Source organism: Eschrichtius robustus, chromosome 19 (assembly GCF_028021215.1).
Source record: "Eschrichtius robustus isolate mEscRob2 chromosome 19, mEscRob2.pri, whole genome shotgun sequence".
NCBI classification, from domain to species: domain Eukaryota; kingdom Metazoa; phylum Chordata; class Mammalia; order Artiodactyla; family Eschrichtiidae; genus Eschrichtius; species Eschrichtius robustus.
Window position 1 is genome coordinate 4,899,037 of NC_090842.1, and position 243,244 is coordinate 5,142,280.

At 48.6% G+C, this 243,244-nt stretch overlaps 3 protein-coding genes and 1 pseudogene across 5 annotated transcripts; 1 reads left to right on the plus strand and 3 right to left on the minus strand.

Moving 5' to 3' along the window:
* Nucleotides 1-22,347: 22,347 nt before the first annotated feature.
* MEAK7 (MTOR associated protein, eak-7 homolog) lies at nt 22,348-57,930 on the plus strand. 3 transcript variants are annotated; one of them, XM_068528730.1, is made up of 8 exons: nt 22,348-22,392; nt 35,478-35,655; nt 37,741-37,971; nt 38,334-38,478; nt 47,793-48,215; nt 52,584-52,702; nt 54,147-54,326; nt 54,797-57,930. In XM_068528730.1, exons 2-8 carry the CDS (start codon nt 35,503-35,505, stop codon nt 54,908-54,910), a joined length of 1,365 nt encoding a protein of 454 aa, XP_068384831.1. In that variant the 5' UTR covers nt 22,348-22,392; nt 35,478-35,502; the 3' UTR covers nt 54,911-57,930. The 3 variants fall into 3 exon arrangements, with proteins under 3 accessions (XP_068384831.1, XP_068384832.1, XP_068384830.1); XM_068528731.1 differs by lacking the exon at nt 22,348-22,392 and adding an exon at nt 26,109-26,130; XM_068528729.1 differs by lacking the exon at nt 22,348-22,392 and adding an exon at nt 30,326-30,348.
* LOC137753272 (c-Myc-binding protein pseudogene) lies at nt 33,923-34,415 on the minus strand (annotated as a pseudogene).
* Nucleotides 57,931-69,592: 11,662 nt separating the features above from the next.
* ATP2C2 (ATPase secretory pathway Ca2+ transporting 2) lies at nt 69,593-149,167 on the minus strand. The gene is made up of 27 exons (XM_068528912.1): nt 149,153-149,167; nt 118,539-118,649; nt 117,258-117,374; nt 109,829-109,918; nt 108,525-108,560; nt 108,359-108,420; nt 104,078-104,186; nt 96,075-96,224; nt 95,920-95,988; nt 95,511-95,586; nt 91,300-91,366; nt 84,976-85,100; nt 84,730-84,827; nt 84,026-84,127; nt 82,767-82,856; nt 81,738-81,839; nt 79,804-79,960; nt 78,322-78,492; nt 77,440-77,537; nt 77,293-77,343; nt 75,586-75,752; nt 75,068-75,136; nt 74,875-74,991; nt 73,502-73,649; nt 71,462-71,560; nt 71,226-71,367; nt 69,593-69,759 (listed from the first exon to the last, which is right to left on the minus strand). Exons 1-27 carry the CDS (start codon nt 149,165-149,167, stop codon nt 69,641-69,643), a joined length of 2,757 nt encoding a protein of 918 aa, XP_068385013.1. The 3' UTR covers nt 69,593-69,640.
* Nucleotides 149,168-172,842: 23,675 nt separating this feature from the next.
* WFDC1 (WAP four-disulfide core domain 1) lies at nt 172,843-200,835 on the minus strand. The gene is made up of 7 exons (XM_068528911.1): nt 200,454-200,835; nt 186,153-186,336; nt 182,119-182,202; nt 180,622-180,762; nt 176,225-176,266; nt 175,000-175,072; nt 172,843-173,279 (listed from the first exon to the last, which is right to left on the minus strand). The coding sequence occupies exons 1-6, from the start codon at nt 200,595-200,597 to the stop codon at nt 175,014-175,016; spliced, it is 654 nt and encodes a 217-aa protein (XP_068385012.1). The 5' UTR covers nt 200,598-200,835; the 3' UTR covers nt 172,843-173,279; nt 175,000-175,013.
* Nucleotides 200,836-243,244: the final 42,409 nt, after the last annotated feature.

Consider the following 243,244-nt stretch of genomic DNA (forward strand, 5'->3'; position numbering starts at 1 on the left):
CCCTGACCAGGTCGCATTCTTCTTTTTTTTTTTCTAATTTATTTATTTTATTTTTGGCTGCGTTGGGTCTTTGTTGCTGCACGCGGGCTTTCTCCAGTTGCGGTGAGCGGGGGCTGCTCTTCGTTGCGGTGCACGGGCTTCTCATTGTGGTGGCTTCTCTTGTTGTGGAGCATGGGCTCTAGGCGTGTGGGCTTCAGTAGTTGTGGCACATGGGCTCAGTAGTTGTGGCTCGCGGGGTCTAGAGCGCAGGCTCAGTAGTTGTGGTGCACGGGCTTAGTTGCTCCACGGCATGTGGGATCTTCCCAGACCAGGGCTCGAACCCGTGTCCCCTGCATTGGCAGGCGGATTCTTAACCACTGCGCCACCAGGGAAGCCCAGGTCGCATTCTTCTGTGACCCTTTCTCCTGGTCCTGTTGTATTATCCTTCACAACACTTGTGATCGACTGATTATGTACATTTTAAAGATGGGGAAACTGAGGCCAGCTAAAGCGCGGGCGCAGGTCACACAGCTAGGGAATCTGCAGAGCTTGGTTCCTGGGCCGCCTCTCTTTACCCGGAGGCTCTGCCGTCTCTGTTTGACGGTGGGTTCATCACAAAAGCTGTTCGATGCTAAAGGCCAAGGGGATATCTGCCCTTAAATTCAGTGAGTTTTGATCCTGTTCATGAGCCAAACCCACTTCTCTTTTCTTTGTGTTTCCTTTCTTTCCTCTGTGGCAGAGGGCAGCAATTAAAGCTCATTGATTCCGAACCACATGCCCGAGTGTAAATCCCAGCTCCGACCTCCCTGTGTGATTTTGAGGGAGTCCGTTAACCTTTCTGTGCCTCGGTTTCCTCAGCTGTAGTACTTGGCTAATGCCTGAACCTGCCTCCGAGATGATCAAACGAAACGGTGCCGGTGAAGGGCTCAGAGCAGCACCTGGCAGGTTGTGAGCACGATACGTGTGCTTGGTGTTGTTACATTTTAAAATAACAACAAACCTATGTTTGCTCAAAGAACAGAGCTCTGTTGGAAGATTCTTTTGGTCGGTTCCTGGGTGGCCAGACAAGCTGCCCTTTCCAGCTGTGTGACATTGGGCAAGTTCCTAGACCTTTCTGAGCAGCATTTCTCCCACCTGCAAAATCGGGGGTCGTCCTCCCCACAAGATTCCTCTGAGCAGTCAGAGAAATACTGGGTCTAGAGAGCAAGGGACTGAACCTGAGAGTCTCTTCCTTGGAACCAACGATCTGAGATTCACATGGGCAAATACAACTTCAGAGGGAGAATCGTGCTTCTCTGAGCCTGGCGCGTGCACCGCTGGAAAGCCTCTGGGTCCTTGATGGCGCAGCCTCTGTCTCCCCGTTTCCCACCTTGTGGGCTGCCGAGGGGCTGGGCTCGTCATCTCCACGGTGGGGTTGGTGGGCCTTAGAAGAGCATCGGGAACTCTTCAGTCCTGACCAAAGAGGCAACGCACCCGAAGTTCTCCGAGGCCTCGGCCTCTGCCGCGAATGTGCTGGGGCCACTCGCCCCCGCTCTGGGTGTCCCGTGGCTTTGCGGAGCTGGAGGTTATGGAAGGTCGGGGCAGCCTCTTGTACTGGCGGGGCTGGCACAGGCGGATTGTGCTTTCTGAGGGCGATTTGCATGGAATCTGCTTATGCACTTAGCTTGGCCAGTGCGGATGAACAAAAGGTGGAGGCAGAGCCCTGGGGCCACGCGGCTGCAGGGAGGCCAGGAGGGAGTTTGGGGTTAGCAGGAGAGGCGGAGCCCTCCCCAAGCCTGGGGCTGAGGTGCTTCTCTGCACACAAGGCTTGTGGGGTGGGGAGTGGGGTGCTGTCAGTTCTAAGGTCGGGCTGGGGAGAGGGGCGATGGGGGCACCCCTAAGACAGAGCTCCTGAAAGTGTGGTCTGGGGACCACTGGCTGGTCAGGAGGGGCCTTCCTTAGGTTCTTCTGGGCATATGGTCAGCAATTCCCCGAACTTTCATCTTGATGTAAGGGATGCTTAGCAGTAACTCAAAAAACGAGTTATTAAGTAATTGTAATGATTAAGTTGGTGTCCATGGGATGGGGAAAATATTAACAGAAAGTATGCACATCCTTCTATGCGCTTCCAAGTGGGACTGATGGCAGGATTGCCTGATTGGCATCTCTCAGATCTTTATAGCTCTGATCAGGGAAATGTGTTATGTTTCTATGAGAAAGGGCACAGCGGAAAGATGCAGGGAAGAGGAGACCAGGTGTTTAAAAGGGAGAGAAGGATGGGAGAGAGGAGAGAGCAAGGGCGCTGGGGAGGGAGAGAGAGAGTCGGCTGCTGCTTGGGGTGGGACTTTGGGGAGAGAGATGCGCACAGAGGACACTTGTCATGTTGTGGCCATGTGTGTCTCGAATCCCATTCCTGGATGTGGGGACCCACCCACCTGCTGGGTCCTCTGCTAGAAGCCAAGCTGAACTCTGTGCCAATTCAGATGCCTGGTTGGAATTAGACGTGCAGGAGACTGGGTGGGAAGCCTGTGATGGATCTGTGGGGAGAGAGCAGGAGGGGAGACCCACGGGTGCGGGTCTGACACCTGGGAAAGGAGAAGGAGAAGGAAGAGGCTCGGCCTGCAGGGCAGCACAGAGGGAGTCCTGGCCCGGCTGATGGGGAGCCCCAGAGAGAAGACGAGGCGCAGGGCAGCACAGAGGGAGTCCTGGCCAGGCTGATGGGGAGCCCCAGAGAGAAGATGAGGTGATGGAGGAGCCCCCCGGGAGTCCGGAATGACCCATTCCTCTAGGTCTGTCCTTGGCTGGGAGCAGGGAGGCTGCTGAGTTCTCTCTTGGAGAGAGATCTGAGCAGTGCACCCCCATGGCCACCACAAATCCAGGAGCACAGACAGAGTAGCCCCGAAGAGGGTGGGTTCTGGAGGCAAAAGTCCGCTGCAGGACCAGGTTAGAAGATGAGGAGGGTCCCAGGCTGAGAGCCGCTGGTCTACACCAAGAGCAACAGGAAGTTGGATCTTTCGACTCAGCTACGCTCTGGATCCAACAGCCTGTGCTGTCCAGGTGTGTGTGTCACACGTGGCCCAGCTCAGGTAACCTCCAGCACCTGAGCCCCGAGGCCTGGGGACACTTACATTCAGTGGGTCTCATCAAAGCAACTCCCAGATCCTTCAGTGTCGGGTGTTAGGTGTCTCAGAAAGCACCGCCAGATGAACATCCTCTTATTTAGGGCCGGATCGTTCCCTGGTGGCCTCTCCTGGGTGTCGGTGCCCCAGTTTATTTTGTGAAATTTGCTGGTGGGTGGGGCCCTGTCTCAAAGCCACGCCCCCACTCCTGGGGGAGGAGTGCCACCTGGCAGTCCCTCTGCAGCCTCAGTTTCCTGGCGGGTGTCAGTAGCTGCTGTTGCCACTGTCATTGAGGCTGGTGGCACCTGTCTGGGATGAAGGCAGCCTCCGCCATTAGCTCTCAGAGACTGAAATCTCTTAAAGGAGGATGCAGCCTTTCTTCCTCCCAGATGAGAGTGGAGACTTAAACATAAAACCTCCAGAGAAGAGGGGCTGAAATACTCAGAGGTGTAAGCCACAGAGCAGACCTTTGGGGGGCTGAATGGCAGCCCCCCTTAACAGCCAGGTCCCAGCCCTCATACCTGGCCCCTGGGCACGTGACCTTGTTTGGAAGTAGGGTCTTTGCAGATATAATTAAGGCTCTGGAGAGGAGCTCATCCTGGATTAGGGTGGGCCCTGAATCTAATGACGGGTGTCCTGATGAGAGACAGAAGTCACAGCCGCAGCAAGGCCGTGTGGTGACGCAGGCGGAGACTGCACTGATGCGTCTACAGGGTCCCTAATGCCCAGGATTGCTGGCAGCCACTGGAAGCTAGGAGAGGCCTGGGACGGACTGTCCCTCAGAGCCCCGGAGGGAACCCACCCTGCCGACACCTTGATTTTGGATGCTGACCTCTGGGACTGTGAGAGAATACATTTCTATTGTTTTAAGCCCCACAGTTAGTGGCGCTTCATTAGAGCAGCTCCAGGAAGTAGTATTTACAAGATGCATTCCAGGAAAATCAAGCTTGAACACTGGAGGATGATAGCTAACACCTTTCCTATGAAGGATAAGTGGGCTTGGAGGCCTGGGAGGCCCAAAGCCGGGAGGACACCACATTGACCGTGTCCTTGCGTTTTGCCTTTAGTGAACCAGGTTGAACCTGGGCAATGCTGGGTCTCCCGGGGGTCTTGTTAAAATGCAGATCCTGAGGTAATAGTTGGGGGCAGCCTGAGGTCCTGCATTTCTGACAGGCTCCCAGGTGATGCTGCAGGCCCAAGGACCACCCCGGGCAGCAAGGCCTTAGGACAGTGGGTCTGTGAATGCTCCCGGGACCACGTGTGCCAGGGACACCTGGACGCTGAGGAAGGATGGAGACGTCCCAGGCCCCCACTCCTGACCTGCAGAGTCAGCCTCTCTGGGACCACGCACCACATCTGCATGTTTAACCACCTCCCCAGGACAGCCTTACAACCACTGAATTTAAGGTGCCCAGGACCGTGTGGGTTTCTGGGGGTGGTTAGGGCTGGGGAGACAGTGGCCCTGAGGGAGCCAGAGTCCCTTTATATTGAGGCCAGGGAAAAAGCATCCATGTTTTTTGAGCTCCTATTGTGTGCCAAGCCCTGTGACAAAATGCCTTCATTCATTAGCATATTTAATCCTCAGAACAACTCCTGGGAGGCAGCTCTTATTCTTACCCCCATTTTACAGATGGTGAAACTGAGGCTCAGAGAGAGAGAGGCATCTTACTCAGTGTCCACAGACAGACGCGGCGGCAGAGTGGGATGCACAGCCAGCTGTCTGACAGTTCACTGCCCCCACATTCACGCTGTCTGACTGCATGCCCTTCTGGGTCTCTGCAGAGCTTGGCTTGGGCAGCCCTTCTCAAGCTTTCCGGTGCCTGCGAGTCACCTGGTGAAACTTGGGTTCTGGCTTCCAGGTGATGCTTTCTGCTGCCCTCAGACCAGGCATCGACGGGCCCAGTTCAGGGGACATCTGCAGGATCCCTCTGCAAACATGCATAGGAGGTGTGCGACGGCATGCTCTCGGGGAGGTGGGAGGGTCAGACCGCCATCCTGTTTTCCAGCCATTTTAACACCTGGATAGCAGAGACAGGCAATTGAATTACGGAGCAGTTGGCTTCATCAGCTAGAGCTGAGTGAATGAGCACCTGCCAAAGGATTTCTTTGAGAATGAAATCCAGCTGTCTCAAAAATCTCATCAGGCACGTGCTTGGAATTACCTTCCCCGAGCAACTCACTTGGCCCTTCCTCATGAGGACAGAAGGCTCATTCTGCACTAGAGACACCTGGGACAGCAGGGCAGCAGCGCTGAGAGCAGGATGGGGGCACCTGCTGGAGCCTCTCTTTACAAAACGACGCCCTTGGGGACGTTGGTGGGTGAGTGCACGTGTGCAGTCCTGGATCCCTTCTTCCCTCGAAGGATCGTGTTGAAAACCATTCCAGGAGGAAGTTACTGCAGGTCTGTAGTAACTGAGAAACGCGAATCTTCTACGAAGCAAAGCATGTCGGGTTTTTTTGCCTCTTAAAAAAATCTTGTCTTGCTAAGATTTCGGTGTTAAAGTGGTTTTACTTTATGGAACAGAGGTGATGATAAATGGCATTGCTTTTTTTTTTAAACATCCTTGTCGGTAAATAAGAAGCAGGCAGGCAGCCTCGTATCAGCCCCTTGGTGTTTTTAATTCATCTGTGAAATCCACAAATCTGGAGACCTTAGCGTTCGGCCGTTGGTATAAGGTATATGCACAAGGGTGTTAAACGTAACATCACACGTAGAACTAAAAGTTGGGGAGCAACAGAAATGCTCATCCACAGCGGATTGGCTTAAATCCGCTCAGACATTGTTCTCAGACAGTGGCACGTAATGAAAACAGAGGCTTGTGTGGCTCCATGATTAAGTAGAGGAAGGAGAGGTATGAAACTGCAGTCGGCTGCCGGAGTGTGGGTTTAAGGGAAATGGATGGCTGTGAAGGTGGGTTCATAGCAGAGCTCTGGGAAAATCCACAAGAAGCTTCTGGCCATGGTGGCCTCTGGGGAGCAGGACGGAACTATGGTGAGATTTCCTTCCTCTCTTGGACTGTTTGAGATTGTTACTGTGTTGGTGTGTTACTGTTTCAACCAACAAGTTAATTAACAAAGAAATTGGGAACCAGAGTTAGAGGGGGATGTTGGTTAGGAGGTCAGGAAGAAAATATCTGGTTTGTGGCTAGTGATGGATTTTGCTTCTTTATGCTGGTGGTTCTTAAAATTCCCACCGACTGGTTCGGATGGAGGCTGTTAAATGCACACCGAGCTCGGGGCCCGCACCTCTCTGAGGCTTGTTCTCAAACTTGAGGTGCATGGGAATCACGAGGGGGGGCTCTTTCAAACACAGCTTTCCGGGCCCCACCCCAGAGTCTCTGAAACAGGTCTGCCTGGGGCATGAGCATCTGAATTTCCAACGAGCTCCCAGCTGGTGCCGAACTACTGGGCCAGGACCCCTGCTTTGAGGGCTCCTGGCGTTGGGTATTTCTCTCCCCAGACAACTTGCTAGCCCTTCGCCACAAAGCAGTAGGCAGCAGATGATTCGCTGGCTGATGGTTAACTGGGGAAGCAGAGCAGTGATTCCAGCCCTGCTACAGCTGGGAACCCCTCAGGAGCGTTACAAACGCCCACCCCTGAGCCTCTGCCTCAGACCCGTTATATCAGAAGCTTTCAGTGGGGGCTCAGCTGGGGGCACTTCACAGCCCCCCCCCCCCCACCTTGAATACTGAGCGTCCTAGGGCTGGCGCAGCAAAGTACCACAAGTTGCATGGTTTAAACAACAGAAGTGTATCCCGTCTTAGCTCTGGGAGCCAGAAATGTGAACTCAAGGTGGCTCTCCGCAGAGCTGGTCCTTCTGAGGCCGTGGGGAATGGGTCTGGTCCAGGCCTCTCTCTTTGGCTTGGAGACGGCTGTCTACTCTCTCTCTCTCTTTTAAAAAATTTTTTAAAATTTTATATTGGGATATAGTTGATTTACAATGTTGTGTTAGTTTCAGGTGTACAGCAAAGTGATTTAGTTATGCATAAACATGTATCTACTCTTTTTCAGAGTCTATTTCCCATATAGGTTATTACAGGATATTGAGTAGAGTTCCCTGTGCTGTACAGTAGGTCCTTGTTTGTTATCTGTTTTATATATGGTAGTGTCTATATGTTCATCCCAAACTCCTAATTTATCCCTCCCCCCACCTCTCCCCTTTGGTAACCATAAACTTTTTTTCTAAGTCTGTGTGTCTGTTTTGTAAATAAGTTCATTTGCATCATTTTTTTAGATTCCACATATAAGTGATATCATGTGACATATATATCATGTAACAAATAGTCTTTCTCTGTCTTACTTAGTATGATAATCTCTAGGTCATATTGCTGCAAATGGCATTATTTCATTCTTTTTTATACTGTCTCTTCACATCACCCTCCCTTTATGCAGGTCTGTCTCTAATTTTTAAAATAAAGACACCAGTCATATTGGACTAGGGGCCACCCTATGCCAGTCTGACCTCATCTGAACGAATTACGTCTGCAATGACCCTATTTCCAAATAAGATCATAGTCCGAGGTCCTGGGGGTTAGGACTTCAACATATGGATGTTGAGGGAGACAGTTCAGTAACAGACTGGATGTAAAGTTTGTTTCTCAAACTAATGGGCACACGAAGTCTTCGGGACCTTATGGAGATGCAGAACCTGATTGAGAAGGCCTGGGGCAAGGCCCAGGACTCAGCATTTCTAATCAGCATCCAAAGAGTGAAGACCGGGTTATATTAAGGAAATATTGTTAATGGCATCATGGTTGGGTAAGAAGGTGTCATTTTTTACAGAGATGCAGACGGATATATTTAAGGCTAAAATGTTAGGGTGACTATCATTTTCTTTCAAATACTCCCATGAACAATAGGAAATAGGGCAAAATGTTGATCATGGTTAAAGCTAGGTGGTGGGGTAAGGTTTGTTTTATTACCCTGCTTTTCCTCATGTTAGAAATTTCTCTTTTTGTGTGTGTGAATGTTGGTCTGGTATTCTTTTTGTTTGTTTTTTTAAATTGAGGTATAGTTGATTTACAATGTTGTGTTAATTTCTGCTCTACAGCAAAGTGACTCAGTTATATATATATATATGCACACACACACACATTCTTTTCTTTACTGTTCTTTACCATTCTGGTTTCTCATAGGATATTGAAGATAGTTCCCTGTGCTCTACAGTAGGACCTTGTTGTGTGTCCATTCTCTATGTAAAAGCTTACATCTGCTCACCCCAGCCTCCCGTTCCACTTCTCCCCCCTCCCCTCCCCCTCCCCCTCCCCCTTGGCAACCAGGAGTCTGTTAGGCTGAGGCAGATGGAAGGACAGGTGGGGGATGCGGGCCACTTGGGAGGCGGGCCTTGGGTTCCAGGGCTGGCTCCTGAGTTCTCTGAGTGGGAGCAGTAGCTGTATACATCAGGGTCCTCTGTGTGTCAGCACTTTGTTTTTCTACCCCTGTCACTTCCTTCCCTGTGCCTCTCGCTGAGTTCTGGGAGGTGTCAGGAAGGGGGTGGGATTCTAGGATTCCCCTGCTGGATTTACCTGCTCTGGGGGCCAGGGACAATTCGTGTTTTTGAGCCACAGTCTTTGCTTCTGTGTCCCCAGCCCTTAGCGTAATGCCCAGCACACGGCAGGCACTCAATAAATGCACTGCATGAATGAGCAGTTGTGCACTTGCTCTGAAGGCCTGGTCTACTCCAGAGGAGCCAGGCTCGGGGAGGTCAAGTGACCTGTCCTAACCGCCGAGCTGGGTCTGAACTTCCAGGTCAGCGCTGTCCAGTGGAAACAGGCAAGCCCCGTACGCGATTCTAAATGTTCTAGTGGCGCATTTTCAAAGCGGAAAGAAACGGGCGGCATGAACCCTAATGATATATTTTGTTTAACCCAACACAGCCAAGATAATATTTCAACATGCCATCTCTATTTTATAATTACTGTATCTTGATCATGGCGGTGGTTACACGAATGCACACATGCGATGAAAGGACGTAGAGTTATGCACACACGTCAGTTTCCTGGTTTTGATACTGTACAATAATTATGATAATTACATAAGATGTTCACCATATGAAACTGAGTGAAGGGACCTCTGGGTACTATCTTTGCAACTTCCCATGAATCTGTAATGATCTCAAAATGAAGCTGAAAATTTTGGAGATATTTTACAGTTCAAATTTTTTTAACTTAAAATTTAAAGATGCAACCAAGTCTCTGAACTCTGGTGTGTGTTCCACACTCACAGCACATCGCAGCTGGGACCAGTTCAAAGGCTTGGTAGCCACATGTGGCCCGTGGCTGCTGCATTGAACAGCGATCCTTCTCAGAGGGGGGATTCCTGGAGGCCTCTTCAGTCTCTCCCGCTTGCTGGTTGTCTGGTAGAAAAGTTACTTATCGTACCTTAGATAAGTTACTGCCTTCCTCTGAGCCTCAGTTTTCCTTATCTGCAAAGTGGGACTAATAGTGGTACTTATCCCACCCAGCTGTTGTGAGCGTTAAATGAGATACTGTGTGTCGGGCAATTGGTTCAGGCCTGGCCCATGGTTCACTAGAGCCGACATTTACTAGTATTGTCATATTCGAAACCCCAAACTGCAGCTTCATCTGGTTCCCCTAACGTTATAATGCCCTCCTGCCTCTGTCTGCTAGCTGCTGGCCTCCCCAGGCAATGAATGCCCAAGCATCTCTTCTGGTTTTAACTGCTGAGGAGGAAGTAGGACCACGTCCCCGTGCGTCTCTGGTACCTAACTCCTGGTTGTTAACAGATACCCGGAGATACCCTGTAGCAAGCTGGCTGGGGGCTTGGAGGCCAGACCTGCAAAGATCCGTGCAAAGCTTCTTGCGAAACTGAGGACTTCCTTTCTGAGCCCTGGGCTGAACCCGCAGCGGGCGGGGCGGGCAGCTGCTTTTCACCTTATAAGGCAACCCCTCGACGCCCAGGTGAGCAGGGGTGAGCAGACCGCTGCAGGGGCCTCGCTCAGCCCAGCCCACAAGGCGCTCCTAGCTGAGGGTGTGCACCGCAGGATCTCAGCAATGGGGGCGGGGCTGGGTGATTTGACATCTTTTATGGTTTTAGAGAAGAAGAAAAAGACTGTGCACCACAAAAGCAGAAAAACAGAGCTTTATCGTGGTGAGAAATGCTGGGTTGACCTCCCAGACGCCTATTGCAAAACCAGAATGTAAATAACCCCTCAGAGCAGAGCGCCTGGCTCACAAGATACCGCGAAGGAGGCTGTGTGTGCCCCCGGGGTGGCAGGAGGCGGCCACAGGAATCACCTGCAGAATTTAAGCCCCGTTGGGGGGGTGGTCATTGGCTGGGGGGGTGTAAACCCCCATCCCCCCTCTGGAGCCTCAGGGCTCATCCTTGGGGCCTTCCCTGCTGGCCAGGTTAGCTTTTCCCACACGGTCCTTGAACCCTGTTCTGTCTTCAGGGGACATCACCCTCTCTGCTCCACTTCATCGAGGCATCTGGGGTAGGCATGGGGGTGGAGGCAGGAAGGTCTCTGGGATCCGAGCCGAGGCCTGAAGGTGAGGGAGTGCAGAAAGTGGAACACCTGTCCTGGGCAGAGTGGAAGGGCCCTTACGAAGCCCCTGAGCTGGGGGAGTCGGTGTGCCCCTGACGCGATAGGTGGAGAGATGTCCAGGCCCAGGGTGTGGAGGCCGCAGGGTCTGCCTGGGACCGGGGGAGGTCACACAAGGGTTTGTAAGCAGAGAGGTGTGATCTGACTTAACTGATGGAAACTCACTGAGCTACAGGGAGGCCGGCCTGGGCGGAGTGGGGCGGGGGGCGGGTTGGGGGCACCAGTCTCCATGCTGAGCACCTCCTGCGGCGCCGGGGGGTATGTGGGGCGCATGCGCGATGCCGCCCCCCTGGGACGCTGCATCCTCGCGCTGTTCCCAGGGCAGCGTGACAGGGTCCCCTCTCCCACCGCTCTCCCTGGCCGCCCTCTCCCGTGCTCTCCTTCCTGTGACCCCTTCAGGGACACTGATGGAGGTTTACTTGGATCATCGGCGAGGTGGCAAGAGGCAAGAACCCCGAGTAACTGTCCTAGGCTCCAACCCTTGTACACCCTGGGTTGCATGTCTCCACTTACTTCTCACGCCATGTGAGGGGCACCCCCTGCCCCCCTCTTCTCACACCCACCCCCACTGTCCTAACCAGGGTGACAGGAAATGATTTAAAAAAGGAAACCTCTGGGAGTTCCCTGGTGGCCTAGTGGTTAGGATTCCAGGCTTTCACTGCTGTGGAAATCCCTGGTCAGGGGAACTGAGATCCTGCAAGCTGTGCATACAAAAAAAAAAAAAAAAGGAAACTTAAAAACACATGATCCAAGGAGCTCATTATGGAAAAGGGGAGCAAGTGTAGAGAGGAGAAGCTGGACGGGACTGACCTCAGCCAGGTGATCCAGGCCAACGCCAGCAGTGAGGAGTCTTGGGGCCCGCGTGTGCCCTTGATACGCCGTGATGAGAGGGCACTGGACCTCTGGGGTCCTCATCCCCCAAATCCCAACCCCAGTCTAATCATGAGAAAAACCTCAGACAAATCCCATTAGAGAGGCACCTTGCAAAACACCTATCCAGGTCATCGATAACCAGGAAAGTCTGAGAAACTGTCATAGCCCAGAAATGCCTAAAGAGATAGGATGACTAAATGTAATGTGGGATCAGTATTGGTTCATCAGTGCTGACAAATGTTCTACACTAATGTAAGACATTAATCACAGGGGAAGCTCGGTCTGGGACACACAGGAGCTCTTTGTATCCTATTCTTAACGAGCTTGTAAATCTAAAACTATTCTAAAATATTTTTTTGTGACCACAATGACTGGAGCAAATTGATTTGCAGTGGTCCTGAGCGCCACCTTGTGGGCACACGGCTATATTAGCTGTGTCGGGTCTCCTCAGAAACGCAGGGGCACAGGCTGGGCTTGGGGAATGGGATAGGCCTGCTTCCGGCCCTGCACTGGCTCCACACCCAGTGGGGAACGTGCAAAGCAAACACAGCACTCCTCATCGCAGCCAGCATCTATTTGCACCTTTACCTTGGGCGGGAGATGGAGCTGATCCATCCCATTGTCACTGGTCCAAGCCAGCCCGGCAGGTGCAGCAGCTTTATTTTCTCCTGTCCCTCCAACCTTCTCAGTGTGATGGAGGGAGAGAGCCACCTTCTCATCCTTGGATGAAAAGCCCAGACCTTCCCTGTGATTTTTTCTCTCCATTCTTAGGAAATTAGGTCCCGGGGTCACTTTAGATTGAAAGTGGTCCCAATTCATGAATTAAAACTGTCCAGTCCCAGCTAATAAAGTTTGGGGCTTGATTTAATATTAAATCTCTCTTCTCCCCTGGAGCACTTGCCGTGGGAATCAGGGAGAGGGCAGTTTTCCTCTTCTTTGCTCTTTTTTTTGCCCTATAGCTGCTGTTTCTGGCTAGGGTTGCCAGATATAGCCACAATATCCAGTTAAATTTGTATTTCAGATGAAAAACAGATCATTTCTTGTCAGTATAAGTATGTCCCATGCAATATTTGGTACTATCCATACTAAAAGATTATTCATTGTTTATCTGAAATTCAAAATTAACGGGGCGTCTTGTATCTTTATTTGCTACGTCTGTCCATCCTATTTCTGTCCCGTCCAGGCTCGTGGCGGAGGGAGGAGAGGTGGTAGGTAGGCAGAAAGTTTTTACTTGACGGATGACAGTTTATTCATTTGCCATTGCTGCTGGAGCAAATTACCACAAATTTAGTGGCTCAAGACATTCATTTATTCTCCTACAGTTCAGGAAGTCAGAAGTCTGAAATCAAGAATTCCTTCCACTGCTTTTTCCAGATTCTAGAAATCCTTCATCTTCAAACCAGTAGGCATAGCATCTTCCAATCCCTCCCTCCCTCCTTCCTTCTTCTCCCCTCCCCCACATCATCACATCTCTCTGTCTGACTCTGACACTCCCGCTCTCTTTTTTTTTATAAATTTACTTATTTATTTATTTATGACTGTGTTGGGTCCTCGTTTCTGTGCGAGGGCTTTCTCTAGTTGCGGCGAGCGGGGGCCACTCTTCATCGCGGTGTGCGGGCCTCTCACTATCGCGGCCTCTCTTGTTGCGGAGCACAGGCTCCAGACGCGCAGGCTCAGTAGTTGTGGCTCACGGGCCCAATTGCTTCGCGGCATGTGGGATCTTCCCAGACCAGGGCTCGAACCCGTGTCCCCTGCATTGGCAGGCGGATTCTCAACCTCTGCGCCACCAGGGAAGCCCCCGCTCTCTTTTTTTTTTTAAATAAATTTTATTTATTTATTTTTGGCTGCGTTGGGTCTTTGTTGCTGCACGCGGGCTTTCTCTAGTTGTGGAGAGCGGGGGCTACTCTTCGTCGCTGTGCGTGGGCTTCTCATTGCGGTGACTTCTCTTGTTGCGGAGCACGGGCTCTAGGCGCACAGGCTTCAGTAGTTGTGGCACACGGGCTCAGTAGTTGTGGCCCACGGGCTCTAGAGTGCAGGCTCAGTAGTTGTGGCACACGGGCTCAGTAGTTGTGGCCCACGGGCTCTAGAGTGCAGGCTCAGTAGTTGTGGCACACGGGCTTAGTTGCTCCGCGGCATGTGGGATCTTCCCGGACCAGAGATTGAACCCGTGTCCCCTGCATTGAAAGGCAGATTCTTAACCACTGTGCCACCAGGGCAGTCCCCTCCTGCTCTCTCTTATAAGGACCTGTGATGACACTGGGCCCACCTGGATAATCCAGGATCATCTCCCATCTCAAGATCCTTAATTTAATCACATCTGCAAAGTTCCCTTTGCCATGTCAGGTCACATATCCCCACAGGTTCTGGGAATTAGGACCTGGACGTCTTTGGGGGCTGCTGTTCGGCGTCCCACGGGAAGCACGCTGGCTTCACGTCATCTGGGCCTGGCGCATGTTTTGAGCTGACTTTGATCTCATGGCCACCTCTGCGCATCCTGGGGAGGCCTCCTTGGCCGCTGCAGCTCCCCTGACTGGGCACTGCCTGCCCTGGGCTGGCTGGTGCCCTGCAGCCTGTCGCCGTGGGGCCCTGGGGAGACTCACTGTGATTCCAGGCGGCTGCGCCCAGGGTGTGTCCTGAATCCTGTCCCAGATCCTGCTCCTCTGACGGGCTGCTGGGTGGCAGGGTGGGCACCGCCAGGAGCAGACCCCGCTCTGCTGCCCTCGCACCTCAGCTGTGGCATGTGTGACGTGGCCATTGGCTGGAGCTCTCGGAGGGGCACTGTAGCCCCAAACACCCAGGCCCTGAGGTCGGAGGCAGGCTCCCCCCTCTCCCCCTGGGGAAACAGACTCGGCCCTCCAACAAGTCTCTCCCCAGATCTCCCCTCATCTCCATGACCTTGACCCTTTTACACCTTCCTCCTGCGAGGGGTTGACCCTCCCTGCAGTGGGGATGTGAGCTCACGGGAGGGAAGACAGAAGGCATGCCAGGCAGCGGGAGGAGCCGTGGAAGAACAGCCCGGTGAGGCTGGGAGAGATGGGGACTGGGCAGAACTTCCCAGAGAAAGCGGAAATACACAGGGGACCAGGGGGTTGCGGGTCCCCGGCCTGCAGGCCAGCTTGATAGAGTGAACAAGCTGCCTTCGCTGGGTCCGTGATGAGCTGAGGGCCCCCAAACCAAGGTCACAGAGGGACCCTCTGGTCAGAAGGGCCCACTGTATCCACGTAATTTATGACTGTTGATGTCAGCCGTGATCCTCTGCGTGCGGCAGCCTGGTCAGTTTACTGCTCTGTGTGGTTCACTCCCATCTCCATTTCCATCCTGGTCTCTCTGGAGGGAAGTCACCGTGTGCAGCGCAGGCCTAAGGAGAGGGAGTCATGCACGCTCCGAGTCCTCCCCTTGGGAGCATCTGCATAAATTCCTGGGGTTCTTTGGAAAGGGAGATTGGCCTTCTCTTCCACATTTATTTAATCCATTACATATATATATGAACAAATTTTATTAGCTTTGCTTTCTAGATTGCTTTCAGGAAGCAACAGCTGTATGAGTAGGGAAAGCCTTAAGCCTAAGGCTGTGTTTGACAGAGATTCACACAAATTGCATTACACACTACAGTCCAGAAACTGAAAAACCATTTATGCCTCGGTTCCTTTGGGATTTATTCTAAAGGCTTTTGGATTGTTCTGTAGTTGAGAATTTTTAACCACAAAAAGTCCAAGTGGTCGTGTGGCATGTCAGCACTGAAGTAGCCCAAGGCCTGTTTCTTGGTCATGCGCATCTCTGTGTTTATGGTGTTTATTTCAAATCTGCTCTTTCAACGCAGGAATATGTCCCACAGGAGGGGCTGGAGACCCAAACTGCACCCCGAGTGACCTCAGAAAATTCCGGGTATTTCCAACTTGCTTTTGAGTTGAATGCCTGTAGCTGTATCCATGTGTGTTGGGGCCAGATCTATAACTGGGTATTCTCCAAATAAAGCCAGTGTTTTTTAAAAGTCTATTTTTTATTGAAGTATAGTTGATTTACAGTATTGTGTTAGTTTCAGGTGTAAAGTGATTCGCTTTTATATATATGTGTGTATATGTGTTTTTTCAGATTCTTTTCCATTATAGGTTATTACATCATATTGAATATAGTTCCCTGTGCCATACGGTAGGTCCTTGTTGTTTATTTTATACATGGTGGTGTGTATCTGTTAATCCCATGACCCTCTTTTCCCCTTTGGTAACCATAAATTTGTTTTCCTTGTCTGTGAGTCTGTTTTGTAAATAAGTTCATTTGTATCATTTTTTAAAGATTCCACATATAAGTGATATCATATAATATTTGTCTCTGTCTGACTTACTTCACTTAATATGATAATCTCTAGATCCATCCATGTTGCTGCAAATGGCATTCTTTCATTCTTTTTTATGGCTGAGTAATATTCCATTATGTATATGTACCACATCTTCTTTATCCATTCATCTGTTGATGGGCACTTAGGTTGCTTCCGTGTCTTGGCTATTGTAAATAGTGCTGCTATGAACATAGGGGTGCATGTATCTTTTCGAATTATAGTTTTGTCTGGGTATATGCCCAGGAGTGGGATTGCTGGATCATATGGCAACTCTATTTTTAGTTTTTTGAGGAACCTCTGTACTGTTTTCCATAGTGGATGTACCAATTTACATTCCCACCAACAGTGTAGGGGGGTTCCCTATTCTCCATACCGTCTCCAGCATTTGTTATGTGTAGACTTTTTAACGATGGCCTTTCTGACTGGTGTGAGATGGTACCTCATTGTAGTTCTGATTTGCATTTCTCTAATAATTAGTGATGTCGAGCATCTTTCCATGTGCCTATTGGCCATCTGTATGTCTTCTTTGGAGAAATGTCTCTTTAGGTCTTCTGCCCATTTTTCGATTGGGTTTTTGTTTTTGAATTGTATGAGCCATTTGTATATTTTGGAAATTAAGCCCTCGTTAGTTGCATCGTTTGCAGAGATTTTTCTCCCATTCTGTAGGTTGTTCTTTCGTCTTGTTTATGGTTTCCTTTGCTGTGCAAAAGCTTGTAAGTTTGATGAGGTCCTATTTATTTATTTTTCTTTTTATTTCTTTTGCCTTGGGAGACTGACCTAAGAAAACAGTGGTACAATTTATGTCAGAGAATGTTTTGTCTATGCTCTCTTCTAGGAGTTTTGTGGTGACATATCTTATGTTTAAGTCTTTAAGCCATTTTGAATTTATTTTTGTGCATGGTGAGAGGGTGTGTTCTAACTTCACTGATTTACATGTAGCGGTACAGCTTTCCCAGCATCACTTGCTGAAGAGACTGTCTTTTCTGCATTGTATATTCTTGCCTCCTTTGTTGAAGATTTATTGACCATAGGTGTGTGGGCTTATTTCTGGGCTCTCTCTTCTGTTCCATTGATCCGTATGTCTGTTTTTGTGCCAACACCACACTGTTTTGATTACTGTAGTATTGTCTGAAGTCTGGGAGGGTTATGCCTCCGGCTTCGTTCTTATTCTTCAGGATGGCTTTGGCAGTTCTGGGTCTTCTGTGGTTCCATGTCAATTTTAGGATTATTTGTTCTAGTTCTGTGAAAAATGTCATGGGTAATTTGATAGGGATTGCATTATATCTATAGATTGCTTTGGGTAGTACACCATTTTAACGATATTAATTCTTCCGATCCAAGAGCATGGGTTATCTTTCCACTTCTTTGAATCATCTTCTATCTCCTTTATCAGTGTTTTATAGTTCTCAGCGTGTAGGTCTTTCATCTCGTTGGTTAGGTTTATTCCTAGGTATTTTATTATTTTTTTTGGTGCAATTTTAAACAGGATTGGTAAACTCAGTTTTTAAAGAAATGTCATAAAAATGTACAGTTTGGAGCTTATATAAATATTATAAATATGCATGAAAATATATAAATAAAAAATATAAATATTATTAAAACATAAGCTTCTTCGAGCTAATTCTCTCTTCCATATGGTCTGCTCTATTTCCAGTGCTTTTTAATGCGTTTTTCATCTCCTTGAGTTCTTCAGCTCCAGAATTTATTTTGTTCTTTTTTAGAGTTCAGTATCTTTACTAAAGTATTTCTTCTGTTCCTTAATTTTAGTCCTGAGCTCATTGAACTGCCTCTGTGAGTTCTCTTGTAGCTCTTTGAGTTTCTTTATGACAGCTGTGTTGAATTCTCTATCAGTTAGATCATAGTATTCCTTGACTTTATGTTTGGTTTCTGGAGACTTGTCATTTTCCTTTTGTGATACGATGTTATTGTGGCTCTTCAGGCTTGATGAGTTGCTCCCCTGCTGGCACATTTGAAGTAGCAAACACCTTTCTTCTTTGGGTAAAGTTTTTTTTTTTTTAATTCTAAGAATTCATCATGCTAGTAAAAAACAAACAAACAAAAAACCATAACAGTAACTGCAGTCTGGCCACTGTCTGCTTTTTTTTTTTTTAATTAATTAATTAATTAATTAATTATTTTGGCTGTGTTAGGTCTTCGTTTCTGTGCGAGGGCTATCTCTAGTTGTGGCAAGCGGGGGCCGCTCCTCATCGCGGTGCCCTTGCCTCTCACTGTCGCGGCCTCTCCCGTTGCAGAGCACAGGCTCCAGACGCGCAGGCTCAGTAGTTGTGGCTCACGGGCCTAGTTGCTCCGCGGCATGTGGGATCTTCCCAGACCAGGGCTCGAACCCGTGTCCCCTGCATTGGCAGGCAGATTCTTAACCACTGCGCCACCAGGGAAGCCCCGCTGTCTGCTTTTATACAGCCAGTGAGCTAAGAATGACTTTTGCAGTTTAAACAGTTGGAAACAAAATCAGAAGAATAATATTTTATGATGTGTGAAAATTATGTGAAGTTCACATTTCTGTGTCCATAAATGTGTGACATAAACAGCCATGTCCAACAGTTTTTCTATTGCCTGTGGCTGTTTTGGTGCCACAAGAGCTGTGAGTAGCTGTGACAGAGATGGTATGGCTTGAAAAATCAAAAATATTTACTGTCGGGCCCTTGACAGAAAAAGTCTGCCAACCCCTGGTTTCGTGCTTAGCCCAATAAAAGGCTTTTTCACGGAGGAGAATGATATCACTTGATGTTGCTTAGAATTGCTGGCGCTTGGGGATAAAAAGCAGACCGACTTTTAGTTGGTTTTATTGTCGGTATCTCTACAGCCGGGGGGCCCCTGCTGCCCCCCCACTGCCTGCACCTGGGACCACCATAGCCCCCTGGCCCCCTGCCCTGGGCGTGCTCCGGCCTCTGGGAAATTGCCTTTTTGCACAGAATGCCACCACCTCGGATATTCCTGAAAGTATACTCAACGAGGTTTGCGTGCCTAAGTACAGGGGATCTAATCCTTCCATCCCCGTGGCTGCAGGCGGCAGAAACCTGAGCGAGCGGAGACGAAGACCTGGGGTTACTCCCTCGTGTCCAGGAGGGTGAGGGCGCCTGGGCTGCGGAACAGCCTCGGTGCTCAGACCCATCTCTCCACGAGGGCCTGTGCCCTGCGGGCCAGAAGTGTCCAGGCAGGCCCCAGGCAGCAGGCAAGAAGGGGCTCTGGCCAGGAAGCACCCGATTGGCAGGAAGGGCGGGGACGAGGGTGAACAGAGAGAGTCTGGAAGGCAGTAGTCCCTTGACACGAAAAAGGAAAATGTTCAGATGGCCTCTGAGTTCTTTTTTTTTTTTTAATTGAAGTGCAGTTGACTAAAATGTGTTAGTTTCAGGTGTACAGCAAAGTGATTCAGTTATACATATATATATATATATATATATATATATATTCTTTTTCAGATTCTTTTCCCGTATAGATTATTACAAAATATTGAGTAAAGTTCCCTGTGCTATATAGTAGGTCCTTGTTGGTTTTCTATTTTATATATAGTGGTATATATCTGTTAATCCCAAACTCCTAATTTATCCCTCCCCTCCCTTCCCCTTTGGTAACCATAAGTTTGTTTTCTATGTCTGTGTGTCTATTTCTGTTTTGTAAATAAGTTCATTTGTACTTTTTTTTTTTTTTAGATTCCACATATAAGCAATATCATATGATATTTGTCTTTCTCTGTCTGTCTTACTTCACTTAGTATGATAATCTCTAGGTCCATCCATGTTGCTGCAAATGGCATTATTTCATTCTTTTTTGTGGCTTAGTAAATTCCATTGTATATGTACGTATACGTATATACATACACTACATCTTCTTTATCCATTCCTCTGTTGATGGACACTTAGGTTGCTTCCATGTCTTGGCTATTGTAAATAGTGCCATTATGAACGTAGGCATGCATGTATCTTCTCGAATTATAGTTTTCTATGGATATATGCTCAGGAGTGGGATTGCTGGATCACATGGCAACTCTATTTTTAGTTTTTTAAGGAACCTCCATACTGTTCTCCAGCTCTGAATTCCTTTTAAGCCTTGAAGTCTCTGTGTATTTTTTAATATCCCATCTATTTTCCAACCATAGCTTCTCACCGTCCTGGTTTTTCTCCCTCTTACCTTCCCCAGCCTCTCCTCCACAGCCAGAAACCCCCCAACCATCCCCTCCCCTCAATTTAATCATGCTCCTCCCCACTCATTCAGCAGGTGGAACTGAATGATAAAGGACTAGAGGACTGAGGGCAGAGACTGTAATGCTCACTGCTGTATCACCACGCCTGGCATGTATGTAGTAGGTGCTCAATACAATCTGGGGACCTGTGACCAGCACTGCCCTTGCCCTTTGGACCTTACAGCTGTCCTAGCCCCACAGGCCCAAGACCACCAAGATCAACCCTGCAGTCTGACAAATCAGGACTGTTCACCCAGTACACTGGGAACCCTCGGCAGCTCAAACTGACAAAGGCAAAGAGAGTTTTCATAGGACTTTGTGGAAAGGTGGGGTTTGGGTGAAACTTAAAAGGAGCAGTGTTTCAACAGGCTCAGGGCAAAACAGGGCTGTGTGGGAAGCGGCCAGCATCCGGTCTGGGCTGCAATGTGGACTCGGTTCCCGTTCCCTTGGGAACCACAAAGTTAGGAGGGCAATGGACCATCATGTCCAGAAACCACTTATCTGGATCTGCACCTGGGTTGGAAATCCAGGCTGCTTCTCCATCAAAGTTGACTTAAATTCTCAGGCGGGAGCAGGAAGTTTCATTCTGAGTGACAGAATTTCAAACAGCGAAGTTTCTGCTCATCTATGATTTTACAGTTCAGAATTCTTTTTGAGTAAAGCAGTCACTACACAAAAAAGGGGGTTGTTAGGACACTTTACAGCTGCAGCTGAGTGTCCTTGAGAAATGTTGTTCCTTGTGAACTTGAGGACAGCAAAACCCAGCAGCTGGTTTCATCTGTGTCTGTTACTCTTCTTGATCCTGTGATGCCATTTCTCAGTCTTGGGGGCAGGTTAAGGATTTCTGTGCTAACTGTTCCATTGGCTCTGGCTGGGAGATGCGTTGGAGGAGGGAAGGAGGCTGTTACTGGGGTCTGGCCCAGACAGGGGGCCCTGGGGACATGGAGGGAAGTGGGTGGATGCAGGCCAGATCTTGGAGGTAAAACAGATTTAGTAAGTAATGGAACACGGGGAGAGAAAAGGAGGAGGAAGCATCCAGGATGGTTCCAGTTCTCTGACTTGGGCCTGGAAGGTGGTGGCCGGCCCTCAGGAAGGAAGTAAATAGGAGATGCAGTTTTGGAGGGAAGAGTTTGGGTTTGGCTGGGCTGAGTTTGAGATGCAGCCTGATGGGCGTTAGGGGTCAGAGTGCAGTCTAGACCACCAGCTGGACGTGCAGGTTTGGGGGTCAGCAGAGCAGACAGGTGGGAAGTGAAGTCACCGGGAAGACAGTCAGGAGGAAGGAATTAATCTCAGGGAGGATGCGTAGAGTGAAAACTACCAGGGAGGGAGGGGAGAAAAGCCAGGGCTGAGTGACCTAGGTGCCCAGGAAGGAGAGTTTTAATAAGGCAGGAATGCTGACTGTGAACCCCTGCATGCAAGGACTGAAAGTGCCCCATGGATTTAGTGACAGAGCCCCTGGGGCCAGGTTTCAGTGGTTTGGGGAACGAATGAAAGGTGAATAAATCCGGACAACAGTCCTGAGACATTGTGGAGTGAAGCTGGGGCCGAGGGATTGGCGATGGGGTGGGAGAAGCTGGAGAAGGCCTGAGGGTCAAGGTGAGTTTATTTATCAAGACTAGACAGACTTAAGCACGTTTAAATGCCACTGGAAAGGACTGGGAGTCAGAGAACGCAGACAGAAGTGAGGGCTCCCAGGAAGAGAGAGAGGCTGGGCTGCGGAGGGGCAGAAGCGGGGGTCGGGGGTAGGCAGGAGCCCGGGCCCTGGGATGCGAGGCTGCGCCCAGATTAGTTGGGGGAGTGGGGAGGGAGAGGGGTGCCAGAGGAAGGTGGCCTGGGTCTTAATCCATGGAGGCCTCAGTAGTGGAGGGTCCCGCGGCTGGGTTACCTGCCTCTCTCGTCTCTCGCTGGGTCTCCCTTAGGCCCGCTCTCCTCTGTCCCAGCTCCGTCCTCATCCCGGCCACACCCCGTGCTCCCAAGGCCCAGCTACTTTACCCGAGGCCATACAACCCCTCCCTCCCCAGGTGCTCCTCCCTGGCTCCTCCCATGAATCCTCAGCCACTCTCTTTCCCAGGTCCGCCTCCAGCGTCTTTTCCAGCTCCTCCCGCAGCGGCGCCCCAGGAATCCTGCCTCCTTCCTTCCTGCAGCCAGCCCCGCCCACGGCCCCGCCCTCACCCGCCTGCGCCGGCCCGCTCCCCATGAGGTGCATAACCATTGGCTGAATTCGTTATAAGGCTCCGCCCCCTAGACTTCCGCTTCTGCGATTGGGGCAAGTAGCCGTCCGTCAGCGCCGTCGCCTGGCAACGGGGTGGGCTGCTCTAGAGGAAAACTTGTGGACTGCGGAAAGGCAGGTCGGGGGTCGGCTCTGGGGCGGAGGGCGGAGGGCGAGGGCCTCGGTGAGCGGAAGGGTGGGGGTGTGGGAGGGGGAAGGTCGTTGGTCAGGAGGCCTGGGGGAGCAGCCTGATGGAGGCGATGACCCTGGTCCCGGGAGCGGATGGTGCCAGAGTGGAGCTGGGCCCTGCCCCTCCCTGGCAGCCCGTGCCTCTCTGCCCTGCGGCGGGGTGGGGAGTGGTGGGGGGACAGCTGCGAGGGAGGAAGAGTCTCCTCGCGTGGTCAGTTGGAGCACAGAATCACTCCTCACATTCTGCTTGTCGTGTGGTTGAGATCAGAGGGTTCCGGCAGCTTCTTACCCGAGGGTTCTCAGGGTGTAGGCCAGCTGTCGGAAGGGAAAGCGAGAGAGAGAGAGAGAGAGAGAGAGAGAGAGCGCTAGCTGTAGAGAAGCAGGAAGAACTGGGAGCATCGGCGGGAGGAGGCGAGGCGGGGGCGCTGTACTGGAGTGTGTGCCGGGCTGGGGCGGTCTCTATTCTGACCACAGCCTACTCACTTTGTCCCCGGAGAGTGGAGCTGATGGCTAAATTCAGGGCAGAGGGGAGAGAAGAAAGTGCTCCTAGGCTAACACCCTGCAGATGAGCCACTGGGGCTCCCTGGAGGGAGGGAAGCCAGCATAGGGCAGGAGCGGGACAGGTCCCCTTCTGGCCAGCACAGCTGGCGGCTGGCCCAGGCTCAAGCTGACCCTTCGCAGAAGGGCTGCCGGTTCTGGGATGTAAACAAAGCTTGAAGCAGATGAGGCGGTGGGAGTCTTCCCAGAAGGGGCGTACTGAGGGCCAGATTGCTGCTCCCAGGACAGCGGCCCCTTGGAGGTGGAGAGTCCAGGGTGTCCCTCGAGGACAGGAGCCGTCAGAGGGGCTCAGAGAGGCTCTGAAAAGAGGTGCCTGAGCCATGCTAGGATGCCAGCAGGAATTGCGGCCCATTCTGCAGAAAAACAGCTCCTGGCTCCCTCCCTAGCACTGGGGAATTTGTTCCTTCCAAGCTGGGCTGTTTGTCTTGTTCCAAGGCAAGAAACCTTCTGTTGCCTTGGGCTCATGTGTCTCCTTCTCTGGCCTCCAGAAAGCCGAATTATTGATAAATGCCCTATGTTGCCTCATTTAATCCTTTCCCCCTCATTACAGGGCTGGTGGCACTTTCCCTGTTTTACTAGGGTTGGAAAAGGCTTCATAACTTGCCCTCAGTCGTAGCACCAACCAGTGTCAGAACTTGAACTCGGATCTGTGCATCTTTGCTTACACCATCTGGGTACCAGCGCACTTCAGCGCCCACCCTCCCGCTCTGCCCCACGGCCCTGCATCTTTGGAAGCCAGTTTCTCATTCTCAGTCCTACTGACGTTTGGGGCCAGGGACCTCTTTGTTCAGGGGGGCTGTCCTGTGCGTTGTAGGGTATTTAGCAGCTCCCCTGGTTGGTATCCACTAGATGCCAGCAGCACCCCTCTCCCTGGTTGTGACAACCAGACATCATTGCCAGCTGTCCCCCGGCAGACAAAACCGCCCCCAGTTGAGAACTACTGGGGTTAGCGATCTTAAAGGAACACTGAGGCGCGCTTGAAAGAGAACGTGATATACGTAAACCTGCAGGAGACTCAGGCCAGCGTTGGGTTGTTTTATGCACAGCTTACCTGGAAAAAAAAAAGCCTGTGGCACATATCGAGGTGCACCCAGGACAGTCCCGTGAGAAAACCATTGCCAGGGACTGAAAGAAAGTTCAGGAATATGCATCTGGGGAGAAGTAAGGACGCATCAAAGGCCTTCAGTTCCTCCCCAAAGTTGATTAAAGAGATTTCAGGCTTGATTAAACGATGGAGTCCAGGCTGGATGAACCTGGGGACGCTGTACCACTGCCATTACGTCCTCCTGCCTTGTGGGAGCTCTTTAACAGGAGTGGGGTGTCCTTGGAGCTGTCTAAAGATGTGTCCTCTTACCAGTGCCCTGCGGACACCGAGAATGGTGGGCCAGGGGCCCGGGGCATGGTGTGAGAGGCTGCCCTTCCTTCCACCTCTTGTTGACTCCAGGCCTGTGGCTACTGCTTGAGGGTGTAGCAGTTCTCCCTCCTCCTAGAAGAAAAACCAGTGTTGCCAGCTGCCCTGCTTCTGGGCCTTCCCTGGCATCTCTTCCAGGTGCCGCCCTGAGCCTACCGCATGCCGACGGGCCACATCTCTCCTGTGCATTTCTGCCCTCCGCTCCTCCCTGTGGGCGCCTCGCCCAGCTCTGGTCCTTTCTCGCAGGCATTTGGACCCTGAGGAGGCCAGGCTGCTGTTTCCAGACAACAATGCAGGAGCCTGTTTCCGGTGGGACAGAGGAGGGGGCTGGGATGGGCTGGAAGTGAGGGGCTGGGTGGAGGCAGACGAGGCCACCTTGCTCTGTAGCCCCCTCTGGCCCCCTCTGCACACCAGACCTCGCCTGGACGATGTCGGTTTCACCCTGCACCTTTGTGTGCACCGTCCCTGCTTCCTGGGCGAACCACCTGTGGGTGCCGGAAAACCCAGCCGGAACATGTCCTTTGGGAGTTTTTCCACTCTTGCCCCATCCCTGCCGATCCCCGCAGCATTTGCTGGACGGGACGCTCCTGCAGGCCCTGGGCCTTTCTGAGGCTTCTGTCTGCTCTCCCTCTGACGGGGCCTGGCCTAGGAGACACTGAGTTAGTTATCTGTTGAAGGAATTAGATGCATGTGCTGATGTCAGGAAGGCCAGTGTGCTGGAGGGGGCAGGCCCCATGACCTCTCAGTGGCACTGCCCCTGGTTGCACTGATTGCTGAGTCATGGAACAACTGGGAATGTCTGAGGAGAGGCATTTACATGCTGGCAGCCTTTTAGCCCCAGACGTCCCCCTGAAAGAGGCTGGTATCCCCCGGTGGAGCGATTCCTTGGTTTTGAGAAGGAAGGATGCTTTCCCAGGATGTGGGAAGTTTGAGGTGCAGCATTTAGATGGAGCCCCCGTCCTTGCTGTCAGCTCTCCCTGGTGGCCCAGGCCTGGTGGGCCATGGGGTACAGAGGTGGGCAGGGGACTGGTCACGGGTGGTGGAGTGAGTGGCACTGATCCAAGGGGCCCTGAGTGCCTGGGGTCTGGGAGTGAGTCCCGTGGGGCCTGAACGTGAGGGACCCAGGCAAGGCCGACCTCCTGGAGTTAGCACACGGGATCTCACGAGGTGGTGAGAGAACAGGCCGTCCACCCGAGGGGTGGGTGGAGAACAACACAGCCGTTGGACCGGCACGTCCCCGTGCCTGCGTGTGCCAGGGTAGCTCAGGTGCTGGCCAGGTGGCCGTGCGGCAGTCTGTTTAATGGCATTCAGATTCTACGGTGGGTGAGTCAGGCATGCAGGTGTGGGTGCAGCGCAAGCAGAGTGAGTAAGGAGAGACCTGTGTCCATGTCAGTTAAGGCAGCAGTCGGTTCTAGGAAAGTCAAGAATGCCGGGTAGTCTTGGAACCTGAGGCTGAGTAGATGGTGAGGGGTGCAGAGGTAGACTTGAGGGTCCTCTGAGCCAGACAACGGGCAGAAGGGAACTGTCCACAGAGACTGGTGTCTGACGTTCCGAGGGGACCACACGCATCCGCCAGGTCGGCCTTGGGAGCCCACCTGGGTGGGCACGGCTGTCAGCTGGCCTGGAGGGTCCAGCTCTGACATGAAGCTGTGCTGACATCTCAAAAACCTTTCCCCCCAGGTGTTCAGAAGGCCATCATCTCTTCCAGAGTTTAGGTGAGTCAGGCCTTCTCATGTCACAAACCGTAAGGTTTTCTAGATGAAGTGAAAAAGCGTGGTGATCTTTGCTAGGAGGACCCTGAGAACGAAATAGATTTCACTAGGGTACATTTTAATTCATTTACCATTTCCAGGATTTCAGCAGGATAACAAGGTAGGGACGCAGGGAGAGTTGTGTGACAGGTCTTTTGGTGACTTGATAAATTAACACAGATTTTGAGAGAATCTTGAATTTCCCTGGTTGGAAGGGTATGAATCTAAAGATACTTTTGACTAAAGCTATCGTGATTTATCGCTAATGGAAGTAAAGCTGGGGTGGAACCAAGTGAAAGCAAAATCACGCTGTGTAGACAGATCAGGTCACTGTGCGGGGTCCCAAAATAACCTGCAGCCTGCTTTCTGGTCAACAGAGCAATGCAGCGTCCTTCTTAATTATTACCCTAGCCCTTCTCTGTTCCTCCTGCATCCTCGATGAGAAGGATTAAGCTACCCAGTCACTGAATGGCACCAACCCCTTTTTTGAGCCTTCCAAGAAAGCATCCCCCTTCTCACTCTCACCGAGCCCCCCATGCTTCCTCGCTGCCTTGGGTTGGAAATGCAGCTCTGACCACACGCGTACTCCTGCTTGTCTTTAGCCAGGGGGCATCGACCTATTTTCTATTGTGATTTCTCTTAGGCGTTGCTTTCAGACACTTAATACTAAGAGCACTGCTTTGCAGTTGGCAGAATATATTAAGTTAACTGCAGAGTCAGTGATGTTGGTACCTTCTTTCTGCCTTTGCTTGGCACTCTTTCCTACTCTCTTCTGGAAGTGGCGGGTATTTAAAAATCAAATGATGATGGCTTGTCTCCTCATCAAGTCCTACGTGATCAGGTTGTTTCTTGGGGCTCTTAGAAAAGTTGAGGAACAGGACGGGTCTGCCTTGGCATGGCCGCTTGGGCTGTGCCCCCTGGAGGGGACCAGGCACCAGCTGGTGCCGCTCGCCGTATCTTAGACATGAAGAAAGCCTCACGCAGGCTGGACCTTGAGCCCAGGGCCGGAAGTTTTCCTTCTTGGCTCTTACGCTGCTGAAACACTTGAGAATTGGAAGCATTTAGATCAGGTGGCCCGTGAGTGATAGCCCCAAACTCGGCTGCACAAGCACCCGTTTCCAGCAGCCTTTGCAAGTGCGCTACAGCTCCCGTCCAAGGAGCCCTCTGCTGGAGGCTTCCTGTTTGGGGCAGATGGGCACCCCTGCCAGAATGGCTGGATTAAAAAGATGGAAAAATAGCAGGAATGTCAGAGAGGATGTGGAGAGATTGGAACCCTCATGCTTTCCTGCTGGGAATGTAAAACAGAAAATAGTTTGGCAATTCCTCAAAAAGTGAACATCAGATTATATAACCCAGCAATTCCATTCCTAGGTATAGTACCTGCCGCCCCTAAATTTGAAAGCAGGGACTCAAACAAGTATGTGTACACATATGTTCACAGCAGCACTGTTCACAACACCCAGAGGATAGAAGCAGCCCAAATGTCCATCATCGGATGGATGGATAAACCAAAGACGGTATCTCCATCTACCATAAATATTATTCACCCATAAAAAGGAATGAAGTACCGATTATGCTACCATGCAGATGAAATTTTAAAACATTATGCTGACTGAAAAAAGCCAGACCCCAAAGACCATGTACTGGATGATTTCATTTACATGAAATGTTTGAAAGAGGCAAATCCACAGAGAAAGCACATTAGTGGTTGCCAGGGGCTGAGGGATCAGGGATGGGGAATAACTGCTAACGGGTGTGGGGTGTCTTTTGGGGTGATGGAAATGTTTTAGAACTAGATAAAGGTGGTGGTCTAACAATGTTGTGAATGTCCCAAATGCCACTGAATTGTTCACTTTTTTTTTTTTGTGGTACCTGGAGTTTCCTTTATTTTTTTTATCTTTTGTTTTTATAAATAGATCTTTATTGGAGTATAATTGCTTTACAATACTGTGTTAGTTTCTGTTGTACACCAAAGTGAATCAGCCATATGCATACATATGTCCCCATATCCCCTCCCTCTTGAGCCTCCCTCCCACCCTCCCTATCCTACCCCTCTAGGTCATCGCAAAGCACCGAGCTGATCTCCCTGTGCTTTGCGGCTGCTTCCCACTAGCTAACTATTGTACATTCGGTAGTGTATATATGTCAGTGCTACTCTCACTTTGCCCCAGCTTCCCTCTCCCACCCCGTGTCCTCAAGTCCATTCTCTATGTCTACCTCTTTATTCCTACCATGCAACTAGGTTCATCAGTACCATTTTTTTTTTTTTTTAGATTCCATATATATGCATTAGAATACAGTATTTGTTTTTCTCTTTCTGACTTACTTCACTCTATGACAGACTTTAGGTCCATCCACCTTACTACAAATATCTCAATTTTGTTTCTTTTTATGGCTAATATTGCATTGTATCTATGTGCCACATCTTTATCCATTCATCTGTCGATGGACACTTTGGTTGCTTCCATGTCCTGGCTATTATAAATAGGGCTGCAATGAACATTGTGGTACATGTCTCTTTTTGAATCATGGTTTTCTCAGGGTATATGCCCAGTAGTGGGATTGCTGGGTCATATGGTAGTTCGATTTTTAGTGTTTTAAGGAACCTGCATACTGTTTTCCATAGTGGTTGTATCAATTTACATTCCCACCAACAGTGCAGGAGGGTTCCCTTTTCCAGCATTTGTTGTTTCTAAATTTTTTGTTAATAGCCATTCTGACCGGCATGAGGTGATACCTCATTGTAGTTTTGATTTGCATTTCTCTAATAATTAGTGATGTTGAGCATCTTTTCATGTGCCTCTTGGCCATCTGTATGTCTTCCTTGGTGAAATGTCTATTTAGGTCTTCCATCCATTTTTTAATTGGATTGTTTGTTTTTTTGATATTGAGCTCCATGAGCTGTTTGTATATTTGGAGATTAATCCTTTGTCTGTTGTTTCATTTGCAAATATTTTCTCCCATTCTGAAGGTTGTCTTTTTATCTTGTTTATGGTTTCCTTTGCTGTGTAAAAGCTTTTAAGTTTAATTAAGTCCAATTTGTTTATTTTTGTTTTTATTTCCGTTTCTCTAGGAGGTGGGTCAAAAATTATCTTGCTGTGGTTTATGTCAAAGAGTGTTTTTCCTATGTTTTCCTCTAAGAGTTTTATAGTGTCTGGCCTTACTTTTAGGTCTTTAATCCATTTGGAGTTTATTTTTGTGTATGGTGGTAGGGAGTGTATGTCATTCTTTTACATGTAGCTGTCCAACTTTCCCTGCACCACTTATTGAAGAGGCTGTCTTTTCTCCATTGTATGTTCTTGCCTCCTTTGTCATAAATTAGGTGCCCATATGTGCGTGGGTTTATCTCTGGGCATTCTGTCCTGTACCATTGATCTATATTTCTGTTTTTGTGCCAGTACCATACTGTCTTGATTACTGTAGCTTTGTGGTATAGTTTGAAGTCGGGGAGCCTGATCCTTCCAACTCTGTTTTTCTTTCTCAATATTGCTTTGGCTATTCGGGGTCTTTTGTGTTTCCATACGAATTGTAATGGCATTCTAATTCTGTGAAGAACGCCATTGGTAGTTTGATAGGGATTGCATTGAATCTGTAGATTGCTTTGGGTAGTATAGTCATTTTCACAATATTGATTCTTTCAATCCAAGAACATGGTATATTTCTCCATCTGTTTATGTCATCTTTGATTTCTTTCATCAGTGTTTTATAGTTTTCTGAGTACAAATCTTTTGCCTCTTTAGGCAGGTTTATTCTGAGGTATTTTATTCTTTTTGTTGAGATGGTAAATGGGATTGTTTCCTTAATTTCTCTTTCTGACTTTTCGTTGTTGGTGTATAGGAATGCCAGAGATTTCTGTGCATTAATTTTGTATCTTGCAACCTTACCAAATTCATTGATTATTTCTAGTAGTTTTCTGGTGGCATCTTTAGGATTTTCTATGTATAGTATCATGTCATCTGCAAACAGTGACAGTTTTACTTCTTCTTTTCCAATTTATATTCCTTTTATTTCTTTTTCTTCTCTGATTGCCATGGCTAGGACTTCCAAAACTATGTTGGATAAGAGTGGAGAGAGTGGACGTCCTTGTGTTGTTCCTGATCTTAGAGGAAATGCTTTCAGTTTTTCATCATTGAGTTTGATGCTTGCTGTGGGTCTGTCATATATGGCCTTTATTATGTTGAGGTAGGTTCCTTCTATGCCCATTTTCTGGAGAGTTTTTATCATAAATGGGTGTTGAATTTTGTTAAAAACCTTTTCTGCATCTGTTGAGGTTATCATATGGTTTTTATTCCTTAATTTGTTAATGTGGTGTATCACATTGATTGATTTGCATATATTTAAGAATCTTTGCATCTCTAGGATAAATCCCACTTAATCATAGTGTATGATCGTTTTAATGTGTTGTTGGATTCTGTTTGCTAGTATTTTGTTCAGGACTTTTGCATCTGTGTTCATCAGTGATATTGGCCTATAATTTCTTTTTTTGTGATATCTTTTCCTAATTTTGGTATCAGGGGGAAGGTGGCTTCATAGAATGAATTTGGGAGTGTTTCTCCCTCTGCAATTTTTTGGAAGAGTTTGAGAAGGGTTAGGTGTTAGCTCTTCTCTAAATGTTTGTTAGGGCTTCCCTGGTGGCGCAGTGGTTGAGAATCCGCCTGCCAATGCAGGAGACACAGCTTCGAGCCCTGGTCTGGGAAGATCCCACATGCCATGGAGCAACTAAGCCCGTGTGCCACAACTACTGAGCCTGCGCTCTTAGAGCCTGCGAGCCACAACTACTGAAGCCCGTGCTCCTAGAGCCCGTGCTCTGCAACAAGAGAAGCCACCACAATGAGAATACCACGCACCGCAACGAAGAGTAGCCCCCGCTCGCCGCAACTAGAGAAAGCCCACGGGCAGCAACAAAGTCCCAACACAGCCAAAAATAAATAAATTAATTAATAAATTAAAAATAAATAAATAAATAAATAAATGTTTGATAGAATTTGCCTCTGAAGCCATCTAGTCCTGGACCTTTGTTTGTTGGAAGATTTTTAATTACAGTTTCAATTTCATTTCTTGTGATAGGTATGTTTTTTACCAAAAAATATTTATATTTTTTAGGATATATTTTCTAATTCTTCCTGGTTCAGTCTTGGAAAATTGTACCTTTCCAAGAATTTGTCCATTTCTTCATGGTTGTCCATTTTATTGGCATATAGTTCTTTGTAGTAATCTCTTATAATCCTTTGTATTTCTGCAGTATCAATTGTGATTTCTCCTTTTTCATTTCTAAGTTTATTGATTTGCGTCCTCTCCCTTTTTTTCTGATGAGTCTGGCTAAGGGTTTATCAATTTTGTTTACCTTCTCAAAGAACCAGCTTTTAGTTTTATTGATCTTTGCTATTGTTTTCTTTGTTTCTATTTCATTTATTTCTCCTCTGATTTTTATGATTTCTTTCCTTCTACTGACTTTGGGTTTTCTTTGTTCTTCTTTCTCTAGTTGTTTTATGTGTAGGGTTAGATTGTTTATTTGAGATTTTTCTTGTTTCTTGAGGTGAGATTGAATTGCTATAGACTTCTCTCTTAGAACTGGTTTTGCTGTGTCCCATAGGTTTTGGGTCGTCGTGTTTTCATTGTCATTTGTTCCTTTGTATTTTTTTATTTCTTCTTTGATTTCTTCAGTGATCTCTCGGTTGTTTAGTAGCGCACTGTTTAGTCTCCATGTATTTGTGTTTTTTACAGGTTTTTTCCTGTAATTGATTTCCAGTCTCATAGCGTTGTGGTCAGGAAAGATGCTTGATACGATTTCAATTTTCTTAAATTTTCTGAGGCTTGATTTGTGACCCAAGATGTGATCTATCCTGGAGAATGTTCCATGTGCACTTGAGAAGAAAGTGTATTCTGCCACTTTTGGGTAGAATGTTCTTTAAATATCAGTTAAATCTATCTGGTCTATTGTGTCATTTAAAGATTGTGTTTCCTTATTTATTTTCTGTTTGGATGATCTGTCCATTGGTGTAAGTGACGTGTTAAAGTCCCCTACTATTATTGTGTTACTGTTGATTTCTGCTTTCATGGTTGTTAGCATTTGCCTTACGTATTGAGGTGCTCCTGTGTTGGGTGCATAAACATTTATAATTGTTATATCTTCTTCTTGGATTGATCCTTTGATCATTATGTAGTGTCCCTCCTTATCTCTTGTAATAGTCTTTATTTTAAAGTCTATTTTATTGGATACGAGTATTGCTTCTCCAGTTTTCTTTTGATTTCCATTTGCAAGGAATATCCTTTTCCATCCCTTCACCTTCGGTCTGTATGTGTTGCTAAGTCTGAAGTGGGTCTCTTGTAGACAGCATATAGATGGGTCTTGTTTTTGTATCCATTCAGCCAGTCTGTATCTTTTGGTTGGGGCATCTAATCCATTTACACTCAAGGTTATTATCGATATGTATGTTGCTATTACCATTTTCTTAATTGTTTTGGGTTTGTTTTTGTAGATCTTTTTCTTCTCTGTGTTTCCCACTTAGAGAAGTTTCTTTAGTATTTGTTGTAAAGCTGGTTTGGTGGTGCTGAATTCTCTTAGCTTTTGCTTGTCTGAAAAGCTTTTGATTTCTTCATTGAATCTGAATGAGATCCTTGCTGGGTAATCTTGGCTGTAGGTTTTTCTCTTTCATCACTTTAAGTATATCCTGCCACTCCCTTCTGGCCTGCAGAGTTTCTTTTTTTTTCTTTTTTTTTTTGTTTTTAACAAGAATATAGTGCTTTACCATTTACAGATCTTTCACATACATTCCATTTGACCCTCACAACAACCCTGTGAGGTAGGCAGCGCAGACATTATTCCCATTTAACAGATGAGGAAAGTGAATCTCAGAGCAATTAACTGATGTGCCCAAGGTTCTACAATTAGTAAATGATTTGTATTCATATCAGTCTTTGGTCTGAAAATTCAGCACCCCACCTCCCCTCATACTTGCCTACCTACTTCACAGGGATAATGAAGATAAAATGAATTCAAGGCTAGAAAAATACTTTGAGGGGAAAAAGGCACTATATAATTATACCCGCAAACTATAATTTTCCATGATATATGACTCATTCCCCTTCTTGTCCCAGCTTGTGCGTGAACCCAGAATTTTATATTGCCTCTGTTCTGTGTTCAGCTAAGCAACAAGTAAGGCAGGGGAACAGTGTGATTCTCTTTAAAGTTATATAGATTACAGTCAGGATAACTGCTATTATAGCAAGTTGAAAAACAACACAGAAAGGCCAATGTGCAACTGGGACCCACGGAAGCACATAGCAAAGCAAGCTGACATTATCAGATAGGGCATGATTGCATAGAAGGAAACATGGTGTCAGAGTTCACACTGGCACACACACAGTTACCTAAGGCAAAGTGGTGGCAAAGAAGAGTCATTTGTTCCGCATTATATAAACAAGAGCAGAAGATTCATGAGACCCCACGCAACAGTATCTTATGTCACACAGATCTCTCCAGCTGCCTCCAGAAAATATAAACAACACTGTCATCTTCATTTTAAAGAATGACTGTACCTGTGTTCATATCCTGAACTAAACCAAGGAATAGCTCCATGCTAAACTTCCTCGGCTAGAATACAACCAGTACCATCATTCCTAGTCAGACTAATAAACAGAATGTCTTTTAAGGTAATGAATTAGATGGCTGTGTTTAGATTTTTTTTCAGGATTCCCTTTTGATTCTCCTGCTTTTAAGACCCGAAGAAAGTTATATTGAGTTTTTATTGGTGATTCTAAGTATATGTGTTTATAACAGTTAAAGTGTGATAGGTGAATTTAACATATTAAAAGAGTGCTATAGCATCTGTTCGGAAAAGATTATATACTATACAAACTATTCAAGTCATACAAAACCATTTTTCAGTGTCTTTTCAACTGAGAAGAATCCTATTCAGCACGCTTCTCCTCCTGAGGTGGTTCATACTGAGCAAGCTTTGTTTTCAGTTTTTTATTTTCTTCTACAATAGCTTCATATTTCTCTTTCATTTCTGCCAATTCTAGGCAAAGCAGCTCTATTTCTGGATTTTCTGGGGTAGCAGCTCCTAAGTGATGCTTTAAAAAAGCCAAAGCACTATTAGGTTTCTCTGGTTCTTCATACAAGGCTACCAAAACCTTGGTCAGCGTGTCCAGCACCCTCGACTTCTCCAAGTACCTCCGGAACTGCTCGCGCTTCGAGTCGGCGGCTTTGTAATGGGCCATAGTGACAGCGGTGGCGGTGTAGCGGGCGCCGGAGACCGTGGCGGGCAGGCTCGGAGCAGCCTGGCCTGCAGAGTTTCTGCTGAAAAATCAGCTGATAATGTTATGGGAATTCCTTTGTATGTTACTTATTTATTTATTTTTTAACAAATTTTATTTATTTATTTTTGGCTGCGTTGGGTCTTCGTCGCTGCATGTGGGCTTTCTCCAGTAGCGGCGAGCAGGGGCTGCTGTTCGTTGTGGTCTGCGGGCTTCTCATTGCAGTGGCTTCTCTTTTTGTGGAGCGTGGGCTTTAGGTGCATGGGCTTCAGTACTTGTGGCACACGGGCTCAGTAGTTGTGGCTCGTGGGCTCTAGAGTGCAGGCTCAGTAGTTGTGGCGCATGGTCTTAGTTGCTCGGCGGCATGTGGGATCTTCCTGTACTAGGGCTCGAACCTGTGTCCCCTGCATGGGCAGGCAGATTCTTAACCACTGCGCCACTAGGGAAGTCCTGATCGCACAGCTTTGGCCAACCATGATCACAGCCATCTGAGGTTGGGCTGTGATTATCCCCACTTTACAAACGAGGAAACTGGGGCACAGAGAGTTTTGGTTGCTTGCCCAAGACCATACAGCCAGCCAGGTGGAGCCAGGATCACAAAGGGAAAAACATGTCTAATAGCACATCTGCTCTGTAGGTGATATTTGCAGGGTGTTGATTTTATTTAAATATGTGTGATCATCCAGCTTTATACATTATTTTTTCAACTCAGACTTTTAAAAAATGAATATTTAGATTGAAATCCTGTTTTTTCTACATTTTAGTTACATTAGCTTAGAAACTGTTTTCGAATAAAGAAATCCAGACTGTTGGTTGGCAGTTATGAGCAGGCCTCAGGCAGTGAGAGGAATTAGAATTGGGTTTTCCCACTTTGTGTCGACCATTAATTTCTACCACACTGAAACAACATTACATAGCTCTGATGTGTTGTAGCTGCATTTTGCAAGTAGGTCAGTATTGATTACCTTGACCATAGAATTATCGATGTCTATTTTCTGTGATTATTACATTTTGATGTCCCTCCTAACTGGGTGTGAACTTTCCTTCTGCAGAGAATCCTGCCAGCTACAAGGACAGATGGGGAATAGCAAGAGCCACCCGGGGCAGAGTTTCTCCTCGCGGTTTCTTCCTGAGGAGCAGGCCGAGATTGACGGATTGTTTGATTCTCTGTCGTCAGAGGAACTTGGCTCCAGTACCTCGCCCAGATCCTTCTCTCTGCAGGCACTGAAGGCAAGAGTAACAGTCAGAAGTCCATGTTTAGTTTGGAGAGGGGTCAGGCCAAAACTGGCTGTCTGTTCCTGTAGGACAGGTGTGGGAACACTGAGGGATGTGTCTTCTGGAAAGGGACAGATAGTACCTATTTTCAGCTTTGTGGCTTCTGTGGTCTGTGTTGCAGCTGCTCTGCTCAGCCTTCGTGTCACAGTGTTTTGGGGACTTTTCGCGCTTGAGGTTGACTAGAGGGGCTGGCCTCTTGCTGTCTCTTGAACCACTGTCCCCGGTTTCCCTCCAGACGAGTGACAGGCTGCCCTTAGCTGTATTTGTGGGTCCGATAACTGCAAAGTTTCAAGTCCACCTTGGCCTTTAGGATTCGTAAGTATTTGACGTCCTAGGAGTTTTGTGGTTTTCCTAACAAAATAACGAAGTTTCAGAGTCAAGGTTCACCTGACAACGAGTGAGAACTGCCCAGTTACCCATCTTTTGGCCTCGTTCCATGGGGCTCTTAGCCACGCGTTTGGGTGGTTTGGGTGCTCAGAGCGAGACAGCAGCGAAAAGACCTCATCGGCCCACCCCAACATACTCACCTTATAGTTGAGGAAACAGGCCAGGGAGGATTGGGGTCACAGCTTGTGTGTGTGTGTGTGTATCATGTGTGTATCTCCACTAGACCAAAAGCACCCCAGTCTGCTGGGTCGCCCACGATGCTGGAGTAGACAGAACAAGACAGGCCACTTAGGGACTTAACTGCTGAGTTGGTGACAGCATTCACAGGTGTTTATCAAGATAAATAGGGTGGGGCTTCCCTGGTGGTGCAGTGGTTAAGAATCCACCTGCCAGTACAGGGGACACGGGTTTGAGCCCTGGTCCAGGAAGATCCCACATGCCGCAGAGCAGCTAAACCCGTGTACCACAACTACTGAGCCTGTGTTCTGCAGCTCGCGAGCCACAACTACTGAGCCCGCGTGGCACAACTACTGAAGCCCGCGGGCCTAGAGCCTGTGCTCCACAAGAGAAGCCACCACAGTGAGAGGAGCCCACTGCAACGAAGAGTAGCCCCCACGTGCCGCAACTAGAGAAAGCCCACATGCGGCAACGAAGACCCAGTGCAGCTAAAAATAAAATTAAATAAAAAATAAAAAATAAAAAAAAAGAGAAAAGGATATTTACAGAATGTTACTGGCAAGACAATTAAGAACTAGATTTTTTTTTTTTTTTAATCTTTTGGCCGTGCCACGTGGCATGTGGGATCTTAGTTCCCTGACCAGAGATTGAACCCATGCCCCCTGCATTGGCAGCGTGGAGTCTTAACCACTGGACCACCAGGGAAGTCCCAAGAACTAGATTTTATTAATTTTTAAAAATTTTTATTGGAGTGTAGTTGATTTACAGTGTTGTGTTAGTTTCTGCTATACAGCAAAGTGAATCAGTTATACATATACATATATCCACTCTTTTTTAGCTTCTATTCCCATATAGGTCATTACAGAGTATTGAGTAGAGTTCCCTGTGCTATACAGTAGGACCTTATTAGTTATCTATTTTATATATGGTAGTATGTATATGTCACTCCCAGTCTCCCAATTTATCCTTCCCCCCCCCCCCTTTCCAATGCATATTGAGCACAAAGAACTCGGATTGATAAAGCTAGCTAATATATTTGGAAGTCCATAATATAGAGGAGACCAATTTAGCACTACACAGACCGTATGTTCCATATGGAAATAAAGTTAGACATGCAAATGACAGCTACTAGAATCTAGAATTGAGGAGATGTTGTAAGCAGAGTGAAGAGCAGACGATGGCCGGAGGCAGGAATGACACGGCCAGTCTGGGGAGACTGGGAAGTCTGGAGGGCAGGATGGGAACAGACGATGGAAGAGTCTGACGGCCAAGCTGAGCCACAAGCCAGGACGCGTCAGGTGTGTGGGTCCTGGGGTGTCATGATGCCCTTAGGCGGGGAGAGATGGTGCATTTGGGGATCTAGGAAGGTTATGTGCTGGTGGCAGTGGTTGGTCTTTCTCCCTTAGCTGTTTTTCCATCACCCTGCCTCATTTGACTGGCACCCTGTCTGACCTTTTCACCTACCTGTCCCCACAGAGCCACGTGGGGGAAGCTCTTCCCGCAGAGATGGTCACCAGGCTGTTTGAGGGCATGCGGAGGGTGGACGTGACCGGGAAGACCAAGGGGCCCAGTGAGCGCATCTCCCGGGAGCAGTTCACAGTGTCCATGTCCCACCTTTTGAAAGGAAATGCCGAGGAGAAGAGTCTCGTGATCCTGAAAATGATTTCTGCCACAGAAGGTCCTGTGAAAGCAAGAGAGGTCCAAAAGGTAAAAGGCCACCAGGCCCTTCGCAGCCATCCCAAGCAGTCTTGGTGTCCTTTGGTGGGGGACCTAGGACGATTAAGCAGCTGATGGAGGCATTGTGCACAAGTCCACCCTGGTGGGGGGCGGGTACCTAGACCACGTCACTGGTTGAGGTCAGAACTCCTGGACAAAAAGGCACTGGCAATCTAGACCAGCCAAAGGTATCATTAGAAAAATGAGTCACTACCCAAGTTACATGATCTGTTCCGTATTGCGGTCCATCACAGTTGGCCTTAAAGAGATGAGACGCCCTTCCCCATGTTGATATGATGTCGGTCATAGGTCACAACAGAAATACGATTAATGGTAAAATTGTGGTCTTCAAGTTTACAGAGGATCTGGTTGGCTCTGTGGCACACGTGCTAAACTACAGACAGGAGCTGAGAGGCTGGACTCAGAAGCAGGCCCCAGGCTCCCTTTCCAGGGTGCAGGTGCTGGCTGCTCAGCTGTGCTCCGAGATGAAGCTTCAAGGCAAGTGCCCTGCCTTAGTCCTTAGACCTTGGCCTTGTAGAGTGGTACCACGCCATCTCCATGACTGTAGGCTTGTACTAAAGTTTTGAAACCAGCAAATGTGAGTCTTCCAACTCTGGAGGACTATTTAGATTACTTAATTGTGGGCAGTCATTCATAGTATTTCCTTATAATCCTTATTTCTGCAGGGTCAGTAGTGATGTCCCCGCTTTCATTTCTGATGTTAGCCATTTGATTCTTCTCCTTTTTTCTTGGTCAGTCTAGCTAATGGTTTGTTCACTTTTTGTTATTTTCAAAGAGCCAACTTTTGGTTTTATGGGTTTCTCTGTTGTCTAATCTCTGTTTCATTTATCTTCATCCAAGTCTTTTATTTCCTTTCTTCTGCTTCTTTTAGATTTAGTTTGGTTTTCTTTCCTTTTTTTAAAAAACAATTTATTGAAGTATAGTTGATTTACAATGCTGTGTCAATTTCTGCTGTACAGCAAAGTGACTCAGTTATATATATATATGAATATATACATTCTTACTCTTTTTTAAAAAAATATTTATATATTTTTGGCTGCATCAGGTCTTAATTGCAGCACGCAGGATCTTTCATTGCAGTGTGTGGGCTTCTCTCTAGTTGTGGCACATGGGCTCAGTAGTTGTGGCACGTGGGCTTAGTTGCCCCATGGCATGTGGGTTCTTAGTTCCCTGACCAGGGATTGAACCAGAGTCCCCTGCATTGCAAGACGGATTCTTAACCACTGGACCACCAGGGATCTTGAGCATCTCTTCATGTGCCTCTTGGCCATCTGTATGTCTTCTTTGGAGAAATGTCTACTTATGTCTTCTGCCCATTTTTGGATTGGGTTGTTTGTTTTTTTGTTGTTGTTGTTGAGTTGTATGAGCCATCTGTATATTTTGGAAATTAAGCCCTTGTTGGTCACATCATTTGCAAATATTTTCTCCCAGTCTGTAGGTTGTCTTTTTGTTTTGTTTATGGTTTCCTTTGCTGTGCAAAAGCTTTTAAGTTTGATTAGGTACCATTTGTTTATTTTGGCTTTTATTTCTATCGCCCTGGGAGCCTGACCTAAGAAAACATTGGTATGATTTATGTCACAGAATGTTTTGCCTATGTTCTCTTCTAGGAGTTTTATGGTGTCTTGTCTTATATTTAGGTCTTTAAGTAATTTTGAGTTTATTTTTGTGTATGGTGAGAGGGTGTATTCTAACTTCATTGATTTAAAATGCAGCTGTCCAGCTTTCCCAACACCACTTGCTGAAGAGACTGTCTTTTCTCCATTGTATATTCTTGCCTGCTTTGTTGAAGATTAATTGACCATAGGTGTGTGGGTTTATTTCTGGGCTCTCTCTTCTGTTCCATTGATCTATATGCCTGTTTTTGTGCCAATATCATGCTGTTTTGATTACTATAACTTGGTAATATTGTCTGAAGTCTGGGAGGGTTAGGTCTCCAGCTTTGCTCTTTCTCCTCAGGATTGCTTTGACAATTCTGGGTCTTTTATGATTCCATATAAATTTTATTATTATTTGTTCTATTTCTGTGCAAAATGTCATGGGTAATTTCATAGGTATTGCATTATACCTATAGATTGCTTTGGGTAGTATGACCATTTAAACAATATTCTTCCAATCCAAGAGCATGGGATATCTTTCCATTTCTTTGAATCATCTTTTTAAAAATAATTAATTAATTAATTAATTAATTTATGGCTGTGTTGGGCCTTTGTTGCTGCACACGGTCTTCCTCTAGTTGCAGCAAGCAGGGGCTGCTCTTCATTGTGGTGCATGGGCTTCTCGTTGTGGTGGCTTCTCTTGTTGCAGAGCACAGGCTCTAGGCACGTGGGCTCAGTAGTTGTGGCTTGTGGGCTCTAGAGCGCAGGCTCAGTAGTTGTGGCACACGGGCTTAGTTGCTCTGCGGCATGTGGGATCTTCCTGGACCAGGGCTCGAACCCATGTCCCCTGCATTGGCAGGCGGATTCTTAACCACTGCGCCACCAGGGAAGTCCTCTTTAAATCGTCTTTAATTTCCTTTATTAAGGTTTTATAGTTCTCAGCATATAAGTCTTTCACCTCCTTGGTGAGGTTTATTCCTAAGTATTTTTTTTTTTGGTGTGATCTTAAAAGGGATTATTTGTTTACATTCCCTTTCTGGTATTTCATTGTTAGTGTAAAGAAATGCAATTGATTTCTTTATGTTAATCTTGTATCCTGCTACCTTGTTGGATTCGTTTAGCAGTTCTAGTAGTTTTTGTGTGGAGTCTTGAGGGTTTTCTATATATATTATCATGTCATCTGTGTATAATGATAATTTTACCTCTGCCCTACCAAGTTGAATACCTTTTATTTCTATTTCTTGTCTGATTGCTGTGGCTAGGATTTCCAATGCTATGTTGAAGAGAAGTGGTGAGAGTGGGCACCCTTGTCTTGTTCCAGATTTTAGCAGGAAGGCTTTTGGTTTTTCACCATTGAGTGTTATGTTGGCTGTGGGTTTGTCATAAATAGCTTTTATTATGTTGAGATACGTTCCCTCTATACCCAATTTTGTAAGGGCTTTTATCATGAATGGGTGTTGAATTTCATCATATGCTTTTTATGCATCTATTAAGATGATCATGTAGTTTTTGTCCTTTCTTTTGTTGATGTGGTATATCATGTAGATTGATTTGAATATGTTGAACCATCCTGGTGATCTTGGGATGAATCCATCTTGGTTGTGGTGTATGACCTTTTTTATGTGTTGTTGGATTCGGTTTGCTAATTATTCGTTGAGAATTTTTGCATCTATATTCATCAAAGATATTGGCCTGTAATTATCTTTTTTGGTAGTGTCTTTGTCTGCTTTTGGTATCAGGGTGACGGTGTCTTCATAGAATGTCTTTGGGAGTGTTCCTTCCTCTTCAGTCTTCTGGAAGAACTTGAGAAAGATCAGTATAAGTTCTTCTTTGTATGTTTGGTAGAATTTGCCTGTGAAGCCATATGGTCCTGGAATTTTATTTTAGGCAGGTTTTGTTTTGTTTGCTGTTTGTTTGTTTGTTTTAACAGATTTGATTTCTTTTCTAGTGATTGGTCTGTTTGAGTTGTCTCTTTCTTCATGATTCAGTTTTGGTGGGCTCTATGTTTCTAGGAAGTTGTCCATTTCTTGGAGGTTGTCAAATTTGTTGGCATATAATTTTTCATAGTATTCACTCATGGTTTTTTGTGTTTCTGTGGTATCTGTTGTGATTTCTCTTCTTTCATTTCTTATTTTGTTTATTTGGGTCTTCTCTCTTTTTCTTTTTGGTGAGCCTGGGCAAAGGTTTGTCAATTTTGTTTACCCTTTCAAAGAAACAGCTCTTGTTTTATTGATTTTTTCATTTGTTTTTTAATCTCTCTTTTATTTATTTCCTTTCTGATCTTTATTATCTTTCCTTTGCTTTATTATCTTTTCCTTTAGGTTTTGTTTGTTCTTTTTTCTAAATTTTTTAGGTAGTGTGTTAGGTTGTTTATTTGAGCTATTTGTTTCTTAAAGAAGGCCTGAATCACTATGAACTACCCTCTGAGAACTGCTTTTGCTACATCCCATAGTTCTTGTATGGTTGTGTTTCATTGTCATTTGCTCAAGGTATTTTTTAATTTCTTCTTTGATTTCATCATTGACCCATTGGTTTTTTTTAATTATTATTTTATTATTTTTATTTTTGGCTGCGTTGGGTCTTCGTTGCTGCGTGCGGGCTTTCTCTAGTTGTGGCGAGTGGGGGCTACTCTTCGTTGCGGTGCGTGGGTTTCTCATTATGGTGGCTTCTCTTGTTGCGGAGCAGGGCTCTAGGCTCGTGGGCTTCAGTTGTGGCACACGGGCTCAGTAGTTGTGGCTTGCGGGCTCTAGAGTGCAGGCTCAGTAGTTGTGGTGCACGGGCTTAGCTGCTCTGCAGCACGTGGGATCTTCCTGGACCAGGGGTCGAACCCGTGTCCCCTGCATTGGCAGGCAGATTCTTAACCACTGCGCCACCAGGGAAGCCTGACCCATTGGTTTTTTAGTAGCATGTTTAGTCTCTATGTAATTGTTTTTTTCTCGTTTCTTTTTCTGTGGTTGATTTTTAGTTTCATGCCGTTGTGGTCAGAAAAGATGCTTGAAATAATTTCTGTACTCTTAAATTTGTTGAGGCTTGTTTTGTGCCCAAGTGTGTGGTCAATCCTAGAAAATGTTCTGTGTGCACTTGAAAAGAATGTATTTTTTTTTTAGATGAAATGTCCTGAAGATATCAATTAAGTCTAACTGTTCTAATGTATCATTTGGGACCTCTGTTGCCTTATTGATTTTCAGTCTCAAAGCTCTGTTCATTGATGTGAGAGGGGTGTTAAAGTCTCCTACTATTACTATATTCCTGTCAATTTCTCCCTTTATGTCTGTTAGTATTTGTTTTCTGTATTTGAGTGCTCCTATATTGGGTGCATATATGTTGACAAATGTAATATCCTCTCCTTGTATTGATCCTTTTATTATTATATAGTGTCCTTCTTTATCTTTCTTTATAGCCTTTGTTTTTTAAAGTCTGTTTTGTCTGATATGAGTATTGCGACCCCTGCTTTCTTTTCATTTCTGTTTGCATGCAGTATCTTTCTCCATCCCCTCACTTTTAATACATGTGTGTCCTTTGCCCTAAAGTGGGTCTCTTGTAGGCAGCATATTGTAGACTCTTGTTTTTTTATCCAATCTACCACTCTGTGTCTTTTGATGGGAGCATTTAGTCCATTGACATTAAGGTAATTTTTGATAGATATATATTTATTGCCATTTTAAACCTTGTTTTCCTGTTGATTTTATATTCTTTTGTCCCTTTTTCTTTTTGCTTTTCCTTTTGTGGTTTGATGCTTTTCTTTTGTGTTATGCTTATAGTTTTTTCTTTTTGATTTCTGTGAATCTGTTGTATGTTTTTGATTTGTGGTTGCCCTGTTTTTCAAGTATGTTAACCCCTTCCTTTATCTACTTGCTTTAGACTGGTAGTCACTTAGGCTCAAACACATTCTAGAAAAATAATTGTGATCTTCTCTTTCCTATACATTCTTACTACTTTTCTATTTAGAGAAGACCTTTCAATATTTCTTTTAGGATAGGTTTAGGATTGCTGTATTTTTTTAGTTTTTACTTGTCTGAGAAATTCTTTTTTTCTCCTTCTATTCTAAATGATAATCTTGCCGGGTAGAGTGTCCTAGGTTGCAGATATTTCCCTTTCAGGACTTTGAATGTATCTTGCCACTCCCTTCTGGCCTGCGACGTTTCTGTAGAGAAATCAGCTGATAGCCTTATGGGGGTTCCCTTGTCATTAACTCTGTGTTTTTCTCTTGCTACCTTTAGAATCCTCTTTTTATGTTTAACTTTTGACATTTTTATTATGATATGTCTTGGTGTAGGCCTTTTTGGGTTTATCTTGTTCAGGACCCTCTGTGTTTCCTGTATCTGGATATCTGTTTCCTTCTTTAGCTTTGGGAAGTTTTAAGCCATAATTTCTTCAAATACATTTTCGATCCCCTTTTCTCTTTCTTCTCCTTCTGGGATACGTATTATGTGTAGATTGGCATGCTTTATATTCTCCCATAGGTCTCTTATATTGCTTTCATTTTTTTCACTTGATGTTCTGTCTGATGTCCTGATTGGGTGATTTCCTTTACTCTATCTTCCAGACCACTTATTCGTTCTTCTGCATTATTTATTCTGCTATTCATAGCCTTTGGTTCAGCTTTCGTCTCAGCAAATGAATCTTCGAATGTTTCTTGACTCCTCATTATAGTTTCTAGTTCCTTTTTACAGTAGTCTGCATTTCTATCGATAGCCTTTCTTAATTCCTTCAGTATTTTCATTATCTCCTTTTTGGACTTGGTATCTATTAGACTGAAGAGGCCTATTTCATGTTTGTTCTTTCAGGGGAATTCTCTCGATATTTTAATTGGGAGTGGGCCCTCTGCTTCTTCATTTTACTTATATTTCTCTTGCTCTGTGAGTATAGGAGAAACAATTATCTACTGTGGTCTTGGAGGGCTGTTTTTATGTGGGAGTGTCCCTGTGTAGCCTGCATGGGTTTAATATTTTTTTGGTGCAAGGCCTGTTTTTAGTATGGATGCCTGCTGCCTCTTTCCTCAGTGTGTGCTGGCTGTTATCCCCTTGATGGGAGGTGCGACTGGTGTTGCGGTGACCAGAGCCTGCACTGGACAGTGAGTGGGGGGGGACCCCTCTTCCCTCTGTGGTTGTCACTGCTCTTCCAGGGCAGGGTCTGCTCTCTAGTTGTTGGTGTAGAAGCCCCTAGCTCTGTTTCTGAGCTGCGTTTCTGATCTGCAGTGCAAGAATAGGCAGGATTGGAGCGCTCCCACTGGGAGAGGAGCCACTGAGTATTACTCTGCTGGAGCTGTTCACCTGTGAGTGTGTCACCTTTCACCCGCTGTGCGGGCTCACAAAGTGCACCGTTGTTGGCACTGCCCTCAGCCCCACCTCAACTGTGGGTGTGCCAGCAGTCAGCACTGGGGCCTCTCAGGCTTTGTTTTCACAAGGCCACCAGCACAGATCCACTGAAGTCAGGTCCCAGGACTGCAGTAGTTACACACCTGGACCCACTGTGGGAGCTATGGATGCAGCTCAGACCCTGGCCCAGCCCAGCCCCTGCATGTACGCGCCCACAAAGCCCACAGCTGCTAAGGCCAGACCCGTCCCAGCTGCGAGAGCACCAGTTGTCCGTTTGGATGTTCCACAGGCACTGAATTTACAAAGTCGGCCGTGGAGGTATAAATCCAAGGTTCACGCAGCCGTGGGGAGAGATTTCAGCTCTGCTTCCTAAGTCACACGGCCCGTGGGCCTCAGCTGTGATTTCAGCCCCACCTCTGCGCATGGGCAACCCACTGGTTTCTGCTTCTGGGGGCACCAGGGCAGTGGCTGGGGCACACGAGCCTGCCCAGGCAGGAGGGGACCGGGGTGGCCGGGGTGTGTGAGCCTGCCTGGGCGGGAGCCTGTCCTGGAGGCTGCACAGGCAGGAGCCGGCGGGTGGGGAAAGAGGCTGCGATGGCAGCTCCGCCTCTACCTTGGCATGCCGCTTAACAATGGCGCTTCACTTCCGTGGCGGCCCGGGGTTCTTCCGCAAACACTCCTGGTTGCTGCGCCCCACACTCCAGCCCCCTCAGGCTGTCTCCGCACAGCCAACAGCAGTCCTCTCCCTGGGTCTGTCCTCTAAACCCCGTGTTACAGCACCCAGCCCCCACCCATACCAGCGGACGCGCGTCTCAGGCTGGGGCACACAGGGCGGTGGCACAACCGTCCGTGTAGGTCTCTCTCTGTCCTGCCTGCCACTAACTGGTTGCTGTGCTCTCCTCCAAGCCTCTGAAGCTCCCTTTCTGTCCCGGCTGATCTCCCCACCTGTGAGGCTTCCCTGGGTGTAGGAACCTCTCCTCTCCTTCAGCTCCACCCCCTCCAGGGGCACAGGTCTCGTCCCACTTCCTTTATTTTTTTTTTTTTCCTTTGTCCTACCCAGTTACATGGAGATCTTTCTTGTCCTTTGAGGTGTTTGAGGTCTTCTGCTAGTTTTCTGAGAGCATTGTTCCATTCATAGATGTATTCCTGATGTTTTTGTGGGAAGAGGTGGGTTCCATGTCCTACTACTGACCATCTTGATTCTGATCGCTAGTTTGATTTTCTTTTTCTCATTTCTCAAGTTAGAAGGTTAGGTTATTGATTTGAGATCTCTCTTCTTTTTCATATAGGCATTTATGACTATAAATATCCCTTTAAGCACTGCTTTAGCTGAATCCCGTAAGTTTTGGTATATTGTGTTTTTGTTTTCATTCATCTCAGTAGTTTCTTTCTTTCAAGAAAAAATATTTATTTATGTGGTCGTTCCAGGTCTTAGTTGTGGCAGGCGGGCTCCTTAGTTGCGGCTCACCAGCTCCTTAGTTGTGGCATGCAAACTCTTAGTTGCGGCATGCATGTGGGATCTAGTTCCCTGACCAGAGATCAAACCCGTGTCCCCTGCATTGGGAGCGTGGAGTCTTATCCACTGCACCACCAGGGAAGTCCCCATCTCAGTATTTTCTAACTTCCCTTGTGATTTCTTCTTTGGCCTGTTGGTTGTTTAGAGGTATATTCTTTAATTTCTATGTGTTTGTGAAATTCCCAAATTGCCTTGTTACTGATTTGTAATTTCATTACATTGTGGTTGAAGAACATACATTACATAATTTCAGTTCTTTTCAATTTATTGAGGCATGTTTTATGGCCTAACATATGTTCTGTTCTGGAGAATATTCCAGGTACACTTGAGAAGAATATATATTCTGCTATTGTTGGCTGAGAAACAGTATATAATTAAATTTACTTGGGATTTAAAAATACCTTGTGGTGAATCTCTTTGCAAAGTAGATTCGTTTTATAAAAGTGTTACTGTTTTATTATAAAGCTGGATTTTTAAACACAGTTTGAAAAATTAAGTGAGGTATTTGGAACTTGGAAAGAATAATGACATACTGTATAATACTGTTTTTTATATATATGTATACACATATATATAGATATACATATATGTATGTGTATATATATATATGTATATCTATATATATGAATGAAGTACCAATAGCTTGTCTTTTGGTATCACCTCCATGTCACCTCTGTTCTTAGTAGGTAAGAGACGGAAATCAGAATGATGGCTGCTGGTCGGAAACAATTAAGTATAATTTGTAGTTAATGAAACCCGTTCTCCCCAGATAAACTAGAGGGGTGCCCAGGAAGTAATCAACCACTACCCTGCCATAGCCGGAGGACAGCACACTTTCTAAATCCTTTCCAAATGATTTTGTTAGGACTAGTGGCTTTTGGTGTAGCCCTCTCAGGAGGGATTGCTGGGGAGTCTTGGGGCCCTGGGGTGAGGGTGTAGCTGTCTCCTGTGTCTCTGAAATGCAGCTTGGAGCAGAGAGAAAAGGTAAGAGTGTCGATGTTGAATTGTTTAGATGAGCACTGTCCGACAGAGACAGAATGTGAACTCCAAAGCCAACCACATATGAAATTTTACATATTTCAGTAACCACATGGAAATACCGAAAAGAAACAAGCAAAATTAATTTTAAGAATTTGTCCAAAATATACTTTAACATAGGCAATCAATGTAAAAAAAAGTGAGATATTTTACGTTCTTTTTCTTTTTCACGCCAAGCCTTTGAAATGGGGTGTGCATTTTACACTTACTGTGCATCTCGATGCAGATGAACCGCACGTGGCTCCCCCGCTGCACAGAGCAGGTTTAGGTAAGTAGATAAAGGGCGACGTCATCGCCCACTAATACCGTTTTCTCCTCCGCTAGACGGTGAGAAGCTTCTGGGGCCTGAGCAGCTAGACTGTGACCGAACCACGGTTGAGGACTGGGTGTTCAGGGCCCCCCTCGTGGCCACGTTCCTGAGCGTGGTCATCCAGCAAGGCTTTCTCCTCCTGTGCTCGTCCCTCGATCTGGCCACCCTGGTCCCCGAGGGCCAAGACGACCAGGAGCGGGAGTTTGCGAGCGTCCTGGATGTCCTGTCCGTCATCTACATCAACTCCCACCTGCCCAGGGAGCAGCGGCACTGCTGGCGCCTGCTCTTCTCATCCGAGCTCCACGGGCACAGCTTCGCGCAGCTCTGTGGGCGCATCGCACACTGGGGGCCCTGCGTGGTGCTGCTCGAGGACCGTGACGGCCACGTGTTCGGTGGCTTTGCTTCCTGCTCCTGGGAGGTCAAACCTCAGTTTCAAGGTAAGTCTTGGCCACCACAACCCCACGTGGTAGCACCAGTGCTCATTACAAGTTCTGGTCGGACGGCTGCCGTGTGGAGACCTCCGAGCCCCGCCAGCGGCTGTGCGGGTTTCTTCCATCTCCTCCCGCGAGTGTTTTGCTAGACGTGTTTGGGAGGAGAGTGAAACGTGGCGTTTCTTTACGATGGTTTAACTTCATGGATTTCTTTATAGATTCTGGCTGCAGGGTCAGGTAAGCAGGACAGCTGTCCTCACCCCTGGATTTCAGGTGAGGAAACAGTGGATCAGAATCATTAAGCGATGCCAGGTCCTGACCACGGGCGAGGCTGGGCCGTAGGTGCTGCGTAGGGGACTGGGAGATACCGGCTCTTGCAGGTGGGGTGTGTTTTCTCGGGGGACCATCTTCCTTTCCTGGAACCCCCTGTGTGGGTCTGCTTTGCTGCTTCTGCCCGTAGTTTTTCGGTTTTGTGATTTTGCTGGAGATTGGAAGCTCTTTGCTAGACCTTGAATGCCCTGGATGAGAGGCCCTGATGAAATACTTCCCCTCCTCAAAGAACTGCTCTGATAAACGCTCTTAAAGGACTCTGAAAACGCTCATCTCCTGGCAGTGGCCTGTTCTCGTACTCAGAGGTGAACCTGTCTTCCCGGGATTGATGTCACTGTGTGTCCCCTGGGACCTGCCCTGGGCTGCCCGAGTCTGTGTTCTCAGAAGGTCTCCTGGGGGCCAACAGCTGTGAGATGGAGGGCTTTTCCTAGTGGCTCTGAGCAGCCAGATACAGGCCTGTCCTCACTCCCCTCAGCTAAACGGGGCAGCCTGGCCGACGCAGTTCCAGGGAGGGTCCCTCCCGGTGAGGGGGCGAGGCTAACACCCTCCCTGGCTGGGTCAGTGGGAGAACCCAGGGTCCTGAGATGCGGGGGAGAAAGGCCACGTGCTCCTCTGGGATGGGGGCTGCACATCGTAGCCAGACAGCTGTCAGCTGCATCCACGCCGCCTGCGTCCCCGCTCCCCCTTCTCTCCACCCCACTCTCACCTGCATCGCTGCAGGTGCCTTCTGCCTGGCCCTCGGCTCCTGGTCTCACCCGTCCAGTTCATTTGCCACATCCCAGCCCACCTGCCGTGGTGCTTGTCCCCTGGAGACCCTTGGACAGACCCCCAGTGCGCTCAGAATGGTGAATCCTTTATCTGCAGCCTCACGACCTCTACTGTGCCCTGTGCTCTGGGCTCCGTCTCACTGAATTACCCAAAGTTTCCAGAACAGGCTGCGCTCTCATCTCAGGACTTGGCACATGCTGCTTTTTCTCCCTCTTCCACCTGTTTGCACAGTCAGCTCCTTGTCGGGACTCAGTCCAGGGTCACCTCCTTCAGGAAGCCTTCCCGACCACACGAGTGCCAGCTACTCCCTGCGGTCCTCTATGGGACTGCACGCTTCTGGAATTGTTCCCATCTTCTTTGCACCAGAGAAGCTTCTGCTGGTTGGGGAGCCGTGTCCAGGTGCAGAGGTGCCATTACGGGAGAGGTTTTAGCAGTGGCGGGGTGGCCCTTGTCTGGGGTGGGTGGAAGGGATCATGGTGTGAAGGCTGGGTGCCTCCATCCCCGAGATCCTGTTGTTTCCAGGATTTGGTTTTCTCTAGGTTTTAGATTGTTCTAGATCTTTAATCCAGCTCTTGCTACCAGCCCTTCCCCACCGTGTCAGGGTCCCTAAGACCACCCACGTGTCAGTGGGTCGCTGGGAGGACTCGGGGGCTCAGCACAGAGCTGTCGTCACAGCTGGTCTATTACAGTGAGGGGATGCAGAGCACGATCAGCCCAGGGACTGGGTAGGGGTTGGGGGGGTGAAGTCCAGGGGAAGCAGGCTCCAGCGTCCTCTCTAGTGGGGTCGCACAGGACGCGCTGAATTCCCCCAGCCGCGAGCTGTGACAGCACGTGTGCAGTGCTGTCCGTCAGGGACGCGTTAGAGCTTCAGCGCGTGGGGTCTTTATTGGGGGGCCGTTCACACGAGCACCCTCTGCCTGACACGCACCCAGACCCAAGACTCGCAGGAGGACAGCAGGAGTCCGGCCCCAACCCCCCTGTCTGTACACACGGCTTAGGCACAGGGAGCCGCTCATCAGTCCTGGGAGTGGGGGACCCTCCCCAAATCCGCCTTCCCAGACGCCAGCCGAGGGCCGACCCTGGAAGGCGGCCCTTCTGGGCACCCCAGGCTCAGGCCTGGGCTTCCACACACCCTCGTCTCTCTGTCACGGTGTCACGGGGAGGGGCTCTGGGGGGTGACGGGCTGGGTCTCTGTGTGGTTGGAGGATGTGGAAAAACCCTGAGAATCATTATTATAGACGGAACTTCCGCTTCTTCCAGCTCCTTTAGCGTTAACTCCAGGTCAGCTCTGCTGCGTCTTCATGTTTTATTAACAAGCAGAATTCATCTTCTTGAAGAAAGGTGGAAAAATGCGATTACCAAGTTTTCAAACTTGAACTCATTCTGTTCTGAAGCGTGAGGACGGAATTCCAGCAGGGGGCGGCCTAGCATCACAGATTCCAGTCAAGTTCAGGGCGTTCCTGTCCATTTGTCCCGGGAAACAGTCACTTCGAGTATTTGAGCCTTGAGATGATGTGACAGCCGCTGGGTCACTTCATTTTCGCCTCTGTCCTCCGTGGGGCAGCTGCAGGCCCGCAGCTCTGGGCTGAGTCCGGCTCTGTCCTGGGCAAGTTGCTTACCCTCTCTGGGCCTCCGTTCCCCAGAACCACAGGAATGGCAGCTTGTAACCCACTGGGTGCTGGGTGGTGGTGTCACTGTGAGAGCTGGGTGAGGAGCCCCTCTGTGGGGCTGATGCTTTTACGGGTCATGTGACTCCTTGGTCCTTGCCCTGCACCCTCGAGGGTCATCTTCCCCACGGGGCCCTTCTCTCTGGGCACAGACCCCGGGATGGACTAGAGTGGGGTCCGCTGTAGCCAAGGGGCCCACGCTCTGTGGCCCCATCACCTCACTTAGCATCCGGGACGCAGTAAATGTTGGTTCAAAGGCAGCCTTCGGATGGCAAGGCAAAGTGATGCTTAGGCCCAGTGCCCGGGGCCACAGGTGGGACCAGGCAATTCCTTGAGGCTAAACCCAACCTTCTGAGGCACATGGACTCAAGCCGGAGTCTTTAGCCTGGAGGGGAGCCCTGTGCCACCTGGTCCCGGTGACCTCCCCGGGCTCACCTCCCCCTTTCCCCCACCAGGGCTCACACCCTGCGCTACAGCCGAGGGCCCTGCTGTTCCCCCCATGCCCTGCCGTGTCCCCGCGGGGTCCCTCCTCCGTGGAGTGGCTCTCACCCAACCGTCTCCACCTCAGGATATCCTTCCCGACTTTGGAGGAGCTAAGTCCCCGCAGAGGCCCCCTGGGGCCCATCTTGATCGGAGGCCCGAGCGTCACTGGTCCTGACTCTGCAGGTCTCAGGCCCATCTGTGGCCACGGGCTCTCCTCCCCAAGGCCCCTCTGGGGCTCAAATCCCCCTTCCTGTCCGCCCTCCACGTTCGGGCTCTCTGTCTGCTTCCTGGAGCTTCCTTCCCACCTTCCCACCTGACGAATGGCCCGACCCCCGGGTACCTGAGCTCGGTCCTGTGTCAGGTGCCCTCACGCTGTCACCGTGAAGGGGCAGTCCTTCCGGCCACGGTCTCAGCTGTGGGGAGCATCCCTGGTTTGGCTCTCGCCTCGCCGGGAGCTCCCTTGGTGAGGTGCAGCCTCCGTCCCCTGCCTAGTGAGTGCATCAGGGCGGGGAGGGGTCTCTGAGATGGAGGAAGCCGTTCATTTCCAGGATTTTGACCGGTACCTTCTCTGAGTGGTGGCATGCCCACTCCTGTGCCCGGGCAAAGGTAGAGGGTCACCTTTCCCTGTGTGTCCCCTCCCCTCCCTGTGAGCAGCTGTGTCTGCAGGTAGCCTGCCCTCTCCCCTCTGGATGATGTGCCTACCTGAGGCCGTGTGAGTGCCCAGCCAGTGCCTGGAGTGACCGCCTGCCCCTTGCTCCTCGGTTGAGACGAGGCTGCTCTTTCTGACTCTGGGGCGGTGGGGCAGGGCTCCCATCTCCCCGGGCGAGCGCTAACAGGTGTCCCCAGCAAGCAGATGTCACATTCCTTTCTAACGGTCACTCTCACCCTGCACCCGCAGCTCATCCCACGGTCCCGGGCGGCCGCGGGGTCCGGGATCCGCCCGCTGGTCCGCCGGCCCCGCCCCCGATGCGCAGGAGGGAGCCCCGCGCACGCTGAGGACCCGAGTGAGGCTCTTCCTGCTCAGCCAGCTGAGCCAGGGCCCGTTTCCGTTTCCGTTTCCTGCTTCTCCCTGCGCCCAGCTCCGATGGGTGATCTTGCTTCTTTTTGCTGCTCTGATCAATTTCAGGGGATGACAGGTGCTTCCTGTTCTCCATCTCCCCCCGCATGGCCGTGTACACCTGCACGGGCTACAACGACCACTACATGTACCTGAATCAAGGGCAGCAGACCATCCCGAATGGACTGGTAAGGACTTGGGAGGGCAGGGCACGTCCCCCCGTGGTGATGTCCATCCCGATGGCACTGACCCCGACGTGCCCGGGGACACACTGCCCTGCGTCAGGGCAGCCGTACGCGGTCAGTTCGTTCTGCCCGAGTCTCAGGGTGGTGATGCGATGAGCGACAATGAGGACAGAATTTCTCTCGTGGAGAAAAGGGGCCCCTGTTGGGGCATTTCCGGGGTTTGTATGCAAATGACGGAGTCGGCCGGTTTTCCTGGCCATCAGAGGGTTGGTCTGTGGCCTTCGTGGCTGGAGATGCTGCCCTGCCTGGCGCACGACCCGGGCGCGGGGCCGGGGCTGGGCTCCCCAGACCCTTTGGACCCGTTGGGGGTTGTCTGCTCTGGGCTCCAGCCGGGACTCGGCCACAGGAAGAAGAGGACGCGGGGGAAGGCCGGGGGCGGTGGTGGGGACAGGGCTGGGGTGAGGCGCGGGGACGGGCGCCCGCACAGATGCTTAGCTTGGGTGAGAAATGTGTCTCCTGGCAGCACCAGCCTATCTCTTTCCCCTGCTTCGTAACAAAAAGCCCCTCTCGGGAAATTCCAGCCCTGTGTCTGCAAAGCCAAGGGCCGGGGAGGCTGGTGCATCTTGTCGGTGTGGAGAGGGCCCCGTGCTCCTTCCCAGGCTCACTCGGAGACTCCCAGGGGGCCACCTGATGACCCCGGACGCCTTTCAGAAAGGACAGTTTGGTGATGACAGGGGCGAGGGCCTTGGCCTCAGGAGCAGCCCCCAGTGGGTCCCGGTGGTGGTCAGTAATCGGCCCGAGGGGAGAAGCAGCCCCGAGGTTAGCTGCGTTTCCTGCCCCAGTCTCTTGCTCAGCGTTAGCTTCAGGCTCCCCGGACCCGGGGTGGGCGGGGGGGGGGGAGGCGCTGGTGGAGAGGGTGCCTAGAGAAAGGGATCAGAGAGGTTGAACAGCAGTCTGTTCCCATCGGCCGCTAGCTCAGAGCCGGCGGTGTGCTGAGTGGTTCCCGCCTTCCCGGGGCTGCTTCCTCCTTTTTCCCCCTGCTGTGCTGAGTGAACGGCCTTCCTGCTCGAGCACCGGGTGAGGATTAACATCCCTGTCTGGGAAGCGCTGTGTAGACCTCTCCCCTTATTTTACGGGTTGGTGTCTCTAGGCCTGAGGGCCTGTATTCTTTTGTCCTCTGTTGTCACTTGTGTTTCCTGCCAGTGCAGCCCTGGGAGAAAGGGCCATGGGGTAGGAGTCAGGACACCTTGATGAGTGTTCTAGGAACTTGTCATGGGATACTTTAATTGTATCAGTCTGTGAATATGTGTTTCACAGTTAAAAAAAAAAAAAAAAAAGGAAGAAAATTGCATTCACTTCTCATACGCCCTGGTGGCATGACGGCTGGGGTGGGCTTCAGGTGTCTGATGGTCCAGACAGAGGCGGTGCTATGCCCCTCCCTCCGCAGGGCATGGGAGGGCAGCACAATTATTTTGGCCTGTGGATCGATGTCGATTTCGGGAAAGGACACAGCAAGGCCAAGCCCACGTGCACCACGTACAACAGCCCTCAGCTCTCGGCCCAGGAGGACTTCCGGTTCGAGAAGATGGAGGTGTGGGCGGTGGGCGATGCTTCGGTGACACAGCTGGTGAGCATGGGGGCGTTTCTCCCCTTTCTCGGCTTTGTCCCTTTTACTCCTCCATCTGGAGGTGGTTTATTCCAATTTGCTTCCAGCAGCCGTTGCTGGCCAGAGGGATGCCAGGGGGTGCACAGCAGAGCAGAGGATCCTGTCTGGGGTCTGTGGAGGTTTAGTAGAGAGAACCACCCCAGGGAGGTGGGATCCCGGGGGGGTGGGGGCTTGTCTGCAAGATGAGGAGGGTCTGGGGTTCCTTCTAGTTCCGGGGTTCGACGATGAGTCGCCGCTGGGGCCTCTGCGCCTCGTCACCTCCCAACGATGGCATCCCGGGGTGGGGGGACTCAGTAGGGGTCAGGGGAGAGCCTCTACCACATTTCCCTTGTGGCAACAGTAGGAGATTCCCCTCTGATAAACTTGACAGCAGCAGGACGTCACTGCCTGGTTTGGTCACTGTACACACCCATCCTTCCCTTCTTCCCAAGGCCAAGAACACCAAGAGCGTTCTGGACGTGGACCCCGCGGCCCGGGCCCTGCTGGAAGTCAGTGGGCGGATTCGCCACAGCGAAGGGCTCCGGGAGGTGCCTGATGGCCAGTGAGGAGGAGCCCCCAGCACGGGCCTTCCTGGAGCCGGAGCACGGCCTGCAGACTGTGCTTTACTTTAGCCCAGAGCGTGCTGGTCACGTCTAGGTGGTCCTGGAGGTGCCTAATTGAAACAGAGTACACGTCCTCTGATGCCGTGTGTCGATTGCTGGGTGTGTCCCCCCCGAAATCCTGAGTGTCCAATTACCAACTCGATTCTTAGACTTTGCTCGTTTTGTACAGATGAAATCCAAAGACGGTGCTGAGACGTTTGAGGCCGGCTGGAATTAGCAGTGGTTGGAGATTTGAGTTCTTGCTGTAGGGGAGGGGGGGGGGTCCGCTCACTGAGAGTCACTTGGCCTCTGCTCAGGCCTCCCAGTTAAAAGCCTCGATGTCCCATTTCGACTGGTAAAGGGCATAGGTGCTCGGATGGGGATCTCGACGCTTTGGGGAACAGCTTCCTCTGACGTGGAATTTGTGTATTTTGGGGAAAAAAAAAAAAAGCACAGGAGTGTACTAACGGGGGTAATAGCTGGAGATTTTGAAGACAACAGTGACACGGGTCTTCCGTAAGGTTCAGTATCTGCCTTTCTCAGCTGTTTTTAACGCATTACTGACCAGAGGCGTATTAATACGTCTTTTGTCACCCAAACATCATTGACCGGAGACGTTTCAATATTCATTTACATAACAAATCGCCATCCACAGGCGTTAGTTTCTGCAAAAATCCCCCGGTCAGTGATGAGTTAAGTGAATCTCTGCTGTGAGCAAATGGGAAAACCAGGAGGTCTACAGAGAAGCAAAGTTGTGGTTCTCTTACTGATTTAAACGTGGGGACATTCGGAGCCCTGAGGCTAAGAGTCCTGTTAATACACGTATGGCCTGTCGCAGGAACTAGTGGTGAGTAACTTGAGAGGACTGGCCCGGGCTCCTGACCTCCCGGCATCACCCCCCCCCCGCCCCCCACCGTGCTGCTTCCTGAGGGGATGTTGGGTACTTTGACAGCGTGGACTTGCTTTAAACGAACGGTGATCCTGAAGTGCTAGCAAAGATGTTGGTGGGCTGGACCTCAGGCAGAGCTGCCGTGTCCCTTGCAGTCCCTGCATCCCTCGGAGGCGGCCTGAAGAATCTCCGGACACACCGAGAATCCCGCTCGGCGGAACTTTCTCCTTTGCTATACATTGCCCTTCTGCAGATCTGACGAAAATGCTATTGAGTTGCCCCCAATTATAAGCCATAGTAAACGGAGCTGTTTGCATTTTGCAGGTTCTGCATTTTCTACCGAGAGGCTCATCAAACTTTGCACTGAGCCCTGAGCGGAAGACCTTCAGAAGAGAAGTGCGTGCTCAGACAGTGACGTGCACACTCGGGCATGATTGATTTTCCTTATAAAAAGCCAGTTTGTAATAGCTTCTCAGGTACATTTTGTGACTTCTTAATTGATGGGAAGCAGATCAGGATATCCTTACCGTAATCTGAAGAATTAGGCCCCGAGTCTTCAGTGTGTTACAGAATATTTTTTTAGAAAAATGCAGGGAAATAATACCTCACTAATAAAAGGTCCGTTGAAGACCGCTTACTGCCACCTCTCTCTGTGGCTGTCAGAGAGGCTGGATGTGTCTGCCGGCCTGTTTTCTGCCTCGTGCCTCTCCTAACAAGAGTGCAGGTCATACCTGGGGGCCTGACGGTTTCCTAAGACAGCACACCTCCACGAGGGGAGCTGGGCGCCCAGCCCAGGCGCTTGGTAACCTGGGGTGTTCGGCCCTCGCAGGGGGTGTGGGGCAGCCGTGGGATTCCCCAGCACGTGTGGCCCCGAGCACACAGACCAGTTGGGTGTCAGCCGTGCCCGGGGCCACAGGACCCGAGGAACCACGCTCCTCCTGGGCCTGAGAAACCCGTGATGCTAGTCTTAACGTGTGATGGGTTTGTTCTTTGATGAAATGGGAATAAGAATTCAGGTTGTAAGGACTGGCGGTCTCCCTGGAGGTGAAGAAACATAAGGGCCCCCTGATAGGCGCTGGAAGGAAGGGGTGAAAAAGCGCTGTTCATGGTACAGCATGGCGGTTACTTTTTTCCCCACCATGTTTTTTTCTGGAAATTTTTTTCTTTAATTGAATGAAAGAGTCTTTAAATTCTCCAGTGCTTTACAATTTTAAAAGGTTTCACACCCATGATCTTACATAATCCCATAATTTCCCCTCCCCCGCCATATTGCCCCTCCCCACTGGTAACCACTAGTTTGGTCTCTGTATTGGTGAGTCTGCTTCTTTTTTGTTTTATTCACTAGTTTGTTGTATTTTTTAGGTTTCACATATAAGTGATATCAGACAGTATTTGTCTGTCTCTGTCTGACTTATTTCATTTAGCATAATGCCCTCCAAGTCCATCCATGTTGCTGCAAATGGCAAAATTTCATTCTTTTTTATGGCTGAGTAATATTCCATCATATATATATGTACACACACACCACATATTCATATGTATGTATATGTATGCACACCACATATTCTTTATCCATTCATCTGTTGATAGACCCACCATACTTTTTTTAAAATTAAAAAATTAGCTTATGCATACACAGCAAAAAAGGTCAAAGTACAAAAGGATGTAACTTGAAAGCTAAGTCTTCCTCCTGCCTCCGCTCTAGCATTTTGTTCCCAAGAGGTAATGTGTTGTACACACTGGTCTGTCCCTCGCCTTTTTTTTGGGTGGAAATTGCTCTGTATCTACCCATTTATTCTCACTGTCTATGTAATGCCCCATCCTTTCTGGTGTTCAGCCATCCCCGGCTGGGGAACGGTCTGTTTGTAGCTAATTGTTACTGGAATGAATATCGTTTATATACATCTTGGTGTGGTTTTGTCTGGCGGATAAACTCTTTGAAGCTGAATTGCTGGATCAAAAGGTACATGCTTTTTTTATTGGGATATTAACAAATGAACCTCTTTCAAGCTAGATTTATACTTTCGAGACCTGGAATGCCTGTTTGCCATGTTTTCACCAATACTATATTAAAATTTAGTTTTTGTTTACCTGATGCTTGAAAACTGTAATTTTTTTTTCTATTTCTCTTATGAATGACAGTGAAGAGCTTCATTTCTCAAGAACGGTGCGTGTCCTATCCCTCACCTGGTTTCCTAGGGTGTGGGTATTATTGGTTTGCAAGAGTGCTCATTTTTTTTTTTTAATAAATTTTATTTATTTACTTATTTATTTTTGGCTGCGTTGGGTCTTCATTGCTGCACACGCAGGCTTTCTCTAGTTGTGGCGAGCGGGGGCTACTCTTCGTTGCAGTGCATGGGCTTCTCATTGCGGTGGCTTCTCTTGTTGCGGAGCATGGGCTGTAGGCATGCGGGCTTCAGTAGTTGTGGCACGCGGGCTGTGTAGTTGTGGCTCGCGGGCCCTAGAGCGCAGGCTCAGTAGTTGTGGTGCACGGGCTTAGTTGCGCCACAGCATGTGGGATCTTCCCGGACCAGGGCTCGAACCCGTGTCCCCTGCATTGGCAGGTGGATTCTTAACCACTGCGCCACCAGGGAATCCCAAGAGTGCTCTTTTGAATTAAGCAAAATGGCATTGGCCGCGTGTGGTAAATGTTTTTTTCCGGTTTGTCTGCCTTTATTTTTCCGTACATAAATTTTGCATTTGATGTCATCGTATTTGCCAGCTTCTGAGATCTGTGGTTTGCTTAGGAAGTTTTTCTCCACTCTGAGATTAAACAAAAAGAAATACCATGTTTTCTTCTACTGTGCTTTGCACTTATACTTCTGAATCTTTGATCCATTCAAAATGTATTTTAATTTTTTATTTGTTTTTTTGATTCTCTTTTTAAAATTTTTTTTAATTTTATATTGAACTATAGTTGATTTACAATGTTGTGTTAGTTTCAGGTGTACAGCAAAGTGATTCGGTTATACATATATCTGTTCTTTTCCAGCTTCTTTTCACATTTATGTTATTATAGAATACTGAGTAGAGTTCCCTATGCTATACAGTAGGTCCTTGTTGGTTATCTATTTTACATATAGTAGTGTGTACATGTCAATTCCAAACTTCCAGTTTATCCCCCCCACTGCCTTTCCCCTTTGGCAACCATAAGTTTGTTTTCAGAGTCCGTGAGTGTGTTTCTGTTTTGTAAATAAATTCATTTGTATCATTTTTTAAAGAGTCCTCATATAAGTGATATCGTATGACATTTGTCTTTCTCTGTCTGGCTTACTTCACTTAGTATGATAGTCTCCAGGTCCATCCATGTTGCTCCAAATGGCATTATTTCATTTTTTTTAATGGCTGAGTAATATTCCATTGTATATATGTACCACATCTTCTTTATCCATTCCTCTGTCGATGGACATTTAGGTTGCTTCCATGTCTTGGCTTCTGTAGATAGCGCTGCAGTGAACATTGGGGTGCGTGTATCCTTCCGAACCATGGTTTTCCCCGATGTATGCCCAATAGTGGGATTGTTGGATCATATAGCAAGTCTATTTTTAGTTTTTTAAGGAACCTCCATACTGTTCTCCATAGTGGCTGTACCAGTTTACATTCCCACCAACAGTGTAGGAAGGTTCCCTTTTCTCCACACCCTCTCCAGCATTTATTGTTTGTAGGCTTTTTGATGGTGGCCATTCTGACCTGTGTGAGGTGGTACCTCATTGTAGTTTTGATTTGCATTTCTCTAATAATTAGCGATGTTGAGCATCTTTTCATGTGCCTGTTGGCCATCTGTCTGTCTTCTTTGGAGAAATGTCTATTTAGGTCTTCTGCCCATTTTTTGATTGGGTCGTTCATTTTTTTGATATTGAGCTTCATGAGCTGTTTGTATGTTTTGGAGATTAAGCCCTTGTCGGTTACTTCGTTTGCAAATATTTTCTCCCATTCTGTGGGTTGTCTTTTCATTTTGTTCATAGTTTCCTTTGCTGTGCAAAAGCTTTTGAGTTTAATTAGGTCCCGTTTGTTTATTTTTGTTTTTATTTCTATTACTCTAGGAGACAGATCAAAAAAGATATTGCTGCAATTTATGTCAAAGAGTGTCCTGCCTATGTTTTCCTCTAAGAGTTTTATAGTATCCGGTATTACATTTGGGTCTTTAATCCATTTTGAGTTTATTTTTGTGTATGGTGTTAGAGAATGTTCTAATTTCATTCTTTTACGTGTAGCTGTCCAGTTTTCCCAGCACCACTTATTGAAGAGACTGTCTTTTCTCCATTGTATAGTCTTGCCTCCTTTGTCATAGATTAGTTGACCATAGATGCGTGGGCTTTCTATCCTGTTCCATTGATCTACATTTCTGTTTTTTGTGCCAGTACCATACTGTTTTGATTACTGTAGCTTTGAAGTATAGTCTGAAGTCATGGGGCCTGATTCCTCCAGTTCTGTTTTTCTTTTTATCAAGATTGCTTTGGCTCAAACTGTATTTTAAAATATACCTCTATCTTACCCCCAAATAAATTCCAGTACATTTTGTATTAAATGGTGTGTCTCTTTCCCACTGACTTAAAATGCTACTTTCTCACTGAAGGTCTCTGTCTCATGTTTTAATTATCAGAGTTTTATGATAAAAAGATGTAAGAGCTATTCCTTTATTACTACTGGGTTTTTTTGTTTGTTTTGTTTTGTTTTTCCTTCAAATGCTTGCCTGCTTATTTTGTCTGATCTTTGGTAGCACTTTGCCTACTTCTAAGAAGTTTGATAGTATTTTCTTTTTCTTTTTTTTTTTTTGATAGTATTTTCAAGATGGCATTAAATATCGATGAACGTAGGCAGAACTGACATTGGCTAATGCTGATTCTTCCTATCCAAGAACAGGAACATCTCAGTTTGCTATGTAAATTTTTGTTGTCATTGCTGGCACTGTGAGTGGACTCCCCGCCCCCCCCCAACACCAACTGATGATTCTTTGAACATTGGAAAGCTCTTGATTTTTCTACATAGTGTTGTACCCTGTTACCTTGCTGAATTCTTTTATCCAGTGGTTCTCGACCTTGAGCCCGCATCAGAATCACCTAGAGGGCTTCTTAAAGTACAGACTGGGGACCTCCACTCCCAGAGTTTGATTCAGTAGTTCTGGGGAGGGACTAGAGAACTTACATTGCTTATAAATTCCCAGGTGATGCTGCTGTGGCTGGTCTGGGGACCTCACACAGAACCACTGCTGTTCATTGTTTCTGATTATCTATGAATTCTCTGGGAGTTTGCAGCTATTACGATTCTTTTTGTCTGAAAAAAAAATTTTTGCCTTTTTTTTTTTTTTGGCTACATTGGGTTTTCGTTGCTGCACACGGCTTTCTCTAGTTGCTGCGAGTGGGGGCTACTGTTTGATGTGGGCTTCTCATTGCAACGGCTTCTCTTGTTGTGGAGCATGGGCTCTAGGCATGCGGGCTCAGTAGTTGTGGCGTGCGGGCTCTAGGGCACATGGGCTTCAGTAGTTGCGACGCGTGGGCTCAGTAGTTGTGGCACATGGGCTTAGTTGCTCTGTGACATGTGGGATCTTCCCGGACCAGGGATCAAACCCGTGTCCCTTGCGTTGGCAGGTGGGTTCTTAAGCACTGCGCCACCAGGGAAGTCCTTGCCTTTATTTTTGAAGGATTGTTTTTGCTTTTTTTTTTTTTTTTAAAGATATTTTGACATTTTCCCCCTGGTACTTTAAAGCATCTTTCTGTTATGTTTTGGCTTGTGTGATTTTTTTTTTCCCCCCAGCTTTATTGAGATATAATTGACACATAAGATTGTATAGTTTAAGATGTACACTGTGTTGATTGCAGCTATTATGATGGCATACCTGGAAATAAGGATAATTTCCCTACCTGATTTCTAGACCTTTAATTTCTTCCTCTTGGTTAATTGTATCAGCAAATACTTTCCGAATTTTAACAATAACGATGCATCCTTCTTATTCCTGACTTGAATGGAAATGCATCTAGTCTTTTATACAGTAAGTGTGATGCTGGCTTTTGTTTTGAGATGTTTCGTATATATATAAGTATACACTTTTCATGCAAAGAAAGTACCCATTTATATTTGTTATTAAGAGTGTCAAGAGTAGATGTTCAGTTTTATAAAAAGCCGTTTTTTTAGCATCCCTGTTTTTCTTCAGAGTTATTAATAAGAAATACCAAATTCTTCCAAATATTAAGGTTCCAAATACTGAGCCATCTTTGTGCTTTTTAAAAAAAAAATTTTTTTAAATTTAATTAATTAATTAATTAATTTACGGCTGCATTGGGTCTTCATTGCTGTGCGTGGGCTTTCTCTAGTTGCAGCGAGCGGGGGCTACTCTTAGTTATGGTGTGCAGACTTCTCATTGTGGTGGCTTCTCTTGTTGCAGAGGATGGGCTTCAGTAGTTGTGGCACGCAGGCTCAGTAGTTGTGGTGCACGGGCTTAGTTGCTCTGTGGCATGTGGGATCTTCTTGGACCAGGGCTTGAACCCATGTCTCCTGCATTGGCAGGTGGATTATTAACCACTGTGCCACCAGGGAAGTCCCCATCTTTGTGCCTGAAACTGTCACTCTTAATGTGTTCATTCAGTTGGCCCATGTTTAGTGTTTTTGTGGCAGTGTATATAAATGAGTTGGTCTGTGGTTTCTTGTTTTGTTTTGGTCAGATTTTATGTAAGTCACGCTTTAAAATTGTGCTGGCCTTACAAAAATAATTTAGAATCTTTCTTTCTTCCAGGTTCTAGAAAATGCAAATGAAAGGAGTTCCTTAAAGTTTGGGTAGAATTCATCTGGTATTTCTTGGTTTGGTGGTGGGGGGAAGGGGTTAACTATTGATAACCTTATCCTTTTTTTTTTTTTTTTTTAATCATTTGGGTTGTCTGAAATCTCTGCTCGGATCAGTTTTGTTGATTTTTTATATTTCTTAGTAAATTTTCCACATCATTTAAGTCTTCAAATTAATTTACATAGATTGACTGAAATATTTGAAATTTTTCATAGTTGTAGATTTTTTTCTGTGTTTTCATTTTTTTTTCCTAGATTAGGTTCTACCAATTTTGTTTTGTAGTTAATATTGTTTTTATATTATTTTTGCTGCTTTTGTTATATTTATTTTTCATTTTCATTTTTTTTGAGTTGATTATTAAATGACTGAATAAAAAGAGAGAGTAAATGAGAATATATGGGGCTACTACTTTTTTTCTGTGAGCTCTGCTTTACATTGCGGCGTGATCATTGCATTTACAGATTCTGATTGGCGTGTGAGTGATGAGCTTCCAGGTTTTCTGCAGTTCCCTTTTGATTTTCTCTTGGGCCCACGAGTTTTACAATTTTGGTATGCTAGAGAATTTCTCCACAGCTTCATTCATTCATTCATTCATTCATTCATTTTTGGCCGTGTTGGGTCTTCGTTTCTGTGCGAGGGCTTTCTCTAGTTGTGGCGAGCGCGGGCCACTCTTCATCGCGGTGCGCGGGCCTCTCACTGTCGCGGCCTCTCTTGTTGAGGAGCACAGGCTCCAGTCGCACAGGCTCAGTAGTTGTGGCTCACGGGTCTAGTTGCTCCGCGGCATGTGGGATCTTCCCGGACCAGGGCTCGAACCCGTGTCCCCTGCATTGGCAGGCAGATTCTCAACCACTGCGCCACCAGGGAAGCCCCCTCCACAGCTTCTTTTGTGGTTTTGTTGAACAGTGATTAGAGAGGTCGACTGTATCACATCTACTTCCTGGAATCAATCGAGGTTTCAGTGGTGTCCTTATATGGCAGGTTAGTGATGAGCGAGGTCACCTGTATCTACTTTTTGAGATCAATTTCCTTGCTTGTGGTCAGTTAAGAGTCTCCTAGTGAAGTTTCTGTGTTTTTCCTAAATTTCCTCTACTGTGCTCTATGAATTTGGATGTTGTGTTGGTACATACCCAGGCCTGTTAGGTTTTCGGTGGTGGTTATGTCTTATTAAATTCCCTTCTTTGTCTCACTGAATGCTTTTGGCCTGGATTTTTAAAATCTCATCTGACATTAGTAGTGTTACCCCTGTTGCGTGAGTTGTTGTCTGCATTTGCCTGGTACATTTTTGCTCAATTTTTTTGAGTCTTTTTTTTCCTTGAACTTTATTTTGAAATAATTTTAGATTGACATAGAAGTTGTAAAAATAGTGCAGAGAGCTCCTGTGTACCCATCACCCAGCTTCCCCCAATGAAAACATCTTAAATAACCACAGACCAAATAAGCAAAACCAGGAAATCAGAGTTAATGCAATACTATGAACTAAACAGCTCAAACCTTATGTGAATTTCACCAGTTTTTCCATAGTACCTGATTTGAGGCCTACTTGAAGTTAAGGGCACAGTCCTCCAGATGGCAAAGTCTACCCAAGACTTCTGAAACCAATTGCAAGTTCAGGGAATTCCCCCAACCACCCTCAGGTTGGATAATTTGCTAAAAAAAAAAAAAAAAAAAAAAAAAAAACTCATGGAAACCTATCATGCTGATGGTCATATTTATTACAGGGAAAGGATACAAATGAGAACCAGACAAAGGGAAGAATCTGGGAGGGTTCAAAACACAGAGCCTCTGGTTGTCCTCTTCCTGTGAGTCCTTCTAGAGAATCACTGAGCCTGAGGGTAGTCTTGGGGACCCCTGCCACAAGTTACATGAAATTTTATTACACATGTAGATCAGTGAAACCACCACTACAATTGGGATACACAACTGTCCCGTCACCCCCAAACTCCTTCAGGTTCTCCCTCTGCAGTCACACCCTCTTAATCCTACCCTTAGCAACCTCAAATCCATTTTCCATCATTATAATATTGTCACCTTGGGGATCTATGTAAATGGAACCATTTAGTATGTAACCTTTTAAGACTGGATACTGTCACTCAGCATAATACCCATGAGATCCATCCAAGTTGTTCTGTGTATGTTCCTTCTCATTGCTGGGGAGAATTCCAGTGTATGGTAGTACCAGTTTCTTTATCTATTCACCCTCTTAAGGACATTTGGGTTATTTCTAAGATTTGGCTCTTGTAAATAAACCTGCCATGAACTTTCATGCACAGATTTTTGTGTGATAAGTCATCTTTAGGATCAATACCTGGGAGTAGGATTGATGGGTCACGTGCTAGGTGTATGTTAAAGTTTACAGGATGTTGCCAAGTTCTCCAGAGAGGCTGTAGCATTTATGTCCCCATCAGCAACATGTAAGAGTTCCAGATGCTTTGCATCCTTGTCATCACTTAGTATTGTCAGTATTTTATTTTAGCCACTTTAATAGGTGTGTAGTGTATCTCATTGTGGGTTAAGGTTGCCTTTCCCTACTGGTTAATGATGTTGAACATCTTTTCTTGTGCTTATTTACCGTGGGTGTGTCCTCTTTGGTGAAGACTCAGTTCAAGACTTCTGCCCTTTTTCTAAAATTTAACTGTTAAATTTTGAGATTTAAAAAATATTCTGGCTCCAAGCCCTTTGTTAGATATGTGATTTGAAAATGTTTTTCTTTCAGTGTGTAGGTTCTAAAAAATTCTCTTAACTGTAACTTTCATGAGTAAAATTTTTTAAATTTGTGAGATTCAATTTATCAATTTTTCTTTTCTTTTACAGATAGTACTTTTGGTGTCATGTCTAAGAATTCTTTGCCTAATCCTCAATTCCAAAGATTTTCTCTTTTGGTTTCTTCTATGGTTTGGTCTATTGCCCATTTTCGGTTAATTTTTGTAGAAAGTGTAAGAGGTTCTTTTTTGCTATGGATGTCCAGTTGTTCCAGCACCATTTGTTGAAATGAATATTTTTTCTCCCTTGAATCGCTGTTGGCTTTTTGTCAAAAATAAATTGGCTATACTTCTGTGGGACTGTTTCTGGACACTATTCTGACATTGATCTGTGCACCTATTACTTTACCAGTATTGCCCTGTCTTGATTACTGTAGCTATATAGTAAGTCTTAAAACCAGGAAGTATGTTTCTTCCAACTTTTTGCCTCTTTTTCAGAATGTTTTAGCTATTTTATAGTTCCTTTGTCTTTTCATATAAATTTTAGAATAAGATTGTCTATGTCTTAAAAAAAGATCCTGCTGAGATTTTGATAGCAATTGTGTTAAATCTATAGACCAATTTAGGGAGAACTGATATCTTTACTATATTGAGCCTTCCAAGGCATGAACACAGTATGTCTCCCCATTTTTTTAGGTTTTCTCTGATTTCTCTCATTGGCATTTTGTAGTTTGCAGCACACAAACAGACCCTAAACATGTTTTGTTAGTTTATACTTAAGTATTTCAATTTGCTTCATTGTAAATGGTGTATTACGTTTAAAATTTCAGTTTCCAGTTGTTCATTGCTAGTATATAGAAATACCAGTGATTTTTTGTTTGTTAACCTTGTATCTGTGGCTTCCCTAGACTCACTGGTTCTGGAAAGGTTTTTGTGTTTAGATTCCTTGCGAGTTTCTACATACACAGTGTCATGTGAATAGGGACAGTTTTATTTTCCCCTTTTAAATCTCTTTTCCAGTGCCTTTTAATTTTCTTTTCTTGCCATATTGCACTGACTAGGAATTCCAGTATTATGCTGAATAGGAATGGTGAGGCTGGACATCTTTGCTTTGCTCTTAATGTTATGGGGAAAGCATTCAGTCTTTCATCATTAAGTATGATGTTGACTACAGGGTTTTTTGTTTTTTATTTTTTCTAGATACTTTTCATTTGGTTCAAGAAGTTTCCTTCTATTCCTAGTTCATTGAGTTTTTATCCTGAATGGGGTTTGAATGTTATGAATGCTTTTCCTGCTTCAATTGATATGACCATGTCCTTTTCCTTCTCTAGACTATTAATATGGTGGATTGCATTGATTATTGAATATTGACCTAGCTTTTCATCCTTGGATTAACCCCACTTGCTCATGGTGTCTTGTACTCCTTATATATGGCTGGATCCAATTTGCTAATATTTCATTGAGGATTCTTGTCTCTGTGTTCATGAGGGATGTTGGTCTATGGTACTGTGTTTGTATGGTTTTGATATCAGGGTAATGTTGGCTTCATAAAATGAGTTGAGAAGTGTTCCCTCCTCTTATTTCCTGGAAGGGATTGTGCCAGGATTGTTACTTCTTTAAACGTGTAGTAAAATTTACCAGTGAAACCATCTGGCTTTGGTGATTTCCTTTTTGGGGGACGGTTTTAATGATAACTTCAGTGTCTTTGTTAGTTATACAACTACTCAGATTATGTATTATTTCATCTTCAGTGAGTTTTAGTAGTTTGTGGTTTTCAAGGAATTGGTTTATTTCATCTAACTTGTTGAGTTTAAGTGCATAAAGCTCTTCTTAGTGTTCATTTTTGGAATATCTTGAGGGATCTGTATGATGTACCATCTCTCATTCCTAATATTGGTAGTTTGTATCTTCTTTTTCCTTTGATGAACCTCTAGCAAGACTGACACTTTCATTGATTTTTTTCAAAGAACTGGCTTTTTTTTTTTTTTTCTATTTTTGCCTTTGACTTCATTGTTTTCTTTCTTTTTTTTAACGCATCATTTACTTTGTTTATTTATTTATTTATTTATTTATTTATTTTTGGCTGTGTTGGGTCTTCGTTTCTGTGCGAAGGCTTTCTCCAGTTGTGGCAAGCGGGGGCCACTCTTCATTGCGGTGCGCGGGCCTCTCACTATCGCGGCCTCTCCTGTTGCGGAGCACAGGCTCCAGACGCGCAGGCTCAGTAGTTGTGGCTCACGGGCCTAGTTGCTCCACGGCACGTGGGATCCTCCCAGACCAGGGCTCGAACCCGTGTCCCCTGCATTGGCAGGCGGACTCTCAACCACTGCGCCACCAGGGAAGCCCCTTTGCTCTTTCTTTACTGTTTTTGTTTTGGTGAACGGCCCCCTGCTGTTGATGGGTGGAGTTCTATAAAAATAAATGGAGCTAAGCTGCTTAACGGTCCTGTTCTATTATATCCTTGATGAGAAGAGGGTCTTCACTTGCATGTAGTCCAATCGATCCAGTATACGTAACACTTAGTGGCTAGCTCTTTGTGTCTTATTTGGTAAAAATTTACCTATCCCTATTTTTTCTTCCAAAAGCTTTACTGTTTTACCTTTTACATTTGCAGTTTATCCTGGCTTGTTCTGTATGGTATAAGTAAGGGTTAAGAATACTTTTTTGTTGTTTCTATTGCAAGTATCAATCGACCCCAGTTATTTTTATTATTATTGTTTTTTTTAATGAGAAACCTATTGCTTGGGCCAGCAATTTGCTGAAGAATCCTGAAAAGGGAGGGAGCAGCAGGGAGTGTCCCTGACTCAGAGGGAAGCCCGGTAGCAGGCTGTGTGTGTGTGTGATGTGATTTGGCCTTTACGTCTAGGCGGTTGCTAAAGGTTGGTAGCTGTGGGCAGGTATCACCCCTGCCCCAAAGGGGTCTTCTCCAGCCAGCCCCCTCCCTCTTCTTGTGGGCATGGCTTATGTGTGGGTCTCCTCATTTAGCTCTGGTGTCACTTGGGGCCAAGGAACCTAGTGAGGCTGTGAATCTTACTTTGGAGGAATGTGGGCTTTGCCTGGGAGCTTCAGGGGTCCACTTTGACCTTCTTCGCCCTGTCTGGCCTGGTATTACCAGCTGGGGCAGCCTGTCTCGCAGCTCCTGTGGCTGGGTGTAATGATTCACTTCTGTGTGTCAGTTGGGCTAGGCCATGGTGCCTAGATGTCTCTGGGATTTTTTAGATGTGATTAACATTTAAACTAGTAGACTCTGAATGAAGCAGATGACCATCATGTGGGCGGACCTCATCCAGTCAGTTGAAGGCTAGAAGACTGAGGTCCCAGAGAAGAAAGGAACCCAGACCCGAGCCCTGCAGTACCAACTCCTTCCTGAGTCTCCAGCCTGTCGGCCAGCCCTAGAAACGTCGGACTCCCTGGCCCCGACAATCACGTAAGCCAACTCCTTAACACAAACGTCCTTCTCTTTCTCTCCTCTCCATTCTGTTGGTTCGATTTCTCTGGAAAACCCTGCGTTGGGGGGGTTATAGCTGTGGCCTTATTTCTGGAAGATGGAGTTGCATTTCTGGTTCTTCGTGGTTGTTTTTGCCTGGCCACAGACCTCCCTGCTCTGCCGTCTTTCAGCTGGAAGGGCGGACACGTGTTAAGAACAGTCTTGGGGCCAGTGGGAAACAAGCCTCAGGCTGGGGGGACATATTCTGGTTCCTGATTCTGGAGGGAAAGGCCACGTCCTGTTCAGCCTCAAAAGCTGAGGCCTTTGTTTGTTTAGGCTGTTCAGGATGTGACTGCCTATCGCCACATACATGGTCATGAACATGAGGTTGTGCGTTTCCCACCTGGCCACGTGTAGGAAAGGGCTGATTAAATCCATCAAAATAATCATCAGGCCCCAGGCATCGCACTTAAAAATACCCAAAGCCCCCCTTTTATGGATGACGAGATGGGGCCTCAGTTGGGCAGTGTGACCAGAAGCCTGGGTCCTGCCCTCTCCCCCACCCCCGCCCCCGTCTTCCCACCCTACCAGGGGCTGCATGGCACCAAGCTATGGCACAAATACGTAGCCAGACGTGGTTAATAAAAATCATTGTGATTTAATAAATAGTGAGGTGTTTCTGTGCAGGTGCTTCACTGTTTGTTTGTCCCAGGGCCTGGCGGGACAGAGTGGTGGATGGATGCAAGGCTGGGCCCAAGCTCCCGGCCGGTTTCCCAGGAATAGCCAGGTGAGTGACCTGACGCCACGGTGTCCTGAAAGCACCTCTCGGAAGAGGCGGGGCAGGGGGAGGGCCACAGTCACATGAAAATATAGATTTGAGGGATTTTACATGGGTCGGGGTCCACTACACATCTTCCTGGTGGATCTGGGCTTTCTTGGCTGTGGAGCAGAATTTTTCACATAGTTTGAAGAGCTCTGACAAAACAAACACGGAGGAGGCCAATCCGGTTAAAAGCAATAGATCTGCCAACAGGGGAAGAGAGAAAAAAGGTCAGAGAGCGCAAGCTGGCCCCTCTGGTCCCCAGCCCCGTGCTGCCCAGCACTGGAGCCCAGGGGGCCGCGGAGTGCTGTTGCCCGTGCTTGGCTCGTTCTGAGTTACGGAGGTGAGGGGCCAGGACCCGGGAGCTGAGGACCAGACTTTCCACTCCCCTGATGGGGCAGAGATTTCCCCAGCCCAGCATCCAAAACCCTGCAGCGCCAGCTCCACAAGGACCAGCTGGTCTTTGCAGGCGGCTCAGAGCTGGGGGGCGGGCATGATGCAAGCTTCCGCTGTAAGGAGACCCTTCCTCGGGCGGACGCCCCCGACCACGGTTCGGGCTCCGAGTCCAGCCCCCCTCCGGCTCGTTCTGGAGGGTTGACCCCTGAATTCTCCCCCTGAGCCTTTTCTTGGCTCCCTGCTGTCAACGATTCGTGACAGACATGGTGCCCGGCGCAGGCCCTGCACTTCCTTTAGACTCGGTAAGCTTCCTGAATTCCCGGTGGATGGAAACATCTGTACAAAAACATTTTTAGGTTTTTTTTCTTTTCTCCATACCCACAGGGACCCTGCTCTTTAGATTTTTGGGGAAGAAAACGCTGAGGGTTCCCAGTCTTGCCCAAAGGGTTTCAGTGCCCTCGTCTCCACCAGCTCGGATGCTGCTGACCGTTTCATGATCCTGGGATGCGCCCTACCCGGTGCTCTGCCTTGGGGGCTGCCTCACCAGCCCCCTTACCCTCGGCTCCCCGGTGGGGTGTGGGATTGCCGATGGAGAGCTGGGTCGGCGGTCACCCTGGTGCCCTCCCCGCAGCTCTCCAGGCCGCCGCCTCCCACTTCGGTCCCTGTCACCACCGTTTCAGGCACAGGAGGCCAAGCCACCGGCGCAGCTTCCGAAGAGAGACCGTGGATCTGCCAGAAGCCTGCTGAAGACGCAGGGGGGTCCCCCACGTGGCATGTGTGCTTGGGGCCCAGAGAGCTGTGGTCATTGCGTGTGGCCCTTTCAGCAGGAACTGCCAGCTGGCCCACTCCTACCTCCAGGTAAGTGGGGTCCCAGTGACACAGGCCCTGTTAAAACCCCCAACCAGGTAAACTCACTCCTAAGCTGGGGCAGCACATCACAGGCTGAGCCCAGACTGTGGTCGATCCTGGCGCTGCCCCTGGGCCTCCCCGTACCTGCTCTGAGCGCCCCGCTCTGGGGCAGGGACGGGGTGGGCCGGGACGTTGGGACCCCTGTGCCCTCCCCTGACTCCTAGCAGGTACGCCCGTGTTTCCCGCCTTCTCCACTCCCCCCATCACGTCGCCCCCTCCTACCCCGTGCAGATGTCCAGGAACGAGCCCAGTCCTTTGCAGACAGGATGGCCCCATGCGGGGACTTCACGCCCCGGAAAGGTCTGCAGCTGCCCCGCGCGTGCGGCGAGGACGGCTGCGGTCCCGGGTGACCCCTCCCACTCACCGAGCGCCCCCAGGTTCTCTGTCTGGAAGACCTTCTGCAGGGGCGGCAGGTATATCACCGCCAGCTGCCCCAGAACAGACCCGAGCACGGAGTAGAGGAACGTGCGGTTCCTGAGGAAGCCGATCTCGAATATCAGCTTGGTCTGCGGAGAAGGGCACAGTTGGGGCACAGGAGCCGCCCCGAGACTAGGGCCGGGAAAGCATGAGCCGGTGCTGCCGGGGGCAGCGGGGCCTCACCTGGGAGCGGCAGGTCAAGGCGTTGAAGAGGTCGAAGAGCACGAAACAGGTGAAGGTCATGGTTGTGGTGCGCGGGGTGCTTGCCTTGTCTTCGGGCATCTGGAACACGAGTGCACCGGGTGAGAAGGTGCAGGGGGGGCGGGGACCCCACCCTCAGGACCCCTGTGTCAGAACAGGCAGATCTGTGCCTCTCCCACCTTCCGGGCCGTTGAGGATGCAAGAAAGAGCCCAGCTGCTCCACGGAGGTGGCGTGGGGGACACCCCTGAGAAAAACTGAGACCTGGGGGGTGTCCGGCGCCCCATCCCCCCTCCCGCACATGGGCGAGCTGGGGTTTAAACGCCTCGACGGTCACCTGCCTAATTCTCTCTCCAGCTCACTGGCCGTCTCAGCACAGGGGCTGCCTGAACCTGCAGGCCATGGAAAGGTGACCCATAATAAGATCCCCTACAGTGAGAACAGACGGCCTCTTCAATAAGTGGTGCTGGGAAAACTGGACAGCTACATGTAAAAGAACGAAATTAGAACACTCCCTAACACCATCCACAAAAATAAACTCCAGATGGATTAAAGACCTAAATGTAAGGCCAGACACTATCAAACCCCTAGAGGAAAACATAGGCAGAACACTCTGACATAAATCAGAGAAATATCTTCTTTGATCCACCTCCTAGAGTAATGAAAATAAAAACAAAGACAACCCACAGAATGGGAGAAAATATTTGCAAATGAGGCAACTGACAAGGGCTTAATCTCCAAAATATACAAACAGCTCCTGCAGCTCAATATCAGCAAAAGAACCCAGTCAGAAAATGGGCAGAAGACCTAAAAATAGACATTTCTCCAAAGACGACATACAGATGGCCAAAACGCATAAAAAGCTGCTCAACATCACTAACTATCAGACAAATGCAAATCAAAACTACAATGAGGTACCACCTCACACCAGTTAGAATGGGCATCGTTAGAAAATCTGCAAACAATAAATGCTGGAGAGGGTGTGGAGAAAAGGGAACCCTCTTGCACTGTTGGTGGGAATGTAAATTGATACAGCCACTATGGAGAACAGTATGGAGGTTCCTTAAAAAACTAAAAATAGATTTACCCGGACAAAGCTATAATTCTAAAAAGATACCTGCACCCCTATGTTCACAGCAGCACTACTCACAAAAGCCAAGACATGGAAGCAGCCTCAACATCCATCAACAGATAAATGGATAAAGAAGATGTGGTACATATATACAATGGAATATTACTCAGCCATAAAAAAGAATGAAAGAATGCTATTTGCAGCAACATGGATGGACCTGGAGATTATCATACTACGTGAAGTAAGCCAGACAAAGACAAATATCATATCACTTATATGTGGAATCTAAAAAAATGATACAAATGAACTTATTTACAAAACAAACAGACTCACAGACTTTGAAAACAAACACGGTTACTAAAGGGGAATCGTTGGCAGGGAAGATAGACTGGGAGTTTGGGATTAATTTATACACACTACTACTACATGTAAATAATCAACAAGGACCTACTGTGTAGCACAGGGAACTCAGTATTCTGTAATAACCTATAAGGAAAAAGATTCTGAAAAAGAATGGATACACGTATATGTATAACTGATTCACTTGGCTGTACACCTGAAACTAACACAACATTGTAAATCAACTCTACCCCAATATAAAATAAAAATTAAATTAAAAAATCTCCCAAATAGTCACCTCCTGGGAATAAGACAGGAGTTTCTTTTAGTAGATGTCAGATTGTTTCCTGGGGATAACAGAAAGCAGGAGAGGCACTGTGTCCCATCATTTAGGAAGGAATCTGCCGCCTTTTCTCTGCCTGTGAGGCCTCACGTCCCCTCCGCCCGGTCCCACCTCTGCAGTCGTCTCCCAATCCCTCCCCGCCCTCCCCTGCACGTGTATGTGTGTCTCCCCCAGCCACGGCGCCTGCGCCCCTGGGGGCCCGGACCACACCCCTGCCCCGCGTCTGCCACCACACAGACCCGCTGGCCAAGCCCGTGAGGACTCCCCCACCTCTTTCCAGAAGATGAAGAGGGTCCCGCTGATGATGGCGGCGGCCGACAGGAGGATCTTCAGGATGAGGGCTCTGCCGAGTATGACGTCCTTGATGTTCCGTGGCGGCTGCCTGAGGGTGTCCCTGTCGACCGGCTCTACCCCCAAGCTGCTCGGAACAAAAAAAACCTGACGCTTTGAAATAAACCACTGAAGAGACGTGCAGTGGTTAAATGTGCGAGGCCACCCGGCGAAGTAACGCACAAAGGTCCACATCGAAGGCCTGGACGGGCGTGGGCAGTGCCTCCAGGTTGTCCCCGGCCCCTCCTGCCTCACGTCCTCTGCTCCTTCCCGGGGGCCCGCCGCCACAGCCTGGACCCCACCGGCAGCCCGGCAGCTCCGCCGCCCTCCCGCATCCCCAGCCATGAGTGCGGTGACAGAAGACCATGCCTGTGGCCAACCACGTGGTCCTGAATGGTGCCCGGTCGTTCCCCGTCACCTCGGAGACCCCCGCCCCCAGGTCGGGCCTGGCCTCATCCCAGCTGGCCTGGAGAAACGGGATCCAGGCCCCGCCCACTGAAGAGCCCCCCCAGCAACTGAGGGGACCTGCCTTCAGCCAACTCCAAGGCAGCGGGATCGGGGCCAGGCCCGCAGTGGATGGTGCGGGGCACCAAGGAGGGAGCAGGCTGGGGAGGCCCACGCTGGGCAGATACGGCTGGGGTCCAGCTTTGCTCGCGGCCCCGTTCCCAGGGAGAGCACGTATAAGAGGTGGCCCTCTCGCTGGGCGTGGAGGGGGGAGCAAAGCCGTCACCGGTGGTGATTAGATTAATAACTAACAATTCAGCTGCACCGAGAGCAACACCCGCTATGTGCTCACACACAGGGAAGTGCCTCGCTTGCGCACACCGGCCCCCCTGCCTCCAGAGCCCATCCTTCCTCCTGCATCATTCATTCCGTTAGCCTCACGCTCCCTCCTCATTCATCCAGCCAATAACGTCCTGGGCACCTAGTGTGTGCCAGGCACCATTGTAGGAGTCGGGGATCCTGCAGGGAACAAAACAAAAACCTTGCCCCCAGGAAGCTGACATTCTAAAGGGGAGATGGATTCCGATCAGATAAACAAGGAAATATGTTCCCCTCTAGGCAAAAATAAAGCAGGGTAAGGTGACTGGGAGAGAGGAGGCTGCTGCTAGAGAAATCAGGGAGGACTTCTCGGAGGCAGTGACCCGAATGAAGAGAGGGCGCGAGCCATGCAGGTAGCTCAGGGAGAGCATTCCAGGCAGAGGAGCAGAAAGTTCGTTGTCCCCCTGCCCGCCCACCAGACGCCTCCTCCCGTGCCTGGTGCATTCCCCTTGCCGTCTCCCCCGTACGCTCCCGCCAGCCCGCTGCCTTACCTCTGCGCCGGCGGCCCATCCATGATGATGTTGATCCACAGGATCTGCATGGCATTGAGGGGGCTGGGCAGGTTGCACACGGTGGACAGAGTGATGAGGCTCAAGGCCGAGATGCTCCTGCAGGGCACACACAGGGCACTGTCACCAGCTGCTCCCAGACCTGGCACACGGGGGGACGCCGGCCTCGACTTACGTGCTCAGCTGAAATCGGACAAAGTTCTTGATGTTATGAAAAATCCCCTTGCCTTCCTCCACCGCATTCCTGCAAGAGAGGAGAAAGCATTTATTCACAAAGAGGGCCGGACGAGCAGGGTCAGCCAGCTAGCTCCGTCACCTGCTAAAGGAAGCGACGGTGTCACCAGAGGTCATGTTTCTCCTTGCTGGCATTCTCGGGGAATCACCAGTAGAGGGTGCTGATGTCCTAACAGGTGCCATCAGCCGCTGGGGACTGGTCCCCAAGCCACGATCGCCCTTCTGTCCAAAGACTGTGGACCATTCTGTCGTCTGAGCCCTGGGACCCCAGCCCTCACCCAAGGCTCCCTAAGTGCCTCCTGCCCCTCAGTGATCCAGCAAGGAGAAGGGGCCCCCGTGGCCCTGCTTTCCATGACGGGGGGTGGGCCTGGGGACACCGTGTATGTCCACCACAGCAGAGCAGGGGGCTGCCACCCCAGGCATTTTTGCCACTAAAAAAACACCTGAAGAGCAGCTTACATGATGGCTGAGAAGTCATCGTCCACCAGGATCATGTTGGCGGCCTCCTTGCTGACGTCCGTCCCTGTCTGCCCCATGGCAATCCCGATGTCCGCTGATTTCAGGGCGACCGCGTCGTTCACCCCGTCCCCCGTCATGGCCACGATCGCCCCCGACTCCTGCAAAGCCTTTGGAAAGAGGAGGCCAGTGGAGGCCTGCAGCCTGAGGACCTTCCTTCCAGATCCTTCCCTCCTCGTGCCCCGCCTCTCACACCGAGTGGTCCACGGCAAAGGCCCCTCTCTAGAGGGCACTGGGGTCAGCTGGCCCGGGTCTGAATCCCAGTTGCCCCCATATGAGCTGTGGGCACTGGGCAAGCCCTGAACCTAACCTCAGCTTCTCTATCTGCAAAGTGGGAGCACGGTCCCTCCTTATCAGGGCTGTTGTGAGCCCTAAACTAAGAACACAGAGGGGACAGTGCCCAGCCCAGAGCAAAGGCATGAATGTGTTATCCGTCACCATGCCACCTAAAAACTGTCGCTTGCCATCTGGTTCAACAAGGATGAAGTCATTGGCCACTGCAGCCGCTGACCTTCCACACCCCCTGAAAGGAGTTCAGGGCGGAGATCAGGAATGAAGGAAAAACTGGCAGAACAAGCCTTCAGATAGTTAGCTGTTTTCAGGAGCAGATTTTATGAGCCCAGATTCTTACAACTTTTCATACCTAGAAAAGCACTAAAGTCACTGACGGAGACATCTGCTCCTCGTGGCCAGGGGCAACCTTCTGCCAAAATGTGTGCATGACTGCAGTACCCCCTTCACTGAAATCACATACACACCCCGCCCCCACCTCTTCGGAGTGGCTCCTCAGAGCTAACTGAGACGCTGTCTCCCCAGCTGTAGTCCTCATTTTGCCCCCAGTAAAACTTAACTCACAACTCTCACGGTGTGCTTTTTTTTTTCAGTCAACAACCATTAACAAATAATAATCAACTCGTCCCCTGAATCCATGTGGTACCCAGTAAGTATTAATATTTTCTTTGAGGAATGACTGGCACAGAGATTTACTCTGTAGAACTAAAAAACCCCAAAATGACACAAAAAAAACACAAGTGTTAAAGAGCAACCTTTAAAAGCATCCGTGTGCAGGGAAAACCACACAGGAGTCTCTCGTTCTAGCACTTTCGTTTTTGATGCACCATCAGAAGGCACCTGCGGTGGGCCAGGCAGCTGCCAAGGGCTTCACAGGCCCAGCTTCGTTTCTTTCTTTTTTTTTTGGCCGTGCCATGCAGCACGTGGGATCTTAGTTCCCTGACCAGGGATTGAACCCGCACCCGCTGCATTGGAAGCGTGGAGCCTTAACCACTGGACCGCCATGGAAGTCCCCTGGCTTCGTTTCATCCTCTCCTGCCTTGCCTTGAGAATTAGCTGGTGTCATTCTGTCATTCACATTATCCCCATTTTACAGATGAGGAAACTAAGGCCTGGAGTTAAATAACAGGAATACGCCAAGGAGCACCCGACTGACGAAGGCTGGCCTCTGTGTTTCTACCTTGGCACCACCCAATTCCCGCTCCCCGCTTTTGGTATATGTGGCAGGGGGCCCCCAGTTCTCTCCTCCAGAGACCAGTGCAGAGGAGGCGGCCACCGCTGGGCCCTAGACCACCTTGTGAGCAGAGCCGCCACTGCTCTGGGCTGTGCCCTGAGGGACCAGAGAGGCACACAACTGACCTTGATGATTTTGAGTTTGTGCTTTGGGCTGGTCCTGAAGAAGACAGACACCTGGATACGGAGACGGGAGAGGGCCGAGCATCAGTGAATGAGGAGGTGGCACCTTCACCCCACGCCCCTCGGCGGCAAGCCTCGGGAGGACCCCACCTTCCCGACGCGCTCGGCCAGCGCGCCCTGCTCGGCGCTTTCCACCTCTTCCCCAGACATGGCGCTCAGCTTCCCGTTGCACAGGCCGATGTTTCTTCCTGCAAGGTGTGGACAGTCCCCTCTGAGGGCCTGACACTGTGGTCCCTGCACTTGCCCCTCACTTCACCTACCTGACATCAGGCCCCGCCTTGGCCACAGGGAAAAACAAAACCTCGGTGGCCCCAATTAGAGAGCACCTGCTACGGTATCTGACCTTAATTCCACCCACAGAATGAACTGGCAACAAAGGCCTCTTATCCCCACTCTAAAGATGAGGAAACTGAGAGAGCGGTGACTTTCCCAAGGCCATAGGGCTAGTAAGTGCTAATACTGGACCTGACATGGTTCTTTCTGTCTGATTCCAGAGTCTGTGATCTTTCCATAGTGCCAGGCTGCCTCAAGACAGAGGGGGGCAGAAAACCAAGGTGTGGCAACCCTGCTAACAGTAATAAAAAGAGGAGGAGGAGGAAGGTTGCTAGCCCTCTGCTGATGAAAAGCCCGAGGGTCAGAGTGGCTCAATGATTTGCCAAGGGCACACCGCTACTGGCAGAAGCCAGACTGGAAGTGTGCACTGGCAATGACGCTGCCTGTGGAGATGAGGTGAGATCATGGACGGAAGGCCCAGGACAGAGAATGTTCTCGGTGCACACGAGGTCTCTTCCTCGTTAGGAGAACCTGCCAACATCTTAGAGACAAACACCCACTCGGAAGGTGGGATGCTGGTCCTCGAACCTCAGAATCTCTTCCAAGCACGTGGAAGGAAGGTGCGAGCTCTCCTGACCAGGTCCCTCGAGGAGTAAGCACGGGTGGCGACCCTCACCCTCCACCCCACTCCCTGGTTACCTATCGCCAAGGCCGTCTCCAGAGCGTCTCCCGTTATCATTTTCACAGACAAGCCCGAATCAGAGAGAACGTGGACCGCCTCCTCCACGCCGGCCCTCGGAGGGTCGATGATTCCGATGAGACCCAGGAACGTCAGCTTCCCCAGCTCGGGCCCAGAAGCCAGGGCCAGCACTGCGGACAGAGCAAGACCCACAGAATGTTCAGAAGATTTTCGTCCCCAGTCAGCCCCAGCCCCACCGTGTCCCAGACCCTCTTCTGTCCGCGAGGGGCTTGGGCACTAAGTCCCTGGACCGCAAAGGGAAGGGACGATCTTCCCGGTGGTTGTCAGGCCCGTGCAGGGCAGCGGCTCTCGACGGCTCACCCACGATGGAGAGCAGGGCAAGCAGCAACAACTTGCCCAGCGGGAGACGGGCCTCTGTCCACTGGTGGTGCAGTACCCAAGGGGAGTGGCCACGAGAACACCTGCGGGCTGGCACATAAGGGCGCATTTCTGACGTCCTATCTCTCATTGCTCTGCCCTCCTCTGTCATTGCCAGCAGACTCGGGGCAACAGCCACCAAGGTCAAGAAAAATGTGCAGGAGGCAGCACGGGTCAGAGGGCTCTGTGTCAGTGGCACAGAAGCCAGACCCGGCTCTCTGGGACAGGTGCTCTTGGGGGGGTGGTGTGGGAACTGACCTTACTTTGTCACCTTACTGATACTGAAGGGGAGCTATGGCCAACAAGTTCCAGCTGTGACCCCTCAGTCATGAAACTGTACCAGTGGCGCAGGGGGGTGTGCCAGCAATGTGGGTACCATTCCCCCCTTTCTCAAAGCAACCCTCCCTGCCCTGCTCAGCTAAGCTCAGCTCTGTCCTGACATGTCCTCCCCTTACAGGCTGGTCAGTTTATAATTACTGCCCCCTGAAGGGGAAAACTAGGGCAATTGAAACCAATACAGCAAGCCAACGCTTCTCACTTTCCCCTGAGGGAATACACGTGTTCCAGAGTGTTTTTAGACATTTTCTCTGAAAACGGACAGGCTGACATATGACACTACGGGAAACATGAGGTTTAATGTTCAGCCCATCGGGGAAGGCGTTGGCCCTGGTGCAGAAAATTGGAAATGGCCAAGGAATGAAATGTCTGTATTAATTTACAAGAGCTTTGGGTTTTGCTGACAGCAAGCCGTGAGCAAGACGACCAATCGGGAAAATCATCGTTTCAGGGGCGGCCCGTTCACCTGTCTTAGAAAACTCGGAACCTCTTCTCGCACACATGAGCGGCGTCTGGGATAATGGGTGTCATCTGGCAGCTGAGATGGGTGGGGGGTGCCCTATCTTTCACCTGCCCAAGAGAGCCCACCCTGGCTTTGCCTGCATTAGCACCCTACCTGACACCACTCTGACCATCACTGCATTGACTCGGGACCCTGCGTTAACACACTTGAGAAGTCAGTGTTATGTGCAAACTTAGAGCTTGGGGCTGGGACCACAGGCACTGACCCCGCAGGCCGAGAGACCCCATCCTCTTCTCCTCCTGCTGGCAGAAGGCTCGCTGCTGGGGCGTCAGCGGCAGGGGGATACCCCCATGGTTGTACGTGGTACAGTAACGAATCACTTCCTCGAAGGCCCCCTTCATGAAGTAGATGTCTTCCTGCTCCTTGGAAAAGACAAGAGGGAAAAAATCGGCTGACACTGGCTGCTTCAGCTCTTGGTGACCGTCACCTCATCCACACAGAGATGTTCACGGCGGGGTTATTTATCCCGGACCGTCACTGCTCACCAATACAGGACAGGTTAGAGAAGTTACAGGAAATCCACGTGATGGAATACCTTGCAGCCCAGAGAAGGGTGAGGCTGATCTCTGACCCAAAGCAGGCCTGCCCTACATCGGGCTCCCTGGTTAATGTCACTCAGAGCGTCCGCACGTTTCACCAACTGGTCACATCCCAGCCAGTGCTGTGCCTTTAAGTGTGCGACTGACCACTAGATGTCTGTTTCAGGGAGACTTCCAAGCAAGCAGGCACCGTGAACTTGGCTCATGAACCCAAATGAGCAGCTGACCCGTTTCCTGTGTATTTGTTCAGCTCCGTCTCCCCTAGACCGTTAGCTCCAGGTACCTCGTCAGTGTGGGTCACACTATAACCCCCGGCACGAGCACAGCGCCTTCCTGCTCACGGTGGGCAATGAATGAACGTGTGCAAACTGACACGGAAAGCTGGCCAAGACATCATTTAAGGGAAAAGAGCAAATTACACACACTGTATACGGCATGACCTTCTTTTGAAACTACCACCCCACATGTTGCATTTGCACATGTAGAATCTGGAACACTCTATCTCTGACTGCGAAGGGGTGTTAGTGTGGGTGGGGAGTGGGTAGGGAGAAAAGAGGGACAGAATTGTTGGGCGCTTCCATTTTTGAAGTTACACTTCTATAATTTTTTTCAATGAAAATAGATTACCATTGCCTTTGGGGGGAAAATAAGATTTGAAGGTATTAAAACATTAAAAAAAAAATCCAAAACCCCTCTTAAGCACCCGGAATTTACATGCCTGTCCACTCATGGCAAAGACCTGGGATAAGCTGGCCGAGCTACCCGCCACTGTGAATGAGATGGGAAATCTCAGCATGGGCAAGACGTGACAGCTTCCAGAAAGAGCAGAAAGTTTGGAGAAAAAGGTAGAAGGCAATAAAAATCTCTTAAAAAAAAAAAAAGTTTTTTCATTGTAGGAAATCTGAAAAGCTACAGAAAATTTAAAAAGAAAAAAGTGGGGGGAAAACGTGGGCTGAGTCCCCACCCAGGCACAGCCGGTAAGAATTTGGTACCTGTTCCCCTGGTGGCGTAGAACCTATGTGTGCGCACACGTGCAAGCTCACTGTCTACACCGTCTACGGTGGATGCTGGGGTGTGTGTCCTGGATCCCCCTTCGGGATGACGGCTCGTTCCCCCGTGGTGACACAGTTACGTGAGATCATATGTGTAAAGAACTCAGCGCAGGGATGCGAGAAAAGGACCCTAAGTTAGCAACGGGGTCAGTGTCATAGGTAGGAACATGCGGTCCCTCCGGTAGTAATTACTCCGTCATTGTGCTGTAGGCCAGGGAGTCTCGCACGTGAACTTGCATCAGAATCCCCAGCAGACACAGATGACCGGGTCCCAGCCCTGGAATTTCTGATTCAGTGGGTCTGGGGGTGGAGCCTGAGAATCTGCATTTCAAACAAATTCCAAGATGCTCCTGCGGGTTCAGGGACCCCACTTTGAGAACCAGAGGTTCAGATGCCGGTCTCAGAAGAGGACCCAACGTAATCAAAGGTTTAACTGCCATCAGCTGTATTTTCACATATTTGGAAGCTCAGAGAAGTAGCCAGGAACTTTAAAGTCTTCTGATGTCTGCACTTCGCTTCGCTGGAAAGGGGCAGAGAGGCACACTCACCTCATTCTTGGGGCTGCATTGGACCGCCATCCACTTCTGCTCCGAACTGAATGGAATCTCTCTTTTTCGCATGTATGAATCTTTAATATCACTTAAGCCCATCTAGGAAAATAAAATGGGACGTTTTCAGTGAGTCATCCTAAACCAATCTCTACGCAAAGCTCAGTCCATTTAAATTATTCATTATTCAAACCACCTCAGGCAGATGAGAAATCCAAGCTGTTCAGCTCACAGAGAAAAGCCATTTGCTTTCAAACGTCCCACCCGAAAAGAAATCTCTCTTTTCTCTTGTCCCAGGGGCAGAGCCTGATGGCCTCTGCCACAGCTTCTAGCTGGAACCTGTGGCGTTTCTGCCGGGACGAATGTTTCAGACTTGAAGAGGCAGCAAAAGGAGCCCTGGGAAGTGGGGTGCCTGCGGTCACCACCTGGGGTCCCTGCCAGGCCTCACATTCACTCGCTCTTTGATGGCTTTCAGGCCAGTTCCTTGACAGCTCTGAGCCTTGGTTTCCCCAGTTGTAAACCAATCCTAACCCGTGCATCCCATCGCCCCCCAAGGGGTGAAAATGGGTTCTTAGGGGGTGAAAAAAATCTACTCCTTTTATGTATAAGGCACAGACACCCATACAGTACAGGAACAGATGCATACTATTGGGCTGACAAAAAAGTTCGTTTGGGTCTTTCCGTAATATCTGCGGTATTAAAATCTCATGGGGGGAGTGATTAGGGAAAAAAACATCTAAAAAGTCTCCTTAGGGGAGTGTCATCGGTTGCACTGTGTCCCTCAAAGACATATGGAAGGTGTAATTCCCCAGTGCCTGCGAACAGGATCTGATCTGGAAATAGGGTCTTTGGAGGTGTAACGAAGTTCAGATGAGGTGGTGAGGGGGAGCCCACGCCGGTATGACTGGCGTCCTTCTAAGAAGAAGACAAGGCCACGTGAGGACCTCCCTCACGCAGACAGGACCTCGAATTCTGCTGCCAGTGTAGCTCCGAGTGAAAGCATTCCCCACGCAGACATCACAGACCTACCTTCATGGCCAGGGCCATCAAGGCGCCCTCCGTGGGCTGCCCCATCACGGCGTTTTTTCTGATGATGGCGTTGTTGGCGACACAGCCTGCCTGGAAGGAGAGGTTTCCGAAGGTCGTTTGTTAGTATTTGGAGCTGCACCCGCCGGGGTCCCGGGCTTACTCAGGCACGTGAAAAGGTGCAGCCCTAAACGCTGGACCCGTTTTCTGAGCTGGGGCTGGCATGGGGGCCAGGGACAAGTTTACTCTTCAAAATACATCAGTCCCCGATCTTCAAAATCCACACGATTAATATTTACTGATTCTGCTGAATGTTGGTTGTCACAAAGCTGTCATGAGGAACTACAGTGGGAAGGCAGGCAGACTTGGGGGGGTCACGCGTGTGGGGTGATGGCCAGTGCCCGCTAATGGGGACGGGGTTTCTGATTGGGGCGACAAAGCGTCCTGGAATTAGATAGCGGTGATGGCTGCACAACCTTGTGAGTATACTAAAACCCACTGAACTGTACACTTTAAAAGGGTGAATTCTGTGGTGTGTGACCTACATCTCAATTTAAAATAATAACTGAAAAAAGAGAAGTAGAAACAAATGGACAAAAAGAGCACGGGGGTGAATCCCGGCTCCCTCCCACTCACTGGGGGACCTTGGGCACTCACGCTACCTCTTTGAGCCCCCGTTTCTTTTTTTTTTTTGGTCGGCACTGTGCATGCGGCATGCCGTATCTTAGTTCTCCAACCAGGGACCGAACCTGTGCCCCCTGCATTGGGAGCACGGCGTCTTAACCACTGGACTGCCAGGGAAGTCCCGAGCTCCCGTTTCTTAATCTGCACAACTGAGATAATGGGGCGGCCTTCTCAGGGCTCTGTTAATTGTCACCGTGGAGGTGGGACCTGCGCGGAGGGGACGGTGGTCAAACTTCCCGTGGGGAGGGGACGTGAGCTCCTGCGAGGATGGGTATGGCTCACATTACAAGTACTGATGGTCACAACAGGCAGCGTTCATCCCGTGCTTGTTTCCCAATATTCACGGAGCCCCTTCCCTGTCCAGCAAGCAAGGGGGGAGGAAGGGGCTCCCAGCTCTTCCCTTATGTCCCATATTTCCATCTGTATCTGGGCCGCCGTGACAACCTGACCCCTGGGGCGTGGCCCGGTCATCACTGAGAACCAGCTGGTCCAACTGCTGTCTCTCTTTCCGGAGAGAGTCCCCATTAGCTCTGTTTTAAATGCATGTTTACTTCCACAGTGGTGCTTTTGACACTTACCTCCACTAATTTCCCCACTGAGACGTTGGAAAATTGCTTAATGACTTCCTTTGAGGGTAAAAGACAGACAGTCCCTTGGCCGTTGTAGCCAACTCCGCTGACCTACAGGGCAAAGGCGAAAAAACGGGGTGTCACTAGGAGGCAAAAAGACGCTTCCCCGGTTGACCCATATCCCTTTCTGGGGATCCATCCCCAAGGACATGGTCCCACCACGAACACGTCTTCAAGCATGAAATGCCCCCTGCAGGATTACGTATTAATCAGATACCTCACCAAGTGCCGTGCTTCAGTAAATTGCAACAGGGCATTCTTCAGCCAGTAAAAATTATGGTTATGAAAACCAAGTATTAGCATACAAGGGTGCTTATGTTCTAGAACCGGGGCGGGCAAGCTCTTTTTTGTAGAGCCGATGGCAAATATCGTAGCCTTTGCAGTAATCTCTGCTGCGATTACTCTGTGGCTGTGACATGACAGGAAACACGGACAACGTGAAAACACAAGGGTGTAGCATCGTGCCAACCAGAGGGTGGTGCCTTCCATCCGTCACGTTACTCGCTGCTATTTGTAGCAAGGAGACTGTCCAATAACCCATATTTGTTTCTTCCTTACTGTTCTCTGGAAGACTCCGTGTGCTTTCCCTGGGAAGGAAGGGGTCTGGCAGGGCACAACCTGGACCTGAACCTTATAAACTCACACGGGCTCACCTCAGCGTGGAGCCCGTCAGACGTCACAAGTTGGGTGACAGTCATTTCATTGGCAGTCAGAGTTCCCGTCTTATCGGAACAGATGACATTGCAGCAACCTGGCACAAGAAGACACCAGAGTTTAGAGGAACAAGAAGTCGTCACCACCAACTCTCAGGCTTAGGAAACACCCAGGTTGAATTATCACGGCACTAAAATGCCCATGCAGTCCAATTTGTAAGAATCCAACCAGCTGGATTTCCTCACCTAAAGTCTCCACGATCGGCAGCTTCTTCACAATGACCCGCTTCCTGGCCATCCGCAGCACTCCCAGGACCAGCGTAACTGTGACGACGATGGGCAGACCCTCGGGAATGGCGGCCACAGCCAGGCTGGATCGAAAAGGCCAGGCGGATCACCTCTAGCACGCACTTAACGATGACGTGAATCCCAACTGGCGTTGGCAACATGTTTACCCGGTGAAGCTTGTCCGTGGTTTCCCCACCTTCTCTGTTCTATACTGTGCTCCCAGTCCCATGACACACCTGCCTCCTTCTTCAGCATCCACTGCTCTGAGCTTTCCCCCTGCAAAACCCTGCTTTCCTACCAGACATCCACACTTTAGTGTGAATTAGTCTGTCCATTGTTTTGCCTATTTAAGTGCTTTTGCATTTAAATTGTTGTCAGCTATTAGAGACAAAAGTCTTGGGCCCTATGAAAGCAATTTCCGGAATCAGGCACTAAGTGGGAAGTGGAATTACTAGGTTCAGAGGGTCCTCCCTGGGTCCCCTGAATTTTCCTTTAAATTGGTCTAATGGTTTAGACACTTCCTGTGAGAAAACCAGACAAGGAAATGAAAGTTGGGGGAGGTGAAGTGGCACGGCGACGCCTTTGCCTAAGCAGGTTGTTGTGCTGTCTGCTCATCTGCTTAGGACCCCCCCCCCCAACTCTTTCCGTACCACGTGGCCCTGCCCTCCCACAGCCAAGGTTGATTGGGTTAGAGGAGAACATGTGACTCGAGCTGAACCAATGAGCTTCTCCCTTGGGAATCTGCATTGGGACTGAGCACAGGATCCCCTTCCTGTGGGCAGGGTCTGTGTCTTGCCAGTGACCTCAGGCCTTTGGGGGAGGCTGGAGAGTGGGGGGCAGACTGTGCAGAGCTGTGGGGTGAGCATTACCACGCCACGCCCCACCGTGGTTCACCCTTTGCACAGCACGGTCCCGCAGGTAGTCAGTAAATATTTGCTGAGTGAACACACAGCAATGAGTGAATACATGGCAAGTGCAAGAGCCCGGACCCACCCTGGCCTAGCACATAGTGAGCACTCTATATAGGTTGGTAATAATCAGAAAGCCCCGCCACCGAGGACGACCATTCAACCGAAGCCACGCGCGGCTACTGTATTTCATCAGATCTACGGCGCTGCTAACTGGGAAGGGCACCATTATCCTGTGCACCTCTCAGAAAGTAAAAACATGCTGCCCATTAACGGTGCCGGGATGCTTTCTTATCACCTCACTTGTGAGAAGCAGTCTGACTTCAGAGAAGGTAGAAGGTGAAAAAGAATGTGTGTCTCAGAATCAAAGAAATATGGTATACGAATGGCGGCCTTTCACCTGGAGACCATGGAGCATTCAGGGGTAAGTTATATAAACCAAGGTGACGGAATTTGGTCAAGGGACTGTGCCCGGTTTCTACGGTGACAGCAAGAAGGCTTCCTTGGTTTTATGGCACAGGCTGACAAGGCCAGCTAAGCAAACATTTGCAAAGGGTTCTCACGGGCACTTTCCTCCTACATGGCATGAGAAGGGCATTGTGTGTGCCTGGAGGTTTTCATAATAATAAAAAATTAATTGGCAAACTAATAAAGATTACAATAGACCAGGAAAAGCAAGTAGACCTTGGGTCAACCTGAATGTTGCTCAAGGCAGAGGGAAGTAGGATCAAGTTTTTAAAAGAATGATTCTCATGCTATTTATTTTGGAGAATCTCTTCCTCACCAGCTTTCCTGCCATTTCTACCTTATGACTGAGAGGTTTTGAGTGATTTTCTTCTGCTAAAAACTGAAGAATCCCATCCTTTCAAAGTCACAAGTGAAATGACCAGACTCAGTATTCTTTCCGTTGCAAGTTTCCCATGGACCGAGTGGGATGAGAGAGATGAAAGGGGCTGTTAAGACAAGAAATCAGAAACGACCTTGGGGAAGCAGGGATGCGGTGGACACAGGAGCCTTTTCTCTTACTGACCTGGAAATATGTCACCGTCTTTTTGCCTCATGGAACTCTCTGTGGTTTACAAGATGGGATGGAACGCACCCTTATTTGGGGGAGGTTCTCATGCATCACGGCCTCTGAGAGCTCTGCTTTTTCGGGGAGCGCCTCGTGGCTGAGGCTCCACCCTCGGCCACCACCCCTACCTCTGAAGACCTAGTCACCTGAGCCTCCTTTCCGGGGCTCCACCTTCTTCCCTAGCCCCGCCTCTTGCTGGAGTCCCGACCAGGGTAATTGTAGCCATGGCCTCACCGCTCAGAGTGATGCTTCCTGAAACGGCAGCATCAACGTCCCTGGGGAGCATGTTAGGAATGCAGAATCTTGGGCCCCCCCACCCCAGACCCACTGAGTCAGAGCCCCGGCAATCTGCGTGGGACAAGCTCTCCCAGGGACCCTTGTATGGTGAGGTTAGTTATGGTCAAGTCCGAGACCCCCTGCTCTACGGCGTCCTCCTCTTGCAGGAGGCCCCGCCCTCACCTCAAACTCCACCGCCCACAGCGCAGCCAGCTGCCCACTCCCCTGCTCCCTGTTCCCACTCCTCAGAACAAGCCAGGGTTCACACCTCCCATCACCATCCCAAGAATGGCCAACACTTTTCATCTCTCTGCTCCAGAAGAATAGTAGAGATGGCCTGGCACGGCGTGTTGAGAAGGGTTCCGAGGATGTGATTAGAATTCAGAGAAAAAGGGGCCCGTGAGTTTCCACGTGATCAGCCCCCTAATCTACCCCACCGTCTGGTCTTATCACCCAGCCCGACCACAGCCTCCCCCCGGCTTCCGCAGATGCGCTGGGCTTGCTCCGCCTCCACGCCTTTGCCCCCGCCACTCCCCTGCCCGAACGCCCTGCCCCACCCCCCCCCAGCAGCATCTCTCCAGCTTCAACTCCTCAGAGAAACCTTCCCCGGCCACCTTTTCCGGCCACATCCCTTCCCGCCTCCCTTTTAATCTGTCTCTCAACCATCGTTTCCTTTGTAGCGTTGATCGTAAGTTGTGATTATTTTGCTAACATTCACTTAAATTGTTCACGTTTACTTTCCCCACCAGCCTGCAGACTCCGTGGTCCAGCTCCATCAGCACTGGACGATGCAAGTACATAGTAAACAGTTGCTCAAGAAACATGTGTGGGGCAAATAAGCAAACCAAGTGCCATGGCCGGGGAGGGGAGGGAGAGGGAGGAGAGTCCCTGCCCTGCCCGGGAGGTGGCCAGGGGCACTAAGCCAGACCCTGGCTTTGGATCAGAATGCATGGGGTTTGCAGTCTGTCTCCTCCACTCCCTGATCCTGTAACTACAGGCAAATGTGTCGGCCTAACCCTCAGCTTCTCGATCTGTGAAATGGAGACCGGCCTGCCTCACGGAGCTGTGCCTCGATGCACGAGGTCACGTGCTCCTCCCGAGCCCTCCCCCCTCCTCCACACGGCAGCAACAGACCCTGGCTACGCCCCCTTCACTTTCTCGAAGATCCTAGAACCGCCTCACCTAGCTGGTCAACACTCCGACACTGACACGGAGGGATAAATGGCCATCGAAAGCTCTGGGTTCTATTTTCTTTTATACCATTCACGGCACGTAGCTCAGGATATAAAGTCAGGACACCCCACTCGACTTGAGATCATGACCTCGTCCACTCAAAACAACACCTTGGGCGCTGTATCTAGAGCTCTGCAAGCCGTCTGCTGTGGCCACCACCCAAATGTAACGATGATGATCTGGGTGTGTTTCAGGGAAAAGGCCTGAAATCCAGCAGGAACATCTGTACAGCACAATGGCCTGATTTTCATGGTTCCAAAGAGTTCGGGGGGAAAACCCAAGCCCTGGTATCAATCCATTTATTTATAGCTTATTTAAGGTGAAAACCTAAAGACAATTGCTGTTAGGGTGCCTTTTCTTTTTATACTCAGAATTAGTCTGAGATGGCGTTTTCCAAATGTTTGCCATTTGTATTTTGCTTTTATGGTTTTTGTCACATAATATTCTAACTGCATAATATGCTTTAAACCAACTTTTCCTTTTTCTTTTTCATGTCCCCAGGATTTGGCATTAATGAGATTTTGTTTGTTAAGGAACGGCAAAGCTTCTAAAACCAGACACAGACTTTTCCAGCTTCCATTCATTCACAAAATAGTCACTGAATACTATTATAATAGGATACACACCTGCCCACAGGTGGATTTTGCTGGCCTGCCTCTCAATGCACACAGGGCAGTGTGATTAAAAAATGAGGCATTTGAAAGAATGTGTGTGTGTATATATATATATATATATATATATATATATGTATGTATAATTGAATCACTTTGCTGTACAGCAGAAATTAACACAACATCGTAAATCAACTATACTTCAATTTAAAAAAGTGAGGCATTTGGAATTTTAAAAGGCCTGCATTTGAATTTCTTCTATTGCTAATTGCCAGGTAATGGTGTCCACTCATTTTTACACAGACAGACTTGACTCTGTACCAGAGACGTGTACACTCAACCCCCTAAAGCAAGGTTCTCTTGCCCACACTGGCCGGTGCTGGAGGAAGCAGCACCCCACAGCCTCCGTCCCGCACTGGGATCCATTGTGAGGTGCGTCACTGTAATTTACTGTAATGACAGTTACAACGTGGCTGTTTGCAAACAGTTTACTTTTTATATATAAATTAGAAGGGTTCCAAGGATCCTTGCAATAACAGCGTTCCTAATTACCTGCTTTATGTTTTCTTTATTGAGATGTAATTCATGTACCATAAAATTCGCCTTTTTAAAGTATATAACTCAGTGGTTTTACATTCAGAGTTGTATAACTATCACTACAATCACTTTTAGAGCCTTTTCATCACCCCCAGAAGAAACCCCATAACTGTTGGGGTCCCTCCTCGTTCCCCGACCCCAGCCCCTGGCAGCCACTAATCTACGTTCTGTCTGTATGGATTTGCCTATTTGGGGCATTTCATAGAAACAAAGTCATATGGTATGTGGCCATTTGTGTCTGGTTTCCTTCTCTTAGCCTCATGTTTCTACGGCATCCACACTGTAGCATGTGTCAGTGCTTCGTTCTTTTTTTAAAATATCTTTATTGGAGTATAATTTCTTTACAATGTTGTGTTATTTTCTGCTGTACAACAAAGTGAGTCAGCTGTACATATACATACATCCCCATATCCCCTCCCTCTTGCGCCTCCCTCCCACCCTCCCTATCCCACCCCTCTAGGTCATCGCAAAGCACCGAGCTGATCTCCCTGCGCTATGCGGCTGCTTCCCACTAGCCATCCATTTTCCATTTGGTAGTGTATATATGTCCATGCCACTCCCTCACTTCATCCTAGCTTACCCTTCCCCCACTGGCTTCACTCCTTCTTGTGGCTGAATAATACTCCTTCATCTGTTCACTACTTGACAGGCATCTAAGTTTGTTTACATTGTGGGTTTGACGTACTAAGTATATATTTTTGCTCACTGACATTACTCTTCCACGTAACACCTGAACCATCTTACAGACAACAACACAAGGAGGGGGTCACCCTGAGGAAACCGTGAGGGGCCTGACGTGGCTCCTCCACGTCCCCGATTACCAGCTGCCCTTCCGCTGGGACGTGCCCCATTAGGGACAATCCCCAGCACCCCGTGTCCCCGAGCAGCCGTGGAAAAGCTGTGCAACTTCACGCCCCTGCATAGAGCCTGCCTTCTCCTGTCTGCCTCTGCTTCTCCACTGGGACCCAGGGTGGGGTGGTCGCTTATGGGCATCACCAGGTCGGGGAAGGGCAGGTTCCCTGGGCTTAAAGTCAAGGCCCCGGTCCCCAGCCCTGCAGTCAGCCGTGTGGCCTCGGCTACAAGTTCTCTGTCCTCTCCTGCAGCCGCCTCCATAAATCAAGGGCCGAGTTCCAAATGTGTAACGAGAACACGCACCCACTGAGCGCTTCACGTGGCTGCAGGCGCCTGCGTAGGGCACGCAGGGCATCCTCACCGCACCCCTCGGAGGGCTGACATCACACCCGTTTACAGAGGAGGAAAAGGAGGACCAGTAAATGAAGACGCTGGGCCGGGGTCGCATGGCTAGCAAGTGGCAAAGGCAGAATCTAAACCCGGGTGGGCTGGCTCTGGAGTCTGCGCTCAGCCAGGAAGACCCAAACCCACGGGCCAGAGGGGCAGGGACTCCGAATCGTCAGACTTTCATTCCTTTTGCAGACATTCGCTGGGCACCCACCTGCCAGACAACGTGCTACGGGGAGACTGTGGCTTAGGGGGAAGGGCTGCATCTGCCCCACGCCACTCCTGCCCCCCAATCTCCCCACCTTCTCTTGTGCACAGAGGAGGGGGGATGGCCCAGCGCCCTTACCTGACCCCGATGGTGAACATGCTGAGGAGGTGCTTCCCTTGCAGCCAGCCCGTGAACATGATCAGGCCTGGGAGGAGATAAAAACATACATGTATGTATGTATACACACACACACACACGCGCGCGCGCGCACACACACACACGCACGAGTATGTCCTCCAAAGGACGAAGGCATTCCAAACTCATTTCCTTAAAGAGTTTCCAGTAATATAGACATAGGACGATTATGAATAACCTCAAACACGTGCCACCTCTCCCCTTTTTCTTTTTAAGAAAGAAACTCCCCTGCCTACGAGAAAGAGGATGGTTTTACTTTTTCAGGAGAGGATCAAGCCAGCTCAAGTAAAAGAAAGAAACAGCCAACCAGTTTACTTGGGGCCGTTGGCAACATTTCTGTATTATTCCACAAGTTCCCACGGGCTGCACGCCCCCAGGACTTGCCCCAAGGTGTCTGCAGTGCTCCCATGACGCACAGATGGGCCGCTGTCTCTTGACTACTTTATCCTGAGTGTTCATGATTAAATACATTCCTTTTTCCATTTTTCTCCTTTGTCAATCGTTGACCCAACGTTTCCTATACGCCGGGCACTGTGCTATGCATGGGACACACAGTCAGTCAGAGATGGACCCTCCAGGCACAGGAGTGGCATGAGTCACGCTGGGACCCGTGAAGATGCTGAGATGTTCTGACAATGGGGAAAAGTTCAGGGGCCGCCAGGCGTGGCCTCGGTTTCCTCACCTGTAAAGTGGGGACAATGACCACGTCATCCTTGAGGACTTGTTTCAGGATGTAAGATGTGACAATGCACTTGGAGTGCTTAGCACGGCTCCTGGCCCACAGTAACACCCAGTCGTGAACTGCTGGGGCCACGGTTACCGGACAGGTGAAGGGAAAAATGTGTGAGGTGAGAGGAGTCGCCTGTTGACACGTCCTGGGAGACTTGCTGAAAAGCATCAGCTTTGTTTTGCAGGGAAAGGGGAGCCGGGGCAAGTTTTCTGCTGGGTAGTAGCGGTGTGCATGTGTGCGTGTGTGTTGGGAGTAGGGGGGTCAGAAGATGTGATTTATTAGGGGCTATTTTCATACTATGTATCTTTCTAATTAATTAATTTATTTATTTATTTTTGGCTGCGTTGGGTCTTCGTTGCGGTGCGGTGGCTTTCATTGAGGTGGCTTCTCTTGTTGCGGAGCACAGGCTCTAGGTGCACGGGCTTCAGTAGCTGTGGCTCGCGGGCTCTAGAGCGCAGGCTCAGTAGTTGTGGCGCACGGGCTTAGTTGCTCCGTGGCACGTGGGATCTTCCCGGACCAGGGCTTCAACCCGTGTCCCCTGCATTGGCAGGCAGATTCTTAACCGCTGCACCACCAGGGAAGTCCCTATTTTCATACTATGATTAGCAACAGGATTCAGTAGTCAAATAAAATCTTAGCTGCAATCCAAATGAACCCAGATGCAAAAGACTGGGGTGGGGAGGGAACTCTATTAAAAATAGGGGCAGGGCCGCACCCACCAGGACCTGCCCCTACCCTGGGGGCCTCCCTGCAGCAGGAGGATGAGCTTGTTCACTGGGGCTCACAAGAGCTGACCGTGCTCATTTCTTCCCAAACCCACGTTCAGTAACTTTGCACTGGTAGCTTGAAATGGGCGGCTGTGAGTATTGACACCATGGAAAGTGGCAAACACCGCTTTCCGCTGGAGCCCGCTGTTCCCCTGAATCTCCTCCTTGGACCCTCTGAGGGTTCAAAATTCCCACTCTGCCAGAGCAATTCTTAAAATATTCATTAAAAAGAAAAAACGTCTGAATGGTGTCACGGGCCTGGCCATGGACATGCTAATTTACTTTCTAATTTAACTTGAGGAATAATGGCTTATACGAGGCAATGGCCTTGCAGGACCTCTGACTTGGATTTTTTTCTTTTTAAAACAAATTTTATCTTGTGGAAAGGCCTGCTAAGAGCATCTATTTGACAATGTGCCTTGAAGCACATCTACTTGGTATTTGCTCTTGGGGCCATTATTACGGCCCAGTCTCCTTCTGGCAACCCCAATGTCTAGAGCAGGTGGTGGAAAGCTTTTCATATAACAGATCAGATAGTAAATAGCTCGGCTTTATGGGCCATATGGTCCGTTACAACTCAACTTGGCCGTTGCAGTGTGCAAGCAGCTATAGATAATACGTGAATGGGTGTGGCCGTGTGCCCATAAAACAGATTTGTGAACACTGAAATTTGAATTTCATATAACTTTAGTGTCATAACATATTCTTCTTCTTTCTATTTTTTTCAGTCATTTAAAAATGTAAAAAAAATTCTTGGCTTGTGAGCCACACAAAAACAGGTGGCAAACCCGATCTGGCCTGGGAGTCACAGTTTCCATCCCCTGCTCCAGAGTGTAAAAGGGTCCTCTGGCCAGCTGGGGCCGCGTGGGCATCCATTCTACCCCAGAAGCCTGATCAATGTAACCCCGAGGATGGCAGGTGAACGGCGATGCAGAGTCACTTTCCCCTCCTGCGTCCATGACAGACATCACTAATCCATCACAGTTCTCTGCCACCAAGCCTGAGCATGGCCTCCAAATCCTCTCACAAGCACAGAGCCAGCCCCCTTAGCTGTGATCAGACTTGGCAGGTGAAGATAAAACCCATTTTCCATAACTGCTCCAGGACAAAATAGGCTGGAGAGGAGGGAAGAGGACATAGAGCTACTTGAAAACAGTAAAACTACTGACTGAGCAAAGTCTGAGTACTAAATCCAAAGTTGACATTTGGAAAGGAGACTGGATACTAGAAGGTTGGGATGGGGTGGCCAGGGAGGAAAGGGTGGGCAGGTCTGTCCCCAACATGATAGAATTGAGAGCTTTGACTTCAGACCATACCCTCTTAACACTTTGCTAAATTTACCACCTCTTACAAGTTGTGAAGGAGTGGGAGATACCTTCCATGCCTTTGAATCTACCCTTTCCTCTGTCTGGAATTCCCAATCTCTTTTTTTTCACTTGGCAAACTCCTACCCATCCTGCAAGACCCAACTTAATGTCACCTCCTCCTGGGAGCCTTCCCAACTCTCCCATGCAAAATTAACTGCTGCCTGCACATTTTGTATTTGTTCAGGTGTCTCTCTCCTATTTCCCTGGGGTCCTTCAAAGGGCAGAAGCTGTGTTTGACTCATCTTGGTGGCCCCAGAACCTATCATAGGGTCTAGCGTGTCATAAGATACTCACTAAATGAATGAATGCATCTAGATGCCCAGAAGCACAACAAAACTGCTGCTAGGAGGGACAGATGTTTCTCCCAAGAACTTTATCGGCTCTGCAGTTTAGCCAGATTCTCTAGTACTTCCTCCCATCACTGCTCGTGCTATGAGCAGTGGTTGGTTGGTTTGTTCCTTTATTCACTCGTTCATTCAACCAACATTTATTGAGAATCTACAGTGGCCCAGGCACTGGTTGATCCTGAAAGCTGGGAACGAAGGACACAGACTCAAAACCAGAGCTGGAGACAGCAGGAAGGAGCAGGTGAAGGGACCAGGGCAGCCCCATGGGGATCTTCAGGAGTAAGACCTGAATTTAGCTCTGCAGCATCCTGTGGATGCTGTTTGATCTGTTGCCAAAGGCCAGGACGCACAAGCCCAGGCACAACCTGCTTAGTAGAATAGAAACATGGCTGGGTGCACCACCAGACTACATTTCCCAGTCTCCTCTGCAGTTAGGTAGGCCATGTGACTTCACTCCAGCCAATCGAGAATAGGCAAAATTGATGACATCACTTCCTGGTCCCTGCCTTAAAAACTTCCCCCCACAAGCCTCCATATTCTCTCTTTCCCTACCTGCTGGCTACATAGAATTATGGCCCACCTCCCAGGACCTGCAGGAAGGCAGAGCAACAATACGGTAGGGGCCTGGGACCCCGAGTCAGTGTTTGGAGGTGAGCTATCCAGGAAAGCCATTTCACCAGGAACATGCCCATGGACTGTGGTGTGGGCAAGAAATAGATTTTGACCATGTTAGGCCATTAAAATGCGGGGACTGCTTGTTACAGCCATTAGCTTGTTCTGATAGAGAAACCTCTTGTTACTGTCCAAGAACCTCTGATCCCAAACCCCAATTCTCACCCAGGTGAGTAGCAGGGTATTTGAGAAACAGCAGTGGGTGCTCAGGACGGCTCCCTCCACACACCCCAACCCCTCTGGGACCCCGTGCAGAAACTGCTTCACCCACCAATTATGCCGAATGAGAAAAGTGTCAATTGCTTCCCCAGTTTGTCCATGCTTTTTTGTAGAGGAGTTTTAGGCGTCTGAAAGGATGAGAACAATGGGTTTGTTAGATGAGATCCCAGCAGTGTCCCCCGGGCTTCTGCCTGGATTTTTTAATGTCTTAGGCTGAGTGATGATTACACAAGGACACATATATAAAAATTCATTGACTGCTACATTTCAGATCTGTGCATGTCACCGTAAGTTATATCTTGACAAAAATCCAAATAAATGTTTTAAAATAAAAATTTTGAAAAGTGTACTCACATTAATCATATCATCCTTATTCCCAAGGAGTAGGCGGGGCTGGTGTCACCAGCTGAGAATCATCTCAAACCCCAGCTTACAAAAACCCAAAGCCCCACTGCCCTCACCTCTTCAGCCTGCATCATCTTAAACACTTCTCCAAACTGGGATCTTTCTCCTGTTCCAATCACGACGCCCTGTGTTTAGGAGAGAGAAGCCTGAGTTCTGAGGCTGAAAGCCTGAAGGTGAGGGAGGCCAGGGTCCCCAGGCACCCGGGGCTTACCTGTCCCTTCCCGTACTGCACCAGGGTCCCCATGAAGACAATGTTGCTCAGGGTGGTGAGGTCGCCCGCGCCCGTCAGCGGGGTGTCCGTCTTACTGCTCGGCTCGGCTTCTCCCGTGAAACTGGACTCATCCACCAGGAGGTCTGTGACCTGGGGGAGCAAAGTGAGAAGGCGTGGCATCCGCTCTCCCATCTGTGAGCTGGTTTTCAAAGCCCAGAATGGTGTCTAGCACCTTAGCGTCATTGCCAACAGACAGCAAACAGGAACATGCTGAAAGCAGGAAGCGAGTATCAGAACACAGCCTCAGATGCCTCCAGGAAACAGAAAAGCTTTGAATGTACGGCCCCTTTCAGAAAGCATAAAGGTCTCGTATCCTATTTTAACATTATTTTAAATTTTAATAAAATATTTTTTAAAAACTTAGGCAATGGTTAAATTAGAACATCCCTTTCAGAGCATCCTGTCTTTCCCCTAACACTCCACATCCCACCCACCTTGGAAGGTCCCGTACAATCTGTGTAGTCTGAGCAGCAGTGAGCCGGGTTATGCAGTGACCACCTAAGGTCATGTCAACACCCAAAACACATACGCGGGCACAGATACGCACACACACCCAGACGTTTCCAGGGTGACACTTCCAGGGTGACACTTCCACCTACCATGCGCCAGGCCCGGCGCGGAACACTTCACAAGGCTTATTTTTAAAATTTATTTTTTATCTTTGGCCACATTGGGTCTTTGTTGCTACGCGCAGGCTTTCTCTAGTTGCAGCGAGCAGGGGCTACTCTTCGTTGTGGTGCGCGGGCTTCTCATTGCGGTGGCTTCTCTTGTTGCGGAGCATGGGCTCTAGGCGCGCGGGCTTCGGTAGCTGCGGCAGGCGGGCTCAGTCGTTGTGGCTCACAAGCTCAGTAGTTGTGGCGCACGGGCCCAGCCGCTCCGCAGCATGTGGGATCTTCCCGGACTAGGGCTCAAACCCGTGTCCCCTGCATTGGCAGGCGGATTCTTAATCACTGTGCCACCAGGGAAGTGCCACACAAGGCTTATCTCTCAATCCTCACAGCCTCCATGAAAGATGCTATTATTTTCTCCTCTCTACATCTGGGGTAACTGAGGCATGGAGTGATTAAGAAATGTGCTCAAGTTGACACAGCTAGTTAGTGGCAGAGCAGAGGTCTGAACCAAGGCGATGGCTCCAGAAACTGCACTCTTAACCACCTTGCAAAACTGACCACAGGCCCAGTAGGTATCATTCAAGAGGTGAGTCTCCTGTGGCCAGAACTGTGCCAGGTACCACGGAGGACATGCAAGGCATCAGGGTGGGCTCTGCCCCTAAGGACCTTCTCATTTAAGCAAAAAAGAGCAACTGAGAGAGAGAAGCCATCTTTCTGCAAACTCACAAGAGACCAGTTAGATCAGTGTTTCTCAAATAGGGGTCTGTGAGTGCTCTATAATTTCCAAATTTTACAATTCAATAACAGTCTTTAAAAAATAGTCACACTGCCACGGGACCCCAGTCCCCAAGGTTGACAGGGGCCACCACTTGCCTAGCAATGCCCATCTCCCCGTCCCCCTTCCTAACAGAACCCCATGGTGCTGGGAGTGATGATGTGCCCCCCAGCGCACCCCCAACCCTGTTTCCCAGCTTCCCTGGCAGCTCACGGTGTCTCCCCGTCTGGACAATGGGATGAATGGTCTTGGGGAAGATCTCTGAAGGTGGCTGGGCTGACAGGCCCTCTTTGCCCTCCCTCACCTTTCTCTTTCTCTCCGCCTGGGCCATCGTTTTCATGGCTGGAGCTCCAGAAGCTCTCTTACAAGCGTTAAAACGATGACCACACCCCAAGAGCGCAGAGTGGGGGGCTGGGAGAAACCCAGGTCCTTCGTTCCATGATGGAGCTGCCTTACTGTCTCTGGACACTCCACTTCTGGGCTCGCATCATGTGAGCGAGGAATACATCCCCGTTCAAGCCTATCTATCTGCCTTAATTGGTTACCACAAACGCAACTACAAACTGATCTAGAGTTTGTGTTTGTGTTTTTTATCCCCAGGACATCAAATGAGCTCGTGGGGCAGCTCCTAACCCACAATGAAAGAAGAAATGGGAGAAGTGAGTCACCCAGCACCACCCGCTGCTGACTCCACAGGCCCCAGGCAGCAGAAACTGGCACATCTCCATGGCAAGCAGAGATTTAATTTCCAAGGCACTGTCTAATGGGACATGATAATAACACGAATAAGTTGTAACTTACTTACCTTGAAGCACAAGGAATTTGTACCTAACCTGATGTTTGTTAGATTTAAGTAACACTGTAATAAAAATAATAGACAACACTGGAAGGGAACCCCTCCACTAGCTGAGTTTGAGAGACGTAGTTAGAACAGCCTGCTGTCCTAATCAGATCTAATCTGCCGCAGAAGGTTTGGGAAACAAGAGGGTGGAGTGTCTGGTGTGGGGAAGATGAGCTGGAGAGCTTCCTGGAGGGTCTGGGACGTGAAACAGGCCTTGAAGGATGAGCAGACATTTGGTGGGAGAATCAGGCAGGTCTTTAGGGATGGAAAAGAAGGCAGGTTGGAGAACTGCTGGTGGGTGAACTGAGTAATAACAAGCTTCATCAGAGCAGTGGAGAGATGCGGGGAGGTAAAGAAAAGACCGCTCATTTCCCAGCAACCCACCAGCACTAAAAGGACAGAAACCCAGCGCGCTGAGCACTGGTGCCAATTCACCCCCTCTGGGGACAGGTTCTTGGGAGTAGACAGAGGTGGGCACTGTCCCAGGTGCTGAAGCCACAGTGGGAAGGAGAGCTGGCCCTGCTCTCCAGGGGCACTGATTGGAAGAGGCCACAGGCAAAGAGACAGGAGGTTTGGTCCACCTGGGGACCCGTGTGGGGACCAGCATGACTGAAGCAAGGATGTATGGAAGGTGTGGTTGGAACCCAACTGTGTTTGGCATTGGTTAAGAAATTTGTATAATTACCTTGTAAGGAATGAGGAGCCATGAAAAGTCTTGAGCAGAGAAGGATGGACATGGGGGAGATATAAAAAAACGATGTTAGACGTTGGAAGAGGCAGGCCAGTTGCATTGGGAGGGGAAGCATACAGTCCAAGGAATAAAGGCCAAGTGAAGCACAGCAGGGCTCTCAACGAGGGGGCGGGAGTGGGCATGGACAGAAGAGCCAGACAGAAAGAACAAGGAGACAACGGGCAGCAAGTGGAACTAAGCAGACAGGTTTATTTGTTCTGTTTTTAATTCCAGTCTTTACACTTGTACAAGACTATCTGAATGCTAACTGCATGCCCAAGAGCCCCCCTGTACCTCCATTCTGGTTTCCCAGTGGACCCACGAGGGCTAGAGACTTCTTAAAGTTATTTTTTTTTAAAATCATATTTGCATATCTGTGATTTGGGAAGCTTTAGTTTTTCCGTTTATACAATGGATGAGTGAGTTGTTAGAACATCATTTTCCCACTTGTGTCTTGGGGAACCCTCTTTCACAGGGAGTTAATTGGTGCGCTATGGAGAAAGGGTTCCATGGTGAAAGACATTTTGGGAAACATGGAGTTAAGGCCAGTGAACTGGTTCTCCTTAGTGCAGGACTTTTCAGGGCCTTTACTATGCAAATAGGTGCTGAGACTCTCCAAATGGGGGAGATATGTGGATCATCTTGTGGGGTAAGTTTTGGGAGACACTGGGCTGGAAGATCGCCAAGTCTCTTCTAGTTCCAACCCTAACCCCTCCGAACACACAGAGAACCGCATAAGCAGAACTCATTTTAACCATCGGTTTCTGCTGGTTAAAGAAAGACCAATTAGAATATAACCTGCTCGCCCAGTTTCTCAATTGGTCAAGTCAACAAGACTTTAGTAGATGCCTACTATACACCCAAAGAATTTTAAGTCAGACTCTATTCCAAGAACTTTGGAATTCAAGTTCTTGAAACAAACAGAGGGTGATTAAGTGCTAAATAGGATGGTGCTAAGTTAGAGAACAAGAGAAACTCAGAGAAGAAATACTGCTGTTGATGGTATGCTAATGCTAATAAACGTTTGCTGAGTGCTTGTATTTTCTCATGCAACATTCACAATTATCCCATGGAAAAGATGCTGCTCTGATCCCACTTTACAGATGAGAAAACTGAGGCTCTGAGAGCTTAAGAAACTTGCCCAAGGTCCCAAAGGCTAGGTTGTGTCAGAGATGAATTCTAGTGCATTTTCTTAGCTCAGGCTTCCGTTCTCTCAGCAGAGTTAGGGATGGGGCAGTGGGGCAGGCCAGGCTGTGAAGAGTCAGAGGGCGGAGTTTAGTCTTGAGCCACGTGGCGTGGGGGCCACTGTAGCTTCCAGGGCAGTAGGAGGCCCATGAACACAGAGCCTGGGGAGAGGACCCTATGAGGGGATGCTGGATGGATAAGATGGGGGGAGGTTCCAGCTGGAGTGACAGCAGCGGTTGCCCAAGCACGAGGATCTTTCACAGAAAGAACCCCATTAATTGGCAACACATTAGAACCTGAGGAAACAGACCTCAGCCAGCTGATCAAGGTCAACACCAGCAGTGATGGGCCATGGTGACAGCATGCACCCTTGATGGGACATGAAGAGAAGGCCCCGGTATCTCTAGGGTCTTCTTCCCCCAAACCCAAGTCTAAGCATGAAAAAAGCCTAATCAGACAAGTCCCGATTGAGGCACATTCTACAAAATACCTGACCAGCCCTCCTCAAAACTGTCAAGGTCATCAAAAACAAGGCAAGTCTGAGCAACTGTCACAGCCCAGAGGAGCCTAAAGAGACATGATGATTAAATGTAACATGGGACCCTGGAACAACAACAAAAAAAGGGCATTAGGGAAAAACTAAGGCAATCTGGTAAAAGTATGGACCTTAGTTAATAATAACTTGCCTCGATTGGTTCATTAATTGTAACAAAGGTACCCTACTAATTTATGATGTTGACATTAGAGGAAAGGGTGCGGGATCTATGGGAATCCTCTCAACTATCTTCTCAATTTTTCTGTAAATCTAAAATGGCTCTAAAAAATAGTCTGTTTTTCTTAAAAAGAGGAAAGGAAGAGAGAGATGAGACAAAGGTGCCTCTCTGAAGGCAGATGGCCAGAGAAGCAGGAAGAATGGGGCGCGGGGCTGGGAAGGGAAGAGGACGCAGGTGCGGAGGTGGGTGTGGGTTTGGATGTATTGGAATGGAGGTGGGCAACCTGTCCATCTGTCCATCCATCTCCTACGAGGGGCCAGGCATTCTTCTGGGCCCTGGGAATCCAGCAGGGCCGAGACAGACAAACTCCCTGCCTTTGTGGAGGGACTGGCAATAAACATGAAAGCAAACAGACATTGGAAAGAACAGCAGGTACGCAGGGCGGGGGGGCGGGGTGATGCCTCAGGAGAGGGGTCAGGGGAGGCCAATGAGAAGGGGACAGTGAGCTGAGACCTCAGGAATGAGAAGGGCTAAGTCATGCTGGTGGAGAGTGGGTTCTGGCGGCAGAAATGGCCCTCCTGCATGAAGACGCACTGCGGGCAGTTGAAAGCATCAATGCGCCTGGCTTCTAAGTCAGGGCTGGGCATAATGCTTGGGCCTCCTCTGCCTAGAACAGCTGATTCATGTCCATTCCAGGACGGCTCAAAAGCCACTGCCTCCAGGAAGCCCTCTGTGACTGCGTTGGGCCAGGCAAGTCTGTCCTGTTTGGGAAACCCAGAGTTCCCGGTGCTTTTCCCTCGAGCCCTTGCAGCAATCATTACCTGTCATGAGTAGATGTGGTTTGTCTGTCACTCTGGGCAATAAACCCATGAGCACAGAGATCTCGTCTGTTTTCTCCACTGCCTCCTCAGCACCCAGCACAGTTCCTGGCACACAGTAGGTGCTCAAGAAATATTTGTTAACTGAATGAGTGATGAGGATATGGGGAGGGGTGCCCTGAGGCAGGGAGGGAGGGCAGAGAGGCTTAGAGGAGGGCTTTGAGTGTGCTGGGCTGAATAATAGCCCCCGACCACCCGATCCCCCAGACACCCAAGTCCTAATCCTTGGAACGTGTGAAAGTGTTACCTTAATGGCAAAAGAGCCTTTGCAGATGTGACTGAATTAATGACCTTGCGATGCAGAGATTACCCTGGATGATCCTGATAGGGCCTAAATGTCATCACAAGGGTCCTTGTAAGAGGAGGATCAGAGAAGTGTCTGAGAGAAGGAAATACAAAGACAGAAGCAGCGGTTGGAGCAATTTGAGGCCACAAGCCGAGGAATGCGGGCGGCCTCTGGAGGCTGAAAAATGCAAGGGAACCAATTAATAGCTTAATTGGTTAATTGGAACCAATTAAGAGCTTAATAGCGGATGAGAATATTCCACTGTGAGTAAACAAAGCTACTGATTGTTCAGTGGAGTTGCAAAAGGACAAAAAAGGAAATGTGTCGAGTGTTGGCGGCTGGAAGCCTTGAAAAAAGTCCTCGTGGTGGCAACGACCAGGTACAATTTAATTTGACAGAAGCAGGGCAGGAAGAAAACCAGCTGAAGTAGGAAAGGAGTCATTTGGGGTTTAAAAAATTGTTTCAAAGAACTGTTGTAGAGCCTGGTACTGATCAACAGTAAAATCAATTGCGGATATTTGTGACTTTGTCCCCCCATCAGGTGCTGCACAAGCAGGCAGCAGGTCTTAGCGTTTCAGCTTCAGGAGAACCCCACGAGGTGGGAATAAACATTAACCGCTTTGATAGATGAGGAAACCGAGGCAAAGAGAGGGTAAGCAACTTGCTCCAGGTCACACAGCTTATGAATGACAGGATCCGGCTAATGCCCAGCCCCAGGGCACTAACCATTAGGCAGCACTGCCTGTCTGTAGAGCCTGTAGTATATGTGTATCCTCCCTATCGGCAGGTGGACTCCCCACCCCGTACCTGGGGACTCCCTCACATTGTGGGGCAGAGCCCACCCCTAGGGGAGGCGTGGACAACGTCACATTGGCTTCCCCAGCCTTCCCGCAGGTGGGGCTTGGCCACTGGACAATGGTTCCTCTAATGGGACCCACCTGCCCTGGATGTGGAGTCGGAGGCCGGATGCTGGCAGGGGGAGAAGCGGACGGGGAGGAATCCACTCTGGTGCGGGGCACCTCCTGCTCACCCTGCCCCACCCTGCTCACCCTTGTTCCTGCCCTGCCTGGAGATCTGAAAGCCAGGGGCAGAGGGCCTTGAAAGCCTGGGTGCCCTCTGGCCCGTGCCTCTACTTCAAAGTCCGGCTCAGGATGCTGTAAACACAGCTCCCAGGGGTTAGCTCCCAGCCTCTTTGCCTCTCTCCATCCCCCCACTCCAGGCCACCCTTCAAACAGCCTGCTATCGATCCTGAGAACATGTCCTCCTTAATAAATAAATCAGGCTGATAACCTGGGCTTAACCCTTTATCGCTAAAAGCTTTGAACAATTCTTAAGAATTCCCGGGATCATAAAATAGATTACTCCCATCAACGGATCCCTCTGAACTTGATTTAACCTTTTCTCGAGAATCAAATTTATCTCGGAGAGCCTCTGGAAATGTTCTGTGAAGCTGTGACACCCTGAGACCCACAAAGCTTGGGGACAGAGCTTGCCCCACACCCGATGTCCCCAGCTGCGCTCTTCTAAAAGCTTGCGCTACTGTTTATGGCTGTACTGGCTGTTCCCATCCTCGTGATTAAGCAGTCAGACGGCGTTTCTCTCTGACATCAGTGTGGCCGTTTCTAGAAGCAACTTTTCCCTCATTCCTCAGCCCCACCCTGGTTTAATTTGCCACTGCAGTTTGCTATAAACTAGAAAAGTCACATAACCGCAATTTGTTAGGCTTATACTTAAATGAGAATAAATAATTTGTGAAATGCCATTGGAGGAGCTTTGCGCTTAAAATTAGCTTGCTTGCTAACTTCCTGTTTGTGTGCACACATGCCTGTGTCTGTGCACACGTGTGCACGAGACAGAGAGAACGCCTGCCTCCGAGAAGCTAAGTGTCTGCATGGCCCCTGGACCAGGGTCTGGGGCCCCTCACCTCTGTGAGACGGATGTCAGCAGGGATCCGGTCTCCGATGGAGAGAGACACGATGTCTCCAGGCACCAGGTCTCGAGCAAGAAGATGCTGGAGCTTCCCTTCTCTTATGCTGCGTTTGAAATGGGAAACAGCAAAAGCACCCATGTTGACATCTCATTTCTAGGCACGTTGATAAACCTGAGCAAAGATTACAGAAACATACTTTCTCTTTCCCTTATGGACAAACCCTTGTGCCTTTACGGTTTTATTAGTTTTTAAATTCACCTATCCTAAAAGACTTTTGGGAAAGTGTATGGCTTCTAGGAGACCCTGAGCCTCACTTGAAAAGTGGGGTGACTACTGTTCTGTCTGCCTGGAAACAAGGCTGGGCCACACGGCCTCCAGAAACTTCTGCTGATCTAGGGAAGCGATTCCTTAATGAAGCTGGCAGCTAGCGGCACTTCTATCCTCAGAGGACACAGCACTCTGGTGTGCAGAGCCTGGCTCGGGACCTCAGGGACGGCAGAGGCTTGTCAAAGCTGGGAGGAGCATCTTAAGTGCTCGAGAAGCTGGGGACACCCCCTCCCACAGGGCCTGGACCGTTCCTCACGGCCATCTGACGTCTGCCGTTAGACACGGATGTGCTTCTGTGCACGGGCTCCCACTGGAATCCCACCACACACTGCCCCTTGCCCGACACGGCAGGAGCCTCCCAGACGGACCTGTGCCCACCCCCCCGACCTCCTTCAATTCATCCTGTATGTGGCAACCAGAGAGCTCTTAAAGCACAAAATCGGATCACAACTTCCTCCTACTCCAACCCTCTCCAGTGACCTTGGAGTCAAACCCAGCGGCCCTGCCTCCTGCCACCCCCCTCCCCCCGCCGCCGCCCCGCCCCGCCCCGCCCTGCCCCCGAACGCACCCAACTCCTTCTAGTCTCAAGGTCTTTGCTGACCTTGAATGCTGGAGCAGACATTCCCCTCTTCCTTGTTAACAGAATTCAATCTTATTCAGGTACTGCCCTTCTCCCCACAGCCCAGTGCTCTAGCGGGTGGGTCCTGAGTGGCTGAGACCATCAGGGTGATCCCAGCACCTGCCATGACCGGCATAGGGACAGGCATGATCTACAACACTGGCCTAAGAGACAGGATTGGATATTTGCTGGGGGCTTGAGAGAAAGTTTTTTTCACTCTGTACACACACAAACACACACACACACACACAGATGGCCTCTTCTTCTGTTGGACCTTTTTATACCTGGCTGTGATGCCCGGAGCTGTGGCAGCCATTTTGGGATCATGAGGGAAGTTGGCCCAAGAACAAAGATAACAAGCTGAGGATGGCAGAGTAAAGAAATAAAAGGCACCAGGTCCTTGGTGCCATCTTGAATTAACTAACCCCACTGTCCCCCCCCCCACCTCAGATCCCTTACCGTAAGACAACACAATTTCCTTGTGGTTTGCACAGCTGAATTTTCTGGGTTTTGTATCCAAGAGCACCTATCAGATATACATCTGCTCTTCCCTCAGCTCTTCCCATGGCTGGCTCCTGCTGTTTCTCAGGCCTCAACCTAAAGGTCAGCTCCTCCTTAAATGTCAGATCAGGGTGGCCTGCCAGCCAGCTATTTAAGGTCGTTCCCACACCTCCCCTGGTCACTACCGCATCTCCGTGAGGTTCTCTTTCTTTTTTTTTTTTTTTTTTAAAGAAATTCACGTTCTTTTATTTATTTATTTATGACTGTGTTGAGTCTTCGTTTCTGTGCGAGGGCTTTCTCTAGTTGCGGCAAGCGGGGACCACTCTTCATCGCGGTGCGCAGGCCTCTCACCATCGCGGCCTCTCTTGTTGCGGAGCACAGGCTCCAGACGCGCAGGCTCAGTAATTGTGGCTCACGGGCCCAGTTGCTCCGTGGCATGTGGGATCTTCCCAGACCAGGGCTCGAACCCGCGTCCCCTGCATTGGCAGGCAGACTCTCAACCACTGCGCCACCAGGGAAGCCCGGGGTTCTCTTTCTTTTAATTTTTGTGTGGCTTTGGGTTTCAGAGGGTCTTTTTGGCTTTAATGCACCTGCCACATTCCAAAATCATCTCATCCTTCACTTCATCATCTGCCTCCCCTGTTAGAAACGTGAGCGCCCCAAAGGCCAGGGCCTTCCCATCGCTTCGCCTGGAACAATGTCTCCCTGCACACAGTAGGTGCTTAGTAAGTATTTAGTGAATGCATAAAGGATGGAGGTAATGCAGGAAGGGTCTGCAGGGCAGATGCTGTTCCCGACTTGTGACACGGGTCTCAGGGACTCGGGGAGTGAGGCTGTGTCCCTTCAGTGCTCTTTCAACTCTACCAGTCTGTCCGTCTCCGCTGCTCTTGCAAAAAAAATTATCTTTCAGAAGTGACTTCCAGGGACATCAATAATGCATACTATTCACCCAAAAGGCCAAGACTTGATATTTAAACTTAAGATCAGCTCATCAAGCTACTTAAATCATAGATGCTTCCGTCTGCTTATAGGATTACGTCACACATCACACGTCTGGATTTCTGACAGCCTTGTTCATCCAATCGTTAGGCCCAGACGTTTTTACCGCCCCCCGATGAACCTTCTAGAATTGACTCATCCTCTCTCATGCTTTCACATCGTGCTCTTTTGGTCTCTATCTTGTTACTCATTATTCTCTGCCTGTTCTCACACACACATGCACACACTCTTTGCTTGCTGTTTCCATGAGAGGTGGAACTCTGTCTCACTAGATCTTTCTATCCCCCAGCCCTATGCTCCATTTTGCCAAATACACGTTAAGGTTCTTTCCCCCAAATTATCCTTCGGGTAATAGAGAGTTACTGTATGTTTAAATCCTTCCAAAGTACCTCAGATCACAAGATACTTTCAGTTACTTTCTTTTGAGCAACAACGTCTATTTGGGAAAGACACGTGACTTTAAAACAACCTCAACTGATGCTAGCAGGGGTAAGGGAGAAGACCTGGGCCTTTTCCGAAGAGAGTTTCATTTTTACAGGGAAAATAACATAGGGATTACTGATACACTAAAAAATTAAATGGACAAAAAAAAATCAAGCCTAAAACATTCTCCCGGGGCTTCCCTGGTGGCTCAGGGGTTAAGAACCTGCCTGCCAAGGCAGGGGACACGGGTTCGAGCCCTGGTCCGGGAAGATCCCACATGCCGTGGAGCAACTAAGCCCGTGCGCCACAACTTCTGAGCCTGCGCTCTAGAGTCCACAAGCCAGAACTACTGAGCCTGCACGCCTCAACTACTGAGCCTGCGTGCCTAGAGCCCGTGCTCTGCAACAAGACACCGCAATGAGAAGCCCATGCACCACAACGAAGAGTAGCCCCCACTCGCCGCAACTAGAGAAAGCCCACGTGCAGCAACGAAGACCCAACGCAGCCAAAAATAAATAAATTAAATAAATAAATTAAAAAACAAACAAACAAACAAACCTCCTCCCTTCTGCCTCTGTGGCCCCCTTTACCCACGGCGGCAGCCCCTGCACATCCTCTACGCTGAGCTGTCCGACACTGCAACCACTACCCTGTGAGGCTATGTGAACTCAAGTTAAATAAAATGAAGACTTCAGTTCCTCAGGTGAAGTCCTCAGTAGCCATATGGGACTAGTGGTGCCGTCCCGGGCAGCACACATGATAGAACATTCCAGAAAGTCCTATGGCACAGCACTGCGCTAAGCACACAGGCCCAGGAGGAATGGGGAGACATTGTCGTCTTTCTTTTTTCCTTTTTAAATGTCTTTGGGGAGGGCTGTGTGATACCCAAATGGCAAAGCTGGAATGTCCAGGCAGGAAAGAGGCTGGCGGGCAGCTGAGCAAATGGCCGGAGTTCATTACTGAGTTGTCTACCCCCTTCAGACAGAGTTCTGATGCCTCAGCTTGTTCAAGCCCCGCCTCTCAGCCTCTTCCGAGACCCCCTTTGAGAATCCAGTGAAAATTCCGAATGCCTCCCTAGGAAAAACGCACACAGTTTTGCACACTTTATCATAGATTTTGTGGGCCACCCTCTCCCCAAAGCCATTCCCGTCACCCGTGGCCCCCAGGCTGGGCACCCTGATTACACACCAGTGACAGAGTGGAGGCCCAGAGAAGTTGAATGACACACCCAAGGACATGTAGCAATCGGCTGGCAGGGCAGAGACCAGGTTTCCTAACCCCCAGTAAGACATGCTTCTCCCATATCACATTACAAAGGATATAAATATTGCCAAACTTTTGTCAAACTCACCAGCCCACTGGCTCCTCTGATGAACCAAAAAGTCCCAGGGGGGTCTCTGACTTACCAGTTACATTCGGGAGGTACCAGCTTGGTCAGCTCTTCCAGAGATTTTTCCGACCTGTACTCCTGGCAGGAAGCATGTGAAACATGGTGTTTAAGAGGGAGGCCTCCACAAAGCTCCCATCAGCCCGGGTGACCCCGCCCAGGACCTCAGGACACACATTACACACCTGGATGAAGGCGACGGTGACCACGATCAGCACGGCCTAGGGGGCAAACGGGAGGGGACCTTAACACCCAGCTGCCCAACGAGCAGGTGATCGAGCCCAGGGGAGGCAAGGAGAGGGCATCGTCTTGCAAAATATTATTTCCTTTCTTCTTGCAAAATAAGAGCACTGTGCAGAAATTTAGAAAGCAGACGAGCCAGAAAAGCACATCCAACTCTGCCACCTAGAGGTTCACATCTGGGGGTTATCCTTCTAGATTTTTCAGCATAGATACACTTACAACACAGGATCATCTAGTACAGAGATAATCGTTTATATCTCAACAGCAGCTAATAAACATCAGTCCACATCAGAAGATGCGGACCTAGCCTCAGGCTTTCGAACAGAAGCATCGAATTCCACTGCACGGAAGGAATCTGGTTTTGTATTTTAAAAGACGGCACTTGACAGATAGAAGGAAGCAGGAACGAAAGTCATCAAAATGTGTTCAGAGCCACATTTAAAAGGTCACATACTGTATGAGTCCATTTATAGGAACTACCCAGAATAGGTAAATCCGTGGGGACAGAAAGCGATGGTGGTTTCAAGGGGCTGGTGGTGGTGGGTGGGGAAGGAGAGAGTCTGTGTAATGGGAACGGGGTATCTTTTAGGGTGAGGAAAACATTTTGGAACTAGATAGAGGTGGTGGTGGCACAACATTGTGAATATAGTAAATGTCCCTGAATTATTCACTTTAAAACGGCTAATTTTTTAAATTAAAAAAAACATTTTTTTAAAAGGTGCCCAACGGTTCTCTCTGTGTAATGATTACGAACAATGATTCTTGTTTTGTTTTGTTTTCGTTTTTTTGGACGCACCACACGGCATGTGGGATCTTAGTTCCCTGACCAAGGATCGAACCCACGCCCCCTGTAGCGGAAGCGCAGAGTCTTAACCGGTGGACCGCCGGGGAAGTCCCCGAGCAATCATTCTTTGTACTGCGCACACAGCCAGGATCCAGCAATTCCACCCAGGGGTCACAGGGGAGGAGTTCATTACAACATTGATCCCGACGGCAAAGAACTAGAAGCCACCAGCATAACCACCAAGAGAGCGACGGCCAAGGAACCAGGACACCCCACTTGGGGGTAGAGAAGGATGTGGATTTCCTGTCCTTTCTTTCTGTTGTGTTTTCTTCTTCTAAAAAAATCTACTGCCAAACTCTTTTTTCCTTGCATAACAAAGCCAAGCACAGACGCAGCAAGCCCCTCGGCAGCCGGGCAGCTGGGTCTGGGATCGGGGCACTGCCCCCCACGGGGTGCACTCACCATGGCGATGCTGAGGGCATCCTCGTAATTCTTCGTCAGGACGCTCACCAAGGCAGAGGCCAGAAGCAGCAGGATCAGGGGGTTCTTAAACTGAAAAATGAACACAGGGCAGGGGGATCTTTTCTAGGCTCACAGAGATCAGAGATTGGGCTTTCTCCCGTGTAGCAATGTCAGCTCTACACTCACAGCTCGCTTCCAGGCCAACCCGACAGTGATCCGAGGGCTAGGAGAGGAGGACCACCAACACGCGACGGTTCTCCTCCGCCTGAAGACCCACCACTGCAGCTTCACTGACATCGGCTTCCTGGGGTCATCCTGACACTGTCCCTGTCAAGACGCCAGCCCTGGCCCTGCCTTTGAGTTCTTGGTCTTGCTTTGCCACATCTCCACGATGCTCCAGGTCAGAATCTTCCCCTCTGGTGGGATGCCAGCCCTGGTCCAGCATGGCCAAGGGGTCCCCTCTCACCACACCAGTCCTGCAATCCTGTGTGTCCCGATCACAACAACCCACTCTTGTAACTGCCTCTGGGAGCTCCAGTGATGTCCCTCCTGAGAAAAGGTGTTCCAGAAACTTCCCAAAGGATTTTTACTTTATTATTTTATGTACAGTGGTCTTCTCTTATCTGTGGTTTTGCTTTCCACAGTCTCAGTGACCTGCGGTCAACTGTGGTCCCAAGATATTAAATGGAAAATTCCAGAAATAAATAATTCGTAAGTTTAAAATTCTGTGCCATTCTGCGTAGCATAATGAAGTCTGTGCTATCCCATTCCATCCTGCCTGGGATCCCCAACCAAACACATCCTCTGCTCCTGGCATCCAACCACTGACACCCTCGTGGCTCAATGATCTAGGATAACATGAAGCAGATAAGCCTCCTTCTATGTCACAATGCCTGCGTCACTCCCGTCACTTCAGCTCTTCACGTAGGCATTGTACCGTCTCACATCATCACAAGAAAAAGAAAGGTGAGTACAGTATGATGAGATATTTTGAGAGAGAGATTAATTCACATGGCTTTGATTACAGTATATTGTTATAATGGTTCTATTTTATTATTACTGCTGTTAATCTTTTACTGTGCCTAATTTATTAATTAAACTGTATCATAGATATGTATGTACAGGAAAAAACAGAGTATATATAGGGTTTGGTACTATCAACTGTTTCAGGCATCCTTTGGGGTCTTGGCATGTATCCCCCACAGGTAAGGGGGGACTACTGTATCTGTGTCATTTCACACATACATTTCAATTGTTACAGACAAGTGAAAGGAAGCATAAACACAAACATATAAAAACAGGATCGGAGAGAGTAGACCAAAGATCAGGATCAGGGTGGGAGTCAAAATATCAATAAGCAAATCATGGTGGTTTAAATTGGGGCTGTACCTTTGGCTCTGAGCTTCCCAGCAGCAAAGGCAAAAAGGGAAATGTGATCAGATGTGTGATTCGTACTGCTGACGGAAAGAAGCACATCAGCATCATGCCAGTGTGGTACATGAAGGGATTTAATGCCTCTCACCCAAGAACTGCTGTGCTTTAACTCCTCTGAATGAGGGACAGGGCACTTTGCGGTCAGCTCACGGGCCACCTGGTGTTATGGTGTTAGCCACCGCATCTACTGTGAATCTCCTCAAGACTGAGCAACTCAAATGTATTTCACCTTCTTAGCTACAATTTTTCTGCAACTGTATCAAATTATTTGTCTCTATTCTCTGCTAGAATGTAATCTTCCTAAGCACACAGGCCATACCTATCCTGGGGTCCCCAATCCTTCCAGGACCCAGAAGGGGGTCTGAGCACATGGGGAGGCAGGCAAGAGCTCAGGAATCTGATAGAATTCCAGCTCTGTCTCCACCATGACCTCACTGACAGACCTCGAGCAAGCCTCTGACTTCTCCAGCCTCTCTCTCTCTCTCTCGGCTGATGGGAGGACTAAAGGGCATAAGGAGGGTAGAGTGACCTGCCCAGTGGGTGGCACACAGTAGGTGCTCAGTACATGGGAGCCAGAAGGACCAAGACTGATTACAAAAGGCACTGGATAAACACTAGTCAAAGGCAGGAATCGTGGCTGCCTGAGCTCCAGAAAACGGTCCCTCTTATCAGGGCTCTTGATCCAATAGCTGGCCCTCAGGGAAGCTTTCCCATCGGTCCTCGCCAGGGCTGGGCTGGGCTGGGGTAGGGGGGGTCATCACACGTTCAGAGAGAACCACACCTCAAAGCCAGCTTGCCTGGGAGCCCCGGTGCTCCGGTCTGAGACACAGTGGTAGGAGTCAACCCCGGGAGACCCGTGAAAGAGCTTCCCACAAAAACCTGAAACCCGCATCAAAGTTTCTGAGATGGACCTTATTCAATTAGCTACAGGCTTCTTCCCAAGGGTGATGTCTTCAACATGTAAATAAACTATCCATCCATTTTATGGATCTCATAAGCCATTCCATGGGCACGAGTTCACAGATTAGGAAAAGGGATTAGATTTAAAGGGCACGCCATCGAAAAGCAAAGGGTGGGCTTTGTTTAGATCCCCGAGTCTAACAAGTCAACTGTGAAGGGGTGCCTTTGAGGCATATGGGGAAAACCAGCTCTGGACCAGGCATGTGAATGAAGTGCTCATGGTCTTAGTGGGATAATAGTATTGTTGTTATGGTTAAAAACAAACAAACAAACAAACAGACAGTCTTCCCTGGCGGTCCAGTGGTTGGGGCTCTGAGCTTCCACTGCAGGGGGCATGGGTTCGATCCCTGGTCGGGGAGCTAAGATCCTGCGTGCTGCGCAGGGCGGCCAAAGATAAATAAATAAAGGCTTCCCTGGTGGCGCAGTGGTTGAGAGTCCGCCTGCCGATGCAGGGGATACGGGTTCGAGCCCGGGTCTGGGAGGATCCCACGTGCCGCGGAGCAACTAGGCCCGTGAGCCACAACTACTGAGCCTGCGCGTCTGGAGCCTGTGCTCCGCAACAAGAGAGGCCGCGATAGTGAGAGGCCCGCGCACCGTGATGAAGAGTGGCCCTCGCTTACCGCAACTAGAGAAAGCCCTTGCACAGAAACGAAGACCCAACACAGCCAAAAATAAATAAATAAATTTATAAAAAAATATATATATATTAAAAAATAAATAAATAAATAAATAAAAAATAAAATAGAGAGAGAGAGAAAGAACAATGTCCTCCAGGGCAGACATACACACCAAAGTATAGATGGTAAAATGATTCAGTATCTAGAATTTGCTTTAAAATGCTGCAGCGAAAAAAGGGGGATAAAAAATGGGGCAAAATGGGTTGATAATTAGTAAAGCTAGATGGTGGATATATGGGGTTTATTATCTTATTCTCCCTCTTAATGGATATTTTTGAAATATTCCCTAATAAAAGGTTTTGGTCAGAGGAGTTCCAGTTTTGGTCCTGAGAGCTCCTGGAAGCACTGAGATGGGGGTAAGGGGATTGGGGGCAGTTTGCGGAGGGAAGTGGCTGCCGAGAGTCCTTGGGCTGGGCTCAGAGCTGCCCAGCAGAGCTCACAGCCATGGCCAAGCACCAACACCCCATAGAGGGACACGCCCTTTCCGCGGAAGTCCAGGGAGGATGAAGGGCCAGATAAAAGGGCAGGCCAGCTAAGAGTATATCAGTGTCCTGGGGATGCGGTGATAAATGACAACTTGGGGGGCGGCTTAAATCAAGAGACTTATTCTCTCACAGTGCTGGAGGCCGGAAGTCCAGAAGCAAGGTGTCGGCAGGGCCGTGCTCTCTCTGGAGGCCCGAGGGCCTCCTAGGGGAGAACCGTTTCCTGACTCTTCCAGCTCCTGGTATTGCCGGCACTGCTTGGCTTGTAGACACATCTCTCCACCTCTGCTGTTGTAGCGCCTTCTCCCCTCTGCGTGTGTCTGAGTCTCTTCTAAGGACACCAGTCACTGGATACGGGCCCACCCTAACCCAGTACGACCTCATCCTCACTAATCACATCTGCAAAGACCTTATTCCAAATAAGGCCATAGTCTGAGGTTCCAGGTGGATGTGAATTTTGAGGGGACGCTATTCAACCTTGCACAGGGAAGGAGAACCCCTCAGTTCAGTGGAGTTAAGACTAAGATCTCATTTCAGCCCCGAGCCCATCACAGACTTCCCACCCGGTTGGACAGAAGTGAGGGGGGAGGGGGCACAAACACGCCCTGAACACCCGTCAGGCGCCTGCATTCTCCAGGCCACCTTCCGAGGCCGGGTTACCCCACATGCACCAGGCCTCTCCGCAAGGCCTTTGCACGTCCCCCCCTTCAGCATCCTTCATCCAGACCCTCCCACGGCGCCTCTCCTCACTTCACTGGGTCTCTGCTCAGACATCGCCCCCTCCAGGCACCAGTCAGATGCCTCTGCTGACCACCCAGGTCCCCGCAGGCACCTCCTCACTCCTGTCTTGACTCCTCTCCTCAGGCCACGCCCACTGGGTGCTGTTTCACTCAAGGAGTGTCTGTTTCCCTGAAACCAGAAACTGGGGCCACTACTCTATGCACAGTGCCTCGAGCAGGCCAGGAGCACAAAAGGCGTTTATCTAGAATGAATGAATGAACAGCCAACGCGCGGTGTTAGTTGGGGGAATCGGAGGCTTGGTGGGGTTGGAACTCCTGCTTCCGGTCACCCAGCCGAGTAGGGATCAGCACTGGGTCTGTCCTGCCCCAGCTGCGTGGCCTCCTGGCCAGGTCACTTCTGTGACGCCGCCTGGATCCCTGCCCTCAGCTCTCCCGGCCCTGGCTGGCAGCTCCCTCCCTCCCTGCAGGCTGTACCCAGTGGAGACTCAGAGAGCAGGGGGCCTGTTTCTGCACAAGGGACCCCTCCAGCCATGGGCTCAGGGCTAGCTCAGGGGTCCACAGTCCTGGCCGGGACGCTCTGAGAGCTGGGACCAGGTGCTGGCCTCACCCTGAACTCCAATTCCAAGCCCATCATCTCACCCCCTCCCCCTGAGGCTGGACCCGAGCAACCCTCCAGGCGGACACTGATACCACCAGCCTCCCTCCCTCCCTCCCCTCCTGGAGACCATCCCCAGCACCTGCCCCCTCCCACCCAAAACAAGTGAGTCACCGTGAGACATAGCACACAAGTGTCAGATCCAATGGGAAGATCCCACCACATGCCACTAGTGCTGCCCTGGCCACAGATAATCAGACTCTTCTGGCTCATGGGGCCCCTTCTAAGCCCACAAGTAAAGGGGGACAGGCAGAAAGCGGTCTGTTGAAACCTTACTGTGCGGTGAAATGGTGGAACACCGGAGACGTTGATTACAATAAACAGTAACAACCGAAACAACCAGCATTTCCTGAGCACCTCCTCCATGCCATGCCCTGTGCTCAGCGCTTTACCTGCATCATTTCGTAGGCTCCACCCAACCCCATGACACAGGTACTGTTAAGTAGTCCTACTTGATCAATGACCAACCTGAGGCTCTGAAAGAAACTGAATTGCCAAGGATTTAATTAGATCAGGCAACTCCAAAACCTGTGCTCTTAACAGCTACGCTCAAATCAAACCAGGGCTAACTGGCAGACACTGGGACTTGGGGCAAGCTTTATTAAGCACTTAATACGGGCTAAGCTTCTTCTTTTGAAAAACTCAGAACAGGAGGTACTTATTAGTCCTATTTTCTAGATGGGGACAATTGAGGCTCAAGGAGGATCGACAGTCACAAGGCTGAAGTGGGATCTGAACCCGGCTGACTCTAATCTACCTTTGCTTCATGACTCCAGGGCAGGGATCTTGGGTCATGCTAAGGTAGAATTCCTAATGGTGAGTCTCCTGAGACAGAGAAGCAGGGCTGCCTCGTGAAGTGGTGAGCTCCCTGTCACTGCAGGGGACAGACAGGAGAATCACAGCATCTGGCATGTAGCAGACGCTCAGTGAACATAAAGAATTAATAAGTGAGAGCACACGGACTTCCTGTGTGCCCATCAAGGGCGGGAAAACACGGCCATCGGGAGCTGCCTTCCAATCCCGCAAGGATTCCCTGAGATGGATTCCTGAACTGATGAGGTTAAGAAGAATAAGCACGTTTCCTGCTCTTAGAAACTGAAGAGATTTCATTCCTGGAAAGGTCCTGGCTGGAGGCTGGAGGAGAGCCCTTGGTGTGAGGTAGAGGCCAGGTGAGCAGGTCCTAGTGGAAGGGGCAGCCAGGGCAGAACTGACCAAGGCCCCACTCCAGAAGGGAGAAGGTCCCCCCTCACAGCCTGTGTGTCTGCCCCCTTCCCTGAACTTCACCTTCCAGGAGCCTCTGCTGCCTCTTCCCAACACTGGGATTCCAGGAAGTTTCTGGGTTGGCCAGAGCCACCTGCATACCTAGAAGCCTATTTTGGTGCCAAAATGCGTCAATGAATGACCTCCCTAGGGCACTGAGAACCGACCAATGAGCAGGGTGGGGACTGGAGGAGAATGGAGGGTGAAGATGCTGCAAGGAGGGCTGTGATTGGTCCCTGAACTGACCAATCGAGAAAGCCCTAAATGTGAGCCAGGGGAAGGCAGCTGAAGCCGGGCAGCCCTGAGTTAGGCTAAGAGGGAGGTGTCAGGGCTGGGAGAGGGTGCAAAAGGCCAGAGGGGAAACTGAGGCAATCTGCATGGCTTCAGGTTCCCATGGCTTCATGGGAAGTTCTGCCTGTTAACTGGAGCTTTCAGAGCTGGTACTGGGGGGTGGGGGGTTGATTTCTAGACGGGAACTTGCAGCCGTGTCTATTTCCATTTTTTTCCCCCCTTCCCAATGGCTTCCAGGCATTTGACTCATGCACCATGCATTCAGCACCAACGGCAGAGGCTAAGAGGGCCGGGGCTCTGGAACCAGATGCCTGGCTTCACTTCCCAGCACTGCCACTAACTACTGCGTGACTCTGGGCCCTGGTTGCCAGATAAACTACAGGTCACCCAGTTAAATGTGAATTTCAGATAAACAAGGAACTTTTTTTTTAAGTGTAAGTAGGTCCCATGCAACATTTGGGACATAGATAAAAAAAGAACAGTTTTTTCATGTATGTGAAATTCAAATGTAACAGGGCATCCTGTAACTTTATTGGCTAAATCTGGCAACCCTACACAGCCTTGGGAAATATTTCCACTTCTCTGTACTTTACCCTCCTCATCTCGAAGTGGGGATTAGGAGGGAGATTAAGTAAGTTGATGCTTACTTACTTACTCAGTTAGGATGTGCCTGGCACATGGTAAACCCTCCATGAATGAAACAACTACTGTTCACGGCCATGGCTGCTGGGGTAGTTAGTGAGCCCTCCTGCTGGCTAAGAGCAGCCTGAATGTGGAGAGCCTTGTTTAACTTTGTAGTACAGCTGCTCCACACCCTGGGACTTACCCACGGACACCCTCAATCCATACATAAACAATGAATGGCTGTCCCCCACCCCTACCCCCCAGGCTTACACTAGTTCATTCACGGAATGACACCTACAGTCCTACCTGATCGAGATATTTCTTCCACACGGGTTCTGTGTTATCAGCGACAAACTCATTCCAGCCATGGACCAGCCTGCGCTGTGTCACCGAGAACTCTGACAGCCCGTTCTGTAAATCCACCTGGAGGGAGAAGGACGGGCAAGTAAGGATTAAGGAGCCCAAGTCACAAGATTCCCGCTCTGGAAGCCAGCCGCTTCCATGATGATCAAGGAAAATGGGCTGTCCACAGAGGAGAGGGCACCAGTTCAAAGACACCGAGCAAAGAGGGGCAGAGAGAGGAGGAAACCCACAGTCCAATTCTCTTTCAGTTAGACCGCACTCTGCCCTCCAGATACTGCAGAAAAGACACCCGTGGGCCTACATCTCAAGGAGTGCAATTGTAGTATGGACACCTGGAGATGCAGGAACACTTACGCTTCATCTTTAGAAAAATGGGCAGGCCTGGGAATGTAAAATGGTGCAGCGGCCATAGGAAACGTTATGGAAGTACCTCAAAAAATTAAAAATAGAACCACCATATAATCCAGCAATTCCACTTCTGGGTGTATATACCAAGAGAACTGGAAGCCCATCTTAAAGAGATATCTGTCCACCCATGTTCATAGCAGCATAACATACAATAGCCAGAGGTGGAAGCAACCCAGTGTCCACCCATGCATGAATGGATAAGCAAAATGTGGTGAGGACACACACACACACAACACACAACACACACACACACACACACACACACACCATGTTTGCTCAGTTATCTAAGTAAAGATAATTAAAAACATAAAGCAAGCAAAGTCCTTCAGCCTCAGAGGGGAGGCTCATGGAATGGAGGTGGTTTTTCGGTTTGGGTTTTGTCTTGTACTGGCCAGGAATTCAAATTCGCTGGAGAAACTGATGAGATTTGTTTTCAGTCACTGGAAACACCATGGATTAGAAAAGATGAAGGGTGTGCACAGCAGATGGTGAAGAGTTTGAGCTTTGATGTCAAAACACCTGGACTCAACTCTGGCTGTGCTGCTGTGGAACCGTGTGGGTCCCCTGAGACATCCTCTGTCTCCCATCAACAGGTACACAGACAGCTGGGAGGATCCTGGCTGCTAGGAAGGGCCACTGCCATTAATGTGGATGCCATTCCTAGTGGGAAATCAGATCGGTTCAACAGCGATAGTATTTTCTAACAGTGATGATAAAAATGTACTATAGCACAGAATTCTAAAGCCACTTTCAGGACTTTGTATTGCTTTCTTCTTAATCTAAAAACCCTACCACAGATACAAATTCAATTCTTACACAAAATGCTTCGGCCAGATCCTCTCTGTGGCATTTGCTTGCTTCCTTGGGTGGCAGAGCGACCACTGTCTTCTCTTTCTCGATGGCTTTCAACTCATTTTGTCCATCAATCTGTGAAAAAAAGCAGGATTGCTATTAGGCACATTGGTTTTGTACTGATATATCTTTTTAAAGTATAATATACAAAAAGAAAGTGTGCAGATCTTAACTGTACAGCTCGAATTTTCACAAACTGACCCATATAACCAGCCTCCAAAATAAGAAACAGACATTACCAGCCCCCAGGAGATTTGTTTTGCTGGGGGTTGAACTTTGTGTAAATGGTAACATGCAATATATATGCTTTTGACTCAAGGTTATTAGTGAGATTCATGCATGATGTGTGTAGTGATGGTTCGCTAATTTTCATGGCTGCATAATATTCCACCAAATGACTATAGCACAATTTATTTATCTGTTCTACTGCTGATGGATTGTTTCCAGTTGTTGGCTATTCCAGATGCAAGCACCGGAACTCACAAAGCTGACAGAACAAGGCAACAATTCACAGGCTTAGAACCCTGGACGTTGAACGTCTGGGATTCTCAGTTAAGTTTGCCCCATACTACAGAGAGTGCCCCCTGATGGTGACTGGCGATATCACAGCCTGTTCTAGGAGATGTCTGCAATAACCTAAGAAGAGGGGGGAACCCGGCCAAGGTCTGGGTGTCTAGCAGGTCTGGGAAGAAGTCACATGAAACACCTGAAGGGTGTGGGAGGACACGGTAACACAGAGGAGACCTCATAATTAGGAAAACGCTGAGTATTTTTGCAAAATTATTCCTAGTATTCTGACACCTAGAACATGATAATCATCTTTTCCTTTTCCACCAGGTAGTCTGGCACTGGGAAGGAGGAAGGGGAGAGGCATTGGCTAACCTCTTCCTTCAGCTGGAACAGAGACGGTAAATTCCTCTTTTACTTCTTGCCATCCCCCACCACCCCCCCCCCCATCTCCCAAATGCCTTGTTTGCTTAGAAATGCACTGCTAACCACACCCACTTCCTGGGGGGTGCTTCTCACTGTGCCAGTGACCAGGAAGCAACCAATGATTATTACACAGATCATTCGACAGACTCTCTCTTCTTAAGTCAAGCTTACTTTCTTCACTGTGCAAGATCCACTTCCCGGAGAAATGCACATCACAGCCGAGACAGGATGTTTTTCCTGCTCTCAAGACCTGGTTCGGTCGTACCAAATCAAGTGCTCAATCCTGGCTCACACTGCAGATGGACACAGTCCTGGGGTTACAGGACCTGCCTGGCTGGCTGTTCTCCAGCTGACCATTTCTGTCTGGCCTGACCACACCCAATTCACTTTTTATGCAGTGTCTCAAGCAACCCTGAAGGTATAAATCTAGCCCCTCCTCTACCTTCTGCTCTCTGTCTCTTTCTGTCTGTCTGTCTGTCTGTCTCTCACACACACACACACACACACACACACACACACACACACACACACACACACACACCATGCTGGAAACATTTGGATAGACTCCAGTTACAAGACAGTACCCGACTGTCTCCAATATGGCTGCAGCAGACCCTACCTCACATCCACCCTCCATGCTCTCCTGGTCTTGGGTGGGGCAGCAGCATACTAGCTAAAAATCCACTGCCCACTGGAGGAGTCCTGTGTCCCCCAGGAGGGGACTGCTCCGGTGCCCCTGCAGAAGATGGCAAATTTTCCCGACTGCCAAACCAAACTTTAAATCCAGGGTTCTCAACCAAGGGCAGTTTTGCCTCCTGGGGGACTTGGCCAGTGTCTGGAGACATGTTTGGCTGTCATGATGGGGGTCAGGGGTGCTACTGGCATCTAGTGGGTAGACGCTACATGTGCTGCCAAGCATCCTACCAGGAATGACCTGGAACAGAAGTGTCCATACGGCTGAGGGCGAGAAAGCCTGCTTTAGAAATAGATGATGGGGGACTTCCCTGGCGGTCCAGTGGTTAAGACTGCACGTTCCCAATGCAGGGGGCCCGGGTTCGATCCCTGGTCAGGGAACTAGATCCCGCGTGCTGCAACTAAGAGCACGCATACTGCAACTAAAAGATCCCGCACACGGCAAGGAAGATCTCACACACAGCAACGAAGATCCTGTGTGCCGCAACTAAGACCCAGCGCAGCCAAATAAATAAATAAACAAACATTTTAAAATAATAAGTAATATTTAATAAACAATAAATTATAAATAAATATTAAATTAAAAAAATGTTTTAAAGAAAAAAATAGGTGGTGGTCCTGTCCTGATGTCTTCCCAGGCCAGATGAGTTACCCTGCTCTACCCTCTCGGCACCCTGGATGTCTCCTTGACGGCACTTACACAACTTTCACTTGCATAATGACCAGCAAGTGATTATCACTCAAATGCCTCCACCTGCTCATGACGCAGCCCCTCCAGAAGGCGGGACCAGTGCCTGGTACCCAGGGGCTGCTCCGCGAGCATTAGTCAGTCAGAGCCCAGGACACCAATCCAAGTGCATGTGCACTTAGCGCCACGGTGTGGACAACTGGATACGCACTCTCGGCCACAAGCCTCAGTTTACCCTCATTGTCAGCAGTGCCCAGGAGACAGTCCAGCTCCATTTGCCAGCATGTCACCTCAGGCAAGTGTTGACCTCTCTGATCATAATTTCCTCATCTGCAAAATGGGGGTGATGATGGCTAGCTACCTCGTCCTGCTGTTTTGGAATCAAGCATGTGCGTGCCTGTACAGGGCTTGACACAGTCCAGACTCACCATGAGCTCCGAGTAAATGCTGGCCTGGCACCTGTCTCAGGGACCAGGCCTCCGACACTTGGTTGGAATGACGATGGTGACATCACTTGGGTGGCTCAGCCACGTTCAGGCAACTCAAGAGCAGGAAGACGCATAGAGCGGCAGAAGGGGCACGGAGGTTGGAGTCACACAGACCTGGGTTCAAATCCTCCTCTGTCACTGACCAGCCCTGTAACCAGGGATGATAATCTGTCCCAGGTAGTTTTGAAGATTTAAGAAAACCCAACTCCGTAATTGTGCCTTGCACGTGGCAGGTGCATTCAGCAAATATTTCACAAACGACCAGCAGCCTAAAGAACCAGAGGGATTTAGGAGGTGTGGTGACCCCAGCACTGGAGTAGCTTTTCTCTGTGACTTTGTCTTGCTGGGGATGATATTCCCTGATGTTCTCTCAGAGGCTGAGGCTTCTACAAGTGGCTCTAGAAGATACATAAATACTTAAATCTGTGTGGTTTTATTTTATTTTTAAATTTTTATTCATTTTTTTGAATCTGTGTGCTTTTATTTATTTTATTTTTGGCTGGGTTGTGTCTTCCTTGCTGTGTGCGGGCTTTGTCTAGTTGCAGAGAGCGGGGGCTACTCTTCGTTGTGGTGCGCGGGCTTCTCATTGAGGTGGCTTCCCTTGTTGCAGAGCATGGGCTTCAGTAGTTGTGGTGTGTGGGGGCTCAGTAGTTGTGGTGTGCAGGGGCTCAGTAGTTGTGGCACGTGGGCTCAGTAGTTGTGGCTCACGGGCTCTAGAGCGCAGGCTCAGTAGTTGTGGTGCACGGGCTTAGTTGCTCTGTGGCATGTGGGATCTTCCCGGACCAGGGCTTGAATCCATATCCCCTGCAGTGGCAGGCGGATTCTTAACCACTGCGCCACCAGGGAAGTCCCAAATCTGTGTGTTTTTAATCAACACTGAAAGTACAGGCAGGAAGATTGTGAATTCTATTTTTTAAAAATCTCCTTTGATTTGCATTTGATGCTAGGCTCAAATAATTTCTCTATATTTCAATTCTTTTAAAAAAAGAGATCAGGAAACTTACACAAGCCTCTTAGATAGCCGCATTCACCAGAGGGCAGACAGCAGAAGCAAGAAGAACTACAATCCTGCAGCCTGTGGAACAAAAACCACATTCACAGAAAGATAGGCAAGATGAAAAGGCAGAGGGCTATATACCAGATGAAGGAACAAGATAAAACCCCAGAAAAACAACTAAATAAAGTGGAGATAGGCAACCTTCCAGAAAAAGAATTCAGAATAATGATAGTGAAGATGGTCCAGGACCTCAGAAAAAGAATGGAGGCAAAGATCGAGAAGATGCAAGAAATGTTTAACAAAGACCTAGAAGAATTAAAGAACAAACAAACAGAGATGAACAATACAATAACTGAAATGAAAACTACACTAGAAGGAATCAATAGCAGAATAACTGAGGCAGAAGAACAGATAAGTGACCTGGAAGACAGAATGGTGGAATTCACTGCTGCAGAACAGAATGAAGAAAAAAGAATGAAAAGAAATGAAGACAGCCTAAGAGACCTCTGGGACAACATTAAACGCAACAACATTCACATTATAGGGGTCCCAGAAGGAGAAGAGAGAGAGAAAGGACCAGAGAAAATATTTGAAGAGATTATAGTCGAAAACTTCCCTAACATGGGAAAGGAAATAGCCACCCAAGTCCAGGAAGCGCAGCGAGTCCCATACAGGATAAACCCAAGGAGAAACACGCCGAGACACACAGTAATCAAAGTGGCAAAAATTAAAGACAAAGAAAAATTACTGAAAGCAGCAAGGGAAAAACGACAAATAACATACAAGGGAATTCCCATAAGGTTAACAGCTGATTTCTCAGCAGAAACTCTACAAGCCAGAAGGCAGTGGCATGATATACTTAAAGTGATGAAAGGGAAGAACCTACAACCAAGATTAGTCTACCCGGCAAGGATCTCATTCAGATTCGACGGAGAAATCAAAAGCTTTACAGACAAGCAAAAGCTAAGAGAATTCAGCACCAGCAAACCAGCTCTACAACAAATGCTAAAGGAACTTCTCTAAGTGGGAAACACAAGAGAAGAAAAGGACCTACAAAAACAAACCCAAAACAATTAAGAAAATGGTCATAGGAACATACATATCAATAATTACCTTAAACGTGAATGGATTAAATGCTCCAACCAAAAGACACAGGCTTGCTGAATGGATACAAAAACAAGACCCATCTATATGCTGCCTACAAGAGACCCACTTCAGACCTAGGGACACATACAGACTGAAAGTGAGGGGATGGAAAAAGATGTTCCATGCAAATGGAAATCAAAAGAAAGTTGGAGTAGCAATACTCATATGAGATAAAATAGATTTTAAACTAAAGAATGTTACAAGAGACAAGGAAGGACACTACATAATGATCAAGGGATCAATCCAGGAAGAAGGTATAACAATTATAAATATATATGCACCCAACATAGGAGCATCTCAAGACATAAGGCAACTGCTAACAGCTATAAAAGAGGAAATCGACAGTAACACAATAATAGTGGGGGACTTTAACACCTCACTTACGCCACTGGACAGATCATCCAAAATGAAAATAAATATGGAAACAGAAGCTTTAAATGACACAATAGACCAGATAGATTTAATTGATATTTATAGGACATCCCATCCAAAAACAGCAGATTACACTTTCTTCTCAATTGCGCATGGAACATTCTCCAGGATAGGTCACATCTTGGGTCACAAATCAAGCGTCAGTAAATTTAAGAAAACTGAAATCATATCAAGCATCTTTTCTGACCACAATGCTGTGAGATTAGAAATGAATCACAGGGAAAAAAAAGTAAAAATCACAAACACATGGAGGCTAAACAATACATTACTAAATAACCAAGAGATCACTGAAGAAATCAAAGAGGAAATCAAAAAATACCTAGAGACAAATGACAATGAAAACACGACGATCCAAAACCTATGGGATGCAGCAAAAGCAGTTCTAAGAGGGAAGTTTATAGCTATACAAGCCTACCTCAAGAAACAAGAAAAATCTCAAATAAACAATCTAACCTTACACCTAAAGGAACTAGAGAAAGAAGAACAAACAAAACCCAAAGTTACTAGAAGGAAAGAAATCATAAGATCAGAGCAGAAGTAAATGAAATAGAAACAAAGAAAACAATACCACAGATCAATGAAACTAAAAGCTGGTTCTTTGAGAAGATAAACAAAATTGATAAACCATTAGCCAGACTCATCAAGAAAAAGAGGGAGAGGACTCAAATCAATAAAATCAGAAATGAAAAAGGAGAAGTTACAAAAGACACCACAGAAATACAAAGCATCCTAAGAGACTACTACAAGCAACTGTATGCCAATAAAACGGACAACCTGGAAGAAATGGACAAATTTCTTAGAAAGGTACAACCTTCCAAGACTGAACCAGGAAGAAATAGAAAATAAGAACAGACAAATCACAAGTAATGAAATTGAAACTGTGATTAAAAATCTTCCAACAAACAAAAGTCCAGGACCAGATGGCTTCACAGGTGAATTCTATCAAACATTTAGAGAAGAGCTAACACCCATCCTTCTCAAACTCTTCCAAAAAATTGCAGGGGAAGGAACACTCCCAAACTCATTCTATGAGGCCACCATCACCCTGATACCAAAACCAGACAAAGATACTACAAAAGAAGAAAATTACAGATCAAAATCACTGATGAATATAGATACAAAAATCCTCAACAAAATACTAGCAAACAGAATCCAACAACACATTAAAAGGATCATATACCATGATCAAGTGGGGTTTATTCCAGGAATGCAAGGATTCTTCAATATATGCAAATCAATCAATGTGATACACCATATTAACAAATTGAAGAAGAAAAACCATATGATCATCTCAATAGATGCAGAAAAAGCTTCTAAGAAAATTCAACACCCATTTATGATTAAAAACTCTCCAGAAAGTGGGCACAGAGGGACCCTATCTCAACATAATAAAGGCCATATACGACAAACCCACAGCAAACATCATTCTCAATGGTGAAAAACTGGAAGCATTTCCTCTAAGATCAGGAACAAGACAAGGATGTCCACTCTCACCACTATTATTCAACATAGTTTTGGAAGTCCTAGCCACAGCAATCAGAGAAGAAAAAGAAATAAAAGGAATACAAATTGGAAAAGAAGAAGTAAAACTGTCACTGTTTGCAGATGACATGATACTACACATAGAGAATCTGAAAGATGCCACCAGAAAACTGCTAGAGCTAATCAATGAATTTGGTAATGTTGCAGGATACAAAATTAATGCACAGAAATCTCTTGCATTCCTATACACTAATGATGAAAAATCTGAAAGAGAAATTAAGGAAACACTCCCATTTACCATTGCAACAAAAAGAATAAAATACCTAGGAAAAAACCTACCTAGGGAGACAAAAGCCCTGTATGCAGAAAACTATAAGACACTGATGAAAGAAATTAAAGATGATACCAACAGATGGAGAGATATACCATGTTCTTGGATTGGGAGAATCAATATTGTGAAAATGACTATACTACCCAAAGCAATCTACAGATTCAATGCAATCCCTATCAAATTACGAATGGCATTTTTTTACAGAACTAGAACAAAAAATCTTAAAATTTGTATGGAGACACAAAAGACCCCGAATAGCCAAAGCAGTCTTGAGGGAAAAAACCGGAGCTGGAGGAATCAGACTCCCTGACTTCAGACTATACTACAAAGCTACAGTAATCAAGACAATATGGTACTGGCACAAAAACAGAAACATAGATCAATGGAACAAGATAGAAAGCCCAGAGATAAACCCACGCACCTATGGTCAACTAATCTATGACAAAGGAGGCAAGGGTATACAATGGAGAAAAGACAGTCTCTTCAATAAGTGGTGCTGGGAAAACTGGACAGCTACATGTAAAAGAATGAAATTAGAACACTCCCTAACACCATACACAAAAATAAACTCAAAATGGATTCGAGACCTAAATGTAAGACTGGACACTATAAAACTCTTAGAGGAAAACATAGGAAGAACACTCTTTGACATAAATCACAGCAAGATCTTTTTTGATCCACCTCCTAGAGAAATGGAAATAAAAACAAAAATAAACAAATGGGACCTAGTGAAACTTCAAAGCTTTTGCACAGCAAAGAAAACCATAAACAAGACAAAAAGACAACCCTCAGAATGGGAGAAAATATTTGCAAACGAATCAACGGACAAAGGATTAACCTCCAAAATATATAAACAGCTCATGCAGCTCAATATTAAAGAAACCAACAACCCAATCCAAAAATGGGCAGAAGACCTAAATAGACATTTCTCCAAAGAAGACATACAGATGGCCAAGAGGCACATGAAAAGTTGCTCAACATCACTAATTATTAGAGAAATGCAAATCAAAACTACAATGAGGTATCACCTCACTCCTGTTAGAATGGGCATCATCAGAAAACCTACAAACAACAAATGCTGGAGAGGGTGTGAAGAAAAGGGAACCCTCTTGCACTGTTGGTGGGAATGTAAATTGATACAGCCACTATGGAGAACAGTATGGAGGTTCCTTAAAAAACTAAAAATAGAATCACCATATGATCCAGCAATCCCACTACTGGGCATATACCCTGAGAAAACCATAATTCAAAAAGACGCATGCACCCCAATGTTCATTGCAGCACTATTTACAATAGCCAGGTCATGGAAGCAACCTAAATGCCCATCAACAGACGAATGGATAAAGAAGATGTGGTACATATATACAATGGAATATTACTCAGCCATAAAAAGGAACGAAATTGGGTCATTTGTTGAGATGCAGATGGATCTAGAGACTGGCATACAGAGTGAAGTAAGTCAGAAAGAGAAAAACAAATATCATATATTAAGGCAGGTATATGGAATCTAGAAAAATGGTACAGATGAACCGGTTTGCAGGGCAGAAATTGAGACCCAGATATAGAGAACAAAGGTATGGACACCAAGGGGGGAAAGCAGTGGGGGGTTGGGGGTGGTGGTGGGATGAATTGGGCGATTGGGATTGACATGTATACACTGATGTGAATAAAATGGATGACTAATAAGAACCTGCTGTATAAAAAAATAAATGAAATAAAATTCAAAAATTAAAAAAAAAAACCAAAAAAACTAATACTAAACTTTCTTTGGGTTATTTGTATGGAAATATGTTAATATAAATGTTTCAGAAAAAAAGAAAGAAGATCCTTCAAGAGATAAATGGGTAAGCAAAGTGTGGTCTAGCCACACAATGGAGTATTATTCAACCTTAAAAAGGAAGGGAATTCTGACACCTGCCACATCATGGGTGAAGCTTGAGGACATTATGCTAAGTGAAATACGCCAGTTACAAAAGGACAAATACGGTAATCATACCACTTATGTGTGGTACCCAGAATAGAGAAATTCAAAGAGACAGGAGGTAGAATGGTGGTTACCAGCAGCTGGGGAAGGAGAGACGGAGGAATTAGTGGGGTTTTTGTTTGTTTGTTTTGTTTTGTTCTTGGCCACGTCGCTCAGCTTGCGGGATCTCAGTTCCCTGACCAGGGATTGAATCTGGGCCACGGCGGTGAAAGCACCAAGTCCTAACCACTGGACTGCCAGGGAAGTCCCGGGAGCTAGTGTTTAATGGGGACAGAGTTTCAGTGGGAGAAGTTGAAAAAGTTCTGGAGACGGACGGTGGTGATGATTGGAGGACCATGTGAATGTACTTAATGCCACTGAATCATGCACTTAAAACAGTTAAGATGGTAAATGTTATGTACATTTTACCACACACACACAAAATCCACAACAAGAAAAAAAAAAAGGATCAAAGGAATCCACTCCCTCTGCCTTTGTGGGTCAAGATTAGCAGGAGTTCCCACCATTTCTCAGGAACTCACAGTTTGTCCAAGCGCATGTCCCTGGGAACCAGGCAAGTGGCTGAAAGAGGCTTGGGTGTGTAAGGGGAGGGGCCAGGAAGGCAGCCTGGAGGGGGAGGGTCCACATTCCAGCTGTGTACTGTGACCATGACTGTGGGGACAGAGTCTGAGCCCAAAGTGGGAGGGCACCTGGCCTCCAACTGTGTTCTCTGAGTGAAAGTCATTGACACACTCCCATGGTATGTGAACAAGAGAACAGAAAATAGGGACTCAAATAACTACATGTTCGTGGACGTTCACAGCAGCACAATTCACAGCAGCTCAAAGGCCCGTCAACGGATGATGGATGAACAAGATGTGCTCTCTCCACACAATGGAATATTATTCAGCCTCAAAAAGGAATGAAGTGCTGATGCATGCTATGCTCTGGGTTGAACTGTGTCCCTTCAAAAAAGATACCTTGATATGGAAGCAGCCTAAGTGCCCATTAATAGATGAATGAAGAAGATGCGGTGTATATGTGTGTGTGTGTATATATATATGTATGTATGTATACGCACACACGTGCACACTCACACACACACACAAATGGAATATTACTCAACCATAAAAAAGAATGAAACCTTGCCATTTGCAACAACATGGATGGACCTAGAGGGTATCATGCTCAGTGAAATAAGTCAGACAGAGAAAGACAAATACTGTAGGATATCACTTATATGTGGACTCTAAAAAACAAATGAACAAACATAACAAAACAGAAACAGAGTTATAGACGCTGAAAACAAACAAGTGGTTGTCAGAGGGAAGAGGGGTGGTGGGAGGAGAGAAGTAGGTGAGGGAGATTAAGAGGTACAAACTTCCAGTTGCAAAATAAACGTGTCGCGGGTATGAAATCGACAGTGTGAGGGACACATGCAATTATTAAGTAATATCTTCGCATGGTGACAGATTGTTACTAGACATCCTGGTGATCATTCTGAAATACATAGAAATACTGAATCACTATGCTGTACACCAGGAACTAACATAGTGTCGTAGGTCAATTAAACTTCAGAAAACAAAATCTGATCTCATAGAAAAAGAGATCAGATTTATGGTTACCAGAGGTGGGGAGGGTGAATTGGATGAAGGTGGTCAAAAGGTTCAAATTTCTAGTTATAAGATAAATAAGTACTAGGCATATAACGTACAATGTGATAAATATAACTAAGAGTGCTGTACGTTATATACAAAAGTTGTTAAGAGGGTAAGTCCTAAGAGTTCTCATCACAAGGAAAAAATATGAGATGGATGTTCACTAAACTTACTGTGATAATCATTTCATGACGTGCGTAAGTCAAATCATTCTGTTGTACACCTTAAACTTAGTGCTGTATGTCAATTATGTCTCAATAAATCTGGAAGGAGGGACTTCCCTGGTGGTCCAGTGGTAAAGAATCGGCCTTACAATGCAGGGGACACGGGTTCGATCCCTGGTCCAGGATCTAAGATCCCACATTGGTCAGGGAAATAAGATCCCACATGCCTCGGGGCAACTAAGCCCGTGTGCCACAACTACTGAGCTCGCGCGCCTCAACCAGAGAGCCTGCTTGCCGCAAACTACAGAGCCCATGCGCTCTGGAGCCCATGCGCCACAACTACAGAGCCCATGCACCCTGGAGCCTGCGCGCTACAACTAGAGAGAGAAAACCCACATGGCACAACTACAGAGAAGCCCACACACCACAACGCAGAGCCCGTGCGCCGCAACGCAAGATCCCACGTGGCTCAACGAAGATCCCACGTGGCTCAACGAAGATCCCGCGTGCCGCAACTAAGACCGATGCAGCCAAAAAAAATTAAGTAAATAAATAAATAATAAACAGATCTTAAAAAAATAAATCTGGAATGAAAAAGAAGCTACCTTCAAGTCATAACCCCCAGAACCTCAGAATGCGACCTCATTTAGAAATAGGGTCTTTAAAGGGGTAACCAAGTGAGAATGAGGTCACTAGGGTGGGCCCTAATCGAATATGCCTGATGTTCTCATAAGAAGGAGTGCTCTGGACACAGAGACAGACCCACATGGCGGGAGGACGATGTGCAGACACAGCGAGGAGCGATGCCCCTGCAAGCCCAGGACATCAGGGATCGCCAGCCAGCAGCGCCGGAAGCGAAGAGAAAGGCATGGGACAGGTTCTCCACTACAGCCGTTACAGAGAGCCAGGCCCTGCCAACACCGTCATCTTGGACGTCTGGCCTCCAGAACCGTGAGAGAATAAATTTCTGTTGTTTGAAGCCACCGTAATTTTGGGTGCTTTGTCTCAGGAGCCCTAGGGAATGACGACATTCTCCAACACGGATGAACCTTGAAAACTTTGTGCTGAGTGAAGGAAGCCAAACACAAAAGCCACGTATCACCTGATTCTGTTTTGAGGGAATGTCCAGAATAGGTAAATCCATAGAGACAGAAAGTAGATGCATGGTTGCCAGGTACCGGCGGCAAGGGGATGACTGGAGAGCAGCTGCTATGGGTGTGACGTTTCTTTTAGGGGTGACCAAAATGTTTGGAGCCCTCCACTGGGGGTTCCACTAGAAGCAGGGGTCACATGACATTAGGGATGCACTCGGTGCCATTGAATTGGTCACTTTAACGCGGGGAGTTTTATGTTATGTGAATTTCACCTCAATAAATTTTAGTTTTCAAAAAAGAAATTTTAAAAAGCCACTTGGGGACTTCCCTGGTGGCGCAGTGGTTAAGAATCTGCCTGCCAATGCAGGGGACATGGGTTTGAGCCCTGGTCCAGGAAGATCCCACATGCCGCGGAGCAACTAAGCCCGTGCGCCACAACTACTGAGCCTGCGCTCTAGAGCCCGCGAGCCACAACTACTGAAGCCCACACGCCTAGAGCCCGTGCTCCGCAACAAGAGAAGCCACCTCAATGAGAAGCCCGCGCACAGCAACGAAGAGTAGCCCCCGCTCGCTGCAACTAGAGCAAGCTCGTGTGCAGCAATGAAGACAAAACGCAGCCAAAAATAAATAAATTAAATTAAAAAAAGAAAATATTCCTTCTTTAAAAAATAAAAAAATAAAAAGCCACTTAGACTGGAACTCCCTCCAAAACCTTGACCTGTGTCCCCAACTCGCTCCTGGGCCCCAACTGCATCAGGTCTCAGACCTCCGCCCCACCCCTGCAGGTCTCCAATCCCTCCGCCGCATTTCTGTGTGGTTTTCCCCGTACCCCTAACCTCCGTTCTAGGCTTCACGCTGGAGACCAGACACTCACTCCTCTCCTTCCCCACGATCGAGCTTGGGAAGAAGCCGTCTACACTCGCTGTCTCTGCTTTGTTAACGCCCATCCACTTCCCAACCCACTTCAGCTGGGGTCCCAGGTCCCTTGTGTGCTCCCAGGCTGCTAGGACAGGGCGTCCTCAGGGTTGCCATTCTCAGAAAGCAGAGCCCTCAGATGGGACTGGAATGTGGTCCCTGTTCCTAATGGCATGTGGGTGCTCTCGTGCGGCCCCCTCTACCCCTTAAGGACATGTGCTTTGTGGATTCTGCCGGGTTTGAATCGCAGCGTTTTCCTTCTGTAAAGAGTGGCCCATCCTGACTCAGGTCAGGCACCCTCTGGGGCACCCCTGATTCTCCCTTCCTGTCCAGCCTGATTTGGGGGGCACCACCCCTCCCTTCTCCTTTGTGTCTCTCTTTTTTTCTTTTTTTTTTTTACAAAGTTCTTTTTCACTAAGGTGAAATTCACATAACATAAAATGGCCCATCTTAGAGTGAACAATTCAGGGACATTCAGAACATTCTCAGTGTTGTGCAATCACCCCATCTACCTAGTGGTAAGACATTTCCGTCACCCCAAAAGGAGACCTTGTACCATCATCAGTCACACACACCCCCCCACCCCAGCTCCTGGCAACCTCCCATCTGCCGTCTGTCTCCACAGATTTACCGATTCTGCATATTTCATATGAATAGAATCATATAATATGTGACCTTCTGTGCCTCCCTTGTGACCCCGCGAAGGATCGTTTGCTCCCAGAGGACAGACCCACACTGGTGATGGTGAGTGGGGTGTTCCCGAGACCCGAGGAAATAGTCTGGAACGTATGGACTTCTTAGGGCATTTTCACCAAGCAAGACAGCCCAGTGCCGATGCTACCCGGCGTAGGCTTCCGAGGGAACCGCAGAGGCAAACAGCATCGCTGGAAGAGGAGCTGTGAGCTCACGGCAGAGCAAGCGACCACGCGGCACCTGGGGGTGAACCGTCTCCTCGGAGCAGAGCCCGGCTTCCTCTGCGTCCCAGCCAGCTCTGGGAACTCGCTTCACCTCAAACCGAGTTAGACCCCGATGATCGCTTCCCTCTTTAAAGGGTTCATGCAAACATTTATTTCTGCAACATATTTGCCCAAAACCTCCCCCGTGCCTCGATTTCCCCCTCTGCAAAGTGGGGGTTATAATAGCAGGGGTTCCATAAGCTGCCGTGAGGTAGCAGGAAACCAGGGACTCGGAGCCCCGAGTTCAGGGCCTGGCACCCGGGAAGCATAAGCAAACCTAAGCTATGGGGGTGATGAACAGGGACAACAGAGCGGGGGGGGGGGATGTCCTCATCCTCCAGCGGCTCCAAGAACACGGGAGGGGAGGGGGCTCCTAGTACGGCTGCCAGAATAAGCAAAAAAAAAAAAAAGTGCAGGATGTCCAGTTACTTCCGAACTCCAGGTAAACGAATCATCTTTCAGTATATGTACTTGGCAAACACTGCATAGAACTCACGTATACTAAAAAGCGATTCGCTGTTTATCTGAAAGTCAAGTGCAGCTGGACGCCCCCTGGGGATCTGGCAACACCAGGAAGGAACGAGCCAAGAGACGCCCGTGACCCGTGTGGCAGTACCGTGACGGGGACACCTCGCCCTACGAAGGAGCCACGGGGCCCCGGTTCAGAGTGCGGGCGCTCAGGAACTGCGAGAAAACAGCCTTGAAGAAGGTACAGGAGTGAGCTCCCAAGGAGCAGAGGGGGCCTTCAGGTGGAAAGGTCACCAGGAAGAGCCAGCAAGTGGCCCACTTGGGGAGCTCCGAGCTCCCTGAGTTGGGGAGAGAGTTCGCGGCCCTGGAGGGTTTCGGAGGGAGGGATGGGGCCAGAGAGCAAGCCAGGGGCCTGGTGAACCACACAGCCCTGACTTATCGAGAAGGCCATAAAATGGGTGGATGCAGTTCTTGGGATCAATGCAATGGGAGGGGAACGATGTAAGGGTCACGGCAACCCAAGAACAATTGGCCAGGGGTCACTAAGGAGGTGATGTTTGGAACGAGGGGTGAACGAGCCTCACTCAGTGCAAATGCTTCCTTCTTTCTAAGACTTCCTGCCCAGTCTCTCCCAAGGCGCGTATCTGTGAAGTATCCAGTTTTACCTTAGCCTGGTGGTTCTCAATGTATGGTCCTCAGCCCAGCATCATCTGGAGCTCCCTAGAAATGCATTTTCTTGGGCCCCATCCTGGATCTAATGGGTCAGAAGCCCTGGGGGTGGGCCCTGCAATCTGTGTTTTAACACATTCTCCAGGGGATTCTGATGCACTTCAAAGCTGGGGAACCACTAGGATCGTGTAAGAATACACCTGCCGTGGCCTATACCCAGGTCAACTGAGGAGCGGGGGGCGTCCCAGCCACCAGGATTCCTAAGAGCCCCAGGTGATTCTGATACGCAGCCAGAGCTGAGCTGAGGATGCCTGGCTGGGAGACGCATTCAAAGAGCAACCCCAGGATTTCCCTGGTGGTTCAGTGGTTAAGACTCCACGCTTCCACTGCAGGGGGCATGGGTTCGATTCCTGGTCAGGGAACTAAGATCCTATGTGCTGTGCGGCCAAAAAAATAATAAAAATAAATAAATAAATAAATAAAAATAAAAACCTTTCCAAAGAGCAACCTCATGGGTCCTGTTTTTAAGGCGCCGCCATCTTGGAGAGACAAGGCTGTGACAAATGGCCAACCAAGCAGCAGGTGACAAGTGTCAGGGGCCCCAGGAGAGCTGTGGGAGTCCAAGCAGGAAGCATTCTTCTGCTTCCTGGAGGAGGAATGGGGGTGAGGTCCTGAGGCAGCAGGTGCCCCAAGTCCTCCTAGAAGTCGGGGGGACAAGGAAAGGAGATGGCCGGTGAAGGGGAGGCAGACAACAGCTAACAGCTCATGATGACAATAAAACAACTGTAGCTGCAACAATCGACACTCATGGTACAGCAGATAAATAGCTAACATGTTGATATTAGACATCTTACCCAGCATTGGACATATACGAGCTCATCTAAACATCCCGGCAGCCCCTGGGGGTGGATGCAATTTTTTTATCCCCGTCTTACAGATGAAGAAATGGATGACTTGGTCAACTCCCAAGACGGCACTTTTAGTCTCTGCTCTATAAAAACACGAGAAAACTTCATGGTGGGCATTGTGTTGTGCAAGTGGGAGAAAACAGATAGAAAAACATGACTTTCTGGATCTTCCAAGTGGAGAAGAGGGAAAGGATGGTGGGAACAGGGAAAGCTGAGCCCCCCAAAGATGCCCACGTCCTAATCCCTGGAATCTGTGCATATGTGACCTGACCTGGTGAAAAGGACTTTGCAGATGAGATTAAGTTGACAATCTTGAGTTGGGGAAACCATCTGGATTATCCCGGTGGCCCCATGTCATCACAAGGGTCCTTATGATGGGAGGCAGGAGGGTCAGAGAAGGAGATGTGAGGACCGAAGCAGAGGCTGGAGGGATGTGATTCCTGGCTTTGAAGACAGAAGAAGGGGCTACAAGCCAAGGAATGTAATCAGCCTGCAGAAGCTGGATAAAAGGCAGGGAAACAGATTCTCCCCCAGAGCTCCCAGAAGGAAAGCAGTCCTGCTGACCTTTTGATTTTAACCCAGTGAGACCTGTGTCAGACGTCTGACCTCCAGGACTGTAAGAGAATACACTTGTGTGTTTCAAGCCATCAAGCCTGTGGTGATTTGTTACCGCAGCCCGAGGAAACTGACACACCATCCATCCATCCATCCATCCATCCACCATCAGTCCCAGAAGGAACCCAGCTCTCTGAGCTCCCAGACTCCCAGTCCTCCTGTGTCCAGCACACTGCTGACCCACTTGCCCGCCTCCAGCATTGGACCGTGAGCCTCCCCCCGGGCAGTGGCTAGTTCTATCCAACTTAACAGCCAAGCGCGCTGCTCAGCACTTGGCAGAAGAAAGTACTCAAAAGCGTTCGTGGGAGGGAAGAGAGGGAGGAAAGGTGGGGGACGGTGCTGAGCTGCCTGGAAGGTCTCGATGCCCGCGGGTGCTGGGAGCCAGGCCAGGGCTGGAGGGGGCGGCAGTGGCAGGTGGTTGCCAGGGGCAATGAGAGGCACAGATAGCCTAAGGGCACCGCCTCTGGAAGGTGCAGTCATGGGTTACAGAGCACAGCGCTTCTTAATGTACACTGCTTCCCGTGGTGACAGCTGAGCAGTGCTGCGGCCAGTGCCGCTGGCCCAAGTCCTCTAAGGGTCTTCTCTCACCAAACGACCCTGTGTTGGTTCACTTGTCCATTCCCCAACTTCCTCCCTGTGTGCAAGAAACTCTGCCTGGTGCCTCGGGAAAGCAGATGCAGTGCCTACCCTGCCTTGAGAACCTACACAAGCAAGTTCATTTAAAAGAATATTAGGACAATAGGACCTTGCTGTATAGCACAGGGAACTATATTCAATATCCTGTGATATTTAGATGAAATGTCCAGAACAGGAAAACACAGAGATAGAGAAATTAGTGATTGCTTAGGTCTGGGAAAGATGGGGAGTGGGTTGTGATAGCTAAAGAGTACAGGGTTTCTTTCTGAGGTGATGAAAATGTTCTAAAATTGACTGTGGTGATGGTTGCATATATCTGTGATTATATTAAAAACCACTGAATTACACACTTAAAATTTTTTTTAAAATATCCTATGATAAGCCATAATGGAAAAGAATATGAAAAAGAATGTGTGTGTGTATATATATATGTGTGTGTGTGTATATATATACACACACACACATATATATATATAACTGAATCACTTTGCTGTACAGTAGAAATTAACACAACATTGTAACTCAACTATACTTCAATAAAATAAAGTTTAGGACAAGTAGGAACTAAAGAAACCACTGAAGTACCAGAAGAAACCACGGACTACATTTCAAAAACATCTCAGAGTAAGAAAGGACGTTCTGAGTGCCAGATGAAGCCAGAAGCCAGGAAGGAAAAGGCTGATAAATTCACTACATAAAACCGGTTGTCTTCTGCAAGAAGCACCACGTGCAAAGTCCAAAGGTAAAAACCACACTGTGGAAAATATCTGTAGCTTATAACACCGATGAAAAACAATTCCCCAAACAAGTGAAGGGCTCTCACTTATGAAGAAGGGAAAAGACTAGCAGCTCATGTTTTTCAAAAATGGGCAAAGGACATAAACTAAGAGTTCACAGAAAGCGAATAATGATGAATAACTTTGAAACATGAAAAGATCATCAAACTCATTTAAAATCAGAGTTTCGCATTCAAGAGACTCCAGTACACCCTCCGCCACCTGTCTGATAGGTAAGGTTCCAGAAATTTGTAACAGGAGAGCTGTCGACAGCGGGTGGGGATGGAGCCTCTCATCTGGGGCTGGGAGGGGCAGGTGAATCCAGATGAGCCCCAGTGGAGGGCAGTTGGAAGCATCAAAGTTGAAAATGGACCTGTTCTACTCATATCTTTTGCAGATTTATTTACTGCAGAATGGTTTCCGTTCAAAGTCATCCACTGCAATATTGTTTATAATAAGTAAGTACTAGAAACAACCCACATGCTGCTAATAAAGGATTGGTTAAATTAATTACGGTAGCACCATAACATGAAACCCTTTGCTGCCACCAAAATAAGAGCACAAACTTTTTTTTTTTACCTATACGGAAAATGTTAAATATATATGGCAGTATAACTTACATACAGTCCTGTACACAAATCCTGCGTGTGCCTGGACGCACTTTTGCGCATGTGTACAATAGAGTAACCCCACCAGGTGCCATGTGGAACCTCTCCAGCTCCCAAAAGGCTCCCTCGTGCCCACTCCCGGTTGACAGCCCCCCAGAAGATGACCAACACTGGAGCTTCTATCACCATGGATTTGTTCTGCCCGTTTGGGAACTCCATATAAAGGGAATTGTACACATGTACTCCTGCATCTGGCTGCTTAGCAAGATTCATCCAGCTTGTTCCATGATATGTAAGTCACTGTCTTTTGTTGCTGTGTCGTATTTCCAGGATGCCATTGCATGGATATGCATGATGCATGTAACTCTTTGCATATGGTTGGGCGTTTAGGCCAGTTTGCCCTCTTACACATAACACTGCTGGGACCACCGTGCGCACGTCTTTTAGCAGATAGAAGCCCCCATTTCTCCTGGGCACAGACCTAGAAGTGGACTGCGGGGTCACAGGGTGGGTTTACGTGCTTTTAGTGACAGGAGACACTGCCCAACAGTTTTCCCAAGCAGTGGTACCATTAGCAATAGTTTGAGAAGAAAAAAAAAAGGTGCAGCATATCTTGAGCAACACGCTAGCCTACGTATAACCAAAAGGAGAAGAGGATGGATTTGCTAGTATAATCAGGGCACACCTCCAGCAGAAGCCACAGAGACCGGGGGCTGGGTCGCCTTTGGGGCTGGGAACAGGGTGGTGGAAAACCGAGGCAGTGACAGACTCCTACTGGACCCCCTTTTGTATCTTCTTGAATCTTGAACCATGCGTAAGAATTGCTGATTCCAAGGGGGAGAAACCAGTCCCGACCAAGCCGGGGGGCAGAGCTGGTGCAGGAGGGGAGGGGCTACCTGGGGACAGGGATGCTTGGAGAATCAGACTGGGCCAGTGCTAACTTGGGAAGGAGGGGCAGAGGCTGTGACCAGAGGGACCCATAAGGAGGCCAGTAGGGCTGGGCGCACAGAGCAACAGGAGGCTCAGATCCTGGGGCAAGAGTGATGTAATGAACTCAAAGGGCCTGCCCACTACTTTCTTTTTTTTTCCCTCTCTTTTTTTCCCCCTAGTACTTTTTAATACTTGTGGGGGCGGTGCGGGGTGGGGGGGGGACCCTAACTGCAGAACTTGGGTGGAGGCCCACGTCTCACTGATCTGGGCTCTGATTCTAGTCCCCCAGCTACCAGCTGTGCAACTCTCAGCAACTCCCTTGACTTCCCTGAGTCTCAGTTTTCTCCTCTGTAAAATGGGAATAACGATACCACACACGGAGCATTGCTGAGGCGGGGGTTCTTAAAGTCCGGCCTCAGGTCAAGATGGGTTTCAGAGGTGTTTTCCAGTCCCTGAAATCACATCTAGGTAGTGTTTGTGGTCTGTGCGTGTGTAACGGTGGTGTGACCCCAGACAGCAAAGAACTGCCAATAGGACATGAGATACTCAAGAAAACATATGTTGTTGGGGGGTGGGGTGCAGTGCAGTCAAGGGGCCAAGAGAGAAGACAGCCGAGCTAGGAGGTGGCCAATGGATTGGGGACCAGTAGGTGGTTGGCAAGGTGAGGAGCCTGGTGACACACAGGGAGACTGGCAATAAGTAAATTTACCAAAGATCATGGGAGCTGGCACTCTCACTGCTGGTGAAGGGAGTTACAAATATATAAAGAGCTGGCACCAGCCCTGTGGTATTTATTGCATTGAACTCTGTGATCAAATATATTACAAATATGTACGTATACACATACACACAGGTATAAAACTAAATATGGCTCTAACAGTGTACACGTACACACACACCTGCTCTGAGAGGGCCCAGAGGCCGTAATACCGCGAGAGCATGAGAACACATCATACCAGATCTTGATTTCTAAATACCATTCTTCCAGTGAAAAGAGAGCCAAGACTCCTGGGAGAAATGGCTGATTCCAGGGCTGGGGCCGGGAAGGTACCAAATGAGTCTGGAATTTCTTGGGATGCCAGAGAGTAGGCAAGTGCTCAAAGAATGATGGAAAAATGTCCAGAGGATGCAAAAGTCACCATGAGAAAAGGCTTCTGCTGGCCAAATCTGGGCAATCTGGGCATCACAATAAAAAAAAAAATTGACGGTAACCAATTTTAACCCACCTAACAGAATAGGAATTTGTGAGCTCATAACGATATATGAATGAATACACAAACAACTACATGAAGAGGGGAAAGGGGCAGCTCTTCCTGATATCAGAACACAGGAAATAAATGAGGGAGGAATGATGAAATTGGAAAATTTCTGTTTAGCAAACATTATAAAAGTAATGGAGGATGGCCAACAAACACGTGAAAAAACGCTCAATACCACTAATTGTTAGAAAAATGCAAATCAAAACTACAATGAGGTACCACCTCACACCGGTCAGTATGGCCACCCTCACAAAATCTACAAACAATAAGTGCTGGAGAGGGTGTGGAGAAAAGGGAACCCCCTTGCACTGCTGGTGGGAATGTAAATTGATACAGCCACTATGGAGAACAGTATGGAGGTTCCTTAAAAACTAAAAACAGAACTACCATGTGACCCAGCAATCCCACTAGTGGGCATATACCTAGAGAAAACCATAATTCAAAAAGACACATGCACCCCAATGTTCACTGCAGCACTATTTACAATAGCCAGGACATGGAAACAACTTAAATGTCCATCAACAGAAGAATGGATAAAGAAGATGTGGTACATGTATACAATGGAATATTACTCAACCATAAGACTGTCATACAGAATGAAGTAAGTCAGAAAGAGAAAAACAAATATTGTGTAATAATGCATACATGTGGAATCTGAAAAAAATGGTATAGACGATCTTATTTACAAAGCAGAAACAGAGCCACAGAAGGAGAGAACAAACATACAGATATCAAGGGGGAAAAGGGGGTGGGATGAATTGGGAGATTGGGATTGACACATATACACTACTGATACTATGTATAAAATAGATAACTAATGAGAACCTACTGTATAACACAGGGAACTCTACTCAGTGCTCTGTGGTGACCTAAAAGGGAAGGAAATCCAAAAAAGAGGGGATATATGTATAATTATAGCTGATTTGCTTTGCTGTACAGTAGAAACTAACACAACATTGTAAAGCAACTATACTCCAATAAAAATTTTTAAAATAAATAAATAAAAGTAATGGATTCAGGCAAGGATCACCAACAGAATATGAGAAACAGGCTATTGACATAGCCTTAACGCAACTCATCATAAAATACCAATTGATTACAATGGGGAAACAGTAACTTTATAGAAGAGAAACCTGGCCAGTAGGAGTGGAGAATTCAAGCACAGAAATCAGGCAGACCCAGGTCCGAATTCCTGGGCAAGCTGCGTGGGCCTGGGCAAGTTACTTCACTTTCCAAGGCTCAGATTCCTGCAGGGATTTTTGTAAGGATTCAAAGTAATGTGGTGCATCCACAGATGTTCAGTGGAACATTGTTCTAAAAATTAAAGATGGGAAACTACCTAAATGCCCATCAGTTGGGGAGGGAGGTTAAATAAAAATGCCTACACAGCCATTAGAAAAGAATGTGCTGCTATTTACAATAGCCAAGACATGGAAACAACCTAAATGTCCATCGACAGATGAATGGATAAAGAAGATCTGGTACATATATACAATGGAATATTACTCACTCATAAAAAGGAATGAAATTGGGTCATTTGTAGAGACGTGGATGGACCTAGAGACTGTCATACAGAGTGAAGTAAGTCAGAAAGAGAAAAACAAATATCATATATTAACACATATATGTGGAATCTAGAAAAATGGTACAGATGAACTGGTTTGCAGGGCAGAAACAGAGACACAGATGTAGAGAACAAATGTATGGACACCAAGGAGGGAAAGCGGGGGAGGGGGTGGTGGGATGAACTGGGAGATTGGGATTGACATATATACACTAACATGTATAAAATAGGTAACTAATGAAAAAAAAGAATGAAATAATGTCATTTGCAGCAACATGGATGGACCTAGAGATTATCATACTAAGCGAAATAAGTCACAGAGAAAGACAAATACCATATGATATCACTTATATGTGCAATCTAAAATACGGCACAAATGAACCTATCTACGAAACAGAAAGACTCACAGACATAGAGAACAGACTTGTGGTTGCCAAGGGCAAGGGGAGGGGGAGACGGAGGGGTGGAGAAGGGATGGAGTGGGAGTTTGGGATTAGCAGAGGCAAACTATTACATAATAGGACGGATAAACAACAAGGTCCTACTGTAAAGCACAGGGAACTACATTCAATATGCTGTGATAAACCACAAGGGAAAAGAATATGAAAAAGAATACTTAAGTGTATAACTGAATCACTTTGCTGTACAGAAGAAATTAACACAATATTGTAAATCAACTATACTTCAATCACATTTAAAAAAGAAAAGAATGTGTTTGATCGGGATGTATTGCAGGGATGTGGGGAGAGTGGAGGAGCTGCTGACGGTGTGTGCAGTAGGACCCTATGTACGTTAAAAAAAAAAATAGACTTATGTTGTTGTATATAAATAATAGTAACTACTGTGATCAAGTGCTGCCCTGAGTACTCCATGCGTATTGAATCATTCCACTCCATAACAGATCTCTGACGTGTGTACACTTGACCCCACTGGAGAGAAAACAGAGGCACTGGAAATATTAAGAAATTTGCTTAACATCTTCTGCTGGCTGCGGAACTGGACTTTGCAGCCAGGTAGCTGGTGCTGCAGACGCCAGAGTTCCTAACCATAGCCTCTCTAGAATTGCACAGAAAGGGGGCCAGGACCGCCCAAGCAAACGGTAATCTGATTACTGCAAACTGATTAGTGGGCAAACGGTACCTCCTTCCTCCCCCCACCAAGGAGGAAAGTGAAAGCAAAGAAGTGGGGCAGTGAAGGAGGAACCTCAGACTCTGCAAACTTTTACTGTGGTTTATGAAAAAACAAACAAACAAAAACTAAGACAAGTTTCGAAAGGGAAAAGAACAAAGGACAAAGAGGGAGGCAAATAAAGAAAAAAAAAAACATGCAGCGTTCCTGGTTCATAAAAGACAGTTGAAAAATAGCAGCTAACATTCAGTGGTCAATGAAGGCGAAACTGTCACTCAAATTTCAATATGCTGGTACTTGGGGGAGGGAGGGGCAGAGAGAGGGGCAGCCCAGTGGGTTGATTTCTGAAACTGGAGATGAGGTGCTGCTGAATAAGGCGAGCGACCGGCAGGATCCCCCAGGCAGAGAGGTACCTCCCAGATCAGAGGAGGGAGGCCATGTTCCAGGGTGTGCATGACATGTGGCCCATGGAAACAATTAAAATGAGAACGTGTAGCTTGAGTGCAAATCTCATTTCTCCAAGTCCCTGCCACCTCCTCCAGGAAGTCTCCCTGGATTGCAGCAGTAGCATCCCCACAGGTGACAGGCATACACAGGCTGTATCCAACTCCTTTCTTACATGCACTGCTTTCTTTCATGGGCCCTATCTCACTTTGTAATTATATGCTCACTATATAATTACTTGATGACTTACCCACCAGACTATAAGCTCCACTCAGTAGACGGGTGTTTTACTCACTGAAGAGGTCTGGCCTCAGGAGGACAGATGTCACAGGGATGGCGAAGCAGTGGTTCTCAAACTCACTGAACATCAGAACCACCCGAGGGTTGGTTACAACTCAGACTCCTGGGCCGCAGACCACATGTGAGGAAGAGCTGATCTAAAGAAGCCACAAAAGTATGTGAGGGTCAGAAGGCTGTGCGGAGCCTGAAAAGGAGGAAACCAGATGGCAAGAACTTTCCGGCATCTCCAACTACGGACCTCACACAAAGATGCCCACCAGGCCGGCTCGGCAGATGTGCTCAGGAGGGCGCGTGCTGCGTGCAACGCCCTGCCGGCGCTGACCTGAGATTCTCAGTCATTTTTCACGACGGGACCCCACACTTCCGTTTTGCAAATTATGTAGCTGGTCCTGCCCCCATCACTGAGCACCTCCCTGGGCACGGAGCTGGGCACTCGACCCGAGGCCAGAGAACGAACAAGACAGTGATGATTCCTAATAAAACCCGTCGTCAGGTTTTGAACTAGGCATTGGGCAGTGTTTTAAACCATTCTCTCATTTACTCTGTTTTGTTTTTAAAATTTTTTGGCTGTGCCTCGTGGCATGCGGGATCTCAGTTCCCTGACTAGGGATGGAACCCGTGCCGCCTGCAGTGGAAGCGCAGAGTCTTAACCACTGGACCGCCAGGAAGTCCCTCTCATTTATCCTTGTTTTGTTACTACAGTCATACTCGTGTGAGTATCTGCATACATCACCTAATCTAACCTTCACAAAGAGTCAGGGAACGGCACCCACGGGGAACCTCGAAGCCACTATGGGCACACCCCCACTATTAGACAAAGACATTCTGATGTGGAGAGATGAAGTAAGTTTGCCCAAACTCACGTAGCCATAGTGATGGAACCTGGGCTCCACCTCTGGGCTTCTGGCCCCAGTCCCTGCCCTAAACCAAGACCTCCTGGTTAGGAGCAATCTTCTAGGCCAATATTCTTTCCCCCATACCCACAAGGTCCCCCAGATTCAGTGTTACTGGAGAGGCACAGACCGGAGGATCCTGAGATGTACACGGGGTGATCCTGTGTGTCAGCTGTAAATCTACCAGAGCCCAACCTCAGTAGTCCGGTTTCAGTGGTTTGAAATATAAAGAATAATTATGTGTAATGCCTGACTTTATTCTAGATGTTTCAAGTCTCTCTTACCCAGGGGACTCCAGAATCATGAACTTTGAGCACGTCTTCCTTGGCATGTACTTGAGTTTCAAGTTGGGTCAGACACGTGCTCTGCTGGGCTCTGCTCCCTGCCCACGGGAAGTTCACGGGGAAGACGAGCTGGAAGAACAGAGGCCATTTCCAGGGATTTGGGGCACACTGGTGGGGTTGATCAACACAACTTTAGGAGTGTCTGCAACCTCCACAGAAGGTTACATATTTCCCCATGTGACCCACAGCTTTCCCCCCACCCCAAATACCCATCCAGATATTTTCTGCAAGGAACATAGTATTACAGGCTGAATTGTGTTCCCCCCAAATGCCTCTGCTGAAGTCCTAACCCCCAGCACCTCAGACTGTGACTGTATTTGGAGACAGGGTCTTTGAAGAGGTGATTAAGTTAAAATGAGGTCATTAGGATGGGCTCGAATCCGATGTGACTGGTGTCCTTGTAGGAAGAGATTAGGACACAGAGGAAAGACCAGGTGAGGACACGGGGAGAAGACGGCCGTCTGCACGCTGGCTAGTCCCCTCCCCTTAGGAGCTTGGGGATCTAGGATCCGTTATCCTTAATAATAAGGCTCATGACATTGGACTGGGGCAGGGTTTCTAATAGGGCATCTTCAGACGTATTCTCAAGAGTCCACAAGTTTTCTGAGATCTTCCAAACTTTGAATATGTGTTTTAATAATTAGCCTAATATAATATATAATATAGACCTTTGGGTGGCCAGTTTATAACGAAGAGCTGTGATGTGACCCTAGTGCCACATGTGCATCTATGCCAACGATCAGGTGACACACTGAAGGGATGCAAGTTTCTCAGGGGCTCAGAGAGAAGAACCGGCAGGAGAACGGAGCCATCGCACAGCAGGCGGTGGTGACGTCGGCGCATCAGCTTTAAAACGTCTCACTTTTGAAGAGTGTCGTCTTGTTGCAAGCGAGGCCATACACAAACCCAGTCTTTGCACACAACTACCTGCCACAGGTGATGTGCAGCAAGTATGGTCACCACACACAGTGAAGAAACATCCCTTCCACAATGCCTGGCACTCACCTTACCTTCAAGTGAGCCAGCCAGTTCTACAGTTATCAAATGAGAGCCTTTCAAACTGGCATTCACGGGCTGCTTGCTGGCAGTTGGGGCGAAGTATGATGCGGGTGGTCCTAATCTAGCAAACACATTCTTGATCAATTTAAATGCCATTTTCTACATATGCATGTAATTAGACATTCCCAGTATGAGCTTTATCAAGATCAAAATTCAAGAGAGTCTAAATAAAGACTGGACCTCAGGACTAATAAAAACACTAACACAACGAGACAGCTGTGCAGCAGACTTTATGCCAGGTGTGGTTCCACCATTTAAGGAACTATTTCTTTCTACCACTGTGGTCGGCAGGCTCTAAGACACCCCCGATCACCCTGCCTCCACTTAATGACATCCTCGTGTAATCCCCATCCCTTGAGACCCAGCTAGACCTAGACTCCTTCCAATGAACAGAACATGCCACAAGTGAGGAGACATCACTTCCAAGACTGGGTTATAAAAAGGATCACTCTTCCTTGGGGAAGCGAGCTGCTGAGCCATGAGGCAGCCCCGAGGCTGCCCCTTGGAGAGGCCCATGTAGCCAGGGCCAGAGACCCGCCAACAGTCACAAGAGGGAGCTTGGAAGGGGATTCTCTCCCCTTCCACCCAGAGAGCCTTCAGATGAGACCACAGCTCTGGCGAGAGCTGGACGGCCACCTCACGAGAGACCTGGAGCATGCCCCAGATCTGCGACCCAAAGAAACTGGGAGAGAATCAACATTTGTTGTTTTCAGCTGCTGCGTTTGGGAGTGATCTGTTACACAGCAATCCACAATGAACACAATCATTCGACGTCACTGGTTGACATTTAACGATACATCGCCAGTCACGTCAAAATGCAGTTGCTAAAAAAAAAAAAAAAAAATGCAGTTGCTACATGTGTACTTCATAATATTATAAATGTAGTTCGCTTTTATTGAGTTATAAGCACATGGCTATGTTTGTTGCAAATTTTAGGCTTCTACTTAGTTAAGTCACATTTTGATACAAATAATTTAAGACAACACTGGGGGCTTCCAATACATTTCTTCAAGATGCCATATAATGGGCTTCCCTGGTGGCACAGTGGTTAAGAATCCGCCTGCCAAGGCAGGGGACACGGGTTCGAGCCCTGGTCCGGGGAGATCCCACATGCCGCGGAGCAACTAAGCCCGTGCGCCGCAACTACTGAGCCTGCGCTCTAGAGCCCGCGAGCCACAATTACTGAAGCCCGCGTGCCTAGAGCCCGTGCTCCGCAACAAGAGAATATTGAGAAGCCTGCGCACCGCACCGAAAAGTAGCCCCCGCTCGCCACAACTAGAGAAAGCCCGCGCGCAGCAACAAAGACCCAATACAGCCAAAAAATAAAAATAACTAAAAACAAAATAAAAATGATGACATATATTGCTACATTTTGAGAGACACCAATGATGTGTGTGTGTGTGTGTGTGTGTGTGTGTGTGTGTAAACCTCAGAACTCTTCTTCCTGCAACCCAAGTGTGATCTCTTAAAAATGCAAATCTGACTGTGTCTGCTCTGTTTACTGCGTTCCTCGTGTTCGGCACATCTTTGAATAAATGAATGACTATCATGCCCCAACGTAAAACCTTTCGGTGACTCCCTGTTGCTCTATGGATGGAGCCCAAACTCTTTACAAGGCCCAGAGGCTCTGTGTGGTCCACCTCGGCAGCCTCAACCTCTCCCACTAACCCTCGCACCTCACTCCCTTCTGCCTAGAACTCTCCATCAACTCCGCCCTTCCCACTCCCCCTAGTCTTTGCCATTCCTATGAGTCTTAAACATCCCTTCTCATTAAACGGTCAACTATGATCTGTAGTTTGGGACCCATCTCTGCCCACCAGACAGGGTACCACGAGGGCAGGGAGCGTGTGCATCTTTTTCTCCACCCCAGCCCTGGCGTGCAGCACCAGCCTAACACGGGGTAGATGTTCCGTGAATCTGGGCTGAATGAATAACCAAGACACAGGTCTGCTGGAACCCAGCCTTCACCCTGCAGAGCCCCAGGAAGACGGATCAGTTCACAACAGGGAAGGCAGCACAGCGTGGAGCCGTGCCAGTCTCCGTTAAGAGACGGGAGCCCTGAGGGTCAAAGATAACTTCCTGAGTTGGTACCGAGTCATCTGGGAAGCAGGAATTTCTGGTCCAACATTTTCCGTGTCCGAAGCTCAGATCAGCAGAGAGAGCTTTCTTTCCAGTAATGAAAGGGGGTCTCCCATACACTTTTCTTTTCATGACACTGGAAATGCAGCAAGAATGAACCGTCTGCGGAGCCATAAGAACTGTGCTGATTCAGCCTCGAATGCTCCTAACTCTGGGTCCTCCCCCATCCCTGTCTCAACCACCTATATCCCCTGCCCAGTCACTCTGCCATTTAAGACCGTTGGATCTTAAATCAAACTTCTCTAGGCGTCTCTCCTGACTGTCAGCCTCCCCCATGAACTCTGTTTTGGAGACAACTGTATCCTTACCACCTGGCCGACCTGACAGCCTCAGCGGCCTCATCTAACACACCGGTATAATAACACAACTCACCTGCGGGTGAAGAGACACAGCAAGTTCTCAATAATAATTAGTACTATAACTGAGGTGACTCAGCAAAGTGGCGGGGAGGTTCAGAGCCTGCCCAGGACACCACCTGCAACAAGGGCTCATGAAAGAGAGTTACGACTATTATGGAAATGACCACGGTAAGCAAACTTTGCTTCTTTTTCAAATGTTTCTGAGCCAAAAAAAAATGAGTTCAAATTGGAGGATGTAAGTGTGAGAGCAAACACTGTCAGCTGAGGTGGCAGGAAGCAGGTCACCTGGCCCGGCCGGTCTCCTCCCTCATCACACTCCCCATTTACCTTTATTTCAATTTCCTGGGTTTGATGAACTGCCTTTAAAGACAGGATACTTTGTTTCTCCGCCAGCCTTGGCGGCTGGCTGCCTGGGTCTCCTGTCTCGCTCCACGGCCACACTGCCAAGTCGTCACACACCCTTCGGGGTGCAGCTGAGACCACAGCAGGTGGGCAAGCCCCCGCCACCGCATACCTATAGACAGGTTGAAGACCTGTCCCACTCTCGAGGGCCCCTCTGGGGGCATGAAGCCCACTTTGGTGCAGAGATCAAATTCACCCCAGCATCTCTATTCATGATACGTCATCCCCATACCTGGCACACCTGGATACTTGGCAAACCTGGACATCCCATAAAATCTGACTGTAAGCAACTACATCAGGAGTGTTTGAAAGATACCTAGCTTGATGCAAAAATCAAAAGATGGAAAGAAAAAATAAATAGACAAAGTAACATAGAACAGGCAACCATGTTGGCAAACTAACTTCAAACTCCTTCAACAGAATGAGTTTTGTGGCATATAGGGAGAGAAATGGATTTCGGCAAAATAATGGAACTCTGTATCCAATCCATGGTTAACATACATGTCGCTTCAGAATAATAGAGATTATCTGAGAACTGCTCGTTACACAGCGCCGTGCTCTACCACCCTAGCACCAGAATTCTCACGTTAGCATCCATTTATAAAATACTAGTTTTTTAAATGCACAAATACTAACACCCACACAACCAAAATGTTTTGACTGTTGTCAAGTTTTTCCAGCTGACCTCTTTCATTAAAAAGTAAATTGAACTCTGAGGTATCCCTTCAGCCGTGGAAAGGCCACGAGCACCTCCAGAGGACCACGTCAGGAATTTTATTTTTGAATGACTGATTACATTTTAAGAAGTGCAGTGACCCAGAGATGCCTTTGCAGAAATTCCATGCTCTCTGCTCTTGTATCACGCAGTGAGTTCTGCTTACAAGCTACGGAGAAAGTCGGGGGTCACCCCTTGAACCCTGCTTCATCTCTGGGTCCTCCACATGGAAGGAAGGGCTTTTGGGGACAGCTCTGTCAGTTTCTCTGCTGGTTGAAAACTCCCCTGGCCCTAAAATCCTGTTGGCTTATCCTAAAGGGTCCCCTGGAGGCTGCAAAGTCAACACACAAATCTGAGTGGTTTTTTTTTAGAGTGTCTCTGGAGATGTGGGAAACAAAGGTGGGAGGCATGGCCACTCTTACCCTGATTTCCACCATTATTGCTACTATTCATGCTAAAACATTTGCACAACAGTTTTTGTTTTTTACGTCGCTCTAATCCCCCCGCCCCGTTCAAGTCGCTTTAAAAAGTCCGGATAGCAGCCTGGTGTGGAAACCCGGTAATTTAAATTTTCTGGAGTCAGAGAAACCAAAGTTAGGTTCCTAGCTGGGTCATTTGCTAGCTGCGTGTCCCTTAAGGGACATATTTCCCCTGTCTCGGCCTCAGTTTCGAGTCCGCAAAATGGGCTGGCAGGAGAGGGTTAAAAGGCGAGCGCCGGGCCCAGAACAGAAACGCGAGCTGGCGTTGCTATGAAGACGCCTTCTTTCTAGAACCAGGGGTAGGCGGGCGAGCTGGAGGAGCGCAGCCCGCAGCGCGCGGACGGGCTCTTGGGGTGGGACGGCGGGTCGGTGGGGGGGGGGGGGGGGCGTCGGGTCTCACGCCCCGCGCCCGGACTCACCAAGGTTTCCAACTCGCCCCTCTCCAGCAGCTGGTACTGGTGGCCCGCGCCCGAGAAGGCGAGTTTCTTCAGAAACTTGGAGAAGCGTCCCTCGACCATGGTGAGCGGGCGGAGGCCCCTCGCCCAGCCTCCCGTCCCGCCGGCGGCCGCCCCTGCCTGAGTCCCCCGGTCTCTGGCGTGGCCGGGGCTGGCTGCGCGCGCCCAAGCCTCCCGGGCCAGGCCCAGGTTACCAGGTAGCCGGCTACCTGCCCGCCGCAGCTGAGGCCCCGCCCCCGAGGCGGAGCTGCGCCCTCGGCGCACCCGGCCCCGCCCCGCCCCGCCCGGCGAGCCCGCCCGAGACTTTCTCGCCCTTAGGGGCCGCGGCGGCCGGGGAAGGCCCGGGGGCTGCAGAGGCGCCTCAGAGCTTGGGCTGTTTCCCAGACTTGCCAGATGATGAGATGCATCTGGAGCGGGGCGGGGGGCGGTGGGGTGCGGAATGGGTTGGAGATGAGCGATAAACGCTAGTTTAAAATGTAGATTTCCACACCCCTCCCTACCCTGAGTCACTGCGTCTCCAGAGGGCCGGGAAGCTGGACTTTACCGAGCACCCAGGTGCTTCTCATGGGGAGCCACGTGTGGTCAACTAAGGTGTTGGGAGCACGGTTAACGGGAGCTGAGTCAGACTCCTGCAGCTGCTGCGAGGCTCGGGACCAGCCACGTGGCCTCTCTGAGCCGCGGTTCCCAGTTTGTTATTGAAGGAGGAGAAAGCTGAGACCTCACCTCGGCCCTGGGGGTGAATCCCGGGAGCGGGAGAGTTTGAGGACCCCTCTGGGCTCCGCCTGGTGCTGCATGATGTCTGAGCTCTCTTTCCTCACCTGCAGAATGGGCTCCTGGCGCTCACTAATCGTGGGGCTTGGGGCAGGTTTCTAAAATGTTCAGAGCCTTAGTTTACCGATCTGTAAAACGGCCACCACGATTGCACTTCCTTCCCAGTGAAGTTGAGGGGATTTGATGGACCGTGTTATGTAGGAAGAGCTCAGGGCAGGGCTTGGCATAGTGTGGGGGGCGTATTCATCATCACCCTCGTCATCATCACAGGGAAGTCACTGGGCTCAAATAGCTCCCAAAGTATGTGGGTGAATGGGCAGTGTAGGCAGTTCCCAGCCTCCAAGTGGATATATTGGAATGTGTAAGGGCTTTGGCTTCATGTGGGACTGGAATCCAGAACAAGACGCACCGCTTAGTAGGGAGGTGGCTTTAGAGAAGGCTGTGCCACTCTTCTGTGCCTCAGTTTTCTCATCTGTCGAGTGGGGTTACTTAAGGACTATAGGACAGGGCATGTGTATATGTCCATTAAACTGTGCTGCCCCTTTGGAGCAAAGGTTTGCCACTTACCCCACCTGCCCCCCAGGGGGTGGCCACCTCAGCCCCACTCAAGCTGATAGGTTTTAGAGACCCTTCCTGTTTCTCCTGCCTTATCCCCCCTTTGCAGAAACCATGCTGCTTGGTTCCAGCAAAGGCCCAGAAGTGATGGAAAGAGCAAAACTCTGGTGTGACTCAAATTTGAATCCCAGGCCTGTTCCTTTCAGATGTGTGACCTCGGGCAACTTTCACCACCTGTTTCCACCTCGGTTTACTCACCCACAAAATGGGGATGACACTCCCTATCCGTCTGAGTCAGGGTCCCAGCAAAAAACAGATGGTGCCTCACACTGCGTGCTTTGGGGAAAGTTTGATAAACAGACTATTTGTGAGCAGGGGGTGATGTGTTGGGCAAATGCCTTTCCCTTGAAAGCCCCACCTCTGCTCCAGCTCAGAGTTGTCAAGAAGTTGTGGATCATGTATGAGAATGCCCAGGGCATTCAGGAAGTAAATTCTGGGTAGTGGATATTGTGCAACACTCAGACCTGTTGGGATGAAAAAAAAAAAAAAAAAAAATGGAGTGGATCACAGTTTAAGAGACCAGCTTTGTGACTGGGATGGCTGAATGGGCATTGTTACGCTTAAGTTTGCTTAATTTTTGTATTTGCTGCATAGTGATCAGAAAATGCAGCCTGCAGGCAGGTCTACTAACTTTCCTTAATTTATTGAGACTTTGTGCCTGGTTTGTATGCAGTTTTTGTAAATATTTCAATCCCACTAAGGCAAGTTGGTATATTCTTTGAACGAGTATTGGTAAGCTGTACTTTCTTTGTAAATTAGTTCTGTATTTATTCACTCTAACTTTATGACTCCATTGTTCATGTCTTTATTTCTGACTACCTGATCTGATACAGGAAGAAAAGGAAGAGTTTGAAATTTCCCAGTTTAATTGCTTTCCTGTCCATTTTCCCCTTTTGCCTTCAGCCTGTTGAATTCTCGAGTCCACTCTCAAGGAATTAACTCAGACAAGACAGTTGCTGGGAAACTTTCTGAGGTTGGCCGCTCTGGGAGCGATTTATCCTGATGTTCTGGCCTGACCTTGAGAGTCAAGGGCACGACTCAGCCCAAAGCATCCAGCCTTTCCTGAAGTATCGGCTCTGGGCACCTTGAACAGTGAGGTCACACTCTTCAAGGCCCATTCACTCTCTGTGTGAAAGTGGTGTCATTTCATGAACCATAAATTATCTCCCCAAAACACACCCTGTTGGGAAGCCTCAATGCAATCCCCAGGCACCTGAAATGTACGTGCTAATAAACCTCACTGGCAAATTACAAGGTTGGAATTTGAAAACATCCTTTTCAGAAGGGGTATAGAATACAAAGGAGGTATATATATATAAGTTTTAGGACTTAGTTTGAAGTTGTCACGCCTTACCTAGACCCTCAGTTCTGTTTGTTTTTTAATGGCTGAGCATACAAGTGATAATATAATCATTTTACAGATGAAGAAATTAGAGAAGTAAAGCCACTTTCATTCCTTCAGCAAATATTTTTAAGCACCTGCCATGTGGCCGTGGAGACCAGCCCCTGCTACAACAGACTCTATTCCCCCTGTCTTGTATCTTATCTCCTAGTGGGTGTGATAAGGTGCAAACAAATCCACCTGTAATGCAGTGTCAGGCAGTGAATGTAGTGGGTTGAGTAATGGGCCCCCCAAAAGCATTCGTCCATGTCCGAATCCCCAGAAACTGTGTGATGCAACCTTATTTGGGAAAATAATCTTTGAAGACATAATTAAGGATCTCAAGATCATCCTGGTTTAGCTGGGTGAGCCCTAAATCCAAGGACTGGTGTCCTTCTAAGAGACAGAAGAGGAGAGACACAGACACAGAGGAGAGGTTACATGAAGATGGCGGCACAGATGGGAGGGATGCGGCCACAAGCCAAGGACCACCCGGAGCCACCCAAAGCCGGAAGAGGTAAGGAAGGATCCCCCCCACCCCTCCCCAGAGACTTCCGAGGGAGCATGGCTCTACCAACACCTTGATTTCAGACTTCTGGCTTCCAGACTGTGGGAGAATTCATGTTGCTTCAAGCCACCTGGTTTGTGGTCATTTGTTGTGGCCGCCCCAGGAAACTAGCAGAGTGAGCAACGCTATGAAGACAAGGATGGAGAGTGGGGACCGGAGAGTCGCTTGAGCAGTCAGGAGAGGTGACATTCAAGCAGAGGCCTGAACGAGGTGAGAAGTGACGCTTGTGGATATCTTGAGGGGGGGGCAGTATTCCAAGCAGAGGGAAGGGACGGGACCAAGGCCCCAGGCGAAAGTGTGCTTAGCTCGTGTCACCATCGTGAGACCTGCTTATGTGAAATGACTCACATTTGCACCCAAACTCTGGCCACGCTCACCCCACGCCCACACAGAGCCTTATTCCAGGCACTCTTCACGTCATGCCCTTTGTCAGTTCTTCCACAGTCATTGTTTGCTGAGTGATGGGGAAACACTGGCTGAGAACCTTCTGCAGCTGAGGGCATCTCTGGGTTTCCAAGGGGCTTAACTCCACCAGGAGAGCAAGGTCCAGCCCTGTGGAACTTGAGGCCAGGTGCCAAGTGAACGTGCCTTGGGACTTGCTAAATCCCAAGAGGTAAACACCTCGCACGGATGCCACCCATCCTACCTCCTGCACCCATGGCAGACATCACGTGTCAATCTCAGGGGTGACATTTCCCCGTTCGCTGGGACAGGCCCGGGAATCCTTTTACTTGTCAACTTTAAGTAGCTACCAACAATTGTTTAGGCCTGGCACATGAATAAACCTGTTTACCGAAAGATTTTCAGAAGAGGAGGGAATGACCTTGGGTGGGGGCCGTTATAGAACCTTCTAGAAGGTGGTGGTATAGCTGAGGATCTCCATACGTGAAATCTATCATTTACATGAGGGTTTACTCTTGGTGTTCTATAGTCTGTGGGTTTTGACAAATGTAGAATGTCATCTAGCTACCATTACAGTATCGCATGGAAGATCTTCACTGCCTAAAAATTCCCTGGTCTCCACGTATTCATCCCTCCCTCACCCCAAACCCCTGGCAACCACTGATCCTTTTACTGCTGTCGCTATAGTTTTGCCTTTTCCAGAATGTCATGGAGTTGGACATTTGAAAATGTAACTGTCCAATTTCTGTTAGTAAAGAGTTCAAAGTTCTCAGTGCCTCCCCTCTGAAAGTTCAGAAAGCCCCAGGGTCCCCCTGTTAGGTGGTGCTGAAGGGGTGGGGCTAGTTCTCAGTTAAGTAGCTATTAGAATGGCCCCTCTGTCAACCCCGGGCGCCTCTGTCCCAGCACCCCACCCACCTCGGCCTCCTGGCTGTTTGTCAAACAAGCTGAGCTCAGCCCAGCCTCCCCACCTTTGAACTTCACAGGTCCCTCTGCCAGGTGTGTTCTCCTCCAGCTCCTCACAGGACCCCAAACTCCCTGCCTTCAGGCCTAGACTTCAGTGTCCGGGTGTCCACTTTGTAATAACTCATGGAGCGGAACTTGCATTGTGTGTACTTTTCGGTAGGTAAATTTTGTCGCAATAAAAGATTCTGTTAAATAGAGAACAGACTTGTGGTTGCCAAGGGGGAGAGGGGGAGGGGGAGGGATGGGCTGGGAGTCTGAGGTTGGTAGATGCAAACTATTAAGTTTAGAACAGATTTAAAAAAAAAAAAAGGTCCTACTATTTAGCACTGGGAACTATATCCAACCTCCTGGGATAAACCATACTGGAAAAGAATATAAAAAAAGAATGTATATATGTGTATAACTGAGCCACTTTGCTGTACAGCAGAGATTAGCACAACATTGTAAATCATCTATACTTCAATAAAAGGAAATTCTGCTAACCTTTCAAAAAGGAAGCAGATGAAAGTTGAATGAGAAACAAGACATTTACACCATCTTAAGTGGGTCCCCACAGGATAGTTATGAATTACAAAGGGAAACAGTCACTTTAGTTGGAGAAATCTGGCAGACCCCAGCTGGACCCAGGGATCAGGGTCACCAGGACCACCGATGGGACAAATGACATCGTGCGCCTTGGATACGGTGCACCAAGGAAACACGGCTTCACTTCGGGGGATTCCTGGCAAAGTGCTGAACGCAAGTCCCATCATGAGGAAGCAGCCCTCCCATTGGAGAGCAGCCTAGGAAACAACTGGCTCACCCTCTACAGAAATGTCAGGAAAGGCCATGGGATGTTCCAGAGAGACTAAAGAGTCATAATAATCAAATGCAAATGTAATCCTGGGTCAGATCTTGGAGCTGGGAAAAATGTCTTTACCATTTGCTATAAAGGACGTTAGTGGGACAAGTGGTGAATTTGAGTGAGGTCTGGAGATAATGGTTATTGTACTGATGTGAACTTCTGATTTGGATCCTTGTTCTCTAGTTATAGAAGAGAAGGTCCCTTTTGCAAGGGTACCCTGAGGTTCTTAGGGGTAAAGAAGGCAGGGGAAGCAAGAAAGTGGGGGGGAGCCTGCACAAAGACTTGGGTAATCTGGGAAGAATATACGCAAATCTGAAAAGGTCACACAGTGTATGATTCCACTTGCAGAACATTCTTGACATGACAAAATTATAGAGGTGGAGGGCAGATTAGTGGCTGGCGGGGGTTAGGGATGGTGTGGCTACAAAGGCAGTGAGAAGGAGACCTATGTGGTGACAGAGCAGTTCTGTCTCTTGATGGAGCTGGTACTTACACGAATCTGTACCTGAGATCCAGTGACTCGGAGACCACGCCCCCCGTACCTTACCGTGTCAATTTCCCGGCTTCAGTATGGCACTGTGGTTACACAAGATGTGACACTGGGGAATTCTAAGTGAAGGGCCTCGCTGTGTAATTTTTGTAGCTTCCTGTCAAGCTGTAATTATTTCAAAATGAAGAGTTTAAAAAGTAAGAGAAATAGCATCCCACTCTGTCACCCTGTTCCCCTCCCCCCTCCCCCCCCCACCCCCCCCCCCACCCCCCCGCCAATCCTTGCTTTGGGCCATTTGTAGCAGCCAGGACACAAAGAGACTTCTGATAACCAGCCTGGGCAGCCACGGTGGACCCGGTTTAACCAGTAGGCAAGCTGGTTCATTCATTCCACAAATATCTGAGAGCCTGCAGAGGAAGAAGGCTGCTCCGGCCGGCTGACAATACCGCCGGTGAACAGCACTTCTCCTGCGGTGCCAGGCTCTGCGCTCAGAGCTGTGCCCTCAACTTAATCCTCATAACACGTGCCTGATTTGCTGTGAGCACTGCCCGCACCCACCCTTTCACAGAAGAGGGACTCTAGCGGACGATGGGGTCCTCCACCCAGATGCCCTGGCATCCCTTTTCCCATTTGTGGGCTCCCCGCTCTGACATCCAGCACCCGCAGTGCCTGGAAATGTGCTTCCCCAGGTTTCCCTCGATGAGGACCGGCAGAAAGCCCACTCTGTGCCCCCTGAGGGGGACAACTCCAGAGCTCCCCAGGGGCCAGGCTGAACCTGGGACCTAGCCTGAAACCTTGCCCCTCCCATTCCCTTACCAGTTTCTGCTGGAAAGACATCCTTAGTAAACCATGAGTCTTGCCTCGGGCTCTGCTTCTGGGGAACCCGACCTGGGACAGAATCGGAGGCAGAGAGTGGTTGAGTAACTTGGCCCCAGCCACACAGCTAAGAGGGTGAGCCAGAAGTTCTACCACTGGACTCTGACGCCGGAACCTGCACGTCTGACCATCACGCTGCACTGCCTCTGAGGAGGGGCTCATTCATCCCTTCACAAACCTGCTCAGACCATCCCCTACTGCCAGGCTCTTAGCTGATGGAGGGCAAATAGGATTCTCAGGCCGCTTCTCAGAAGTTCTCAGCCTACTTAGGAAGGCAGACCCAACCTCACCCATTTGATCAGGCACCGATTCAATAATCCAGCATTTAGGGGCTATTGTGTACCTGCACCATGCTGGATATTGGGAGAGAGATGAGCTAGACGTGGTCCCTGCCCTCCAGGAGCTCTGGGTCCCGTGGAGAAGGAGCAAACCGCATGGCATGTGTCACAACGTCACTGCGTGCAGGACCCAGTGGGGGCACATGTCAGTCTACCTGGATGACTCAGGGAAGACTCCCAAGGAGGTGATGTAGAGCCAGGACTGTGGAATACAGAGGAGCCAGGCCCGGGGGAGGAGGGTGGAGACAGACAGTCTAGAAGAGGGGCAGTTGCATAATATCTGTGGCTCCTGGTTTGGGCTGAAGGGAGGACGTGTAATCACAGCCAGCGTGCTGCTGGCTGGTGGGGGGGGGGGGACATACCCACAGAGGTGGCCCCGTGTCCCACCCTCCCGTGGGAAGCCCTTCATGTGGGGTGCAGGCTCCCTGGGCCACGTGTGTCACCCTCTCTCATCTCTGAAAGGGGAAAATGGCACACACCTGGCAGGTGGTTATGGAGGAATTATCTGGTGCTGAGTGAGCCTTACTGGGATCAGCAGGGCTGCCAAGTGGGCTTGCACAGGTTGTGCAGAGGTCCTGGGGGCGCCAGTCACACCGCTGCAGATTTGAAGAGGCTCGTGGCAGAGGGTGGGCGCCCTTTTTGAGCCCCTTCCAAAGCTGTCGGATGGACTAGCAATGGTGCTGTCCACGGGGGCTGTTATCACAGGTGGGGTCCCGCCCTGAGAAATGCCTGGGGGAGGCAGCTTCGGTACCCCCACACATGATCCCCACAGCCGACAGCAGTTCATCAGAGCCCAGAGAATCACGCTCTTCCTTGGGTCTTTGGGTCAAGCCGGGCAGTGGACAGAGCATGGGGCGTGGGAAGGGGGGAGGATTTCAGTGCATAGAAGGATTGGCGCAGGGACTTAGGGAAAGCAATTCACGTGACCAGTTTCTACTCTCCCATCGACTTCCGGGAGCCCTGGACAAATGGCCCTGCTTTCTGAACCTCATTTCTTACAAGTTAGAACAGGAGAAGAATGCCCACCGTCATGCCCATCAAGTAAGACCGAATTCTCAGCCACACCCCTGCACCCATGAAACCCCACCTTCCCGAGGTTATTGTATCAATCTCTATGTTTTGTTAAGGTTTTAAATGTTTCATACACTTGTTTTAATTTTTTTTAAAAATTCTATTTCCTCTTCAGAGCCTGGCGAGCATCATGGGATATGGTAACTTACCAAAACAAACAAACAAATAAAAACCAACAACAAAAAAGCTTTTGGGCTTCCCTGGTGGCACAGCGGTTGAGAATCTGCCTGCCAATGGAGGGGACACGGGTTCGAGCCCTGGTCTGGGAAGATCCCACATGCCGCGGAGCAACTGGGCCCGTGAGCCACAACTACTGAGCCTGCGCGTCTGGAGCCTCTGCTCCGCAACAAGAGAGACCGCGATAGTGAGAGGCCCGCGCACCGCGATGAAGAGTGGCCCCCGCTCGCCGCAACTAGAGAAAGCCCTCGCACAGAAACGAAGACCCAACACAGCCAAAAATAAATAAAAATTTAAAAAAATAAAAATTATAAAAAACTATAAAAAAAAAAAAAAGCTTTTCTCCCTTGATGAACTGTCCACTTTTTTCCCAGCATTGAACTTTTGGTCTTAGCTGTCAGGAACCTCCGTGCTCTGTTTCGTGCTCAGTTAACGCTAAGCTTCACCTTACCAGGCTGTATCAGTTACCAACCTCCCGTCTTCGAGCAGCAGAAACTGACCTGTTATTTTAAACAGAAAGGGAATTTGGTGGAAGGATGTCAGGTCTGCCAGGACTATGCAAGGGGAGGGAGAGAGACCCGTCCTTCTCAACTTCCCCAGTGGGAGTGGGATGGGCTCCCGGACCACCCGCCTATCCATCCAGCAGAGAGTTGCTGAGTGGGAGGAGCTGGGGGCGGGGCAGTGGTGGTGGGAGGAAGTGTTGGGTAAAGGCTACAGGTGTTCTCTGTAACCAGGTGTTTTAGGGTAAACACCTCCTCCCACTTCGTTAGAGTTTTTCTCAGTGTCTTGCTTTGGGTTCTCCCAAACCCAAAGATTTGAACGCATGTTGTTTGAGAGGTGACCCCAGGAAACGCTGGCAGAGGGGAATGAGGCAGGGCTGGGAAGGGGGGCATCTGGTCCTCCCTGATGGGGGCTGACCGCGTTCCTGCAGTTGAAAGAGAGCCCTCGATGGGGAGTCAGGTGTTCTCGGGAAGCAGCTTTCTGCAGAGGAGGGGATGCTGAGGGTCAGGGGGCTGGAGACACTGCCACGTCTGCTACCCCCGGGCTTTATATGTACACTGCAAACATTTTCACACCCCATATTCCACGTGTTGATAAGTCTGCTCTGTCCCGCTCCTTTGCATAATATAAGTTATGAGCTCCACAGACCTTTCTTTTCCCTTCGTGCCAATCGCTGTGCTGCTGGCGAAAGAAATGTCAGCAAGATCAGGAAGAGGAAACGTTTTGCCTTCAACAGCTCTGGAGAATGAGATCCTATTCTACCCCACGGAATCGTCCTTGCAACTGTTAGGATTTTTACCTGGTTGAACGGAAATGAAACAGTCTTAGAGGACCACAGAACACAAAGGTACTGCTTAATGAATGATTACCAGGTGAACCCCCTTGGAACCACCAGCCGGGCTCCACCATGTGCCCCCTCCAACGACAACCACCCCCCTCCCCACAGATGTACCCATTCTCCTGACTTACGGTCATATGTTCATCACTTCCTACGTCCTGGACAGTTCTTTAACCAACACGTTTCCCATCTGCATTTGTTTCCTAGGGCTGCCATGACAGACAGTCACAAACTTAGTGGCAACACAAGTAGATTCTCTTAGGGTTCTCTTACAGGTCAGATGTCTGAAACAGCCCTACCGAACTAAACTCAAAGTGTCTGCAGGGCTGCCTTCCTTCTGGAGGTGCTGGGGAGAATCCATTCTCTTATCTTTTCCAGCTTCTAGAAGCCACCCACATTCCTTGGCTCATGACCCCTCTCTCCATCTTCAAAACCAGCAATGCTGGTTGGGTCTTTCTCATGCTGCTTCACCCTGCTTTCAACCCCCCTGCCACCCTCTTATAAGGACCTTGTCACCACACTGGGCCCACCTGGACCATCCAGGATCAACTCCCATCTCAAGATCCTCAACTCAGTCACACACCTGCAAAGGCCCTTTTGCCAGGTCAGGTCATATATTTACAGGTTCTGGGGCTTAGGACGTGGATACCTTTGAGAGGCCATTATTCTGCCCACTGCTCCATCCATCTTTTTCCCCTCCACCCCTTCCATTTTATCTGTTGAGAAACCCTGGCCGTCTGACCTGTAGCATTCCCCACAGTCTGGATTTTGCTGGTTGCACACTCCAGGTGCAGTGCTGCATGGCCCTCTGTCCTGGGAAATTTCCTGCAAACTGGCAGTGGGATCCAGAGGTTGGATCAGGCTAAGGCTCCATCCCCTTGGTCTTGTGTGTTTCCATCAGGAGGCTCCTTGTGGCTGGTGGTCTCTTTTTGTGATGTCAGTATCACTAATGTTCAATATCCAGATCCACTCATTCCCTGGGGATTGCAAACTGTGATATTCCAATCCTATCAATTGCCTTTTTTTTTTTTTTTAATAGCTACTTTATTTATTTATTTATTTATTTATTTATTTTTGGCTGTGTTGGGTCTTCGGTTCGTGCGAGGGCTTTCTCTAGTTGCGGCAAGTGGGGGCCACTCCTCATCGCGGTGCGGGGACCGCTCTTCATCGCGGTGCGCGGGCCTTTCACCATCGCGGCCCCTCCCGCTGCGGGGCACAGGGGCCAGACGCGCAGGCTCAGCAGTTGTGGCTCACGGGCCCAGTCGCTCCGCGGCATGTGGGATCTTCCCAGAGCAGGGCTTGAACCCGTGTCCCCTGCATTGGCAGGCGGATTCTTAACCACTGCGCCACCAGGGAAGCCCCTCAATTGCCTTTTAATGTATTAGTTGGGATACTTTCATCAGGAGATGCTTCCTCTCATCTATATACAGTTTGTTACCAATGGAAACAGGAAGGCAGAATCACTGCTTGATTCCCTCCCTTGACCGGTTTCAAGATAACAAGCCAGTTCCTATCATCCTCCGAAGGAGATCCACCAGTTTTTAAAAACATCCCTGTGAACTCATGAATGTAAACGTAGATGGGTTTCAATCCAATGCAATATTATCCTTCCTGAAGCTCCCATGGTCATGTCTTTGACCACGGGGAGCCTTTTCAAGCTGTCTTCAGAGTTCTTTTAGCATAATCCCAGGAGTCTCTCTTTGACAGTTCCCTTGCCATTTGGGAAAACAAAATATTCCAGCCTTCTCTTGTACATTTCCAGCCCTGGAATCAGCTATGTCTCTGAGAAACCCTGCTTTTTTAATTTTCAAAAAAATGGGAAATGGCATTTCAAGACCACAATCTGTGTGTTAGGTAGGCTACAGAGGTGGCCACTTTTTCTAGGACTTTTAAGGGGGCAGGGTTGGCTAATGTCAGTGTATTTTCAAAATGAAACACCTTGGGAGTTCACACTGTGACCCTCTCCCACGTCTGCAGGTGGATGGTGGTCTCACGTCGTGACTTGTCCTGATCACATTATTTGATTGGCAGCTCTATCCCCTCAAAGGTTAAAACCTATGACTCTTCTGTCACATGCCTGCAGGTAAAAGAAACAAGGTTTCTATCCCTCTGTTAGATTTTTCATGTAAACCAAGGGTTTGAGAGCCTGTGACCTATTTAAATGAGCAATTCTTAACTGAAGTTGCAGAGCCTTGGGGACAACCAAACCTGGGGCAATTGCCTCATCAGTGTTAGCTCGGAACCCGGCCATGACCTCCTGCTCCCCCTGCACCCCCTGCCTTCCTGGTGTCCAGGGCTCCCCGTGCTTGACTGTTCCTGCCTCCTGTCTCCCCACCGGGGCCCTGGGGGAGAGGAACCTTCCTGAGGCTCCCAGATGCATCACAGCTCTTGCAGCTCAGAGGCCCCCCCGCCCGCCTTCCCCCCGGGACTCTGGGGAGCCCATTGCCCTGGGCAACCGTGAGCTCCTCCCGTACCATCTCTGGCCATGGCAGTGTCTTGTAGTCTCCCTGCCTCAGGGGCACTCCCTGCTCTTCCCAGCAGCCCCCAAATCTCCTTCCCGTTCTCTCCCGGGAGGCCCCCCCGCCCCGGCCCTGCCCGTGAGAAGCAGGCTCCCGTGGACGTGTTTCGAGCTCACTCGCAAGCATCCTACGATGGTGTGTAGGTTAGGCTATACTTCCCTTGGCTCTGCCACCCCTGTTTGGTCAGAACAGCTACTCCTTCCGTAATACTCGCTGTGCACCAGGAACCATTCTAAGCACTTAACTAGTTTCTCTGCACAGCCGGACTAGGAGGCTGGTGCCGTCATCCACGTATTTTATGGAGGAGGAAACTCTGGCTCAGGGTCACCTCGGGAGCGGGTGGACTCACTGGGCTCCTGAGTCGGCTGGAAGGCAACACTGCTTAAGACCAACCCCTCAGCATCCTTTGGGGAAGGAGCCAGAAGCTGCATAAATAAGAAATCAACAATGCAAGAAGGGAAACACCTCCCTGGGCCGTCATCCTCCTCAGGAGCAGCAGTTCTGGAGTTCCAGATGGCATCAGAGTCACCGGGAGGGCATGCTGAAACACAGACTGCTGGGACTGACAAGGGCTTAATCTCCAAAATGTACAGACAGCTCATACCACTCAACAACAAAAAAACAAACAACCCAATCGAAAAATGGCAGAAGACCTAAACAGAAGACATACAGGTGGCCAATAGGCACACGAAAAGATGCTCAACATCACTAATTAGTAGAGAAATGCAAATCAAAACTACAATGAGGTATCACTTCACACAGGTCAGAGTGGCCATCATCAAAAAGTCTACAAATAACAAATGCTGGAGAGGGTGTGGAGAAAAGGGAACCCCACTACACTGCTGGTGGGAAGGTAAGCTGGTGCAGCCACTGTGGAACACAGTAAGGACGTTCCTTAAAAACTGAAAATAGAATTACCATATGATCCAGCAATCCCACTCCTGGGCATATATCCAGAGAAAACTGTAATTCAAAAAGATACATGCACCCCTATGTTCATAGCAGCACTACTCACAATAGCCAAGACGTGGAAACAAACGAAATGTCCATTGACAGATGAATGGATAAAGAAGATGTGGTATATATATATACAGTGGAATACTACTCAGCCATGAAAAAGAATGAAATAATGCCATTTTCAGCAACATGGATGGACCTAGAGATTATTATACTAAGTGAAGTAAGTCAGACAGAGAAAGACAAATAGCATATGATGTCACTTATATGTGGAATCTAAAATATGATACAAATGAACTTATCTACATAACAGAAACAGACTCACAGACATAGAGAACAGACTTGTGGTTGCCAAGGGGGAGGAGGGTGAAGGAGGGATGGAGTGGGAGTTTGGGATTAGCGGATGCAAACTATTATATACAGCATGGATAAACAACAAGGTCCTACTGTATAGCACAGGCAACTATATTCAATATCCTGTGATAAACCGTAACGGAAAAGAATATTGAAAAAGAATGTATATATATATATATATATACACATATATATATGTATGTATAACTGAATCACTTTGCTGTGCAGCAGCAATTAACACAACATTGTAAATCAACTATGCTTCCATAAGAAATAATAAAATTAAAAAAAAAAAAACCCACACACAGACTGCTGGGCCCAACCCCAGAGTTCCTCACTCGTTAGGGCTGGGGTGGCCTGAGAACCTGCATTTCTAATGAGTTCCCTGGTAATTCTGATGCTGTGGGCCTGAGGAACCCCCTTTGGAAACTGCTGCTCTAGTGAACTTGCCTGCCGGGGAAGAGCAGGACTTGGCTGGGACCGTGCTCCCTCCCAGGGCACGTGGTGTGGTGGTTCCACCTCAAACTTTCCCGTCCAGGTGGTCCTGTGATAATGACCTTATGAATATGTTAAAAAACATACTTGTCTGTTAGAGATGCATTCGGAAGCATTCACAGGTGATGTATATGATGTCTGGGATTTACTTTAAAATACTCCAGACTCTTACCTCTGCAAGAAGTTGAGGGTCTGGATGAAGCAATGGTAGCTGGCTGATGAGTCCAAAGACGTTCCTTCTACCACTTTCTACGCCTTGTTTACATTTGAAAGTGTTAATAATAAGCCTTTTGATCTCAGGTAGGAAGAAAGCTCTGGCTCCCCACTTAGTAAACTGTTTGACCTTGAGCTAGAAACTTGCAGTATCTGAGCCTTGATTCTTTCTGCTCTCAATGCAGGTGGTGGCATCTTCCCAACCTGGATGTCGAGGACACATTGGATGTTAGATGTTAGCGCTCACCTTGGCATATAACCCATGAGACTTTAATCCCCTCAATTTACTCTGCTCTCGCGCATTCTCCAGCCTGGCCAGGGCAGTGCCTAATGGGCAGGGGACTCGCCCATCTCAAGGCACCCGTTCAACAAGTTCCTGGGCTGAGCGTGGAACTTTCCAGAAGCCTGCCCACTTGGGATCAGGTGGTGTGGATGTGGAAGGTGGGGTGGGGAGGCCACGCGTGTGTTCCCAGGACGTGAGGCTTTTGGGCGGTCACAGGCAGGACGGCCTCCCCACAGTGTGGCTTAGACCTGCCAGGGGTTTCTTTAGCCACTGGGTCTGAGGCAGGAAATCCCTGGCATCCAGTTCAAAGGTGGTTCCAGTGGCTTCCATGGGGCCTTCAGCTTGCCAAACCGTCTCAATCAAGGCGTGTTTTGGTTGGTGTTCTGTATTGTTTTGGTTTTGGTTTGGTTTTGATTGCAAAAAAAAAAACAAACCCATTTGTGCTAGCCCAGGGCAAAGTCATGGGCAGCCGGCGACTGGGAACCACTGAGCTGTTTCCTTGAACCTCAGTACAGGAAGGGGAGGGCGGCCAAGTCTCATATCAGTTGGAAGCAAGTCCTGGAAAGCTGTCCAGAACCTGTTGGCTTCTCTCTCTCTTTCTCTCCTCTTCCTTCTCCTCCTCCTCCTCTCCCTCTGGCTCTTTCTCCCGTCCCTCTTCCTCATGGACAAGGTAGGCAGTGGCCTCCACACAGCCCCAAGCCCCATCCCCCTGTCCATACCACTAGCAGAGCCAGCTGATGTTTGCCCAGCATTGTCTGTGTGCCAGGTGTTGGGCGAAAAGCTTCACCACCAGGATTTCATGTAATCCCACAGCAGCCATGCGGGAAGGTGCTGCTTTCATCCTTCTGACTTCCAAAGAAGGAACTGAAGCATCAAGGGGTTCAAGAAGTTACCTGAGGCCACGCTGCTGAGAGGAAGCTCCTGAGCTAGGCTCCTAGTCACGGCCATGCTACCCTCCGGCGTCAAAAAGACTCAAGAGCACTGGGGGGAAGAATCTGACAGGCTTAGCTTGAGTCAGGTGACCTGTTTCTCCACCAATCAGGTGTGGCCAAGGAGGCTGGTCTCAGAGCATCAACATGGCAACCCGCAGGCCCAACATTAGAGAACCGTTGTCAGGTGGGGCGGTGAGCCTGGCACCTGATCTCACTTCCGTTCCTTTCTTCCTTCCTGAGTAGCCTTCCACGGACACAGATCCCAGCTGCATTTGTCTTCCCACTTGTGGAGTTAGATGAGGCCTGAGTTCAAATCCTGCCTCTGCCATTTTCCTGATGGTCGTCTCTTGGGCAGATGACTTCACCTCTCTGAACCGCAGTGATTTCATCTGTAAATGCAGACCGTAAGTCTGGCCTTCTTGGGGAGAAGCAAACGAGATCATAACCCAGGTAAACCCTTCAGTGGCTTCCCATTGTTTTCACGGTCAAGTTCAAACTCAAGATGTGAACTGGCTGGCACCCGCTTAACTTTCTACCCCGCATCTTCCCACTCCCAGAGTGCCCCCCTTCTCCAGCCATGCCCAGCTGTGCCTCTGCACATACCGTTCCCTCTGCCTCGAATGCCTTTCCTCTTCTCCCCCAATGTAAGTTAGCTAACTTGCTCCTGAGCGGGTTGAATTGTTTCCCCCCCAAAAAGTTCTGTATGCGTCCTAACTCCAGAACCTGTGTATGTGACCTTATTTGGAAATAGAGTCTTTGCTGTTGTACTTCAATTAAGGATCTTGAGATGAGATGGTCCTGGGTTTAGGGTGGGTCCTAAATCCAATAAGTGTCCTTATAAACCAAAGGAGAGGGAAATCTGGGACACACAGACACAGAGGGGAAGGCCATGGGATGACGAAGACAGATGGCAGTGATGGGTCTGTAAGATGAGGAATGGCACGGGTTACTGGCCACCCCCAGAAACTGGACAGGGGCATGGGACAGCCTCTGGAAGGAGCCAACCCTACTGACACCCTGACATGGACCTCTGGTCTCCAGAGCTGGGAGAGGCTACATTTCTGTTGTTTACGGTAATCTGTATGGTAGTTACAGAAAACTCGTACTTGTGAACTTAGCTCAGAAGCCCCTCCTCTGGGAAGCCCTCCCTGACCTCTCAGCCTGCACAGAGGCCCAGAGCCTACATAAGCTTTATCCTAGCCCTTTCCACCGTGCCTGTGATCACCCACACACCAGTGTCTCCCCCTCCAACCTCTTCCAGAGGAATCCACACTCCACAGACCTCCAAGCTGTCGACAACAGATGATTCTCGGATGGTGGAATTTCAGGCAGCAGCCTGCAGGCGCCCACAGGGAGAAGTCTGTCTGGAGCTGGGTGCCACCAGCGCCTCACCTGAGGGCCTGCTCACCTCTTCCCAGGTGGAAGCACGCAGAGGCCTTCCCTGGGGTCATCAGATAAAGTCTGTCCGGCACTATGTCCCCTGGAAGGGCGCCCCTCTGCCTTCCCTTTACACTGCCTTGCTGATCTCTGTGAGATGGTCTACAAAAAGATCTGGGGTCGGGAAGATAGTTAATCCTGTCAACTCTGATGGAAACTGGCCCCAGGGAAGACGGTGGCTATGTCAGCCAGCCCAAGGGACAGAGAGACTGTTTAATTAAGTTTGTTCTTATGGAGAAGCTGCCCCTGTGGGTGAGATTCCTGTCCTCAGCCAAGTGCCCCCAGGGTCCAGCTGCTTTTCAGGCGCCTTGGAGGAGGCCGGGCTGACTTGCCCAACTGTTTCCTGGCTTCCTGGGGCCCTGCTTACCCTCTGGAGGGACGTAGCTCTCTCAGAGGCTGGGCATCCCCCCCCTCAGCCCCCCACAGCTGTGGGACGGTCCCCAGACAGCCAAAGAGGTGGCCATGGCCTCTGTGGTCTCTTCAATATGGGAGGCTTTGTGTGTGTGGCAAGAGAGAAAACTCCAGACTGGGGATTCGGGGGAGTGGGGTCGGCCTCTTGCACTTCCTGGGAGAGTGGGGAAATGGCCAGTTCCAAGCTAGGTGACCCTGGGTGAATCGCTTCTCCCCTCCCAGGTTCCTCTGTGGAACCAGAGAAAACCCACATGCTCTGTGGATGGTGCCATTGCCAGCTTCCTGGTGGCAGTACTGTGCTGTAGTTACACAAGGGGGAGGTGGGCCTCTCTGGACCTTTCCTCACATGTTCTGTGAATTTACTATTATTTTAAATTTAAATTTTGGGGGGGGGGGTGCCGCGCTGCGTGGCACGCGGGATCTTAGTTCTCCAACCGGGGATCGAACCCACGCCCCCTGCAATGGAAGCGCAGAGTCTTAACCGCTGGACTGCCAGGGAAGTCCCTTAAAAATGTTTTAAAATTATTTTCAAAAAAGAAAAATAAAAACAGGTAGATGACCATAGTAAGAAATAGAATCTGACTTCAACAACTAATGGCAAAAAAAAAAAAAAAAAAAAAAAAAGCAGCCGCATTCTTTCCTTCCTACAGTCTTTCCAGAAAGTCTTCCTATAATGTGTATTTCCTGGGAGACTGACAATAACTACGTAATTTCTCTCTGTTCTGAATGGCTGCAGATATAAGAACGTCATAATCAAGTCAACTATTTCATCCAAAACTCAACACCTAGATGTGTTCTTTTTTTCTTTTTAATTAATTAATTTTTATTTTTGGCTGCGTTGGGTCTCCGTTGCTGCACGCGGGCTTTCTCTAGCTGCGGCGAGCAGGGGCTACTCTTCGTTGTGGTGCATGGGCTTCTCACTGAGGTGGCTTCTCTTGTTGCGGAGCACGGGCTCTAGGCACACAGGCTTCAGTAGTTGTGGCTCGTGGGCTCTAGAGCGCAGGCTCAGTAGTTGTGGCGCACGGGCTTAGTTGCTCCGCGGCATGTGGGATCTTCCCGGACCAGGGCTCGAACCTGCATCCCCTGCACTGGCAGGCGGATTCTTAACCGCTGCGCCACCAGGGAAGTCCCCAGATGTGTTCTTAAACCACACAAATTAAAGGCTTTTTCTCGCTGATTTAAAAGAAAAAGACAAAGGTCAAACCTCCCAAGGAGTCAGATCTGGAATTAGTTTACTTGGGTCTGTATCCTCACTCTGCCATTTCCCGGCTCTGTGATCCTTGCTAAGTGACTATTTCTCCATGCCTCAGTTTCCCTCATCTGTAAAATGGGTGTCAAGGGTCTCTTCCTCATGGGTTGGAAGAGCTCGGATGAGTGGCTGGTTTCTGTAAAGGGCTTCCAGAGGCGCCTGGCACGTGATCCGCTCTCAGAAGGTACTGGCGACCACGTTAAGGCTGCCACGAGAGCAGTGAAATAATACAGGGCAACGGCTGAGCGGAGGGAGATTCCTGTAAGAACTGACTGTCCCCCATGGCTGCCTGGCTGTGTGTGACCTTGGGCAAGTCGCGAGACACTGTGGGGTCTTTGCTGCCCTCCCCTGTGGAATGAGAGGTGGAATCTAGGAGACCGTCTGGCCAGCCCCACGTGCGCGTTTTCCTGGGACCCCCTCCTGGCTCGACATCCCCACCCTCACCCCCGTGGCCATTGCTGATGGGGGACCTGCCGGTTCTTCCTCCCTGCTTCCCATGGCCTCAGTCGATGGGCCCAGATGTGGGTGCCTTCCCCAGGGTGTCACAGGGGAGGCGTCCCATTCACGGGGAGCGTGCGCTGGATGGAGCTCTAGTGGCCTGGGGCCACTCTCATGTCCCGAGGAGACAGTGGCTCTGCCCAGAGAAAATGGAGAGACGTGGGGGACTCCATCCCTGGTTCCTGCTGTCCCTGAAGCCCAGGTGTGGTCCTGTCCTCCCAAGCTGTGGCCGCTCACTTCTGCCTTAGAGACGATAACAGCAATAGCAGCGATTGCTTATAGAACCCATGCTATGAGCCAGACATGGTTCTGAGAACTGCACATATTTCCACACTTTTACTTCTCATCACAGCCCAGAGTATCATCACCCCCTTTTGCAGATGGGGAAACCGAGGCACAGTGACTTACTTGTGCAAGATCACACACTAGCGAGTGGCAGGGCCGGGACTTGAACCCCATCAGCCTAGCACCAAAGCGGTGCCCCCATCCTCGCCTCCTGTCTCTCCTGGCGGCCCTCTTTGCCCCAGCTGCTCGGCCGGGATCCTGTCATTGCCAGCAGCACAGCGGACCTCTAGCCCCTGAGGGTCCTTCAACTCCGGTCCAGTGCACTGTCTGCCTTCCTTCTGCCTCTTCACCCTGAGGACCCAGGACAGGCCTTTCCGGGTTTCCCACCTGTTTTCACAACTCTCATCTCCTTCATGCTGCAGCAGGTGTGGCAGGCGTCATCCCGTTCCATCGTGGTAGAAACTGAGTCTCAGAGAGGCTAAGCTCTGTGTCCAGGGGCACACAGCTGCGACCGCCACCGGAACCCGGCTCCAAGTCCAGAGGTCTCTCACGCCCTGGACCACAGGACCTCTGCTCACACTTTAGCTCAGGTGAGCAGCCCTGACACCCGGTTTCCAAATCAATCAGGTCCAAGGAAGGGCTTTGCCAGCTCCCAAGGGGACAGTGCTCTGGGCTCAAAGCCAACAAACACAGCTGAGCTCCGGGTACGTACCCCAGTGCCTGCAATCACCCATTCATCTGTGTGTCTTCCTCCAGAATGAGGACCCAGGGCAGGGACATAAGGGGGAAAGCCGGGGAGGGCAGGGTGGAGGTTCCACCAGGAAGGGGGCTTGCAAGCCCATCCCTGGGGCCGCGTGATGGAGGGGCAGAGCCCTGGAGTCAGAATGCGGTGGTTCCAATCCCCACTAGACCATAAACGCCATGCAGGCAGGGACCGTTTCTGGGCTGTTCCCCTCTGTGCCTCAGATGGAAACTAAGACAGGCAGCATATATCATAATAACCCAAGCAGAACATTATATATAATTAAAAGATACAAAGCACTGCCAACTAAGCTGCTATGATGCTTTCACCTTTCTATTGTAAACTTAGTAAAGACCTCTTTCAGATTTATTTAGACATAGATTTTAATCATGCCTCATTCTTGCGCATACATCAGAAAGAAAATGTAAGTGAGATAAATGGGATAAGGTCTTTCCTAGAAGGTCATCTCGCTTGGATCCAACCCTTCCGAATCACTTTTCCACTCAGAGTTGCCAGGGTCCAAGTTTTTCTGCCAACGTGGCCTCTGAATCCCCAAGATTCTGATGACGCAGAATTTCCCAGAAGGCGGTTCCTTGGTTTTTCCTGGAAGTTTCCACTGAGTTGCTTACACCCAGCCTGCATGTTTAAATGTGCTCACGTGCAGGCAATGACGCCTGGTGGTCACGACTAGGACACTTCCCAGCTTCGGGGACGTGGAAAGGTGAAAAAAAACGTGCATCTTGCATTCGCCAAGAAAAGGTGGTTCGTGCTTGGTAAATATTTCTTGATAGATGGAATGTATGAATGAGTGAATGAGTACCCGATGAGTGAGTGGGAAAGTTAATTAATTACCCTGAACCTAAGGGAAATGCACCAATGAAACTTACTGATGGATGAAGTGAGATAATTAGAGTCTCGGTATTTGGGCTTAAACAGAGGTGCTCAGCTGGGGGCCCATGGACTCTTGGGCCAAGGTAATAATAATAAAGAATGATAACCATACCCGCTGACTGCTCTCTATACACCATCTCTCATAATCCTCCCCGGCAACTCTGAAAGGCAGTTACCCTTATCACACCCATTTCACAGAGGAAGAAACTGAGGCTCAGCGAGGGCAAGTGCCTTGCCCAGGATCAGAACCCAGGTTGACCAGCCTCTACTCTCTCCACCCCACCTAGTGGGCAGCCCCCCAGAAGTGGGGGTGAGCTCCGCCCTGTCCCCAGGGCCCTCTGCGGATCCGTACACCAGCAGTGGCCCCTTCTGGGCCTCAACGGCTGGAGGGAATGTGCTTGGATGGGTCTCTGGAGCCCGAGCTGTGAGCAGGTCAGGCCAGTTTGGAATCCAGACCCTGGCACTTACGGGCTGTGTGACTTCGGGTGAGTCCTTTCAGATTTCTGACACCCAAGTCTCTGCTGGTTGTAATTGTTTACCCCTGCCACGTATGGCCAGCCATGAAGGGGACAGTCCCTCAGACCTCTGGTCCTCAGCCCTGATGGTCTGGCTGCTCATTCCCGCCACCTCCCCGGGAGGGAGCTTCGGCCAGCTGCAGGCTCAGGTCCCGTCCAGACCAGTGAGATGGACCCTCCAGCACAGACAGATGGGGCGCTGGGGATTTCATGGGTGACCCACGCTGTGACCCCTGAAATCACGTGTATAAATTCCACAACATGCCTCGCATGGATTGACATAAACCTCAGTATCTGAGATGGAAATCAGATTTGTCTCTGGTCGGACCTGCCATTCTTGGATAAAGGCGTCTTCCTTTTCCATCAACGGGAAGGTCAAAACCTCCCCCAGCCAGTGTGACAAGGGCACACTTTACACAACTTTGACATGAATCGCTTGACTGTTCTTCTCTCATGTTGCATACACAAAAACAAAGCAAAAACAAAGAAACCATCAAAATAATTCTTGAGCAATGTGAACGCACGGATGCTCAGAAACGACCAAAAAAAAAAAAAAAAGGCCCATCGGTCATCAGTTTCCACTTTAAATTGGACTTGGTGTATTTTCCAAGAGAGTCTGGATGTTATCTGGAGAAGAAGTGTGGATGTGTGGGCTGGGGGAGGGCCGTGAGTGGGGGGCAGGGGTGAGAAGAGATGCTTGTTTTGAAAATATGGGTACTCAGGAGTCTCCGCACAAGCCCATTTTGGAATTTGAAAGGTCAAGTCCTACCGAATGATTGATCATCGATCCATATCAGTCACCAATGGGGCTGTCTTACATGCCCAATGAATTGAATCATTTCCCCCAAAAGCCGTTGGATGTGTGCGTCCATTTTGGTGCAGTCACTGTTGAGATTTGGATTGTGTAACAGATGCCCCCAGGGCTCTGCCCGTGTCCTCTTGGGTCCCCTCCCTGGCAGGGGGTGGGCTGCCCCCGGAACTGACAAGCGCTCCTCCGAGGGACAGCCCTTACCCCATCACTGAGCGGGGCTCGGCTCCCTTGCCTTCTGAAGGGGCCAGCGCCACAGTGGGACTCGAACCCACTTAAATCATTTGCAAAATGAACATGCGGGCCCCTTGCTCAACTCTGTTAAACCAAGTGCGGGGCCCTTCTGAGCACCTGTATAGGTGCCGCCCCTGGAGCTGGTCCTGGTGGGACACAGGCTGCCTCTGGGACCCCCAGGGGGTCTCGCCAAAGGTACCCTCCTCGGGACCGTCTTACATCACCTGGTAGGACCTCTTTCTCTTCCTGCCCCACTGCCCCACCCCTCTGCTAGTTCTTCCCAGGAACCTTCCTAATGAATCACTTCCTAATAAATCAAATCCTCCTCCCTGTGCTTCAGAGGGACCCACACGGACACGGTACACGTGTGGCCCAGACAGCGCAGGGGTCCAGAAGCAGAGCTGAGCTGACACCTCACCCCAATCACACCCATCCCCCTCCCACTCCCAGGACTCTACGGCTTCCGCACCTCCAATTTAAGATCATCAGGTGCTAACACTATGAATCACGCATGAGTAGGTAAGTTCACGTCCATTTTATGATGAGCAAACGTATCTTGAGAACATTTGGGATGGGTACATGCCTCCAAGAGTCAAACCTGGAAGAAATCTGTACCAACCAAGACACTGACCTCTGTCTTAGAAAGGGGCTTCACACAGCTCACAAAGGCAGTGACTTCTTCCCACGGTTGATCTGGGGAGCTGCAAGGTCAAGGGGACTGCTAGGTGGGCCTCATTTCCAGGACGATAAAACAGGGACCCGGAGCTGGCGAGTGGCTCCCACGAAGTCACCCTGCCGGGTGCGGCCACCCAGGGGTTGAGAGCCAGGGGTCCTGTCTCCAAGCATCTCTGGGGTCATGCTCTGTTGAGCTGGGCATGACCTCTGGGGGTCGAATCATTTTTTACCCAACGGTTTCTGAGGCTTAGCAGAAAGTGGAGGGATGTTCTTCCAGGTTGGCTGAAAGGGAAGCAAAGAGGGAACGAATATGAACCACTGCTTGGGTTCATAGGAACCCAAGAACATGGGGTCAAAAGTGTGTGTCATCCACTTCCTCCTCGCCCACCGGAAACACCAGAAAGATGCCAGCTTCCACTAAGACTAAATTCTTAACTCACTGCTAAGTCTCTCTAGGTTCCATCTTCCTCTTCCCTTCCTACCTGATTCTGTGTGGATCGTTCTTACAACCTTGGTTGTACGTGAATCTTTTTGCCAGTTTCCAGTTTGTTTTCAGTGAGCGTTGCTCCACGTGGAGATGTATTTTTGATGCATTCGTGGGGGGAGGTGGGCTCTGTGTTCTCCTCCTCTGCCATCTTGTCTCCCCTCCCATCTTACTTAGTTCCTAACGCATCCCTCCCCATCACTCCCATTTTACAGATGAGGAGACTGAGGCTTGGAGAGTGGAAGTCATTTGCCTAAGGTCACCTTGTGGTGGAGCAGGAATTTAAACCCAGTTCTGGCCGGCTGGTTCTTAAGAGCCATCCCAAATCATCTCTCACTGTCCCCTTCTTTCCCACTGGCCCCAGCACGTCCCTGTGTAAGGTTCACAGACTCAGGTGGGTCAGACCCACTCCAAGGACTGTTCCTGTCATCAGCAGGTAATAGACATGTTGGCATCAATCCCCATGGACTCTAGATTTTCCTGCAGGACTCACACCTGAGTATTCTGAATCTCAAACCTTATGTTTGCCTTTCAAGGGCATTGCGGTGGGTGGGGGAATCGTCCGCTTTCAAGGGCTTTTGTTTACCATGCATAGGCTTGAGCTTTCACAGCGCTGGGTGGGTGTTCAGGTTTTACTGGCCAAGACCCCTGGACCTTTGCATCCACCTGCATCTCACCTTGAAGAGCATCTGAGAGCAGAGCCTGTGCCTTCCTTACCTGGTCACCTCTGATGCCAGCCTTCCCCACCATCATTCTGTTCCCACCCCAGTGGCCTCCCTGGGGTTCCTCAAAGCAAGATCTTTCCTGCCTCGGGACTTTTGCCCTTCCCGCTCCCTCTGCCTGGGTGCCCGTGCCAGATCTTGGCTCAGATATCACCTGCTCACAGCGGCCTTCCTTCCTGGCCCCGATCTGAAGCAGCTCCCTCCTCGCCTGGCTACCCCGCATCACATCACCTGTCTGTCCAGCTTCCTTCACGACACTATTGCAGGCTGGGCCTTTCTTGCTGACTTACTGGTTGCCCGGTTTAGTCTCCTACTAGGATGTAAGCCCCCGAGAGCAGGAGCCCTGATTTATCCACGGCGTACCCCCAGCACCACGCCTGCACACACTGGAGATTTCCACGAATGACTGCTGAACCTCTGGGCACCCGGTTCATGCCTGAGAGTTGGCCCTGGATAGCACCGCGTGGCAGAGGGAGGGAGACAGAGGGACCAACTTCATGGGACAGAGGAGGGCTTGTCTGTCTGTTCACGGAGGCATGAAGGCAAAGGAATGTGTAAGTTACAACCTAGTCTGGTCCTTGGATTTAGGGCCACGGGCTATAGAAACTTCCACTTCTGAGCACGCCCAAAGCTCTCGTATGTTCACTTTGAAATTATAAGGGAATTTTCAAATTCTACCCGCAGATAAAGCCCTACTCTTGCCCTCCCACTGTTCAACTTCGTGATGAAAGCTACCTTGGACACCTGGCTGCCCAAAGCCACCTGCTGTCACTGACGCATCCCGCCTCCCACTTACCTGCTGCCGTCGCTTTATTGAAAGTGCTTCTGCTGTCCTTTCCCGTGTTCTGCCACATTTTTGGAGGCACCCTCTGCGAAAAGAAGTGGGCTCTGTCAGGGAAGGTGTGTGGATTCCTGCTCAGATGCTCACGGCTCACCAGCCAAACTAAGTCCAAACACCTCAGCCTGGCCCGGCGCCCTGGCCCTGCCCCCTCTCCTCCCCCAAAGAGGTCCCCCAGCCCGTGTGGTCTGCCCTCAACTCCTGCCGTTCCCCCCCAGCCCCGTGCTCACGACGCTCTCCGGCTGCTGTGATGGCCAAGTTGATTCCACCTCAGGATTTCCACATCTGCTGTCCCTCTGCCCACTATTTCTTATTCTTGATACTGGACTTCAATATCCCCTCGTTGGGAAGCCTTCCTTGACATCCTAGTCTAAGGTGTCCTTTTCACAGCGTCCTAAATGTGACCTCAATGGCCCCGATCACTGTTGGCACTAAATAACCACTTGGACCTTATTCATCTTTTATTAATACTTTCTTGCTCGCTATCAGCTGCAGGATGGCAGGGACTGGGTCTGCCATGTTCATAAACATAGCAACCTCCAGCAAGGCACAAAGAGTAATTTTTGATAAATATGTACTGTCAATTCTTTAAAAAGATGTGGTGGATGAATGGAAGAATGGAAGAATGGATGGATGGATGGATGGATGGATGGGTGCATGGATGGATCAATGGATAACTGGATCGATGATTGGCTGGAGGGATGGTGTCAGCCATATTTTCTAATTCCCTCAATGAAAGCAGGAGGAACTTCTGCACGTCTAGTCCCAGGTTCTGATGTTCAGCATGAAGCTGTGTTTGCTGTAAGCCCCTCTTGCCCACCATCAGACAACAGGGCTTCTACCTTATTTCCCAATCTAATTCCCATTTTCTCCCCTATGAGCCATCCCTGAGCTGCGGCCTCAGTCCCAGCCTGCAGCCTGGAATGGCTCCTGCCCACGTGGAGGACCGCACAGGCTAGAGGAGAGATTTTTCACAACAGAAGCATCTTGGCATCCTAACACCTTACCCCCAACATGCCATCTGACAGCATAAAAGCAACCAGGGAGAATACAGTCATTTTCCTTCATAGCAGCTTCAAACTGTAGTTCTCAGAACCGTCCACTGGGTTTCTTTTCTTCACCCCAGAAATGCCCACTGCCCTTTTTAGTACTCTCTGCAAAGTAAGAATGGTTCTTCTCTTACCTGGATATTCTTTGTAAAATTTGTGTCGTAAGTATCGCCCATCTGGAAAAGAAGTGAGAGGATTAAACTCCTTTCGGGGAGTTTATAAGGCCAAAACTATTTTCATAACAATGCTAAGAAATTATTTGCGTTTTTCACTCTCATTCTCTCACAAGTGTACAGTGGAATTTTCCAGAAGCTACAGTGACGTGTGACACTGCAGCCAGTTAAATGCAGAAGCAGAACGACCCAATTCCCACTGTTGACTGTCATCAACCAACTCCTTCCTCAGCCCCCACCCTATCACAGCAGTAAAACATTTTACGGTGGGAGTTGGGGAAATTTAATGTGGGAGAGTGGAGAAACCTGGCCAGATCAGGCAGACGTTTCACTTGGCAATGTGTCTACCGGTAAACTCACCCCTCCCCCTCTGTGCATCAGTCTCATATGACTGCTGTAAGGTTAATAAATCACATTTGTGCACTTGAAACTAATATTATATGCCAATCATATCTCAATAAAAATCATATTTATGTACTCAGTGGGCATTTTGTTTCCTTCTCTTCTGTGGCTATCCTAAAAATCATGAGGGTGTCCAGGACCAGCACTGACATTTACTGTACAAGGCGACAGAACCAATGGCTGATCCACACCCTCAGGCAGAGAGCTTATCAGCAACCTCAACGACTACTGTTTACAATGATTTTTCCATTTACAGCTATTTTCTGAAGCAAATGGCAAAATTCTTCCAGGCCGGAGGCTCTCTGAAACATTCCTGCTCCTCCCTCCTCCCTGGGGGTGAATTCTGGCCCCTGACGCCATGGGCAGGAGACGGTGGTCTGTGCGGAACTGGACCCCTTCCTCACACCAGGTGTGTTTACCACAAGTGTCACTTTGACAAAACAAACCTATGGATCTGAGCCCCTGCTCTGGGCTGCGCGCCCACGTTATCCTGCCCAGGCAGCACCCAGTGAGGTCACTTTGTCAGAGGGAAGAGTCGGGGCGGGGGGGTGCTCACCTCCCACATCTCAGTCTTGGATGGTCAGTATAGGAGCAGCATGGAACCCACTCAGAAGATGCACGGGGTGGGGATAAATTAGGAGGTTGGGACTGACATGTACACACGACTATGTAGAAAACAGATAACCAACCAGGACCTACTGTATAGCACAGGGAACTCTACTCAATATTTTGTAATAACCTATAAGGGAAAACAACCTGAAAAGGAACAGATATATATATATGTGTATATCTGAATCACTGTGTTGTACACCTGAAACTAACATGACATTGTAAATCAATTATACTTCAATAAAGTAAAATAAAATAAAATAAAAAGATGCACCGAGGACCCCGACCCTGCTCGCCGAGAAATCAGATCTACTGCCTGTGTTGATGTTCATTTTTCTCTCAAGAAAGACATGAACTCCTCAGACGTCAGGGTCCAGGCTGAACTCAGAGCGGCCCTCGGCCCCCTGTAGCAGCCGGCTCTCGGCAGAGACCTGCATCTTAGGCGTGGGCACGAGACCTGTAACTTATTCTCAGATAGTTCCAAAAAGTAACTATGTGGATTTATATATAGAGAGAGTGCAGGGTTGGGAGAGAGGCAGAGAGAGCACGATAAAGGAAACAGTATTTGACAATTGATGAATTAGGGTGGAGGGTCCAAGGGACTCTCCTTGCCGCTTTTCTGTTAAGTCAGAAATTACTTCAGGACTTCCCTGGTGGTGCAGTGGTTAAGAATCCGCCTGCCAACTCAGGGAACACGGGTTCGAGCTCTGATCTGGGAAGATCCCACATGCCGTGGAGCAACTAAGCCCATGCGCCACAACTACTGAGCCTGCGCTCTAGAGCCTGTGAGCCACAACGACTGAGCCCACGTGCCACAACTACTGAAGCCCACGCGCCTAGAGCCCGTGCTCCACAACAAGAGAAGCCACCGCAATGAGAAGCCCGTGCACCACGACGAAGACCCAACGCAGCCAAAAAATTTTTAAAAATTAAAAAAAGAAATTACCTCAAATATGCAGTTTTTTAAAAACTTAAAATCCAAGGCTTTTTGTTTGGTTACCCTGGGACAAGAGCGCTCCTCTCCTCCCCGAGCCCGTTGCTCCAAGGGAAGTTGTTGGAATTTAAGATGCTTCCAAACTCCTGTACAATTACCAATAATTATTGCTAAGTGACAGCCCTCTGGGGACAAGGCTAGGGGAAATTTCAATTACATTTCTATCTAGAAGGCTCCGATCATTCCTGTGGGTGGGGGAGGACACACACGCATGGGCTTTGGAGCAGGTGGCCAGGCTTGGAATTCTCGCTCTGCTCCCTGTTAGGTGTATGCATTGTCTGGGCACGTTTCTGATCTCCAGTCCTCCCTCTTGCGGAAGACAGGTGACGGCGGCGCACATCAGTTGGGGACCTACTATGTGTCCGGCGCTGCCCTAAGCGCTTTATAAGTGTTCTCTCATTCAAGCTTCATCACTACCCCAAGAAGCAATTACTATCGTGACCCTCATTGCCCCATTTTACAGATGAAGAAACTGAGGCTAAGAAAGCTTAGGTTAGCTGCCCAAGGTCACCCGGGAAGAATGCCGCAGCATTTGAACCCATTTCAGTGGCCTGCAGTCTTAATCACACTCAACGCTGCTCCTAGTCATACTTCTGCCTTTGCAGGCTCGCACTGAAGCTTAGCGGAGCACCCACAAGGGCCTCAATCAACCCCGGGCGTCATCGGTACAGTCACCTGACTGTCTCTTTGTTTACCTCCATCCTTGAAGTGGGTCCTTTTTGAACTGGTTTGGTGCCTCGAGAACGGGTTTGAACCTGTCTGGCTTACCCTGGTCTTGGAGGTCATGTAACTGAATGAGCACGATCAGGAGATGAGAAAGGCCACGTGATTCCAGGCCTTTCCAGTTATAAACATGACATTTCGGTTCAGAGGACTCCTGACTAACCCCCACCATCCCCAGCTCTTTTGGAAAAAGCTGCCCCTTCCAGCAGGTTCCGACAGGCTGGCCTGTTCTTGGGGTTGTATGTCCGAAGGACTGCGTATCCCGTCCACCTGCATACTCCGTCCACTGTGGTGTCTACAGACAGCAGTGGTGCCAACAGAAGGGATTCGGTTCTGTGCTTGAGAAACTACAGACATGGTCTATTTACATGGATTAACTCAGTGGCTCCTCAAAGAGTTCGTGAAGTAGCTTAACTACTATTAGCCCTGTTTACAGATAAGGAAAGCGAGGCCTGAAAAGGTTGGGCAATTTGCCACACACAGCAGCAAGGGGCCAAGTGGCCACTGGAACCCTGGCTGTCTGGCTGGAGAACCTACTCATAACCCTAAATAGCAAGTGGAATGTAGGAGAAATCTCAGATTCCTGGTTGGTTCCAATCCTTTTATACGTAATTTTTTTCAAAGCTCAGAACTCCAGGAACCAGGATTCCCGAGACAGTTCCATGTCTCATAATTTTATTACTTGCAATGATGCTGATGTTAAATGTGTAACAGGTTTAACATCGATGTCTTTCTTGAAACACCTCAGAGAAATAAATTCTCAAATGAGGAAAAAGAAATGCTTCGGCAGATAATGCATGTGATGGGTTCTTTGGGCCAGTAAGGTCGCTGTGATTATCCCCGATTTTGACCGAGGTGCTATCCTCAGCTATTAGGACTAAGAGATGCTGAAGTGGGGACGTGGGCCCTGGAGGGTATGGTCTCAAAGTTCCAGTAAGCTCAACTTTGACATGCTTACCCCCTCCATCTCCCTGAAGTTCCCGATTCTTTGCTTGCCACACATTTCTGGCAAATTCCATGCCTAACCTCTCGACCTTACGCCTTGCATGAGGCAGTAGTGACTTTTAGGTACCCTCAGCAGTCCCTCCTCTGTCCTCCTTGCCCCCCTGGGGAAAAGTATGCAAACTAAAGCCACACTATTCATGCCCTTCACTGAACTATTTATTGCCTTGTCTCCAAAGACAAATACTAATTAAGTCACACTGAACAGTCCTAGCAGAGAGAAGTTAAGGGTTCTCAGACAATTCAAATTCTGTGCAGTTTAAAATGGATAGATAGATATAGATTATTCAGCTTTTACTGAGCACCTCTTTGTCTCTGCTGTGGCATCACACGTATGATTTCAATTAATCCCCATAACCCAGCATGAAGTGGCCCCATTTTACAGATAAGAAAACCGAGGCTCAGAGATTTGAAACAACTGACCCCAAGGTCAGCCAGGCAGGAGGAGGCCGAGCTGGGGTTTGCCCGCACCCTGCTCAGATGAGGAGGGAGAAGGTGGAGAGGAGCAGGGCAGAGAGGGGACAGGAGGAGGGCGTGGCCAGGCTCAGGGGCCGGGGGTTTCCTTTGGGACGGGTCTCCCGTGGGGGGTTCCGGGGAGAGTGGGGTGGGGCTCGGTGTCCACACTCACCTGCCGTCCGGCGCTGCTTGACACACTGCCCGCTGTTGGGGATGCCCTCAGCCAGGTCACCCGGGCTCAGGATGTGGCACTCATAGCCTGAGGGGCAGAGGAGTGGCTCGGCCCCGTCCTCTGTGGTGCTGCAGGCCTCTGCTGCGGGGGACACACACGCGGGGGGCTCTCGTCAGCATCCCAGATTCCACGCTGTGCCTGGGGGTCTCTGCACACACACATGCACACAGGGGCAGCCCAAAGTCACATGATCCCAAACATGCCCTCGCATGCATGAATTGTGACATGCATATTGGGTTGGCCAAAAAGTTCGTTCGGTTAGTGAATGCGTTGTTCAAGGAAAGTTCTTTGTGAAAATGAAAAATGTCGATTTTTACTTAAAACCGAATGAACTTTTTGGCCAACCAAGTACATGTATGTTCATCCCCACACAATGAAACACATATGCTCGTGCTTATAATCACACGTACATACATGTTTACCCACCAAAATCCTATACACACACATATCACATACACACATTTTCACCGTCCCACAAGTCCTAACACACGTATACACACACACACACACACAGCCATATCCACACCCATGTTCACATGCACACAAATCCTGCACACACACGCCCCTACAGTCGCACACATCTGCACAAACACGGATGCACAAGTTCTCAGACACATGGCCACAAGCACAGCCAGCCGGCTTCACGCACAGCTGCACACCCTGACACACACGGTCGCGCAGTTGGATGTATGCAGGGTCACAAGCACAGCTGCACACCCTGACACACACGGTCACGCACTGGGATGTATGCAGGGTCACAAGCACAGCTGCACACCCTGACAGACACGGTCACGCACTGGGATGTATGCAGGGTCACAAGCACAGCTGCACACCCTGACAGACACGGTCACGCACTCGGATGCATGCAGGGTCACAAGCACAGCTGCACACCCTGACAGACACGGTCACGCACTGGGATGTATGCAGGGTCACAAGCACAGCTGCACACCCTGACACACACGGTCACGCACTCGGATGCATGCAGGGTCACAAGCACAGCTGCACAAACGCAAAGGAGCTCCCTCACAGCCACACCCCCACAATGCTCCAGGCCCCTGGGCCTGCCTGCCATTCCTTTCAGAAACTGTTCTCCACCCACCCCGGAAGGAGGCCTCGTCAGCAGGGAACAGTGAACCCCTTATGGTGACTTGAGGGATCTGAAAACCCCAAGACCCCTCCCTCTGAATTCTCCACCCAGGGAGGAGACCCCATTGCCAGGGACAGTCAAACCCCACACTGTTCTGGGGATTCTGAGAGCCTGGCCAAGACCCAGCCATGCCCTTCCATGTCGGGGTGGGGAGGGTCCAAGCGGGCCAGGTATTTCAGGACAGGCAGACTGCCGGAGCAGAGGGTGACCCCGGTTATCAGTTTTCTGGGGGCACCTGAGAAGGGGGGACCCTGGCTCTGCTGTCGGATTGGGCATCACCCTGCAGGTACCTTGCAATGCCTCCTCAGGGCCGTCCAGGAGCCAGCCGTTGCCCCCAAGCCATCGAGGTTTCGGCTGCACTAGCCAGTCTAAAACTGACAAGATAATAGATGGTTAAATCGAGGCCCTCAGGCAGCTGAGAAATGCCCCAGCCTCTGGGGATGGGGAGCCTGCATCTCGGGATGAAACACAGAGCCGCCCCGCAGGAGAAACAACTCAGCTCCCCAGCAAAAGTTTATCCCTTCCTTTTAGTAACAGAACTCTTGAGTTTCAGCTAGGCACTGGCTGGCCAAGCTGGAGACTACATTTCCCAGCCTCCCGTGCAGCAAGGTGTGCCATGTGACTGAGTTCTGGCCAATTGGATATGAGCAGAAAAAACGAGGCCACATCCCAGCTTTCCCTTGTATGGTTACCTGTCGGGTCCCCTCCCTCTCTGTTTCCCGCTTCCTGCAGACTGGGAGCCACTTGGACCATGTGGAGCAACGAGACAGAGGGAACCTGGGTCCCTGGGTGACTGGAGCAGAGACACCTGCCTGTCATGGACCACCTGTCGACTCCGGCCTTTTAACCAAGGGAGAAGTAAATGTCTAATAGGTTGGGCCCCTGAGTTTGTGGGTCTTTTTGTTACAGCATCATGGCCTGTTCTCTAACCAATACATTTTTAACAGGAAGAGTGACCATGTAGTAGACTGGAAGGTCTTCAAAGCCCCAAATAGGGATTGAAAACCCAAATGCCTCTGGGGACAGATAGGTAACATAAAGGAGAAAGGCAGGCTGGGTAGGATCACGGCCAACTGGAGGGTGTCCCTGCCTCAGTGGGTCAGCAGCTGGTCAGCTCTGGCCAGCTGTTCCCAGAGCCTCTGGGTGTTTTTTTTTTTTTTTTTTTTTTTTAACTTTAGGTCTATATTTAAAAAAATGTAAACTCTTGGTTTTAAATGTTGGCAAATAATTTTTTTTAATTTTAAGTACTTTGGAGATTAAATAAAACTGGTCTGGGATCACATTCGTTTATGACCTCTGCTTTAGTCTGACTCCAAAATAAAGAGATTGATGTGCTGTCTAGTGCCTTTGAAAGTACCTAGATAAGGATTGGTAAAAATACCGGTTAGCTTTTTCTTTAAAAGAGCACAATATGGTTATAAGATGGTCGCTCTCAGTGTGGAAATGGAAACAGCAGAACCAGCAGTTTACAACTTCCAAACGAGAGGGGTGAGACATGGTTCCAGAGCCTCTATTTCCAATCTTCTGGTTCTTCCCTCCTTCTCCCCACCGCCTCGGACTTAATGTTAGAAAATGTATTTTCAATGCTATTTTTTACTAAATAGGAAATGTATTAATTTTTCCTGTACAGGGAAATGTACACATTTTGCTATACTTTTTGGAATACTGAAATTTGGTCAAGGTCTCCCATCAATATGCAGACCCTAAAGGCCTGGAGGCCTAGGGTCTCGCCTCTCTGCTCCCCAACTAGAACTTCCTGGGATCACCTGCTAAATAAACTCCCCTCACTCGAGACCTTATCTCGGGGTCGGCTTTGGAGGGAACCCACATGCTGACTGCAAGGAAGTGTGTAAGCTGCTTAGAACAGGGCCTGGTGCATTTCAAGTCATGTTACATCAGCGGTTCTCAATCTGGAGCGATTTTGCCCCCCGAGGAAACATCTAGTAAAGTCTAGAGATATTTTTGGTTGTCCCAGTGTGGGATGGGGACACCACTGCCATCTAGTGGGTAGAGGCCAGGGATGCTGCCCAGGTCAGCGCCCCACTGCCCACCCCAACTAGAATTATCCAACCCCAAACGTCAAGAGTGCCAAGGGTGAGGAACCTTGTTCTAGATATTGTTATCGTAACTCTTATTATGACTGGCTAATATTTTGTCGGCTCTTCCTGTTGGCCAGTGAAAGCTAGACCTCCATTGATTCATCCATTCCTCATTGAGTACCTTTTATGTGTCCAGAGACTATTTTAGGTAGTGGGGATACAGCAGTGAATGAAACAAACCAAACTTCCTGCCTCACGGGGCCGACCTTCAAGTTAGGGGAATGATCAGGAAACAAATGAAACACAATATTCTAGACTGGGCTATAAAGAAAGCTTAAGCCAGAAGGCAGTAAGCAATGGCCAGAAGAAAGATTACCATTTAGAGAGGGAAACTTCTCTGAGAAAGTGACCACCTCTGCCTGAGATCTGAAGGAGGTGAGGAAGTGATCTGTGTGGGTGTCCGGGGGAAGGATGTTCTGGGCAGTGAGGGATCCCACAAATGAGCCTGGGGCCCCATATCCCTACACTCAGAGCCTAAGGCAGTGGACACTTCTCCACAGTCAGAAGACTAAATTGAAATGCCAGCTCTGCCTGCTGTGTGACTTTGGGCAACGTACTCAGCTTCTCTGAGCTCCCGTGTCTTCAGCTGTAAAACAGGGCTGATAGTCGTCTCTCCACCCCATTGGACTGTGTGAGCATTAAATGAGATGGTGTAAGGAAAGGCCATTTGGAATGTCATGGACAGTTGTACAGTTTGTGCACTGCTCAGAAGCACCTGTTCTAGGCAGCAAGTAAGGCTGGAGTCCCTATGCCCTGTCTCAGTCCAAAGGAAGGGGCACCTTTTTGACTTGTCCAACCAGATGGGCACACTTTCACGTACTTCCTCCACCAGGAAGGGGTGCCATTTTGTCTTTCTCATAAAAGGCCCTGTAGGAGGCAGCGTGGCCATGAGGCAGTACTCAGAGGCAGCACAGACTGTAATTATGAGCATTATTAAGGGTGCCGAGTCCCTTGTCGTCGCTGTGACCTCACCCCAAAGAGAACTGGGTGTGTTCGTTCTCACCTTGGCCTTGAGGAGGGGGTAGGCCTCAGTAATGAAGGCCCAGGGGGACCACAGCCTCCGGCTGGAAGTGCAGTCCTAACAGGCTGCTGTCCTCCAAAGGCTCAGCCCCAAGCAGAACTGGGAGCGGAGGAAACTTTTAGGGCACCTTTTCTCCACTCAGCTGCCCATAATCAGCCCCACCCTGTACTCCTCCCAGGCTCCCTTCCCTCCCCTCCCAAACCTCTCCAGAAGGGATCTGAAACTCCTTCCCTCCACAGATGAACCCCTGAGGACGGCGTCTGCCAAAGAGATTCCCCGTTCAGATTCAACAAACATCCTACTGATTCTCTCCTCCTCGCCGGAGGCGGACGGGGCGCTCCGCGTGAGCTGCACATTCTCCTTTCAGCCCTGCTTCACAAGTGCGGGTTTAAGTTGGTGACCAGCTAGCCAGTGGATTTGAACCCAGGAGTCTGCATGCCCACCTGGATCGTTAAGGTGTCAGGTCTCCATCTCAAATATCCCCAGGTCCAGGCGTCATGAGTGAAGTGGGCCTTGTGGGGGTCCCTGGAAACCTGGGGGCCGCCCCCGCTGCCATCTAGGGGCACCTGAGGCTCCAGCAGATGGTGGCCCAGGGAATGCGGTCCAGTATTTTTAAGAAAAGCTGGAGGACTTCCGTGGTGGCGCAGTGGTTAAGAATCCGCCTGCCAATGCAGGGCACACGGGTTCGACCCCTGGTCCGGGAAGATCGCACATGTGGCAGAGCAACTAAGCCCGCGCCCTGGAGTCCGTGTTCCACAACAAGAGAAGCCACCGCAGTGAGAAGCCCGCCCACAGCAAGGAAGAGTAGCCCTGGCTCTCAGCAACTAGAGGAAGCCCGCGCGCAGCAACGAAGACCCAACGCAGTCAAAAATAACTAAAATTTTAAAAAAAATTTAGAAAAAGGAAAAGCTGGAAATCTGGATTTTTTATGAGAAATCGCCCCCATCTTCATAGGAGGGGTATTTTCCTTGGAACGGGCGGCCCCTGGACTGTAGTTCTCTGCCGGCAGTGGCGAGCCCCGCATACAGCAGGCGCTCAGGGCATGCAGCTGGATGCCTGCTCCAGGAGCGCTGTGCTCCCATCTCACAGGGCGGCCCGCCCAGGGGGTCCAGGTGTAAGCCCAGCTGTTCCTCCAGTCGGGCAGCGCCGGGCAGGACAGTTCCCCGCGCCCCCCACCCCGTCTCCCCCGGCCTGGAGCACCTACCTGGCGGGGGCGGCACGGCCTCCAGGCAGGCGTAGGCGCAGCCGTTGTAGCAGCAGCGCCGGTGCCGCGGGCACTCAGAGTCAGCCTGGCAGCGCGCCGCCTGGCAGGCGCCGGGGGGCAGCGAGCGCGGGGGCGGCGGGCAACGGTCGGCGCGGGGCTGTCGGGGGCCACCCGCCTCCTCGGCCTGCGGGAAGAGGGGGCGTCAGCGGGACGGGGCGGGTGCTGTGCGCCGCGGGCGAGTCGCTGGGCCTCTCTGAGCCGCCGCGTCCTCGCGTGATCACAGCAGAACCAGCCTCAGCGGGTTGCTCTGAGGATGAAAGGACGCTGTTTCTCTTCGTAATAGCCCCAAACTGAAATGACTGTAAGCCCATCAGCAGCAAAAAGGATAAATCAATCTGGATAAGAGTTGTATGTTAAGCGTCTATCCTGATGTTTATATGTATGCATGTACATATATGTATGTATTTCCATATAAAATAGGGTATATCTATGTATACGTATGTATACAAACACACATAGATACACACACATATTTATATACTTCTTATAATTCATGTGTTTATATAGAGCTTTGGGAATTTACAAATCACACACAAAATGAATAAAATTCACGTAGCAAACGGCGTGGATAAACGTCACAGGCATAACACTGAGAAAAAAAAAGAAGTCAGCTCACAAGAGAACATACAGTGTGAATCCATCTATAGTTTTCATTCAAAAACAGGCAAAGCTGATGTCTGGTGTGAGACCAGGAGCGTGGTCACCTGGTGGGTGGTGACCTGAAGGGGGTCTGGGGTCCCTGGGGGCTGGCCCCGTTCTGCTTCTTGATCTGGGTGCTGGTTCCATGGTGTGTTCGTTTTGTGGGGATTCATGGAGCTGAACTCAGGATGTTCACACTTTTTGGTACTATGTTTCCAGAAAGAGTTAAAAATATGATATCCTATTTAACATATAGGAAGTGTGGACACATTACCAATAAAAGAAGCATTTTAGAGGTGGGGTTGGGAGAGCTGAAGTCACACCAGACCCCATCTGAGCCAGGAACACTGTTCTGCTTCTGGATATGAAGGTGGGGTGTATGGAGGGCAGGTCTCACACATCCCTACACGGGTGTGCGCACACACGCACGCACACTCATGCACAGAGTTAGATACAGAGTAGGTTCTTTGGGGGAAAAACCGCCCTGGCTTGCCCCGCCTCCGGCTTATGCCTGAACTGCTCCACCCATCTAAAATGCTTTACCTACTGATTCCCCGATCTCCCCCAACATATATGTATTTCAAAATCCTGCACCTTGTACTGTCCAAGTAAATAATGCACGTCTGCAGACTGGAGCAGCACGCAGCCACTAAAACCTGCTGATGAGAGATCCCCAAGAGATGGTGGTTCATGAAGACAATTAAGATACAGAACAGTTTGTCTGCTCGTCACCTATGTTTCCAAATATTCATATGCACACACATGTAATATGCATATGTTTAACAGGCCTAGAACATCCTTGGAAGGATATACAAGAATACACAGCAGCCGTTGGTCAAAGATTGCCTCTGGAGAGAAGAGTTAGGTTCTGAAGCCAAGGGAGAGTTCTCCTTATTGTACACTTTTTTCCCCTTATTGCATGCTCTTTTGCACAGGTTCCAATATGTATATATTGCCATGAACACATTGATTTTCTTTCAATTTAAAGAAGACAATTAAAAAACTTAAAAGGTAGAAGTACTTAAGAAGAATGATTAATGACAGGGAAAACCTTGTATGTTAGTAAATAAATAAATAAAAGGCAAGCTACACAATGGTATATGCCCTCAAAGGTCAAGGATGCATGAACGTCCTTCCGCCACAGCTATTGCGGAAACTCCACGCGCTGCTCCCAGTGACCAGTAGGGGGCGTCGGGTCACCGAGAACAGGTCCCGACCAGACGCATCTGCCAACGCGCGCAATCACAAGGACCAGTGGTTCTCAAACTACCTCCCAGGAACCCTCCCGAAGGGGCTAAGACTGGGCGGTGGCGGTGGGGGTGGGGGTGGGAGGAAACCGTGACCAAGTGGAGCGGGGGAGGGTTGCAGTCTGGGGAGGGTGGGACTCCTGGCCCTCCCTGCTTCAGCCAGAGAATTCTTTTCTTTTTTTTTTTTTTAATAGAAGCAGAGTTGATTTCCGATATTGTGTTAATTTCAGGTGTGCAGCAAAGTGATTCAGTTATACATATATATTTTTTCAGATTATTTTCCATTAGAGGTTATTCCAAGATATTGAATATAATTCCCTGTGCTTTACAGTAGACCCTTGTTGCTTATCTATTTTGTGTATAGTAGTTTGCACCCAGAGAATTCATCTTTTCTCCCTTATATAAATCATTTAACTTGTGAAAAGCAAAAATGAATACAAAGCCAACATTTGGCGGAAACGAAGCCAAAATAAAGGGGCAACCTTGTAACTCCTGGATCTTCTAACTCCTGGTTCAGCCTTTTTGCCATCCTCTGCTCGGCTGGGTGCCCCAAATTCCTGTATCCTCAGGAATAATTTCCAAGATGCAGGCAGGGCACATAATCCCACACCATTAACTCAGTTCATTTTCTTAAGAATTAGCAAAATCGGACCCACGTTGGGGCCCCGCCATTTGAATCCTAATCAGAGGTGGCAGCTGCCTTGGCCTCCTTCGGAGGGTGAGGTAGGATGCCTGGGCGTGGCTGGGAAGGGACGGCTGGTTTTTCCGCCCAGCCTGTTTTCACATCAAGCCTCATTTATGAAATTTAACAGAACCTGGAGATCAGACAGGAAACGCTTTCCACCCACCTCCAGCGCCTCCCAGGTGGGTGACTTCCTAAGGGCAGCCCCCAAAAGGGGCGCTCTCCAGGGAAAATCCAAATGTCGGTTCTCAGAATTTGGAGAAAACAAAAGAGATAAGCGCCTTAGAAGTCAAATCGCCCCAGTGATTTATGGTGCTGCCGGAACAACAGATGGTCCTGGGTGATAAAGAACCGATTTCACGGAGGGGCCCAGATTAAAGGATTAAATGTTTTGAAAAATATTTCATGTCATGCAAGGTGATGCTCACAGAGGGTCCTAAACAAAGGATGTTTCCTGGTGTTCTGAGAAAGAACGGACTTTTATAAACGAAATAAATAGATCACCTTCCCAGCCCACGGGGGTTAAAGGTTAAAGGCCAAAGTCCTCGGGCTAAAGGTCAGACCCCAGCTGGCCCCGTGCCCCTGCCCCTCCACTTCTCTGGCCTCCCTCCTGTCGTCCCACCGCTCTCCCCTTGCTCATTCCTGGCCAGCGCCCTGGCCTCTTTGAGGTCGCACCTCTGGGCCTTTGCACGGGCTGTTTCTCCCTCCTGAGATGCCCGGCTGGTTCCAGCCCTCACTTGGTCCAGGTCTCTGCTCACATGTGCTCGTAGCTGGCGCTCCCCGTTCCCCTCTGCCTGCCTTACATAGCTCCAAACCTCTGATCACCCTTGGGAGGACCGTGTATTGATTCACTGTTCGGTTTACTGTTTTTCTCCCCACTACAACGTGTCCTCCTAGGGACTCGGTCTTCTTCCCACCTGTGTCCCCGGCACCTACGACCGTGCCTGGTGTAGAGCAGGTGTTCAGTTCATTTTTGTTGTGGTTGATTGAAAGCTGTGATGATGAGAATGATGGAGGCGTGACGGTGACGGGCAGCACTTACTGGAGGTTCACCACGTGCCAGGCATCCTTCATCCTTCTAGGCGTTTAATAACCTGCACACTGTCCCTGCGAAGGTGGCTCCGCAGGCCAGGTGGCCTGCACTGATGTGGAGCTGTCCCTTCGTGTTTGTTTAATGCTGTACCTTTCCCCCAGCATCTGCACACGCCTTTGGTCATGTGAGTCCAGGAGGGGCAGGTCCTATTTTATCCACTCTAAAGATGAGGCCCCCCGAGGCTCAGAGAATTAAAGGTTTGCCCAAGGCCACCGGCGGAGAAGGGTCATATTACACTCCTCCCTCCTGAAGCCAGAATAATGCATCCAGAATGTAAGTCTGGGGTCAGTGCTTGAAGGTTTGCTGGGACCCCAAACTCCTCCTGGCCTTGGGGCCTTCTGCACACTGTTCCTTGCACTCAGAACTCTTCCCTGTCCTTGCCCAGCTAATGCCTCCTCTTCCTTTGGGGCAAGAACTTAGGAGTTACATCCCACCTTCAAGTGTACCAAGATGGACGGCGCTGAGGCCGTGACTTCCTCAACAGTCAGGGATTTGAGCTCAGGTGTGGGAATTAGATGAGTCTGGCTTGGACCCCTGTAGCTGTGTCATTATACAGGAAAATGACCTCTCTGAGCCTCCGTTTTCCTCATCTGCAAAATGGGCCCAGAAGTAAGCGCCCGCTGCAGGGATTTCTGGAGGGAGCAGATGAGATCACATCTGTGGGTGCTCTGCTCAGCGATGCTGATCGGTTGGTTTTATCATTACTTGTATTTTTGGTCTTTCCTGCTTCCTCCCTCCTTCCCGCCCTCAATTCACTCACACACTGATGATGCTTTAGATGTGATGCTGAGGCAGATGCAAAAGAAACCTATGAGCCGGTCCCTGCCCCCAAGGAGTTCAGGATCTAACTGGGGTCTAAAGACGCGCAAGCAAGAAACCCTCCCGCAGCAGTGCCATCATTTCTAGGGAGGGAGGGGGGGGCGGTGGCGGGGATGGGGGCAAACAACTGGCAGAGTTCTTAAGAGGAAGCAGCCCCCCCAGCACTGCTCCCTGAGGGTCCCCTGAGGTAGCATCCATCGCTCCCCTGTAGTTACACCTGCTGACCCCATTGTACAGGTGAGGAAACTGAGGCGCATACTCACCATATGGGGAAGTGCCAGGCTCAGAACTTGGGCAGGCTGACTCATAATCACTGCAGGGCAGGCAGCATTTATTAAGCTCCCACTGTGTGCCAACGCTGTGCTAGGTCCTCACATACTGAATTTCACGGAATTCTCAGCATAACCCTCACTGCTATTATTAACCCACTTTACTGATGAGGAAACTGAGACACAGAAATATTAAAGGCACTTGCCCCAGGTCACACAGTTGGCCAGCGGCAGAGGCAGGATTCAAACCTGGGTCTGTCTGACTCTGGCAATTTCCTGTCCCGGGAGCCTGGATCTGGGGAGCTGCTTCCCAGTCTCACCTGTGAGATTCTTTCCGTTTTGTCAGCTCGGGGTCCCCCTCTCTCACACGCCCCTGCCTCCTGCCCGCCTCTGGACCAGCCCCAGCTCTGGATGTAGTCATGTAACTGCCTCCCCCAGGGATACATTCTGGAAAGAACTCGTCCTGGCCTCCGCTCTCTGCAGCCCCAGCCAGCCCCAGCCCTCCATTGCCACTCAGCTGAAAATAAAACAACAGCATGTCAAATCCCAGCTCACCCCAGACTGACAACATCCTTCACGAACATCCCAGACAACCCATGATCTCCATCTTTCATTTTCATCCCTGCAAAAGGATGGTACAGCAAGTCTGCTTCAAAGTAGCTCCTGAACATACATTTACGGTACAGCTCGGACAAGAATGTCCCAGCGCTGCATGCCTTACTTGGATAAAGATGGTTTCCCTTAGGGTTTCGACCTGGTGGCTATTTTTTTTTTTTTTCATACCCTGTGGGGATATTTTTAGAAGCCTCTATAGATTTGCAAAGCCATTCTTCTTCTGATATCTTCAGGAAGCAGGTAGCGAAATGCCAATTCTGGGCTGCTTCAGTGGGAAGCCCAATTCCACTAGTCCAAATCCAGAGTCCACTGAAGCAAGTGCCTGGATGCCCAACCAAAGGAGGCTGGATAAATAAACAACTGCACATCCGTACCTTGGAACATCACAGAAGTCTTTGAAAAGAGGACACGGATCTATCATATTAACATATTCACCATATATCGTTCAATGAAAAATGCATGGTACAAAACAATATGAATAATAAGCCAGACACAAATTCCACGTACCGTATGATCACGTTTATATGAAACGTCCAGAATAGGAAAATTTATGGAGACAGGAAGCAGACTGGTGGTTGCCAGGGGGCGAGTATGGGAAGGGGAGTGGGGAGCAGCTGCTTAACGGGTCTGGGTTTTCCTTTTGGGGTGACGGGAATGTTTTGGAACTAGATAGAGGTGGTGGTTGCACAACACTGTCGATGCACTAAATCCCACTGAACTGTCCACTGTAACGTGGTTAATTGTACAGTATGTGAATTTCATCTCAGTAAAAAAATTTTAAACAATATGAGCAAAATACCATTAAGAAAACAATGTGTGCCGAGCATAACTGCTTCACGAAAAAGTCTAGGCACTCACACGTACCAAAATGTCAACAGAGCTTGTGTCTCGGAGAATTTAGAATATTTTTACTTGTTTGTGACTTTCTGTATTGTCTGAATGTCTTGCAGAGTAAACATCATTGTTTTTATAATCAGGAAAAAATTTGAAACCATTTCCATTTAAGGAGAAAGAATTCAGTCTCCAAAGCTGCCCCAGTTTGCCCGCATCCCTCCCTCAGCACTCCACCCCCTTCATTCCCCTGCAAGAGCTTTACCCTTCTTTGGAATGTTCCAGAGAGTTAACGGCCTGACCAACAAATATGCACCCCAGGACTGGTTTGCTTGGTGCAGGAAGAAAGCCAATTTTTCTTCTAAGCTTTACTTACTCTTCCTCTGGAATTCGGATGTCAAAGATCTAAAAATATGTCTCTCCCTGGAACAGAGGGCTTAGAGTTCAGTGCGCATTGAATGCCATTTCCTGACGCCCTGAGACCTTCAGGACGCGCTGGGCTCCGGGAGCAGAGTTTGGTGCGTGGCTAACGGGACTTCCTCAGAGAGGTACTCAAAAAACCCAGGATCTCACACCAGGACAAGCCATCTCAGTGCATGTCGAGGGCAAGAGTGCAAACTTGGCCAGCTCCTCCGGCTGGTGTCCACTGAGCCCTGCTGTGCACCTGAGAGTCTTCTAGAACTTTCCATCCCTTCTCTTCTGCTCTAGAAGGTTTTAATGTAATTTAGTCATTCATTTCACGGTAAATTCATAGTTCCCAGGCCTACCACGTGCCAGGCACTGGCTGCAGGCGAGGAGAGCTGACCTAAACCAGAAGACACTGGCCCTGCCTTCACGCGTGGCTCAGCTCCAGGACATGTGACAAACACCAACCCAACACCACACAGAAAGCAAACGAATTGCTTTCTTTTTGTTTATCTGTGAAAGTAGGTAATGTAAAATGAAACAAAGCCAGAATAAAAAAAAAAAATCATGCAGAGCATAATAAGAGAGCTAAATGTTAGGAAGAAGAAGTCGAGAAGTTAAGAAAACTTTTAAGAGAGACCTAAATAGGGGATCAGGGAACGGGCCTCTGAGCAGGGGACCATGAAGCTAAGACAAGCCTGACCAGGAGACCCTCACAGAATCCCTAAGATGTACCTTAGGTTCCCGCTGCTTTTTAAAAAACTTATCGTGGTAAAATACATTGGGTTGGCCAAAAAGTTTGTTTGGTTTTAAGCAAAAATAAAAGACACATTTTTCATTTTCACCAAGAATTTTATTGAACAATATATTCACTAACCAAACGAACTTTTTGGCCAACTCAATATAACATAAAATTTGCCATTTTCACCATTTTAAAGTGTACAATTCTATGGCACTGATTAAGTTCACAGTCTTGTGCAACAACTGCCTCTTATCTATTTCTAAAATATTTACATCACCCCAAACAAATTCTTTTTTTTTTTCTAACTGAAGTATAGTTGATTTACAATGTTGTGTTCCTTTCTGGAAAACTTCTATTCTCATTAAGCAGTCCCTCCTCATCCCCACCCCCTCAGCCCCTGGCAACGTCTAATCTACTTTCTGTCCCTATGAATGTGCCTTTTCTGGACATCTCATACAGAGAGATCACAGGCTATGTGGCCTTTGCTGACTGGCATCTTTCACTGAGCATGTTTCCAGGGCTCATCCATGCTGGAGCGTGTCTCAGTGCTTCATTCCTTTTTATGGCTGAATAATATTCCATTGTGTGGGTGGACCCCGTTTTGTTGATCCATTCTGAGCTTATGGACGTCTGGGCTGTTTCCACTTTGGTTACCGCAACTAGTGCCACCATGACAGGTAAGTTTCCCTCTGCTTTCCTGCCTCCTTGCATGCAGGGTCCCAGATTACAACCACACGGTTCTTGGATACTTTTCCCCTTGCTCGTTTCCACCTGGAATCAATTTCAGGACTGAAACCTCAGGTACGGAAGCCAGATTCAGAGAGGAGGAAGTCACCCCCAAAGTCACACTATTCATTTATTTTTCCTTCCTTCCATCTACCCGCCCATCCATCCAGCTCCTCCCCCTCATTCTTAAAATGTTTCTGAGCGTCTGTGACGGGTCAGGCTCTGCGTTAGGCCCTTGGGGATGGCCGAGCCTACAGTGGGGCACTTCACCGCGGTACGTCACATCGCCTCTCTCCAGCCCCCAGGGAGGACCTATGGGGTCTTGACCGTGAACGCTCCAGGGCCCACTGAGCAGCCCCTCCCCTCCAGAAGGATGCACCCTAGTGGTGCTGACGATGGGGTCCTGCAGGGGTGCAATCAATCTCACATCTTTCACGGAGCAAGGAGAGCCTCCAGGGCTCTGAGGGCACAATGATAGCTTCCCCAGTCCACGGCCAGAATGGTGTGGGGTGAGTCACTCTCTGCTCTGGCCGGAATGCCCTCATCTGGGAAGAGTCGGCCATTGGGGTTGCTGGTTGCAAGCAGCAGAACTGACTACGTTGGTTCCCAGAGGCTGACCGTGTGAGTGTGCTAGGGCTGCTGTAACAAACACCACAGACTGGGGGCCTGAAAACAATGGAGCTGTGTTCTCTCACGGCTCTGGAGGCCCGACGTTCAAAATCAAGGTGTCGTGTCGGCAGGGTTGGTTCCTTCTGAGGCTGTGAGGGAGCATCTGGTCCATGTTTCTCTCCTGGCAATCCTCGGAGTTCCTTGGCTTGAGACGCGTCACTCTGATCTCTGCCTCTGTCTCCACGTGACCGTCTCCCTGGGTGTCTCTGGCTCTCTTGTCTTCTTCTGAGCTCACCTGCCACGTTGGATTAAGGGCCTACCTAATTTCAAGATGTCCTCATCTTAATTAATTACACTACAATGACCCTATTTCCAAATAAAGTCAAATTCACAGGCACCAGGGTTTAGGACTTGAACAGATCTTTTTGGGGGTAGGGGAGACAAAATTAAACCCTGAGACTAGGATTTTAGTGCAGATGGTATATTTGCAAGAGGGTCCCAGGCAGCTCTAGCAGGGGAGGGGGCACGTGAGACAGGGAAGGGGGTGCCATCTGGGGACCGTCAATGCCCAGGTGACTGCCCTGGGCACCTGGAGCTCAAACCCAAGGGCAACCTCTGAGAAACTGTCCAGATCACTCTTCGGAGGCGTCCCAGCCTGGGCTGAGGAAGCCAGGCCGTGGTCCTTCAGCTCCGTTTGCTCCCACGGTATGGACCCGAGCACTTTGGCCCGTCCTGTGTGTCGGCCGAGCGTGTTCCGAGGACAGAGCTTCCAGGATGAAGGTGAGGATTCAGGATTCAGGGAATGATGAGAGCGGAGGGGAGGTACCCACAGCTCTAGGCCACCTGCCTCTCCCACTCTTGCTAACTTAGCAAAAAATAAAAGATGCGCCAGAAAGCTCTCGAGCTCACAGAAGTAACAAGGGAAAGGAGGACCAGCCTGGGGAGACTGGGGAACGCGCCTCGCACAGGGCCTCTGTGCTCGTCACCAGAAGCTGCTGCTCTGGGCAGGCCAGTTGCAAAGGGGTGCCCCGTCCGGCAGGATGCATGACATCCTCGCTCTGGGCTGCTGCAGCCCCACACTGCCCCTCCGCTGGGCAGGCACCTTTGGGCAGGGTGCAAACTGCCTAGCCATTTCCAGCTGCCCTGAATGGGAGCTTAGGGTACAAAACAGACACACAGCCACAGTGACACATGGGGACCATGGGGCTACCCAGTCCCCAAGCCGACATGGCGGCTACAATAAGTCCCACCTGGTAGGTTTGTTCAGAGGATCCTGAGATAGCCTGGCCTGACACATAGGACCACTCAGCAAAGAACTGTTCTTATAACTTCCATCAAATGGCAGGAAAGCAAATCCCAAAACACCAGCTCCACAGAACGGACCCTGAGCTCCCCAGAAAGCCTCTTGGGCTACTGACAAAACATCCCTCTTCCTAGCCTGTTCCCTTCCGTCTTATCTAGCCTCGTAAATATCTGTCTTTGTTTTGTTTTTATTAGTACACAGAGAGAGGTGTTCCCTGGCCGGGCAGCAAGCTGAAGGCTCTCGTGGTCTTTCCACTGGATTGCAAAGTAGCACTGCCGTCTCCCACGCGGCAGACAAGGAAACGGAGGCTCACGGAGGACAAGTCTTCTTCTCCTTACAAGCCTCCCTAAAGGGCCTCCCGTGTCTTCCTCTCAGGCACTGTCTCTTGGGCAGGAAAATGCACACAGCATCCAGGAAATTCCCCGGACCCCCTCAGCCCCCTCTGCCCGCTCTGTCAACGGGCGGGGCTTTGAGAAGAGGAGGAGCCAAGATGCAGGCAGCCTCGGGCGGGTCCGAGTTTAACACCCAGTTCTCCATGTGCAGCCTTTGCCAATTTCCATGGTGTAAATACCCTCACTGGGGCTGATTTCAAGCTACCAATGTGAGGCCACTGAATGAGGAGTTGGGAAGAGAAGTGTAATAGCTCCTCGATAGATGGTGTTTCTACCATGCAGATGCCACAGACATGAATGACCTTGAGAGCAGGGAGAATGGTAAGAATGCAACCAAAATAATTAGGAAGTGATATGTTTCTGATAAGGAGGATTTCCTTCCTTCCTTTTTCATGTAAATTATATAAGTTTATATGACTTCATTTTTAATAAGGGCTCTGTTTAACTCTCTGGAGTGGGTATGAGCTGGCTTCAGCATAATCCTGGACACCTGGCCTCTCCTCGCCGTGACCTGCCCCATGGGGTCCAGGGCCAAGGCTGAAGAGCTGACCCAGCTTGGGGTGGGCAGTGGGGGCCACCTAAGAAGTCTTGCCCCTGAACATGCGGAGCTGCTTCCTATTACTCCTAGATTCCCTGTTGGACATTTGCATGGATGTTAGAATCAGAACTGAAAGGGCCCTGGAGGTCATCTGGTCCTTTGTCTTCATTTCCCAGGTAATGACCTGAGGCCCAGAGAGGGGCAGCAAGCAGCCTGAGGCTGCACAGCTCATTACAGATGTCGCTGAAAAACTCCTAGGCCTGGCGCCCTGCCCAACCTCCTTATCCCCTGAGCCACCAGTCGACAGCCTGTCTTTCCCCAGGGGCTCTCTGTGAGGCACAATCTTGGCACAAACCTCTCCCGTGTCTGGGCACCGGAGAGGGAAGCTGATGTCTGTTGATAGCAGGGAAGAGCTCCAGTCCGATGAGTACAAACTCAAAGTGCTTGCATTCTGACAAACGGTGGCTAGAAGTAATTTGGTTCCTGAAGCCCACCCAGGCCTGTGTTTTTAAAGAGACTCCCCCTGACCCCCAGTGCGTATCGTCCCCAACCTCCTAGCCTCCTCGTTCCTCCTAGAGAGATGTCACGGCATCAGCCCCTGTGACGCTCCAGGACAAGGTGGCGATAAGGCCAGATGATGTATTGGACATCTCTCTGTGGTCCTAGAACCAAAGTGCTGGATACTTTGAGGCCTAAATCGTCCTGTTGGAACAGCGAAGAGCACGGGGGAGTCCAACCTGACAAGGGTCTCTCGTCTCCCTCCAAATACCTACCACCATTTCACTTGCTACTATGCTTTTCTACACCCGTGTGGCCTCCTGCCTGACCTATAGAGTGTGAGCCCTGGAGGCTGAGATTAGCCTCAGTACAGTTTCATTTCACATGGTGCCTGGGGTCATTAAACATTCCCTTCTCCCTCTTCTCCACCTGGAAAACTCCTATTCATCCTTCAAAGCCCTGGGTTGAATGTCCCCGATCCTGGAAAACCCTCCCTGACTCTCTTGGGGCAGAGCTGCACACACTCTTCTGTGCTTCCATTGCACTTGCCCATAATTTACCCACAAGAATGTATGGGGCGCCTACTTCATGGCAGGTGCCAGGAACACTGCACTGAGGGAGACAGAATCAGGCCCTACTGTGAGGAACCTACATTCCACCTGGGGAGGCAAACACCAACCAATTTCCTAATATTTGAGTAAAAGTCACCAAGACGCAAGGACCACTCGCTATGCACTGTGTTTGACAGATATGGAGTCATTTACGCTCCTCACCCATATGCTGAGAGTGCTGGTATTGTCTTCCTGAACCTTCTATGCCTCTGTGCTCCCTTTTGGGGTGGGGGACCTAAAGTGACACCCTTCCCACCTCCACTCTCTCTCCTAGTCCCCTTCCTGCTTTATTTCCCTTCTCAACACTTGTCACCAAATACAGTACCGGCACGCCTTGGAGATACTGTGGGTTTGGTTCCAGACCACTGGAAGAAAGCGAGTCACATGAATATTTTGGTTTCCCAGTGCATCTACAAGTTAGGTTCACATTATACGGTAGCATATTAAGTGTGTAATAGCATTATCTCTAAAAAACTCAACGTACACACCTTAATTAAAAAAACAGCCTGTTACAGTTCTGGGTGTACTCTGATGCTTTTGCAAGTATGTTCCTATAAAAGGCTTTCATCTTCAAGAAATTCATGGAAAAGACTCTGACAAGTACAGGTTTCTGGTAACTGACGGTACTGCTGAACTGAATGAATAAGCATTTTCAGAACTCTAATGAAAAACTGATGAACTCATAAAAGTGCTAACAAAAGATCAAGATGAAAAAAAAAATTAATTACATGGGACTGAGTGAACTGATGAGGATGAGTATAATTTTTGTGACTTTCTGTCTGAATTAAAAAAAAAAAATCCCACAAGGACTCAGAGGCAAAGAATATACAAATCAATTTTCACTGCAAAGTAAAGGAGCTGTTACAGTGGAGGATTACTGGACTGCATGTCAATATTATGACATAGTATGAGTGTGTTTCATGTTTGGTAATTGCAATCATTGTTGCTTTTGTTGTGGTCATCCATGTACAATGCTTGGTGTCAGTCTATTTATCTCTTGTAAAAATAAAATACAGTGTGTGTGTGTGTGAAAAAAACAAAACAAAACATATACTTATAAAAAAAAAAAACCAAAAACAGCCTGTTGCTGCGCAACGCTAAGCATCCTCTGCGCCTTCAGTAAGTCGTGATCTTTCCCCAATAGTCACATCAAAGATCACTGACCACAGATCAACATAAGAAATAGAGTAAAAATGAAAAAGTTGGAAGTAGTGGGAGAGTTACCAAAATGTGACACAGAGACACGAAATGAGCAAACACTGTTGGACAAAAGGCGCCGAGAGACTTGCCCAAGGCAGGGTTGCCACAAACCGGCAATTTGTAAAAACACAGTATCTGTAAAGCACAGTAAGATCAGGTGTGCCTGTATACATTTTCCTTTCACGTCTCATTCGTTCGTTCTCTGCAAGCCCAGCCCTGTGGGGTAACACGAGTCCCCCAAGGCTTGGGGACATATAAGTCTGTATCCCCACAGCCTAGGGCAACAGTGACCTAGGTAAATAGTGGCGATCAAACATACATATTTGATGAAAGGAACGCATCAATCTGTCTTTTTCAGATGAGATCACCGGTGCTCACAGATGTCAAACAACTTTCCTGAAGCCACACAGCCTGTGAGTAGCAGAGCTTGGATGCAGACTTAGGGCTGCAGGGCGCATGCTCCTCGCCTCTCACCACAGCGTGCCAACCCTTTGTACTGCTGTCACATGTCACCTGACTGCCTCCCCCACTCGACCACCCTGCAGGGTGGGAGCTGGTGTCTCCACGTTGCACCTACGGGAACGCACAGGGCACCCGGCCTGGAGTAGTTTCCACTAAATGTTTACTGAATGAGTCAGGAACGGCACGGAAGCATAATTGCATCCTATCGACTATCGACGTTTGGTTATTGACTGTTGAGACAAACACTCAGTTTTAAGTCCTTGGACTCTAAAATCAGGTGCTATTTGTCAGGAGAAAGTAAACGTGGGTAGGCAAAAGCACGTCACGGTCCCCCTGTGCATTTTTAGGGGCCCCTGGCTTCTTTACTCCCAGGCTCAGAGTCTTTTGAGGGCTGTGAGTTCCATCGGCTCCCCACCCGACTTTGGTACAACTCAGATGAAGAAAGCAGGACGCCTGCCCTGTCCTGCCCACATCTGGGTGGGGCGCTTGTACACCGTACGGTGCGGGGATCACCCATCTCCTCCCAGCGCGCCCCCCCCCCCCCCAGCCCGGGCACTTACACGGGACCTCTCCGCCAGCCTCGCGTGCAACGCCCGTTTCCAGATATTCTTGGCAGAACTGGCTTCGAGAAGCAGCAGCAGGAAGCACAGAGCCCAGCTGACCCTCCTCCGGCCGCTGCCCAACCTGCAGCTGGTCAAAGGCATTTCCTCCCAGATGGTCAGAGGAGAGGGGCCCTCTGGCCGGGGCGGGGGGGGGGGGGGTCCTGGAAGTGTGGAGCAGAAGCGTGCACGGTCTGCCGGACGGTCTCAGCTCCGCTCGGGCGGGTCCCGGGGATCATGTGTCCGCGCCCAGCCCAGGCCCCCCCTCACCGACCCGCACTCCCGATGGGGGCCGCCCACCGGGTTATTTTTAGCTTGCCCTATTGCATCTGGCCCGGAGACTCCAAGCCAGACGTCTGCAGCCCAGGCAGCTCAGAAGGCAGCGGCAGCAGGCGGGGGTGTCACGCTGCTTGGAGACGTGGCCGGGAGTGGCCTTGTCACACTGGGATAAGGAGCACTTCCTTGCAGGCTGGGCGGTCCCCTCCCCAGGAGGTGTGCTGGCTCTGGGGGGTGGGGTGGGCACGCAGGGAATGGGTTGGGGGCTTCTGGCTGCTACTTTGTCCAAGTTTTGAGCTGGTCTGACAAACTCTTCTGCCCACAAAAGCTTCTTTGGAAGACTTGTTGCCGAACGGGGACCAGGGGAGCGCATCACCGTGGGAAGAGCGTCCTTGAACCCCGGTGACCTCCGCTCTAATGTGGGTGTGTGGACAGTTACTCACATCGTGTGTTTCTTGGGAGAGTTCTATGCAATTGTGTGTGTAAAGCGCTTCACAGACGTCATAAGCGTGCTATAAATGCTGGCTTGCGTGTGTTTTATACAAGGATCCATGTTTCACAAACTCTACACTCTGTCGCCCGTTCTCAGCAACCCCAAGACAGGCACTGCTTTGGTGTCCATTTTACAGACGGGGAAATAGAGGTACAATACTTGCCTGAAGTCAGGCAGTAGTAGCAGAGCTGGGGCTCAACCCAAGCCCCATCTGATCGCTGTGACACGCTGCCAAGAGAAGCAGAAGGGACCCGAGCTCTGGATTTAGAGCCCCTGGGCTGAGTCCCAGCTCAGCCTCTGTGTCTGTGGGATGCTCGCTGCTCCACACTTCTCTCATCTGAGACACTGAGTTTGTGGTCATTCACTACAGCGGCAGAGGGAAGCTGCTACACCCTGCAGCAGGTTGTAGGCTCTCAAGGTCAGGTACCCATGTCTCTCTTACTGCTTGCACCCCGGTGCCTTGCACAGCGCTCAGCAGGCGCTGGCCCAATGCACAGAATAAATGTCATCATCGTGACACAAAGGCGTATCCCTGGTCTACGGACTAAGAGATGGTCACAAAAGTCAGGCGTGTTTCCCAAAGCCCCCATTCATGACTGACCTCCCAGGCGCTTTCCTCAGGACATGGCACAGGGCTTGGCCACAGCAGGTGCTCAATAAATGTTCTTCCGTTGCGCTATCAGTTCCTCAGCTGTATTCAGACCATAGGGACCCAAGGCACCGAGCTGTGTGCCATCAGTTAATTTCTTGAAAACGTTAACTTATAAAAATGGTCTTCCCAAGTCTTCAAGCCAAGGGGTGACTATTCTGGGAACACGGCTGCCCTCCGGGTTTCATGTGGAAGGAGAAAAGGCTCTGAGTCGAGAAATAAACATGGTACAAATCTACCCAGGAAAGCAGCCGCTTTCCTTTGATCAGGACGAGGCAGGAACCTGGCCTGACAGCCAGCCTGGACGCTCCCAGCTGGGGCCGAGGGGGCTGGCCACGGCCTGGGGCCCCTCATGATGTCAGGGCGGGCAACTCCTCCCCAATTCCTGCCAAGCCTCAAAACTTTATGTTCCAAGTGGCGAAGGTCCTTCTGGTTTATCTGAGCTCTGGAGAACTGGATTTGATCCCAAGCTACGTGGGCTGCCCTCCTGGGATTCATCAAGCCTGAGTGTGACTTCCTGCAGATCCGTGGGCGGGGTTTCCTCTGGGAAAGCCTTGGAGCTGGCAAGGCTTTTCAACTCCTCTGCTGCCAGAGGCCAGCTAGCGAGGCCTGCCCACAGGGGTCTGACAGCCACTGCCTGCTGACAGCTTTGCTCCCTCCAGAAAGGGAGGAAGATATCTCCTTTAAAAATACAAAGGGTGGGACTTCCCTGGGCGCGCAGTGGTTGAGAATTCGCCTGCCAATGCAGGGGACACCGGTTCGAGCCCTGGTCTGGGAAGATCCCACATGCCGCGGAGCAACGAAGCCCTTGCACCACAACTACTGAGCCTGCGCTGTAGAGCCCACGAGCCACAACTACTGAGCCCGCGTGCCACAACTACTGAAGCCTGTGCGCCTAGAGCCTGTGCTCCTCAACAAGAGAAGCCACCACAATGAGAAGCCCATGCACCGCAACGAAGAGTAGCCCCCGCTCGCCGCAACTAGAGAAAGCCCATGGGCAGCAACGAAGACCCAACACAGCCAAAAAAAAAGAAAATACAACGGGTGCAAGTGCTCAGGGCCTCCCTCTAAGGAGCAGAGGACATGGCTCGTGGTGCCAGGGTCTAGGAAGAAATCCTGCCCTTCCAACCCCCATGAAACTCCCCCACCTGATCACTGAGGCACCACATTCCTTCCCCAAAGAGGCAGAACATTTCTTCCACAGTGATCAGGTCAGGCAAATAAGTGCTCTAGGAAAGGGCACAGGGTGGCATTCATTCATACTTTATACTAAAGTGTGAGTGACTTCCAGCAGAAAGAGACATAGAGGCATACCAGGAGGAGCAGAAAACATTCATTCATTCAGACCTTTGAATATCTACTCTGTGCCAGGCCTGGGGATGCCGGGGAGAGTAAAACCAGGCCTAGTCCCTGCCTTTATGGGGCTTAACAAGTAGAGGAGTCAGATAATAATCAGTGTTTTTAATAAACACTTAGATGACACTTTCTGGCTCCAGGCGTGGTTTCAAGGGCTTCAAAAATACTAATGTAATCTATCACAACTCTACTAGATAGTTACTATCATCATCCCATTTCATAGATGAGACTGAGTCTCAGATTAACAATGGAGTAATTTGAAAATATTCACGGGCTTCCCTAGTGGTGCAGTGGTTGAGAATCTGCCTGCCAAGGCAGGGGACATGGGTTCGAGCCCTGGTCTGGGAAGATCCCACATGCTGTGGAGCAGCTGGGCCCGTGAGCCACAACTACTGAGCCTGCGCGTCTGGAGCCTGTGCTCCGCCACAAGAGAGGCTGTGATAGTGAGAGGCCCGTGCACCGCGATGAAGATTGGCCCCCGCTTGCCGCAACTGGAGAAAGCCCTCGCACAGAAACGAAGACCCAACACAGCCATAAATAAATAAATAAACAAATACTTTAAAAAAAAAATCACTCATCTAATCCATCAAAACCCCGTTAGGTAGATACTCTTACTATCCCCATTTTACAGACAGGGAAACTGAGGGTCAGAGAAATGAACAACCTGCCCAGCTATGCATGGCTGATAATTGGTAGAGCTGGGATTGCAACCCAGACATTCGCTTTCAGAGTCTGGCTGGGCTCAAAACTATTGCACCGTGTGTCCACAGGACCAAGCTGCAACAAGGGCATATGGGGAGAGGGGGAGTGACCTAGTCACAGAAGTCAGCAGAGGTCCCCTGGCGAAGTGGCCACACATCTGAGAAGTGAAGGACGAGGCTGGACAGAGAACGGGCTTGAGAGGCAGACCGATGCCCAGGAGGAGAGGGAGGCAGGAGGAGAGCCTTGCCTTACCTGAGTGGCGAGGGGGTGTCACCATCCAAACAGAGACATGTTATTCCATGAGCCCTTGGTGCTTTTGCCTTCTTGGGCCCTTTCCTCTATCAGAAAAAAAAAAAAAAATTAACGATGATCTATTATGACTGCATTGATAAAAGGACAAATATAATCCAACCTGGAATATATTCTTTTTATTTCCTCTAATTTTAAGAGAATTTAAAACACTTTCCTGGGCCCCTAAAAGTCTTGTGGGCCCTGGGACGTATGCCTGAAGATGGCCCTGGTTCCAAATAGTGCTGTGTGACGTCAGGTAAGCCTTTGCACTCTCTGGGCCAAGATTAAACAGAGAGGATAGGTAAGCCTCTGTAGGAGGTGCCTGGTTCTCGGCAGTGTCCTCTGCAAGAGCAGGGAGGACCGCTGGGAAAGGCCCTGGAATTGCACACTCAGCCTGCAGAACCGCCCCGCACAGCTCTGCTCCAGCCCGGGAATGAAAGCAGATGTCCCCTGGGCCACCCGTTCTTGGACAGCCAGACCCTGACCTCACTTCACCCCGCTACCCTGTCCCTGACCTCCGCTGAGTGTCCCTCTCCCCACTTAATTCACAGCGGATGCCCTCCCAGCCGGGAAACTCCCAGCTTCCCTCCGCCTGCTCCCCTCCTCCAACGCCCTAGAGTGACTGGTCCAGGGCCAGACCACCCCTGCCGACCCGGAACTGACCCCTCCTCTCTGGCCAATGTGACCTCCCTCGCTTCCTTTTGCCTTTCGGGATTGCCGCAGTACAAGGTCCCCTTTCAAGCAGTAGGAAGCCACGAAGCCAACAGACATGGATGGAAAGGTCCGGCGGGCAGGCTGGCTGGCTCGCGACCCCCTTCTTCCCGCAGCCGAGGCTGGCACCAATTCCATCAGCAGGCTCAGCCCCTCTCTAGCTGCCAGGCCAGGTCGCTAACAGGCTTCTCTTGGTTTTTTTCTGCAGGACCTGGACCCACCCCCAAAGCATGGTTTATTTCTCAGCTGCTTGTTTTTGTTTCTCCCCCAAAGCACATATGATCGTGAAACCCCTCCCCATCCCACCTCCCAAGTTGAAGACCTTGCCATGGCCCTGTTGGGATACGGATAAAAATGCACGCCCCACGGGCCTTGCTGGTCTGGCCCGGCCTTTCTCCACCTGGCCGCGCGGAAGCATCACGCATGGGAGGGGGTTTCAATCACACCCATACCCAGGTCCAGCACAGACCAAGTGAATCAGAACCCTGATCAGGGAAATCAGAACTGGTGGTTTCCAAAGTTCCCCAGCTGATTCTTTTTTTTTTTAATAAATAAATTTATTTATTTATTCATTCATTCATTCATTTATGGCTGCATTGGGTCTTCGTTGCTGCGTGCGGGCTTTCTCTAGTTGTGGCGAGCGGGGGCTACTCTTCGTTGCGGTGCGTGGGCTTTTCATTGTGGTGGCTTCTCTTGTTGAGGAGCACGGGCTCTAGGCACGCGGGCTTCAGTAGTTGTGGCACGTGGGCTCAGTAGTTGTGCTCGCAGGCTCTAGAGTGCAGGCTCAGTAGTTGTGGTGCAAGGGCTTAGTTGCTCCGCGGCATGTGGGATCTTCCCAGATCAGTGCTCGAACCCGTGTCCCCTACATTGGCAGGCAGATTCTTAACCACTGCGCCACCAGGGAAGTCCCTCCCCAGCTGATTCTAATGAACTGCCAGGGCCAGGAGCCCTGATAAAGTTGGCCTCTCCCCCACTGGCCCCCACCCTGACCTCTGGGGCCACATGTCCTTACACGTTCCCTCCTGCTTCTCCCTGCTGCCGCGTGCTGGACTGCCCCCTACACACACTCACCATGTGCCTTAGCCACAGTGCCTTTGCATATGCTGTTCCCACTTCCCAACACTCTTCCCTGTTTTCTTTGTTGAGTAAACTTGTTAAGTCTTCTTCGTATCTCAGCTCTTGGCAAAACAGTTAGTCCCTTCATCCCAGAAACATTCCCTGATCTCCAGAGTAGCTCAGTTCCGCTAGAACAGGCTTTCACGGCCCCGTGTACCTCTGCTTGACGGGGCTCACACAACCTGATGGTGGAAGTGACAATTCTTTCTTACCATGCCTGACTTTCCTGATAGACAGTAAGCACCCTAAGAGCAGGGACAGCGTCTTTATTGTTTTTGGTTTATTCTTTCTCACGTACTGTGCACCCGGCACATAGTAGGGGCCCAGCAAATACTCACTGATCGGCTAAATGGGTGCTCCCACACTCCTCACCCAGGGCTCCTGCCCAGATGGCTTTGATTGGCCATCCTAATGCCAGCCAGCGATCCGAGTCGCTGACCGCCTGGCACCGAGTCCCCTGGCCTGGTTGGACAAACTTGAGCCCCTGCATGGGAACTAAGATCCCACAAGCCACGTGGCACGGCCAGGAAAAAAAAAAAAAAGGACTAGGGCAGAAACAGATTCCAGTTATCTGTGCCCATATCTTACACCAGGGCAAGGGAGTAGCTAAATTCTACAGCTCAGCAATATCACCAAGAACTCAGCTCAACCACCAAGACAAGCATGATGTAGCTGTTTCTTTCGGCCAATCGCTCGGCCGGGTCAACCTCATGCGGGTCAAGGTCAGACAATCCAGGATGCTGCTAATGCGGGCTCCACAAAACCTAAGCCAGGTGAAACCATCCAAGATGTTGTTTAAATGCCAAGGATGACATTTTTAAAAAATGAAAAAAAAAAAACCTCTGACTCCAGATAAGTTGGACGGCAGACCATTCCCCTCTGCTGATACATGGTTGGGAGGTGAGCTGGAGATTCCACAATCCTTTCCCCGAGGAAACGCTTAACTTTCCAGGGAAGCAAATGCTTCCCACGTTCATACACACCAGTCTCATCTTGTGTTTTCCTGGGGTACCCAGGATCTCTGTGTCCTGTGACACAGTAGGACCTGGATAAAATGGGGGAGATCCCCTCTGTCACGAAGGGGACGGTCCAGTGGGGAGACACAGACCAGGAAAGCAGGTAAATTATGCTAAGTGCTGAAATGACACAAAAGTCTGAGGAAGTGACTCTGGGGTGCCGTGTGGGATGGGGAACCCCCTTTAGATTGGGTGGGGAGGAGCGGCGTCCAGGGGGTGACACCTAAACCCAGAGATGGGAAGGAGCCACACGTCTGGGATGGGAGGTGGGAAGAATCTTCCAGGCAGGGGCCACCTGCCTCTGGCTCCAATTCTGCTGGATTGTAAAGTCATGAGGGTCTTAAAGGGTAAGAAGAAGGCTCTAGCTGTATCCAGAGATGAGGGAGGAATTGGAGAACAGGGTGGTGGGAGCAGGATTTCAAAGAGCAGTCACCTAGTGATGAGGTTGGCTGATCCCCCCGTAGCCCTAACCACCTGGATGACTGGCTGAAGCCAATCATGTGTTCCCACCCACCACCTACTGGTGATTGGCTCAGGAATGGGTCTGTCATCTGATCTGGGCCAATGAGGTATGAGGGGAAATCAGGGGAGGTGCTTCTGGGAAAGTGGTCCTCACCCCAGAGACCTGCAGGAAAGTGGTGGTTCTTTTGTGCGTCTGGACTTTACCCAGTCAGGATGCAATGCCAGGATCTGCAGCAGCCACTTTGCCACAATGAGGGGAGCTGATCGGACAGTGAGGCCAACGCTGAAATGGCCACATGGGAAAAAAAACAAAACAAAAAACCTGAATTCCTGGGAACATTGCTGAGCTGTTGAATTTAGTGAGTCTTGGAGCCGTCCTACCTCTGGGCTTGTTATTACAAGGACAAACTAATTTTCCTTAGGGTTAAGCGGGCAGAGTTGGAGCTTTTTCTTACTGACCGCCAAATATATCCCAACTGATACAAATCAAGTTTGCACTGCGTCCAACCTGACTGATGAGCATCTACAAAAGCAGGAGCTAAAGGAGAAAGAAGCTAAAGGAGAAAGACAGTAGGGACTCATATTTCTTGAGCACCTACTATGTGCCGCGCTTTGTACTAGGCACTTTACATAGGCCTCTCCTTTATCCTCAGACCAGCCCTTTGAGGTGGTTCCTACAATGTTACCCCACTTAGCAGAAGAGGAAACTGAGGCTGTGAGCTGAAGACACTTGCCTGATTCCAAGTGGTGGGAGCAGGATGTGAACCCAGGTCTGCCTGGGCACTTGGCCACAGCCTGCTTCCTGGAGGCATGATGGCGCTGCCCTGGCAGGGGAGGAGCCTCAGCTTGGGCTGAGCCAGGGTTTTCTGCACACATCCAGCATCTCCCAAGAGCCGAGGACGCTGATCTGCCCGACGGCCAGCAGCCCCCGAGAGCCAGGAGCCCCCCGAGAGAGAATGGGAGCCTGATTGGGCTGCATTCGACCACGGGGACACCACTGTCAAAACCCACATGATGATTCCACACAAACCCCTCCTTCCTCCTTCTGCCTTCTCCCTTCCTGGGGGTCAGTGATTCGGGCCACTTGACTGGGAGTGGTCACCAGGTACAGCAGGACACCCCTTCCCTGCAGGGATCTTGAAGAACGCTTTAGCTTGACATGAGTTTAAAAAAAGAAGAGAAAGAAAGAATCTCTGACCCTTATTATGCAGTGCCTGGTGCACATAAATCTATCACTTGGCAAAAACAAGCTGTCCCTTCATAAATCATGGTGTGATGGGCGCATAAATTCAGAAAGCGATTTCTGCCTGGCTGGGCGTGCAGGGTCCCAGCCCTGGCAGGTGGGCGGGAAAGGTGGCAGCCCTTCTCGGGCCCGTCTCCTACCCTCCCCCTCACCCATTCCTCAAAAACCAGCCCCCAACCACTTTTCTGGCTTTTATTTATCTTTTTTTCTTATTATAGAGGCATAGATTTTGTATCACAGGAAAACGGAAATAATGATGGGCATTTAAAGCAGACAGATTAATGCAGGGACTTGGTTACACAGGCTACAGAAGGGCTGAGAAATCAAGCATGGGACAGTGAGGTGACCTGGAGATAAACAACAGCAATTCAGTGCTGCCCCATCCCCAGGGCAGGGGACAAAGAGATGGGGTGGTGTTTCTCAGGCCCAGGATCTGGGGTCACCTGGAAGAAGCTGAACCACAGGAAGATGATGCCTGGTGATGCTGGAACCACAGAGGAGACATGGCCACTGCTTGGGGCCCTGCCCCAGGCGCAGAGATGGGGAGAACCCCCTGGCTTCTGCCTCGTGCCCTTCCACCCTCCATCAGGGTCTCCCATTGGCTGAACCCAGTGACACAAGAGCTGGGGACAAGCTGCGCACCGGAATCAGTCCCCTTGTAAAATCCCCCAGAGCAGGAGAGGAGGGTGGATCTAGGAGCAAACAGGCCCAGGCCCAGCACAGGTAGACAGGCAGTCACTGCAAAACAACCCCCACCCCTTACACACACACACACACACACACACACACACACACACACACACACACAGTGACTGCTTCATTTTCTCCCTTCCCTTCCTCCTCTTTTCCATCCTCTAACTGGATCAAAAGCTGATAGAACCCAAGCGACAATGGCAGAAATTTCCCATTCATTTGTTAAACATATTTACTGAGCACCTACTACGTGCCAGTTATTACTGTAGGCCTGGGGAGCCTGCATTCTAATAGGGGGAGTGAGGAGAGTTGCTCCCTGTATCAGAACAAGAAACAAATGAATGAACAAGATAATCTCAGGGTGGTGGGTACTGTGAAGAAAATAAAACAGCCATGAGCAGGGAGAATGAGATGGGTAGGGTGGTGGGCAGGGAAGGCCTCTCTGAACAGGTGACATCCTAGCCAAGATTAGAGTGATGAAAAGGAATCACCTGTATGGAGAGAAGGTCAAGGCATTTCCCAGGCAAGGGGCAAAGCAGGTGCAAAGGCCCTGAGGTGAGCACCAGCTTGGCTTGCTGTAAGAATCATAATGTAATCGACATGCCAAAGGGTCTCGAATCAGCAGTGCAAAACCAAGCAACGGCTTCTCAGCCGTGCTATGTGGGATCTCCTGGCTCCACCCTGCACATCAGGACACTTTGTTATGAAATCTTGTCCAGCTGGGCAAACTCCAAGCTCGTATCTAGTTCCAAGCTCTCTTGGATGGGAGGCTAGTTGGAGGCTCCAGGGGACCACACACCAGGCTTGTCCCTCCTCAACGCCCCAGGTGCCTCAGGCTCTTTGTCCTCTGGGGCAGCTCTTCCTCCCAAAGACTCTTGTTCCTCTTCTTTGAACCTAAATAGCAAAGCCTTCCCAAGCATATTAACAAATGCAGATACGTAGAGGGTGGGTTGGAGAGCTGTGGTGTTGGGGGCACCCAACTCTACCAGCCACAGCGACCTGTGACACATTAGTGGGCAGGAAGAAAGCCCCAAGCCAGGATGCACAGCGGACACCATTCATAGCCTTGGACCTCCCATCAAAAATGCTCATGGTGGCTTTCTCTGGATGGTAGAATTTGGGTGGGTTTAATTTTAGCTCCATTATTACTAATATATAGTTTCCAATTTGTCTACAATGATCGCCTATTACTCAGAGCATGGCCCTGGGCTCAAATCCCAGCTCTGCCACTTCCCAGAAATGTCCCCTGGGGCAGAAATGCATATGTTCTCTGAGCCTCACATGCTGCCCCATCAAAAATGGCCCAATAGGGACTTCCCTGGTGGCGCAGTGGTTAAGAATCCACCTGCCAATGCAGGGGACACAGGTTCGAGCCCTGGTCCGGGAAGATCCCACATGTGCGGAGCAACTAAGCCTGCGTGACTAGAGCCCGCGAGCCACAACTACTGAAGCCCACGCACCACATCTACTGAAGCCCGCGTGCCCAGAGCCTGTGCTCCACAACAAGAGAAGCCACCGCAACGAGAAGCCCGCGCACTGCAACGAAGAGTAGCCCCTACTCGCCACTAGAGAAAGCCCGGGCACAGCAACGAAGACCCAACGCGGCCAAAAATAAAAATTTTTTAAAAATACATCTTTAAAAGAAAAATGGCACAATAATGGCACCTGGCCCATACGACTGTTGTGCAAATTTAAAAAAAAAAACATAAAAAATACTTTGGAGACAGCAGAAGCAAGAAAAACTACAATCCTGCAGCCCGTGGACCAAAAACCACAGTTACAGAAAGATAGACAAGATGAAAAGGCAGAGGGCTATATACCAGATGAAGGAACAAGAAAAACCCCCAGAAAAACAACTAAATGAAGTGGAGATAGGCAACCTTCCAGAAAAAGAATTCAGAATAATGATAGTGAAGATGATCCAGGACCTCGGAATAAGAATGGAGGCAAAGATCGAGAAGATGCAAGAAATGATTAACAAAGACCTAGAAGAATTAAAGAACAAACAAACAGAGATGACCAATACAATAACTGAAATGAAAACCAAACTAGAAGGAATCAATAGCAGAATAACTGAGGCAGAAGAACGGATAAGTGACCTGGAAGACAGAATGGTGGAATTCACTGCTGCGGAACAGACTAAAGAAAAAAGAATGAAAAGAAATGAAGACAGCCTAAGAGACCTCTGGGACAACATTAAACGCAACAACATTCGCATTATAGGGGTCCCAGAAGGAGAAGAGAGAGAGAAAGGACCAGAGAAAATATTTGAAGAGATTATAGTTGAAAACTGCCCTAACATGGGAAAGGAAATAGCCACCCAAGTCCAGGAAGCGCAGAGAGTCCCATACAGAATAAACCCAAGGAGAAACACGCCGAGACACATAGTAATCAAAGTGGCAAAAATTAAAGACAAAGAAAAATTACTGAAAGCAGCAAGGGAAAAACGACAAATAACATACAAGGGAATTCCCATAAGGTTAACAGCTGATTTCTCAGCAGAAACGCTGCAAGCCAGAAGGGAGCGGCATGATTTACTTAAAGTGATGAAAGGGAAGAACTTACAACCAAGATTACTCTACCCGGCAAGGATCTCATTTAGATTTGGTGGAGAAATCAAAAGCTTTACAGACAAGCAAAAGCTAAGAGAATTCAGCACCACCAAACCAGCTCTACAACAAATGCTAAAGGAACTTCTCTTAAGTGGGAAATGCAAGAGAAGAAAAGGACCTACAAAAACAAACCCAAAACAATTAAGAAAATGGTCATAGGAACATACATATCGATAATTACCTTAAACGTGAATGGATTAAATGCCCCAACCAAAAGACATAGACTGGCTGAATGGATACAAAAACAAGACCCATATATATGCTGTCTACAAGAGACCCACTTTAGACCTAGGGACACATACAGACTGAAAGTGAGGGGATGGAAAAAGATATTCCATGCAAATGGAAATCAAAAGAAAGCTGGAGTAGCTATACTCATATCAGATAAAATAGACTTTAAAATAAAGAATGTTACAAGAGACAAGGAAGGACACTACATAATGATCAAGGGATCAATCCAAGAAGAAGATATAACAATTATAAATATATATGCACCCAACATAGGAGCACCTCAATACATAAGACAACTGCTAACAGCTATAAAAGAGGAAATCGACAGTAACACAATAATAGTGGGGGACTTTAACACCTCACTTACACCAATGGACAGATCATCCAAAATGAAAATAAATAAGGAAACAGAAGCTTTAAATGACACAATAGACCAGATAGATTTAATTGATATATGTAGGACATTCCACCCAAAAACAGCAGATTACACGTTCTTCTCAAGTGCGCACGGAACATTCTCCAGGATAGATCACATCTTGGGTCACAAATCAAGCCTCAGTAAATTTAAGAAAATTGAAATCATATCAAGCATCTTTTCTGACCACAACGCTATGAGATTAGAAATGAATTACAGGGAAAAAAACGTAAAAAAGACAAACACATGGAGGCTAAACACTACGTTACTAAATAACCAAGAGATCACTGAAGAAATCAAAGAGGAAATAAAAATATACCTAGAGACAAATGACAATGAAAACACGACGACCCAAAACCTATGGGATGCAGCGAAAGCAGTTCTAAGAGGGAAGTTTATAGCTATACAAGCCTACCTAAAGAAACAAGAAAAATCTCAAGTAAACAATCTAACCTTACACCTAAAGAAACTAGAGAAAGAAGAACAAACAAAACCCAAAGTTAGCAGAAGGAAAGAAATCATAAAGATCAGAGCAGAAATAAATGAAATAGAAACAAAGAAAACAATAGCAAAGATCAATGAAACTAAAAGCTGGTTCTTTGAGAAGATAAACAAAATTGATAAGCCATTAGCCAGACTCATCAAGAAAAAGAGGGAGAGGACTCAAATCAATAAAATCAGAAATGAAAAAGGAGAAGTTACAACAGACGCCGCAGAAATACAAAGCATCCTAAGAGACTACTACAAGCAACTTTATGCCAATAAAATGGACAACCTGGAAGAAATGGACAAATTTCTTAGAAAGGTATAACCTTCCAAGACTGAACCAGGAAGAAACAGAAAATATGAACAGACCAATCACAAGTAATGAAATTGAAACTGTGATTAAAAATCTTCCAACAAACAAAAGTCCAGGACCAGATGGCTTCACAGGTGAATTCTATCAAACATTTAGAGAAGAGCTAACACCTATCCTTCTCAAACTCTTCCAAAAAATTGCAGAGGAAGGAACACTCCCAAACTCATTCTATGAGGCCACCATCACCCTGATACCAAAACCAGACAAAGACACTACAAAAAAAGAAAATTACAGACCAATATCACTGATGAATATAGATGCAAAAATCCTCAACAAAACACTAGCAAACAGAATCCAACAACACATTAAAAGGATCATACACCACGATCAAGTGGGATTTATCCCAGGGATGCAAGGATTCTTCAATATACACAAATCAATCAATGTGATACACCATATTAACAAATTGAAGAATAAAAACCATATGATCATCTCAATAGATGCAGAAAAAGCTTTTGACAAAATTCAACACCCATTTATGATAAAAACTCTCCAGAAAGTGGGCATAGAGGGAACCTACCTCAACATAATAAAGGCCATATACGACAAACCCACAGCAAACATCATTCTCAATGGTGAAAAACTGAAAGCATTTCCTCTAAGATCAGGAATGAGACAAGGATGTCCACTCTCACCACTATTATTCAACATAGTTCTGGAAGTCCTAGCCACGGCAATCAGAGAAGAAAAAGAAATAAAAGGAATACAAATTGGAAAAGAAGAAGTAAAACTGTCACTGTTTGCGGATGACATGATACTATACATAGAGAATCCTAAAACTGCCACCAGAAAACTGCTAGAGCTAATTAATGAATATGCTAAAGTTGCAGGATACAAAATTAATGCACAGAAACCTCTTGCATTCCTATACACTAATGATGAAAAATCTGAAAGAGAAATTAAGGAAACACTCCCATTTACCATTGCAACAAAAAGAATAAAATACCTAGGAATAAACCTACCTAGGGAGACAAAAGACCTATATGCAGAAAACTATAAGACACTGATGAAAGAAATTAAAGATGATACCAACAGATGGAGAGATATACCATGTTCTTGGATTGGAAGAATCAACATTGTGAAAATGAGTATACTACCCAAAGCAATCTACAGATTCAATGCAATCTCTATCAAATTACCAATGGCATTTTTTATGGAGCTAGAACAAATCATCTTAAAATTTGTATGGAGACACAAAAGACCCCGAATAGCCAAAGCAGTCTTGAGGGAAAAAAATGGAGCTGGAGGAATCAGACTCCCTGACTTCAGACTATACTACAAAGCTACAGTAATCAAGACAATATGGTACTGGCACAAAAACAGAAACATAGATCAATGGAACAAGATAGAAAGCCCAGAGATTAACCCACGCACCTATGGTCAACTAATCTATGACAAAGGAGGCAAAGATATACAATGGAGAAAAGACAGTCTCTTCAATAAGTGGTGCTGGGAAAACTGGACAGCTACATGTAAAAGAATGAAATTAGAATACTCCCTAACACCATACACAAAAATAAACTCAAAATGGATTAGAGACCTAAATATAAGACTGGACACTATAAAACTCTCTTAGAGGAAAACATAGGAAGAACACTCTTTGACATAAATCACAGCAAGATCTTTTTTGATCCATCTCCTAGAGAAATGGAAATAAAAACAAAAATAAACAAATGGGACCTAATGAAACTTCAAAGCTTTTGCACAGCAAAGAAACCATAAACAAGACGAAAAGACAACCCTCAGAATGGGAGAAAATATTTGCAAACGAATCAACGGACAAAGGATTAACCTCCAAAATATATAAACAGCTCATTCAGCTCAATATTAAAGAAACAAACACCCCAATCCAAAAATGGGCAGAAGACCTAAATAGACATTTCTCCAAAGAAGACATACAGACGGCCACGAAGCACATGAAAAGATGCTCAACATCACTAATTATTAGAGAAATGCAAATCAAAACTACAATGAAGTATCACCTCACTCCTGTTAGAATGGGCATCATCAGAAAATCTACAAACAACAAATGCTGGAGAGGGTGTGGAGGAAAGGGAACCCTCTTGCACTGTTGGTGGGAATGTAAATTGATACAGCCACTATGGAGAACAATATGGAGGTTCCTTAAAAAACTAAAAATAGAATTACCATATGACCCAGCAATCCCACTACTGGGCATATACCCAGAGAAAACCGTAATTCAAAAAGACACATGCACCCCAATGTTCATTGCAGCACTATTTACAATAGCCAGGTCATGGAAGCAACCTAAATGCCCATCAACAGACGAATGGATAAAGAAGATGTGGTACATATATACAATGGACTATTACTCAGCCATAAAAAGGAACGAAATTGAGTCATTTGTTGAGACGTGGATGGATCTAGAGACTGTCATACAGAGTGAAGTAAGTCAGAAAGAGAAAAACAAATATCGTATATTAATGCATGTATGTGGAACCTAAAAAAATGGTACAGATGAGCCGGTTTGCAGGGCAGAAGTTGAGACACAGATGTAGAGAATGGACATATGGACACCAAGGGGGGAAAACTGCGGTGGGGTGGGGATGGTGGTGTGCTGAATTGGGCGATTGGGATTGACATGTATACACTGATGTGTATAAAATTGATGCCTAATAAGAACCTGCAGTATAAAAAAACAAACAAACAAAACAACTAATACTAAACTTTCATTGGGTTATTTGTATGGAAATATGTTAATATAAATGTTTCAGACATTACATGAAATTTCTAAAAATCTTATATTTGTATTTGTATGGAAATATGTATGGAAATATGTTAATATAAATGTTTCAGACATTATATGAAATTTCTAAAAATCTTATATTTGTATTTGTATGGAAATATGTATGGAAATATATTAATATAAATGTTTCAGACATTACATGAAATTTCTAAAAATCTTATATGTTCTGGTATAATGTTATAATGGTATAATGGTATAATCCTAGTTATTACTTTAAAATGTATATCTCAGAAATAACTAATTTTCTTGTCAACTGCATTATTGTGAACTTTCATCAAATCTTTAACAGTGGTCATTTTTAAGTCTTTTGTCATTTACAGACAGTTCTGGGTGTACTCTGATGCTTTTGCAAATATGTTCCTATAAAAGGCTTTCATCTTCAAGAAATTCATGGAAAAGACTCTGACAAGTACAGGTTTCTGGTAACTGACTGTACTGCTGAACTGAATGAATAAGCATTTTCAGAACTCTAATGAAAAACTGATGAACTCATAAAAGTGCTAACAAAAGATCAAGATGAAAAAAAAAATTAATTACATGGGACTGAGTGAACTGATGAGGATGAGTATAATTTTTGTGGACTTTCTGTCTGAATTTTAAAAAAAAAATCCCACAAGGACTCAGAGGCAAAGAATATACAAATCAATTTTCACTGCAAAGTAAAGGAGCTGTTACAGTGGAGGATTACTGGACTGAATGTCAGTATATGACATAGTATGAGTGTGTTTCATGTTTGGTAATTGCAATCATTGTTGCTTTTGTTGTGGTCATCCATGTACAATGCTTGGTGTCAGTCTATTTATCTCTTGTAAAAATAAAATACAGTGTGTGTGTGTGAAAAAAAAAAGTTACTAAATTTGGATTAAAAAGAATGCAATTATAAAAAAAAAATACTTTGTACAGAACATAGCACGTAGTCAGTGCTTCTTTACGTGTTTATCATGGTGATCTCATTATAGAAAATTAGAAAGTCACTCTAAATAACTAACTTTCATGGTGCTTGTGATCTGGGGGCACCACAAAGTGACACTGCAAAAGGCACTGGAAAAAATAAAAAGCTGGGGGATGATCTCATGCCCGTGGATCAGCCAGAGGACTGGAAATCGGACGGGAGTGAATGAACGATGCGCATGCCTGGGACACAAAGACGTGTGTCAGTGTCAAAGGCACCAGCCGCACTCCTGGCCAAAGCTGAAAGCTTTCGACGTGAAGGGGGCTGTTCAGAGGGTGCCTGACACCCACCCCAACTGGGGGGTGTAGGCAGCAGCTGGGATCCTGTAGGCTTCCAGGCGTGACAGAGGACCTGTGAAAACCCCACCCACTGCTACCCACACCCCTTATTCCTAGCAGTTTCACCCCCTCAGATGCGGAACTTGTGAATTTTGTGTACATGGTCTGGGGCAGGGCATAGGACAATGACAGCTGTAATAATAACTAATCCTAATAATAAAAATAACAATAATCACACTTAAATAGTCTTACTGTAAGCTGAGAACTTCACATGCTCAATGCATATGATAACTCTGTGAGGCAGGTACTGTCATAAGCCTTATGTCACTGACAGGGAAGCTGAGGCTCGGAGGTAGCTTGTCCGGGGTCACCGAGCCCGTCAAGGGCTGGGATGGCTCCATTATAATCGGAACACTGTCGCCCGGGGCTCTGCCATTTGCTGCCCTGACATGTCACCATGGAGATGAGTCCCAAGTCACCTGATGGCCCAAGACATGGATTCCCCTCACCCCCCCGCCCCCACACAAGTACCTGTAGTCACAGGGGCCCCAGCTTCCCTGACCCAAGGATTCCACTTCGACACAATACCCAGCTCCTGCACCCTGGGGTCAGCCTGGCCCAGCCTGGCCCAGCTGAGAACTGGCAGAAATGTCCACACACCCTGCTCGGCTCCCCGGGGACTGCACAGGAATTTGGACCCTCCCTGAGCATCTTCTCAGTGGTGAAGCCTCCGTGTGTTACGTGTGCCATGCCCAAGCAGCCCAGGTACACGCACGGCGATGCGCCTTCGCTCGCGCCCTTCCCTCCTCCCCAAACGTCCTTCCCTGCTTCTAGCTAAATCTTACTACTCAGTGTCAGAGCCCAAACCTCTCGGGGTTGGGGAAAGGCGGAGGTGGCAGCTCCTTGGAGAGCAAATGGATGAGGCTCTCAGCCCCACCGGGAGCCGTGAACCCCCCTTTCTTCAACCAGAGCATCTTTGCTACTCCCCACCTCCGATGGTCGTCTGCTCACTGAGCGAGGGCCCTGTGGCAGCAAGCAGCAAGCAATTTGCTTCCAGCAATGCCCCTTCATACTTGCATCTCAGTTTCTCCTTCCCACCCCTAGATAAAATTGATAAAACTTTCAAGACTTTTTTGGGTCACTCTTAGTAACGAAAAACCAGCCCCCATGTACTTTTCCAGCTTGTCCTAACCCTCTAGCGATCAAGGAGCGACATCTCTGACTCCCGATAAATGTGTCTAACAGAAGTCTAGGAAAACTGGTGCAAGACGGGTAGAGGAAGTGAGCACAATTGAATCTTCAGAAAGAATAAGAGAAAGAAAGAGAGATGGAAGGAAGGGAGGGACGGAGGGAGACATATAAAATCTACAGCAGATTTCAGAGTTGCCAACGAACTCTGAGAAAGCTAGGGACGGCCCCAGGCAATATTCAGCGGGGGACTGAAACCTACCATTAATTATGAAGTGGGTACCAGGTGTCAAGGCTGGGTGTAGGACTGGGTCACGACGCCCCCTGCTGGAAGCAGCCTGCCGCTGCTGGGGAAAGGAGAAAAGGGAACCCACTTGCACTGTTGGTGGGAACGTAAACTGATACAGCCACTATGGAGAACAGTATGGACGGTCCTTAAAAACTAAAAATAGAGCTACCATATGATCCAGCAATCCCACTCCTGGGCATATACTCTGAGAAAACCATAATTCATAAAGAGACATGTACCATAATGTTCATTGCAGCACTATTTACAATAGCCAGGCCATGGAAGCAACCTAAGTGTCCACAGACAGAGGAATGGATAAAGAAGATGTGGCACATATACACAATGAAATATTACTCAGCCATAAAAAGAAACGAAATTGAGTTATTTGTAGTGAGGTGGATGGACCTAGAGTCTGTCATACAGAGTGAAGTAAGTCAGAAAGAGAAAAACAAATACCGTATGCTAACACATATATATGGAATCTAAAAAAAAAAAAAAAATGGTTCTGAAGAAACTAGGGGCAGGACAGGAATAAAGAGGCAGATGTCGAGAATGGACTTGAGGACATGGTAGAGTGGGAAGGGTAAGCTGGGATGAAGTGAGAGAGTGGCATGGACATATATACACTACCAAACGTAAAATAGCTAGCTAGTGGGAAGCAGCCGCATAGCACAGGGAGATCAACTCGGTGCTTTGTGACCACCTAGAGGGGTGGGATAGGGAGGGTGGGAGGGAGACGCAAGAGGGAGGGGATGTGGGGATATATGTATACGTATAGCTGATTCACTTTGTTATACAGCAGAAACTAACACAACATTGTAAAGCAATTATACTCCAATAAAGACGTTAAAATTTAAAAAAAGTAAGAGTAACAGGTCTGACTTTATTCCCTCTGCCTGATTTGCTAAGCAAAGAGCAATAAAGACAAATTGGGAAAGATGCGTGTTTAAGAGATACACTGCATTGTGTATCATCGTAAAACATGATGAATGGGGAGAGGGCAAATGTTCACATCACAGTCACATAGTAAGAACTGAAAATGAACTAGTGGAATACGGGGAGTGAATGAATGAAATGGAGAGGGATGTCCAAAATGAAGCAAAGTGGGCTGGTGTGAATGGGGGAGGGGGATGGTGGGATCCAGTGCATGCACCAGAATGAACAAATGAAATGGAATGGGATGAATGAATGAGAGAGGGTACGGATGAATGAATGAATGAATGAAGGAAGGAAGGAAGGAAGGAAGGATGAAGTGGTTACTGACCCCAAGGGGATTCTGGTCTGGCAGGGGAAGGAGACATGTAACCAAGATTTACAGGAGTGTTTGACCGCTGCCCTACCACTAACAGGCCATTTGTGGAGTAAAGGGCATTTGACCTTGCGGGCTTATGCAGTATCTCATTTAACCCTGACACTGGAGGTTCTGTTAGTTCTGTTTTGTGAACAAAGAAACAAAAACTGGGAAAGCTGTAGTCAAGTCCCTAGAAAGAAGCAGTTCTGGGTCAGGCTCCCAGGAAGCAGACTCTGATGGAGCCTTGCAGCCCGAGGTTCAGAAGGAAAGCTGGGAGGAACCACTCCCATGAAGGGAAGGTAGGAGCCCAGCTGGGCAGAGGGGCACGTTGGTGGAGGTGCAGTCTCCACAAAAGCCTCAGCCCACCCCACTGGAGCCCTGAACCTGGGATGGCCCTCAGAGGTGTCCTGGGGTAGAGCAGGGGGACCCCTTTCCCATTGACCAGTCACAGGATAGAGGCTATTTTGTTCTCTCATAGTCGTGGAGGCCAGAAGCCTGTAATCAAGATGCCGGTAGGGTTGTTTCCTTCTGAGGGCTCTGGGGGAGAATCTGTACCATGCATCTGTCCCAGCTTCTGGCGATGGCCGGCATCCTTGATGTTCCTGGGCTTGTAGACACATCACTCCCAACTCTGCTTCTGTCCTCACATGGCCTCCTCCCTGTGGGTCTGTGTCTCTTCTCATGAGACATCAGTCATATTGGACAGGGGGTCCACCCTACTCCATCCAATATGACCGCATCTTAACTAATTACATCTGCAACAACCCAATTTCTAAGTAAGGTCACATTCACAGGTACGGGAAGTCAGAACTTCAACGTATCATTTTGTTGTTGCTGCTGGGGGTGGGGGAGGAGAAAGGACACAATTCAAACCATAACATCAGCGAAGGACTTTTCCAGAGGGCTGGTAGCTAAGTGCCGTGTGCTGCCAGCAGCGTTCCGTGTAGCTGGGGGACTAAGTCCTTTAGTCGTGAGGGGCTTCTGGAGGGCAGAACATCTAGTACAGAGACCATGGCTTGGGGGGTTTCCATCAGTTTACCAGGGTCACGGGGGTAACAGGAAAATGGGCGAGGACTTGAACTTTGGGTTCGGGCATGTGCTCAGGAGCTGGAACCTTATCCTGAGGTCAAGGGGAAGCCCTTAAAGGAATTTAGTTTTTATTTATTCATTTTTTTAATTGGAGTATAGTTGCTTTACACTCTTGTGTTAGTTTCTGCTATACAGCAAAGTGAATCAGCTATAATAAGACATATACCCCTTCTTTTTTGGATTTCCTTCCCATTTAGGTCACCACAGAGCATTGAGTAGAGTTCCCTGTGCTGTACAGTCTGTTCTCATTAGTTATCTATTTTATACATAGAATCAATAGTGTATATATGTCAATTCCAATCTCCCAATCCATCCTACCCCCGCCCCTTGGTGTCCAATTTGTTCTCTACGGCTGTGTCTCTATTTCTGCTTTGCAAACAAGTTCATCTACACCATTCTATTTCCCAGAAAATCTCCTCTGATAACTCTGTGGAGAAAGGACAAGAGTGTGATGGCAAAAGGCTGTGAGGATGGGACCCCCCCCGACTGTGCTTGACAGAATAAAGACCCCCCCAAAGACATCTGCATCCTGATCCCCAGAACCTGTGAGTATGTGACCTTACGTGGCAAGAGGGACTTTGCAGATTTGGTTCAGCTAAGTATCTTGAGATGGGGAGATTATTCTGGATTATCTGGGTGAGCCCAGTGTAATCATAAGGGTCCTTATAAGAGGGAGGCAGGGGTGGGGGTCAGTGTCAGAGAAGAAGGTGTGACAATGAAAGCAGAGAGAGAGAGATGTCAAGATGCTGTACTGTTGGCTTTAAGAAGGAGGAAGGGGCCACGAGCCAAGGGATGCAGGTGCCTCTGGAAACCTGAAAAGACAAAGAAACAGCTTCTCCCTTAGAGGCTCCAGAAGGAACCAGCCTTGCGACAACTTGGTTTTAACTCAGTAAAACCCTCTTCAGATTCATGACCTCCAGAACGGGAAGATATTAAATTCGTGTTGTTTTAAGCCACTAAATTTGCAGTAAAATGTTATAGCAACAATAAGAAAATAACAGAGGACTAAGGCAGGAAAGATGGGGTTGGAGACACTCATATGGTCAGATCAGGTCACACTCCTCCAGTGGTGATCACTCTATGTATTTCTTAGCTTGACTTTTAGCGTCCTCAGACCTGGCTCCATCCTCCTGCAGATCATCACCCTCTGCTCTCTCCCCGCCTCTCCCTTCCCAGCCCCACTGGCCGTGCTGTCCCTCAAACACACCGAACTCACTCCTGGACCAAGCCTTTTCACTTGCTATTCCCTCCATCTAGAATGCTCTCGTCCCACCACCAAAAAAAGTGTGCATGTCTGTACCCTTACCATTTAGGTGTCAGCTCAAATGTCACCTCCTGAGAGAGGGGTCTTCCCAACTACTCTAGCAAAAGCAGTCACCCCGTCACTCTCATTGCCCTATTTCAATTGTCTCTCCAGCATCCATCACTCTCCTATTTTCTTGTTTACTGCCTGTCTCCTGCTTAAGAAGGTCAGCTCCACTAGAGAAGAGACCTTGTCTATCTTGCGTGCTGGTCACTCCCCAGTGCCTAGAACAGAACCTGAAATAAGTAGGCATTCAAATACTTATGGATGGCGATAAATGGATGGATGGATTGAAGACTGTTGGATGAAAGAAAGACAAAAGGATGGTGGGTGGGAAAATGGATGGATGTAGAGATAGAAAGAAAGATGGAAGCATGGGTAGATGGTTGGTTGGATGGAAGGATGGATGGGTGGAAAACTGGTAAATGGAAGAAAAAATGGAAGGGTTGATGAACGGAAAGATAGGTGGTTGGAAGAATGGGTAGACGGAAGGATTGCTGGGTGGATGCAAAAATCCGTTTGGGTGGGAAGGATAGGTGGATGGGAGGGAAGATGGAAGGATGAATGGAAAGGATGATGAATGGATAAAGGGAAGGATGCGTGGATGGATGGATGGATGGGTGGATGGAAGGAGGGATGGATTGAAGACTGGTGGATGAAAGAAAGACTAAAGGATGGTGAGTGGGAAAATGGATCGATGGAGAGATGGAAGGAAAGATGGAAGCATGGGTAGATGGTTGGATGGAAGGATGGGTGGGTGGAAAACTGGTAAAGGAAAGGAAAATTTGAAAGGTTGATGAATGGAAGGACAGATGGTTGGAAGGATGGGTGGATGGATGGATGGATGGATGGATGAGTGGGTAGAAGAAAGGACGGGCTGATGGGAGGATAGGTGAATGAAAGGATATAGGTAGAAGGAAAGATAGGAGGAGGAATGGATAGAATGATGGATGGGTGAGTAGAAGATGAGTAGATGGATGGAAGGAAGGATAGATGCAAAATCTTCCTGAGGTGGCTGCCAGACTAAGCTGGCTAGATACTGCTGATGCTAAATACTTCCCATCTGTGTTTGAAGGGGGCCCGGCTGCTCTACACCTTTCTGATGAGGACTTTTGTCGCCAAGTGACAGAAGTCAACAGGCTGTTTGCACCTCTAACCCTTGGAACCAGACTCCATAATCATCTTAACTCGTCGGCAAATATCTATATCTAATGAATTCCCCACCCACGCCCAACTATTGACTTAGCAGCTTTATCACAGGGCTTGATAATCCTGGTTCAAAGCATTAGCGTTAACTTCTCCTGCCACCAGTGGGGTCCCTCTGCGCTCTGGCCTCCTTCCAAACAAAAAAAGATTTGCTCACATCGCTTCCCTGCTTAAAAACCTCAGGAAGCAATGTGTGACTCACAGGACAGGTGCAAATTCCAGGGCACTCAAAGTCCTTCACATCGTGGTCCTGGCACAAGCCTCCAGTCTCGTTTCTCATCCTCCTCTTGCCCCTGTCGCTTAAACCCCCTGTGCTGCCATCATACGAAATTCCTTTCTGGTCTGAGGACAGATCCTTCTCCCTCAGGCCTCCAAGCCCCATACATGCTATTGACCCAGCACATAGGCTTCCCTTCTCTCCACCTATGGCATGTCCTTCCTTCTAGAAGCTCACTTGTCAGGGAATGGAAGCGCTGGTCCCTCAAATGCAGTGTCTTCACAACTGAAGCCATCAGCATCTCCTGCCAAAGCTGGTCCTTCTGTATTGTCCAGGTTCTTAAAGGATCCACCCCGTACCCCAGACCACAGACTCAGGAGGCAGCCAGGACACTGCCCTCTCCTCCATCCTTCTCATCCCATCAGACGCCAAGTGTCAGCAACTCCTGCTCCTGCAGCCTTCAAGCTCTCCTGGCCTATCACCCTCTCTGCAACCGCCAGCTCCCAGCCCCCTTCCCTCTGCCATGGATGAGGCAGAGGCCCCCCGCACTCACTGCCCCACCCCCATCCCTGATCCCTCCGCCCACTCCCACTGCAGCCAGCAGGACCGCAATAGAGTATTAAACTGGCCCCAGCAGGCCCCCAGTCCTATCGGCCTCTGCTACCCTTAGAATAAAATCCCCAATCCTTTCCCTACCTCACAAAGGCTTTCTGGTTTACCCCCGCCTACCTCTCCAGCCTGTGACTACCATCCCCCCAAACTCTGCCCGTCTGCTATATAGGCTTCCTTTCAATTCTTTCTGGGCATCAGGTTCTCTCAGCTCCTGGCTGGAGCAGAGGCTGTTCCTTCTGCGTAGGACCCTCTTTCCTATCCCCCTTAGTTTGGATAATCCTCTGCATTGTCAACATCACATCATCATCATGATGTTAACCACAATAATAGCAACGGCAGCTAAATTTGAGAACTTACTATGTGTGGACACAGTGCTAAGTGTTTTACAGGAACATCCTGTTGGGTTATGAAGCAAGGATGATTGTTATGCCCATTTCATAGATGAGGAAATTGAGGCAGAGAGCTCAAGTGTCTGGTCCAAGCTCTTGGCAACTGAAATCAGGATTTGAACCCAGGCAGTCTGACTGCAGAGTCTTCCTCTTAACCATTTCTCTAAGGAGCCACGCAAGAGGAGGTCCCACATCCTCAAGAAAGCCCTCTGTCTATCCCCAGTCCAGGTTTATTGCCTGCTGTCTGAGCTCCCACCCAGCTGGCACTCCGAGCATAGCCCCTAACATCTCTTGGAGCCCGGCTGCCATGCTCTGAAGAGGTCCAGGCTGGACTACCTCCCAAGGAGGGGCTCTATGGAGAGATGCCCCAGCAAATGAGGCCACCTTGGACATTCCAGCCCCAGTCGAGCTCCCTGCCAAGCTCCCGGCTGCAGGACTGGGCTCAGGGGAGACCAGCCAGAACCATCAGCAGAGCCCCAGCCAACACATGGGATTGTGGGAAAATCACAAATCATTGCTGTTTTAAGTCCCTGGCCTGGTTCATCTTTCAGCCTCAGTTTCCCCATCTGAAAAATGGGGAGAGCAATTTTTACCTTCCATGTTTGTTGTGAGAAAGTAAGGAAGACGGTCAGTGATTGGTTGCCAGTTTTTAATTTTGGACCAGCCAAGGGAACAACTCTTTCCTTCGACTTTTCTCCCCCATCCACTGTGACCCAAGGCCAGGCCACTCTCATATCCTCAAGTTGCCCAGACATACAACTCTCTGCTCCCTCCCCAACCTTGTCCTTCTGAGACCAGCCTGGTGCTGGGCTCCAGTCGTACTGGCCAGGCACATCGGGGAGGGCCATCTCCCACTCACCCAGAGCAGCAGGTCCCGGGGGCAGTGAAGGAGTCACAGAAATGACTCCCTCCAGATGGGTGTCCGCTCTCCAGGGAGAGCTGTGACGTGGGTACAGAAGGAACCTGACCCACTTCAACATCTGGCTGTCAAATATATCTCCACTGTGTTGTCTAAATTAAGGGATGATTTGACCCAGACCTGCTCCCAGGCAAAAAAAACCAGAAACAAGAGATACTCCTGTAGGAAAACACTCTCAAGATTGTTTATTCCCAAAGTCACAGATTTGAACGCCTGGGGAACCCAGGCAGGTGATGTAAATGTACAAGACAAGCAAGTGTAAGACCATAGGAATTAGGAGCTCAGTGCAATTCCTACCAGGTACACTGGCTATTCAGTAACTTTTTCATTTAAATATAACTACATACACACTTAAGAGTGTATAACTCTCTACAAATAATAAATGCTGGAGAGGGTGTGAAGAAAAGGGAACCCTCCTACACTGTTGGTGGGATTCTAAATTGGTGCAGCCACTACGGAGAACAGTATGGAGGTTCTTTAAAAAACTAAAAACAGAGCTACCATATGATCCAGCAACCCCACTCTTGGGCATATATCCAGAAAAGACAAAAACTCTAATTTGAAAAGATACACGTACCCGAATGTTCATAGCGGCGCTATTCACAATAGCCAAGACATGGAAGCAACCTAAATGTCCACTGACAGATGAATGGATAAAGAAGATATGATACATGTATACAATGGAATACTCCTCAGCCATAAAAACAATGAAATAATGCCATTTGCAGCAACATGGATGGACCTAGAGATTATCATATTAAGCGAAGTCAGTCAGACAGAGAAAGACAAATAGCATATGATATCACTTATATGTAGAATCTAAAAAAAGTGATACAAATGAACTTATTTACAGAACAGAAACAGACTCACAGACACAGAAAACAAACTTATGGTTACCAAAGGGGAAAGGGGGGGGGGGATAAATCAGAAGTTTGGGATTAATAGGTACGCACTACCATGTAAAAAATAGATAACCAACAAGGACCTACTGTATAACACAGGGAACTATATTCAATCTCTTATAATAACCTATAAAGGAAAAGAAACTGAAAAGGAATATATATATATTATATATACACATATATAACTGAATGATTTTTCTGTACACCTGAAACTAACACAACATTATAAATCAACTATACTTCAATTAAAAAAAAATAAGAGCAGTGATGGGATGAAGTGGGAGATTGGGATCGACATATATACACTAATATGTACAAAATAGATAAGTAATAAGCTGCTGTATAAAAAAAATAAAAAAATAAAGATTGGAAGACAAGTTAAAAAAATAATAATAATAGCCAAAAAAAAAAAAAGAGTATATAACTCATATGGTAGGTTAGTGGTTGCCCTGGGCCAAGAGATGGGGGTACAGAGGGAATGACTGCTAGCAGGTACCAATTTTCTTTTTGAGGAGATGAAAATGTTCCAAAATTAGATGTGGTGATGGTTGCACAACTCTGTGAATATACTAAAAACCACTGAATTTTACACTCTACGTGGGTGGATTTTAGATATGTGAGTTATATCTCAAATAAAGCTGTTCCAAAAAATGATAGGGATATTAAAAAAAAAAAAGAGTATTGAGCTTGATGAATTTCCACAAAGCAATTGGACTCACGTAACCGCCACTCAGAGGAGTTGGGGAACCCTGCCAGCATCCCAGACGCCTTCCCACGCTCTATCTCATTCACTACACGACTGCATTCTCCTCTCATTCTTAAAAGGTAACCACGATTCTGACTTCTACTAGACTAGACTAGTTTTGCCTTTCTAGTCCTTTCTATGAATGGAATTATTCAGTGTGCATTCGTTCATGCCTGGCTTCTTTCACCCAACGGTACTTGTGAGATTCACGTTGACACACAGCAGTGGGTCGGTCACGTTCTCTGGCGTAGAGTTTTCCATTGTACGACAATAGAGTAATCAATTTATCTATGTTGATGGGCATTTGAGTGGTTCTACGTTTGGGCTACTCCAAATGGAGCTGCCGTGGACACTCTTCTGGTCTGTGTCTTTTGGTTGGCAAGAGTATTTACCGTCTTCAGGAAAGAGCTAGGAGTGGAATTACTGGGTTCTAGGGTAGGCATGAATTCAGTTTAGTAGAAACTGCCAGTTTCCCAAAGCGTTTGTTCCAAATTCCACTTCATTCACATAGTTTTAATAACACTGTGAGGGCCAACCCAAAACACTCCTACAGGCTATACCCTGGCTGTGAGCTGCCAAGGTCAAAATCTGACCTACATTTTTAGAGCCATATAAGAACTCCACTAACGAATGGTCCAAGGTCACAGAGCAATGTAATAGCAGCATGCATATTCGTGGGCAAGTTGTCCGCCCCTCAAACCTCAACGTCCTCATCTGTAAAATGGGGCAGTAATAACATCTCTTACACTGAGTTGTGGGGAGGATCAAGTAAAATAATGCCTGGAAAGCAGTTAGCACAGTTCCTGGGTTATGGGTGCTGCATACATGTGAGTTGTAATTGCTGAGGCCACTGTCAGGTTTTCTCAACCTGGGTCTATCACCTTTCATCAAAACCCATTCACACTGGTACATACTGACTGCTAAAGATGAACATTTGATTAGCACTGATGTTTCTTATTCCAGAACTCATACAGCTAAGTTGTATCAGCCCTCAGAAGGTCAAGCCCTATTACATCCCTCTGAACCCTAAGAAACTGCATTCGGATGCCTGGGTTCTGTGACACCACACCGATTATAAAATAGTTGTATTAAAAATGCGTTCTCTCTTGAAACTGTTCTTGAATTATACATTAGTATCAATATGTTGTTTCAACTTGTGGTTTTTCCAATTTTGTGAAAGACAAGTTGATATTAAAGGCTTAAGATTTATAATTTATGTTAAAGCAAAAAAGTTTAAATAAAAGTCTTCAATTTTATTGAAAGAAAGAAAGGGAGGAAAGAAGGAAGGAAGGGAGGGAGGGAGGAAAAGAGCAAAGCAAAGCATTCACCCCGGGAGCTTCTGGAACTCAAAAAAGTTCCAAGTCTAGTCAGTGGTGTCCTTCCACTGAAGGTTAACTTAAGGTTGGAAACATGTCATTCTAGTTACATTGTGAAATGGTCTCATGCGCCATTAACCACTTTGTGGAGGTGTGAATTTTCCCAGGGCACCATTTTTGCCCAGGGAACTGATGGCCTGAGATGGGAAACTGGAGGCTGGGGGAGGTGATGTCCCATAAAACCCAGGTTTCATGACCATTGAGAAGATTAAGCTTCTGTATGCCTTATTGTTCATTTCAAGTGGTCTCAAGGGATGCCTTTTAATCTCCAGGTGAAAGCTGGTGATTCAGAGGGTGATAACAAGCAACTGTGTTCCAAATGGTCTAGAAAGGCAACTCAGCCTGTCCCAGTGTCTTGTCTTCTTGCCTTTTTTTTTCCCTCTCATTTGAGGCATCTGATGAGGAGTTACTATAATTAAAGTGGTGGCAGGGGCCGGAAGATAAAACAGCTATTTGAGAGAGGAAATTTTTCCAACTGAGCTAAGAGGTCAGTTAAATCCCAGGCTGAGATATCAAATCATTTGCGCCTCCTTAATCCAGAGGTGGCTCAAACCTGCCAGGGAGTGTGGAGGAGGGGCATGAAGACCCTGGGCTGGTGCTGACAGGGCACCAGTCAGGGAGTGCAAATGGGGTAGGCGGGTCCTAGGGGTCAAGGTGAGGCAGGTGGCAGGAAACGGAAATGGAATGTGTCAGTTTCTTCCCTGGTGAACTTAGGTGCTGAGCCCAACTGAGCAAACTCAGCAAGCCAAATGCACTTTGAGGCCAGTCCTTTCCTTATTTCTTTCTGAGTGTTAAAAGTTGCCCATCTGCACAAATCAGAGATGGCCACAGGCCCCCAAATCCCACCCCTTGCCTTCTAACTGGGTGGTTGTGTAAATAAACTCCTGAGTTTGCTTACCAGCTACAAAATCCTGGAAGTGGTACTAAGTCTCTCTGGGCCTCAGTTTCCTCATCTGTAAAATGGGAGCAAATAATAAACACACCGCTTCCCAGGACAGCTGTGGGAATGAAATGAATTAAACGATAGCAAAGCTCCTGGTCTTAGGTAGAGCTCATCGGGTGGGAATAGTGGGTGTGTTTTAATTTCTTTAAACCGAAGATGGGTGGGAGAATTTGGAGGTTAAAGGAGACCAGCTCTTCAGATTCATTCTTCCAAACGAGGCCAGGTTCCCTCCTGACCTGAACGATTTCTACATCTCCTACTCATGCTGACATGTGGCCAATGGTACCAGAACTAACCGTACAGGTTGTTGAAGTGTTGAAATCTTTCCATACCAATTAGCAAACAGCACATGCTCAAGTGCCTCCCCCCAACTCCAGCCTCCAAGATCCACCCCCCTCCTCGGCTTCCCCCATGGTCTGGCAACTAAAGGGCTGGCTCTGCACAGTTGGGGCCTCTGGGATCTATGCTCAAGTCTATTCTGACTGGTCAGGGGCCACTGTAGAGGTGCTGCATTGGGCTCACCAATACACGCAACAGGCACTTGGGCTTTACCATCCCCCACCCCTACCGTAGAGGAAACTGGGGCACCCAGAGGGGAGGTGACCAGCTCAAGGTCATTCTTTCAGTGAGTGGCAAAGCCAGGAGCTGCCAAACTCCTGGAGACAAGGTGGGACTGTGCAGGGTGTTTGGGGGGGCATGTTCGGTGCATCCCACACCTTGCCCCATGGTACATGCCAACCCTCACCTCTGCACTGAAACTGCCTGGGTTTGAGTCCCGACTCTGCCACTTACAAGCTCTGTCACCACAGGCAAGTAATTTATGCCTTTTGGCTTCAGTTTTCTTATATGTAACAAAACAAAACATAAAGCAGAGCATTACAACCTCAGTACTATTGACATTTGGAACCGGATCATTCTTGTGGGGTGGACTGTTCTGTGCATTGTAGGATGTTAAGCGGCATTCCTGGCCTTGACCCAGGAGATATCAGTAGCACTCCACACCCACACACAGTCAGGACCATCAAAAATGTCTCCAGACATTGCCTAATGTCCCCTCCGGGACAAAACCATCCCCAGTTGAGAATCCCTACTTTACTAAGGCTGTTCTGAGGGTTAAGCAACAGTGAGTTTATAGAGAGGGCCTGACCTATAGTTAGCCACTGTTATCACCTAGCTCATCAGTTAAAACTGGGTTTGCCTGCAAGTAGCATTGACCAAAAATAACAGTGACCAAAAATAACATTGACCAAAAATTAACCCAGACAGCAGCTTGGTTCATGTTCACATAAAAGGCCAAACGTTAGCAGTTCAGGGCTGCATGGTGGCTCTGCTCCTCTCCTCCATCCCTCACATTCAACCTTGTCCTCAGGAACCAAAGTGACAGCTGCAGACGGCAGAATGGAAAAAGGGATAAGGGGGAAAGGGAGGGGCAGAGGGCACATGCCTGCCAGCCATCTCTTAAAATAGATCCCCAGATGCTGCCAGGTTGACCCTCCACTGACATCCCATTGGCAAAACTTGGTCACATGACCATACCTAGCTGCAAGAGAGGCTGGGAAATGTAGTCTTTGCCCTGCGTGGCCACGTGCCCAGCTGACGTGATATTAGTGTGGAAGAAGGGAGAATTGGCTACACAAGGTCATGGAATCTCCTGAGCCTGCTGCAGTCAGGAAGCTGATTAAGGGCTGTCAGAGCCACCAGGCCATGAGGGTGATATAATCCTTGGAGCATCTGGTGCATTACTTTTAATAAACCACTAGACAAGAAATATTAGCACAGCCTACTCATCTTAAAAACAAATCCTGGGAAATGCTGTGGGACCAGCATCCTTTATAATCAACTCCCTTCCCCTTTCCCCACCCCCCACCGCCCTCCATGCTCTGCGTGAACTTAGGGTAAGAGGAAGGGAACATGGGACACTGGATCAGGAATCTGAGGGACTCCCCTTTTGATTCTGCCACCCAGAGGCTGCATGACATAGATCAAGTCACCAGCAGGGCCAATATTGGAGTCCCAAACATCAAAATGAGACGTATTTGTGTACATGCATTTTGTGAACTTTGTAGCAGCTCTAGCCGATAAAACCTTCTGTGATGATGGAGTGCTCTAGATCTGCACTGTCCAACCTGGCAGCCACCAGCCGCTACATGTGCCTCCGAGCACTTGAAACGTGCACCTACAATAGAGAAACTGGACTTTTGGTTGCATTTACTGGACAGCACAACTCTGGAGCACTTGCTGCATGTGATGGAGCCGTTTATACTGTTTCCTCTCAAGGACTTTCTATCTCCCAGGTCCCTCGTGCTATCATCCTCTTCCCCTTATCTTGAGCCCTTAAAAAAGCCACCCATCACACCCATTAGCATGGCTGTTATTTTTTTAAAGCCAAAAAACAGAAAATAACAAGTGTTGGTGAGGATGTGGAGAAACTGGAAACCTTGTGCACTGCTGGGAATCATGTAAAGTGTTGCAACTGCTTTGGAAAAACAGTATAAAGGTTCCTCAAAAAATTAAACACAGAATTACTACATGATCCAGCAATTCCACTTCTGCGTATATATCCAAAAGTACTGAACATGAACTGATACTTACACACCCCTGTGCATAGCAACATTATTCACAACAGCCAAAAGAACAACCCAAGAGTCCATCAATGGATGAATGAATAAGCAAAATGTGGCATATATGTACATACAATGGAATGTTATACAGCCTTTAAAAAGAAGGAAGTTCTGACACAGGCTGCAGCATGGGTGAACCTTGAAGACATCATGCTAAGTGAAATAAGCCAGACGCAAAAGACAGACACTACATGATTCCACTCATATGAGGTACTTAAAGTAGTCAAATTCATAGAGACATATCATTTCATAGTGACAAGAGTTTCAGTTTTGCAAGTGAAAAAAAAGTCTGCAGATGGTTGGTGGTGATGGTTGCACAACGTGAATGCACTTGATGCTATAGAACTGGACACTTAAAAATGATGAAAATGGTCAATTTTAGGATATGCATATTTTTATCTATATAATTTATATTTTTATTTATATAAATTAAAAAAAAAACACCGCAAAGAACTCAAACTCATCTGTACTATGGAAAAATGTCTGGTAACAGACTGGGAGACTCTGTGTGGGTCCAAGGAGGTCAGGGTCTCCAGCGCTAATGGTGGAAATCAAGGTGGGTGAGGAAGATTTAGGGTGTTCCCCTGAAGCTCTCTGCCAGAAGAGCAGTCCCACAGGATGATGTAATCAACCAGGTTGAGCCCAGAGGGCTAAAAACAGACGAACCATTTCCAGAACAGGGACCTTTTCTGTCTCCTTCTTGGTGCTAGCGAGACTATAATATGGGTCTTAATGTTAAAAGAAAAGGTTAGAATAAAAGATTACCCAGTCCCCAGGGTGATCTTGCCTGGGAATTACGCTGGCCTGGAGGTATGGCTGGTTCAGAGGCCACAAACGTGGGCCAAGTTTGAATCTGACATTCAGACATTTTTGTTTGGGATGTCAGGTATTTGCATTTTCTTTTTAATTAGCTGTCAGCACTTAAGAATTGCGAAGTTCTATATTAAAATCTCTGTTCCGGTTTGTCTTGAACGAACAGGGAAATCTGGCTGTGAGGAGCCCGCTCTCCCATGTGGCAGCAGGCAGCTGTTCCTGAGTTGCAGTGACCCCTTCGAATGGGACTCACCCTCCCCAGTTCACCACAATCCCCACCACTCCCTATTGTCTCCCCTCCCAGCCCATCTGTGTTTGTGACCAGCTCCTTCCCCACCGGTGAGGTTTTGCCATCTGTATGAACTGGAACAGGAATTACAGACTGTAAGAATATCTTATATAGACAGGAAATTTACAGATAATCTAGGTTAAGTTCGTTTCACAGAAGGGGAAGCCCAAAGAAGATAACTTGCCCAGGATTTTAGAATCATCAATGAGCCGCATGGAAATGAGAACTCAGGTCCCCGAGATCCCATTCCTAATCTCTAGCCATTCTCATGGCCTTAAAAGACACGCATGTGCACCCACGCATGCACACATGCACACGGCCACTACCTTTGGCAACAAAAATAATAACGGCGGTGAATGTTTACTGATGGCTTGCTACGAACCCAGGAGGCACCGGGCAGGCCTCCCTACACAGTGCTGCTACATTGTAGACACTACACTTATCCCGTCGAGATGACAAGGGGATAGAGCCTTAGCTGGAGAAGTGAAGCATTCTCCCTGAGCAATGCTGCTTGGAGGAGGCGGAGCTGGGGTTTCTGCATGGGTCTGTCCAGTTACCCGAGGCTTAACCAGAATTGCAAATTCTACCCCATTAAATGCAACAGTTACCATCTCACTCTCTAAAAATTACATCAACCCCAGGCGTTTAATAACTTTGAGCTGGGGAGACAATGGGACTTGATGATATTGAGCTCAAATGGAACATCTGGCTTCTCCACATACACAAGGGTCAGAATGAGGCTGTGGGAGCCCATTCAATGGCCTCATTATAGTGTTGTCACCATCAACTGTTTCCATAACTAAGAGTCCACGTTCTACCCAAAGCAACAGTGAGTCTTCTGTGTAATTTCTGATTGCCTAAGTGTCCCCAGCAACACCATGGGACTTATTTTTATTCCTAAATACGTTTGCAAATGGTTGTTTCTCAGCCTCCAATCAATACATCATGAATAGGAAAAGCCAGAGCCACAAAAGCCTCAATGAATGCTTTCTGCAGCAATGCATATATCTTGGTATTGAACCAACTGCAGAGGAATACTGTACGTAAAAGTCATAGAAACTGAATTTGGGTTCCAATTCCTGCTCTGGTCTTTTGAAGCTGTGTGACCCTGGGCAGGTACTCGACCTCTCTGGCCCTTGGCATCCTTACCCATGAGAGTGGAGTGATACACCCGTATCAGAGACCTCCCAAATCACCTAAGACTGAACTACATAGTGCAAGTTAGTAAATTATAAGGCTTCATGCAAGTGTCGGCTACTGTTCATTTTTGTCGAGCGTGAAGAATATGCTGGCAGTATTTGACAGTTTGGACCTCCTGCTTTTTAATCTAGGTTTATCCTGTCTCAAGTTCAAATGCTTTTCCTTAAATAATTAATTTCTCTGCATACTTTAATCTTCAAACCCGTCGACACTTGCAGTCGGTGTAAGACGGTACAACTGAAAGCAACTAAATTCCTACCACAGCGAAATGAAATTCTACCCTCACCGCCTGGAGAACAGAACCTGATGGTATCAAAGTGATTGCTGACCCTCTGGAAAGAGTTCCAAGTGACAGAGAGGACAGGCTGGCCACCAGGGTTCAAGACTTAAGGCAGTGCCTCTCCTCTGCCCTTCAGCCTCCTCGGCATCCCTGGGCTGTTGGAGCCTGGACTCTGAATGCACTTGCGCCAGGTCTGGGAGAGAAATGATCGGGTCCTCTGCACTTATCAGCCAGCTGTCACCCTCACCTTTGCCCATTAAAAAAATGAATTTACCTTTTAAATCACAAAAAATACACTTGCAAATTAATTTTGCCATATTATGTTTAAAAGGATGGAGCAGTACAGGAGGGTGTTTAAGGGCACGGACTCAGATTTCAGACCCTCAACCCCCTCATTGCTGTGTGACCTCAGACAAGTTGCTTAACCTCTCTGAGCTTCTGTTTTCATATCTGTAAAAAGACAATATGAAAAGCCTTCATCTTAAAGTTGCTGTTGGGGTGGTGGCTAACTGAGGCCACGAAGAAGAGCGTGCAGCAAGCCCTCAAGCATATAATACAAAATGTGTCGAAAAGGGTCCGGAAATAGGCACAACAAGATAAAAACAGTGATTCTTTGTTAAGAGGAGAATGTGCATCTGCTTTCTTTGTACATAGTCATAAATTTTGTATGAATATATGAAAACAACACATGCTCATTCTAGAAAATGTGGAAAATTATTTGAAATAAAATAAATCTTGGGCTTCCCTGGTGGCGCAGTGGTTGAGAATCTGCCTGCCAATGCAGGGGACACGGGTTCGAGCCCTGGTCTGGGAAGATCCCACATGCCGTGGAGCAACTAGGCCTGTGAGCCACAACTACTGAGCCTGCGCGTCTGGAGCCTGTGCTCCGCAACAAGAGAGGCCGCGATAGTGAGAGGCCTACGCACCGCGATGAGTGGCCCCCGCTTGCCGCAACTAGAGAAAGCCCTCGCACAGAAACGAAGACCCAACACAGCCAAATATAAATATTTAAAAAAAAAAAAAAATCTTGTTTTCTGCAACCCCAGCACCACATCCCTAAGGGAGAGATGGTCAGTCTTTAATAAATATTCTTATCTTTAGCCAGGTAAACCTCACGTGGAATGCAGAAAAATGACCAAAATGTGTCCTTTCCTTTGGATTCTGGTCATAGCTCCCAAGCAGAGCTTGGGAGTCCCCAGATGCTCAGGGGTCAGGAAAGTGTCTCCAACTCCACTTAATTCCTCTATTTATCCACCCATCCAATGCTACTCATCTGTAAAATGGGGCTATCAATAGGCCAATAGCACCTACCTCAGAGGTAGGATGGTTGTAGGATTAAATAAGACAATGCATGTAAAGCACTTACTATAGTATCCAGGATAAAGTAAGCAGTCTAGGTTCGGGATTATCCTTAGTGATATTATTACTAATAACTATGTCCACTCCATGCCAGCCCTTATGCCAGGAGCAAAATTGACAGACTTCCAGGTCTGGCCCAACTTTACCCTCTGCAACAGAGCAAGATGTGATGCCATCTCGTCGGACCCAGGCTGGCCCTGCTCCTGAGACACAGTGCTGAGGCGGGATCCGTCTTCCACCATGGTTGGATGAGGGGACCATCACCCCACCTCCCCACCACTGTGTGCTCCTCCAGACTTGCTCTAAATGCACAACTGATAATTCTGTCTGTCCTTCTTATTTATTTAGCTAGAAAGGGTATTGGGTGCAAAAGCCAAAATTTCTGCTGACAGCAAAAGCAGTCAAAGAAACATTTCTTTTCAGGATAACAAATGTTTTTGTGTTCCAGCAGAGAAAAAACAAAGCTTCCGCATTTTTTTTAAAAAATTAAGGTCAATTATTTCATTGCTTTTAGCTTCTCAACCTTGCCCGATTGAGGGCTTGCTCTAGAATATTGAGGATCCACGGGACAGCACACTTTTCTGTGACCTTCTCGCTCCCCTCTAAGGAAAATAACTGCCCTAGATTTTCAAATTCTTCAGGAAGGTGGAATACGCCTGGAGCAATCAGCTCTTAAAAGGTGTGAGAGCAAATTATGAGATATTTTTCCAGCAATAAAACTGGCTTTAGGCTCCTGATAAAACACACACACACACACACACACACACACACACACACACACAGACAGACAAACACTAACACGAGATGCTGTTGTCAGGGCATTAGAAACAATTAAGACCCAGTTATTTTTTTAAGGGTTCTCTGTAATTCTATAATTTGCCTTTTTGTATAATTGTACAACCTTTGGTTGGTTATCTCTTATAAAAAGTTGTTAGTAATAATACCACTAAGAATAATCCCGAATCTAGACTGCTTACTTTATGCTGGATACTATGGTAAGTGCTTTACATGCATTGTCTTATTTAATCCTACAACCATCCTACCTCTGATGTAGGTGCTATTGGCCTATCGATAGCCCCATTTTACAGATGAGGAAACTGAGTTTCAGAGAATCAAAGTAATTTGCCCAAGCTAGAAATTGAAAGAACTGAGATTTGAAACCAGATGATCTGACTCCAGAGCCTGCAAGCTGGATCTCCACATGATACTTGAAATTTGTACAAAAAGAAAAATACCTATTCGTGACAACAAAATAGAAATCACGTCTAAACCTTCCATTCGGAGATAACCACTTAGCACCTTGGTAGATAGTCTTCCATTTTATTTTTCCCTTGCCTCTTTCACTTACCGAGCGTAGAATGAATATTCTCTTATGTCAATAGGCATATTTTCCACCCTCATGATCAGAAAACCAAGAGAAAGAAGATACCATGACTGGATAAAAACCCCAAGGACGAAAGTCAAAACTGGGAACAAAGATAAAATCTGGAGGTCTGGTCTTCCCTTGGCTCTGACAAAGCCTCATGGTTTATTATAATACATGGGAGGTTACAAGTCATCAAATGACCAAAAAGGAAAGAAATTTAAAGGAGCAGTAGCAGATTTAACATGACCACAGAGTCTTTGGCGCCCCTCCCATTGAGGGGCAGGGCTGTGCCCCCTCCTTTGAGTGTAGGCGGGCTTGTGACGGCTTTGACCAATAGAGTACAGCAGAAGTGACACCATGTGACTTTTGAGGTTGAGTCATAAAACACCATGTAGCTCCCCTTTGGCCCACAGGAGCACTGAGCTGCCATGATAGAGGTCCAACCACCCGCTCAGGCCACCGTGCTGGAGAGGCCACCAGGAGATGCTCTGGCCAACGGCCCCAACTGAGCCCAGCTTCCGGCCATCCCTGCCAAGGTGCCAGCCCCAGATGCTGAAGTCACACGGGCCGCTGAGTCTCCTGGCCGACATCACAGAGACACTAGCCTTTTTACTGCAACCAAATTCCTGACCCGCAGAATCCATGATTCTTTTTTATGCATAATAAAGTGCTCGTTATTTTATGACACTAAGTTCGCGATGGTTTGTTTTACAGCAATAGATTCCTGGAACAAAATTTGGTACCTGGAAACACAGACTGACTTAAACAAACTGAGCCGAACTCTGTGCTACTCCACGTGCATCTAGGCACCACGAGACCAAAAATCCTCTAAAAGGTCCCGACAGCCCCCTGGGCCTGCCCTGCCTGGGCCTCCAGCAGGCATGTTTGGCTAGGAAAGGGCATCAAAATATAACTTTCAAAAAGTTTTTTAAAAAATGCCTCTTGTAGGATGAACACATGTGGAAAATCTATTTTGCTCATTAACGAGGGGGCCGACGGGATGGCAAAGCTGGTCCAAGAAGCACATGAGCACCTAGTGTTTATAGGCACCTGACAGTGTCGGGATAAGATTGCTGAGTGAGATTCAAAACCAGTCAGCCTTCTGCAGGGCAAGGCAACCATATCCTTGGGGGTGTCTTTGCTAACAGAGAGAAATCATATTCACCTCTACCAGACACAAATTTGCCGGTTAGCATGTTCACTTCAGAATCTGGACCCTAATGAATAGTAATAAGTGAGCCGAACAAAGGCACGGTTCCTTAGAGAATTAAATATAAATTACTCCCGGGCCGGCCTGTTAGTTGAGGCTGCAGTGTGACATTGAAAGGACGGAGAGGCATCCATTTGCCTTACTCTCAAGTTTTTCGTCATCTTCCTGCTTAGTCCTGGTGGCACCTTGCCACGTTGACCTCACACCACCAGCTGCCCTTGGGACTTTGGGACCCCTCCTTTACAACTCTCCTGTCCTCCTGAACTTGGACATGAGTCTTTGCCTCCGCTTGGCCACTGTTCTCCTGGAGACCTTGGGCTCCCAGCCCTTCTCCTAGGCCCCTGGTCCCTCCCCGGCGCCCCTTCCCCCTCCTCCCTTGGCCCCATTAGGGCCCCTCTGGCCAAGATCCCTGGACCCTCAAGCTTCTCAGAGACCGACTAAAAGATGCACGATTCTGAAAACAAAGCTTCCAAAGCATGAGAAAAAATACAACTGCTATTAATATAGATTTTGATGGTTAACCTATGTATCTGTTCACTGGCCGATGACATCCAAAATATTTCATTACATCAAAACCAATCTGTCGCTTTCTTGTCTCATTTTGAAAAGGCCTATCTGAAACAGGAACAGAGCACGCTGAGGAGCTGGACCAATCCTAAATTCAGCCAGCTCCTCGCAGCCAAAAGATTGCAAAAGCACAATAACAAAGAAATATGTCCCCACATCTTTGCAAAGCAAAGCACATCTTTGATGAGGGGTCGGGGCGCATTTCAGAAGCTGGATGTTCTGTGAGGAGAGACCTCCAAAGGTAAGAACACCTGACTGTGGGCCTGCTTCTCTCCCTCCCTGTGCCCACCTGGAGGCTCCCAACTGCCAACAGGGGCGTCCTGGGCTCCAGAGTTCACATCTCCTGCCATTGGGCATTTTCGCCCCCTGCAGAGACTCCGCCCCTGCAGAGACTCCGCCCCTGCAGAGACTCCGCCCCTGCAGAGACTCCGCCCCTGCAGAGACTCCGCCCCTGCAGAGACGACTCCGCCCCTGCAGAATGACTCTGGGGAGAACTGTCCACCACGCCATGGGCCCTGCTGAAACTCCAGCCCATCCCCCGCTGCGGTGCTGCCTTGCTGTCCTGCCAGGGATCCTGCCAAGCCCAGTGGGTACCAGGCTGAGCTACCCAGCAACGGAGGGTGGAGAGCCGGCCTGTCGAAAAGGGGGACCCTGGGGAGCAAGAAGTCGGGGGGATCACAGGCGACAGCCAGCCAGCCCCTGGTCTGGGAGAAGCACTTCTCACGTCGGATTGGTCAGGTTGCTGAGCAGATGCCCGGGGGGGGGGGGAAACCGCTTGGCCCGTGTCCCCCAAACTCACCTGGAACATCATCCTTCTCCTTGAGGGCCTTGGAGCACGCGTCTTCAGGGGCAGCCATGCAAGTTCAAATACTTCCTGGGGGTGGGGGAGGGGAGTTAGAGAGGTAGCGGGTCCAGGGGAGGCCCTCTAAGACCCTCTTTCACCCCTTTACAGGAACTAATCTGCAGCCTGACGAGGTGTGGTGACCCCCGTGGCGGCTTAGTTGGCCGGGCCAAATGGACTCAGCCAGGCTGTCGTTCAGAATCCCTGGGAAACTCTGAAAGGGCCTCTGTCCCCCACCCCAAGGCCCTCAGGGGGCTCCTCAAGGCTCTCTGGGGGGGTTCTCTTGGCAGGAGGAGAATCCTGCCAGGCCCCCCATGACCAGGCACGGGGTTCGCGGTTCCGGGACACACCCGGATCAGCCCGTTTCCGCTCCCTTCAAGCCCAGATCCCCACTCACTTCCTGCCTCTCATCTGGGACCTGGCCTTGGGGGAAATCCTTTCCCTCGAGGGCTCTCCAGGCCTCCCAGGACCTGGAGCTGCTCCGACCTCCCTCTCGCCTCCTGGGAAGCAGAGGAAATGCCACACAGCATCCCTTCCGGGTCACCCATCACTTGCCTCCCTCCTCCCCGCCCCGCCCCCTCAGCCGCACCTCCCCGAGGGTGATTCCGCTTCCGGAAGGGGGTCTGAGGAGACTCACGCCTGAGCTTGCAGCCCGGAGCTCTTATCTGGGCTCTAAATGCAATTTCCCAAACACTTGCACCTGGGCACCCTTAACCTGACAAGCTCCACCGGGCTGACATCTTTTCCCCCTAAACCTCTTCTCCTCCGCTGCTTCCTAGGTGGGTTACTGGCCCCCCCATCCACTCTGCCACACAGACTGGAGATCTTGGGGTCACGTAGCCTCCTCCACTCGCCAGTCCCCACGAGCAGCCTGCCGACACTCCTCCTGAATCTCGTCTGCATCCCTCCGGCTGCCTCTGACTCTTCCGTCCCTGCTGTCTGCCTCACGCCCTGTTTTCATGGTGTCCTAACTGGGGTCCCTGTCTTGTCTTTCTTTTCATCTGGTCTTTGCATCCCACCCTAGACATATCTTCCCTAAGGTAGGTCAGATCTGGTCATATTCTTCCTGAGTTCTTTTGACGACTCTGTAATGCCTTTCAAATTAAGATCCAAGTGTTCGATCCAACATTCAAAGCCATGTTCTCTCTGACTCCTACTTCCTTTTCTAACCTAATCTCTGACTGTCCTCCCGAGCTGGCCACACATCCCACTTCCCAGACACGCCTCACTCTGCACACTTCTCCTCTCTCCTGTATTCCCCTTAGCCCCAAAGGCCTTTGTCAGTGTCGCTGCTCAGACTCCTACTCATACCTCCACACCCAGCTCAAATGGCCCTTCCTGTAAAAATCTTCCTTGGATCCTCCCAATTAGAATCAATCTCAGATTTCCCTGTCCTCCCGAAACTCAGTGTTTTGTCCCATTAACGTTTCTCTAAATCTTGGCTGCAGGCAATTGTGAGTCCGTCTCCCCAACATGCAGCCCTAAAGTCCAGGGCTGGGTCTTACTCACCCCTGATCACCCCTCAGGCTCCACCCTTGAGCTCTGTCTGTGGCAGAACCCGGCAGGGAGTGTAGCTCCAGCGGGAACCAAGCACTTTCAACATGATCTGCGTGGACCCCTTTGTAACAGGCCCCATAAACTAGCCAACTGTCTTGAACATTAAAAAATAAAATTAATAGAATAATAATAACTCTATGATAGTTACCAATATCTGTTGTATTAAGTCATTATGATCATACGTAGCTTTCAAAATGATACATGAATGTTCAAAATAGATTAAATGGAAAGTAAAATTCAGGATCTTCGTAACCTTAAGGTTACCAATGGCAGCTTAATCTGTACCTGGTCTCATCTCGCATTTCTTACTCAACCTTGAACCCTTCTCCCAGCCTCTGTTACCTCCTGAGGCAGGGACACAGCCCCAGAAATTTAGTCTTAGAGTTTGAGGGGTTGGTGCGATGTAGTAGAGAGTTAGCAGCAGGCAGACCCGGTGTTGAATCCTGGATGCCCGCGGACAGATTCCTTAACTTCTCCAAGCCTCGGTGTCTCCACCTCTAAACTGAGAGAATAATTGAATCTACCACCAATCATCAGGCTGTTGTAAGGGTTAAAATGTTTATTTCCTTCAGCGCGTGGTACACAGAAAGAGCTCAGTGATACATAGTAGTGATCAAAGTGAACAAAGACCCAACGCGGGCAAAAAAAAAAAAAAAAAAAAAAGAGTAAAGAAATATAATCCACCAATCTAATTGGGAGAATCTAAACTAATTGGGAGAATCATATGTGACCCTTAATTGGATGTTGGTCTGAAAAACAACTACACAAGACATTTTGGAGACATGGAAATTTGATTATAGAATGAGTATTAGATGATGTTAGGGAATTTTTGTTAATTATTGTTAATCGAGTTTGGTGTGATGATGGTTTTTTGGTTATGTAGAAATTATTTTTCCAGGTGTCCATGCTGAAGAATTCAAGGTGAATTGTTACAGTGCCTGTAGTTTACCTTGAAATGTTTCAGAAAAAAATATATATATATTGATATATAAAGTCAATATGACAAAATGCTAGCAGTTATGAGCCTAGGCAGGGAATGCTCATTGTACTAGTCTTGC

What these genes read in the sequence shown, in the direction of transcription:
- MEAK7 (XM_068528729.1), top strand. Translation starts at nt 30,329, where the DNA reads ATGGCCTTTATTATGTTGAG. An exon ending in GGTCAAACCTCAGTTTCAAG is followed by an intron (nt 48,216 to 52,583) that starts GTAAGTCTTGGC and finishes GATCAATTTCAG; the next exon opens with GGGATGACAGGTGCTTCCTG. An exon ending in AGACCATCCCGAATGGACTG is followed by an intron (nt 52,703 to 54,146) that starts GTAAGGACTTGG and finishes CTCCCTCCGCAG; the next exon opens with GGCATGGGAGGGCAGCACAA.
- ATP2C2 (XM_068528912.1), bottom strand. An exon ending in CAGTGGGGAAATTAGTGGAG is followed by an intron (nt 82,857 to 84,025) that starts GTAAGTGTCAAA and finishes CTCTCCTTCCAG; the next exon opens with GCAGGCTGTGTCGCCAACAA. An exon ending in GGAGACGGCCTTGGCGATAG is followed by an intron (nt 77,538 to 78,321) that starts GTAACCAGGGAG and finishes CACACCTTGCAG; the next exon opens with GAAGAAACATCGGCCTGTGC.
- WFDC1 (XM_068528911.1), bottom strand. Translation starts at nt 200,597, where the DNA reads ATGCCTTTGACCAGCTGCAGGTTGGGCAGCGGCCGGAGGAGGGTCAGC. An exon ending in GGCCGTGCCGCCCCCGCCAG is followed by an intron (nt 182,203 to 186,152) that starts GTAGGTGCTCCA and finishes TTATCTTGTCAG; the next exon opens with TTTTAGACTGGCTAGTGCAG. An exon ending in ATTTTACAAAGAATATCCAG is followed by an intron (nt 175,073 to 176,224) that starts GTAAGAGAAGAA and finishes TTCTTTTCGCAG; the next exon opens with AGGGTGCCTCCAAAAATGTG.